This window comes from Rhinolophus ferrumequinum, chromosome 25, assembly GCF_004115265.2.
Source record: "Rhinolophus ferrumequinum isolate MPI-CBG mRhiFer1 chromosome 25, mRhiFer1_v1.p, whole genome shotgun sequence".
NCBI classification, from domain to species: domain Eukaryota; kingdom Metazoa; phylum Chordata; class Mammalia; order Chiroptera; family Rhinolophidae; genus Rhinolophus; species Rhinolophus ferrumequinum.
Window position 1 is genome coordinate 10,843,672 of NC_046308.1, and position 239,452 is coordinate 11,083,123.

At 48.1% G+C, this 239,452-nt stretch overlaps 2 protein-coding genes across 6 annotated transcripts; both read right to left on the reverse strand.

The window, feature by feature from the left end:
- Positions 1–13,644: 13,644 nt before the first annotated feature.
- Positions 13,645–50,967, reverse strand: FBXO21 (F-box protein 21). Of its 2 annotated transcripts, none has more exons than XM_033097704.1 (12): positions 50,722–50,960; positions 49,711–49,846; positions 47,569–47,663; positions 41,175–41,296; positions 38,608–38,754; positions 38,177–38,313; positions 37,073–37,209; positions 33,384–33,563; positions 32,215–32,347; positions 26,052–26,263; positions 24,464–24,621; positions 13,645–16,024 (listed from the first exon to the last, which is right to left on the reverse strand). In XM_033097704.1, exons 1-12 carry the CDS (start codon positions 50,958–50,960, stop codon positions 15,837–15,839), a joined length of 1,884 nt encoding a protein of 627 aa, XP_032953595.1. In that variant the 3' UTR covers positions 13,645–15,836. The 2 variants fall into 2 exon arrangements, with proteins under 2 accessions (XP_032953595.1, XP_032953596.1); XM_033097705.1 differs by having other exon boundaries at positions 15,121–16,024; positions 26,052–26,242; positions 50,722–50,967.
- A 10,411-nt stretch (positions 50,968–61,378) lies between these two features.
- Positions 61,379–224,754, reverse strand: NOS1 (nitric oxide synthase 1). 4 transcript variants are annotated; one of them, XM_033097858.1, is made up of 30 exons: positions 224,650–224,754; positions 141,996–143,163; positions 129,559–129,685; positions 115,477–115,605; positions 114,021–114,166; positions 112,455–112,617; positions 111,557–111,648; positions 108,389–108,530; positions 105,958–106,097; positions 104,556–104,730; positions 101,407–101,508; positions 99,774–99,968; positions 99,253–99,338; positions 96,471–96,615; positions 95,361–95,465; positions 94,732–94,790; positions 93,632–93,733; positions 91,823–91,939; positions 88,028–88,202; positions 85,656–85,794; positions 85,159–85,237; positions 79,077–79,270; positions 77,470–77,639; positions 75,021–75,231; positions 74,226–74,313; positions 72,779–72,900; positions 71,213–71,361; positions 69,693–69,887; positions 68,201–68,319; positions 61,379–67,163 (listed from the first exon to the last, which is right to left on the reverse strand). In XM_033097858.1, the coding sequence occupies exons 2-30, from the start codon at positions 142,718–142,720 to the stop codon at positions 67,148–67,150; spliced, it is 4,407 nt and encodes a 1,468-aa protein (XP_032953749.1). In that variant the 5' UTR covers positions 142,721–143,163; positions 224,650–224,754; the 3' UTR covers positions 61,379–67,147. The 4 variants fall into 4 exon arrangements, with proteins under 4 accessions (XP_032953749.1, XP_032953750.1, XP_032953748.1 ...); XM_033097859.1 differs by lacking the exon at positions 224,650–224,754 and adding an exon at positions 177,770–178,204; XM_033097857.1 differs by lacking the exon at positions 224,650–224,754 and adding an exon at positions 166,352–166,448.
- Positions 224,755–239,452: the final 14,698 nt, after the last annotated feature.

A 239,452-nucleotide genomic window follows, 5' to 3' on the forward strand; every position in this document is an offset into this window, starting at 1 on the left:
GAGCAATTTGCCGCATTCTGCACTAGATGGGGAGCACCAACTTGTCAGGACGGCATAGAGCTTTCCTTAGCTGGGTCTTTAATCCCCAGGAGAATTAGTGGTTAGCACAGAGATGAAGAAGTAAAGCAAAGCCATCTTATTTTTGGTTGTTTTGACCCTGTATTGCACTGGAAAGTAATCCATGTCTATTTCATATTTTAAGTGTTTGAAACGTTCAAGAGGTTTTGGTATTGTCTAAACAGAAAGGCTTGTGATTCCAATTTTACACGAAGTGAGTGATCAATTACAGCCGGATCTTTTTTCTAATTGTAAAGATACATATGACATAAAACCGATCATCTTACACATTTGAAAAGTGTACAGTTCGGAAGTGTTAAAGACGTTCGCATTGTGGCATCTGGACAGATTTTTAGCTTGAAAGTTACAAGAGAATTTTTACTAAGTTTGCGAACAGTATGCGATGGTTTCAGAGAATTTAAGATTTGCCATATTTAAAAGTTCATTGTGTTAGATATAGAAGAATTCAGGAAGTACTTGGGAAGGTTTTGAAAAGTGCTTAAGAAGAATCAAACATATTAAATTCATTACTTCCTTTCATGAATTTAAGGGAATTTAATGAAGTGGTGTTTTTGTTTTTTTGTTTTTAAAAAAAACCCTTTAAAGTGATCGTAAAATATGGTCAACTTATAAGCAAAATAGTGAGGTTCATAAATTCAACACAAAATCTTAGGGAAGAACTGTGTTTCGAATTTGTATTTGTAAAAAATAGAATATTAATTGAAAAAACCATCAAAGAGGCCCCTGAAAAATATATTTCACAGAAGGCTGTTAGGACACTAAAACCCCATGCTCACAAATCAGTGCTTTACAGCCTTTAAACCATTTGTGCATAAAACACTTCACTACTCAGTGGTTTCCAAACTTGACCTTGCATCAGAAGCCCTGGACAGTCGATTCAAAGATTGCGGGCTCTGGCCCAGAGTTCCCGATTCCGCGGCTGTGGGGCCCAAGACTCTGCATTTCTAACAAGTTCCCAGGTGTGGCTGATGCTGCTGGTCTGGGGACCAGACTTTGAGGCCCACACGACAGTCACAGAGGCCAGGCATTCCCATGGCCTGCTGTGTGGCCCTGGCTAGTTACTGCTCTTCTTTGGGCTCTAGCAGCAGAAGAACGTAACGGCACTTACCCTGCAGGGTTGCTGTAAGGGTCAGGGAGCCCAGGCACACAGTGGGCTCCCAGTGTTTGGCAGAGATGACTGTATTAGACTGACGCCCGACATGTCTCATAGCCTGATGCCGTGAACATAGTAGGTGCTCTTGTCAAGAAGGTGGAGATGGTTTACTTCCCCTTGCCCACTAACTATGGCTGCTAGAAGCAGTATTTATGTGTTACTCGAAGCAGCCTCACTAAAAGCACCTGGGTCTCAGGGTTTGCTTTCTCCATGAAGATGCCCAGTGGCAGAGGCCGGCGAGGCTTGTAGAAACACAAGCGATCACTGTCTCGACTGTTCAGTGAACCGAGAGGCCACAGGGCATTCAGCAGAGCGGAGCAGTGGGCCTGATGAAGAGCATAAGTCCCAGCTACAGGGTGGAGATAATCAGACCCACCGCACACGGTGGTTGTGAGGAGTCAGTGAGACACACCACGCACGTCCAGTGACCAGCCCAGGGCCTGCCACGGAGACCACAGTGCGAAGCAACGACCAGCTCATCATCCGAGGGAAGACAGACAGGCCTGGCTACGTTTCAAATGTGGGCTGTCAGATTAGGGACTCCTGTTCCTGGGGTGTGGCTGTGTCACTCTTTGCCATACTTTGTTCCGCTAGTTCTTGCCTCTAAAATGCAAAGGGAGTGCACAGGTTGGGCTTCTCTAAGACTGACATGAGGAGACAGACGGCTCTTCCCAACTGGGGCTTCTCAGGCCTCTGGTTCCCCGGTACCTAGGTTTTCACCACAAAACTTTTCCTCAAGGAGTCTGCATATTTGATTGGAAAGTAAACAGGGAGATGATTCAAGAATGGGAAGTCTCACAGCAGGAGGAAATGCATTAAGCTGCCTTCTCTTTGTACCAATGAGTGTGTGTGTGTGTGTGTGTACATATATTATATATATGTTATTTGGTATCTGTTCAACTGTGAGTGAAGAATACATGATGGAAACATTACACACTGGTTTTATCCCTCTTATCAAGAAGTTGGAGATGGGCATTTCTATTGCTGGTACACAAGTTCAGCAAAGTTGGGGCTCTAGGCTGGCGTTTCTGAAATTCTTTGGGCCTTCCCCTCATGGCTGCAACGTGGCTGCAGTAGCACCAGGCATCACATCCTCTCTTGAGGGCATTCAAATCAGGAAGAAAGGAGGCAGAATGGAAAGGTTCTCTCCTTTCATCAGGGAGCAAAATCTTACCAAGCTGTTTCTTCTGACTGAATGTAGGTCACACTGAGTCACAGACCCCCTAATCCCAGGCCAATCACTGGCAAACGGAGTTAACGTGCTTGGCTTTACCCACTCACAGTTAGTTTGTATCCTGGAACGAGGTACACTGCTACCAGGACAAAGTCTGGGTTCTGTTCATAAGAAGGGGGAGAAATGGCTACTGAATGGGCAACCAAAGTGAATGGCGCCCCTGGCGTCCAATTGGATACCTGGTTTCATGTGGTGTATTTTCAACCAACCACCAACTATTTCCTGACTGCCTAGTACCCCCTTGACATTGTACTAAGCACATGAGGATGTCCTAGGAAAAAAAGGTGGGACTCGACAAAGACCACGTGACCGAATGTCTCACTGCAGCGGCTGACAAACTATGGCTGACCCCTGTTTTTATCAATAAAGTTTTATTGGAACACAGCCATGCCCATTCATTTCTGTATTGTCTGTGGCTGCTTTCACACTACAATGGCAGTGCTGAGTAGTTGCAACAGGGACTGTGTGCCCTGCAAAGCCTAAAATATTTACTATTTGGCCCTTTATAGAAAGAGTTTGTCACCCCCTGCCTTATTGTGATAAAGCCATGTATTTAAAAGACAGAGGAGCAGTTACCCTCAAGGTGACAATACATTGGCTGGGAAGATGACACGCCCAAAAAGCAAAGACAGTACACGTACCCCATCACGAGGGTCTATATGTCTGGGACAGTTTTGGGGCAACTCGGATGGCTACTTCCCTTTTCCTTCTAAAAGTGTTTCTTCTGTCTGATGCCAGCTTCGTTCAAAACATCGTGAGGGCACTCTCCACTCAGTTAGCAAATGCCGGGCACCACGTTAAGTGCAGGAAATACACATATAACAGGGACCCAACCCCTGTGCCTGCCTTATGGAGCTCAAAGCATTTTGGGGCATCCAGGCCGGAAATGAAAATTCAGAGTGGCAAGTACTCACTCCCATAGGATTAAGCACAGGACACTAAGGGCGCGCAGACATGTCCCACCCAGCGGGGGGCGGGGGCGGGGAGGGGATAATGTGGAGAGGAGTCAGGGAGAGAAAATGAGGTTGAAACTCCACGGGAGGACCAGGGCTGGGGGGGGCGGGGGGCAGTGGGCGGGGGGCGGGGCGTGGAGGGCTGGGGGGTGGAGGGCTGGGGGGTGGACGGGTGCGGGGGATGGTAGAGGTAGGGTGTTCCCAATAGAGAGAACAGCCTATGCAGTGGCCAGCAGTAGGTGCGTGCGGGGAAGTCAGGGAGCCTGTAATTTCCAGCTGACCACAGTCTGCTTGCTGGAGGAGGAGTTTGAACTTTATCTTCAGGGCAGCCAGGAAGCCACCAACCACGGGAGTAGCTGGAGGACACACATATTTTAGAAAGATCGGGTCGGGGCAGTTGAACTTCCAAGGCAGGAGGCAATGGAGTCCTGGACCAAGGTGGTGGCAGCAGGGAGGGATCCAGGTCCACATGGTCCCCTCAGCAGGACCTGGTGGTGAACTGTAAGCAGTGGGAGAAGGGGTAGTGAACCCTTCATTTCCATGGGGAACAGAGGAGTTTCATCTCCGGAGAGGGAGGGGTCTGATTCCCCGAGTTGCACTTCCAAAAATGCAGGGGGTGAGGCCACATAACCGATTTCCCTCCTAAGACGCCTCTGATTTACTCAGTGAGTCAACCACCTGCACGTGCCTGAAACAGCCACCAGTGGGGACATGGCAAGTCATTCCCAACACGGAGATGGTTCTAGGCCCAAGTGAGAAATAGCCAGTGCTAGTCCATGGGGGATGGGAGGAGAAGAACTATCCCCTCTCTCTGTGAGTCACTTGCTGGAGCCAAGGAAGTCCCCGTTTTGATCAATATCCCAAAGACAGTGTTTCGGAAGGCACAGTCTCTGTCGTGTGACTTTTCCCAGCCTGCTCTGTTCTGTGGATCTGGGGCACATTCCATAAGGTAGCAATGCGTGACCCAAACCTCACATCTGAGCCACCTGAATATCACTCGTCCCTGGGCCACCAATGGGCAGTGGCATTTTCATTTAAAATACGACAACAGAGAGCCAGCATCTCCGGGCAAACTGTGGGCCCCTGGCAGACACAAGTCTTCTGAAGGTGGAGAGGGAAGCAGATCGTGAGAAGAACTCGTGATCAGGAGGGGTAGTGGGGGCCGACAAATCTCTCCCAGCCTTCACTCTGAGCGGCTCAGCAAGAGAAATGACAGAAGTAGTAAAACAAGCTGGGAACAGATTTTGCTTTCTTCTGAGTCACCCGGGGAAGGAGGATGGAAAATTACCACTCTCACTCTCTCTTGTTCCCAAATGGGAACATTGGTTCCTTGGAGGGGATGCCATAGCCTGGGGTGTGTGACCAGCTGGCAGGACACCTGGGCCATCTTGTGCAGCGGCTTGGCCCCCATCCTGGCCCCCGGTGCTCCCTGTTCAGCAGTCTCCTCTTGGCAGGTCACAGAGTGCTAGAAGCTTAAAGAGCTTTTAAGGTTGGTGGTGTGTGTTGCTTTGGGCTGCTGTGCAATCTAGACAGGTGGGTGACACATGCTGAATGTACCTTGCGTAGACAGTGACACTTAGCAGACTCTATCACTACCAGATGAAACTAAAGAACATTTGCCCCAGATCTCATCACCCTCCCTCACCCTGGAACCATCTGTTTGTCTCTATTACCACCGGCACAATGCTCCCGGGGAATTCTGCCTCCCTCCTACAGGGCTCAGGTCGGGACTGCCACTCTGCCTCTCACAAACCTGCTCATCTCAGACCCCAAACCAGCCCTCTCTGTTCAGCGGGAGCTTGTCCACCCACAGATCCCAGCGGAGGGCAAAACCAAACAAAAGAGGCTAACAAATGATAAATGGTGCTCAGACAATTTCAGCAAGGAAGGTGGAAGTTCTAACACACACAGAGGAAACCTTAGCTGTTGATAAATAACATATATGGAGGATGCCAAAAAAAATGTACAGAAAGGAAAATACTGCATTAAAATTGTAACATTCAATATGTACCGATAACAAAAGATGAATACAAGTCACATTTGACTTCTGCAATGACAAGAGGTGCTCAAAGTGGTTACCGTCAGTGTAAGTTTAATAGTTTTTTTCCCACGTTTGACTTCTGCAATGACAAGAGGTGCTCAAAGTGGTTACCGTCAGTGTAAGTTTAATAGTTTTTTCCTTTCTTACACACACACACACACACACACACACACACACACCACTTAATCACCATCTTGAAAAACCAAGCAATCAATAGGGGGTCCTCTGAACATCTTTGATCTTTGGCTGGCAGCTTCTGATCCCTGGAAAGGAAAACTGACGATGTACACACAGGTCACACTTTGGCATAAGGTCACAAAGTGTGTGCCCTGAGTCCACCCTTCTGAATCTCACTAACGCAACCAACCTGCCCTCGCTGAACTCCGTCACCATTGAGATCAATGAAAACTGTAGACGTCTTTCTAAGGGAGGGTTGCCTTACTCTATTTTATCAGGAGGATAAGGAGTTAAACTCCACCAGCAGAGTTATCGTAGCCTGTTCAGGCTGCTATAGCAAAACTACCATAGACTGTGTGGTTTAAACAACAGTCATTTATTACTCACAGTTCTGGAGTAATAAGGCGCCAGCAGCTTTGGCATCTGGTGAGGCCCTGTTTCCTGGTTCATAGGTGGCTAGCTTCTTGCTGTGTCCTCACATGGTGAAAGGGGTGAGGCTGCTCTCGGGGGTCCCTTTTATAAGAACACTAATCTCATTCCTAAGGGCTCCACCCTTATGCCCTACCCACCTCCCAAAGGCTCCACCTCCTAAATTCCATCGCCTGGAGGGTTAGGTTTCAAAATATGCATTTCGGTGAAGACAAACCTTCAGTCTATAGCAGTTCTAAAGAGCAGCTCAGGTTTTGGAGTCAGGCAGAGCTGGGTTGGGATCTGGGCCCCGTTACTCAGTAGCTGTGTTATCTTGGGCAAGTTACTCAACATCTCTGAGCCTTAAGTCTCCTCGTATGTCAAACAGGGATCATTCCAAGTGCACCCAGGGCTGGCACAGAATAAAGGCTCAGAAGCGTGTGAGTTTGGACAGTGTGGAATGTTTGTGTGTTTTGGCAAAGCGTGTTCTGTCACGGGGAGGTAAATGACTTCCTCTAACATTCTGGAAGTGTTCGCCTGCCTATTACGTGTCAGCTGCTATGGACACAGATAGGAGAGAGTGTGCATATTGACCGCTGGAGCTCACACTTTACATTCCCACTGAGGTCTACAAGACGGAAAAGCCCCCTCCCCCAAGCAGAAGGAAATGCACAACACATACCCGTGTCTCACTGAACATGGAATGAAAGATGCCAACCAAACTGGGATGGATGAGCCCCTCCTCCCCAGAGCCAGGTGGGGTCTCAACAGCCACGACACTACACCTGTAGCCACCTCAAGTGTAAATCCCCCCCCCCCCACGGAACCGGTGATCCCAGACTCGACAGGAGACTTCCATTCAGTTCTAAACCTCTGCTGACTATGGTTTCCACATCATGAGGTCCAGGTCCCGACGGCAGAGGAACAGACTCGTCGCAATGGAGAAGAACCCTGGCCCTGGGCCCAGCAACCCACGCCAAGCGCTAACAGACAACTGACCCAACTGGATTCAAACACACAAGAGCAAAGCTGAAGGTTTTGGGGACGGAATCGGCTAAGAACAACAGACTTGGCTGAGCCCCAGGGCACAATATCTCCAGTCCTTATAAGACTTCCGGCTGGGCCTCTCAGGATGAGTGCTTTGAAGTCTCTAAAAACTGAAAGCTCTTTGAGGAGAGTGGCATGCGTATAAGAACCTTCCTGTTACACAGTGCTCAGAAAAACAAAAGCCCATACCACAGTCTGGAAGTGGACAGTTGTATTAAACAGCATTAAAGAAGAAAGATGTAACCGGCTGGCTTGCTTCTAAGAAGCAGCCGTTGGTACAGCCACCCCACTGGCTATGCATCCTGAGTGGGCCCAGAAGGGCAGACGTTTGTAGCAGAGGAGGAGTAAGAGGCGAGAGCATGACAGTTTTCAATGCATCAGGACGTCACTGGCTGATTCACGCAATGAGGCAGGCGCTGAAGAGAGGACTTTACATCCTCTGCCCGTGCAAACGGAATGGCTGGGACCCATGCTGTCCCACCCAGAAATAAAACACAGCCCCAAACCAACCTTCGATGGGTGAGTCTTATTCCTCAGCCCAAATCACTGTTCTTGACCAATGCAGTCGATTGAATTGGGGCGCTTAAAATGTTATTGTGATGGTAGAACTCATCCTAAATGTTCTTACCACAAAAAAAAAAAAAATAAAAAACAAGAAACCCCAAAGAGACACAAGGAAGCTTTTGGAAGTGATGGATGTTTAGTACCTGGATTGCGGTGATGGTGACACAGGCCCTAACTCGCCAAACTGTATACGTTCAATACATGCAGTGTTTCGTATACCAATTATACCTCAATAAAACTAGAAACAATAAAGCAACTTCCTTTAAAACGTCTTTGTAGGTTTTGAATAGGGGTTTTCTCAAATTTCAAGAGCACAGATTGCTGAGATGGTGAGGGAAGCACTTCCTCCTTTTCCTTCCACAAAGTAAATGTGAGTGAAATAAGAGTGGTGGAAAGTGGCCTCAGCACAGTTGGTGACGAAGACATACAAGGTTCTGAATCTCAAATAAGGGAGGAGAATATTAGCAAGACATTTACTGTAGGGCCAGAAACAGACGGAACAACTAGGGGGCAGTAGAGACCCCATTTCGGTCAGGTCCCAAGGCCCAGGCTCCGATCCTCCTCGCTCTGAGGCACAAGCCAGGCAAGTCACAAGCTCCACGGGCTTCACTATTTCTATTTGTAAAACATCGGGAAGGAATGGTCTGGCAGCTGGTGGGTAAGGGATCCCCTAGTTTTCAAATTCTCTAATCTCATGGAGGCAATTTAGGACAGTTTTGTAAAAGGTAGCCAGACCTCGGAAAGGCTTATAACTGCACTTTCTTTTATCCTACTTTTACAAGAGGCAGTATCTCAAACCAGTCAGGGTTGGGTTTTTCTCTCCTCTCCTCTCCTCTCCTCTCCCCTCCCTTCCCCTCCCTTCCGCTCCCCTCCCCTTCCCTCCCTTCCTCTCCTCTCCTCTTTCTCTCTTTCTTAGGGACAGACTCGAGGAGATTCTGGAGTTAAGTGAAGAAAAGAAGATTACACAATACATATACTTGTACTAAAAGGTCTTTAGAATACACATTTTCACACTGCTCGGTGACAGAAATGTACTTCTCCTGTATTCACGACAGCTCCTGGTACACAGGTGGATGCATTAAAAGCCACCCAAGGACAAGACAGCCAGGGTCAACCGGTGAGATGGAACAGACGGCGCTTTCCCCAACGCCACCTCCCAGCTGGCGCTCGAATTCTCACTGGGGTGATATTGCCCCCACAGGGCAAAACGGGTGCTTGTGGGGAGAGAAAAACGATTAGTCTTTTAATGGGTAATGCACAGATATACATACAATGCCTACACAGACATATAGTTATCGGTGGTATTAAAATTGCATGGGGTTCCCAGCAGCTCTACTGACAACAGCTAAAAGCTGGAAACAACCCGTGTTCATCAACAGCTGAGTGGGTGAACAAATTGTGGTCCATCCAGACACTGGAATATTATTCAGCTGCAAAAAGGAACGACATACTGATACATGCTACAATAAGGAGCAACCTCGAAAACATGGTGTTAAGAAGCCGGACCACAAAAGGCCACATATTGTCTGATTTCACTTATATGAAATGTCTAGAATAGGCAAATCCATAGAGACAGAAAGTAGATTGGCGCTGAGGGAAGGAGAAATGGGGAGTGACTGCTTAACGGGCACGGCGGTTTTACTTTGGGGTGATGGAAAGGTTCTGGAACTCGACAGAAGTGATGGTTGCACACACTGTGAACGTACTAAATGCCACTGAGTTAAAATGGTTCATTTTAAATGAATTTCGCCTCAATTTAAAAAAAAGTCAAAACAATTTCATTGGGGAAGACAATTAGGAAAAACATGGTCTCAAATAAGGCTCCTGGAGGGGGCAACAGTGGAAAAGAGGTTGAGAAAGACCAAGGTGGGGGATGGTAAGATATATTGTGGACATCACCATAATAAGTGGTTGATTATTAAAGAATTCCAGAACCTTGAAATGAGAGTGCTTTGGAGAATAACAATTAACTCTCAAAGTGCTCTGTAATTTTCCCCAAATGCAACGACTTGAATATCAAAATTTCCATTAAGAATGCTGTCATTTTACGAGTGGATGGAACTTCTGACCACGCAAGGATTCTGTAATGCAGACTGCCCCACTGGTTCTCCTCCAAATGTCTTTCCTTTATTCTGTATAATTTCTTTCCCTAAGTTCACCCAACAACTTGCTTTAGTTCTTTCCACTCCCCCAGAAAAGCTGACATCCTCCTCCTCAGATTTTCTGCACAGCCAAACAGGAAGTAGAACGTCCTATGGAAACACCTGCCCACGTTCAAACAACAAATAAACCCTTGAAAGGAGAACCACTGTGACCAAAACCTAAACTGTATGGTGTCAGTGTAGCAGTCAGGTGGCAGGGAGACACCCACGGCAGGCTGGGAGGTGGGAGAGCTGTGTTTGGGGGTTGTACTTGGTAAAATTGTCACTTACAACGTGCATGGTGGAGTCAGTCACTGGTGCTGTAGCTTGTCTAGGGGAAGTAGTCGAAGAGACAGAATATGGCGTGCTGGTCGCTCTTTGCTGCTTGATAGCGAGGTATGACGAGAGGAACTCAGGCAAAAACGAACTGAAGAGTCAGAAATCCTGGCTTCTGAGGTTGAAAAAGGCAACACGTGGGTGCTTCTGTACACCCCCAGCAAGGGATGAGGGTGAAAATCACCTGAGTAACAGAGGCCGTTAAACAGTGACTCTCAGCTTTGGCTAGCATCAGATTAAGGTGGCCACCGTTAAGTCAGGGAGAAGAGGGGTATGAGACAGAGAAGGAAGGAAATACAGCAGACTGCAAAGTTCTGGAAAAGAACTTTGGGTATGAACGATTACTGGCACAGATACCGTTTCCCGAAAAGTCAGACCTAGCCGGTCCATCAGCTCTAATGTGTCTTTTGGAGCAAAAATTAATATAAGACCCAGTCTTACAGTAAAATAAGACCGGGCCTTATAGTAAAATAAGACCAGGTCTTGTATTAATTTTTGCTCCAAAAGACGCATTAGAGCTGATGGTCCAGCTGGGTCTTATTTTTGGGGAAATACGGTAGGTTAGTAGCCTGCTAAATCTGAGGGAATTATTGCCAGAGGGATCTCAAGTTTGTTGTATAAATAAAGTCCAGGACTGGCCCCCAAAGTCGCACCAGGCAGAGATTGGGGCTGTGAAAGGTGCACAGATCCCAGGGAGGAGGCACCCCAACACCCACATGTGATGGCACCAGGGAGGGTTCGTCCCAGGGCAGGATCAGGTGTGGGGAACTGAGGAGGGGGTGCCGCCCAGAGAACACACCCTCCGCCCCCAATCCCACCACACAGGTCCTCACCACGCCCACCCAGCAGTATTTTGTCACAAGAACCCAGTGGCTTGTGTGTCTCCTTCTTTTCCCAAATGGGAGTTTTCATTGTAGTTGTCCTGTCCCTGCCTCACCAGAGAATGGGAATTGGAAGAGGGATGGTCCCCAAGAAGCCACATTGGACTGATGGGCAGGACGCAGGAAATGGGCGCCAAGTGAAAGGCACGGACAGAAAGGCAGAGCCCCAACTTTTCGTTTCCCTCCTGGGCACACAGGAGGCCATTTCCCAGCCTCCTCGGGAGTTAGGCTGTGGGTCCCTGACTGAGTTCTTGTCACTGCGGCAGAAGTGACAGATGCAGCTTGTCCAGTCAGGTCTCCTCTCCTTCCCTCCCACGCCATCTGTTGCGGAGACTGGATTTAAGATCGCAGCTCGACCTGTAAGGAATAACCCCCACTGCCTGGTAGTCATGCTGTGGCAGAAGCCAGCAATCCATTTCTGGACTGAACCAATGACAAGGGCAATGTTTGTCACCACAGCCAGCCCGACTTCACACAGTTGCCTCCCTGGGAAGTGGGGTGCGTTCCACTGTGGGAAGAAGACATCCAGAGTAGACTGAGACTGTGGTCCACAATTGCTACGTTTCCTCACCATTCCCAGGAATCTGAGTGGAAGCTTTAAATGCCAATCCCAGCCTGGGCAACCGGCCCAGACGTGTCCCTCCAGGCTCGCTCCCTTTCAGGTTGGAAGGAACATGGCTTCAGGGTGCCCTTGGAAGCCTGTACACACTGCAGACAGTAGAGGCTGCGTGAGTCTGGGTGTTCCCGAGGGCCGCCCACCCACCCCTTCCCCTGCCCGTTCCAGGTGGAGCAAGAAAGGTCTTTTGTGTTCAAGCCATCATATATTTTTGGGTCTATTTATTACAGAACTAGCATTCCCCTAATACAGTCATTGCTAAATGGCCATAATACATTTACGCTATAATTGCACATCATTTTAATCACCAAAGGAATGTCCCTTTTCTCCCAAGATTTTAAATTTTCAGAACTGAAACGTTACAAGTCAAAGTTGCTGCAAGGCAAAGGATAAAAACATAACGAGGTAGTTGCTAGAATCATCGGTAGTGTGGTTGTCAGACGGCAGGTTGCCCACCTATACGCAGGGCAGTCTCGATTCCCCGTCTGTACAGTGGGGTGCTGGGCAGGTCTGTACCTCAGCCGGGATGAGCAAACCACGGCCCTCCCGCCACATCCAGCCGGCGGCCTGTTTCTGGACAGCCCTCAAGCTAAGAATGTTTTTTTACATTTTTAAAGACAAAGAATATGTGACAGAGACCATATGCAGCTCGCAAAAAATATCCACTACCTGGCCCTGCCTTGTAGGGTTGCCTTGAGGACTTAGCAGTGCCGGGCTCGACATAAGCACGCAATACAAAGTAACAACATGCAATACAGCTATTAATGTCTCCAAAAATAAACGCCACATAGCCAAGTTCCACATTTCATGTAGGTGAACGTTCTCCCCTTCCCTCCAAGAAACAAAAGACAAACATGAATCGCTACATCTGGGTTATTCTGGCCACAAGATACTTTCAAAATAAAAAGCTGCTGGCACTCCAATTTCACGTCCCTGGAATATGGACTGAGAGAAATATTTCCCCTTTACAGCAAAGGGACTTGATGGTAGCAGAAGTCTAGAACATAAGGGCATGACTTAATTTAATACATTTAGGATGGAGACATTCGAAAATTAGAACAAGACGTTCAGTAGGTATTATAAAACGTTAAAGCGATTTAGCAACAGTCTTTAATGCTGGTTTTCCCCGTGAAACAATTTGGCTGTGTAAATACACTTAAAACGGAGAACTGTGATGAAGTTCAGGCAGAGACAACGTAAAGCCGGCCTGCCAAACTCTAATTAGATGGATATTTTCAAACGAGATGCCTGGCAAACCTAGGCTGATGATAAGGCAGACTAGTTTTGGACATAACTGCTGTCTCCCTGAGACAGCGTTTCCCAAAGTAGGTCTGCAAACACTGGGCCACAGGTTTGCGGGGGTGTATGTGTGTGTGTTGGGGGAGGTGAGTTCCAGGGTCTAAGAAGTCAGGAAGACACGGCCGGCACGCCACACTGCCGTCTTGGGGAATTACAGTGCACACAGCACCTGGCAGGCTCTGAGAAACACTGCAGTGGAGGAAACTGGTGACTGTTTGGCCCAGGACCTTTTCCTTCCACAGTACGCAGTGACGTCACCAAGAATCGCAGGTCATTCTGGAATGCGGTGTGTCACCCAGCTCTCAGGTCAATGACATCCCAAGAACCGGGTTTCCCCCAAGGCATGTGCAGTGCTTGTTTTATAAACATGTATTTGAACATTATTTAAAAGCTGCAGTCTTTGCATTATAATCAGATACTCTCAAGATGACTAGTGAGCTTACAAAATTCACGTGTGGCAGGAAAATCATAGTGTAAAGGTACCCTGTTCATTTACCAATAATGAGAAAGTAAATACAGCAGAGCAAATTTTTGCCTGTTTTGACCAAAAGAAAAGTGAGACACTTGCTAGTTGTGGCGGGGCTTTCTGTTCTGGAATGAAATCGGGCATGCCATTTGTGTGGTTTCTCTGGATAAGTTCCATTTATTAATCATTGTACAAAAAAAAAAAAAAAATCAAAAAAAAAATCAAAAAAATCTTGGCATTCATTCGAAGAGAAGTTACTATATCCAAATATTTAATATTTTAACATTGTGAAAGTTCTACTTTTATAACAGGGTTGGAAACTTTTGGAAAAAATTTTTAAAAGAAACTTATGATTTATTAGAGTACAGGATCCAAAACACGTTTTTAGAAAAATATAAAGTGCCCAAATACCAACTTACACAGGTGAGACAGGCCTTCGGAAGCCAAATGAAGCATTCATGAAGAAACACATTTAAAAACAGTCTAGATACATATTTACATTGGGTCAGTAAAGGTAAAACTATCTTTCTTGGCTTTGATGTTACTCGAAGAAAAAAAGGAAATCCAATCAGAAAACCAACAATTATAACTCTCAGCATGCGCCACAGTTTCTTAGTAATGCATCTCGTTAATAGTTATTCCACATCTTCTAATTTTCACCTTTAGACGAGTAGTGTAAAACCCCCAGCCGCAGGCAGGCTGGGCACTGTGAGTGGTCACAATTTCAAATGCAAGTCCAAATCGTCTGCCTTTGGATTGGACGGACGAGGAACATGGACACTGAATGATAGCGAATTCAGGCTTGGACGGAGTCGGGTGGCCAAATCCCCATCTTTTGCTAATAACTGCTTAACAGCCGTCACTTGCTATTAAATGTCTCAGGTGGCTTCCCTGTCTCGGTCATCCCAGGGTTTCCAAAGGATAAACAAGAGGCAGTCATCAAACATGGTGGGAAAATACTGCATGCAAATGGGACAGACAAGCAGCGAGGCGGGACTAGGTTCCCGCTCCCTAAAGCCTCGTTCACTACAGAAACTGGAGTCTTTTAAACTTAGAGAGTAAAGTAACTAGGTCCTAACTCCAGAAGTTAGCTGCTAATGGTGAACTACAAGATTAGCTCACTTGAGACCAGGTAGGTCGAAAATGGTGGGAGTTCCAGAGCTACATACAGACTTGGTACCTTCATGCTCAGTTACTAAGAACATGGAAAAGCAGCCAGTGGAGTCTGAATAAGACATCAGACCCCGCGTAGGACTTGAGTACAGGCTTCATCCTTACGCTTTCATGGCAATGGTAACTCGAGAAAGCAGATTACACTCACGCTTCCCTTCCCACTGATCAAACACTCTTAAAATGAAAGATATTTATTTCTACCCTGCCACATTCAAAAAGGTCTTCAAGTGATTCTAAGAAATGACAGGGGGCATGAAACCTTTTTCGTTCATTTTTAAGGTTCACTATTCCTTTTTTCTGGTTACAAAAGTGAAACCTCATTTTGTCTTCGGAGACCACAGAGTATCATTTCTAAAAGCAAACATTTTAACATTAGATTGTACTTCCCACTATAAAGAGACCCAATCATTGATTTATGATCCACTTATGTCACTGGAGTAGATTTTAAAAATTAAAAAAAAAAAAAAAGAAAAAAGAAAAAAGAGGTACTTAATTTTTAAAGGGAGGAATAGTAGATGAACATGTTAAAAATCCATCACCAACGCCATTACTATGCATTTTCTCAAAGAATTTTATGTAATAAAGTAGAAAAGTAATGATTCAAAGAGATAGGAGCATAAATCCAACAGGGGACTGTGGAAGGGAAAACTGTATTATCCCCCTAATTCAAATAAAGAACAAGATAAATGCCTGAAAAATCTGTTTCAATTAGAAAAAAACAAATGTAAATGATTAGTTTGTTAACGTCTCAATCTCCAAGATGCTGCCAAGATCACTTACAGCTTCACCTCTGAATAAGCAACTAAATTCAGGGTAAAAGACAAACAATCCTGATTTAGGACTGCACGTGTTTCACAGAGAAATCAGAAAAGAAATGACTGCAAACGTGTAACCCCATCTGTCCAGCAAATAAAATGTTCTGAGACAAATGTTAAGAGACAAAATGGAAAGTGAAGAAAAAGAATGAAGATAAGAGTGTCGACGGTGAGACCTCATGAAGACAGAATGTCACACACGGTCACCACAGGACGAGCATACAAGCCATGCCACTGAACACAGTGCCTTTCAAATGAATTCACTAGTGTAGGCGGAGAGCGGCGTTGTGTTTGCAGCTGGAGGAGAGCGTATCTAAACTCAGAAGGAGGCGAGCGGCACTCCTGGTTAAGTGGCCTTCCTGGTCGGGTGACTCCAGAGGGGTCCGTGGAGGCTTCTTCCGGAATCCTGCTCTCCTGGAAGACGGCAGCGGCGGAGGTACTGTGCTCTCAGGACTTACTGCACGTGCTCTTTCTCTGCGCTGTAAATATTCTGCACGGCCTCGTACACAGAGCCCAGGTCCTCGGGGTAGCGGAGCTCCAGCTCTGCGTTGGGGATGTAGTGAGTGCCCGTGAACTCTGAGAAATAGCGTCCCACGTCGGGGTGCGAGATCTCCTGAGGCTCCACGTTATATTCCAAGTTTTCTGTTGACAAAGAGGCACGTTCTAGTTAACACACTTTTCTGCGGCGTCATTTATCCAGACCACCTCTGAGCAACCTTTTCTGAGTGGCACTTCTGAAGCGGAGGAACAGGAAAGACAGAAGGTGTTTACGGAATTTGGAGGAGCTGAGAGGAAAAAGGCAGCGGATGGCAGTTGGAGGATGGAGGGATGGAGGCATGGGGTCCCCAACAGCTCCTTAGCGAACAGAAGTACTTTCCTATTCTCTGAACAAGGTGTCCGGCTTCAGCAAAGACCAGCAGTCTCCTGGGACTGGCACACCAGAGACTCACCGTGTTCCTCTCACTGATTTAACACACAGCCAAACGGACAGGACAGGGCACTGCAGCCTGCCCCATGTCACCAGCGGCTAAGCTTCCAAAGCCTCCACATACATCATCTGGTGACAAGTCCTGTACCTGTCTACTAATACAGCCCCTCCCACAGAGACCACACTGCTCCACCCCAGTTCCCTGCAGCAGTGGCTGTGTGCCTCGGAAGGCGAGTACTTCACAGGGCAGCACGAGATCAAGGGGGATGAACAGACAAGGGGCTGCCAGCTCCAGACTGGACATGGAGGTGGGGGCAGACATTTGTGTAATCTAAAAAACCGTGCTACCTCCATACCCTGCTATTTTGCTACTAGAGAAAGAAATAAAAAGTAAGACTCCTTTAAGATGGATTAAAAAAAAAAAAGAGGACAGTGCAGGCGAGGTATTTTAAAGGCTAAAATCTTTTCAGATGGCTTCTTCCCCCCAAGTATTTGGAAGAGGACTCCTCCAGGGGCCCAATGAAAGGACGGCCCCTGTGCACCCTTCCTTGCCAGCCCCCCACCCCAGAAGAAGCAGCCCAGCCTCACCTCCCATGACCTGGCACCAGAAAGGAGCTCGCCAGGCAGCCCGCCCCCGCCCTCCCCGCGTTCCAGGGCAGCGCTGGTTCCCACCAACACGAAGCCACACGTTGCACAGCCTATCATTGGGATTAACTCAAGTGAGTCTCTGCACAAGCCTGGCGTCGGACTGACTCACACCCACAGTGCAGTGCTTCATCCCCAAACGTCCTGAAACACACTCAGGACACTCGGTCGCCTCCACCCAGAGGCCATGTGCCCGGAGTGCACAGGATGAAAACGAGGAGGTTATCCCAGCATCACCTACGATAGCGAAACAGTGAAAACAGCCTGCACGTCCGGATGCAGGTCACCATGTAAGCACATGATGGCACGTGCACTCAGCAAAATAGGAGGTGAAATGCCTAACAGCCGGGAACATGAGCCGTGCACTGTCAAGACCCTGTGGAGGAACGTAAGAACCTACGTGCTCCTTAGACGAGCCTGGAAGGCCACATATCCGGGTTGCTGCATTACGTGGCATGGCTACCTATTTCAAATGGATTCTTTTAAACTGGGCACTTACACGGTGCCGGGCTCCAGCTCACAGAATGCTCACCAGACAAGGTGGTCCGACTCCCTTTTGCTAAACTGCAGCAGAGTGAAGGACCTGCCCACAGGCGGATTCAACCAGGCCTCAAATGTAAGACATTCGGACGTGGGAAGGGCAAGGCGACTGCCACGCAGGAGGGATCCGGGCGAGAGGGGGGGCGGGCGCAGGCTGAGGACAGGCTGCAGCTGACGGCGCTCTGCAGGAACCAGGACCAGCCACGCTTCTCACACAGGAGAGCGGGCAGTCTGCTAACTGGGACCCCTCTCTGCTGTGACTATGCTGAGGTGATTTAGGTCCTTCCTTGTGTTCTACAGTTTCTAATGCTGTCATCGGAAAAATCAGTAAGTGTAAAAACAACTTCCATGTTTCAAAATGCCACTGGCTGAGAAAATGCCCTTTCCTGCCGCCCCTCCCCCAATGCACGAAGTGTCCGCTGCCTCTCCCTTGGGGAGGCAGAGGGGGGGCGTCCCCACGGCCTGGTGCCTTAGCCAGGTCAGCTGCTGAGGTTTTCACAGCTGGATTTTCTTGCGGAGGTACGCAGGCATATCAGAGGGAGGGAGAAGAATCGGGAATGTCAGCAGGAGCTGTAAGTCCCTTTGCTCTAAAGGGACCACTGTTACCTGTCACAGGACCGGCAGAATAGAGTTATTTCAGATAAAAAGAATTCAAGTGCGTAATTCAGAACTCCGGCTTTGCCGCCAGTTTGTCAGGAGCAGTGGTTCTCAGCCGGGGGCTACTTTGCCTCTGACAGGGTATTCCTGGTTGTCCTGACTGGGGGCTGCTACTGGCATCGAGTGGGCAGAAGCCAAGAATGCTGCTAAGCAAATGCACAGGCCAGCCCCACAAACAGAGAACTGTCTAGACCAAAATGGTGATAGCGCCTGCTGTGAAGAAAGTCAGACATACAAGAGGCATGAAAGGTGCGGCAGAGCGCCGGGGACAGCACGCAAGGGGTGGACGCCAGTGCACAAGGTGCTTGCTCACAGCCCGCCGCTGGCTGTTCCAGGGCCTTGGACGGAATCCAGCGCATCCAGCTGCCTGGGCTCCCAGCGTCACAGGAAAAATGTATTAATTTAAAACAATGTTTTGAAGGAAATAACACTATGATGAGTTGGCAACGATGCATTATGAAGGGAAAATAAATCCCACTCCACTAAACAAGGTTTTAAAAAAAATCTACTAGAGAGGAACGAGAGAGAAATCTAAGGGGTACAAAATTTAACTGAGCAAAATATTAAACAGGGACTACTGAAAAGTCCTGGAAAAATCTTGAGAAGTCTTTCCCCTTCCCTTGAAACTTCCAGAGACATGTGTCTGCTTATTTTAAATTTTCAAGCTACCCACAAGTATATGAATGGAAACACCACCTACGAGTCCTGTGGGGGCAGGTGTCCGGCCCTGGTCCCCGCCTCTCCCACCAAGAGGAAACCACTATCAGTGTGCGGGGATCTTTCTAGTATCTAGTCCTTCTATGAACATACATCTGTGTATCTACATATAATTGTATGTACTTAGAGAAGATTCAGAATTATTTTATGTGTTTATTCATACAAGCACACAAGCATTCACCTGCAACCGGTTTATTCCATTGCGGCTTACTATGCCATAGTTTAGGTACAGCCCGAGCTACCAGGCCAGTCCTTATGCATGACACTGATGTGTGATTATAACAAGGGGACCACAGGCCCCCTGGGTGAGGTGTTTCTCTAGTGGAGGGACCGAGGGGAGAAGAATGAGCACCTGAGATTTTTACAATTTAAAAGAGAGCGCCCTACTGCCCTCTGAAATGCTTGAAAATGTACCCCGCCCCCCGCCTGATGTGAGGGGATCCTCACACACGTGCCAGCATGTGCAGACTGCCATGGGCTGTTTGCGCGTGGGTGTGTGCTGGAAACTTTCGGTCAGAAGTGTAAGACAAATTACAGAAAAAGGAACTAACATTTGGTGAGGGCGGACCACGTACCAAGCCTTCTCCAGGGTGCTGTCATTATATACAAAACACGCACAAGAAGTCGATGTTCACATCGCAGTTGAATTCCTGACCTCCTCGCATGGGCAGCTGACTGAAATTCAGAGCATCTGTGACATTCATTCCCACATATCTAAGTGCATCTAAGAAGTGCGTAGGGGAAGTTGAGACCCGAGTCGCCCACCTGGTGCCGAGAAAGGATTAAAGCACGCCCCCTGGTGGGGAAAATGATAACTATGCAAGATGCTGTCTATCCCTCCACTAGGATTTAGGTGAAATCTCACACGGTGAAGGAAAAACTCCCTTAATTGTGCAGACTAAAACTATTCGAAGACGTCATGCATGCATGTGGTCTATAATTCATTCTTCAACTCCCTGTGGAGAGCTATGAATCAGAAAAGCATTCAACAATGGGTTCTACCCTGGTTACAAGGATCACGGAGCCAAAGGTTGAAAATTTAGATGAAGAAAAAGTTTAAAAACAATATAATTGAATGCAAGTAAGTTAACCCAGAAATGTTAAAAAAAAATATATTAAATAAGTGTTTTTAAAAATTTAGCCTCTCAAGGTCTCCCACTGGCTAAATATGGGCTAATTTGAGCATAAAATTGTTCCAAATGATTTTAACACATTGACTAAACAAAAATCCAGGCATCTATGGCAGGAGGGGGTGAGGAAAGATAGAGGTAGAAGTGGAAAGGGGGAGGGAGGTGAGGAAGAGGAAGAGGAAAAGGAGAACCAGAGGGAGAGGAGGAGAGAAAAAAGGAGGGGAGAGAGGGAGAGGAGAGCAGGGAAGAGGAGGAGGAGGAGGGAGAAGAAGAGGAAGGAGAGCAGGAGGAGGAGGGGAGAAAAGGAGAGGGAGGAGAGCTCTTGTGTACAGAAGCGGAGGGAATAACAGCAGTAGAAAAACCACCATTTTACAATTCTCATATCATAACGTAGGGGAGGAAATTCAGTCGGTGCTAAAACCGTAAGGAGAAAGGTTACTGGGGCAGAGGACACGCACAGGATGTCACAGGCTGACTCCTTGGATTTCTCATTAACTGCACAGGGAACACTGTGCCTTATAACGAGTCGCTATCTCAGCCAAGCCACCAAAATTCGCCGCACGAACAGAGAGACATCAAACACCACAGGCCTCTGGATGAGACGCAACCGTGACGCACACGGCATCTGACAGAAGGATTCCAGCCAAAAATATCAACCTGATATCATCAAGCTTCAGACTTAACTTCTGGTTTACAGACAATGCACAGATAAGGCAACCGTAAGACAAATCTGGAATGTTAGGCCATTTATAAGACAACAGGCCTGCACTCGTCAAAGAGTCAGTCTTGTGAAAAAGTAAAAAAAGGAGTAGGAATGAGAAACTGTCCTTTATTAAAAAGAGACTAAAGAGACATAACAACCAAACGCAGTGCATAAATCCTGGCTGGATGGATCATGATTTAAAAATGAACACACACACATTCACACACACACACACCCTGTAAAAGCTGTTCTGTGACAATTGGGAAATTGGAATACTGACTGAATACTAGATAACGATTAAAATAATTTTTATTTATTAGGTGTGATGATGTAACTGGTAATGCAGAGGAAGAAACGTCCTCATTCTTAGAACAGGCATGATTGACTATTTAGGTCATGATGTCTGCAGGCTTCTTTCAAATGGTTCAGCAGAAAATTTGAATCTCTATCTGTAGTTCAAACAAATATGGTAAATGCTGTTGATTCTAGTGGAGCGAGTGCGGGATGGGTATCACTGTGTTCTTTTAACTGTTTCACACGTTTCAAATGCTCTTACTCCAAAGTTGGATTAAAAGAGAGTTAGCCTCTCGGTCACACAGTTCGCGCTCATCCCCTAGTTTGTACTTCGGCTGACAAACCTCTCTGACAGGGATTCCGTCCCTCCAGCCGGACGCGAGCACTGACTAGGGGTCTGGAATGACGGGCGGTGCCAGGGCCTCATCAGAGAACAGGGCTGACTTGCTTGTGCGCTCACAGGGCTCATGATGGGGCGAAGGAACGGGATCCATAGGTGGGAAATAGTGGAGGTGAAGGCGCCAGGACTCAGAAGGGCGGGTGCTCAGGTCGCGCAGAGCAGGCACAGACGCCCAATCTGAGGGCAGCGGGGGAAGGGCAGGGGTGGCATTAAACCTGAAGGACCCAAAGCTGGGGGTGGGGGCGGGGCTGTTCATAAGGGACAGCCACCTGTGCAAGACCTGAGAGAATGATGATCTCAAGGAACAAAAAAGTTGGATCCGGCTGGAGCATGACAGGGTAGGAACAGAGATGGGATTGTGAGCAGGGTCCAGATCACCTCTGGGCCACGCAAAGGAGTCTGGTCGGCCAACACTGTACTTCTGACAGGCAGCTGAAATAAGTGGAAGGTCCTCTAGCTGCTGCTAAGGAAATGCCCTGTGGAGGGTGAGCCTGGAGGTGGGTGCTAGTTAGGAAGTTGGTGTAATTTAGGCAAACAATGTTCGTGGCATCAAGAAGGGCAGGGCAACAGGAATGGAAATAAGTAGATGGAAATATGAGAGACAGACATTTAGGAGATGGAATCAGTGTGATTTGTTGACTAACTGGCTATGTGATGGGGGTGCGGGGGCAGAGGAGAGATGGTGCCCGGGTGGCACAATTCCATAGACGCGCAGGAGCAGACGGGGGTGGGGGTGAGGAGTGGCGCGATGAGTTAGGAACATTTGAGCCACCTGAAGAACTCCTCAGTGCAGATGCCCAGGGGCCTTTAGAGATGTGGCCAAGGGCCCACAAAAGAGCCTGGATGGGAATAAGGCTTTGGGAGTGGCCACCACATGCACCAACAGTGAGAGTGAAGGAGGTGACCCAGGGGAGCCCCACAGGGTGAGAAGAGCCCTGAGTGCCCTTCTGGGGAAACCTACAACGGGACGCCTCTGCATCACTTACCGCCAAACCCGGCACCCGGCTGGCACACAACAGACGTCCAGGAAACACACTTAAAATGTATTTTTAACAAAAGAGAGGGCCCCTACCTTGTAGCCATACACAGTGAAAGAACTACAGATGTGACATTTGGTATCTGCTTCCAGGGAGGAGGGGGCGGGGTGGAGAGGAAACAGTGAAGACTGACGCTGTGATAACCACTGAAGCTCCTAGGAGAACTTCACCTGGGTCATTCCAGTCATATAGTGACAGAATCACTAGTGGAAAACGATGGACAGTTACCATAAGCCGAGACTGTTGGTCAGGTCTAAGCATTTTCTAAAAGCCTCAGAATTTAAAATTTAAAAAGGTAATTTGCTAACATTACCCACAACCACTTAGTTCAATCTCAGTTTTAGGGAGTGTAAAACTGACAACCAGATATTTAACTTGCTTACAAAGTCATTACAACGATGACTCTACACCTTACATTGCATGTTTACTTAAGATACAATTCCCGAATCTTCAAACTGGACACTGGACAAATTCAGAACACCTAAAACCAAATATCGTTCCACCGCCTCTAAACATGTTTCAGTTAACATAAACGTGTCTAGAAACTCAAGTATCAAACCCTGAAAGTGTTAAGATCAAACCTATGTAAGGAGCAATGAATGCACAGGGCAAAGCCGCAGACGCTGGTCAGCAGGGTTGACGACAGGCAACTCCCTGCATGCTTGTGACACACTCCGTGATGTACAGTCGGAAACGCTCCCCACGTGATTACTGGGGGGAACAAAGAGTCTGCGAATCATTCAACAATTTCCAAATCGTGCTGATTATTAGACACTGTGAGTGTCCTCTTCTGTCACAACTTCCAGTTAAATGAAATCACTGCGCGCGCCTCTGCCTCCCACGGGGCACACACAGCAAGCCCCTCCTACCACTTCCCCACAATAGTGACAGGGGCTAAAGCGACCTGCGCTCTCTAAACAGAATTCCTCCTGCTGCGTATGACCCTCTCTCACCTTCCGATGAATTAGCAATAATTCCTATGAAGGTTTTTATAGGCTTTTTGATCCGTGAGATTTTTATACACAGCGTGTTTCTATTAATGCACCGACCAGACCAGAATATTGAGTTAGGTCAAGCCTGATGTTTCAGGTCAGGCACAAAAAGGTGCAGCTTGATGCTTATGGATAAGGCTCCTTGCCAAGCTGCCTAGGATTGGATTCCTCCTTTCTATATTTACACGCCTCTATGTGCTTCCGTTTCCTCGTGTGTAAGAGTCTGACGATGAGGATGGAAAATGGCTGAGTCTTCAAGTGGGGTCAGTACAAAAGTGCTGCCTGTCACGGAGCTGCACTATACTGGTATTTGCCTTCGTTTTTATCAAAAAAATGAATGTCATGAACGCCTTGACAGGCAGGCAGGCAATAAATTCATCCCATTAAATGGAGGAATTAAGAAAAGGGAGGCTCACATGAAGGCACTTTGCCTCTAACCTGCCTGCACGGGCTCCCTCTGTCTGTCTCAGGAGTGCCCTGGGCTAGCACTGTCAGGCTGGCAGTGGCCCACCTACCAGCACAAGTGCTGTTAGAGCCAGCTCTGTGGCTTGCAGGCCTCACGGTGGCCTCACTGAGGTGGTCTCAGGAGGCTAGAGGGTGCTAGGGTGGCTCCCCCAACAGTGTCCATTCAATGCCCTCCAGTTCAAGCAGGGGGTATGGGCAGAGCACAAGCCGACCCTCGTTACCTGGAGGGAGCCCATGGTAGTGCCTGGGAAGCAGGACTTTTGGGCATTTGATTGGCAGAAGCAATGACCAATCAGAAGAGAGGTCAGCAGCCACACTGGAACAGGGTCCTAGCTGTCTGTGGTGGTGATGGAGGGGAGACCCTGAGGACCGTGACGTCACCAGTGGTACGGCCGCACCAGGACATACCACCCGGGTTTAGCTGAATACTGGCCCTAGCGAGGTTAGCCATGGACATGCACGGCCATCTTGGAATAAACTGATGACCTGTGCTCACCGCACCGGAGCGCTCAAAGGTGTGCTTAAAACAAGCCCAGGCGTCACTAAAGGTACAGACAAGAACTAGCCACTTACCTTGGGCTGCGTATCTGCATGAACCATCCTCCACCAGAACATTGTAGAAGGGCTGATGATGGCCATGAGGCAGGCTGTGGACGTTCATGTTTCGAATCCATTCATGTCCCATCATGCAGGTGGGGTCCCAACCATAGATCACACAGTTATAGCCGTACCTAACGAACACAGGAGCAAGGGCAAATCAATTCCCTGCGACCCGGTCACAGCAACTGTGAAATGCAGGAATCGTGGCTTGGCTTCTCTGAAGCTCCCGTTCTTACACATTTACCTGCTTTTACTCCATGTTGAATCATTTTCCAGGACACCCTTGCCCCTCTTTATAAACCCCTCTCGCTGTGAATATGGCACTTCAGTTAGAAAAGAATAAACTTTTTGACAAAGAGTGACGAGACAACAAGTGGTTATCAATATGGAAAATGGTACTGGACCCAGGCCTGACAACAATACACAAAATTGGTTGTTAGGAAGAACAGAGACCTAGGTTAAATGCAGAACTTTTAAACTATCTTCGTGAATCGGGAGTATGTGTGTGTGTGTATAGACAGACAGACAATTGGGGAAACACGATCTGAATAGAATAGATATTTGATGAGGTTAAGGAATTGTTTACACTTTTTCTTAGCTAAAATACATTTACAAGATGGTGAATGTATGTTTTTTTGTTTTTTAGTTTTTTTTGTGTAAACGTATTTTTAACAAAAGAGAGAGCCCTTACCTTGTAGAGATACACAGTGAAAGAGCTACAGATGAATGACATCTGATATTTGCTTCCAGGGAGGAAGGGGCGGGGTGGAGAGGAAACAGTGAAGACTGAAGACTGACCCTGTGATAACCACTGAAGCTCCTATGGGAACTTCACCTGGGTCATTCCAGTCATTTTTCTGCTCTTATATATGTTTGAAATTTCCATAATAAATAAATAGAATGCAACAGAGGAATGAAAACACCAGCCAAAACCTGGGAAAAGATATCTGCAACTTCTGTGCACTCAGAGACCAGTATACAAAAAAAGAATGACTGAAAATCAGTAAAAAGACAAAGAACGCAATTGAAAAATAAGTGAAATACTCGAAGAGGCACTTAATCAAAGGCAACATGAATGCCCAGGAAACCTATGAAAAGAACCTCATCTGCATAGTAACCAGGGAAACGCAAAATTAAAACCACAATGCAATACCATTTGCCATTTACTACAGAAGTGCTTTTTTAAAGGTCTGGCAATCAGTTCCCAGCCTGCTGATGGGATGTAAATCAGTGCAATCACTTAGGATAGTTTAATTCTACCTAAATCCACCCTGAGCACACCCGCCGGCCAGCAAATCCCTACCCACAACTCAGATTCAAGATGGAGACTGAAAGAAAGCTGCTTCCGTCTTCCCACAAACAAAAGGGTCAGACATGGAAGGTCACAAAACCCTGAGAAGTCTCCCAGGCAGGAAGGCCAGTCCCTTCTTAAAAACACAAAGATGAAAGACACACTTCAGCTTCCGGTCCATCCTGGGGTGAGCGCTCAGTTGCTGCTTGGGCGTCGGGTCCCCTTCCGGTGCGTCCATCCCTGCGGCGCTGCACGCCGTGGGGCACTCACCTCTTGTGCTTCATAATGAGCCCGATGGAGTAGCAGACGTCTCTGTGCTTCTCGTGGGAACGCAGCTTCACCTCCACGCCCACATCCTCCTTCTTGCGCTCAATGTGCTCTAAGGTGTGCTGCACCAAATAGCCCACCGCCCCGTGCTGCCCGGGGTCTAGGGTTTGGATGTGCTGGAGTATGTCAAGCACCTTCAGGACAAGACAGAAAGACTAGGTGATAATATTTTTATTTAGGCCTTTTCTTTTCCACTGCACTACACCTACCTAACCTGACAAAGGACGGCAAGGCGGGGCCAAAGGGGCTCTCCCCAGTCAGTGCTCCATCCGTAAGCCCGGGCTTGGTGCACTCACTTCTGAAACTGGGAACTGGCCCCAGACACCCCAGTTCAAGCAGCGTGAAGGTAAGGGATGGTTTGGAGACACGGAGGACGAGAATCGGCACGGGGTAAGGAGGCAAGCGTCTGCCATCTTCGGGCACATTTTGGATTAGGGGAACTCGCAAACTGTCTTGCTTTCTTGGTCAGCGTCGGTTCAGTTTTTTAGACACAGAAAGGAAACAATCTGAAGCTGCCATTCATGAGTGGGGAGGAAAAATAAATGCTAAGCCACTTCAATCAAGACCAAGAGGACGTCTGACAGCGCTGCCTCAGTGCTGGGGAAGGTGGAAGAGGTCACAGACAAGCCACTGAAGGGACGCAAATTAGTTTAGTTTCTGATGTTAACCGTGCAGAGCTTACCAGGGCTCTGAGATCCTCCTGGTCACTTCCATTATTTTAACTGACAATGGCATTTGGTATCCAAGGGGCAGGGAGAAACCACATCTCTGTGGGATTTAAATGACTAGCTGGTGGAAGCAGAATTCAAGGTTGTATTCTTCCTACTGTACCTGGTGTCTCTACAGAAAATCAAATTCTAGTAACGTGAATACACACATGGACATGAAACACACAGTTACATTACAGCCTTAGCAGACGGCCTCTGACACGTCTGTCTTTTGGAAACAGGCTCTTTCCCTACTTTCTGGGTCCTAAGACTGAGCCACCTGGATTCTAGTCCCAGATCTGTACAACTCGCCGTTTTTCCCTTTGAATTCATTTATTTGCTTATCAAATGATGATTAATAACAGCCCTATTTCCTGATATATTTTGAACCTGTCAAAGTGTGAAAACTACCATTGTATGCAATGTAAGCTCTTATTCGAAAACCCAGTCTTGCCTTCCAGGTTGAGACGTGCAGGATCTCGGTCTTTAATGAACACTTGCTCCTCACTGGTCGCTGTGCCAAGCCCACCACTTTTTTGTTTCATTTAATCCTCCCCACTTGCAGGTCATCAATACACTATGTTTCATAATGAGCCCAGTGGAGTAGCAGACATCAGGCTTAGTGAAGGGAAGTAACTTGCCCGAGGTCATGGGGTTCTGAAAATGTGGGTGGGGATGGGATCTGGGGCTAACTCCAAACCCCAGGTCTCGGCACCATCAACACAAAGCAAGAGTAGGGATACTTTAACGAACTGGTAAGAAAAGTTTCAGACACTTAAAAAATAGAATAGAATTGACACCAAGTACCTCAAACCCTGCTTCAACCACTGCCAGCTGAGCTGAGAGACAATCCCTATCCAGCTCCCCGCCCTCCAATAGAGGTCTTTTAACTTGGGGACACTAACAACCTTTATCTTTTGTAGCTAAAAGCACTGGATTTAACAGTCAGCTTCTATTTACTGGGTTTGCGTAATGCATTCCTTGTGTTCCCCTATCAGTTCCAGCCTGTTAGGACTAACGAGGCTTCTGCTGCATTCCAGACTCAGCCTCTCCTCCTCTCCTAGCAGCTCTCCCACCAGGGCAGGGAAACAGGCTTAACTTGGATTCTTCAAAGCAGTTCCAGTACCAGAGGAGGAGATGAGGCTCAGGGATAATCCTCCCCTCCTTCCCTTGATGTGTGGATGACAGGGTGAAGGGAGGGGGCAGAAACGGAGATGACGTGGTGATATGGACCTCCTATGTTCCCGAAGGGCAGTGCTGACAGCTGGGTACCGTGATGTGTCCAAACCAATGTCTTGGCCTAGAATCCCGAGTCCATGACTTCTGGGGTACAGATCTTGGAAGAGGGAGCCTATCCCTCGTGACTGGCAAATCTTTTCGGTAAAGGGCCAGAGGGTAAATATTTTAGGTTTTGTGAGCCATATGGTCTCTGACTCAACTACTCCCCTTGGCTGTTGCAGCGGGAAAGCAGCCAGAGACAAGCAAGCAAATGGACGTGGCTGTGTGCAAATAAAACTTCTGAGTCCAGGCTGTAGTTTGCAGGCCTTGCTCTGTACCCTTAACGGCAGGATCCCCTAAGGCTCTCTCTGAAAGTGCTTGGCTCCATCCTCTGGATGCCCACCTGTCTGTGGGCTCCTCTCCTTTTGAGGTAATGCTGTGCCCCCGGCCAAACGTTCAGGGACAAGTGGCACCCAGTTCCAGGTCCCAATAAATTCAACATACCCCAAACTGAACATGTCCTCCCTCCCCAAAACAGGTCTGTTCTCCAAACACCCATTTGTCACGTGGCCAGACAGTTGTTGGGAAATCTGAATATCCTCTCGGAGCCTTTCCCCTTAAACACCTACTGTGTGGCAGGAACTGTGCTGAGGGCAAGGGGACTAATTCCAGTAAAGAACGAAACAGTGATGGTCCTCATCCTGAAAAGGCACGGGCGAGTGGAGCAGCACGATGGGAGAAGGGGCCAGAGAGGGGGCGTCAGAGGCAGAAGGGAGCCAGAGATGGAGCTGAGGGACAGAAAAGGTGCCCAGGCACAGATGCAGCACGTGCAAAGGACTGACACAAAGGACAGGGACAAATGGAGGAGGAGGTGGTCGTGGCAGCAGAGAGTACAGAAGGAGCAACCGTGGGATGAGAAAGCCCGGGCAAGGAGGGCCAGACCACCCAGGACCTAGGAAGCCACACTAAGAAAATGAGCCAGACCTTCAAGACTGGGGGAGCCACCCACAGGATCCTGTGCAGTGAGGGGATATAACTGAGATTGGATTAAGATCACTCCGACAACAGTGTATAAACCAGGTTCAAAGCGTCTCAGCGTAGTGGATGGAGAGCACGCAGGAGGCCGAGGCAGTGACCCAGGAGACAGAGGCACGTGCGGACATAGGGGCATCTGGACACGCTGCTCTGGAGCCCGGGGTCCAGGCAGGCCCCGAAGTCGTGGGAGAACAGGTGAGGTCAGCTGGGGGAAAGGTGCAGAGTGAAAACAAGTCTAGAAACTTCCCTACGGTGTGCAGCCTTTAAGGGAGAGTCAGAGGACAAGCAACTAGCAAGAGCCTGGGAACCAGGAAGCACAGAGTCACGGGAACAGCACGTCCTGAGTAGCAAGTGGCCCCCACTAATGAGAAAAGATAAGGGAAGACATGCATCTGTTGGATTTGGCAACAAAGAGAATGGTTTATCAAAAAGGGGTCAGTGGCTTCCTTGGCAAGAGCCGCTGGCGAGAAGCAAGGCTGGGAATGTGTGTCCGTGCTCTGAGGAGTGCGTGGGAGGCGAGGCAGGTGGCCGTCCCACTCGCAGGCCGGCCAGCACGCCAGGATTTCAGCCCTGTGGGGGCGGAGCGATAAGGAGACCGCCGCAAGGAAATGCCAGCGGGCCTGTCATGGGAGTGCTTTTTGGTTTTTTCGCCAAAGATGAGAGAGATTCTGAGTATGTTTAATGCTGACAGTAGACAGTAGAAACAGGGAGTTGAAGATCTAAGAGAAGAAAGGAAAACAGCAATCCGAGAAAAGGCTGGAGAGTTGGACCCAGAGCACAGGTGGGTTTGCCTTGGAAAACAAGAGCGACCGACATCTTTCCCACTGAAATGCAGAGGAAGACGAAGGGATAACTACAGCTCAAAACAGGGACGCAGGCCTGGCAGCAGGAGAACGTGCCTGACTGCTGGCTGCTTACAGACAATCTTGCCTTAGCCCACTGACCTGTGGGGAGGGGGAAGGGAATGCAGCCTGTGGGTGGGCGTGGGTCCATCCATGCCTGTGTGGGAGACCTCGGCAAGTTACCCAACTTCTCAGTGCCTCAGTTTTGTAAAATGGCACAAAGTCAGTATGCACCCCACAGGGTTGGAAGGAAGTGTTTAGTTAAGTGTTAGTGACTTTCAAAGTTGACCATCACACACTCTCTGCAGCCACAACTACCTCAGATTACTGAGCCCGTGACCAAGTGGACTTGTTTATTTTAGCTCTTCCTGATTTAATGCAACTGAAAACAAGCTTACCCTCTGGTCTTCCCAGCTCGGGAAGGTTTCCCGTTTACCTCACCAGGTCAAGCAGATTCTAAGCCCTCCACACACAGATCTCATGCCCTGAAAACTACATTCTTTCCACACACATGTACACATGCAGAGACCCTTGTCAAGCGGCCCTCCGCTGCAAACACCAAGCTCCCCACCTTCGTGCCACATGCTCGCTGTTCCTGCCCGTTGGAGTAAGCTGCTTTTCTGCCTTCTGAAGTGGTTTCCCATCCTTCCACGCCCACCTCAAACCCTTCTTCCAGAGGAGCCTTTTCTAATTACCCCAGCCCCCCCGGAACCCTCCTCTTGGGGAGCCCCACAGTTTCCCTTCACTGTCTCGGTTCCCTGGCCAGGGTATGTGTTGACGGAGGGGAGTCAGCTACGCCTTGGGAATGAGCCACTTTCCATCCCTGATCTCTGAATGGGGGGCGTATCTCTGCCAGGAATAAATGAATGGTTATCAGGAGCACATATGTTCTGCGTGTAACATGTCTGGATCTTGTTTTAGTGACATTTGCTTGCCAGGAAGGCAGCCTTGGTCATTCTGCGGACCCCCAGGGGATTCCCCAGCAAACAGTCAGTGGTGGAGGGTAAGGACGCAGAGATTCTGCAGACTTTCCCCCGCAAAGGAGATGTTAACCTCACCTCTCCTAAGCCCGATGGGCCGCTTAAGCATGGAATTTACTTATAAAGAACCTTGCTTTGAAAGGATCTCTGCATTTTACAAGTTATGAAATTTCTGAATGAATCTAAAGTAAAAAGTGACAAGAATTAATTTTGTATATACTAGCATCAAAAATAAAAAAAAATAAAATTAAGCTATTAAATCCTAGACAACAGGGTTCTGAGAGGAAGGTGGTAAGTTTGGTGGAGTCTAGATTTCCCCTAACTGTCTGACCAGGTCACATGATGATAACTGTCTGACGCTGCTCCCTGGGCCACAGATGCCATCTTTTCTTCAGAGAGGAGTCGAGAGATTTTCCTACTGATGTGTCCTTTCTTAGAATTATTTTAGATCTTCGAAGTTGTGAGTAAAGGCGACGATTTAGATCTAAGCAATGTCAAGTCATTCAGACGATTTACTTTCTCAAGAAAGAGGTTCCACCACTCTCTAATAACACGAGCAGATGACTTTATGAGGACGACCCTGTGACAGCTCAGAATTCACTTCTCTCACAAGGATGCTCCAAACAGAACGTGTTATTAACACATTCCCAGGGAAAAGCAAGGGCGTGATGGAAGCGCCCAGCTGCTCCTGCACTGCAATACGCGACTGGATGTAAACATCTGCTACTCCCACAGCTCCCCGAGGAGCGCGTCTGACCCCCGACACCGCGACCTTCTGAAAGTGCTTGCTGCTGGCCGCAGGGGCCATTATAAAACTGAGAACTCCAAGTGAAACAGTATCAGATTCAACAGCTTCTCAAAGACATAACCAGTCCTTAACTGGCCCAGCAGCTGGACCTGAACATATCTAGAACTGAATGTTCCTGTGTCAAACAGGGCTGCTTGTGCCTGGTCCATTGAGTTGCTAACAGCACAGCTGGAGAATGAGCATTTCAGGTTCTGTGTTCCCTTGCTGAGTCAGGGTGATCTGGGGAAAACACATCTTTGGGGCACTAGAGGGTGAGTGGCAGGGCAGAACCTGTCGTTTTGGGTACTTACGGCCCTGAACACAAAGGGAATGGGCAACTCCTGGCACTATAACCAGGTTTTTATTAGAATAAGAGGAGACAAAAAAAATTTTGATTTATGGGTCAAGACTGGGAGACTTTGAACAGATTTGTGTTTATCCCCCATGTTAATGTAAGGATAAACCTGGGAGAGCCGCCTTTCAAGCTAGGATTTCCCTCTCTAAGGCAAGTGCAAAGCATCAAAGTAAAATAATTACCTTCTCTGGCCAGATTCCCAGGTGGAAGTAGAGCCTGGCTTGAAGGAGAAGGAGCTGCACCTGGTCCGGGTACATTGCCAGATACAGGTCCAACGAGTCTCGCAGGAGCTGGTACGACTGGTCGATGCCTTCCCTAGCAGCGGAGAGAGAGCTTCGTCTTACCCTGTGGGCTTCTGAACAAGACCCTCTTTTCCAAGGCTCGGGTTTTAGCAATAATTGACACAAATCCCGTATGTTGATTCTGATACTTCCTCTCTAGTCAGCAAATAGTTACAATGGTCTTAATACACACACACACACACACACACACACACACACACATAAATTTTGTACCTCACTTTGGTGATGCGCACTAAACTAAAACCATAAGCATTTTCATTACGTAGTCACCTCAGTAACACTGTACATAATTAAAAATGAATTCTGAATAGGCAGAGTTCAGAGGACTTTTATAGCAGTGAAACTGTGCTGTGTGATACTGTAACAGTAGACACAGGTCACTGAAAGCAGTAGAATAGAATGTACAACACCAAGAGCGAGTGAACCTGAATGTATTACTGTAACTACAGACTGTGGCTGACGATGTGTCAATGTCAATTCATTGACCGTAACAAATGTTATCATTTTGGCACAGGATGTTGATGGCAGGGGAGGCTGTGTGTGCTCGGAGGCAGGGGAGAGAGGAAATCTCTGTACGTTCCGCTCAGTTATGCTGTGAACCTAAAATTGCTCTAAAAAATAAAGCCTATTAAAAAAAAAAAGAGAGAATTCTACCTAAGTGATACAGAGGTATAAATGAAAAGATAACAAAGCACCTGGACACGAGAACATCCTGCCCCCGAAAGAGAATCTCTGCCAGTCCAAAACATTCTCGTTCCTGAAGAATGCTTTTGGTATTTATAAAGGCCTTGGACTGCCTGCGTCCACTGCAGAGCTCACAGGGAACACTCACTTAGCACATCTTACATCTGGGTGGCCTCATGTCACAGGAACCAGGTTTTGTCCAGGATAGGTGACAGCTGTTGAGATCCCCACTGTGCTGCACAGCACACACGGCATTTGTTTGCCATGTCGCAGGGAGGTTCGTTAAATAAAATTCTCTGTAAGGTAACCCAAGCCTTCAAGGACACGCACTCCACACAGGTATCAGAAAACCAAGAAAACCTTACCGCTTGCCCAGGCTTAAAAGGTTTCCCACCATTCGCTGCAGCACCTTCTTTACATTCACCACCCCATACAGCGCGGCAGTCACGTGCTGGCCGATCAAGTACTCGCACTCTTTCACTGTCAGCTGTCTGCCTTTCCCAAAAGCATCGATGTAGATGTAGTCGAAGATGTCCAGGGTGGCCCTATCCAAGGAACACACGGAGTCAGCCACGTGTGATCAGAGCGGAACAGGTCGGTGTGGGAGCCCCCAAGGAGCAGCTCACATCAGAGACTGAGGATTAACACAGTCGCATTTCTGCGGAAAATACCAAGGCCTTGTCCAAAGTTTAAACCCTGACCCTTTAGACGTGCTCTGCTGTGTTAAGACCACCGTACACTGATGTTTAGAGTATGATGTATGCCATCTAATGTCGTTTTTCGGGGAGACTGATCCTCAAACTCATTGCCAGGAGTATCTATCGGAAGTTCGGCTGATCCCACACATGAGCAGTAGTTAATGTCTGTGGGCCCTGGGCCCCAGGCCCCTTGGGGCTATGATGCAAGTTATGGCACGTTGCACAGGTCTTCTGCCCTCAGTTCTGCAGACACGCTCAGGTGGTCACACACCTGAGCCCACCCACGGCCTCAGGCTGGGCACCTGCTCCAGACCACAGGGAGCTGTGTCCCTGGACTCAAGCACACGGCTTCCCCCGTGCTCTTGTACAGGGTGGGTGCGCTGAGCAGAGCAGTGAGAGGCAGTCACAGGAAGCCAGTCCTCACTGCATCCGCAAGTACACTCTATGAGCACTCCTGAGGCACTTAGGTGGGTCTCTGGGCCACTAAGAGCTCTATTTTGTTCCTTGAACAACTGTTTCACTTTGATCTTACGCCCATTGCAAATCACATGAGAGGTTTTCTGTTGAGCTGCTAAAAAGCCCCGATTTCTTCCTTGAGTCGTATTAATAGCCTTCCTTTATAGCGAGGCATATATATAAATGTCCCAGAAACAAGGAATGCTCTTCAACTCTTTTTATGAGTCTAGGAGAACCACACATATACACGCACAAATTTATAGGCAAAAATCCTAAATAAAATACGAGCAAATCAAATACAGCAATGTATTTAAAAGAATCCATATGATCAAGCTAGATGCACCCCAAGAATGAAAGGGCAGTTGAACATTAAAAAATCGATTTCAGCATAAAAACACTAAAAAAGACACCCATAGTAGACACACAAAAGAAATTTTAGAAAAAAATAGCTACTGCCAAGTTATTAAAACAACTCTTCGCAAACTAGGAATTTAGAAGGCAGTTTTGACAATCCCAATGAAAGTTACTGTCCCCAAACTTCATGCTTGAGGTGAAGTTTTCAGACGAGTCCATTTACAGTCAGATTCAAGGCAAGAGTGCCTGCTATCACTGTTTCTATTCAACTTTGTACAAGACGACCTCGCCAGCAGAATAAGATAAGTAAAAGAAACAAAAACTTACTGAGGCTAGAGAGAAGAAACAAATGTCATGATTCACAACTGTCTATGGAGAAAAGCCAAAAAAGTTGACAAATTATTAACACTAATCACTTATTCAGCAAAGGTGCTGATTACCAGACCTGTATCTAAACATCAACCATAACCCTGTACAATGTTACTACTTAGAAAACATAATTTTAAAAAATTACCATTTACAATAACAACAAAAACTTAGGGGACATAGGAATAAATCTAACAAGATGTCAAAGAGCTTGATGAAGAAAATGATAAAATCTTTTTAATGGCATTAAAGACTACTGAAATGTACGGGAGGTATGTTTAGACAGAAAGAGTCAGAGGCAATATTCCTCGTATTAATCGGTGCATACGATCCCAGTAAGCTCTGGCGCTAATCAACATCCACCCGGGGTTTTGAAGGAAGCCGATGATGAACTGATTCTAAATCTAGATTCGAGCAAAAGGCTGAGAACAGCCAGGGCAATTATTTGAAGAACTTGATGGGGGTCTCTCTCACCTACCAGGTGTTGGGACCAATGAGAAAGGCAGTGAATAAACAATATGGTCTGGGTGCAGGCCCAGGCAGCTAGGAGGATGCAGCCCAGCTCCTGGCAGCTAGCTGAGCACCTTCAGGCTCATCCCTGCCTGTCCCTGACGTACCAGCCCTTGATGGGTCTCAATCTCAATGTTTGTTTTTGCCTGGGGCCTGGGGCGCTAACAAATTATTTCATTGCTCATTTGCTCAGTAGGGTATGTTCACTGTAGCCTAAGAAGGAAAAATGATCCTGCTACCGCATGCAAGTATACCCAGCAATAAGTTACTGTTGTAAATAATATGGTAATTGGTGTTTTAAATGTTTTATATTATGCAGACATCCCTGGTGGATTGTTATATAAGCATTTAAGAATATTTTAGAGATATTTGGGGAAATCGGTTGGGTTATTCAGGGAAAGGGAATGGGCTGAAAAAATCATTTTTCCCAATTAAAATTATGGAAAGTGGGTGCCTGCTATCCAAAAAAGAAACCACTGAATACATTTTTAGGAACATATTACATTTGGAAAAAAGGGAAGCTTGTACCTATTATTTAAGGAAAAATACGTATGTAAGAAACTATAAAAATCTGCATGGAAATAAATACTTTCAAACTAAACTGGTGGTTACCTCTGCAGAGGAGGCAGAAAGGAAAGATAAGGAGGCAGAAAGATAAGGATATCCCACAAGCTCCAACTGTATATGCATTTTACTTCTTAAGCTAAGAGGTAGAAATACAGAGACCAGTTATATATTTTTTCTTCGTATGCGCCAGCAACTCTACCAGAAGTGTAAAGCACTGGATCATCTCATTTAATCCTCCAAACCGCTTTATGAAAAACTTGAGCCCCATTTTACAGAAGAAGAAACTGAGGCTCAAAGGAAGCCACGGTTTGAATCCAATCTGACTTCAAAGCTCAGATACTTTCTATTATATGCTCATCACCTCGCCAAAGGGTATCTCAGAGCTAGTCACTGGGAAGTAGTTTCAAAGAAGAGGATGTAATTAAATAACCTAAATAATGGCACATTTAATGAGAAGATATATCTACCTATTTGATGAACTATTTCTTTCAGAACAGCTAGACTATAGCTGAAAAGGAGCTTTATGCCCAGGTTTTTTTTTTAAAAAAGAACAAAACAGAACTTCTTCACCTGGTCTACAAAATGCACATCAATCACCAACCTTGCCTAACGGGAGTGCCACTGCTGATGAGAACGTGAATATTTGCTTTGCACATCAATAAAGAGCTTGGCTGTCCTGTTCTCTCTCCCCCTCTCTCCCGTCCATCCTCCCTCCCCGCCTCTGTCTCTTGTGTGGGGAAAGAGGGGGAGATTTTATGGAAGACTGGAAAGTACGAGTTTAACAACTCTTTGTTCTGATCTGCTTTGGAACAAAAGAGACTTTGAGGCCCACACAAGCCCTTGAACTCCTAGTCTGAGTCTTTAAAATTACACTTCTTACTTGGAGATAACAGTAGACTCGCATGCAGTTGTGAGAAATACAGAGAGACCCAGAGTGCCCTTCTCCCCCAAACCAGATGACCGAGATGGATACAGTCAGGAAATGAACCGGCCCCGTCACCGTGCCAGTTCTCTTTCTAACCTGTTTAGTTACACTTCCTCCCTGCCTCTCAGCACTGTGAGAATGAATCCTCAGGACCGACCACATGTTATAGATGGCTTACCCTTCTGCACCTTGGCACCACCTTAGTAGGAAGTGACTTGGGAAGTTGACAGGTTCCAGGGGGACCCCCAACTTCCGGGCAATTGTCATGTAGAGAAGGGACATGCTGATTGGGATTCCTGTCCTGCGGATCAAAACCTAAAGGAGAATAAAATGCTTCAGTTACTAGACATGAACCACCTGTTCTCATGCCTTCAATGCAAATTTCTATCAGGCACCGACTGTGTATCAGGCATGAGACTTAGGTTTTGCGGCTTAAGTGGATGAGTATTTTATTTAGTTAGACCTGGGGCTGACACACTCCAGTCCATGGGCCAAATCTGGCCCACCACCTGTTTTTGCACGGCCTGTGTAAGAACAGTTTTAATGTTTAAAAAAAGTCAGAATAGTATTTCATGACATGTGACAGTCATATGAAATATCAATTTCCATGTGTACACATAAAGTTTTACTGGAACACAGCCACAGTCATTTGTTTCCTTTTGTATTGTCTATTCCTCGTTTCCTGCTGCAATGGTGGAACTGAGCAGTTAGGACAGAGAGCACACGGCCCCCATCATTTCTTCTCTGGCCCTTTACAGAAAAAGTTCACAGACCTGTGACTTAGGCACTCCTTCCAGAAAGAATTTAAGGCCATTTCAAGGAAAAGTGTGTAAGATGTGACAAAAGAAATTACAAGTCGCACATAGAGCAACAGAATTAGATGTGAAAATGGAGCCAAATAGGAAGCCCATAAAAAATAAACATCAATGACGTAACTGGTCACGGATTTACTCCAATCTTCCCATAGGCCGGTGCAAAAAAAAAAAAAAGGACCGGATTAGTTTCCTAGATCAGTGTTCATAAGATACAAACTGACCAAACTGGGTCAGAGAAATACCTGTTTCTAATCAGGAATTTGTCTCAAGGGTTTTAGACAGAGGACACTCATGATGAAATAGGTAAAACCACAGCAATATCTTTATACTAGAGGCAAAATGAGTTTCACTGGGCACTGAGCGATCAAAACGATGTTCTACTTGCCTTCAAAAACTGTGCAATTTATCAGAGATGAACCTACAAACATGTATATATATGTAATTGTTTTTAATACACCCACGTTTACCTGGTGCATATACAAGTTGAGGGCGTTATAGTAATCCATTCGGTTCCCCTTGAACTTGAGTTGGTCATAAAGGACATAGTTCATGGCATCCAGCACCTGGCTCTGGAGTTCTATTTCCATTATCATGGAGGATTCGCCTGAAACAGAGATCTACTCTGAGGACACAAGCACAAACCAGGCTGCGACCAGTGTCCCCAACGACCCGTAACATGCAAACTGGCCACGCTCCCACAATACTCATCAGGTGTCACCAGTCCAGGGTGGAGAAGACAATATGTACTCAAAGTCCTGTACATTATCCAGGTGAACACGGGGCTGTGTCATGAATGGCTTTTTTCTGACATAATGGGAACACACTGCAGAATGTCCTAATAACCAATCACTCTAGGTTTCCCTTTGCAAATACAGCGGGACCCAAAGTGATTCCACACCTGCCTTGAAGGCCAAGCTGGGGTGACGACTGTTGATGCCACGCAGGGTTTTGCACACGAGCTCCACGATGCTATCAATCTGGACGTGGATGTCTTTGAGGCTGATTTCCGAGAGAGGATTGCAGTACTGGTCGATGTACACGGCACCTGGACAGGAACAACAATTGGGCCACCAACTCCTATTTCTGCCCTTTTCTGACTAGTTTGTCATTTACCCCAGATGCGTGGGGCCACAACATCCCACGATAAGCTGCATATCTTGGATGCCAGGTCTGGCTGCTAAGACACTGAAAAGGAGCAAAAATCATTCTCACAACGAGGGATCTTACACGTCACTAGTTTTTTAAATAAACCAAACCTCTCTCAGAGGTCATGGACTCAAAAACCGTATGTGGCACATTTCGATATTCTATTACAAAGAGAAATAAATGCTAAAAGGAGATCTTTTCAAGCTACTTCTTTCTCTCTCCCTTTCTAATTCTTCTATAGTTTAAAACCCAACAACTCTGAAAACTTAAGACAGTTCTTCAACTTAAAAAATAGTTGAAAGCACTCAACGAAAGATGTGCCATTTCAACAACAAATTATCTCTCAGAGGAGAGCCAACAAATGGCCTTTGAAGATAACCGTACTTTTAAATTACAGAAACAGTTACACTCCAGGACCCTGCAGCTAAAACGCTGTACAAAGTACACTGGAGACATTGTCTCTTAAAAATCCCCTCTTCACTGCCTTAGGTAATTTTGTAACCAGAGACTGAAGGGCTAACTTCATCATTTGGCTATAGGACATTTTCACTTGGAGAGTCATTTTAAATTCAAGCAGTCTCAAACCAGCTCAGAATCCTGACCCCCTACCCACCACACCCCAAAGAGTTGAAAGCAGTTGAATGGGTGTCAAAAGGCCTGGACCCCAGTCCCAGTTTTACCAGTAGCCAGGGATGGGCTCCTGGGCCTCCTTAGGACTGAGCTTCTCCTCAGAAGGCATTTATGTCCCACTTCAAAGTCGATTCCATCCTAATGCTATGATCCCAGACTTCGTCAATGGCATCAGAATATTTACGTCAGTCCCCAAGGATCAAAACCCTGGAGCCCACTTCCATTCACTCAGCCACTTAAAAAACCTTCAACGGTACCCAATACCGACAACACTGATTTGGAAGGTGACTTGAAATGATATTATTACTTTATATTTGAAAGATGAAAATGAAGTGCCATTTTCATCAATAAGCTATGGAAAATAAAGCTTGTCAAATTATTCTTGACTGTGGAATAACCAAGATAGGATGACTCTCAATTCCAGTATGCGTCTGAGAAGATTCCGGGGTGGTGAGGATACTTTCATGAACTGCAACAGATTTTTCATTTTGTTTTGGATGATACTGTAAGACGCTCCCACAAAGGCATTGTGGAGTATATGGCGATCACACAGAAGGACAAGGGACACAAGAAAATCAGTTGGAGAAATGACTTGTACACACATAAAATAGAAATGACGCAATACAGCTTAGCGTCAACGCTACTCTGAGTTCTGAGGGGAGGAAAATCTAGAAGTGCTGCAGCAGCCAGAGACTCCATGGAAGTGAAACCTGGCTGAACCTGGGTGAGCGGGACTGAAGAGGAAATGCAAAGGAAAAGGGAGACCTCGAAAGAGGATGTGCGGCCAGGTGTATTTGTAGGGCGCCACTGAGGACAACGGCTCGGAGCTGGGGGAGGACTGAATTACGGACGGCATTGAAAAGCAGGTAGAAACGTAATAAAAAAACCAGGCACTCAGCTGGCTACAAGGCCCGGGGACAGGGCTAGTTTCATGCTGGACTGGCACTGGTATGTTGGGTGACAGGAGGGCAGGAGGGGGTGACACTCATGACAGCAAGTATGCCCTAGAAAGCTGCTGCTGGGAGAGGTGGCGAGAACGGAGACATGACTGTGAGAAACACTGGAAAGGAAAAAATGAATCGGGTAAATCTCTGGGAGTAGGGAATGTATGTATTTTATAACCACAACTTATGGGAGTGTTGGTGTAATACGCTAGGAATTTAAGATCATTTTTTAAAAAATCAAGTCACATTTTGTTCTTGTTCAACTCAATAGGAACAAAAAGTTATTCCCTTCATCGGGCCTGCCCACTTGACTTCTCTCTCCTCACTTCTCATTAGGGACACGCAGACTCACTGATGCACAAGAACATTTCGTCCTCATTAAACTCTAACAGGAGGTTAAGGGATTTGCTCGAGGTCACATGGAGACAAAACTGGACAAATTTATTTCTGATTTGGAAATGATGGCTCAAAGCGTACGAAAGCAAGGAATTAATCTCATTGGCCAAAATTTCAGCTTCAAGCTTTGAACCGATGGTGCATCTTTAGAAAACACTGTCTCTTCAGCTGACAGCTAAAGATTCTGACAGAATTTCAGCTCTGAATCTAATAGTTCTGCCTACCTAAAAGACCAGACCCTCCAGAAGCCCATGCGGCATAGTTTACTTTTCCACTGCTTGTTCATCAGGGAGTGTTTCCAGTCCTACTCTTAAGCTGCCTATTGAAATACTGTTATTTAAAGTCTCACCTTCAAGATATGATTCATAGTCATCAGAATGCTGAAGAAAAGCCTTAAGATTATTTAAAATTTTCTGCTGCCGTAGGTAGTAAAGAATTTTTTTTGCGTAGTACTTCCAGGTCAAAGCTTTTCTAGAAAACACACAAACAAGTCAATGAAAATTAAGACACTAAAACTTTCAGTGATCTATTTACTTCACACTAATCATACCACGTAAAGAGTCTACTTAGCAAGACAAACGTAATTGGTTCACGATCATATAGTTTATTATCATGCAAGCAGACAACACAATTTAGGACTTTGCATTTGTAATTGAACAGTAAATCAGTCGTGCTGAAATTCAAGAAACGGTCATCTGTCTGGCTTCAGCTTTACTAAAAGGAAATGAAAGAGAAACCTGAAAAGTTAGGGGAACTGGGGGGAGTCTCAGGAGAAAAGGGTGAGGTGTCTGGAATCCTTTGCTGGCCCCTCCGCAGCTGGCTGAGGGAACTCAGGCCTTGGGCTGCAGCTTTTTTCCTACGCTCACTGCCACGGATGTCAGCCAGCCTCACAGTTTCTTGTATTATCCACACCGACAACCCCCAATGTGTTCTTCAGAACAAATTTCTCCTCTACACTCTAGACCTGTATGTCGGACCGCTATGCCACCTCCCCCATGGGGGATCTGGTGAGCACCCGCATGTCCTTCCCCTCCTGGAGCCATCCTGATGTCACATAAAGGCAGCTCCATCACTCCAGTCAGGCCCCGAACGTGGAGTCACCTTGGACTGCTGGCTTCTCTCAGAAGCCACGTCCAATCCATCCACCAGTGTGCCGGCCGGCATGTGACCGCCTCTCACTAACATCTCAGCCACCGACCGCCGCCTTTTGTCACAGCAACATCCTCCCCACGGAGTGAGCTTCCTGCCTCGAACCGTGGCCCCCGTCAGTGCGCAGGACGGCGGCCAGTGCTCCAGTTCACATGTGAAATCATAGCACAGAAATTCTCTGCTGCCAATTCTTCACCGTTCCTCGCCGTGCTCCAAGTCCTAATGATGACGTAAAAGGCCGCCTGCACTCCCGCCCCGCACCTCCCTGCGCTCAATTCCTACTATTCCCACCGTCGGTCCAGTCACCGCTCACCGGGCGTCCCTGCTGTTCTTTCATCATGCCTGGCTGCTGCTCAGCTCACCTCAGGCCAGGGCACTCTCCGTTCCTCCTGAGGAACGTGCCTTCCCTGGAGATCTGCAATCTGTGTCCTTATCTCCTCTTAAGTTTATGATTCAAGTGTCCCTTTGAGTCAGGCCTTCACCCACCACCCTATTTACCCCCACCCACCCAGCTTCTTCCCTGATTAGTATTTCTCGATAGCAGTCCTCATTTTCTAGTGTAATAAATACCTTCATCTGTTTAGTGCCTATCTATCCCATGGAGTGGAAGCTCTGAGAAGGTAGGATTTCTGTGTTGTTCACTGCCCAGAACAGTGTGTGGCGAGGAGACTCCCGATAAATACTTGCTGAGTAAATGAAATTCTTCACCAAATCTCCCAAACACACAAGGGATCACAGAAAGTAGGAAGGAGACAGTGTTTAACTATCTGCCTGATTTCATAAAGAAACAAAGGACTCTCAAGCTTCGGTAGTACATGAAAATTAGCAGAGCCAGGTTTTATCAGCTTTCTAACCTTTGAGATGTACAATATATCAATCCAGACAAATCACTTGAAAGAAACGAGTAGCTTAATAAATTATTATAAGGCCAACACCTTGTCCCCTTCACTCTGGCCAAGAAACAGAACTCTGCAGACACCCCAGAAGTGCTGCGTGGGGGGGCCATCACCTCCCATCTATAACCCCAGTCTATGCCTCCCGGCCATCACTACCTTGTTTTTCTCTGGTTTTCACCAAGTCTGCGTCCCTGAACACCCTCGACCTGTCTCTTTCAATGCTGTTGAAGTCTCTCAGTCTCCAGAATTCCCCTCCATCGTTTTTCCCCGGCCTTTTATTTATTGAAGAAACCTGGCTGTTTGACTCGAAAGTTTCCTCGAGTCTGGATTCTAGGATAGAGGATGGCATCCTGTAGTTTAACAGTCCTCCGTCTTCTGAATTTTCTATCAATTGGATGCAGAGGCTTGATCACATTCGGATGGCATTTACTTAGTGAGACTGCTTCCTAGGTGGTGGCGGGTTCTTCGATCAGGAGGCAATCTTGCCTTGTTTCTTTCTGTGATGTGAGCTGTCGCTGCTACTCAGTGCCCAGGTCCATTAATTCATCAGAGGTTACAGAGGAATGATATCCTAATTCAACCAGCGCTTCTTCGTTTATTAGCTAGAATACTTCTATAAAGAATAATTCCTCCTTATCTACTATTTGGTCCCCCAATGGCATAATATATTAGAAAGGCAGGATAAATGCTCATTTCTTTCATTCATCATTTTTAGAGTAAAACTTTAGGTTGTTATTATCCTCCAAAGGTGACCAACTAGCTGTTGTTAAGTATTATTATGAACTCAACGGAGCTAAACATATTTGATTATTTCTGTCCCTTCTAGTTCTTATCCACAGTCATGCTCCCCTTGTCCCATTTTGGGCCAATGGAAGCCTCTTCAGTTGGCCCCGCGGACTTCTGACATGAAGTATTGCTACTTTCCTTGCTATCCGGTTCCAGGCTTCCAAGATGCTCCAGGCTCATCTTTTACATTTCCTGTTTGGGACCTAGAATCAGCCATTTCTCCAAAAACTCTGGCTTCTCTAACAGGAAATGGCATATCAAGACCACAGTCTGGTACTAGGGATGATCATTCCTATTCGGTTGGTTATTGTTTTAAGCCTTTCCAGTGGACAGAGATAGGAAGTGTGGTGTACGTATGCATGCACATAAAGACACACACCCCTCTACATATGTTTAAATATAAGATAGCTCATGAGTTGATACTGAAATTTCCAATTCAAATTCAGAACTTAACAGTTTTTACTTTCTTCCATTTTATATCTGTACCTTGTTTTTCTTCCAGAAGCATGCTGCTTCTCCAGTTACATAATCACAGTCGACCCTTGAACAACAAGGGGGTTAAGGGCACCAACCCCCGCAGCAGTCGAAAATCCACCTATAACTTAAATTGTCCCTCCGCAAACGCGGCTTCCCAACTGCCTGTTGACCCTTGAACCACACGGGTTTGAACTGTGCAGCTCAACTGAACTGCAAAGGTCAACTGAAAACAATCTGTGTATCAAGTAGACCTGCACAGTTCAAACCCGAGTTGTTCAAGGGTCATCTGTACTCATCTGCTTTATTCCACTCACTCCCTCTCTCCAAAACACAGCAGCCTCAGAATAACAAGACTAATATTCTTATCACCTTGGTGATTACCAAAAAGTTAAATATTTCGCTTGTGTTCTCCCCCATTCTCTGCTCGTTTTTTCCAAACAACTATATTACCTCTACATTGTCAGGGCTTATAGCCATTACATAAATACTTTCTACCCTACTGTCTGTCATTTGGATTTAATTCTACAAGTAAACCAATATTTAATGCTCACCACTAGTTCTTATGTCCATGTCTCTCTGACTATTTGGTAGTTTACAGCTCATTTTCTAGCAAATTTCTCAGGATGGGCTCAAAAGTCCCCAAGTTCTTGCAACCTGGAAGTTTGTCTGCGGCCTTTATACTTGCAAGTCAGTTTGGCTGGATATAAAAATCTGTTGCTGACATTTTTGATCCTTAAGTATCTTAAATATGTTACCCTTTTTTCCTTTGTCACAGAGCATTGTTATTGAAAAGTATGATGATATTCTGATTTTCTTTCCCTCGTGACTTTTGTTTTTTGTTTTGTTTTTTGCTTGGATGCCCAAGGGACTTTTCTGTCTTTAATATCAGTATTTTTATCGAAATATGTCTCAGTGTTGGTCATTCTGGGTCAATTTTATAAGGTACTATGTACCCTTTTAATATGTTTTCACATCTTTATTGGGAATGTACTCTCTTTCAAGACCACATAGAAAACACCACAAATGCATTGTTTTCAAACATCCAGGGACTGGGGCTTTATAGAAACTACTTTTCTTCGTTCCTAAGCTTTCCATATCCAAACAAGCATTTGCCAGGAATGAAGACAAATAGGGTCCTTCTCGAAAACTGGCAATCCAAAATATTTACAAATATGAGAATACCCCTTGTTATTTGAAAACAACACTGTTTTCGGCTCAAAATATATGTCAGGCCAAGGGGTAACATATCTATATTTCTAAAAAGACTGTAACAATATATGTTTTTAATGGCTGTGCATACTCAGTCTCTTTTGCCAATCTGGTAAGTAAAAGAGCAGTATTTCACAGTTTTAACATTTCTTTGAAGAGTGAATTTAAAGGTCTTTTTACATGATCACCAGCCATTTGGATTTGCTGTTTGGTGGATATCATCCTCCTATCCTTTGGACATTTTTCAATTTCCTCTTGGAAATTTTAAGACTTTGTTTATGGTTTCTTTGGTCATACAGAAGTTTACTTTTTAATTGCAAAATCATTTGTCCATATTCTTTTATTGCTTCTGCATTACTGGTCTTGGTTAAGGAAGTCTCCCTAAATTGTATACAAAATCTCCTATTTTCTTGAGGGATTTTCATTGTGATAAAATTTAGGTTGTTTAGTCTTTTGGGATTTATTAGGTTGGTGCAAAAGTAATTGCAGTTTAAAAGGTTAAAAATAATTGCAAAAACTGCAATTACTTTCACACCAACCTAATAGTTTTTATATATGATGCAAGTTTTATTTTTTTCCAGGTGGATAATCAGTTATGCCTAATATCATTTATTAAATAGTCCATCTTTTTCCCTCTGAGTTTAAATATATTATCTTTTATGCTGCGACATGTTTCTGAATTATCCTTTCCCGTGGATGTGGCTATTAATTTTCACTTCAACACTGTATTGTTTTCATTAAAGGTAGCTTTACAATATGTTCTAATATGTAGTCATGCAAGTTTCCCATTGTGATTATTTCAAAATTGTTTTTTTCTGGCTTTTCTTGTGATTTTCTTCTTCTAGACAATATTACCCAATTAAGACACACATTAAAAAAACTCTCCCCTCCCAAAACTCTTGTTGGATCCTAACTCAAATGGCCATAGGTTTACGTATTAATTTTGGAAGAACTGACGTTTTTATGATGGTCAGTCTTCCCATTCAAGAACATGCTCTTATTTTATGTTTTTTCAATAATATCCTATAGTCTGACCTAGGAAGCTTATTCCCAGGGACCTTTTACTGAGAAAAGGAACCACCAAAACATCACCCTCCACAGTAACACAATAATGGAGAAGCAAACGGTTACTCTACAATAGAGGGGTGGTTAAATAACTTATGGTATATACTACAAAACAGTATTTTTTAATTAAACAATAAACTCAGTCTGTATATTACATTTATGTATTTCAAAGTATGTGGGTATATATGTAAAAAAGACAGGTCAGCTTTTATTTTTAAGGCTGCACAATACTGTTAGATCATACTCCAATTCATTTATAGATAAACCAAAATAGAAACAGAAAAATGACCTCTGCATCTGAATTCATCCGAGGCCTAGAACAGTGACACATCTTACCTCTCCCCTACAGTTGTTCCACTGATAGATACGTGTCATCCCTAAACTGCCTTAAAAACAACAAGAAAAATATCTTATGCCTTGTTTGTAAGGTATTTCCCAATAACCTCTCTCAAGGAAGATCCTAAACTAACATTCTTATCTTTCATCACTAGGAGAGTTTTCAGAACTTTTAGAGCAGAGAATCTTTCTCACAGGTAAGTTAGGCTGGAAGCAAGTCATTTTTCAGGCAAACTGGAAATTAACCCCCACAGCAGAAAATACGAGTCATAAAAATTCTAAAGCAACAACCAAGAGATAATGGATCCTTCTTGATAAGGAGAGATAAAAGAATGGCTCAACCAAATATCTCTAGTGTTTGTGGTCAAAGTAACATTATTTCTTCCCCAAATTCAGAAACTGTAACAAATTATCCATTCAATTAAGACATGCCCAAGAAATTATTTTTTTAAATATTCAATGCACGATAGGCAAATTTGGTGGTGGTAGGCGGAGGTGATAATAAAGGAAGGATAATTTATGTTACCTAAATGACATAATAGACACAAGTGCCCAGAGCACAGTATTTGGCCCACAATAGGACTAAATAAAATACATACTAGTAATTCTCTTCTTTCCAAAAGGATTTTTGCATGGTTTCTTTAAATATCAACTGTCTCAGTATACAGAATTTTTAAATAAATATAACTGTAGCAACACATGAAATTTCGGAAACACATGTCCCATGGTTCGGCCACATACAAATTACAGCAATTAATTCTGGGGTTATTATTAAAACAAATGAACAAACAAACCAAAAAAACCCCTGCTATAACTATGGCTTACCTTCCTTCCATGTTTAGGATACACACCAGTTCATCCTCAAAAAATATCTCTGGTCCCTCAAGATTCTCAATGTCACTAAAACCATTACAAGGGACCTATGAAGAAGACATATACAAACAGGCCTCAATAACGAGTAATGATGTCGTTGTCACTCTCATACACAAATCTGAGCGGCAAAGAAAGACGGTCATTTTCATGGAAGTGGTTAACAGCTATCCTATATTCTTTTGCACCACTTACCATGGGTGGAAAGTAACATGCAAAGTAACAATAATTTGTTTAAATCTTGTTGTTAGTTGTAAATTAATGATAGTTTCATACACTGAAATTTCTGAAACTGGTAACTCAAGAATTCTAATGGGAAGAAAAATAGCTCTGAAACAAGAACTAGAAATTGTAACAGCTATATACAATGTCAGAGAGGCAGTAGATTGGGGGAGGGGAGTTATCCCTTTGTGAGGGGTGCAAATGTCTATTACATTGTTTTGTACCCCTGAAACTAAGAAAACAAACAAACAAACAAAAAAACAAGAACTAGAAATATAAAATTTCTGAATTCACAAGAACTACTTCCTGCAGGCTATGCTGTACTCAAGAAGGGAGGGGCCGGAGAGAGAAGTCTAGTGCTTTGGGCAACTCAACCCACCGAGCATGTTTTGCATGTTTTCTCCTCTGTAAACCAAGGTGGTGGTACCAATAAGCTTTAAGATCCCCTCAGTTTAAAAGTCTAACACTTCTGCCACTTTTCTTTTTGAAGGTAGCCAGGGAATTTCATGTCAACCTGTGTGCATGCTGGGAACACAGGAATACAAGGGTCCTGAGCCAAAGTCGTCACCCACCCACAGATCAATCTTAAGTACACTCCTGCGTTGTTCAAAGTACTTGACGTACTTCTAATTAAGCAGTGGTATCAGGGAAGAGGGAGCTAAGGAAGAAACATAACAATTCATTATTATCAGACAAAGGCACAGGCTGTTCAAAATGCACACAAAACCAGCTGGACTAGAAGCAGAGGTTGCAAACTAGCAGCCCGTGACCAAGTGCATCAAACACTTGGTCCAAATACATGTGTGTGCAAACAACGTTTCAACCAGTTATTTAACATCTGTGATCATGCATGCTTTTAGCTAGGGCATGGCTTTTCCAAGTAGAAAATAAACTTTTTCCCTTCTAACGTTAACATTTATTTATAGAGATGAATTGCACTAAGGAATACCTAATTTTATTCTCCACAGAAGAATGCATTCAAATTTGTCCAAAGTTCAAAATTTGAACGTTCCCTTTCAAAACTTGACAAGCTTTGAAAATATTTCAAATGTATGAACTCCATTAAGTAATAGTAATTGAATTTAGAAAATAGGACTTCATCTTCAGTAAACCTGGAGAATAAAATAAGTAAGACTGGCTGTATTTCTAGACCCCCAATCAGAAATAAATTTAAAATATTGGGGTGGACTATTTTCCAGAGTCACAAAAAGTTAAGAATCAGGACCTGTGAACGCTTTGTGTTAAGTAAAAACAAAAACAAAACCATGCAGTTCAGCAATATTTAAAAAACAAAAACAAAAACAAAAAAACTTTTCAGGGATAATAAAAGTAAGACAATTTAATTGAGGGAGCAATAATTTTGATTTACAGATAGCTTTTAATCCTATTAGCTTAACAAATAATGCAGTTCACAACTGGTTAGAACCTGCAAAGCCAGAGAGAAGAACCGTATTAATTTCGTCAAGCCTTCTGGGAAAACAACTGGGTGAGATTTGTAGTGTTCAATCATCAATGATCCCCCTAATCATGTGGAGGCTGCAAAAAAAAAAAAAAATGGCTAACCCACTTGAAGAGAAATAACGCTGAAGAGAAAAAAAAAATCCCTCTACATTGTGTTGTGGGTCCCTCCCTCCTTTTCCACCCCCATTCTCTCTCTGGCTTTAGAAAAGTAAAGCTGGCAGGGACAAATGGCTTCATGTTGTTGGATGGGAGGAAAAGGACACAATGACTCTTGCAGCCATCTAAGTGAGTAAGGGATTGTGAGAGCACTGAAAAGGGAGATATCAAAAAGAGCTGGATGAGCTAATGCCTACAAACCCAGACACACACACCACGACCAGGCAAAAGCTTAGAGCCACATCAACAGATTCTTACATGCTCTGAAAAGAATCTCTTTGAGAACGAGGCTACAATCTTCCGGGCTTCTAACCCAGCTTTTTGCCGAACTTTATACTCCTCCAACCAATTGACGTAGTCAGTGGGGCTGTAGTGTTTCATAAGGGAAGGCCACCTACAAGGAGAAAAACACCCCCTCAGCTTAACAGAGACTCAAAGGCAGGCAGGCAGGCAGGAATCAAAGGCAGCCTTGGAAAACAGGGAAAGCAGTATGGTTTAGTGGTCAAGGGGCCCTGGTGATGGACCCAGTTCCAATCTCCACCCAACACGCACGCACTCGCTCACGGAGTGACCTTGGCATTGCCATAAGAATGCTTGTGTCTCCATTGCATCTATAAAATGGGGACAATTGTAGCGATAATACAATAATAGCGATGACAATGACAGTTAACATGCACTGCGCGCCTCCTAAGAGCTGGGCCCTTTGGCAAATGCTCCCTACACATCTCATTTAATAAGCACAGTCAAAGGTAGGTCTAATTATCAGCCAAGTCGGTGAACGAGGCTCAAAAAAGGGAAGTCTGCCCACAAGGTCATACGGCGAGTATGCCAGGGCCAGATTTTATCCCGGGTCCACACCGAAATCTGTGCTTCTCAACCACCAACCAGAGGATGCTGCGCCCGCTTCCTCTCAGGGCTGTGGGGATCACCGCATCACCAGATCCGTGTAAACATTTTAGCACAGTGTCGGGCACAAAAGAAGCGCGCAGAATGGATGAGCTGCGATACTACCGTCGTCATCCGTTAGGGAGGGCCCGGCTGCTGGGCGCTTCCCGATGCGCAATTTGGGCACCGGAGGGTCCGCGCGGCATGGACCCAAGGGGCCGGCGGCCTGGAGGCCTTTGTCTGTCGGTCCCCGGGAAGGGGTCTGGGGGTGGCATCCGGGGTGGGGTCCGCGCGCGGGCCAGGAGGCGGCGGCTCGGGCCAGCCAAGCCCGCGCGTCCCGGGGGCGCAGAACCAGGGCACCAGCGGCCAGGGCGGCAGGCTCACCTCACCCGGAACTGCTCCTTCCACACCTTCCCGCTACTCTGGCACAGCTCGCGCAGCCGCCGGCAGGTGCTGGAGACGCGGCTGATGTCCGCCGCCGACAGCGAGCCGCTGCACAGTATGTACTCCAGCACCTCGCCGGGCAGATTGACGAGGCAGCTGAGGCCCGCCGTCTCCGGCGCGGCCTCCTCCGCCAGCGCCTGCACCACTTCCATCGCGCTGTCGACCGCTGCTGCCGCCATCTTGTCCGCGTACCTGGGGCCGCTGTGCGCGCGCGCCGGGGGAACCCCACTTCGCTCCGCCCACCTGCCTTGAGGGGCGGGCCCCAGGATGGCCCTGCCCACGCCGGTAGCTCCACCCCCTCTGCCCAGGGTACTTGCGAGGACTGCGCCTTGGCGACGGGAAAGTACCGCGTTTTGGAAAGTAACTGGGCTGTGGGCCTTGGAGCCGTGGACCGACAATGACAATGACAACATCCATCTTTCTTATAGTGCTGGGCGCTTCCTGTGCAGGAGCTCGTCGAACCTTCCCAATAACCCTCTTAAACCATTATTGTCCCCAAGCTACGGATAGAGAAACTGAGGTTCAGGGAGATAAACAGACTTGCTCAGACTCCCTTGTTCTAGATTCTAATCCAGATCCTCTTGACTTCTGCTTGACCGTACTCTAAACTAGCATGCTGTGATCACAAACTTAATATTCTTGAGTGGATGCTGTGCCAAGCACTTTACATGCCTTCCTCAAGGACTCCTCATTTGGGCCCTCTATGGTAGGTACCATATTTGTACCCATTCTACAGATAAAGAAAACAAGGCTCAGAAAGTTGGGAGTCACTGGTTCAAAGTCGTAGAGACAAAAAGTGGTAGATTTGAATTCTCAAGGCAGAAGTTCCCACTCAGGTGTGGGTGGGTACTCTTTTCGGTGTCTGCCCTCGTAAAAGAAAACTCAGGTACGTTTAGTGCCAGGCACTGTGCTTTGTCCCCTGGGGATACAGAGGTGAGTAAGATGGTGTGCTTGCCTCTCAGGAGCTCCAACTCCAGTTGGGGTGGGAGGTAGCGGGGACACACAGGTACAGAACAATGTGTTGTCAGTACTGTTGTCCTGAAGGGCTCACTAACCTCCTCCTCCCCAACCTGGAATCAGCAGAATGCCCTGAGACAATTGAACTAGTAACTGTTACTTTCTGTGGATGTTGTTTTGCCTCCATGACTCTCTCTCTTGCCCTTAGGGATCTGAAATCCCTAACATTGTTGCAAAGACACAGACCCCTATCTACCACTCCAAGCCTGTCTGAAGACATTCTTTCCTTCACTAACCCTACCAGCCAGGCTGATCTCTTTCCTCCCACTTCTGGCCTTCACATGTGTACTATTCCCACTGCCTGGAATGCGCTTTATGCCGGCACTCCCTCCTTCTGGCTGCTCTTCTCTTCCTCCCTTCTCTCATCCCAGCCCCAGAGCCAGACACGGCACCTTTTCAGCATTTTGCAGTCGTGTACTTATTTACTTAATTGATAACTGTTCAACCTGCATCTTTCCTACTAGATCAGAAGCAACTTCAGGATCAGGATTGTCCGGATGCCCAGTTACTTTTCACAGGCTCTGCTCACAGCAGATTCTCAATAATTATTTGCTGATTACAGTTATCTAACCAGTTGTTTACAGCGAGTTACTTAGCCTTTCTGAGGCCCAGTTTCTCATCTGTAAAATGGGGATAATAATAATAATGTTGGCCTCCTGGGACTGTTGAGAGAATTAAATGAGTATGTTTATATAAAGTGCATGTGTACTGTGCCTGACACACAGAACACACTTGATAAAAGCATGTTTTGGGGGAATGGGAAGCAACTGCTTCATGGGCTCAGGATTTTATTTTGGATTGATGGAAATGTATTGGAACTCAACCGAGGTGATGGTTGCACAGCGTTGTGAATGTACTAAAATGCCACTGAATCATTCACTATTGAGTTTCATGTTATGTGACTTTCATCTCAATAAATGTGTTTGAAACTATGTTACTGCCTGTATTCGTTTGCTAGGGCTGCCATTACAAAGTGGCACAGACTGAGTGGCTTAAACAACACAAAGTTATTTTTTCACAGTTCTGGAGGCCCAGAAGTCTGAGATCAAGGTGTGGGCAGGGTTGTTTTTCTCTGGGGCCTCTCCTTGACTTGTAGATGGCTATCTTCCCTCTGTGTCTTCACGTGGTATGTGTGGGTGTGCGTGTGGGGGTCTTAACTCTTGTTCTTATAAGGACACCAGTCCTATTGGATCAGGGGGCCACCCTAATGATCTCGTTTGACCTTAATTACTTCTTTAAAGACCCTGTCACCAAATACAGTCACATTCTGAGGTCCTGGGGTTAGGGCTTCAAAATAGGAAATTGGGGCTGGGGCGGGCGTACAGTGTTACTGCAGCTGCTGCTACTATGGTCATTAAAACAGAAAGATTTAGAGTAACCCCTGGAGTCTGGCAGATCTGGGCTAGATCCTGGACCTTCATGCCTCTGAATTCAGTGGGCGTTCCCTGGCCTTGTTTTTGCCGTCTCCACAGCATCAGCAGACATTGTTTACCATGCTGTTTCTTCTCAAAAATGCTGACTCACCTTGGCCTCTGTGGCCCTACCCTCTCTTTAGGGCTGTTCCCTGTCAGTCTCCTTTGCCGTCTCACCCAGATGGTACATGTTAGGGTACCATGGGGCACAGCCACAGGCCCCTTCTTTCACTTTTCTCACCTCTGTCGACATCTCGAATGACAATCCAAGCTCAGCTAAAATGTCCACGTTTCTCTCTGGCCCGGCTCACTCCTCTGAGGTCCAGCCTTGCTTAGCCAGCCAACTGCTCACCTGACATTTCCTTTGGGCCCCTGAAATTGAACTTATCTGGGACTGAACTTACAGTTCCCCCTCCCCACTTACCTTGTCTTCTCCCAGTGGTTCCTGCCTTAGGAAAGGGTGCCACTCCATCTATTACGGCAAAACCGGAACTCGTCACCGTTTGGCACCTCACCATCCAAATGGTCCCTAGCGGTTAATATCTTTGTGCTTTGGTTTTCTCACCTATAAAATGGGGATAACAATAGACCTTCCTATTAAATGAAAATATGTATCAGTTACTGTTGCTGCATGGCTCTCAACCACTGTACATACTGTACTTACCTCTGTCCGATACTGTAGGGCCTGGAAAGATGGTTAAGATTTTATCTTAAGTGTGCTGGGAAGCACTATCCATGTTCAAATGCCCAACAGAGGTTAAGTTCTCTGTGCCTCTGTTTCTGGAACAGGGAGGCCATTTTCTAAAAGATCCTAATATTTCTTAGATTTGTCTCGGCTCACACTGTCCCAGCCCACGTCTGCACTGTGGTTCCCAACTGTTCTCATGGCTTCTGCCCTGGCCCTGAGAACACTCAGACATTGATAAACAGCTTCCAACCTGTTAGGTGCAAGGCAGACCCCACAGCTGCACAAATGATCGGTAAGCCATTCTTAGGAAAGACTATTGCTTTCTTATCAATGATGTCCTGGCCCTCATTCTTTCTTCCTGTCTTCTGACCAAAGATGCTGTCGGGAAAAAATTAAAATCTCCTGCCAATCTAGAAAATCCTTGCCGCCACTGTAGTAAAGGAGAACAGTTTTCTTTCTTTTCTTTTTTTTTTTTTTTTAAATTGGGGAATATTGGGGAACAGTGTGTTTCTCCAGGGCCATCAGCTGCAAGTTGTTGTCCTTCAATCTAGTCATGGGGGGACGCAGCTCAGCTCTAAGTCCAGTCACCGTTTTCAATTTTTAGTTGCAGGGGGCGCAGCCCAGCATCCCATGTGGGAATTGAACCGGCAACCTTGTTAAGAGCTCGCGCTCTAACCAACTGAGCCATCCGGCCGCCCCAGGAGAATAGTTTTCTTATTGAACAAGCATTAAACCAGACTGTGGGGTACATCACAGGTAATCTGCTGATGAGATTGCAAAGACAGAGAGAAATCCTACCCTTTTTATATACAACCAAGCACTGCATTACATACCTACTCTCGAGATTCATGGTAACTTGTCCTCAAGTGAGAGGACTTGACTGTACTATACCTTTGTTGTAAACTCTTTTCTAGTTCATCCTAAGCTTACCTGGTAGTTGGGATACTCATGGTGCTACCTAATTGCTTTTGTCTCAAGGAATAAGAAAACTTCTCATCTTTATGACAAGCAGGTAATTACAGTGTAGAACAGGGTGCTGACGCTAAACTTATATACAGGGAGATGGGGACACCACCTTCCTAGAACTTTCATTTCACAGAGACGGTTCTCAGGCCCTTACGCAAAAATATTCCTGGGTTGAAATACTGGGAAGAGGATTATTTTGAAAAGATTTGCAAACTGTAGTATATTTGTACTACGGACTATTATTCAGCCATATAAAGGAATGACACACTGATACACGTGACCACATGGACGAACACTAAAAACATTATGCTAAATGACATAAGCCAGACATGAAACGACAAATATTGCATGATTCCATTTCTATGAAATGTCTAGACTAGGAAAATTCATAGAGACAGAATACAGATTAGAGAAAGTTCTGGAAAGAGACAGTGGTGATGGTTGCACAATATTGTGGATGTCCTGAATGCCGCTACACTGTATACTTAAAAATAGTTAAGTGGTAAATTTTCTGTCATATTTTACCATAATTAACAAAAAAAATAGTACACACAAAACAGACTTACATACATATATGCAAGAGACAGGAAAGACACGCGCACAATTTCTCAAGGCAATGCTCTAAGAGTGAAAGGAGGGAAATGGCTCCCTTTCCCTTTCGGCAACAGGGAAAATTCTAAGTTTTAAAATCTAGCCCACACTACCCTCCTGCTGAGCAGGTCAGCCGAGAACTGGGCCTCATGATCCTACTTCCCGCTCAGACCACCCAGAACAAGCCCAAACCCCGGAGTGATCCCCCTCCGAGTTCCCCCGGGGGCTCACTTCCTACTGCAACAAGCTGATCAGCCTATCTTTGTGGACTCTCGGTGCAGCTCTGCTTATCTTCGGTTGGAAGATATCAACATTCCTCTCCCATGAGATCTCCACAATCCAGCCAGAGACACCACTTCAACTCCCTTCAACACCGTCGATGGCTTTCCTTATTTTCAAAGTGAATATCCACGTCTTTTCTCCTGTGGCCCATCTCCCCAGACTCTCCATCCCACCTCAGGGCCTTTGTTAGCGCAATTGCATTTTCCTGAAATGCCTGCGTCTCAGCTGCTTTCGATGGGAACTCAAGCACTTGTCCGCAGAAATACACGTGTGCTGAGCACAGACATCTTCGGTCTTGTGCCCTCACAGAACCTTCTTGTCACTCAGGACACGTCCCCAAATGGTCCTGACATGAACATTGGGGAATTACTGGAGTCACCCACCAGCACGGGCAGATCCAGGTTTCGTTGGGCCTGTTTGGAGGCCCTGGTTTGGAAAAGGAATAGCCGGGGATGAACTCATCAGTAAACAGGAGAGCATTTATGGAGGATGAGAAAAGAAGGGGCCTTGGATGGGGTCTCTCCAAGGGAGGGGCCCGGAAGTTCAGCTTCATGAACTCCACGATAAACGGTAACCTTCCTATAAAACAGTAACCTCCATGACAGCAGGGCCTGTGTCCAGTTTTGCTCAAATGCTTATTGAACATATGCAAAGGTAGGTGAGAGGGTCTCCCACTAACCCATAGAGATGCTCTTCAGATCGAAGAGCCCCCTGCCCCCTGAATGAGCACAGCTTGCTTCCTCCCTTCCCCAAGTCTTTCTCCTCAGTCACCTTATTGGTGAGGCCTTCTGTGTCCACCCTATTGAAACTCTCTGTCACCCTGCGTTGTTTCTCTCCAAAATGAATGATCACGATCTAACATACTCCTTCAAAAAAAAAAAATGAACCAGTTGTTTCTCTCCTTTCAGTAGAATGTGAGGTCTCTTGGTAGACTTCCAGTGCCTACAAAAAAGCCTGACAATAGCAGGTCCTCATTATATTTCTGTTAAATGCGCGAATTAGTCCAATACGTGCAGTTCAATTGAGCTGAATGCATTTTGCATGTGGGGTGGACATGAATTTTTGAGGGCCCGAGGACACCCTATAGTCGGCTGCATGATGGCCCCCAAACATGGTCACAGCCTAATTCCTAGAACCTGTGAATATATTACTATGATGTGTCTTTTCCGCCCCCACCCACCAAGCAATCCTCCCACACCAGCGGGGTGTCCTACAATTCAACGCAATTTTGACACTATCGACCTGGAGACAGACTTCACAGGCTAAGGGTTCAGTCCTACGAGACTGCCCTCCCCTCCCCGCACTTCAGAAGCCAATTGCAAGACCACATTGTCGCCCGGGCTTCTGACAAACCAGCTACAGATTGGAGCTTCCCACAATACCCTTCTGTGTTTGACTAATTTGCTACAGCAGCTCACAGAACTCAGAGAAACATTTTACTTACTAGATTACTAACGAGAGAGGACGTATCTCAGGAATAGCCAGATGGCATTGATGTATAGGGTATGGTAATGGGGAAAGGGAGCAGAGCCTCCTCCATGCTCTCTTCAGGGGTGCCACCCTCCTGGCACCTCCACATGTCCACCAACCCGGAAGCTCTCTGAACCTCCTCCTCTCCTTTTGGGTTTTTATGGAGGCCTCATTACATGAGCATAGTTGATTCAATCTTGGGCCATTGAAGGATTCAATCTCGAGCCCCCTCGCTTCCGAGGTCAAGGGGTGGGACCAAAAATTTCAACCCTTTAATCACCTCGTTGGTTCCCCTGGCAACCAGCCTCCATCCTCTGGTGCTTTCCATAAATCACTCATTAACATAAACTCTGGTGTTGTTGAGAAGGGGTTTTTAAGAATCACAAGATACCTTTATTGCTCTTACCACTTAGGAAATCCCAAGGATTTTAGGAGCGCTTTACCAGAATCAGGATGAAGACCAAACATGTACTTCTCATTATAAATCACAATATCACAGTTAACCTTCCATGGAAAAAGGGACTTTGCCGATGTAATTAAGTGAGGAATCTTGAGACGGGGAGATTATCCTGGACAGCGTGTGGGGGGGGCCCAATATAATAATCACCAGGGTCCTTAGAAGCAGGACCCAGGAGGGGCAGAGTCAGAGAAAGTGTGATGATGAAAGCAGAGGTTGGAGTGAGGCTGGGCCATAAGCCAAGACATGTGGGCAGCTTCTAGATGCTGGAAAACATAAGAAAATGGATTCTTCCCTAGAACATAGCCATGAGAAACGAATAGAGATTTAATACAGATTTTAGTTTTCTATTGGTGTTTTAACTAACTACTGCACCTTAGTGGCTCAAAACCACACACACTTATTATGTTACTGTTGTGAATGTCAGAAGTCTCCAGTGGGTCTTGTGGGGCTACAAGAAAGGTGTCGGCAGAGACTCCAGGTGAAAATCACTTGTTTTTTTTTGTTGCGTGTAGAGGCTGCCTGCACTTCTCGGCTCCTCGTCACATGACTCTAACCTCTGCAGCGATAATGCAGCATACCAGGGAGATTTTGTGACTGTTTGTGACTCAGCATTATTGTGGCAATAGGTAACGTCTATCTCGAGGCCGATCTCTCTCTCTCTCTCTCTCACACACACTGTTGCAAAGCAAGACTGCCAATATGCCAAGTGACTGGTACAGATAGAAAGCACCATTGGAGGATAAGGCTAGAGCAGGGCTGCCCTGAAAAGGCAATGTTTGAATCAAACCCTCGGCAATAGAAGTGGGTTCTGCAGAGGTGAGGGAGGAGGGTGGGCTTTCCGGGTAGGGGGAGTGGCAGAAACAAAGGCTAGGAAGAAGGAGAATAAAACCTGTGCTTAGAACTCTTGGGGCGAATCTGCAGAAGGGAAGGTTGGTGTGGAGTGGTAAAGGAGACAGAGGCAGCGAAGGCTGCTGGTGGCCATGGCAGGCGCCAAACGTTGGCTGGAGCAGTTGGTCCTCTTCTGGTCCCTGGTGGCGCCAAATGCCGTTGGGCAAAGCCATGACTGGATGAAAGAGATGTTTCTGGAAGGGCACTGTGGGGGCAGTGTGTGCTCTTCAAGGAAGGTGATGCGTGGGATCTTGGAGGAAAAAAGAACAGGTGTCTCTCTCCCCACAGATTTTGCCAGCAGCTCTTCTGCTCCTACCTGCCTCTTCGTTAGCGACTCTTTTTAAAGTCTTCACAACCAAACCGATTCAATTAGTGCACGAGGTTTAATTAATGCCACAGATACTACACCTTGAGTTGACAGTATGTCTCAGAGGCTTTCTCGCACTTAGTTTCTTTATTCGGTCACATCCCTGAGAGACCAGGAACTGGAAGGGAGAGGAGAGCGAACTCATTCTCCTTGTAGGTCTCAAAATTCTTGGAAGCAGAAAAGGGGGAAGAGAGTGGGGCTTTCAGTATCCACTTCCAAGCTTAGTTCCAAGTTCTAGTGGAGAAAACAGATGCAGAGAAGCCAGGAGACCCCAAGTCTAATAACACTAAATATTTGAGGGCTTTTTTTTTTTTTAAATCACTTTACTAATTACTCTGGTTTTAATCTTCGGCTATTTGATTAACTTAATCTTATTTTCGTCCAGGGGCCCTTGCTAAAGCGATTTCCTTTTAGTGATGTGAGTAAACACTATATTGATCCACCTAATTGTAAATACTGTCTCTGCTTTTGTGATCTGGGCGATTTTGTCAAGGGTACAAAGAACAAAATAAGAGACACATTTTTACTATTTAACTGATGGGGAAGCCCGTGTTCTATATTGACCTGCAGTGATTTAAAAATCCTTTTCCTCCTCCCCCCACTTGTTTCCCACCCCCTTCTCCTTTCAATTTGTGGTTGGGAAGGTTCTGTTTTGGTGTAAACTTGGATTTTTCACCTGGTTGCCAGGCAACAGAAGCCACTCCAGTCAGGATGCATATACATGTTAAATTGTCCTCAGCCACCTCTGAGGCTGGGCCTGTCAAAACTCTGGTGTGTGCATGAATTATGTGGGGGAGCTGGTTAAAAATGCAAGCGGGTATTAGACCCGCTTGCATTGTTCCTAACGGGCAGGTGTGTGTGTGTGTGGGAGGGGGTGGGGGTAAAGGCCAGGAATTGGCTTTTGAAACAAGTGGCCCCACTGATGGCAGGTGTTCTGAGGAGGCCTGAGATACCCAGTGCCTAAATAGCAAATGGCGAATGACCTCAAGGTGGGGCTGTTCGAGCTTCAGTGAGAGTAAAGGGCTGAGATAGGTGGAAGGGACCAGAGCGTGGATCTTAGTTTATTTACTTGTGTATATGAAACCAGGAGTCCTCATGACTTTGATTAAATTTAGCTTTAAATCCTAGCTCTAGAAATCATCGCTCTCTCCCCCCCACCTCCAGAGACCTAGCCTTTGCCCCTGATAATCAGCAACCCCCAAGGCAGAAGGCAGTAGCCCCCATCTGACTAAAGATCACAAGCTCCAGCCTCTGGCAGGCTAGAGATAACATCTTGACCTAAGTTCTGTTTCAGCTCCTGAGCCCCAAGGTGGGACAACCTCCTGGCTATTTTCCCATGAAACCAGACAGAGGGACGCCAGAACAGATCTCAGAATTGTCCTCAAGATCTGAAGAAATGATTTATTACCCTTTACCCCACCTCCGACCTGTCAGCTCCCAGCATGACCTTGAGGCCCTGAGCCCACAGTGTCTTGTGATTTTGCCCTATGGACTCTGTAACCTACATGATATTGGGGTGTTCGGGCTTTTGAGCATTAGCTTCCCATTCTGCTGGGTGATGCCATTCATAATAAAATAGCCAGTCTTTCTCCACTGTAATTCTTGGTGTTTAGTGTTTGGCTCTGCTAGTGCCGGTGGATGACTCTTTTGGTAAAATATAGGGCTATTCTGTCCTGTCCTATCCTATCCTACCCTATGTGTGTTGCACGTATTAACCCAGGTAATCCTGTCTCACTGCAGTGAATTTGAAACAATCATGGCCTGTTTTACAGTGAAGCAATGAAGGCACAGAGAAGTTGGGTAATTTATCTGAAGTTGCACAGCCAGGAAGTAGGAGCTAGGATTTGAATCGTGGACAGTCTGGGTCTCTTAAGCAGCAGCACTGGGTGGTGGCTAAAAATGCAGATCTAGAGCCGATCAGTCTGTGTTCAGACTCCACCTCTGACATTTACTAGCTGTGTTGACCTTGCTTAAGCCAGCCAATCAGCTGGTGCCTCAGTTTCCCAAGTTCTGAACCGGGGAGAGCAATGAAAACAAGTCAAAGTGTTCTGGTGAAGACTGGGCGCCTAATAATTGGCAGCCATTGTTTTAATTAACTGACCAGCGTCTGTAGAGCAGGGCCGAGCCGGCACTGAGAAATGCCCTGGTGGCTGCTCCCTCTCTGACCTGCAGCTCGCCCTCAAGGTCATCTTCAGAATGGCCTAGGACTTGGCCCAAGTTTTGGTGGCGACAATATTGCAGCTCAGGCTTTCCCTCTGACTAGTTGGAGACTATGCTCCCCTCCCCATTCTCCCCTTTCCCAAGTCCACTTCCCAATCAGCCTCCTGCCCCCTCTGTTTCAGGTTGGGCTTCCTGGGGGTGGAGGGGGGGTGCCCTGGCGCGTGACAGTGGGCACACGCGCGAGAAATTCCCACGCGCACTGAACAAATGACAGCAGTCAGCCAAGTTGAGTTCACTTTTTAATGTTTTAACCATAATGCAAACAGGCAGAAGGAGACTTTTGTTGAGTTCCATCCAATGAGAAGATGAGAACTATACAGAAGAAGAGCATGCGGCAAACACAGCCTGGACAACCGCGCAAAGAGCGTGGGGTGGGTGTCAGTCCTTCAGGGAAGGTGCCGGGAGCACACGGGATACTTGGCGGAGATCAGCAGCATCGAGAGCTCAGAGGTAGCGGGGAAGGCCGAGTTGCTGACAGTGTGTGTGTGTGGCGAGATGTGACACTGCTCTGCCCCCCTCCCCCGCTCCCCAACCCCGGAATGGAACCCCCGGGTACAGCGGTGTGAGCAACCAAATGAGCATGCTCTCTCTCTCTCTCTCTCAGCCTTCCAGAAAAACCACTGCTGAGCCCGGAGTGGGTCTTTACAATCACGGTGACAACAAGACAACAAGGAAAACAGGGTGGAGGTGGGCGGCAGGGCACAGGTGGGCACTGGGCCTCCATGGATCTTAACCAGAACGGACGTTGAGGGTATCGCTTGGTACTGAAATGGAGCTGCCAACGTGCTGTCTTGGGAGGGAGTTTGTGAAACCACACCTTTTCATTCCTCCATCACAATCCTTGGAGTCTCAGTTGGGCAGCTGATAATGGAAATAGCCATTAGGCTGAGGAATGCTCTGCTTAGTCCAGAAGGCCTAGGGCAGCCAGGAGAGATTCTGTGGCCCCCCAGGGACATCTGGCGATGTCTGAAGACGTATTTGGTTATCACGCTTGGGGGGACTGCTGCTGGCATCATCTAGTGGGATGGAGGCAGGGACACCGCTCAATGTCTTCCAATGCCAAGGTCAGCCCCCACCACAAAGGGTTCTTCAGCCCCAAATGCCACTAGTGCACCTCTGGACAGACCCTGGGCTAGAATCCCCTACAGCTGAGGAGTCGAGTCGGAACATTTGGATGCCCTGGAGTCATTTTCTAGAAGACTGTGGAAAGCCACATCTGAAGGAAGATTGGTTCCTGCCCACCAGGGCCAGAGTGGGCTCTGTCCTGGGCTGCACAGACATGCCCTACTCGTTTAGAACCACTGAGAGTCTAGGACAAAATGAACCCATACACATAACAAGTCATATTGACGCCTGACCTCCCCCCTTGCACGTGGCTTTGACAAGAGCAGAGGCCCGACGCAGATGTTCGTTCTAAGGTTATAAGTTCACCTCGGTCCTCAGGTCTGAGACACATCCGTGTTTGGGGAGAGGTGGCTGTGCCTATTGCCACCAGGCAGGGAATGGCAGTGGACTGAGGGCAGGGTAGGTGTGAGAGAAAGAAGAGGCCAGGCAGGCGTTAGCCCCCCGAAGGCCAAATTCAGCTTCATGGGGATCATGTGTGTTGAGTTCCTGAGGGGCAGACTGTCAGACCTGTGTTTCCTCCATCCCAGCTCCTGGCCTTTCGTTCTTGAGCCTTTAATTTGGATGCAGGAGACATTGCAAGGGTTGGGAGAAGAGAGGGAGTGTGGCCAGGTCACATAGGAAGCTCATATTAGTAATAGTTCTTCCTTCTTGTCATTGCAGGCGGTCGCAGATTAATGTGCCAATGCAGACAGAAGGCTTTGTGGGAAAGTGGGCCTAGAGACATGCTGGGATCGGGGCCGTGGAGACAGAAATACACAAGTCAACATGGCCTGCAAAAACCAAAATCTTACATCCACAGTTTTCCTCATAGCAGGGATTAAAAGGCCGCCCTGGGGGCTGGTGCTGTGGGGATAAACATCTGGCTTGACCATTCTGGCAGAAACCACTCTGAGTTAGAACAATCTCACTTGTTTCGGACTCAGGGCAAAACCTGACCTCCTTTTGGAGCCCAAAGCAGGTGGCTGCTGAGAGCAAATCTGGCAAGAAAATCCTGTGTACTGAGTCCAAGGTCTGCTGACCTGGGGTCAGTTCTCTTTCTGAGCTTCTAGGCCTGGCTGGACCTTGGAAGGATTGACCCTGTGGACTCAGGGAGAAGCTGGTTATCACGTCAGCATCTCAAACTCATCTTTCCCTTGAGCCTGTTTGTGTTTCACAAGGCCCCTTTCTCAACCGAGAGGCAAGAATCTTGACTTTCTCGTTTGTTTTCATCTTCCACAACAGATTGGTCCCAAGTCCTGTTGATTCAACCCTGGAATGTCTTTTATCACTACATCGGCTTCTTCCCTCATTCCAGCCTCGGTTACTACAATCAAGTACCGATAGGTCAACTGGCCGGCCATCATGCTCTAGGCTGCGGTCAGAACATTCTTTTCCAAGCATAATGCCAGTCGCAGTATTTCCCCCTTTCGTAAACACTTGAGGACCCCTGTTGCCTACCAAATAAAGTCAAAAGTCGTTAACATGCCACTCCCCTCTCCCCATCTTCTGGTCCCTGACCACCTTCCCAGCATTTCTCACCGTTCTGACCCTCCTCAGCCTTCCAAAGCTGGGCTGTCTGAGGCCACGCCCCGTTTACCCTACGTGCTCCCTGTCCATGCCTTTCTTTTCACTGTTTCTACTTCCTGGCAAACCTGTCTCCCCAAAGCCGATGGAATCCCACCCATTTCTCAAACCCCGGACATTTACATCAGTTCTAAGGATTGTGTCCCTACATGCCAGACTCTGTCTAACCTGTAAGAAAAGAACTGTGTTTTGCTCTGTATGCTCCACCATGCCTTCCGATTACTGGAGAAGCAAGAAATGTTATAGATGAAGTGAAAACATAGAATTTGATCGCTTACATGGCCCAAGTATTGTAACTGGGCATCTTAGGGGCAGTCTCTCATTTAACCCACCTTGTTATACAGGTGGCTATGCAGGCTCAAAAGGTTAACAATTCACCAGCCTACAGCTGTCTGCAGAAACAGGGGGAGCGTTAGCATTTGGACTCAGGTTGGCTTCCAAAACGCCATTTTAGTGGGTCTGAAGCATTCCCCTCAAAAAAAAGCTACCTGGCTGACTCTCTCTGTAGAAACCAAGAGAAGACCATCTCCTCTCAGGGAGTTTAACTACTTCTGCTTCGTTCCCAACACTAGGTACGGGAATTACAGTCATAATAATGATAGAACATGAAGTCCCAGCTTTCCGGTCGCTGGGGTTGGATGTCCCATTCTTCCTGGCCAAACTTACTTTTGTTAAGTGGGGTTCTAGCTACTGCAGGCCAATTCACAGGGGAGAGGTAAAGAACAAGTCTATAACCTGGGTAACCCCCAAATGCCAGTGAATCCTATTTTTGCTCACCTATTGTTATACCAAAATTTGCACCTATTTTTGGCTACTTGGACTGAACTAAAAACCACCACAAGAGGGCAGCACTTACACACCCTGGATCAGAACTAAATCCTAAATCAGAACTCCATCCTCCACTTCTTAGGCTTCTTATAGCCAGGCTTTTGGTACCAGGGATTCTGACAAATGAGAGGAAACAGATCAGCCCAGTTTCCTGTCCTCTAGCCAGCTGTGAAGCAGCTGTGTTGGGGTTGAAAGCTATTTACTTAAAAAAAATAATTCTTCTTGGGAACAAAGATGAGTCCTGGTTATATAATAATTTCTTTGGCCTTCCCGACAAAACAAGAGTGTTATTTCCACCTGTCTGCCTATTGCTAGAGGAACAGAGATATATGAAGAAGGTGCCTGGCACAGAGTAAGCGCTCACACGTATTTATTCGTTGATGGAAAAGCATTCGTGCATAAAGCTTAATTTAGAGAGGGAAGCACACTCCCTCTTTGAGGGAGGTTGAGCACAGCAGTTCAGTCCCTGGGGAGCTTTGTGATATCTTAGCAGGTATCTCCAAAAGGCTCAAGGGGTTGGAAAGAAATCCCCTGGGAGGAAAGCTACTAGGAGCCAGAATTGTGTGGGGTTTACAATGGGCTTCGCTCCAGGGTCGAAAGGGTCGGGGAGCATGCTGAGTGTTTGTTCTCTATGCCCATGGAAGCCTGAGCAGGAGCAAACAGGATTAAAGGCAGGCAGGGAGATTATAACTCTGTCCCAGGGAAGGGACACCAGCGAGAGCTGCCAGGGTGGGTGGGGAAAGGCGAGATAGAGTTTGTCCTTGGACTTTACGAGTCTTGGAAGTTGTCCCCCCTCAACACCTTTTTGGCACCCCCATTCTAAGGCCCGTCCAAAGAAGGCCAGGGCACTTTCTCTTTGGCAAACCCCCAAATAGAGCATCAAGAAAGAAATGCCCATTGTGCAGTACATAAAGGAAGTGCCATCTTTCTGTGTGACAAAACCAAACCAAACAGAAGGATGGGACTGGCTGAATGCTTCCCTTCCAATGCTGGGGGCCCAGGGTAGACCCCCGGAGGCAGTCCCTTATGTGTGGGGCCACTGGGATTTCTTGGCTCTCTCTGGACGCTGCCTGCTATCGATTTTTAGCACTTAAGTGTATAAAGGGACTCTTCCAGTGCATTTACTTGGAGAGGGTAAACTCAGGAGGTTGCCTGCCAGGCAGAAATTGTACCTGCCCTGATTCCTGCTAAAGACTGCTGCCAAGTTTTGATCTGAGTTAAGGATAATTTATTTGTCAAAATTATTTTACCAGGTTAAAAATTTGGGGGATCACTTTTAGAAAGCCAAAAGACTGAAGACCAGGTTCTTCCTCCCCTGAGCTATGGTCCTGTAGGAGACGCCATGCGGTGCCCCATTACGCTTCCCTCCCCAAACCGGTTCCACTGTGACTGGCTTCCATTATTTTACCCCCAAGGGTGAAACAGCAAGCCCCACTTGGGAGACTAAAAGCAGAACCATGACACCTTTCCTTCATATTGTTTCCGGTCTTCACAGCTTTACAGGTTGATCCATTTATACTTTTTAGCTTTATAACATTACAACGAGGGGAGACTGAGGACAAGGGACTTGTCTGAAGTCACCAGGTGGCAAAAACGAGAAGATTCTTATTTCCAGCCCGCTCCCTTGGACAAGGCTACTTCTGGCCTTGAGGGTGTTATTGCCTCTGAGGCCAAATCAGATGATTCCGGCTGGGGTGGGTGGGGTTGGAGAAGGCGTTGCCCCATCCACTAGATGGGTTAGTTTCCCAGCGAGGGCGCCGCTAACTGGCGCCAGAATCTAACTACATCGAATTCGTTGATTTCCCCCTTTTCGTTGGAGATTTCCCCCTTAACCATCACATGCCGCTCTCCATGGCTGACCCTTTATAACCGGGACCCTTAGAGCGCTTCCCAGTGTTACAGGGACCCTAGCACAGACCCTTAGTTATGGAGCCAGCAGAGGCTGGGGCACCGGGGGTCTGGAGGCAACGCGCTTACAACAGGCAAGAGGATGGTCGCGACCCAGGCGCACTGCACATGCGTACACGTGCGCACACCCAGAACATCGTCATAAAAAACGGGGGACTTCAGTGGCCGAGGGACTGGCTCAGAAAACTCTTCTGTGTTGCCCCTGCAGCCTCTCCAGGGGAACCCCAGAAAACCAGCCGTGCCACGAGCGGTGCCCATGTTCCGGTGCTCTCACGCACCGCTGATGTCTCCTTGTCAGGAAGGGTGGGGGGGACAGTTTTGTAAGAGCCACTGCGGATTATAAAGGCATTGCATTGCAGCAGGAAAACTCAAGGAGGAAACCCAAGAAGGGAACACTGAGAGGCGAGAACCCAGAAGAGGGAAACCAGGACACGCGGCGACAGGACGAGAGGCAGAGCGGGGGGCCACGCGCGGTCCCGTAGGAAAGGTTCAGCAGTGTCCACGCTTACAAAACCCGCTGCCACCCCTGCCGGAGCGCATGGGGCGGCCCCCCTGCCATCCGTCTGGGCAAGAGGATCCGGTTAGGAGTTAAAAACGCTGTGGGAAGAGAAGTGGGCAGGGTGTTAGTGCCACGGGAGCAAGACTGCTCTGTTTGCTTCAAGACCCAGAGAAAACCAACTAAACCGGGGGCAGCGGCTTCCACTGTCATTTCCTCTGTAGCCCCAGTGTCCTAGACGGGACCTGGCACCTAGTTGGGGCTTATCTTGAATGAACGAATGAATGAACGAATGAATGAATGAATGCTTGCTCACTGACACAACTGCCCAGGAAGGGGGACATTTAAAGGAGCTTTGTGACAACCACTGGAGTTGTGATCTTAGTGGCAGTAACACGCGTCTACTTGACATAAAAGTATGTTTTTGAGGCTGCCGTGTCATCAGGGGAAAAAAGGGAGGATGCTGGAGAAATGGAGTCTGTGACCTATGCTCCCGAAAACAAGACGGCTGAATTCCTACCTAATTTAATGTAAAGGACACTGGGGTCTGCAGGCAACGCGCCTGCAGAGGCGAGAGGATGGTCGGTTTCCAGGTATTCTGTGGCAGGGAACGGGGGAAGTGAAATTACAGTCAAGGATCCTGTATCATCGCATTGAGGTCAGGTTTAAACAGTGAGATTCAATCCCAATATTGTGGTGCCCCGGATTGTTTCCAGCAATTTCTAGTGGAGGAGTGACATTGGCAAAACAATGCCACTTGGGATTTGCATCAATGAAACGGTTCCTAGCAATTTGCCGTGTGTGAGAGGTGGTGTCAATGCTGGAAATACATCATTCCACTAGGGGGAGCCCCAGGCAGAAGCTGGCAGGCAAAACTGGGGTTCCCACACTTGAAGGGGGTCTCAGAATCTCCCAGAGGGCTCGTTAAAACACAAACTGCTGCACCCTAACATAAGAGTTTCAGGTTCAGCTGGTCTGGGGTGGCCTATTTGCATTTCTAACACATTTCCAGGTGCCGCTGTGCCAGGGGGACCCCTCTGTGGGAAAGCCATGGGAATGAAATCAGGCATCCCTGCCCATCAGGACCCAGAAGAGAGGGCTCTGCCCCCCCCTTGCCTGTGGGATGGGGCCAGCTTACTCATCGGTGTCTTTTTTGCTCTCTTCAATGAAGGCAATGGATTCAGATCTAAGGCGGTTGGTCACTTCGTACGTTCTCAGGGTGACCCCGAAAATGTCCTCATGGTAGCGATTATCATCCTAGGGGACAAAAATAGTCAGGAAACAAACGGCCCTCAAATGCCAGCCAAGGTCACGGAGAGGGGGTAGACGTACCGACATGCAGAATGGACTATCCCTAAAGAAAACGGTTCCTAAAGAAGGGAGGCCTAACCCAGTGCCCCCTGGAGGTCCCTTGGTCTCCAAGACTGTTTCAGCAAAACCCTTTGTCCTCCAAGGCATGGGACCTCTCTAGCCAAGATGGCAAAGAGCACTTATGCTCCTGTCCAGGAACAGCGCTGCTGCTTTGTCAATTCTGAGGTCATATGGAAACCTCACCGTTTTCCCCATTCCTCCCAACTCCTGACTCCTGCATGTTCAGACCTGGGCATGGCTGGGTTTAGTGTGAAACATCACAGCCCTAGAGACCAGCAGGGATGGGAGAGAAGAAAAAGTGCCCGCTTAGCACTCAGGGAACACCTTCCCTGTTGCCAAAGTGGAGATTTCTTGGGCACAGTGATGCACTGATTTAAGTTCAGAAGGTTTGAAAGAGAGTTGTTCTTCTGTAGAATAGTTTCATTTTTTTTTTTTTTGTTGGGTTGGTTTTTCAACCTTATTCTGCAGAGTTCTCAGGAATCTATGAAAGTATCTCCTGAGGGTAATAGCAAAGAGACTGAGGGAAGGGGCCCTCTGCAGCTCTCCTTGGATCTCTGACATTTCTACCAAAAAGCTCTTCCTTTTTTTAATCTACTGGGGTTTAGCATCAGATTCAGAGCAAGAGCTTCTTCTGCAAAAAATGTTGATGATTGTTCATTTCGGGAAGAAGGGAGAAAGATGGGATCGCCCCTGGAGCTTCGTGGAAGTCTAGATTCATTTTTTTCTCTTTGGGGCAGTTGGTCACATAGTTAGGACTTTGCATGTGGGGTGGCTCCTAACCTTTGTGAAAAATAGGAAAAGGCATGTCTCCATCTGGGGTGGACCCAGTTCCGTGCCAAGGTGAATGGCTTGGAGAACTAAGCATGGGATAGCTTTCCGTTCTCACTTGCTTCCCTTAGACAGACCTTTTTGTGCAGTACCTAACCTGCACAACTGCACAGGAGAGTGCTACTGCTTGGTTCTGAGGGCAGGAAAAGTTGGGTTAGGATGGTTTCTGTTTTGCTACCCAGTAGTTCATCCACTTGTTATTTTCACAAACCGCAGCTCCAACCATATTGAATACACTTACCTACACACCCCACCATCCTTCCTTCTCTCTCAACTATGGGGGTAAATCCTCTACCCCCAGCCATAAATGGAAAAATGGGAGCAGGGATGTCATCATGGCTCCCCTAATCATCGAGATAGATGGGGTGAGGAAGAGGAGACAGGACACGGGATGCCGGGAAAGGGATCCAAGAATCCAGCCCGTCACTCACCCTCAGCCGGCTGATGAACACGCCGGCGTCCTCCACTGAGAGTTTCCCCTGCTGGGTCATGATGCGCTGGATGGCTTTGAGGACATCAGCGGCCATGGTGACGTCCCCGCAGACGTAAATGTGGCCCCCTTGCTCCTTCAGGGCTCGGTACACGGGTTCCGCCAGCTGCTCTTGCAGGATATCCTGCACGTACTTCTGTGCGGAGCGTGAGGACCAGTGAGCAGGAGCCGGGCTATAACGCTGCTGTGTAGCTCACTCCGCCACAGGGAGCAGAACCTGACACGGGAGCTTGTGGGCAGGTAGTACAGTTCTCCAGGTGACCCCAGGGGATTGGGGAGTGTGAAATCAGGGAGGAAGGAGAGCCAGTCTGAGGCTATATGAATAAGCTGCTTTCCACTTCTGCTGAGGACCCTCTAGGCAGCCATGTAGAACACACGGCTAGAACCACCCTCCGGAGGAGCATAAGTGGGGGCGGGGCATTCTCTACCTGCTCCTCTCTGCAACAACCAGTGGTCCCCCATGGGGTGTGAATGCCTGTACACTTGTAGGAGCGGGGTTCTTACTGCAGGCGTCCTATGCGGGAGTACCAGAGAAGCCCCAGGCGACAGCAAGAGATGGGGCCAGGTGAGGAGCTGTCAGGTTATTCCTGTGCAAAGCCAGCTGCTGCAGCAATAGCTGGTGTAAGCAGTGGGCTAAGAGAATATCAAGCAGGTCCAAGGGTGTCCAATGGGATAAACAGCCTTCAGGGAATTTGTCTCAATTGCTCCGGATGTCTTTAAGTCGTGTAACCCCCCACCCCCTCCGCCGTCCCCACCAAATGATGCTGACATTTAGCTAGTTAAATCCTGGCAGGCCTATCCCGGCTGTTAAAAGGTTGCTGTGCTTCTACACCCGTCGTCAAGTAGCCACTGCCCAGACCTCCAGAATGCTCCCCGCTCCAGTTGTTCTCGCCCCTTCCCTGGACCATCCCCGCTCCCACCAACCCAGACCTCCCCACGTTCCAGTAGAAACAGGCTCCCGTCCTGCGGCTTGTGTCCATTCTGACTGGTAGGGCTTCCTATGGGCTGTTAAATAGTTGTTGTTTTGTTTTTATGTTCACATTAAAACATTTTTTCGTTGTGATAAAATGTACATAAGATTTACCATTTAACCATTTAAAAGTGTACAACTCGTGGCATTAAGCGCATTCACAATGGTGTGCAACCATCACCTCTATCTAGTTCCAGAAACTTTTCATCACCCCCACTAAAGCCTTGTACCCAATGGCAGTCACTCTCCATCCCCCTCCCACCCCCACACACAGTCCCTGGCAACCACAAATCTGCTTTCTGTCTCTATGGACATTTCATGTAAGTGGCATAATATAATATGGGCTGTTAAATATTCTAAATTGGTATTTGTAGGCTGTCCGCTTCCTAAAGTACAGAGCAATTTCATGGAGGAGCATGCAGAAAGGGTAAAGGGGTTTCTGGGAGGGGGTGTGTGGGCTGTGTAGGGGACCGAGGACAGGCCGGGGTTACCTTTGGTTTGTCTGGCTCCCGGGAGTAGGCTGTGTACAGTTCTCTGAAGACCCCCGTGCTCCTGGCCTGTAGGGTCTCCTCCCTGTAGATGTGATCTATCTTGGACTGCCGGCACCCGAAGACCAGGATCATTGGGCAGGGGCTCATTCCTGGGGGCCAGGAAGACCTCGTGTCACCGACAGCTCTGACATCTGCTTTGAGGTGGTGCTGGGGGGGTGGGGTGCTGGAGACCTCAGTGCTGCCGGTGCCATACAGCTAGAGGCCCATGAACACTGGACGCACTGAACGCAGGCCAGTATATGCTCTCTCTCTCTTTCTCTTTCTTTCTCTCTCTCAAAAAGGTAAAATGTTCTTAGTTTGGCAGACCTCTCTTCTCTGGGTCTCAATCTTCCTTCCTGCCCTGTGTGGGAAGTGCTACAAGCCCAGACGTGGGAGCTATAGCGCCTGGGTTCCAATCCCAGCTCTGTGCGACAATGAGCACCTTCCTTAAAGCTCTCTGTCTCGGTTTCCCCATGTCCAACATGGAAATAATAATAGCAACTACCTCACAGGGTCATTGTGAGACATGAATGCCACACACCACAACGGTGCCTGGGACACAGCAAGTACTTTATAAATGTTAGCTCTTCCACTAGAACGACAGTCCCATAGGGGCATTTTGTGTTTTTAAAGGTGCTTCTGTCTTGTTCATTGCTATGCCTCCAGTGCCTCCAAAAGTGTGTGGCATTTTCTAGATGCTCAAGAAATCCCTATTGAACGCATGCCACCACTTTGGGTTTCTTTTCCTCTCTCCTCCCAAAGCTGATCTGTGCGTCTGTCACACAGCAAAGCCTGCTGTTGAGTAAGAGCCTCTGAGAATCTCATAAACACACATGTGATAAGGCTTCATGCTTATCCTTTCTAGGGCTGCTTGAATTTTAAGAAGGGGGTCCTATCTTAACAGTCAGAGAAATGTGGAATTTCAGGCCGTAGGATAAGCTGAGGGGGAGATTTGTTTGGACAGGTCTTTTTTTTTTTTTCCCCAAGTCAAGTTGTTGTCCCTTCAGTCTTAGTTGTGGAGGGCGCAGCTCAGCTCCAGGTCCAGTTGCCATTTCTAGTTGCAGGGGGCGCAGCCCACCATCTCTTGCGGGAGTCGAACCAGCCACCTTGTGGTTGAGAGGACGCGCTCCAACCAACTGAGCCATCCAGGAGCTCAGTGGCAGCTCAGCTCAAGGTGCCGTGTTCAATCTTAGTTGCAGGGGGCAGAGCCTACCATCCCTTGCGGGACTCGAGGAATTGAACTGGCAACCTTGTGGTTGAGAGCCCACTGGCCCATGTGGGAATTGAACCGGCAGCCTTCGGAGTTAGGAGCACGGAGCTCCAACTGCCTGAGCCACTGGGGCGGCCTGGACAAGTCTTTTGAATTACATCATGGGTCAGGTCACTACTATGCCCTCCCACCAGCCCCTCGCCCAGGCAGTGATGCATTGGAGAGAGAATGCCATCACGTCTCTGGGCTGCTGAGACATAGGTGGGCCTCCCTAGGTCCAGGGGTGGAAACCACATGGCTACCGGACCATGACCCACCTTTGTGTTGGATGTCAAATTGCCGCTGCTGCCAGAAGCTTCGGAAAGGGGCGATGCCGGTGCCCGGGCCCACCAGGACGCAGGGCACTTGGGGATTTCGGGGCAGGTGGAAGCTGGGTGCTCTGTTCAAGGAAGAGAAAGCCAGAAGGCTGGCTGAGTCAAATGTGATCAAGAACAGCTGGGTCTTGGGAAGACCCGGTGGCTGGCTTGGGTAAAAACACAACAGAACTTGCAGCTCTTCAGCCTGGAGCAGGTGCCCCTTAGGGTGGGATGTCCCACAGAGTTGGGGAATTCCCAAAACAGGAGGTCCTCAGTCTGGCTATCACTCCATTTCTCAATTATCCCCTTTGCTGAGCTGAGCCACCAAGGGCAGTGGGATTGATTTAACTCAGAGTTTCCCTACCTCGGCACCGCCGACATTTGGGGCTGCATACTTCTCTGTGGTGGGGGCCTGCCCCGGGCATTGTAGGATACTGAGCAGCACGCCTGGCCTCCTCACCCACTAGATGCCAGGAACACCCTCCAGCTGTGACAACCAATACTGCCTCCAGACGTCGCCAAATTCTGTCCCTGAGGGCGCACAATTACCCCCGGTTGAGAACCGGTGACTTAATCATCGGTGAGGTCCCCTATAATCAGGGAGTCACAGACTTCAGTGTACAAAAGAATCACCGGGGGGTGTGAAAAACGGGTGCAGATGTCTGGGCAATGCAGTGTAAGTCTGGACTCAGAACTCTGTATTTTTGAAGCTCCCCTGACGGTCTGTGCACCATCCCACGAACGTTCTACCCTCAACAGTTGAGAAAATGGCTGGCCGAGGACACCATTCAGATAAAGCCGGCACTTAGAGAGGGCCTCAGCTCAGGCATAACCTTTATCTTCGTATTTTTTTAAAGTTATAGTTTTCATTTGGTTGGTTGATTGTGATAAGAACACTTAACATGAAATCTATCCTCTTAACAGAATTTTAAGCGTACAATACAGCATTGTTATTACCTCTAGGCAGGAATATCCTTTAAAACTGAGTTTGGGCAGAAAGGCTTTGATTGATGGGGTTAGGAGCAGGTGTTTGGATCTTTCCTGTCTCTAAGAATCTGGGGGTACGTGGGGTGTCCAGTAGAATGTGGACAGAATTCCCTAGTGTACAAATTCCATGAAAGCTGAGACCGCCTTTGCCTGGTTCTGTACTGTAGCCCCAGCATCTAACACAGTACTTGCACTTGATACATATCTGTTGCATTGACTTGACCTTGAGTAGAGGATGTCCTTAGCGTCTGTCTCATGATCCTGTTTCCTTGACAACTCGGAAGGATGCAGAATGCGGACCTCCATCCCATCTGGCTCCACCAACTCTCTAGAAGCCTTCGGGCTGGTCCACCCACCCCAATTCAGGACCTCAGTGTGTAGATTTGGGATGGCTGCTCCTTTCTTTTCCTTTGCCACTCACCCTCTCACGAAACAGGGGACCACTTCATCAGACTGTATCCGGTTGAGCCAGGAGGAGCACACGCCGTGGTGAATTGGTCCTTCTCCATCTGGCAGAATAATCAGGGTGGTTTGGCTCACCTACTGCCCCCAAGCTTCTCCGCCACTGGCCTCCCCCCTGCCCTCTGTTCAGAAGGCTCACAGCCCCATTGTCAAGTTTCTGTCTTGGAGCTCCTTCCTCTGAAGGGAAAGAGGAAACGGTATAGTTGGGGGGTGAGCGTGTGGCGGGGAAAGTGCCCAGGGTTCTGCTGGGGGTGGGGGGGTCGAATTCCAATCCTGCCCACTGAAAGGGCCTTGGTTAGTGTGCTCTTGGTGGCCTGCCGGGATCCTAGTCTCGGAGCTCTCCCAGGCACTGTGCCTTTGAATTGCTTTATCAAGGAGAAGAAAAGCATGGGAGAAAAAAGTCAGAAAAAAGTTGGGTGATCTGACTGACCTACAAGCAGTGGGATATCCTGCAGCAGAGAGCTCCCTTGTCCAAGGAAAGGGGTGATGGTGGTTTATTCTAGCTCCTGCCTTGAGGGTGTAAAAAGGGGTCTCAGGTTTGGGGAGTAATACACATCTCACCTCCTTCCTTCCTAATTCTGCACGGAGTTGGCTCTGCCTAAGGGGACAGTTTGCCTGCTCGGCTCCTTCCCTCAGTTTCCTGGTTTGGGGGTGGGTCTCTGCCCAGGGGTTTGGCAGACCCACAGAGGCCCCTGGGGGGCGGGAGGGGAGGCGGGAACGCAGACTCAGAGCCTCTGCCAGCGCGCGTGCCCACCTCGGGTGCGGTAGGAGACAATGGCCACGGTGAGGTGAACCTCATCGGGATACATGTCTGGGGAGGAGCTGATGGAGTAGTAGCGAGGCTGCAGCAGGTTCAGCTGGGTCAGGAGCAGGGTGGCCGGCATCTGGACGGACCGGAACTCCTCCAGCACCTCCACGATGGTGGGGTTCTTGCCCCATTTCCATTCCTCGTATTCCTGCAAGCCCTGTGCCAAGAAGGACAGAGGAAAACTCGCACTCAGCTCCTGGTACAAATTTCCAATGAGGGCTTGAGCAGGTCCGGGGAAAAAGGCCAATACGGATAATACTAGTTCACACTTACATAGTAATTATTCTCTGCCAGGTGTTCATTCTCGTTAGGACCTCATGAAACAAGTGTGATCATTATCCCAATTTCATAGATAAGGAAACGGGGGGATATAGAGGTCCCCTGGCTACAAGGTGGTGATTCTGAATTTTGAATCCAGGTCGGGGGTGGCGAGCTTTGGCCTGCAAGCCAAACCGGGCTCACCACCTGCTTAGATGTTTAAACGGTTGGGTGGGAAGGGGCGGGGGAATCAGAAGAAGAGGACTAGTCCACGACACAAGAATGTGATATAAAATTCAAATTTCAGTGTCCATAAATAAAGTTGGATTGGAACCCAGGCACACCCACTCACGTATGTATTATCTACACTATCAGTGCTACAATGGCAGAGATGAATAGTGGGACAGAGACCAGATGGACCACGAGGCATTTACTACCTGGCTAAATATTTACTACCTGGCCCTTTGCGGAGAAAGCTTGCTGACCCCTGTCCTAGGCAGCCTGGCCCCAGAATCCTGACTCCTGACCATCACACTCTCCTGCCACATGTAAAGGTCAAGAGAGACACACTGTGGAGGAAGTCACGGCTTGCAGGTATAGCATGCAGACCTGTGATTTGTGGGTTGGCAAGGCTGGAGTGGCATCTGCACTGAGCATGCTCAGATGGTAAACGACAGCCCTGAAGTAACAGGTTAGGGTGTGGGGGACCATGTTCGGGGGAGTGTTGACAACAAAGCCCAGCTGTTACTAGGGAACAGAGACACTCCTTGGGGGCTCTGGAGTTATTTTTCCTACCTCTCAGAAGCTGCTCTAGGCAGTCCTTATTGCTTTTGGGAGGCTCAGATTTTGGGAGGGATAAAGCCCATTTTAAGTGCATTATACAACAAAGACTTTTCCCACATCCCTAAAGACCATCCTTGCTTTACTGATAGGGGATGGCATCCTTGAGGACGTGCCTCCCAGACCTCTAGCCTCATTGATCTCCCACTGCAGGGGCACGGGATTGGCCAAGAGCCCCAGCAGCTGCTCTCTGAAACTGACATCCCCCTGAAACTGACGTGGTCACTTGGGTGGTCCTTCTTTAGACCGCATAGGCAGCCCTGCACTCTTCCATTCACACTTCCTTTCCGCTGCTTCACTTGGGATCCGACTGGTTTTGAGGTCTGGTAGTTCTCCCAGCCTTATCTGACTCCCTTCGCAGTTTCCTCACACCGGTGTTTCCCTTAATAACAAGCCTCGCTCGTTTAATCCCATCTTGGAGTTGGCGCTCTTCAGAAGAAATGGACTAATCCACACAGTTACATCAAATTCTACTTTAAATAACCCCATGCAAACAGTGCAAGCCCTGCTTCCTCTTTACATTAGCCATCCCCCCCCCTCATTAATTTAAAATTTTAAATCAAAGTTCTACATGTACAGTGTAAAAAGTTAAATAACTCTGCACAGCTTATAATGAAAGATCAGGCTCGCCTGTTCCACCTCTCCAATCTGTTTCCAACTCCCCAGAAGTAACCACGTACAACTCTTTTAAGTGTTTCTTCTGCTGCTTATTTTCATATTTCTGAATAACATGCACTCCTTGAATTAGCCTCTTCCTCACTGACCACCTCTCCTGGACAACAGAAGAAAGCTAAACCATTCTTTGGTTTTCCCAGGTCGGATTTGGAGCTGAGCAAGGCTTTGCAATAGCCTGGGGAGGTGAGTCTTTGGTTTCTAAGCAAGGGTGAGCGAAGCTGTGTTTGTTTGGTTCACTTTGCCATCAGAAGCCGCCTATACCTTGAAGTCCTACTTACTGTTCCTCTGCATGGGAAAAGGCTTATCTTTAAAACAGAGCACAGTGGGATCCTCTGTCTTTTTCTTCTAAGCACTGGCTAATATGGAAGCTCAAGGGTTCCAAAGGAAGGAACTTTGAGAATCAATGATGTCACTCTTGTTCTGTCACGCCTTAGAACCAGGGGAGATGGTCAGGACGAGCCCAACTGCACCAGCCAATATGGTGACTTTCTGCAAACTGGAAAATGGCCATCCTTGCCCAAGACTGCCATCTGCTGGAAAATTGTTGTAATAACTCTACGTCTCTCCGAGGACTAGGAGGTGAAAGGCGCCCCCTAGAGGTTGTAGGAGGCCAGGGACCCACCTTGCTGAGGACCAGCAGATGCTGCCTCTCTTTCTCACTGGTGGCCAGGGAGGCAAACTGCTGCAGCTGCAGTGGTGTCGGGGGCGTGGTGATGTCCAGGTAGTACTTGAAGGCCTGGAAGATGGTGCAGGGCGGGAGGCGGTGCTCATCCGTCCAGTTACTGATAACTCCTGTGGAGGCACATGGAGGTTAGGGGAGTGTGGGGGAAGGAGAGGGTCTGAGCTCTCAGGGCTTGGGCTCAGCTCAGCTCCCCATCTTCCATCTTCCACACCTACACCCAGGCTCCTGGGTACCGCGTGATTACCTCATGTGTGCAAGGAGCATATCCAAAATCAATTGAGCAAACTAGTCCAAAAATTTTAAAATAAACAAATATTAAAATAGCATGAGACAGTCCGCTGGCATTCTACGCAGTAAACCACCAACTGCGTGTGAGCTGTGAGTCTATTTTGGCTCTGTCTGTCCTCTCACGGTGTCAGCCTCTCCCTCTTTTGAGTGGGATGCTAGTGTTTAAAATTACAAACATGGTTAACACTTACCTAGTACTTTCTACACGGAAAGTACTATTCTCAGCACTTTATATTATTAACTCATAGAGTCCTTCTCATCTCCCCAAACTCACAAAACCTAAGTGATAGGTGCTATTATTATCCACCATTTTGCAATTGAGAAAAATGAAAGCATAGAAAAGTTAAGGAATTTGCCCAAAGTTGCACAGCGCATAAGCATGAAGCCAGGCAGTGTGGTTCCAGACCTTGTTCTAACTACTATACTATGCTGGCTCTGTGTACTTTTCATCTTACATAACCCCTACACACAAGCCTCTACTTTATCAACCCAAGATAACAAAGCACAGCTCCAACACGGAGTAAGCAAGAACTGTCTGGGTTGGACTGATTACAAGAAGGTGTCTCTCCAAAGTGGTGCCTTCCTCAGGGATTTTCAGGAGGCTTTGACTGCATACTGTTTTCACACTCTGACTTTGCACCCTCGCTCCTTTGTAAAGGTGATGGATCACCGGCTGTCAGGGAAGACCCCTGCCAGTTCCTCATGCCTCAGCCCTGAGCTCGCCTGCTTCTATTGAGACAAAGCATTGAGAGCGATTTGCCTCTGAAAGTTCTTCAATGGGAATGTCAACCTTTCGCTGAGAAAGGTTGGAACTTGACGTAATGACGTCAGAAATGTGATTCAATTCCCAGCTGACCATCGAGCTTCATATCGTGCCTTTTGGTCCTCAGAGGAGGCAGGGTCAGATTCCGGTTGCTATTTACTTGTGGGGGCAGTGGAACGGTGGTTACAAGGAAGGAGAAAGAGTGGGCACTGCTCAAGTCAGTTTCTAGCTGATAAAGGAAGGTAGAAGCCCCTTCACCCACTGACGAACCACGGATGTCCTGGCCAGTGGGCCAAGGTCATTCAGACAAGAGAAATGGGGCATCTTCCATGTCATAAACTGCAGGTAACAGAGACCCACTCTCCTACCTGGATTGGCAATGGGGAAGAAGAATGGCTCTCCTCTTCCCCAGATACCGACTGCCTCTGGAACTTTCTGGAGAAGGGAAGGGCCCTTGGGAGGGGCCAGGTGGGGTGCCTGGTATGGCCATAATTACCCAGAGCCGTGTTCCGCTCCTCTAGCAGCTCCACTTTCACCAGCTGGTTGACAGGGGGTGCATCCTCCAGCCGCTCAATCAGGGCATTCACGAGGTCCTCGTGATTGCCAGGGAAGACGCCCAGGTGGTCCCCAGGCTGGTACTGCAGTTCCTGATTCCCGTTGGTGTGGAGACGCACGAAGATGGTTGATCGGCTGGAGGGAAGGACAGGAGGACAATCAGATAAGGCCCACCAGCTACTGCCCCCTTTCTTTGCTCCTGTGTCTGTCCTGTGGCTGCAGTTTCCCTCCCCCCATTCTCCTGAGGCCCTTGCCAACCAGACTTCTGTCCCCATTATCCATTCACGGCTTTTAGCAAGGTCACCCAGGTGCTCTTCATGGCAAATCCAACAGCCGGTTCCCAGGCTGTTGGTCAGGACCATGGATGCAGCACTGGACACGGCTGCTCGTTTCCTCTCGTCATGGATTCCAGCACCCCAGGCTCTCCTGACCTTCTCTCTGGCTGCTCTGGCTCAGTCTCCTTTGCTGGTTCCTTCTCATCTCCCCGAACTCTGGGCATTGGAGGCCCCCAGGGTTCAGTCCGCAGACCTTTTTGCTTTTCTATCTTCCTGCCCCTGCTTTTCTTTTCTCTATAGCAGTTACCATCATCTGACCTATAGTAGAGTTTACGTCAGTAGCTGGTTTGTGGGTGTCCCCCCTGGCTGCCCCACCCTGGTCTCCAGGGCAACATAAACCCTCGAAGGCAAAGAACTTGTCTGTTTTGTCCACTGTTCTATTCCTGGCACTTAGGACAGGGCACGGCACGTAGTAGGTGCCCAGGAGACATTTGTTGATTGAAGGAACCTCAGTCTCCGAGCTGCTGAAACAGGCTCTGTTCTCAGTACCAATCAAAGTTCTCTCAGCAACCACCAACCACCCCATTGGTGCCAAGACAGTGACGTCCCCATTTTGTGAAATTCCATCTCTCTTAGGAATCCCAAGCTCCATACCCTTTTGCAACCAGGGTCTTCATATTGTCGTGGAAGAAGGAAAAGGACTTGGCCTTAAGCTTAGATTCTTGTCATATACAAATGCACCGATACTATAAAATTGAGAGGTCTAAGGAGAAACCCAGAGAGAACCTCATTTATACCTGCTGGGTCATGCCCTTTCACATTGATTTTTGTATTTCAAGTGCAGGAGGCCTGGGCTAAGTGAATGGCTTCCAGAATGAATTCTCAGATTATGATTATTCCGGTCTTTGATAGAAGTTTCAGTACAGATATTGAGTTTTTATACAATACCTGAAAACTTTGGGATTGATTACGTTGGTAAATCAAATCCTTTGATCTGCCTTTTCGTCATTGCCAACTGGTTTTCAGTTGAGAGACACTTGATATTCAACATGAAGTTTGTACATTCTCCGTGATATGTAAATTAACACTTGAATAGACTAATGGGACTCGTTATTTAAAGGAATTTTTGGCACAACCAAGAGCCTTTTGTGCCGCAAATAGCCACCATTATTAAAAATAGCTGTGCTGGCACATTTGCTTTTTGGGGTGTCAAGTGTTTTCTTGAGGCAAGGAACCCCTTTCTGTAGTATGGTGGGGAACTTGGTGACTGAAATTGTGAATGGGGGTGTTAGAGTCTGGAATCCCACTCTCCTTGCTAGATGGATTTTGCCCTCTTTGGGGCCCTAATTTTTGTCAATTATATGGACTTGCCTGACTGCTTCTGCTCTGAGCTCACACCAATCTTGGTTCCTGGAGAGCAAAGATTTCACCCCCTGGAGCTCCAGGAAGGGAATTAGCTGAGCCCACAGCCAGCAGGGGGCGCTGTGGGGTTGCTAATTTGGGAGCATCCTGAGACAACCACAGGAAGCCTTGGAAAGGCTCGCAAATCAATTCCCACTTTCTCCCAGATCATCACGATTCCTTTCAGAAGTATATTTGCCTCTGTTCTTTTGGCCGGTACAAAATAGAAATGCGGAGGACCCGAACTTGCTGAGCTGGCTCACGTTCACAGCCACTTCCCCCAAGTCCTCGTGAACGTGGCAGAAGGTGGTCAGGCAGATAAGGGGCAGGAATGGGGATGAGGCTGGCAGGTTAGCAAGAAGGTGGGCCCAGGCTCTGTCTGGGCTGGGAATTTAACCAAGGGGACTTTGCAAGCTGGGAATTTAACCAAAGGGACTTTGCGACCAGGTATGGCTTGTTGAATGGCTGCATGGTCCCAGGTCACCTTGATGAGCCGGCCCTTGAAGCTTTGCAAGAAGCTGATCCCTGGTGGATAGCACTAGCCTGGAGACAGACTGTCTTAAATCTCAGTTCTGTTGGGGGTTTCTAAGTACAGGATTTTCCAGGCCATTCATTCATTCATTCATTCATTCATTCATAAAGCTTGGGGCACGTATAGATCATTGAAAGTATTAGTGGAGGAAGAAAGGGTAGTATTGGGGAATTAGCAGCCATCTGGGCCCTCTTCACTGCTCCCTCAGAGTAGCTCCTGCTTGTGATATATTTATATCCACATACAGAAGCATAACACACACACACACGTGCGTGCACTTGGCAGTGGTTCAATGACAGTTTCTCAGATGAAAAGAATAGTTTGCTAATGTCCAGCGTTAAATGAAAAAAAAAACAAAAGCTAATATTCATTCTTCAGTGAAAAGTGTAAACATTGTCCATCATGAGCGGTTTGAGTTAATAAGGTTCATTTCATTCAACAAATTTATACTAAGTGTCAGGCACGGTTCTAGGGTGAGAGACTGATGGATAACGACAACAAAGTACCCCGTTCTCATGAGAAGTAACTTGGAAAGATCTCAGATGGGGTTGGTGCCGTGGATGGGTGAGTGGCGATGGGGTTGGGGGCAGTGGGCTAAGAGACTATCAGATAGGATGGTCAGAAAGGCCTCTGTGGTGGTTTGACATTTGCGCAGAGCCCTGGACAATGGGGAGTCTACATGCAAAGACCTGGGGGGAGAGTGGTCCTGAAAGGGGGAGGAGCATGTGCCAAGGCCCTGAGGTAGGAAATAGTGTGGCACGGTCAAGGAAGAGAAAGGAGGCTGGAATGCTTGGAAAGTGATCAACGCAGCGGTGAGTGGTGGAACCAGGAGGTCAGAGAGCTGGGCGGAGGCCAGATCAGGAGGGCCTTATCACGACCTGTCATGGCAAGGAGTTTGGAAGTTTCTGACATCCAGCGGGAAGCCATTGGAGGGTGTGAAGCTGTGGAGGGAGAGGCTTCCATGTACGTTTTAAAAAGATTACTCTGGGTGCTATTTGGAAATTAGATCTTGGAGAGAAAAGCCAAGAAACAAGGAGATAGACTAGGTGTCTATTGCAGCCAATCAGATCCTAGGGGATCGTGGCTTTGCTCAAGGTGGCAGCTGAGAGTGGGATGAGCAGTGTGAGAGGTGAGGAGGACACTTGAGGTTTTCGGCTTAAGGCAACTGTGGATGTCCTCTGTTGGGATGGCGAAGGCTGGAGAGAGGCAATTTAGCTGAGGAGAGATGGGAATCAATTCTCCAACCAAAAACTCTCCATTGTAAGGTCCTGCCACTCTCCAAGACAGCCCAGTGCTCCGGTCCCTTCTGCACTTTTGTTCCTGCCATTCTCTTCCTAGATGTCCCTTCTCCAATCTCGCTAGCTTATCTAAAGGCTGCCCTGCATTTTCCCTCCTCCTTCTGACTTCCAGGACTTACATCTCTACCCCACCAATTAGTGCTCCATTATACTCTCTTCTGTATTGTTTGCTAATTGTTGTTCATACATTAGAAAATTTATTTCTGGGCCAGGCAGTCACTGCGGTCACTTTTCTCTTTAGATTTGCAAGGACCACCCTTGCAAAAGGCTGTTTACTTCCTCTTAAGCACTTTGCTTGCAATTAAGGGTGTCTAGTGTGGTGATTTGTGATATCTAGCCCAACTTTGGCCTTGGGCAGGGGAAAATGGGAGAAAATGTTATGCTTTTTCACTCAATTATTCCTTAGGAAAAAAACCACCCCAAACCTTAAAAAGCTGGAAATGGTAGTAAGCCTGAAAATAGGTAGCGCTCCAGAGCATGCTTTTAAAGAGAAAGACACCTAGACACAATGTGATCCTTTCTGTGCTAATCCTGTCTTCCAGTTTCTAACCTTGTTGAAATAGTTTCCTGTAAATCACTCAGCATAGAGTCAGTTGCCAGAGGTAGGAGAGGGGTTTATTCTGGGACTTTGGTCCAACTTAGCATCAAAACATTTGCAAATTAACTTGCTTCTTATGTCCTATGGTTTAGGGAGTCATTTTCGAGATCGGGTCTTTTATAGTTTGTTGCTGAAAGAAATTTCCAGGGGATTCTCAGTCCCTTCTCTTCCACCGCTACTTAAGTCATACCATTCCATGGGACAGAAATGGAAAGTAAGATGTGTAGTATTTCACATGCAGAGTCCTTCTCTATATCGAAGGTTGTTAGACTCTGAGTATTGCATTTAACTAGTGCTTCAGAGGGATCCATTTCTCAACCCATTTCTTTTAAGGTTTGAGAACATAGGAGAAGACACGGAAGCCGTGGGACTTCATCTTGTTGATCATTTGATCAACGTCTTTCAGTCCACGTGAGAGAGCACACGCACACTCAGTTTGCAGGTTACATGAAGCTGGGAGGGATAAGGACTAGCAATGGGAACACATGGTACACGGTTGCTTCAGAGCAGCCTTGCCACGCTGTGGAGACCATACATCTAGGCACTCAGCTTATTGACTTTGGAGTCAGAGAAACGGAGTCTGTGTGACCTTGAAAATGTCACAGACTTGCCTTTTCTAATTGTCATTTTTCATACTTAAAATGTGGATGGTATTGGCCCCTACTTCCTGGGCTGGTCAGAATTATGGGAGATCCTGCACAGAGTGGACTCAAAATGGAGCATGGAACACAGAAAGTATTCGACAAACATCAGCCACCTTTACAGCCACTATTTTCATGCGAGGTCAGGAGCAGGGGCTCAGAGGACCCAAGGAACTTGCCCAAGGTCACACAGCTGTCGCATGGCAGAGCTGGGGTCAGAACTCAGGGCTGTCCAGCTCAACAGCCCACTCTTTGTCCTGTGCTTTGCAAAGGATCAAGATTTCAAAAGATTTCCATGGGCTGTAACTGCAAAGTGAAAAAGATTCCTTTCCATGGGGATCAATGCCAAGGTGTTCATTAGTGCTACAAAAATTACTTATACAAGGGGGAGGACGGACCGCCTTGGCTGGATCATTCTGAAAAGACTTGATAGCTAAGAGTAGCAAAAATATAAGCCTCATGGGAGATCGGCACGGCTGATAGAACAAGGCCCGCAATCTCGGGCAGAATCAGTGTATCATGTTCAGATCAGGGAGGGCAATAATAGCCTGAGCACACTTGGCAGAGATCACAGGACCTCCACGGCCCTGTGACCAGGTCTGAGAATGACATTCCCAGCAGGACAGAGTGTCCTGGGAAACAGGTCTCAGGAGGGATGACTGCAAGAAATCAGGAGCCAGGAGAGATTGGTCAAGGTCCTTGGCTCATTGGAGGTCTCTTATCTGGAAGACCCGAATCGGCTTTAGCTGTCCCTGGAGAGTGTAAGTGGGATCAACATGAAGTACCAGTTAGATAGACTTTGGAGCTAAGCCATAGGAAAATAATTACTAACAACAAGGACTTCAAATCACAGAATGGGCTGATTTGGGCCGTAATGAGCTTCTTGTCTTTCCAAAGGAATTTAAGCAGAGTCTGGGTAGCCATGTTTTCAGGACTCCAGAGAAGACTCATTCACCAGGAGCAAGTGCCTGGACTGAGTGATTTCTGACTAAGATGCTATGGTACAATTAGCAGCTCTTCAAGGGTGTGGTCTATATTAAAAATTCACCATAAAACCATTCTCTTTCGTCTTCCCACCATCTCCTTTTCTGTCACTCCAGGTTGGAGCTTGGCCAAGGCAAAGCAGGAAAGCAGGATGCTACAAAGCAACAAAGAGGTCTCCATGGCACTTGGGTTGGTAACAGGAAGTCGGTCCTTAAGAGTCAACAAGGACTCCTCCCTTCTTGTGGGGGCATCTGGAGCAGAGGTGGGTAACCTGAGTGAACAAGGTGCCCCTACCTGGATTTAGGACTCTGAAGGTTTTGACGGCTGAGGAGACGAGCGGCCGCGACCCGCTTTTTGTGGACATTGGATAGACCTGTGGGAAGAGCAACAACAGTCTGAGATGGCTTAAACCGTTGTCAATCAAAAGTCTGCAGCTTCTACTGACACTCTACTCTCGCTTCCACTGTGTTCTGGAGTCAAGGGAAGAGACGAAAGAGAAGAGGTCAGAGAGGCATTGGGCAGGGTGGGTGGCGTCACTGTGGATAATGCAGAACACAAAGCAAATCTGGTTGAACGTAGTTGAGAAGAGGATGGTTCAGGGTACCATGCCGTTCTGCTGGAGAGAGAACCTTCCATGCCTAGGTTTTGCTGAGCATGGGGCAGTAGCAGTGTATTCATCTGCGGAGAACTGCACTAAACGGAGACCAAAGCAATTAAACCCACTTTCTCTAAGGACCTTTCCTTTCCCCCCACTGTCATGAATGCCTCCCCAGGAGGGGGCCGAGAGGTACCTTGTGTGAGTTCCGGAGCTTCGGCCACATAGGTGAGGCGGAACTTGTTCCTCTTCCAGCTGCGGTCATTGCTGATGAGGGAGTTGTTTGCTTTCTCAATGTTGACATCATCTCCCACGCAGAACACATCACAGGCTGCCTGTGGCGCACACAGGGGCTTTCAGAGACCTCTTTCAGCCAAGGCCCTCCATCCATCCTTCTATCTATCCATCCACCTATCCCTTCCCTTTTCCTTCCCTCCCTCTACTCCCTCACCCACCCACCCACCCACCCATCCTTCCATCCACCCATCCATTTATCCATCCATCCATCCATCCATCCATTCATCCATCCATCCATCCATCCATTTATCCATCCATCCATCCATCCATCCATTTATCCATCCATCCATCCATCCATTTATCCATCGATCCATCCATCCATTTATCCATCCATCCATCCATCCACCTACTACCTACATATCCATCCATCTATCCACTAATCCATCATATATTTTTTGAATGCCTCCAATGTGCTGCACATATCATACTATTGACTTTAGGACCTAACCTCTGTGTAATATATAACTCTACGTCACTTCATGAAGTGTGGATGACCCTTGAAAACATGATGCTAAATGAAAAAAGCCAGTTCCAAAAGACCACAAAGTCTACGATTCCAATCATATGAAATATCCAGAAGAGGCACTGCTACAGAGACAGAAAGTAGACCAGTGGTTACCAGGACTGGGAGTGGGGTAGGAGCATGGGGGAGGGGTGACCTAAGGGACACGGTGCCTTGTAACAGGCACCGCTTCTGGGATGCTCCAACTTGGCTGGTTGAAGTCAAGAACCATACAGTTGTCTCAAGGTGTGAAAAAAGCCAAGTTGTCTCTATTCTCCTTGTCTAGGAAGACATGCAGGAACAGGCTCCCCACACAGATATCGTTATAGCTCAGGGGCCTCAGTTTCCCCTCTTGCTCTCTACGATGAAAAGTGTCAACTCAATGACAGAAGACTGCATAGTCCCCTTTCTCCCGGGGCTGCTGATGAGTGTGTTCCAGGCCCCAGGAAGGAGCAGGTAAAGGTGGGTCCACCTAACAGTCATTGCTGTTTTGTTTTTTCCCAGGATGGACAGTTGAATCATGTCTCCCATGCAGATGGAAGGCCGTTATTCATTTATCCTCCTATAACCTCACGTCTAGAATAGTTCTGTTCAGCAGGCTGTTTTATGATGATGGAAATGTTCTGTCCTGTCGGATGTGGTAACCACTCACCTCTTGTGGCTACTGAGCACATGAAGTGTGGCTAGCGCTGCTGAGAAATGGAATTTTTAATCCAATTTAATATACATATATATAAATTAATACAGAATAATAATTATAATATATTAAGTTAATATAGAATGAATATATAATATATAAATTAACTCTACTTGATATATAGCTAACATATTATATATATCTACATAGATGTATAGATACATAGATAGAACAAGAAGAGATAATTCCTATAACATAAAATTCACCATTTAAAAGAGTAAATTCAGTGGTTTTTAGCATACTTACAAGATTGTGCAACTACTACCACTATCTACTTTCAGAACATTTTCATGACCCCAGAGGAACCTTGTACCCATTAGCAGTAACTGTCATTTCCATTCCCCCTAAACCTTGGCAACCACTAATCTATTTTCCGTCTCTATAGGTTGATCTATTCTGGACATTTCACATACATGGAAGAATACAGTACAGGGTCTTTTGTGACTGGCTTCTTTCAAGTAGCCTCATGTGTTCAAAGTTCATCCATGTTGTAGCAGGTGTCAGGACTTCATTCCTTTTGACAGCTCAGTAGTATTCCACTGTGTGAAATACTACATTTCATTTATCCATTCATCATATTTGAATGTGAGGTACTTTAACTTTACATTTAAAGAGCCACATGTGGCTAGTCGCTGCCATATTGGTCAGTGAATATCTAGTATAAGACGAATGAGCTTGTCAAAGTAGACAAATTGGTGAGTTCTGACTTTCAGGTCCAGGCATGGCCTGGTTTGGTTAACCAACTCTGTGTGTTTCGTCTACTTGTCTACCAAATGTGAGTGAGGGATGGATTCCTTCCAGCCCTGAAATTCCAAGACTCCATAATATTTTTCATAGGCCAACTCCTTAGTCATAATGCACGAGGTTGGATTCAGGGTGGACAATGTGTGTCTTAAGACCAACTACACGCATCTGAGTGGGTTAAAGCTGTCTCCTGGCTGGATACAGGGGGGAAGTACCAGGGCTTCTCTCAAGTCTCTTCTATTTCTGATGGTTTAAGTACTCTGTCTTTGTGGGTCGTGGGGGGCATGACTTCTCCCCCAGGGTCTCTGAGATCTGGGCAGGTGGTTACCTTGAAGACCTTCTTGGCCCAGGTCCTGAAAGCCTCTTCCTGCCCACAGAGCTCATCCCCCTCCCTCATCTTCAGGATTCTCTCTCCTCCCAGCTCTTCCAGGAGGGTGTCCACGGCGTGCCCAAAGGCGCAGAAGTGAGGGTATGCCCGTGAGCCCAGGCCGAACACCGAGAACCTGCCAAGAAGACAACAGAAAGTCTATGCTAGGAGACTATGGGGGGATTTGGGAAGGGGGTTTGTGGTGATACAGATAGAACTATGTACCCCCCCCCAAATTCATGTGTTGAAGCCCTAACCCAGCATGACTGTATTTAGAAATGAAATCTTTAAGATGGTAACTGAGGTTAGGGCCCTGATCAAATAGGACTGGTGTCCTTATAAGAAAAGGGAGAGACACCGGAGCCTGACTCTCTCTCTCTCTCTCTCTCTCTCTCTCTCTCTCTCTCTCTCTCTCTCTCTCTCTCTGTCTGCATGTGCATAAAGGAAAGGCCACGTGAGGACACAGCAAGAAGGTGCTGTTTACAAGCCAGGAGGAGAGGCCTCACCAGAAACCGTCCTCCTGGCACCTTGATCTTGGACTTCCAGCCTCCAGAACTGTGAGAAAATCAATTTGTTGTTGAAGCCACCCAGTCTGTGGTATTTGGTTATGGCCACCTGAGCAGACTAATACTTCTGGTATCTCAAGAAGGACTGTGTTTAGGTCAGACAACCCCAAGCATATCTGGGGAAGGCCATCTTAAAACCTGGGAGCCCCGTGGCTTCTTCTCCCTTCCTCTGGTCTCTGCTGGGTAATACTTTCCTCAGAAGAAGATTCCCCATTGGTTCTAAGGCGGACGGGTTGGGGTTCACGATGACCCAGAATCACTGGCTGTTTCTTGTGTGTCCGTTTCTAAGCTGGATTAATTGGGGGGAAATTAGTCTACATTATCGGAAGAAAGCTTGAATTCTACAGGTTTTGTAATTCCACAAAACTAGATCAGTTTTAAGTACCAAGATAATGAAAACTATAACATAGAGGTGTTCGGGGACCTGTATTAATGAGATCAGGAGGACTGTTAAAACACGTCAAATGACGGTGTGTAAACAGGTTTTTCTAAAAGGGCACGAAAGATTTATAAATATAAATATGCTGGCTCCACCCCTTGCAGTGCCTGTCAAATGAATCTGCCTCGCAAACCGTCTTTGCATATATACCTCCAAGAAAATGTCAGTGTCTGCATCATTGGGGGTCAAGTTAATAAGAGTTTTCTCTATGTTGAGGTGGGGTTGCGGTGAAGTGTGGGAAGTGGAGGGTTGTGACGGGGACGGCCCCTCTTGCTAGTTCACTGTGTCCTCCAGACACTTCATGTCACACTTCCAGGGCTTGATTCCGGCTGTAGTTCCCAACCTCATTGGGACAGGTTCTCAGTGGGACGAGAACCCCCACCCTGCTTGTTTCCCAGGTCAGAGTGTTCTGCTGTGGATGTCATCTCAGACAGGCCAAGGAGTGCGGCTGTTTAACCTATTCCACGTAGGATCTGCCTCTGCCCCCTGAATCTCCTTTTTACAAAGAGGGGGCCAAGATGGTGAAAGATTGAGATGGGGGCTGAAGGAAGGAGGTGAGAAAGCTGGGAAAGGCCTCTCTGTCATTGGAGAATGAACCTGAGATAGGTCCTACAGATCAAATGAAGGTTAACAAAGGTTAACATCCACTCCTTTCAAATCCACATTCATGCGTTCTCATCTCACTCTCCTCTTCTTTGCTGCCCTCTTTCCCCAGCCCCTGGAATTCCAGAGCCTTTCCAATGACAGTGTGGGGGATTCAGCAGCATTTTTCTCCCATCACTCCTTCATCTATGCTCTTCCTGGACCTGGATGCCTCACCTTTTCCTCAAAGGACAATAGCTTGATGGGTAGAGAGGGCTGGTGACCAGGAATGGAATGGTTTGAGGGGTGCCCTTAGTCTACGCAGATTTGGAAATTCCTAGCATTTGTCAGGCCGTGTGGTTTAGGGACGGCTCCCGCAACCTTCCAATTTGTATGTTCACTACATCTGCCATACTTGACTACCACCCATAGCATTAGTTACGTATCACGCTGTTGAACTTGCTTTTCATTTGTGCTCACCGGCTCATCAAGCCCACTTGTGTTCACTAACAGATGGTTCAGGTGATTAATTCATTAATACGTTTCCTGATGCCCCTGAAGACCTGCTTCACAGTCACGACCTAGACTCGCCTTTCCATCACAATCTTCACCTCATGGTTTCAGAATTCTTATTTTAAGCCTCCAAACCCGGAGTTGACAAACTTATTACATTTGGGGCCAGATAGTACATATTTTGGCTTACAGGCAAAGAAGAAAATGTCAAAGCTATTATGTGGATACTTACATAACAAGAAAGAAAAATTCCTGCACATTTTTTTATTGACAAAGTTAAACGTGTAATAAGAACGATAATAATAATTACAGTCGAGTACAATTGTTTTAGTAATATAGTTCTACCAATGAGAATGTAATTCTTTTGTGCGGGGGTAACATTTTGCTTAATTGGGGCTCAAAGGCAGTGCATTTTTAATCACCAAATGAATTGCAAAGTTGATCTATAAAAACCACTCTTAGCTCATGGGATGTATACAAATATACAATGCCCAGGCTGGATTTGGCCTGCAGGCTGCAGCTTGTCACCGCTGCTCTAAGCCACGGTAGATTTAACAAGGGAAAAATGGGTCTGTCACACCACAGATGTGAAGTGTCAAGCTAAAAAAATGCACTGATGTCCAACCTATAGAATGTACAATACCAGGGGTGAGCCCTCATGTAAACTATAGACTGTGTGTGTCTGTGTAGATTTGTCAGTTATACAAATATACCACTGTGGTGTGAGATGGTCACAGTAGAGGAAGCTGTGTGTGTGTGTGGGGGGGCGGGGGGCCTATGGGAAATCTCTGTACCTTCCTGTCAATTTTGCTACGAACCTAAAACTGCTGAAAAACATTAAGTCTATTAAAAAGTGTACTGATGGACATGATACCTCAACATCTGGGAATCCCGTGCTCTGTACTGCCTACTAAGCATTGCCCGAAGCAGGTGTGGAGAAGGTTCAGTTAGTGAAAGTGAGAGCTTGGTGGCCAGGCCTGGACGCTCTGCTTTTGTCTCAGCCTCATCTTGACCGATATCTGTGAAACTAAGCGTTTCACATCCAATTTTATTTCCTTCCACATACCCACTAAACTGAATACACGAAATACACAAAATGTCTGTCCAATTACTGCTTGAAATTATCTCACGGTTTGAGACTGTGCTTTGGAGAACATGGGTTTAGGCCAGTAGTTTTCAAATCTGACTATAGAGGTCCTTGGGGATAAAGAAACAAAAAAAGCAGTGCGTGGGCCCAATTCTAAACATGCTACACCAGAATCTCTGGAAGTGGGGCTTGGTTCTGAGTGGACAGAAAACATCTCCAGGTGACGTGGATGTGCATCCAGGGTTGAGAATCACTGGGTCATGAATGGGTGTCTCCAGAAGTTTCTGTTAAGTGTAGAACATATCACTTGGGAAGGGCAGCTTCTTGAGTAATTTCTATGGGTCAACATTCTTCAGCGGAGAATGGGGTGAAATTTGTGGGATGGGAAAACATGGGTGATGGGGTGGTGTGGACGGGAAGCAGAGTCGGGGCAGCCAGGTTGCTGCTGGGTGGCTGCGGGATGAATGGTGTGGAAGGGAGAACCCGCCCCCCCCCCCACCAAAAAGCCCACTTAGCAACAAAGTCCAGTTCCTCTAGAGCCTCTATCGTCCCCAGGGCCCCTTGCTCACCTCACATTCGCCAGGGGGCCAGTGCTCTCGAAGTTGTCTCTGAGGTCTGGCCCTTCACCCGATGATTTGCGGGCCTCGGAATATGAGGACACACTATTGAACCTGACCTTGTAGCTCCTGTCAAGATGAAAGACAGTCATGAGTGCTAGCGTGGAGCCCCCGCTCCTCCTGAGAATAACACCACAATGGATCTTCAAGTGACCAGTCCTGGTTCCAGGACCTTCTCTTGCACATTGAGTGAGACCACAACACTTCTATGGCCTCTTCTAGAATGTATCAACTTACCCTCGCCCACCACAGAGATAGGTAGCCCCCTGCACTGGACGCTGCCCATATTTAAAAGGTTTGTGACCACACTCAACTCAGGAAACTTGAGATCCCAACAGTTAACCTGATTTAATTGGCAGGAAGTCAGGAAGAGAACAGACCACCCCTTAACCATTAGACCATGCTATCTTGCTTCCCAAATTCCAAGGTGCATAAGAATGCCCTGGGATCTGGTTAAAATGCAGATCCCTGATTCAGTAGATCAGAGACAGGGCCTGAGATTCTTCTCCCAGGAGATGCTGATGCTACTGGTCCTTGGACCTCGCTTTGAGTAGCAGGAACTGCACCTGCACTGTCTACTGTGGTAGCCATTGGCTACGTGGGTCTATGTAAATTTACATTAATTTAAATTAACTACAATTAAAAATTCTGTTCCTCACGTGCACTAAGCATTCGTCAAGTGCTCAACAGCCACACGTGGCTAGTGGCAGCCATATCGGGGGGGCACAGATATAGAACATTTCCATCATCCTAGAAAGTTTTATTAGATGGTGCTGGACCACCCCTTCAATACTCGCTTTCATAAAGTTAAAGTTATGGTCCTTAGACATTTCAAGGGTCTGTCACATTCCACATTTCAAGTCAATATGAAAAATGTTCAGCACTGACATGCGGCATGAAAGTAGATTGGATTTCTTATTAAATTGCTTCAAAGGGGAAGGAAGATGTCAGTGGGTCTCAGACCTCAGCGCTAGAGGCTCAGGAGCCTTGAGATTTAAAAAGAAACAAACCAACCCCAGTTTTCCTCTAAACATGGTAAGTTTTGTCCTCAGACAAGGCAAAAACAAAGCAAAGCGAAACAAAACAAAACTTAAGACCAACCCCCCCCAAACAAACAAACAGAACACCAAACCCCAAAACAAAACACAAACACTCCATACACAAATCCGAGTGCAAAAGACAAAAAAAGCAATCACGCATTCTGGCAGCAGGGTTTCTAAGCTGGATGTTCTTCAAAGTTTTTGCTCCAACATCAGGAAAGGTCTAAATATATGTAAGTGTATTTTCTGCCCTAAAATAGCCTCACGTTGAGTCACTTCTCTAAATAAGTCATGCAATATATCAGGGGGTGGCTGTGTTGTTAGTGTGGGGGGGATGGTCGATGCTTGTGGGGTAAGAATAACAGCACGTGTATTTGTATGAGGTTTGAGGCTTTTCCCAAATGCTTTCCTCTTTGTTGTTATCCTTTGATCCTCACGACAGCTCCCAGAGGTGGTCAGGGCAGAGAGAGTTTCTCCCCATTTGGCAGATGAAAAAGACTGAGGCCCAGATACATCAAAGGACTTGCTCAAGGTTGCTTAGTGAGTTAGTGGCATCGCCTGCGTTAGAACTCAGGTCTCTTTCAGACCCGGATGGAGCCTTGGCTGTTCTGGCATTGGGCATGCATGCACGCACATGTACATACACATCTCCATGCACACGCACAACTGCACCCACACATGTGCACACACACACACACACATGCACACACACACGCTCTACCTGTGCTGGCTGTCACGGGCTGTAGCCAGATTTCGGACTTCTGTGTTACCTCGGGGGTGGGGAGACCCTTTACGGGGAAAGAAACGCAAGGGTTCCGGGTACCTAGAGGGGAGAACGGTTGGTGCCCTATCTCTCCCTGAAGGAGGGGTGAGGGGAACCTGCTGGAGGCCACTGATGGGGTGGGAAAGAGAGGGGCAGGGAGAGTGAGTGCTGGAGCTGACCACAGAATGAGGGCTGACCACGAGGGACTCAGCGATCCCCAGATACGAAACGTATATGAGTTTGGCAACATGTGCTTGGCTAAAAGAAAACCAAGAGGGATTTTTCTGCACCACACAGCCTCTAACCACCAGCCAGCTACGTAAGACACTGATGCTCAAATGGAGAAGACACAGGGGTTTGCTCCATTGTAGAGGAAATGCTGCGCTGGCCTCATTGAAAGGCAGCTCGGCAGGCACGTGCCATATGCTCTCTACTTTGTGGGGGATTTAAGGGCTTTTCAAGGGTAATTTTGATTACAGGTGTGTTTCATCTTGTGAAACACTTTTAGAACCCAATCCTATGTTAGATGCAATTCCACCATAAACATCTTTTGACTACAGCCTTTTTTTTTTTTTGCCTTCTTTTGAATGCAACTCCACAATAGCCGCAACTCCATCGCGAGCATCAGACGGAAAAGTTCCAGGGAAAGCAGCTCCTTTCACTGATTCTGGATGTAGGTTCCCAAAGACGGGAGAATAGAACCAATACTTCATTGCTCCTCGCTTTTCCCAGGACACGGACATCTATTTTCTAACTTCATTCTTACAAGTGAGAAAGTTCAAGCAGGTCTAATGAACTCTATTTGATGGAAAAAGAAACTGAGGCACAGGATTGTGACGTGACCAAGCCAAAACCTTCTAGTCAGAGACCAAACTATCAGGTCCAGTGGGGCACAGACACCCACCCAGTAAAGTCAGTCACAAATGGACTTCGGGTCACAACCGCCACCCATCTAGAACCCAGATGTGAACCCCAGGTGCCAAAAAGACGATTTTCAGTCATTTCCCCTCCTCCCCCGCCCCAGAGTATCATGTGACACAGGAGGATGATTCACTTACTTCCTTTCCTCTTGCACAGAGTTAGGGTGCCTCATTTCCATCAAAGCACAGCCGAATTTCTGGAGGTCAACAGAGAAGAATGAAATGTGAAGCGTGTATGACTGACGGTAGAATAGGGTCGAGCACTGAGGGTCTGGGGTCCTGGCTGGTGACAGAGGAGCCGATGCTTGGGGACCAGGGAGTCACAGAGGGTCAGGGGCTCGGGCTGGGCAGCCACGCTGGAGCTGCCGCTGCCCAGGGAAGGGCCAGCTGTTGAAAGGACTGCGGGTGTGAACTCCCTCATCCCAGCACACAAATCCCCTTTGTGGCTTTCTCTTTATGAAAGTATTTGTCCTCACTTCTGTCATCTGGAACAGGGGACACCAAGCGTTTGGTTGGAGCATCTATTCTAAAGAAGTAGCTCACTCAGGTGACAACATGTTCACTAGGGACCTGGAATTGTCCCTCGTCAGTGGACACCAAGAGGTGGCGGACCTGGAATTGTCCAACCTTTGCAGAACTTGGATCCAAATGGAAGGCACTGGCTTTGAGGCTCCGGGAGGATTTGCTACTGAATAGCAGGTCACTGCTATCCCTTCTCCTTCCCGCTGATGGAAACACATGCCAGCACAGGGGATCACTGATCTCACCTCCCCGTTCTCAGGGGGATCTCCGTTGCCAAAGGTGCTGGTGACCACCAGGACCAGAGTTTCATGCTCCAGATGCACAATGTCATACTCCTCCATGGACATCACCTGGGTGGGAGAATGGTGGAGTGGGGAGGAAGGAAGAAGGTGACGAGGAGAGACAGGAGATGGACGAGAACAATCACGATGGGGGAAGGAGAAGGACAGAGAGAGAGAGGAAAACGATGAGGCATCTTGAGCCATCTCCTTTGGTGGGGGAACCAAGAGTTCTGGGTGTCACTATTTCAATGGGTGCAAGTGGGCTGAACTGAAAGCTTTTTGGTAGTGGGGGACCTTTCTGTGGTCACTGCGGCCTGAAGGGACATCGAGAACCTGGGGTAAGGGTGCAAGGGATTGGCTGCCAGTAAAGACAGATTCTGTGTGTGACCCTTGAGCTTCTTATAACCAAGTGATCCTGGAATCTTCTTGACCACATCTAGGCTGGGCATGACCGGGCTGGCTGGATCTGACCACCTCCTCAGCCCCCTTTCTAATCCTCCTTCCAGCGGTTAGGAGGACCTGGACCAAATAAGTCTGAGATACCTGCTTTAGGGAAAGATTGTTGCCCTATATCTTAGCATCACTTGAGCAATATTTCTCAAAGGGGGTTCTACGGAAGCCCACTGTCCTGAGATGCACCTTGAAAATAAGTGAGCCATGAACAAACATGCTTGGGAAACATTTATATTCGCTCGCCTCCTCTTTTGGAGATTATAACACATACTTGCAGGTTAAAGGTTCTGAGAAGTCCTGCAGCAAAGAAACCCACTGACCTGTATGTAACGTAGAGCTTCTCAAACTGACTCCAGAATTGATTTCCATGAAACCCTCTAACATTTTGCTCTAGAGATGAGGGTTTCTTTTAGTGATTCCTGGGCTCCTGGAGGATTCATAGAGAGAGGGGCATCACCGCCCCCTGAAATCTATGCAAATGCGCGTAGTGTGAGCTGAAGGGCAACTTGGGGTGTGCTTTCATCCCTTCTGAAAGGGTTCTTCTCTGTTGACTTCCCTCTCTCCCCTCCCAACTTTATTTGCCACGAGGGGCTGGAGACCTGGCACTGCCCCCCTACCCACCTTGGCATCAAAGGCGTGTTTGAAGATCTCACACAGGGTTTTGGCGTAGGCCTGCGATTTGCCTGTCTCTGTAGCATACAGGATGGTTGCCTTGACCCTCTTAGCCATGGCCTGCCCCATTAGCTTGGCCGAGAACTTGACGGCTCTGGGAGAAAGAGGATAGAAAGGAAAACGGGAAATATTAGGTTGGGACTTTTGGGCACGAACCACGATCCATGAAATATACTAGGAGAGAACTTACTCTTCTGATCTGTCACGGCTCAGGGACACTCGGAGGCTGAGCTTAGGTGCCATGTTGAAAGACACCCCTTTACTCTTTATTAAATCCCTCCCGAGAAACTAGTCCTGAGCTAAAACGGTTGGTTAGTTTTATTCGGTGGTTACTTGATCGATCCTTGCTTTGCCAAGTATTGTCCCCAAAAGATAATGATTCATTCATTTGCTCATTCATTCATTCATTCATTCATTCAATGTGTGTTGAGTGCCTAACTACTGTGTGCCAGACATTGTTATAGGAACTGGAAAACATAGAGAATGTTGCTATGAACCAGCAGATGTCCTGGGGCGGGGGACAGCCAGAGCGAGAAACGAATCATGAATAAGCCACCAGGTATTGAGGTCAAAGGGATTTTAGAGGTTTATTGATCCACAAATGAAAAAGGAGGTCTGGTTTAGTCAGCCATGCATATCCAGGGGCTTGCATAGAGCCTGGTACCTAATAGGTACTAAATACATACAAAAGGGAGAATGAATTTGAAAGATGCTGCCTTGGGGAATTTAAATGTCAAGTCCAGGCTCTTTCTAGCGAACCTGAGCATTCAGAACCAGCCCGTGTTTCTTCCTCCCCATCCGTGAGGGCATGGGGGTGGCCCACAGGTCAGGGGCTCAGGAAGGCCTGTGCTCACCTTCTGAACAAACGTCCCTGTTCTAACCAGGAATCTCACCGTAGACAAACGGCTAATTACTCCCACCTGGGGATTACTGGTGGTAAATTCATCCTGTTTTAGACTCAGGGGAACCACCCAAGCTACAGGCGCACTCTGGCTAAGGGGGAGAAACAGCAGAATAAAAGGTGCCTGCAGGGTTCCCTTTGAATGATTGGAGAATAGCAAAGCAGCTATAATTAACTCCCATTGTTTCTACCCCAAATTTAATAGTGCAATTAATGTTTTAGATTTCTCCCTTCCTTCTTCCCTCAGTGACAGATGAACTGAACAAAGCCAAAGGCTGCCCCCCCAGAGAATATTTGTAATTCTCTCCTTCGTGAAAGAATGGCTGCTGATGTGTCCTTGCTGCGCTGGAAAATGAGGGTAGGTGGAAGCAGAGGGAGGAAGAGAGATGCTCGGGCCATATTAATGGAGGCAGGACCTAGGTTTGAGTTCCTGGAAGACCTACCCTGTCTTGCTTCTGGGGTCAGTGGCGTGGATGGCACCTTTTACACAACTGGGTACCATACAGAGAATTCTGCACCAAGGGCACCGAAGAAAAAGAATTAGAAGCTCAGTGCATACCTACTCTGTTTCCCCGAAAATAAAATCTAGCTGGACAATCAGCTCTAATGTATCTTTTGGAGCAAAAATTAATATAAGACCGGGTCTTATTTAACTATAAGACCCGGTTTAATATAATATAATATAATATAATATAATATAATATAATATAATATAATATAATATAACATAATATAATATAATACCAGGTCTTATATTAATTTTTGCTCCAAAAGATGCATTAGAGCTGATTGTCCGGCTAGGTCTTATTTTCGGGGGAACACGGTAGCTCCTCTGAAAAAACGTTACCTCCAAACAGAGAAGTCTCAGAGTAGATCTGTGGAGCTCTTTCTTTAGGAGAAGGCTGGCTTCCACATTCCACATTCAATGTCTCAGTTGGCTCCGCCCCACTTGTCAGCTGGTCTCTTGGCTGGCCATGCGTTATTCAGGACACTTAACTCTTCGGTTAACTCTTCAGCTTTGGCCCATAAACCCCCTTCCCTCCCTTATTTTCCCAGTTGTCTTATTCATCTTATTCTTCAGCTCAATTGTCATCTCCTGCAGGAAGCCCTCTCTGACCTCCCAAACTCAGTTAAATCTGCTTTATGGCACCATGAATCGTTCCTCGACGGCACTCGCAGTGTTTACTATAATGTGTGATTCTTTGACAGATGAATGGCTGTGAGCTTCATGAGGGCAGGGGCCATATTTATCTGGCTCATGAGGGCCTTCCTGGAGAGTAGCACAGTGCCTGGAACTCAGTATTCATTTGTTGGAAAAATAATGAATGAATAAATGAGTGAATGAATGAATGAATGAATGAAGCAGTGAAATTAGAGTTCAGTCCTGGACAAGAGCACTCTCTAGGCAGTGGTGGTTGGAGCCAGTTCATGCCAGCTCCTCTCTACTATGGGTTCAGGAACTTCCTGTTGGTAGCTTGAAATTGGTCACAGTGGGAGTATTTACACCATGGAAATTGGCAAATGTTACAATTATTACTACTACTCTTAACCTTCTTATTATTAGGAAAGCTGGTTTACTGACACACCACTGCCTCCAGGATAAGAACTTATGAAACTGGGTTGAGGAAAGTAAAACTGGGAAGGAGAAGTGTTGTCGTGGCATTCACATCTCACACTCTGAGGCAAAAAAGGCATGAGGAAGTCAAGAGAAAATAGAGAAATCCTATCACAGAAGAGGTCAGAGGCACGTCCGTCAGCCCGGCCTCCTTTTCTGGGGCTCTGTGAGTTTTGGCGGCACATGCTTCCCTCCACCTACATCAGGAGACTTACTCTGCCAGCTTCTTGAAGCCGATGGCTCTCCTCTTTGTGGGGGTCCCGTTGGTCCCTTTCCAGACATGGGTGTTCCAAGGGTCAGGCTGGGAAGAGAGGACCGTGGTCATTGCACTGAGGGACTTTGGCTCCTCTTGGGAGATGCTCGGGACACCTGCACACTTGTGGCTGCCCAGCCATGCCCAACCCTCAGCCCTTGAAGGGAGTGATTCTGCTGGTGGTGACCACAGGGGTCCTGGCACAGAGTGGCTGGTCCAGCCTCCCTGCACTGTCCTGATAGACCTTCCCCCTCAGCCGTCAGTCCCTCTCCAACACTTTCCTCGGGACCCCAGACTACTCATTTCATCTCCATTCATCTTTCTTCTAGAGTTGTGCTGTCCTGTATGGTAGCCATGAGCCAAGCATGGCGATTGAGCCCTTGCCTGTCCCAAGGGCTAGGCTGAATGGAGACATGCTCGAAGCATAACACAGGCAGGATATTGAAGACTTAGTGCAAAGGCAGGCGGGGGGGGGGGCAGGACCTGGTATTCGAAGGAGGGGGTGAGCCGGTAGTTGAGCATCTCCTGATGAAAGACGGGGGTGATGCTGCCAGACATGGGGGGCACAATCCACACCCAGTCGGCAGGGCAGCCCCCCCGGCAGCGGTACTCATTCTCCATGTGCTTAATGAAAGACTCGGTGGCAGAGTGGTGGTCAACAATGGTCACTTTGTCACTCTGTGGGTGGAGAGGGGACAAGGAGTCAGAAGGGAAGAGACGCTGGGGTATTTCAGGACTCCCTCCCCCACAGAGCAGCGTTTCCCAAACGGTGGTCCTGGAGATGATTTCAGTCAGTGTCAAATGCTTCTCTGCATTTCTCTTTCCATCCTTGTGAGTATATCCAGGAGACAGTCTCCGTGGGGTGCTAATGTATCTTTAACACTTCTCTTGCCCACGTCCCTCTCCCCCACCCCGCTCTTTAGTTTAACAAGAAAGAGGAACCTCTCTCTTCTCTAGTGAGAATTTAACGATGTTGTTTTGTTATTCTGTGTGCTTGTTTGTTTATTTAAATCTACAATTCTCTTCTGTTTATGGCAACTGATATTGGCTCTCCATTTATGGCGGTGAGACGGAATCCTCTTAAAAGCACATTTTTAAGTAATAAAGGTTTAAAAATTAAAACAAGTAAGTCACAGCAGAGGTGAATGGACTGCCTGTCCAGGTAATCCAGCCGGTTGGAAGTCAGATGGTACCCAAGCAGCACTCTGCCCCCAAACCGTTGCCTCCTTCCTGCACTTTTCTTTTCCAATCACTCATCTCACCCTCACCCCCGCTGGTATGGCTCCTCAGTCTTCATACCCGTTAACCAAACCACGCTCCATCATTTTCAACAACTGAAACCTCATTCCTCCATGACTGAGAGGGAAGTGGCGGCGGGGCCGGGGAGCGGCGAGTTCTCTCCCCAGACCCCATCTCAACTTGTCTTTTCCCTGCGATATTCCTCAGTGTACCCATTCTCCCTACTCCTGACGTGGAGACCTATGGTTTATATTCACGTCTGCCCATGACTGGATATGTTCGTTCTACTGTCCGTGTGTGGCTTCCATGTACATGGGTGAGGATCCAGCTTCTCAGACGGGCAGCCCCCAGAGGACAGAGCGGGTCTCAATCATAGAGCATGAGTTCTATTCTGTGGGTCTCCTGGTTTGCCCAGGAGAATCCTGGCTTCTGCCCATTGTCCCAACACAATTATGAGTGGTGTCCCTCTTTGGCTCTCAATGATAAATTTTATAGCCATCCTACTATAATACCATTTACCATGGGGACACGTACATTGGGTGCTCTTATGCTTCTGATAATGACCATGAGGATTTGTCTGTTAAGCAGTAGTCTGAGTCCCCGAAAGGGGGCAAGACACAGGATACCTGCCATCTTAATTCCAAAACATCATAAGCGACAAGTCACCCCTTCCCCCATCTATTCATCTCTTCCTCAAATGGTCCCCACCCAAGATCCACAATGGAGAGGAAAGCATGCATAACCGGATGTAGACCTCACTGGTGGACAGAGCCCCCTACAGGCAGCTCCTGGCAGGTAGGAATCTTGACCTTCTGCTTCAAGGCTCTGAAAGGTTTAGTTTCCCTCCGAGGCTGGACAGCCTGGACCCTGGTGCTACCTGGAAGCTGTAGAGAACTGCAATGTTGATCTCCACCAGTGCCTGGTCCTTCCACAGGGAGGATGTCTTCCTCATGTCCAAGTTCATCTTCTTGGCCACTTCCTGAAAGGGGAAGGAAACAGACTCACAGGCGGGAGCACCTCCAACTAAAGAGGGGTGGGCTAGCTAGTGCCACCAGTGAATTTCTCAGTGCATCCGTGAATCAACTCTTTGGCGAACTGATGAACTCATTCGTTCTACAGAGATTTTTATGGATTTTTCCTACTGGTCGCAGGAAACTAGAGAGACTTGGTCAACTCTTTTATTATTGAGTATACCTTCCAGTGGGGAAGAGAGTTAAGATTGTGATCAGTGCTAATTCTTAGGAAGAAAATAAGACAAGGAAATGGGATGAGGAAGGATAGGAGGGCAGGAATAATGGAACCAGGAGAGTCAGGGAAGGCCCCCTGGAGAGGTGGCACACTAATGAGACTGAGAGGAGGAGGAGAAGCAAGACATTTACAGATGGAGGGAGGGTAGGTTCTAGGCAGAGAGATAGCCTTGAAAGCCCCTGACTGGGAGTTGGGGCTTGCACCATCTGAGACTCACAAAGGCCAGTGTATATAGAGGGTGGTGAGCCAGGGGAGTTGGTGAGAGAGAAGAGCAGGAGTGGATCATGCAGGACCGGGAAGGATGTGTCCAAGAGCCAGGATTTTATTTATTCCAAGGGTGACAAGAAGTGTCTTTGTGGGGTTTTAAGCAGAGGTGTGAGTCTGGGAGTGACATCATCTGCTTTCTAGGATGAAAAGCTCCCCTCCCAACCTGCTCCACCCCTGCAGTGGCTGCTACTTGTAATCTAGACCACGAATGTTTTGAGCTCATGGGGACACCTGCCTGACTCCATCTGACAGAGGAAGAAATGGAGACTCAGTGGGGTGACTGGATTTGCTCAAAGTCCATAGAGCCAGGTGGCCTCGGAGCTGGAGCCCCAGGAAGACACGTACTGCCCAAGACCTGGGAGCTGCTCTCCAACCAGCTGACTCCTTTGGCGAAATTATTAATACTTGGGAAAAACAACCCCTGACATTTATGTTACAGCTCAAGCTGAAGTAGGAGCTGATGTCAGGCGTGGGGAAGACCTAATAGCAAATTCAGTAATTGGAGCCTTGCTTTTTCACTTGCTCTGTCAATTCTAGTCACTTGTGGGAACCCAGGTCTCATTATGGGGCTAGAATGTGACAATTTCTCAGCTTTGGGCAAATCGCTTCCGACCCCCAGCTGTCAACATTTGTACATAATGGCAGCTGGAATTGGAGGGCCTGGGTGGGAGACAGTCTCCTTTAAGTTACCCAGTGACTCTTTGCAATCGGAGTGGAAGCAGAGACCAGGAAAGCAGACTTATTATTAAACTCGCTTTTTGAGGCTAAGGCATTAGGTTCTGCCTGGGGTCTTCACAGTGACACAAGTGCAGAAAGTGAGACATTTGCTGCTTTACATAAATACACATAAAACTTGAGTTATTTTATAAAAGAGGAGAGTTGGTATAGCCCATCATGTTATAATTGTTACGTCTACAGCATTACTTTAGTCCAAAGAATAGAAATTCGTTGCAGCAAAAATCCAAAAACCTTATAGGACTTAAAAATAATCCCCAAATGTGAGACTGTAGCCACATCTATAAAACATGTTTTTTCCTTTCCTGCCAGAAGTTTGGACAGCTCAGCGGCTGCTGAGTGGAATCTTCTAGGGAGCTTGGGAGAATGCTGAAGCCTAGGCCCCACCCTGGAGCGATTACATCTGAATCCTGGGGAGTGGGACGTGGGCACCATAAAACTCTCTAGGTAATTCCAGTGTATCGCAAGGGGGGACCTTGGCTTCTGTTTTCCAGGCTAACACCTACGGAATTTTTTAGAAATTGAGACATAATTGACACATAACATTGTGTAAGTTTCAGGTGTACAAGTTTAAGGTGTTGGTTTGCTACATTTACATATTGTAATAAGGTTGCCACTGGAGCATTAGTTAACCCTTCTGTCACGTCACATAGCACTGATTTCTTTTTTGTGGTGAGAACAAGGAAGATGTCGTCTCTCAGCAGCTCTGACGTTCTCACACAGTATTGCTGATTCCAGTCCCGGTGCTGTGTATTAGACCTCCAGAACTTACTTATCTGCGGGACTTAAACAACATCTCCCCAATTCTCCTCCCCGCCCCCATCCCGCAGCCCCTGGCGGTGACCACCATTCCCTTCTGTTTTTACGAGTTCGGCTCTTTTAGATTCTACATATAAGTGAGATCAGACAGTACTTGTCCTTCTGTGTCTGACTTAGCTCAATTAGCATAATGCCCTCAAGGTCTATCCACGTGCACATCCATGGATTTTCACAACATAAGCCCAATGCTTGGTTCGCAGTCCTAATCTTGACTCTGTCCCTTATTTACTGTGTGACATCGGCCCAGCGCTCAACGTCTCTGTTTCTCTGTGCCCTATTTTGAAACAAGGCCAACTACTGCAGACCGTTATTAGGAACAACATTTGCTGACAAAACCAGAGCAATCCCGATGCTTTCATCCAAGTGGAGTTCCAGGAAGCAGTCCACCCCAGCACTTTTTAGTAGATAAGGATGACTCAGCCCAGGAGGAAAACAGACCCTCCATGGAGAAATGGACATGGACCCACTGCCAACCCTCCTCCCTTGGTTTTCAGAAAGCAGACAAAAAATGTCCCAAGTTCATGGGTCATTCTCACACCCTTCTAACAGAGTTTGACACTGAGAGGCAGTGTAGCAGAATGGTTATGAAGTAGGGCCATAAAGCCAGAATGGGTCTGCATCACAGCTCTGCCATTTGCTTGCTAGGGGCATGACCTTGAACTTGTCATTTCATCCTTCCAAAAGGCCCCGGTTTCCTTATCTGTGAAAGGGGGATTTTCATATCTGAAAGTTGTGGTGAGGATTAAAAGAGCATGTTAACACACGCAAAGTGCTTTGAGCAGTGCCTCCCCCACAGTACATTAACTATTAGGGTCAAGGACGTCTCTGGAATGGCCAGGGCCTTCACTGGCATGGCAGGTTCTTTTTAACCCCAAAGCTCGGCTGTGGGAAAGGACTGCTGAGCCCACCTCCTCTGCCTTGTGTTTTCCTGCCATGGTGACTAAGGAAGGACCTCACCTCTAGGATGTTGTACCGAGAGTTGTCACAGTAGTCGCGGACACCAATCTCTGTGCCCATGTACCAGCCACTGAAGGGACAGGCGCTGAACTCCAGGCCGCCAATCTCCAAAAGCATGTTGGCCACAGCGGGGAGGCCATACCACTTTAGCCCCAGGTCCTTGAACCACTCGAACCTGCGAAGAGCAACATAGCCCAGCTCACTGTGGGGCAGAAGTCTCATAGGTGGACACATGGGTGAGATACTCTTAGTCTGGGGATGCTGAAATGCCAGCGACTGAATGGGACTGACTATATCAGAACCCAATTCCTGGGCTCTGCTTCAGACCTGTAGTATCACAGGTTCCAGAGCTGGGACCTGAGAAGAAGTATTCTTCACATTTCCCAGGTGATGTGGATGGATATCCAGGTCTGGGAACCACTGCCTTGGGCTCCTGTTTATCTTCCAAACACACTCTGAAAGTTAGTCCAGGAGAAAGTGAGGTCCTTCCTACCTCAGGACCTTTGCATGGCAGTTCCTTCCTCCTGGGAGTTTCTCTCTTCCTTCTGTATCTTTCCAGGTCTTACCTACAGTTTAATTCTCGACTAAAATGGTATTGAGTCTGGGAAGTCTTCCCGGATGACCTGTCTGGGTTGGGTCCGGTGACTGCATGCCTCTAAGCACCATAAAATTTCTATTGCACCACTTTATTGGAATTAAGTGGTTATTTGGATAATATTAAAACTTTAAAGAAAGACAAGATCCCACCTTGTACTCTTGCATGACTCACCTGGCTTGCCTCATTCTAATCCCAGCCCTGATCTGGATCCTGTCTTTATTTAAAATTGTGATATATGGTGCATCATAGATTTTTTAAAATTATTTTTCATTTTTTCAAAAAAAATATTGCATTAAAATATTATTTAATCTCGATTACTGAGTTTTTTGGCACCTGCTTCAATTTTGCCCTCCAGGCCAGTGCCCCATTGTGGATTTCTTTCACTTTTACAGTGTAAATTCTGCTTGTGTGGCTGGCCCCAATCCTTACAGCTCCTTCCTGGTTCCAAATTCCTTTAGGACTTGACCCAAATCAAGTTATGTAAAAATTTGTGTGCACAACAAGACAGTAGGTACTTCTGCTCGTCCAACCCTTAGGGCTGGAAAAAAAGCAGGTCCTGGTTAAATGCTTAGGAAGGGATTGAGTTAGGAGATTATAATACAAAAAAGATGGCAGTCCCCAGGCTCTTCAAGAAGGAGTTCTTGGGGGGCCCAGTCAGCCCAGGCCCCATGGTGGGAATTGGAACCGAGACCCCCTTTCTGCCTATGTCTAGGCTGGAAAGAGAGCCAGGGGAATATTGGGATGAGCAGAGAGGGCACTGGCAAATCCATTCAGCCTCACCCACTCCATGCTAGTCCCGCTTACTTGGGGTGCCTGATGGGCACTTCCAACACCAGCTCTGGAGGAATCTGGAAGAGCTCAGGGTCATTGCCGTTGGCCTGGAGCAGGAGTGGCAGGACATCGAAGCGGCCTCTCGGGGGTTTCCAACCTTGCTGTATGCAGATCTGCAACCAGACCGGCCAGGTCAGGCCACCAGGCCCTCCAAACACGATGGTCATGGGGAGCGGCAAAGACCCCAGGTCAAGCCAGCTGGCAACCCCTTCTTCCAGAGGCTCTGGTCCAAGCGGCCTCCTTTATCAAGTTCTCCCTGATATCGCCACGTAACTAGTACCACACCTCTCGTGCTCCCACAGAACAGAGGGCAAACCTGTCCCCCAGCACTGCACCTACTTTTGGTTTCTGGGTCTTCCCTGCCCACTGGGAACCCCTGAAGGGCAAAGGGTGCATCTGCCTGTTGCCTCATTGGCAGCGCCTTCACACACAGGGCCTGGCACACAGTAGGTGCTCGCCTGGCAGTGTTTGCATTGGGTGCCCTGAGATATGAAGAAAATCTACTGAATTTGATGAGGACGGATCTATTAGAATTAGTGAATAAAACGCATCTGTTAGAGCAACTGTCCAATCGAAATAGAAAGCGAACCACACAAATAATTTAAAATTTTCTAGAGGCCACATTTTAAAAAGTTTTAAAAAGACCAAACAGATGAAAATAATGTTAATCATATATTCATTTAAAAATATATATTTTAATTTCAATAATATGGAATTATTAAATTAGTAGTCATCATACTTATATTAATTATAGTGATACTAATATTAATTTATCAACACTGTATTAAATATTAATATCAACACATTTTGATATATTTGAAATTAAAATTAAATGTGTAATATACTTATTAATCTAACAAATACATAAAATATATAAAATGTCATTAAATGTATTAAATATCACCATTAACTTATTAATGATAAATTATCCAATGTTATTAATATTAATATATTTAACATAAATTAAATATATTTATTAATCCAATACATTAATTTATTAATAAATATTATAGATATGCCCAATATTATCCACAATATTATTCTTTCAATATGTAATTAAAATAAACCACTAATGAGATATTTTCCACTCCCTTTTTTTTTGTTCTCTGTCTGGGAGATCTGGTATGTATTTTACACTTACCCTTGTCTCAATTTGGACTCACCACATTTCAAGTGCTCGCTAGCCACACGTGGCCAGAGGCTGCCATATTGGCTAGAGCAGAGTGAGAGCGTTTCAAAAGACACCGTTATATGGTTATGTTGGTTGATCCTTTCTGCTGTGTTAGTAGAAAGAGGAAGCATGAACTTATGGGCTTAGGAGAACATGTCCTGTCAGTGAGGCTTCTGGAGACAGAAGGAGAGGAGGAAGCTGGGGCTTTCATGTTCTGGTGGCCATGAGGACAAGGTCAGCCAAGTATACAGTTAGCGCTCAGCCAAGTGGAACAGAGAGTCTGGCTGAGTCTAAAATAGCACAGGTGTGACTCCTGGTTGCCCTGGTGATAGCCCCCTCCTCAGGATAACAACATTTCAATAAGAAAGGCACATGCAAATAAAGTCCGCAGCGACTGAGGGAATGGAATCGCCCTTGCCATGCCAGCTCCATCCTGGGGGAGGTACTGGGGTAAAGTTAGAGGGGTGTTTGAGGAAGGGACAAAAATGATGTCCAGCCGTAGCTGAGTGGATGATCAACAAAAGGGGGTACCAGGTCTGTGTGCCTGAGATCACTGCAGGCAGGGGGTCTGCCTGTGTTGTTTCTCATGGGCATAAATGCTGTGAGCTGCCATGCTGAGCTGTGCTACCTGTCTGCACCACCTGGAAGGAGTCTTGGATGGTGCTGCTCACGTTCCTGGTGGCTTTTAGGAATTAACTTGGGCTGCCAGCAATTGTGGTGGTGCTGATACCACAGAGAGTCCGGCCCACCCAAAGATGGGTTGGTGGGTAGAAGGGTTGTATGAACAAATGAATGAATGACTAAATGATATGAGTCTGACATATTAACCAACTCAGAAAAGGTGGATGTCAGACATAGCTTCCACATGTCAGCTTCTCTCCTCCAGGTGAGAGGCAGTAGATCTGTACTTCTAGCTTTCCCTCTGTTCAGGTATAGCCTTGGATAACTCATTTGGCCTTGGTGAGTCTCAGTCTACCCATTTGTGAAATGGAGCAATGGTTCCCATCATGAGGGTCGGACAAGGTAATGGCATGAAAATGACCAAATGACCAGCTGTAAAAGAACCAGCTAGACTGGGGGCAGCCAACAGGAAAAGGAGACCTGGGGAAGAATAAAATGCATCCCATTTGTTGCTTTCCCTGTGACGACACCATTAAACTAAGAAAAGTCTGTAGATAAAGACGGTTTGGAGGGATGAGAGCCCGGGGGGGCGGGCAGGGTCGGGGCATGTACCTCTGTCAATTCCACACTGGCTGGATCCCCCAGGATGGAGCCGTCGGGCTGCTTGTAGCCAGCATAGCGAATGAGCTGGGAGTTCCAGACTCGGAAATCACGCCTGCTGTCAATCCTCTGGGGAAATATGGTGATGGCAGACCTGTGGTAGAGAGAGGAGGACACCTGGTGTCAGGGCAGGTCTTGCACTTTGGGGACACACTGGGGAAGGTGTTGCCCAAGCCAACGATGGCATGAAGCTCAGGTGGGATTACACCTGAGCCAAGGTCCCCAGGGCCATGGAGCAGGTGTTGGAAGAGAGGGACCTTGCCCTGTGCCTCCCTGGGACCACTGGTCTGAGGAAGGGTGGAGGACGGGAGGCCCCACGTCCGCTTGCTGAAGGAAGGCGAGTGCTTCTCCGATGGGACTTTTAACCCATCTTGACTTGGGCTAGTTTTCCAGGGAGTTTGGCAACAGGTCATCTCCAGGGATGCTGCTTCCCTTTAAGAATGCACCATCAATTTGTAGTCCTGTTCTTTCCCCTAACATCATGACTACCATTAATTCTTGCCCAATTCGGACCCCCTCCCCTCCGCCGCCGCTCCCCATACGACACCAAAGTCTATAGAGACTTACAACTAAAAAGGAATCAACTTCCATATGTATTCGTATTTATTTACTTTAAAACTATAGATCACCACTGGCCTCGCCGACCGAAGTCGGCCACTACGAGACCACACACCGTTATTAAGTTGTAGAAAGACGTTGCCTGAAGGAGGCACCTCGCTGGAGCCCTGCTCTCTTTTTGTTCAAAGGAGATCAGCAGTGTCAGAAAGGCGTTCATGACGGTTAAGCACCAAACGGAGACTTTCTCCTTGGCATCATCAGAAGGATTCCAAAGAATTGAAAGGAGAACGGCTTTTTCATGATGTGGCTCAATGTTATCTCATTCCGGGAGCTCCTGCCACATGGACTCATCAATCCCAGCAGTGGACGGAATCCCAGGCTATGAGAGACACGATCCTAGCGTGTGTCAGCATGGAGGTCACATGTGGGTCCAGCCCGTGGCTCATAGATCTTCCCCCATACACATCCTGCCCCTGGAACTTTGCCTTGCTGCCCCCTGGGCTGAAACTCCCCTCTGCGCTCATGCATCCACATGCAAGGCCTGACTGGAATCCACCTTCCCCACAGAGCACCCCCTGTCTCCTCATCTAGTTCTCAAGGTCTTTTTCTCTGAGCACATTTAGGTCTTACAGTCTACCCAGGACAATACTGCACTTAATAGTTCAGGGGTGAGTCTAGAATGGGGCTCAAGGTGAAAGTCACACAGAACCAGAGGTGCTCTTAAAAATCTGAGTAATGTCTCCATATTTGGGATGGATACAGAATGAGTCAAACCATTGATTTTCCCTCCAGCAGCAAAACACATTGCTGTTTCTTTGGTTGGGCACCAGATAAAGAATGTTTGTGTAATATATATATTTTAAAAGTATGTTTAGAAACACCAGAATCACACACAGCGGGGTGGGACGCTTCCTACGTGCGCAGGAAGCGAAACCAACGGCAGAAATCTAACACATTTATGCCTCTCTCGTCTCCTACGTGCATCTCCTACGCATAATCTCATTGAACGGCAGGTGGAATGACCTGCCCTGTTTAAATTCTCTCTCTCTCTCTCTTTTTCTCTCTCGCCTCTCTCTTGCCTGCCTTCCTCTCCTCTGTTTAGATTATTTCTATACACGGTATATATTCTCTCATGGCCTCTCACAGTGTCTGGTGTGTGGTTTAAAACGTTTTAAAAAAAGAATCACCTCACTCTTTTATTTAATAGAAGATCTTATCTTCCTAGTCCCCAGTGGGTAACTGATAAAAGTGGAGGTTCATTGCCCATGAGCCTCCTCCCCACCCCAATATCACCTGGTCACAACAACATTTGAAAACGACCAGAATGGCCCACAGAATCCTTGAGGGCAACACCTTTACCTGGCCCTTCTGTCCTCCTCAAGGTATGCAGGATGTTTCCTAAGGGGTGAGGTCTTTTAGGACAAAGATATACAGTTAACGCTTGAAGGATGCAGGGTTTGGGGGTACTGACCCCTGGTGCAGGTGAAAATCCACGTCTAACTTGTGACTCCTCCAAAACTTAACTACTGATAGCCTACTTGACTGGAAGCTTTACCAATAATATAAACGGTCAATCAACGTGTTTTGTATGTTATATGTGTTCCATGCTGTATTCTTGCAATAAAGTAAGCTAGAGAAGAGAAAGTATTATTAAGAAGATCACAAGGAAGAGAAAACACATCTACTGCGTTTCTTGGGGGGAAAAAAAAATCTGCCTATAAGTGAGTCCCGGGCAGTTGAATCCAGTGTTGTTTAAGGTTCGCTGTAGTGATTCCCTGTGTAGGCCCGGAGCTTTGATTCCAGACACTTTCCTTACTGGTAGGCTCAGCTGGCAAACACTGTCGCCTCCTCAAGGAAGAGATACATGCAAGAAAACCCATGCGAAATGCTAACAAGCATTTGGGGATGAGCTCAGTGCAGCCTGGAGACGGGGCTGGTCCTTGGGAGCTGGGCACAGATGCCAGCACAGGGCTGAGTGAGCAGGATGAAGGACTGCAGCCGCCTGTCTGCGGGGGCCCCAGCTGTTCCTTTGCAGCTGCTCCTCTCTCAGCTGCGGCCTGCCAGTGTGGAAAGCCACCAGCTCACACCGGTGCCATCCTCCTTTGGCTTTGCTGCTGGGTGGCTTTGTTCTTTGGAGGGGGCCAAAGGAATCCAAAGTGTGGCCTGGCGTGGTGGAACCTGAAGGAGCGGTCCCCACAGCAACGGGAAGAGGAACTGCCTTTTACACGGAGCGGGGATTCAGAGGTGGCTCCAGGCAGCAGAGCAGGAGCTGGTAAAAGCCGGTCACCGCTGGCAATGGGATTTCTCCGATTCCTGGGAATGAGAAACATCCTGCCCCCTCCATGGGTGATAATGAACTGTGGGTTGAATGCGATTTTGGTGGTTGTAGCTTTGTAACCCACACAGGAGTGTGTTTCTCCCAGAAGAGATGGAACACAGAGGGTGGAACAAGGATGCCAGGCCGTCTCTCCCAGCTTGGTGCATCTCCCGGAGAGGAGAAGGGGAGCATTTTCAGACCCAAGGGTGACATGAGACTCCCCTCCCCCAAGCGGGTCAGCTCACCTGAGGTTCCCTTTGTTGGTAGCATACTTGATATGGTTGCAAATATAGTTGAACATGCCGTGGGCCGTGGTGCAGTCTCGGGCATCGAACACCTGGAAGAGGTGCATTGTGGGATTGGGGGCCTCCTCCATCCCTTCTTCGCTCCCCAGGGGCCGCTTCCCACTGAAGAGAGGCCAGAGCGCATGCCATCGGGGCCCCACTGTATAGTGAGATGCTCACTACTCCACCAAACCAGGAGAAATCCCCTCCCCATAGGCATAGGCGTGGAGTGTAAGTGATATGGGAAAGGAGTGGAGAGTAAAGGAGAGACTTTTCCTAGGCCGGTTATAGTTCCTGTTGGGTTATTAGGGATTAAAAAAACTAAAGCAAAAATCAAACAAATGAGCTTGGTAACTCATCTACTTCCACCTTGAAACGATTCCCCACAGAAAAAAGTCAGGCCAGGGGGCACAGGATCTGATGTTTTCAGGGAGCAGGCAGATAATCCACAGAAGCAAAGAGAGCAGGTGTAAAACAAAAGGGAGTGGTAGGGTCTGCAATAAACTGGAGCGTGTAAGCCCTACCAAGAGACATGCAAATTCATTAAAAAAAGACAGAAAGAAAAAGAAAAAAACCAAAACACTGTTGGCTAAATGAGACATACCTGTTAGGTTAGTGCAAAAGTAATTGCAGTTCAAAAGGTTAAAAATAATTGCAAAAACCGCAATTACTATTGCACCAGCCTAATCTAAACCAGATTTGCTCATAATCTGAGAATTTGGGACCCCATGGCCACCGTCTGGTAGTTCATCATGGACTCCAGGTGCTCTTGGTAGAAGCTGAGGTTTTTTAAAGCTCACCCCTCTCATCACCCCCTCCACCAAAGGGACTGTCCAAGTATCTGAGCCTCACTACCCACCTGCAGCTTGGACCACTGGATCCTGCCAACACAGCGGGAGGCATTCCGCCAGGCGTGCTTAGCTCCATAGATGAGCTCCGTGTCTTTGAGCTGGTAGGTGCTGGTGGTTTCAATCTCTTTGTTCACCTCTTCTAGCCTCTCCATGTGGGCTTTGGAGCCAAATCTGAGTGAGGAAGGAAGGGACACGGGAATATCACCTTCTCTCCAAAATTAGAGGTTGGTGGAAAGTGTGAGCTGCTATTACAGGAGGCCAGAAGCCATAGAAAGCCCGGGCTGATTTCCGGACACAGTAGTTCAAGCATAAAGCAGAGACTGCAAATTCAAATGCCCACCAAGGCCGAGCCGTGACTGAACTGGCTGAGTGGGGACTGCGGCAAACAGGTGAGCCCATGCCTGGTCCAAAGGGGACAAGTCACAACTCGGCTTCAGCCAGTTGTCGCCTGATAGGCATGGGGGCCTAGTGCTGCCAGATCTTCTTTCAAAAGAAATTGGAAATCTGATTTTTAAAGAAAGTGCTTCTAATTTTAAATGATGGCAATGAATTTAATTTTCGAAAGTTAAAAATAATATTATGAAAAATTTCAGGCTTTCAAAATGGTATAGAGAATAATATAATATAATGAACACCGGAGCCTAAGAAATAATAAATAACTAAGAAATAATATTATAGTTCCCTGGGGACGACTTTCCCTTCATAGCCTACTTTCTTCCCAGAAGTGATTGCTATTTTGAATATGGCACTTACCATTCTCATGCTTTTACTTATACTTTTGCCACATGGGTATATATCCCCTAAATCATGGACAGTATTATGCTGCATGCTTAAAACTTTTATATAAATGGTGATGTCCTCAATGTATCCTTTTACAACTTGTCCTTTCTTTCTTCTGCTCAAAGTTATTTTTCAGCATCATTCCCGTGAACATGCAGAATTCGAACCCATTCATTTTTCACAGCTGTATAATATTCCAGGGCAGAAAATACCACATCTTATTTACAGATTCTCCTGTCAATGGAGTTGTGGTGGTTTCCAGTTTGTTCTTTAATTTAAATTTTTTTCCTATTATAACAATGGTTCAATGAACATTTTTTTAAATTAAATTTATTGGGGTGACAATGGTTAGTAAAATTACATAGGTTTCAAGTGTATAATTCTATAAAACATCATCTATGTATCACGTTGTGTGCTAACCACCCAGAGTCAGTTCTCCTTCCATCCCCATATATTTGATCCCTTTTACCCTCTTTTACCAGCACCCTTCCCTCTTACTCTGTTGTTCAGTGAATATTTTTATGCATGCCTTCTTGTGAACCAGGGTGAGAGTTTCTTTAGGGTACATACCTAGGCGTGGAGTTACTTGAAATGTTTCCAATTTAAACAACACTTTGGAGGCCAAACAAAAACATTGTGGGGGGTCAGATTTGGCCCTTGGGCCACCAGTTTTCAACCTTTATATATGGCAGGCAGAACCAATGCTTACGCCTTGGTTCAATTGTCTGCAAAACTGGAGCAGACGTCTTTGTCCCCAGTACTTAGTAACTTATCCCGAGTCAATATAAACTTGCCTTTTAATTGACGAGTAGTACTGATCAATAAACTCTTTGGCAAGAGGGAAGAGCTGTTCTTTTGTGCGGACGTCTTCAGGCCTTCGCACTTGCTGAGAAGCATGCATGATGGAGCCCATACAGATATGCTCGCTGCATCCCGTTTCCTGGAGGGAAAACAGATATTTGGGCTATCACTTGGTTCTACCCAAGTGTGGCAGGTTTGGGGCTGCAGACCTGAATCTGATGTTCGTGGTTTACAGGGGCTTTGCCCTAAAGCGGATTGCTCAATACCAGCTTCAAATCCTTGTTGGAGGTGGCCATTTGCCAAAGTAGGGGATGCGAAGCGGCATTTTAAGGTTCTGAAAGTGTTTGCTTGACTCACCTGGGGGAAGAGCGGCTTTGTGACTGAACCACTGGTACTGTATGCCAGAATATTGTCTCATCCCACGCTGAACAAGGAGTTAGAAGAGTGGCTACAGTAACTTGTTTGAACACATCTATGGTACTTTGATCGCAAACAATAGCCCCAATTCTTCCCTTCCCTGGATTCACACCTTTTGCAAATTGACTTTACAGCAACTCTCCATCATGAAGTGGCATTTATTCCCGCACCCCTTGAATCTGGGATGGTTTGGCCAGTAGAATGTGGTAGAGCTCACACTTGGCTGATTTAGAGCTTAGCCCTCAAGAGATCGCGTATGCTTCTGCTCATTCTCTTAGAATCCTGCAAACACCACGTGAACAAGGTCAGGCTGCCTTGCCGCAGGATGGGGAACCACGTGGAACAGAGTTGAGGTATCCCAGCCAGGGCCACCCTTAGCTGACTGCTAACGGCCTACCCTTAGCTGACTGCTCAGATCACTGCAGATACATGAGGTCAACTGAGATGGGCCGGACCACCCAGCCAATCCGTGGACTTTTGAAAGAGTAAGTGGTTGCTGTTTGAAGCCATCAAATCTGGGGGCAGTTTGTTCCACTACAATAGCTAACTGATACGGCGTGCCTCCGTGAGGCCCATTTTTAACAAAAACGGAAAGCAATACATTGTCGACTGTTCAAAATATGATATAAAAATTTAGAGGACACACTGTGAAAGTAAGGAAGAGTTTGCTCAATACTCCATCAGTGGCCAGACTGTGAGAGACAATGTATTCAGAACCGGCAACACCCCTTAGATTCTTTTTGGTTCAAGGTACACAAATAGAAGTATTTACACGAGTGACTAAGTGTCCAACAGTAGTTGTCAAACCGGGAGGTGAATTTCCCACCGAGGGGACAGCTGGCAATATCTGGAGACATTTGTGGTTGTCACAACTTCAGGTGGGCTACTGACATGCGGTGGGTACAAGCCAGGGATGATGCTAAACGTCCTTTAATGCACAGGACAGTCCCCCCAACAAAGAATTATTTGGCTCCACACGTGGATAGTGCTGAGATGGAGAAATCCTGGTCTATACCCTCCTGAGACACTCACCAACGTGCTCTTCAGGTGGAGAGTGTCCGTGAGAACTACGTCAGTCTCCCAGTTCTTGACCTTGAGGAAGCGGGGGCACTTGGAAGGGCTGCCATTCTTTGGGGGCGACTGTTTTCCTGAGGCAGGGGGCTGGAGGAGAGAATGAAGATGGGACATTAGGCTGGGTCTGGAGGACACTGGAAAATCGTCGCTAGTGGGGCGGGGAGAGGCGCTGGTCTTCCTGGAATCTGCTCCGAGTTCCAAACTGTGTTCACAGAGAGAAGGCTCTGACTCTCCCTGGTTGACACGTGCAAGGTGGCTGGGGGTCTGATTCCTCCACCTATGCAGGAGGAGGCGCCGTGGAAGAGCCTTTCGGGTTCTATGCTGGGAGTGGTGTCAGGAACTCGGGGCGGGGGGGGGGAGGTGTCTCAGCTGCCTAGCACAGGGTCTGGCACATAGTAGGGACTCCATGAATGTTTATGGAATGAATACATGACTAAAGGACACCATTCGCCTCTCTGAATAGCAACAGCTCCCAGGGCTGAGGACTCAAACCTGCGGATGAAGGGTCAAGTTACTTGGAATTCTGGCCCTCCCTGCTACAGCTCAAACTCACCATTTCTAGCAAGTACTGGCAAAACAGAAGGTTAAATTACTATAACAGAAAGGTTGGAAGCATAGAACGTTTTCCCCAAATTTCAGGTTTCTGTCTCTCAAAAATGCCAGGTGTGTCCCTGCCTCAGGACCTTTGCATGTTCTGTTCCCTCGGGCTTGAACACTTTCAGTCCTCCACTTCTCTTCAGCTTTACTTCACCTCTGTACTGAAATTCCCAGTCGGTGAGGGAATTATCCTGACCAACGTTGGCTCCTCCATTTCAGACTCATGGATAAAGATCACATTCGGTCTTGGGTGTTCCTGAGTACTTGTCTCCCTGCCTGGGCACAGGTGTGCCCATGCCTCAGACAAGAAGCGTCCGTCACTCAGCAACTGTAAGGGAGAGGTAGCCCACATACCCCGATGCGACCGCTGAGCCAGGGAGGGGAGAATAGCCGATGTTTAGTGACACTCACGCTGAAGAGTAGAGCAATGGGCAATGACCTTGAGGCAGGGCGTTCATACATTCAACTAGCATTTCTTGGCCCCCTCCTATGTGCCAGGTGTTGTTTGGCATTGGGGGCTGTGGTGAACAAGACAGATGGGGTCCTTGCCCGGAGCACTGTTGTGGGAGAACTAGAAATAGTAAGTAAATGAATACATGAACATATCATTTAAGGTGGTGATAAGAGTATCATCAAAGGGAGGTGATGGTGGAGGGGAGAAAGGCAAGTGCAAAGGTCCTGAGGTAGGAATGGGCTTGTGAAGTTCAAAGGACCAGCAAAGAGGCCAGTGTGGCTGGAGCATATGAGTCAGGGCATGTGCAAGGAGATGCATTCAGAAAGGAGGCAGGGTCCGCATCTCATCAGCCTGGAGGAATTTAGGTGGGCGAGGGAGCTGTGAGTTACCATTAAATGGGACAGCAATCACAGCGAACTCTGAAGGACTACTACCGAAAACTAGCATCCTATGAGCACTTACTGTGTGCTATGTACCAACCTTATCATCCCCATTTCACAGATGAGAAAAACTGAGGCACAGAGAGGTTAGCTGAGTCATCCAAGATCACAGAGCTAGTCAGCTGGAGCCCGGAGTCAAATCCTGGCAGTCTGGCTCTCAAACCACGCCCTTAACTGTTTGATAATCCTGCCTCTTGGCCTTTGTGCGTAATTTACTCATTTGTTCATACACTCATTCACTTATTGAGTATCTCCTATGTGCCAGGCAAGGTGTCAAGGGCCAAGGCTACAGCAACAAACTAGACAGATGTGAGCTCTGCCCTCATGGAGTTCACAGTCCTATGGGTGGTGGTGGGGGGGACCACAACTGAATGACTCATAATCGAGAGCGATGGGTTCCAAACATGGGACCTGACGGTGTGTAGGGGACTGTGGAAGCACACAGAAGAGGCACTTGACCCAGAGCGTTTGACTTCTACGTCAAGACCTGAAGGACAAGTCAATCTTAACAAAGCAAAGAAGGGGGCGCAGGGTCTTGCAGGCAGAGCGAACAGCTTGTGCAAAGGTCCTGAGGTGAGAGGCATACCATAGCTGCCTTTCTGGCCAGTGGCCACCTCTGTGCTAAAGCATCCATGCTGCCAGGCTGGAATTGAAACACCAGAAAGCAGGCGAACAGTGCATTATTAAAGATAACTCCAGCACAGCGCAGGGAGCGATGGCAGAGAACAAATGGAGGGTGCTATGACTCACGATCTCTGACTTCTCCATGCCCTGGCCAGATCCGGTCATCCCTACGGGTCCCATCTCACTGCTGGGTGCCACCATCCATCCACCTCTGCACGCCACAGGTGGGAGGTGACCTGTACATCCTCCTCCGTATCTCCCCTACCAAATCCATCTCCCACTCCCATCCACTTGAGCTTTCTAAATAGCTCTAGAATCCATCCACTCCTCTGTCCAAGCCACCATCATCTCTCACTCGGATGACAGCAATCATCTCTTCAATGTTAGCCATTACTTATTACAATTGGTGTTATTATTCTGCCAGCACCAGTACAACTTCTAGTATTATGACTACGACTCTTGCTGTAGGTATTACTACACTACTACAATACTGGGAGCAGGAGGAAAGGGATTTGCGTGAGTTCTTCCCTTCGATCCACGTTTGCACTTGCTATCCTGCCAAACTCTTAAATTATTCTATCCGTGTCCCCAGGTGAAGCCATGTACCAACAGCCCCACTTCCTTTGAAGGCCTGGAAAGTCATCCTAAATACTTCTTCAGGCTTCTCTCTCCACTGCGGTCTCTTCCGGCAGCCATGCAGGCAGGCGATGGAAGTCACATCTGGGCAGGCCTTGGTTATGACAAATTCCTCTGATGGGGCTGACAACCTGTGTCCATGAGCAAAACCAGTCCTACCTCGCCCATGTGGGGAGGCACCCAGCCCTCCTCCCTAAATACTAGGTATCACTCAGCCGGTGTAGAAACTCTCTGGACCATCAACCTTTACGCCCTGGAGGCTGAGAGGCAGCTGGAATGGGGTGGGGAGGATAACAGCGGTGGTGCTGGCCCAAGACCTACGGAGAGGGTGGGAGGGCAGACACGGGTGGGGAGCCCAGCGAGGAGGGAGGAAGAGGTGTGGGGTGTGGCCAGTGGGCGGGCAGCAGGCAGCCTTGATTGGCAGTGAGCAGAGGGAGTGAGCGAACGGGCCTAATCAAAAAGGCCATCTGTTGAGCTTCCAGATGTGCCTACGAGGGGTGGTCATTGACAAGCCACCTGATTAGGGGCCCGGGAGCCGGCCGTGCCACTCTCCACTCTGGGCTGCGCTGAACTGCACACTTGAAACCCAGCATTAGGAGGCCTCTGGCAGGGCTGTTGTACTTGGGGCTTTGATGTTTTAATTAGCCAGCAGTAATATTAGATGACTCAGGAGGGGACAAATGGGAGATTAATATAGCAGTCAGGGGCCCTGCACGGGGGATGCAAATGACTTTTCAGAGTGGAGACTGAAGTGCTTGGGTTCAAAATGCAGATTAGTGGCACTTGTGAGTTATTATGCTGGGGACAGAGCACACGTGGGCTTTGGGCTGTGGCTACATGTGTCCTTTTCTGGATGTGTGTCCACGGTGAGCCATGGAAGCTTTTCCGGCGGCAGGAGACACTGACTTGAGCTAGTGGGTTTTGTGGGAAGGCGGCCTAGGCTGCCTGCTCCTCGATTTGGAAAGAAGGCTCTGAGCTTAGGGCGTTTCAAAGGCTGTGTCAACACCTCTTTGCTTCAGAGCCTGCCAAGGCCATGAGGAAATGAAAGGAAATGGCCTTGCAGTCCAAGAGGGGACAGCCAAGGGGAGGGCATGTCAACCTGGGGGCTCTGGGCCAGGAATTCACGTTTGTAGTATTTCTGACACCCTGATTTATTCTCCCCTCTCCTGCCCTCTCTTCTTTCTCTTCTTCAACAAATACATAGGGAACCTACTATGTGCAAGGGACTGTGTTCTAGGCCCTACAGAGGTCCCCACTCTCCTCCCATAACTCGGAGAGGTACCTTACAGCTGTCGCTCTAAAGCAGGGGACTGCAAACTGCAGCCTGCAGGCCAAATCTGGTCAGACTCCTGTTTTGGTACAGACTCTACGCTAAGAATGGTTTTTCCAAGCTTGTTAAGTTAAAAAAAAAAAAATCAAAAGAAGAATGTTTCACGACACATGCAAGTTACATGAAGTTCAAATTTCAGTGTCCATAAATAAAGTTTTATTGACACACAGCCACGCTCATTTGTTTCTATTTTGTCTGTGGCTGCTTTTGCGATACAAGGTAGGTCGTGGTGATGGAGACCAAAACTGTATGGCCCACGAAGCCAAAAATATTTCCTATCTTCTCCTTTCTAGGAAAACTTTGCAGACTCATGAGCTAAAGGATTGAATTCCAGTGGTTGAACTCTAAATTATTTTCCATTCTCCATCTGCTTACATGTTGCTGTATTCGAGAGCTTTCCTGATCATTTGTGAAAACAACAAACCCCTGGTACCCTCTGCTTCCTCACCACCCTTACTATGCTTTCTTTTCCTTCATAGCACTTATCACGGCTTGCAATTGTTGCGAGTGTATATGTATTTGCGTGTATATATCTCTATAGCTTATAGATTTGTGTATATAGCTATGGATATTTAGATACATCCATCTGCCTCCCCACTGTTCACTTTGCTCTATCTTCAGCTCCTACACCAGTGCCTGACATGTGGTACATGTTCAACTAACATTTGAGGTTTCCTGTGGACTGAACTGGATCCCTTCCAAATTCATATGTTGAAGTCCTAACCCCCAATATGACTCTATTTGGAGATAGGGCCGTTAGGAGGTAATTAAGATTAAATGAAGTGATAAGGGTAGGGCCCTAACCAGATGGGATTGGTGGCCTTCTAAGAAGAGGAAGACACATCTCTCTCTCTCTCTCCCCTTCTTTCTCCATGCACACACAGAAGAAAGGCCATGTAAGGACACAGCAAAGGTAGCCGTCTGTAAGCCAGGAAGGGAGCCCTCACCAACCGTGACCGTGCTGGCACTGTGACCTCAGACTTCTACCCTCCAGAACTGTGAGAAATAACTTTCTGTTGTTTACGCAGCCCCTTCTGTGGAATTTTGTTATGGCAGCTGGAGCTGACTAATATAAGGTCTAAACCCATTTCAAAATCATGGAGTCTGTTAAATAGTAAGCCAGACTTTGGTCTTGATTTAGTAGAGAATGGAGAACCCCTGAAGCTGCCTGACTGAGGGGGTGATCTTATCAAAGCTGACTTTTGGGAAACATGTGATGGCAAGACTGCAGTGCGTGGGGGCGGAGAGGGTGAAGGCAGAGACCCCTGCGGGGCTCCTGCAACAAGGTAGGCGAGAGGCCACGAGGGTGGAAAATACAGCTGTCGTAGCAAAGGGCAGGGAGGGAGGAGATGGAGATCGTGGTGCAGGAAGCAGGACGAGCGCTTTGGGGTGTGAGAGAATGGGAAGGAAAAGGACAAAGTGGACACTGACGCAGAAGCTTCCAGTCTGAGTACGTGGGAGCCTGTCGCAGACGTTGGGAAGTAAGGAGCAAGAGGGATGGAAGGCGGAGGGAGCGAGGATTTTAAGGCAGGAAGACCGACACCAGACTTCAGCATCTGGAAGATCTAAAAAGAGAAGCCAAGCACCCTGCCCTTCCCCAGTTATAGGCTGTCACCACCAGGAGCCTTGCAGAAACCGGGACAAGAGCATGACAGCAGGGAGGGAGGCACCTGTGAGACAGAACATCTCAGGAACTGTCATGGGTTGAAGTGTGTCCCTCCCAAATTCCCATGTTGACATCCTAATCCCCAGTACCTCAGGTAGGACCTTAGTTGGAGTGTTTTTAAGGTCATTAAGTTAAAGTCAAGTCATTAGGGTGGGCCCTCATCCAACATGATTGGTGACTCATAAAAAGGGGAAATTTGGAGACAGATATGCATCTAGCGAGAATGCCATGTGAGCATGGAAATAGCCATCTATGAGTAAAAGCCAATCAGAGGGGCCTGGAGCAGACCCTTCCCTCATGGCCCTCAGAAGGCACCAACCCTGCCGACACCTCCATCTCCGACGTCTGGCCTCCAAAACTGGGAGACAATCAATGTCTGTTCTTTAAGCCCCCCAGTTTGTGGTGCTTTAGGAAACGAATCCAGGAGCTAAGGCCCACACTTGTACAAAGCAAGTCGCTTCTTATTCTTTCACGGCTGGCACCAACCACAGCTCCTCCCTTATAAGCTTGCAGCAACCTGCCCCGCTTGGCTTGTCCTAAAAGGAGGGCAGTGCACTGAGGCGGAGCCGGGCAGCAGGTCATTCACACCGGGGGCCAGATGCCACACACCGTGCCCTTAGCTGCCGTTCCCGGCAGCACTGTTCCCACCTGTGGGCACCACCTCTTCAGGGCAGCAAGTGCAACCCTGGACCAGGACCACAGACCTGCAAACCAGCAGGTACGCACCCATCCGTGCAATGAAAAAATTGCTACTTATAAAACTTAATCAACTGTGTTTAGTACCTCGGAGTATAATTTCCTTGTAGTGTATTCAAAGCAGTATTTCTAAAGTGATTCATTCTTTATAATAACTCCAGGGAAGCTTGAAATCGCTTATTCTCTCTCTCTCTCTCTCTCTCTCTCTCTCTCTCTCTCTCTCTCTCTCTCTCTTCTCTCTCTCTCTTTCCCCTGATTCAGTCAGTGGAGGAAGATTAAGAGGGGGTACTCAGAAGTTAGCTCCATCACAGTTTGGGTCCACAGATGAAGGCCTTTGGAGAGTAGGGGGTCTTTAAGTCAGATTGATGTTGTCTCCAAAGGGGCTTAAGCTTACAGTCGCAATGATGTCTCAAGATAACCAGATGTTATTAGACAACTTGAAACCTGGTCCCATTCCCAGCCCAGAACGTATATGTGCGCTATGAATTAGTTTTAGAATAAATCCTGTAATAATCTTGTGGTCTACCCCCATTATATTGCATTGGACTGTGTGTGTGTGTTTATTAAAAGCATTAACTTGCTAAACGGAAATATTTAAAAATGCACAAGCTTTGTGATTATGGTTTAGCCTTTTTACCTTTTAAAAATATCCTAGGACCGTCAGAAAATGGAAGTGGGTCGGATCTCTATTGACCTCTGAGAAACTCTGTTGGAGGGGGCTTTGGTCACTGATACCGGTTTACAAAGAGAGGAGGAAAACAATGACTTTGACCCAACTTGGCCCATCTGGGAAAAGAACTTGAACATGGTTTGATGCAATGAATGAACATAGAGTGGTGTCCCTGAATCCTGACCCAGAAGGTCATTGTGCCACTCGGACAACAGTCGGGCCAGCTTGCATTGAATATATTCACTATCAAAATAAACAGTCAGCAAAATAAGTGGAAATTCCGGCAGGGCTGAACCCAAACACCTGATAATCCAGGCTCCATTTCCTGGCTCCACTCTGGCTCTGACCACCTAGGGCAACAGGATACAGAAGACCGATCGAACTCATGGCGACGTCACCTGTCAAGACCCAGGTAATGGCCTGGGTGGAGGGAGGCGAAATGTCACCAAGACTTGGATTCTGCTGCCCCTGGGGCCTGAGGGAGACTCTGTTCAATATAAATTCCTGGAGAACAACTTTGTTGAGGGTCTTTGGCCCCTGGTTGAGGCCCCCAGGAATACTGGATAATCTGAGAAAGGGGAGGGGATTACAGATGCTTTGGGGAACATCCAACCTGGGTGTCTAACTCTAGTCATGAGCCGGATCAAGAAAAGGGGGGCAAAAAGGAGTTTAATAGCAACTTATAGCTTGGGATTGGGGGGAGCCTCCCACGGAGAGAAATTAATCTCAAAACACAGGTTTCTCAAGTGCTTCTAAGAGGCTGAGGGGAGGGCGTTATCAACAGGCACTCCAAGATGTCAACCTGAACGGAGCCAAAGGAATGTGCTAGAGCCAGCCAGGTGGGGAAGGTCTGTGCATGATTCTGCAAAACCCCAGCTATTGCGTTGTGATACAACTGCTGTGTGTGTGTCTTTGTTTGTCTCTTGGCTTGGAAGTTTCTGGAGGTCAAGGCAAATATTTAATGAAAAGATGATGCTTTGGCTGTGAATGCCCCAAGGGCAGGGATCACGTTCAATTTCATTTCATTTTGAGTAACGTTTATTAAATGCCTACTTTGTGCCTGACCTGGGCTAGGTCCGTGCATGTCCACTGGTTCACTGAATCCTCACGGTAACCCATTTTTCGGATGTGGAAACAGAGGCTCTCAGAGGTGAAGTCACCAAGTTCACAGGCACCAGGGCTGGGCATGGAATCCAGGGCCTCAAAGTTCCTACCTTTCCACTCCAGGCCTTACTGCTTTCCCCTCCGTGTATCCCTAGAGCCTGGCCTCCCAGAGGCACACATAGCACATGGCACATTGATTTGAGTGAGCAGCAAGGATGATGATGTGGTCATAAAGGAACAGAGTGCAGGTCTGTCACTGAGATTCAGGGGGTGCTCACTTCCCCTTCTGGGCCACAAGGGTACCATCTGTAAAATAGGAATAGTGCTTCTTGCCCGATCTGCCTCACATTAGCAATATAATAATTAATAATATAGCCATATCTAAATCAGCAACATAATACCTAAATTAGCAATATAATAATGGCCAAATGATAACAACCACCATCACAACAATAATAAAAAAATACACATTTTTGGAGCACTTGTTCTGTGCCAGGCTCTGTAGAGTGGCCTCTAGGGCTGTGGGTTCAAGTCCCATCTCCCCCACTTACGAGTCATGTGACCTTCATGAAGCTACCAAACCCTCTGTGCCTCAGTTTATTCATCTGTAAAATGGGGACAGGAATAGTACTTCGTTGGGCTCGGGATTCAATGAGACCGAGGACCTCGAGTGCTTAGCGCTGTGCCTGACATGGCTCAACGAACATTAGCTACGATTGTGACAGGGGACGCTACCATTGCATACATTATCTCATTTCATCCTCCCCACAACTCCACGAGCCTATTCATCCCTGTTAGGAAGGGAAGGCACAGCAGAGATACTAATTAGCCATCTGACCAAAGTCACTGGTGGGAAGAGGCTGGAACGTGGGCTGACCTCAGAGCTGAGTGCTTGGCCCAGGGCTGTGGGTGAGTGAGTCAGAGGGTTAGACTGGGCACACCCCCGTTATCAGTGTTACTGTTGTTTATCCTGACATCATTACTTCTCAGGAAGTCTGAGTGCCCTTAGGTTTCCCTGTGGCATGCTGGATTGTCCCTGAGAGCCAGGGCTAGATACAGCGTGGCTCAGTCTGGTCGCCCCCTTTTTGGTGTTCAGCAAAGCCAGTACCAGCTTGGGGTGTGTGCTCACATTGAGAGGGGCCCTGGTGGCCTCTGATCCTCTGAAGATTGGGGACCCACAAGCATTCTCGACTTGCCTCATAATTTGGAGCTTTCCAGAGAGGCAGGGGTGAGGCTGACACTTACCTGGAAGGAGAGAAAAGCTTCTCAATAGATTTTGACATTTGGAAAGCAGCCAGAAGCCCTGTGTCCCCAGGGGTGAGGAAGTGCCAGGCTCCTGATGAGGTGGTGGGGGTGGGGAGGGGGATTTCAATAGAAGTCATCTCTCTGACTACCTGATAGCCTTTGTCAGCAAGCGGCTGGAGAGGGGCAGCAGGCTGAATAAGAGAGGAGAACCCCAAATGGAAATCTCACCTTCCCCAGGCCTGAGACCCCTTCCCATCCACTAAGGACTAGAATGATGCTTAATTAGTATCTGGAAATAGACAAGCGGAGCACAGTTCCACTCCTTATCCCTTAGGAAAGCAAATCAGGCAGGCAAGGGAAACAGATTCTTCATAGGAAAGGAGGGTGAGAGGGCTTGATTCAAATCCTAGTTTTACAGGGAGAATGGACAAAGAGCAGTTTCTCGTGGAATTTATTCAGGGTAGCATTTTCACTTCCGAGGATTATTATGAATGATGTCTAAACTCAGTACGTCTCTCACATGGCATTAATAGTCAAGACAACCTCAGGAAATCTAATAATGATCCTTAGCAAGAAAAAAAAAAAGCAGTATATCAGCCACAGCTGTCCCTTTTGTTATAACGCCGTTTCCTACGTTCTTCCAGGCAAACTCCTACGTAATCTTCAAAACCCAAGCCAAATGTCACCTCCTTGGGTAAACCTTTCCTGATACCTGCTGAGGTATTTATGTTCCCATAGCATGTTGGGTCCCTCTCTATGTTAGGATTAATCATACTGTACCCATGTCTGTTTCCCACATTCATCCATGAAGTTCTCAAGAGCAGGGAGGACAAGGTTTGAGCTTTGCACATGGCAGGTATTGGGTGAATGGTGACGGGCAAACTGATTCATTCTATGTACCAGCCCAGGCCAGATACAGTTTGCAAGGGGACGTTAGAGATGAACATCACAGTCACTCACACACTCTGTTCTAGTGAGCAGGGACTTGAGTTTCACCTGCCCTACCCACTGCTGACCCAGACTACTTGGCAAGAGAAATGACCACTAGATAAAGATTAACATCTCAGCCTGCTGAGATTTATTTACCTCGATGGTTGATTTTCCTTGGATTTGGACAAACGAGAGCATCTAGGAGGGTGGGACAGACCTCACTATTCCTTCAAAGAGCTTATAGTCAGTCTCCAGAGTCAGGAAGTTCCTTCTCGTGTCTAGCCTGCATCTGCCCTGCTTCACTTGGGCGCTGTTGCCTTTTGCCCAGTCTTTGAAGAAAATGCAGATTCGGCTGCTTGTCTGCCCCCTCCTGTCTTCCTGACTCAGGAAAGCAGGTAGTAGCTGGGTCTCTCTTTGTGTTATTAACAATGCTACCCCCTCCCCTCCCAACGGACGCTTTAAAAAAGCAGCAAATGTGGGTTACAACTGGGAGGAAGGAAGCTGATTCCAGGAGCTCCAGGTAAAAGTGGCTCTGAGCAGGTAGAGGGGAGGCAAAGCATAGGAGCTGGTCTTTCAGGTCGGAAAGAAGAACACGGTGTTGTTATTTTTTTAAATTTAAACATTTCTGAGCCCCATGTCCGTGGAGATATCTTAGCAAGAGATAAACCGGGCTGCATCCTCAGCTCTGGGACACAAATATAACTGAGTGCTTGGGGCTCTGCTCCTTTCAGCTCTATCTGGAGGGGCATTTGGGTAGCTGAATCTCAGACAACATACCCAGTGTGATCTCTCAGGCCAGTGGTTTTGCACTTTCTTTGGCTCATGGACTACACTGAGGATTTGACCATGATAAAGGGGTGAACGTAAATCCCAAGCACTGCTGGCCTCTGTGTCTTGCTTCCAGGAGCTCCAAGTCTAAAGCTATTTGGCAGTCTTAACCTTAGAAAATCTCAGGCTTTCCTCCTTTCCCAGAACCCTTCCTCCTCCTCCAAGGACACGGAACTGTCATTTTAGAGATGGCCCTAAGGCAAGTTCTTACCACCTCTCCCTGATGGCCATAGACTGAATGTTTGTCTCTCCCCAAAATTCCTATGTTGCAACCTAATTCCCAATGCGATGGTTTTAGGAGGTGAGGTCTTTGGGAGGTGATTAGCCCTGAAGGAGGAGCCCTCATGAATGGGATTAGTGCTCTTATAAGAAGAGACCCCAGAAAGCCCCTCACCCCTTCTGCCATGTGAGAACACCGTGAGAAGATCACTCTCTCTGAACCAGGAAGCAGGCTGCTCCAGACATTAGACCTTGACCTTGGACCTCCCAGCTTCCAGAACTGTGAGAAATACCTTTATGTTGTTTAGAGGCCACCCAGGCAATGGCATTGTTACAGCAGCAGCCAACTCAGACACAGATCGTTTCACCAGGATATCCTGCAAAGGCGGCCAGTGATCCTACATTCATCACGCCAGCCCTGTTCCCACTATTGGGCCCCACTCCTCAGGCCTGAAGTTCAAGGTTATGTTTTTCATGCTGTCACTGTCTAACCGAGGCGGACGGCGTGAAAGAAATAACCATAGTCCTGCTATTGCTCAGATTTCAGCAGGATGCTCGGGGTCCTTCTGGGGGGGTCAAGGCCGCCTCTGCTCCTTCCCTATACCCCAGATCTCAGGGGTCACTCCAGACCAACAATGACAAACTGTGATACCTGGTGGGGGCAGCTCGGGAAGGTAAATCGGCAAAGCAGGCTGGGTAATTGCAAGACAGAACAGTTGGCTGCATATTGAACACATTAAGAATATTCTTCATTTTCATAAAACATGAAATCATTCTCATCTTTCCTAAAATATATAAACCTCTCAGTCGACCACTACCTGCCATTTACAATAAAGACATGGATACACACAGATTTAACTTTCACCCTAACTTAATGAGAGGGACATAACAGGAAGTGGAGGTGATAATGGCATATTACAGAGCCCACGTCCTGTCTGGAGGGGGCAGCTTCTACTCAGTCCAGGAGATTATCACCCCATAAGAATATAAGCTCAATGTGGTCAGATGGTCCACAGTTTTGAAGCTGTCAATATGATATTTATATAAAATTTTTGAAATATTGGCAATCAATTCAAAGTACAAATATAAATTGTCTCTGAAGACGAGACAGTGCAGACCTAACAAATCATATCTACAGCCTGGATCTGGCCTGAGGCTGCTGCCTCTTTCTGCTCTTTGTCTTGGGAAGATTTGCATTATGGCCACACCTTTTTATTTTCCACTAAGAAAGAAAATATTTCCTTTATTTGTGTACTTAATCATTAATGGATAATGGTCCCGTCATGCTCACAGTGCAAACACGATTTTTGAGACAGCATGATAGGAACCTCCAAACATTCCCAGGTGTCACTGCCCTTAGTTAGGGGGAGCATGGGTCTGACCTATTGCAGAATCTCTCATGTTCTTATCTTCCTGGCTAGCCATCAACAGCTAAGGAAAGCACTCCCCACTGACGTTTTGCAATGTCTCATCGTCCCCTGGGAAGCTATGGAAAGAGTCTTTGAGTCATTGCTTAGGTGAGGTAGTGGTGAAACGTGCCATAGATTATGCACCAGAAGAAAGAGCTTGGCACCCTGGCCTGTGCCATCCAGGGCTTGGGGCAGAGGGAGGGAAGGAAGATGACCTGCTGAGTGACCTGGACCGTCTCCCTGCTGTGACCTCCCACTGGTCAGTCCACCTGTACCTCACTGCAACACAGAGGAGGGGTGGGAAACGCACATGCTTCACTAGGGTCGTTTTGGCTCCGTCCATTGGCTCCCTGGGCAGGTGAGAAAAAGGCACTGCTATTCTCTAGCCAAATCTAGCCACTCTTGGGAATGATATCTACTCAGCTGCCAAAATACATCGTGGCAAATGGGCAAAGCCTGAAAAGTTTGATAACACATGGTGCTGGAGAAACAATCACGTGCCTACTGAGCCGGTAGGATTGGTACAGTCTTTATGCTGAGCAATTTTTCAATTTCAGCCCAAATCACAAGTGAATATGACCTTTGATCCAACAATTCCACTTCGAAGAATTTATTCTATGGATAAGCCTGCCCGTGTGTCAAATTAGGTATTTATACCACGTCATTCATTGTAGCGATGTCATAGCAAAACATTGGCAATGACCTAAGCATCCATTGTGGAGGACCAGCTCAATGAATATGGCAGAGCCATGCAATAGAAAAGTACGCAACTGTAAAAAAAGAACCAGGACTCTTTTTACCTACTAATCAGGACTAATCTCCAAGATATGTTGATAAGTGACAAAGCAAGGTGCAAAACAATATGTATAATGTGCTCTCATTTGTGCAAAAATAATGTGCGTGTGTATTTGCCTAGGCATAAAGAATTGCTGAAAGTACGACAGAAACAATGGGGAGGGAGAACTGTGTGCCTGGGATAAGGGGAGAGAAAGAAATGTTCACCATATATATTTTATGTCTTTTAAATTCAGAGCCATGAGAGTGACTTGAACGCAGAAACAGAATTAAAATTTGAAAAATGGCAAGCTCACAGAGAAAATAAAAGAAACCAAGGCCAAAGTCCATATCCCAGGATAGACATGCGTGGCCTCAGCTCCCCACCCCTTCCCCCCAGCTGGCACCACCCACTTACCTGCTCCTTCTCTGAATATGGGTTGTTGAGGACCACGGGCATGTTGCCCTTCCCCCACAGGTCATTGAAGACGCGGTCATTCTCCACGCCAAGGGGCAGAGGTTTGTGTGACTTGCCATCCAGATCTCTGAAAGGTAAGGCGAGGGGAGGTGAGGAAAGTGTGGCATCAGGAGGGACCTGCTGGTGGCCCTGGTCTGGAAATCCTGAGTCAGGGCACAACTTCCACCATTCACCCACACGATTCTACGTGGAGCCAGCAAGCTTTGGCTGCCCAGCCTGCTGCTTCGGACTGTCGTCAGCAACAGGTGGGAAGGGAGTCCCATTGTCAAATACAAAGGTGGGCTCATCCAAGCTGGCACTGATGGCTGGCCCACGCCCGTCGCTGTGGACATCGTTTCAGGATGGCCACGACATGGATTTTCATAGATCTAGGGACACAGGAGGCCCCTCTCCTAGCAGAACCCATGGACAAAGGAATGGCCATCAGACTTCATGGTGTAAGAAGTAGGAGGCAGGAGGGATGGGGAAGGAAACCAGTCCTGTGAGCCAGGGTAGAAGTCATTCCAACACCGACTAAGTAAGGCGTTGATAACAAGGACTAATGACACCAGCCCAGGATAAACAGGAACGAATCTGAAAATAATGGGAACGTGGCAACCAAAACAATAACTATTAAGAAAGATAGCTAGAGCACGTGCTATGGGTTAGACACTTGACATACGTTTTAGATCATTTCATCTTTGCGATAACCCTCGGAGGTATGACTACTAAACACCATTGGACCGATGGCAGAAGTGAGGGTGCTCAGAGTCACACATTCCAGCCTACGCGTCACACGCATGCTGCAGTGGCGGCTCTCGTGACCGTCACCACGGCCACCACCACCATCATTCTCATAATCCTCACCATTATCACTGTCATAGGAAACACCACCCAACTTCTCTTCCTCAGCACGACCATCAGCGTCACCATCGTCATCACCATTCTCATTCTCAGCGTCACCACTGCCACCATCACTCTCACCATTAGCGTCGTTACCATCATCGTCACCCGTGCCGCCATCCACCATCATCAGAGGAGGAAACTGAGGCTCAGAGGGGTTAAATCCCTAGCCTACGACAGATCGCTGGTGATGGTGGCGCTCGGTTCACACCCAGGCTTGTTCCTGACTGTAGGGCAGGACTTCTTAACCACGCAGCGTCCCTCGCTTCCAGCCTTTGAACTCGAATAGGTTCAGGAGGGGGCTATCTCAGCGTCGTGCCACAGCCTTTCCATCCTCGGAGAGGGAGAGAAGTCATGGCTGAGGTGGGACTGACTTTGCATTAAAATCCAGATCTCCTGCTCAGCCCTGCCTCACCTCTGTTCTCCTGCCCTCTGAGCGCTGCCCTCCTACTTCCTGACACCCGGCCTCTTTTGAACCCTCCTACCCAGGTTTACTCTGACTATGGCATCCGTCTGTTCCCCACCTTTGGGCACTGTGGCTTGCGCTGTGGCCCATTTAGGCTTTGGTCCCAGGCATCCAGGCTGGCCCTTGTCTAGCCCTCTGTTCTATGTTCCCAGCTTTGGGGACTCCTGGTCCTGGCTCGAGAATTTCCCCTGACCCCCACCTGGTGCTGACAGTCATTTGGGAAGAATCAGAAGCCAGAGCTCAAGTGAGTGCACTTCAGTTGCTCACTCGGGTCCAGCCAGTCCCCCTCCTTGCTGGGTTTCACATACTCCTGGGGGCTCACGTCACTGTGGCTCTTCTGCTTGGGGAGGTCTGCAATTGTCAGAGGGGAACTACTGCTTTACTCTCTTTAAAATGTCACCAAAATATACAGGGAGTGGTTCTTGATTACAGATCCCAAGTCAATGGTTTACCTACATGGTGAGAAACAGAGGAATTGTCTGTTGAGAGGGCTATTCTAAACATCACGCAGCCCCCTGTCAGCTCTGAAACCCCTGATTCTATATCCCACGACCATAAATGGGGATTCAGCAGAGAAGGGAAGAGGTTAACATTGTTTGAGCATCTGTAACATACCAAGCACTTGCACAGACGTTATTTCAGTTCATCTCAATGGAGACATTAAAAGCCCAATTGTACAGATGCAAAAACTGAGCCCAGAGAGGTTATGTAAGTTTCCCAAGGTCCCACAGTAAATACATCGTGGGGCTGGGGTTTGAAACTAGGTCTGATTGATGTTCAGTTCAGATCCTTTTTTTCAAACAGAAAAGCTAGTCAGGATGCTCACACTAAACCAGAGGCTAAAGAGCAAGTAATCCACCATCTCTCACCCAAATGAGGCCAGTTTACAAAAATTACAGGGTACAATTACCTAGGCAACTCTGAAATGACTCACATGGCTTGTCTTGTGTGAATCTGCAGGAAGAGCTGCTTTTATCATTATCCTTTTTTTTAAAGCCTTTAATAACTTTGTTTAAATAATGCATTTGAAGTGTTTTGTCAACACAACCTTATTTAAGAGTCCTGTGTGATGAGCAGGGAAGAATATTTTTAATATGGCACCACAGGGAACGTTGCAGGGTGAGCTGTTTTGCTTCCATTTACCCCGGGGCAAAATTAGAAGTGGATTTAGGTGGATTCGCAACCCCCAGTCTGTCAGTGATAAACAGGTCTGAAGGAAATATCTGGCTTATTGCCACGAATTTGCTCATCCTGGGACCCGCTTGATGGACTTGTATGGACAGTATAGCCTGCTGGTTAAGAACCTGGGCTATGGATTGGGTGAAATTGGGTTCAAAGCCAAACTTGGCTTTGCCGGTTATAAGCTGTGAAACTTTGGATATTCTGGATACTTAACCATTCTAAATCTCAGTTTATTCAGCTCTAAAATAGGGTTAATAATGAAAGACGTAGTTCACAGGGTTGCTGCAATGGTTAAATGAAGTGACACTTACAGCACTTAGTGGTGTGGTACCTGCTGTCAGCATTACTACTAATTTGCTTATGGGTTGATCAGACGGAAATAAAGGGGGGAAAATGCTTGGTCTGCGCAAAACAGTCAAGATTCCTTTAATCCAGTGTGGTCTGGCAGAACTTCCTGGCACGATGGAAACATTCTACCCCTGCACTGTGCAGTATTATAACCACTAGGCCCACGTGGCAACTGAGTACTTGAAATGTGGTTCTTGTCGGTGAGGAACTGAAAGTTTAATTTTGTTTAACTGTAAGTCAATTTACATAGTGGCTATAGTACTGGACAGGAGCGTTTTAAGTCTTAATATCTCTGAAGACTGGGACATGAAGGGATGGATGGTTCCTAGCCGAGAAAGAGGCATCTTTCCTGCGGCTTTGGGTCACAGGCAGAGGTGTCTGTACTCAGACCCTTTCTGAGCTGTCAAGTCTTGTTCATGGAGCCCCACGATTTGGGAATTCTCTGCTTCCCTTCCAAATTCCCACCTCCCATTATTCTCAGCCCTCAAATCCACTCTCCCCTCTTCCCGAGGAACACGCTGTGTCCACTCCTACATTTAGATTTGCCCTTTCATCTTCTGTCTGCTGAGAGCTAACTCCTACTCATCCCTCAAAACCCGCTCCATGCCCCACCTCTCCTGGGGATTAAATGAGGTCATGTGCAGAAAATGCCTAGCACAAAGCCCACACTAATTAAACATGCGTTATGGTTATCATCCTCAACAGGTAAGGAAGTTGAAGCTCAGCGAGATTAGATAACTTGTCACAGGTCACGCGGCCAGTGAGCAGTGGAGGAAACTTGAAAGTCAGGTGTCTCCGTCTTGCTGTTCTCCTGGCTGAGAATCACTGAGAACAGAGCTTATTGGGTGGGCAGGGGAGGGGAGAGCCATTTGCTTGGACCTCACACTTGTGAAGAATTTCAAATTTAGATACTGGATGTCTTCTCCAAATGAGGTAGAGGTTGTGGAATGCATTGCTTGGTTAAAATGCAATGTTGGTAACTCTGATGTATTGTTTCTCCATTTAAATAAGTACATGGGGAGCTGGCAGATGGAAGTGGGCGGGGTCTGTCTTGATGTCTGAGAAGCCTGGATGGTAACTCTCCTTGGCTGGCACTCTTGAGCCCTGGTCCCACCTAGCCGCCTGGAGTTTTCTCAGTTTAGATCTGTTTCTCAGCCTGGAACTATTGCTATTGGGGGCTGGACAGTTCTTTCTAGTGGACACTGCCCTGTGTATTGTGGGATATTAAGCAGCATCCCTCTTCTCTACTCACTAGATGCCAGTAACATCCACCTTTCCATCCCTCACCAGCTGTGCCAACCAAAAATGTCTCCAGGTGTTACCCAATGTCACTTGGGAAGGAGGCAAAACGTACTCCTCCCTGTCGAGAAACATGACTTAGAGGTGGCTGAGGCCCCCGACCTCATGCTTCCTAGTTCCTCCCATCCTTGCTCTGTCCCACCCAAGGACCTAGGAGGATATGTTCCTAGTTGTCCCTTGTTCCCAGATGGGATCGAGGAACCTGCCTTCACCAAGTGGCTCTCACCTCCTCTCAGGTGTCCTTACCCCCCCGGAAAGGCCATCCTCTAGTGGACTTGGCATTCTGGGTGGCCCAGTGTCCCCAGGGCCACGATGTGGATACAGTTGGTGATTCTCAAACTTTAGGGTACACCTGACTCAACTGAGGGGCTTATTAAAATTTGCCTGAGCTATCCCTGGAGAGTCTAAAGTAGTGGGTGTCAGTGGGGACCTGGAACCTGCATCAGTAGCAGCTCTCCACACGGCACACAGACACCCTGAAAGACCCATCTCCCTAGGAGTGCTCTGGGCCCCCACAGGCTTCCTCCTGGTTAGAAGTGTCACCCTCCCTATCCCCCTTCGTCCCTCCAGCCCATTCCTGTCAGCTCCTGCTCTGCTCTCCCCACATAAGACCAGGTGTGGGATGCTGTCTCCCACCTGGCGAGCCTTTTCCATGCTTTCTGGCAAGGACTAAACTTTTCCTTCCCCTTTGCCAGCTGGGCGATCACACCCAAGCCAAGAGTTGGTCTAGCATCTCTAAACCTTCTGAGAACCCTTGCCACATCCTTCCTTGGCGCCTGGACCCTCTGACGTCTCCTGCAGGGAGGACCGGGGTCCTGGGCCTGACTCCACGGAAAGTTTGTGGAAGCATTGGTCACCCCAGTGCTGACTACTGACCAACCCGAGGAGCCAGGGAGAGGAGCAGCTGGGCCAGGTGTGTGTGCGGGGCACAGCCGGTAGGTGGGGGCTGCCTGCTCAGGCCCAACCAGGCAAGGAGGCTGACGAACAGCTGGTCCTGGCAGGAAGCCCATCCCGCATCTCTAGACAGACAACACACTCTCTCTCCAACACCTCCTTCATGCCCTACACGCTCCAATAGCCTTTGGTTTCTGCCTCCACCTGGTCGCTGATGCCGGCCGGGAGCTGAGTTAAAGCAAGAAGAGACGTGGGGACCGTGGAAACCGAGACTCGGGTCTCTGCAGATATTTCTCTTAGACAAGCTCTCTGGAGAGTCAGACTCTACGGGGAATGCTGTAGCTTAGGAATCCTCTGCGCTTAGGTACAGTCATGACTGATGACTCACATCACAAAAACTGGGCAGGATGCTAAACCTCCAGTGTCTACGGGGCTTGGGGTGGGTGGACCGGGCTCAGTTTGGACCCTGGGAAACTGGACCGCCCCCAAGCACCCCTGCCCCGTTCCCAAGACTGGTTGTCTCACCAGAATGTGGACTTTGTGCTAACAGCTCTTCGGATATTTTCTTTGAAGAGGCTGGCACGCAGTTTTAATGTGAGATCTCTTGATTTTTCTATGTTGCCACAAATGTAAACCTTCTGGGGGAGCTGGGCCGTGTGACCCTCAGCTCCCGGGGTGTGACCTCTGACCTGCTTCAGTCCCTCCTCCTGGGGTGATGCTCTGGAAAGGTCCAATGGAGAAGGAAATCTTCCAGGTGTGGCTTGATGGGAGGGGACTGCTCAGTCGCCCTGAATGGTTGTTCTGGAAAGAATGTTAGGGTTCATCTGGTCCACATCCTACTAGTTTTACAGATGGGGAAACTAAGGCCCAGAGACGTCAAGGGGTTTTCCTAAAATATGTCCCTGGTGAGTGGCAAAGGGTGGGGACTAGAAGCAAGGTCACTGAACCCAGTCCAGGAAGACCTCATGGTGGCGGGGACCACTGTTGGTCAGCCCGGGGCCTGGCCACACGACTGCTCAATGGGGCTGGTTGGATGAACGTGGTAGGCTGAGTCATGGCCCGAAGACATCAGGTCCTAACCCTGAAATCCATATATGTGACCTTACACGGGAAAGGGGTCTTTGGGGGGTGTGATTAAATTAAGAATCATGAAAATGGGGAGATTAACCTGGATTATCTGGATGGGCCCTATCTACCATCACAAGTGTCCTCATAAGAAGGAAACAGGGAGATTTGGGACAAAAGACGCAGGCCGCGTGACGGTAGAAGCAAGATGCTACACTTCTGGCTTTGAAAATGGACGAAGGGGCCACAAGCCCACAAAGGCAAGGAATGAGGCTCTAGAAGCTGGAAAAGGCAAGGAAACAAATGATTCTCTAAAGCCTCCAGACTTAAGACCTACAGAAATGGAAGAGAATAAATGTGCGTTGTAAGCCACCAAGCTTGTGATAATTTGCAACAGAAGCCATAGGAAAATGATACAAGGAGTGGATGGTGGCAGGGACAGGGAGAGAGCATGGTGGCAGGAGGGTTGATGGCCCCTGTCACGTGTCCTAACGCACGGCCGACTACTGTCCCCCTCCTCACTACACTCAAAGCCCACAGGCCTGCTTGCAGTTCCTTGAACAGCCCAAACTCCTTCCTGCCCCAGGGCTTTTGCTCCTGCTGTACCCTCCGCCAGGCATGCCCTTCTCTGGATTTCACCTGGTTCGTACCGTCCCGCCTCAGTATAAACATTGCCTCTTCAGACAGGAATTCCATGACCCTCTAAGCTAATGTTCTAGTCCACCCTAAGCCACTTTTCTCCAGATCACTGCCCTATTTCCTTCATAGCAGGTATCACCAAAAGGACTGCGTGTGTCTTTTTGTTTAGTATTCATTTCTTGCCTATCATCTGACTCCATCATGGCAGAGGTTCATCAGTGGATCCCCAGTTCTGAGGACGGTATCTGGGGCAGAAGAGATGCTCCATACATATTCGTTGAGGGAAAGACGGTGAGGAGCCCCGCCGGGTTACACACAATTTGGGGTGGGTGTGGGGGCTTAGTCCATAGTTCTTCCCCAGAACAAGGAGCTGGCGTCCACGTGATAAGACGGCAGGGACTCTGATGGAAAGAGGGTGTAATACAAGAGTCATAACTCTAGAAATAGGACCTGTCTCCCCTAACCCAGGAAAAGAGGGAGTGAGGAAGTCACTTGCATTCCAATGGTCAAGGTGAGAAGGAACAGTTGCGATGAGAGGCGGTGTGAAGGCAACACGGTTGGATGCAATTTCTTAGCAGAAAAACGCCGCCAGAGTGATTCAAAGCTATGAGGCACGTCCAATACACCAAAGAGGAGACCCTCTAAGGCAGCAGACCTGGAATCAATGCTGTCATTGGCCGGTCTAGGTCAGTTCTGCAGGGGATGGTACCTCAGGACCTCAGTTTCCCTTTTGGACTCTGAGACAATATCCTGATGTCCTCAAGACACTTGATGGCTAGTGGTCAAGTGCACTGTGGCCAACAGTGCCCTCTACGTAGTCAGCAGAGCATGGGCTCGGAGTCAAGTCCTGGCTTTGTTGCTTGCTAGCTGTGTGAGCTGGGGTGAGTAACTGCACCTCTCTGAGCCTTGGTTTTCTTATCGGGAAAACAGGGTGCTATGAGGAGGAACGAAGGAATTACTTGATATAGAGACCTCAGCCTGGGGCCAGGCCCACCCGGAGTGCTCCCTAGAGGTGGAGCATAATGATAATAAAACTCAGGCCACTTGTGGCGACATAGAGGGACCTTGAGGGCATTATGCTAAGTGAAATAAGTCAGATGAAGAAAGACAGTACCGCATGATTTCACTTACATGTGAAATCTAAAACAACAAACAAAAGAAATACAAACTCAGAGACCCAGAGAACAGATTTGGTGGGATCGGAGGGGCAGGGGGTAGAGGGGGAAGGACGAAATGGCTCAAGGGGATCAATTGTCTGGTGAGGGACGGTAACTAGTCTTACAGTGGTGAACCCTGTATGTGTATACAATTAGCGAATTATAACGTACGCCTGAAATATAGATAATCTTGCATACCAATTTTACCACCAAAAATCCCCCAAAACAAAACTCAGACTTGTCACAGAAGGAGGCCTCCTTCCCCCAGGTAAGCTGATTCTCTAGCGGTTGAAATTGACTTCTATTCCCCCAGCCACATTCTCTTGCCTGGCTTCTCTTTAACTCTGGACACGCATTGTGAGATTTCTAGGTAGAACCACAATAGTGCTGTGTGACGTACGGCAAGTTGCTTCACCTCTCTGAGCTTCAAGTCCCTCATCTATAAAAGGGGGTTAAAACCACACGTCCTACTTAGGGAGCCGGCTTCACGCCAGGAGGTAATCTGTAAGTAACGGAGTGCCCTGTAAGTGGAGAAGTTATCAGAGCGCAGGGCGAGGGTGACCGGCTGGTCCAGATGGATGCTGGACCAGGGACCTTGGCCTCTTTAGAACCCTCCTTCAGGGCAGCAAGCTGACAATCTGGATATCCTCTGACATGCAGCATTTTAAAGAGACTGCTCCCAAGTACAGAAGGTCCCGGATGCCCCTGGATTTGACTCCCTTACACTCCCTCACATGCGCCACCACCTGCCAAGGCCACCTCCCCCCTGGGATGAAGGGATGAGGCCGTGTCTAAACTAAACATCACTTCTCCTCCCAGAGAAGGCCAGCACCCCCAAACAACAGGGCCACGGATGCCCCACGAGGGAAAGGGACTAGGTGGAACAGGAACATAAGTCTGTGTCCAGGAGGAAAGAGGACAAGAAGGAAAAGAATGAGGCCGAGAGACCAGAACGTCAGGAGCACTGCTGAGAACCAGTGATGGCGCCAGCCTCTGCTCGGACCCCAGGAGTCACAGCCTAGTGAGTGCGACCTGGATGTCGGGCTCTGCCTCACTGTTGCCTGCTCATCCAGCATCCAGGATACCGGTTCTGACCCCCCACCCCAAAAAGCAGCCTGGATGAAGAGGCCCCTGGGGGATTAAGTCATTTCCAGGCAGCCATGTGCTCCGAGGGGCCTGAAACATCCAAGGCCTGCCAGCCCCAAGAGGGACCCCAAAAACATTCTGTCTCTGGGTTTCCTCTTCCTGATTTGGGACACTTATTCTTAAGGAGGCACTTGTGTCAGCCACCAGGGAAGCAGTTTGGCAATTTGGGAGAGGCAGTTTTGGTTGTTAGGACGATGGCAAGAGTGCTCGTAGCGTCCCAGTGGGAGGGTGGTGGCACCTGAGGTGATGGACATCCTGCAACACCAGGGACAAACCCAAACAGGAAGAAGGGTCCCGACAGCCATGCAATCTTTGGACATCCACACATTAAACAACAACAACAACAAAAAACCCCCAAAAATAACTACCACGCTTAAATTCTTAAGCCATAGATCCCAATTTAGTCTTCGGTATAACTAAAGCTTTAAAATATACTGAATTTTCCATGCATGCCACTATTGCCGCTGAATCTAAGCAAGACAGGGCATGGTTCTATCGGGAGCTGTTCACCATTTCGGAAAATCACATCACCAAGGTGACGCTGCTGGTAGCATTTGAGTTGCCAAAACAACACACCTGTGCCAATCTGCCCTGGACGCGGTGGTGTCTGCAGCAGTTCTGTGTGTAGGTGCAAACATCTGACTGTTCCAGTGAGGTCATGCCTGTGCACTGATGCAGACATTACAGGCTCGTTTATCATAAATTACTTTTATGCTCTCCTATATTTTATAGTTAAGACATTATATGGATTTTTAAAAATGCACCGTGTGGTTACATGATCCATGAATTCGCTTCTGGTTAGTAAAAGGGGCATTTAAAAAATATTTGGTAAAAAATGGGGGGGAGGGGCCGTGTCTTTGAGTCCAGCATGGGTGTGAGCCATTAAGCTTGGGGAACATGTGCCATTTTGAAATATTCCTCATCCTGAGAACCATTTACCTTAGTGGGTTTCATGGAGCCCTGGGTCACTTCGTCCCAAATCTTACTTCCTCCGAAAAAGCTTTTTTTTTTTTCTGCTGCTTTGGTCAAACAATTTACTACATGCAAGGATGACACAGGGTCATCAGAGGAAGACCGTGATGGATGAGGGCGGGCTGAGAGCTCAGGGGTGGCCTCCCAACTTGGAAAACTAGGTCCGACTACACATCAGACGGACGGGCCCCTCCCGCATGTTCAGGACACAGAGGAGGCTTTGCTGAGATGGTGTTTGAAAGGAGGCTAAGGCCTGGCTGACACAAGGGCCCCCGTTAAGTCCTTCATGTTTGACGCCTCGTGCAAGCCTGATGTCCTGCCCCGGCTTTGGTGTCCTGCACGTGGGCTCCTTGGAGGGAGGACCCAGCTCCCAATAGTGGGAGGGACTTCTCCATGCCACACACAAGATTCAGAGTCTTGGGGCATTCTGATGCTCCTGACCTGCCCACACTGTGCCCTGCTCACAATCAGAACCAAGTGGATAGAGCAGTAGGTACAGGCGGGGTTCCGCTGGCACGCACGGTAAGACAGCCCCCACTCAGTGTCTCACTGCTCCTCGTGGGAGAGGCAGTGTGGAGGATGAGGGAGGCACGTACAAGACGGGAGGCGTGGGCTGGAGGGCAGAGCATCAAAGGGCAGCCAACGACCCTTAGCACCCCTCTGCCCAGGGGCTCCTGACAGAGCGTCATCTTCCTCCTTGGGGGATCTCTGGGGTCTTGCTGGAATGGGCTCAGTTTTTGCCCAGGTGTGGGAAGGTGGGAAAACCCAGGATGCCACAGGTGGGCTGCCACAGACTGAGGGGCCCACCAAAGGGCTATTGTGGGGTTGCCCTATCAGGAAGGAGGACTACATCCCATGCAGTTCCCCAAACAAGCAGGCACACTTGCACCTCACGACCTTGGCACCTGCCGTTCCCTCTGCCTGGAATGCCCTTGCTCTGTAAAGCTACAGGGCTCCCGAACCGCTTGCCCAGGGTCTTCTAGTGTTGTCTTCCTTCTGAGACCTGGGCAGCCCTTCTATCTAAAATCCCACCTGCCCGATACTCCCTAACCCCTCCCAGCTCTGTTTATCTCCTTAGCAGGGATCACTAAGGAGGCTGCATATTTCACATTTTTATCTTGTTTATTCTTCATCTTCCCTACCATGCTGTAAGCTCCCCAAGGTCAGGGGTTTGTCTCTATCATTTCACTCAGAAGTCAGAGGACTTGTCTATTCCATTCATTGTTCTACCTCTAGTGCCGAGAATAGTGGCTGGCAGGTAGCTGGCCTTCAATGAATGTTTGTTAAATGAATCAATGCAGGTGCCTGGAGAGATTCTTTAACCCAGTCCCCTGAGGGACTTCTTGGTGACCTCTAAATGCTCTTGGGACACACAGCAGTCCCTGGGGAGGAGGGCGCTGGGAAATTTTGGCCTAGATTTCCGGGGGCCCTGAGACCTGAGCCTCCCTCCATACACGGGGGTAGATAAGAAAGGTCTGCCTACACCCATTGGGGGCCAGAGTGTCAGTGCTGGACCGAAGGTGAGAGTGGCAGGGTGCAGAGTGAAATTTCTCTCATATCTCCTGACCCGCTATTTTCTGACCACCTGGCTCAGCTGCCAATTTCTCCCCAGAGAAGGAGCTACCATCACCCACTGTTGCCAGCTTTGCTCCCCACAGAATCAGAAAATGCCAACCTGGCAAACAACAGAGGGTCTGCCACTGAATTCAAGTTCTAGCCTTGGCTCTGACATAATCCGAGCAAGAGGGCTGTTTTGGGGAGTTGGGGCTCATTCTCTACCTCGATTCCATTCCCCTCTTTTAGAACTTTCCTTGCCCTTGACTGGCTGTCACAAGGAGAGAACAGGTTTAAGCTGAGGGGTGCCCGGTACTCCGCTTTCCCTCTCTCTTTCCGGGGCTGTGACACCCATCCCACGCTCGAATCTGCCATGCACACGGGCCTCTCACTCACTGGGCAACCTCAGGAAAGGCCCGTCCCCTCTGAGCCTCAGTTTTCTCACCCGTGAAATGTGGATCGCAGAAGTACCCACCCCATGGGGTTGCCGGACGATTACATGGGATAAAGATTGGAAGACATGATGCCAGCTACCAGGATGGATAGCTCTGGGATTCACGGGAAGACATACATACTACAAGTTATGCCTATTCTGCTCTTGCACTTGCAATTTTAAGGGAAAGAGGCAAAGTGGGGGGGTGGGTGAGAGGATGTGCTGGTGTAGATGTCAGAGACAGCTCAGGTTGGCTTCTGGGCTGCAGTGGTAAGTTGCAGGACATGTTCACATGCAAGATACACGTGCGCACATGTGCGTGCACACCTGTGGAGCTTACCTGTCCACCTGGACTTCTGCATCTTTTGTCTCTGCCTTGGTGGGTCCACCTCCATTGATCCCTCTGTCACCACTGGTGAGAAGGCTCAGCACAGGTTCTATCTCTTTGAGTAGTTCATTGCGCTCCTCACTGCCCGGGATGGCGACCCTGGGACTTTTCTTGGCGGGGTCCTGGCTCGGGGGCCTGGGCGCCAGGCCGTTGGTGTGAGACAGCAAGCCAGGTTCCTGGCCATTGTTGTGGACATGCTGTGGCCCACTGCCAGGACCTGTGACCCCGTCCACTGCCAGTGGCTGCTCTTTGCAGGTTGACGACTGGTGTGACAGGTCGACGGCTGCGGTGGGGGGACCCAGGGGTCGTGTCACCCGGATGGTCTTGGGGGTCCCGTCCCCAGTGAAGGTGGTCTCCAGGTGCGTGGTGAAGCCCTCGGGGCCCCTCAGGATGAGGACCACGTGGGTCTCAGAGGCAACGCCCCTGAGCACCTCCAGGGCGCTGGCGTAACTCAGGTCCACCAAGGGCTGGCCGTTGACCGCGAGAATGATGTCTCCAGCCTGGATGAGGCCACTCTGCTCCGCAGCACCCCCTCGAATCAGGTCAGAGATGATCACGGGGGGCTTGCTCACCCGCTCCTTCACCAGGAATCCCAGGCCCCCCACTTTGCGCTTGAAAAGGCGGACCGAAATCACATTGGGCTGGATTTGCTGAACACTGAACATGTGATTCTCCATGATGTCTAGTGTCCAAGGGTCTGAAGAAGATCTCAGGCTCTGTCCAGCCAAGACGACTTTACCGAGAGACGCTCAGCTGCCGGTGGCGCCGAGAAGGAGCTGGGGGCTGGCGCTGCAGGGGTTGAGGGGAGTCTCGAGGGTGAGTTGCTCTTGGGCGTGATCTTGTCGGTCTTTGACGTCAAGTCGGTGTCACCCACTCATTGCCGTTTGGCGGTCGGTGGCATGATTTCCTGCGTCTGCTTCCTTCCTTGTTCTCTAAGGACGCGATGGTTGATCGGGCAGACGTCAGAAGAAGCTGTGGGACGCGTCCCTAAGCAACAGGTCAGACGGACTGGGAGGAGAAGTGTCTGGTGGATGTGTCTAGAGGTGACGCACGCTCTTGTGGGCTATTCTTTGGGCATTGGCAGCCCGTGAGATGCAGATTAGATCTGGGGCTTCCTGAGCTGAAGGAAAGGAACAAGGGAAGGGATGATGATAATTAAAAACGAGAGACTGGTGTGGGGTGCCCAACGCCACCTTCAAAACTCAGATGGGAAATGCAGCCAAATGAGAAGTCTAGCTATCAGATGATCTGAGTTCTGAAGACGACCTAGAAACAAAATCTTTCTTCCTGGAGGGGGATATCTTCCCAGGTAGCTGCAAATTGCCTGGGTTCATCTCCATGATCAAAGCCCTGGGGAAACCACGGACAGTCCCAGAAATCAGAAGGCAAGAATGATAAGGTCTCTCTTACTTCTTTCCCACTGCAAGAAGTCACCCCTCCAACTTGTCACATGGCCTTTGTCTCCCCGTGTTTCACAAACACGCATCCATCCACAGGTCAGGAGCTCAGCCAGCACGGATCTCTGGGCTCTCCATTCCGGCCACTCTCAAAGCCCCCGCAACCAGCCCCCTGGAAGGGGAAGGACGCCGCCATCCATGGAACTGCCTACGAAAGATGCTCATTGGCCTTTAGGACCATGTTTGTAATTATTAGCTGTTCCAGGTTCAAAAGGATGGACTTGGCCACATTAAAAACCATTAAAACCAATCTGGGTATAATAAATACCAAAGACATGGGTCCACATGAAACTGTGGAAGACATATGTACTCTGCAGACCGTCTGAAACCCTCACGGAGAAACATCAGGAAAAGTGGACTGTGTACCCTGAGGTGAACATAAGCAGGTAGCAGGTGCTCAATGAGGATTTGTTGAACGAAGAAGAAAAAATCCCCAAAGACTAAACATAGTGGACACTTACTGAGCACAGACCCCCTCCTTTGATACACACCATAACCCTTTAAAACATGAGAAGACCAAAGCTTGGGAAGGGTCAGTGACTTGTCCAAGGTTATGTACAGAATTAGGGCAGAGAGAGGATTTGAACTTAGGTTGGCCTCACTCTTGAGCCTGAGCTTCTAAACGTATACTCTAGTTTTTAAAAATGTATATTCTAGCTATTTTTGCAACTCCCACCAGCTCCCCCAGGCTTGGGGAAATGAGGTGTGGTTGGGGTACCAAAGGCCAACAGGGGGCCCAGCTGGATGCTTGCCCCAGGTGAGGTGTGTGCAACTGTGGTCCACACACAGCAGGCAGTAATGTGTGTCTTCTGTGTCTGAGTCAGGGCAGGTGATCTGTGGTTGTAGGTGGAGGCGGGGGGCACATGGGTGTAGCAGAGAACCCCTCCATCTCTTTCCTTCTCCCCAGTTCCTTCTCTATCTCTGCACCCCCTTCCGCAGGCATCTTCACCAGCACAGTGAGGGAGCTCCCATCTGCCACTACTAACGAAGTGACACTCCCTCGTTTCCCTTTTAGTGGCTTCCCAGGGTCACCCCAGGGCTGAGGCAAATGACAAGCTCCCAATGTCTCTGAGAGCAGGAGATGGGTGCAGACGCCCCCCATGAGAAGGAGGTGCCCCTTCCTGGATCCCCTGGGGGGGTGGTTAGCAAGTGCAGCCTCCCCCTTTTGCAGCTCGCCTTACGTAACTCTGCCAGTCCCGTGTGGGTGAGGGAATAATGACTACCCAGGCCCAGCCTGGGCTGCGTTCTCCATCTGGTGTTGCTGTGTGTGTTTCTCTCTGTGTATTCATGCATCGCCCTTGTGCTGTGTCATTTCTCTGCTGTGTGCGTGAGCGTGTGCGGCCCATGTGTCGACCGAGTATCTGTCAGCGTCTTTATGCTGGGGTTCTGGTTTGCAGAGAAAACCATCCAGAACCACTGTGCCCTTCCTCCCTGGGGAGAAGATTGGTCCACCCTGCTCCCCTGGCTTCCTTGACTCTCCCCAAACCCCATCTCTTCCCGGTACCAAACCCAGGCTGTTCGTTGTTTAGTTGGAGAGAGACAGCTGGGACCCGCAGATCACTCTTGAGTGTCCAAGTTTGGCACTGAGCTTGGTCTCTTTAATTAAAGAAGGGACTTGAAGGTGGGCTCTTGAAGAGATGAGGCCCCCAAGCTCTCTCCTGCCACACATTGGCTTGGGCCAGACCTTATATGACAGAGGCTGGGCTTGGTTTAAGAAAAAAGAAGTAAAAGACTCCACGAACCTGCCCAGCCACTCTCAGCCTTGACTCTTTCTCAGCTGCTTTCGAAATTAGAGGGGGCTGTTAGCTGATGCTTAGGAAACTGGGGTGCTGTTTCTTAGACTTTGGCCTAGAAAGGCAACTTGATCTTTGGAAGGAATTGGAATGAGGCTGGGCTTGGGAGAGGTAGGGATGATCAGTGTCTGGAGAGAGAGAGAGAGAATATGCAAGCCCTGGGTCTATCCGACTGGATTCTGAGCACTCACCTTGGTCAATCCTAACCCTGATAATAACCCCACAACACTAGGCCTCCCTCCTTTTCCTCCCCAAAGCACAACCTCCTCAGCTGCCATACGTTTATTCTCACCCTGATCAGTGTCAGGTTTGATTATCCCCATTTTACAGATGAATAAGTTGTGCTGCTATAGGGAGAGCCACGTATCCCAGCTTGCAAATGTCTGGTGTCCAGCAGGCCCCTCAGTCCTGGGCCAACCAGGACAGCTGGCCACCCTCTGCCAGAGGGAACAGTTTTAAGGCCCTTTCCATGTGTTTCTAGGTGAATTCTTTATTTCCTCTGAACCTCAGTTTTCTCGTCTGTAAAATGGGGTCATTAAGTAATTACCACCTCCGTGGCTAACTGGGGTATTAAATAAAACAATGAATGCAAGGTGCTCAGCAATGTCACAGGGCAAATGCTCAGAAAAAAATGGTTTCCTGCTACTGTTATATAACATGTAATGATCCAGGCTTCCTGGCTTTTAATTCAGTGCACATTCTACTCCATCACAGGCCAAAGGTACTTCATGTGCGACCTAGAAGGGGGCCCTTTGCTGGAAACCACACTGAGGAATCTCTTGCTAGTCCCCATACGGGGCATTGACTATACCCAGCCTCCGCCCTTTGGAGATGCGATTTTAAATAAATCACATGTGCATACACGCCAGATTACATACCATGGAAATAATACTTGGATACGGGCCTCATTCGAGTAGTTCCATGGTTTCACTGTATTTATTTCAGTTACCTTGCTGTGAGGAAATTAGTGGCTGACTTTCGGGGCCGACTGCCAGCGAGAAGGAGGGAGGCAAAATAGGGCAGCGTCTGCTACTACCATCTCGCAGTGTGACCTTGGGCTGCATTTCTACAACCCAAGGATTGGTAGCAGCAGCAGTTTTTGAGCGATTGAGAGTTTACTGTGTGCTAAACATGGTGCTGAGCCCTCTGCATGGGTGTCAGATGAAGTAAGAGCTGTTTTTATCCCCACTTAACAGACAGACAAGGTGACTAAAGTTCAGAGAATATGCCAAGGAGGCAGCCTTGTGTCTGAGTGATTCTGAGTACTCACCAGGGTTAAGCCTAATAATAATCCCAGAAAACTATGCCTCCTTCCTTTTCCACCCTAGAGCACACCCTCCTCTGCTGCCATATTCTTCATCCTCACCCTGACCAAGGTCACGTTCCATTGCTCCCATTTTACAGATGTGGAAATTAAGCTGCAGCAGCGAGACCTGCTTTTTCTGGTTTGACCATGGCTTTCCATTTTTAGCACTGAAGGTCAGAGGACGTCAGGCATCAGAGACAGTTGGGGGGGTCTACAGCAAGGCTGTCGAATAGGGCAGCCACTGACCACATATGGCCATTGGACTCCTGAGCTGTGGCTGGTTGCATTGAGATGTGTTGTATGAGTAAAATGCACATTGGGCTTCAAAGACTAGTAGGAAAAACAGAATATAAAATAGCTCAATCATCTTCCAGTACAGACACGTGTTGAACTGAGAATATTTTTAGATATATTGGGTTAAACACAATCATTATGAAAATTCATTTTACCTGTTGCTTTTTACTATTTGAATGCAATCACTATACAGCTAAAGGTCACATTGGTGGCTTACATTGTATTATCATTGGGCAGTGCAGGTCTGGCATGTGACTCTAGAGTCAGCTGTTGGACCAAGGCTCTTTCCTGTATCCCACTGTCCCTTAGGTCCCTTCAAGAAGCTACTGATAACTTAGCTAGGCAAAAGACACTTCTTTCTAAAGAAACCAGAAAAATTACCTAGAGGGTGAGCAAACATCTCACAATTTTTGGAGGTTTGAGGTTGACCACTTGGAATAAGCCTGATGGGAGTAGAATGGTGGAGAGTAAATCCACCTAGAACCCTGTGAAGACAGGTAACAGTAGGGTGTCACCTGGGCTAACAGGCCAGTAACAAACATCCTGCTGCCAGAGCGTCATTTGAAAGCTAAACCATCTGTGCAATGAATGTTTCCTTAAAAAGAATAAGGCAGATCCCTATTTACAGGTAGGAAATGATATACCTTTAGGTGAAAAAAGAAAGGCGCAAACGTGTAAGGCCTGCACGCATAAATGCAGAGAACCTTCTGGAAGAATGAATATTGCTGGTTGTATCTTACAAGGAATACTGGATGTCAGAAGTAGGAGGAAGCACTATCTTTGTTTCCTATTTGAATACCATTTAAATTATTTTTAGCACATGTGTGTTACCTTTTAAATGAACAATATTAGAAAACAACACCCAGCCTGTGAACACCCAAGTGTTTTTAGTTCGCGCACCCACAAAATCTCTGATGGAGTTACAGCGCTGGCTCCTACCTCCCTTCAATCTCACTTAAAAACAAATTCAAGTCCTCCATGTCTAAAAGAATCAAAACAAAATACTGCCACCCCTGATGCAAACAAAAGACTAAAACCATAACCCAACTGCACTTAAAAAAAACACAAAACACACACAACAAAACAACGAACTTTGTTACATCTCCCGAACAGCTAATTTGTAGTCTTTTCCCAGAGAGAACACCACTGGGAATCAAGCTGACGTGCTTTCTCCCACGCCAGCAAAGCATAGCTACAAACCTGCCAACCTCTGCAAAGCAGGGGGTAAGTTGGCATTCTGTGCCTTGGGGATCCCAGAGACAAGAGCACCCTGGTTCTGTGGGGTCTCCCCAGGCACGTCATTCCCCGTTTCATGGCTACATTTTGCCTGCGATGACTTCGATCTTCCCAGATCTAACATCCATACCTCACGGGCAGGATCGGGCATCGAGTTAGGGGCGTGAGGATTAAGGATTAAAGCTTGCCAGTATATCCTGTGGCTGAGGGTTTGGGAAACCCACGTTCTCTTACTTTGCCACTTTGTACCATCTCTTTGGCGGTTTGACAATATCTACCCCCAAATTTAAAATACACAGATCTTTGGCCATTGAAGTTTTAGGACTTTCTCCTGCAGATAAACTGGAAGGAACACCCTTAAACATATACGAGTACACACAACTCTTCCTTGCAGTGCTGCTCAGAAAATCAAGAGATTGGGAAAATTTGAGAATCTATCGTAGGGGAGTAGCACATCCATACAATGGAATCCTATGTGGGTATTAAGTAAGGGGGGATTAGATCTCAAAGGATCAATGGGGAATGATCTTCAAGACACACTACTGAATTTAAAAAGCAAGGTGAAGAACACTGAGAGAGAAATATATTTCTATATTCATCCTCTGTAATTTATCCATACTTCCACAGAAGCGTGGAGATGCTTTGAACATCTCTGGGAAAACATTCCAAGATACTGGCGCCCGGGGTTGCTTCTGGGAAAGGGGACTGGGAGGCTAGGGGCTGGATGGGAGGAAGGCGTCCTTTTTATTGTATATTCTTTTTGTGCATTGTAAATTTGGAACACCAAAAGAGCAGAATTTGGTATGTTGGAGCATGGAACTCAAGAGAGACAGCCACAAATGCAAGCCCAAAATCTTGGTGGTGAGTCAACACCCCTGGGGTCGGGTGGGGGGGTTCATGGATCAGAGCTACAGGGCCGGCTTCTCTATGTTGGATCTGGGGAAGTATGGAGCCTTCATTTCATCTTCATTTTGCAAAGCTCATTTTTATGAGCTAGTTCAGCCGGCTGTAGAGCACGATATCCACCATATAGACAGAAAATTCCAGGCTTTGGAACTAAGATTCTTACATTTCTTCCATCTACAGACCCCTCAGTGGCACAAAAATCCCCAGAGATGTACCCCTCTCTCCACCCTTGCCAGACATACCCCATCACAGGAAGTGGAGGTAGGGGTCATAAGACATGGGCCTTCGAGCCAGAAAGACAGGGTTTGTGACTCACCTGTACCACCTATTAGCTTCAGATCCCTCATCTGTAATATGGGAATAATAAGTCACACAGGATAATTAAACGAGAATGCATTTGGTGGGATAATGCATAGCCACAATTAACTACCCTGTTTCCCTGAAAATAAGACCTAGCCAGACAATCAGCACTAATGAGTTTTTTGGAGCAAAAATTAATATAAGACCCGGTCTTATGTTATATAAGACCGGATCTTATATTATATAAGACCTGGTCTTATATTATAGTAAACTAAGACCGGGTCTTATATTAATTTTTGCTCCAAAAGATGCGTTAGAGCTGATTGTCTGGCTAGGTCTTATTTTCAGGGAAACACAGTATGATTTTCAGAGTCAATTTAGATTACACCTCAAGGAAAATGAAACATTTCAGGCCAGATACGCACACGTAATCGTGGTCAAGAGGATGGCCTTATTACTATAAAATGGAAAGATATCACCAGTGGTCTCTGAAATGTTCCTTAAGAACCATTAAAAACTAAAATAAAAAGACAGAGCATATTTTCTACCCCCAATAAATCTTAACCTTTTTTACTTTCTTTTTGTTCTTCTCCTTTTCTCTCCTTTCCTTATTTTCTCCCTTCCTTTTCTTTCATCCATGTCATCCATTCATTTATTAACTCTTACATAGCTCCTCCCTGGGTCAGTGAGGAACTCGGTACTGAGAATACAAGGATAGACAAGAGAGGGACCACATCCCTGCCCTCAGAGCTCACAACCTGGGGGCAGAGCGGGTAGAGAGAGACATTAGCAACAAGTATAGTGAGTAGAACAAAATGGAAATACAGCATGCTAATGGCAGCATGGACAGGACAACTAACATAGTCTGGGTGGTTGTGGTCAGGGAAGTCTTCCTGGAGGAAGAGTTGGCCAGATGAAGGAGTGGGTGGTGGGAGGGAGGGGTGGAGGAGAGAAGGTACTGAAGGGGGAGGGAGCTTGTATTAATATTTGAGGCACTAGACAAAGTCCCCTGTGGCAGAAGAAAGTCAATGTTCTATAAAGCTGGAGAGGTCTACAGGAGCTGGGTCATGAGAGCCAAGTTAAGGATTTTGGACTTTATTCTTAGGACGATGGAAAGAATTGGAGGGTTTTGAGAAGAGAAGTTCCTTGGTCAGATTTGTATCTTGTAAAGATTGCTCTGGCTGCTGGATGGAGAATGGGTGGGAAAGGCGAGGCTTTTCTAGCTACCGTGTTTCACCGAAAATAAAGAAGAAGACCTCACTGGACAATCAGCTCTCATGCATCTTTTAGAGCAAAAATTAATATAAGATCCAGTCTTATTTTACTATAATATAAGACCGGGTCTTATCTAATCTAATCTAATCTAATCTAATCGAATCTAATCTAATAATATAATATAATATAATACCGGGTCTTATATTAATTTTTGCTCCAAAAGATGCATGAGAGCTGATTGTCCGACGAGGTCTTATTTTCGGGGAAACGCGGTATGAGGAGTCCACTTAGAAGGCTGCTGGCCAGAGACGAGAGATGACGCTGGTGAGGGTTAGGGTACCGAAAGGGAGAAAGGAGGGAAGTTGGTAGATCGAAGCGATATTTAGGAGGTGGAGTCAACAAGAGTTGGTGACTGATTGGATGGAGAGGGTAAGAGAGGAGGTGCTGTCCACAGTGGCTTTCCAGCTTCTGGCTTCCACAAAGAGACAAACTGTGAGGGTGGGTAAAAATGGGGTGAAAGAAAAGATAAGAAATGAAACTCATCTGATAGAACTATCTTTCCTGAGTAATTAATTTAACTGTGGTCTAACATATTGCAAGCGTCAACATTTCTTTATGTCATTATTTCTTTCTACAATTTTGAGAATTAAGAGAGGATCATGGAAAATATCCTTGATTTGACTTATTTCCCAGCTGTGCCATATACTGGTCACTTGATCTTGGGAAAGTCATTTAACATTTTGAATCTCAATTTCCTTCTGTGAAACTGAAAAAGTAAAAACAACTACTTCCCAGGGTTTTTGTGAACATTACGTAAGATGGATGCTGTGAAGAACACTTCTTTGTAAACTGTAAATGTCAACTGTCGTGGTAATGTTCAGTCTTTATTTTTAGGAGGACATCAAGAACAGCACCTTCCAAATTACAGCTTTGTATTAAATTAAGACTCAACCAAGTTTCTCCTCTCACGCCTGGCATGCTTGGGTGCCCCCAGTGCAGGAAAGCTGGGTCAAGAGGGTGGCAAATGGTGCTCATGGAAGGAAAAAGAAGAATGCTTATTGGAAAGGAGCAGTGATAATATCTGTTCCCTTAACTTGCAAATTCCCTGTAAATAGATCACGGAATCCACAATAGGCCTGACTCAGTTGCAAATGAATATCGGAAAAGGGAGAACATATTACATAGAAAACGCAAGCTACAATGGCAGGAATAACTCCACATATGTCAGATATAACAATAAATATAAGTGGTTAAACTTGAGCAAACGATCAAGATTCTCAGTTTGGATAAATGCATTTGCAGTTGCCATATGTCAGCATGCGTTAGCACCTAGTAAGTACACAATAAATATTTACTGAATAAATGATCAGCGACCCACAGCAGTATCTTTTATTGAATTGTATTAGCTTGAACTATGTGAAATCAGCGGTTTGGCAGATGATCAAATTCACCAGTCTCCTACAGTTCGACCTAATATTTTGAACATTATTATATGTAAGCGCATTAGTCAATTATCTAATTTCATTCTTACAACAACCATACGACAGACACGACATTACTATTCCTACTTAATAGAGGTTGAAACTGAGGCTCAAAGATGTTAATTAAGTCGTAGATATTTAGCCAGCTAGTGTCAATGATGGGGATTCCAACCAAGTTTGTCGGAACTCAAATCTTTGCTTTTATTAAAAATCTTCTGAAACGGTAAATTTAGTAATAGTTGTCACTCTCAGATTGTTAAGTAGATAATCATATAACCCATAAATAATGACAGCTCAAAGTCTTTGCTTTTATCCCTTCAAAGCACTACTGTGAATTTTTATTTCAGTTGGCCTGATCACCACCTACGATTTTTGTCACTGGAGGTTGAAAGTGATCATAGGGGTTTTCTATTCCAACGGTTCATGATGTGGAGTCTATGGACCCCCAACAGGGCTCAGGGGTGCCTGCAAATCCTGGAATCGGGCACAAAACGTACCCCTGGAGAGACAAATCATAGCATTAATATGGTTTTCCACGCACTTCATGACCCACGTAGCAAGAAGAGGGAAAGTTACTCGGTCAACTCTACGTTTTCCAGACAAGGAGTTTGAGGCTCATGGATGGGGAAGGATTTGCTGAAGGTTCTCAGAGACGGAGTCAGAACGAGGATTCTGGTCTCTTGCATGATTTCTTCTCCAACCCAGGTTACATGCTCATGTTTCATTGGCTCCCCCATGAAATCAGGATATTTACTCAGGGTCCTACATTCAACAGTAATGCTAAACTCAGGATGTGAGCTGTAGCTTTTTCAGGAGGTGCCCTTTCTATCTAGTTATACTGTTTCTTGATTATTCAAAATAAGCCCAAGGCGTCAAGTTACCTCCTCAGCCCTTCCTTCCTGGTGAACCACCTCCAATTATTATCTGTCTCTCTAGGATTGATAACAGAGGGTCTGAGAATACTATGACAGGTGGAGGGTGGGGGCAGAGTGTCACAAAACTGTGTGCACAATTCCAGGATTTTCCAGTATCTGTAGGGATCCACAGACCCCATACTAGTTGCTTATCAGGATAAAGGTTTAAAAGATCAATTTCGTAATTAGGATAAAAAGCTGAGTACATTTACCTCGTGTTGCTAAAGGAAGCCATAAGTGATAACGCCATTTTTAAAATTAAAAAATCAAAGAAGGATCATAGTATGAGAGATCCCTGCCACAACTCCTTCATTTATTCAGCTTTTGAGCAACTACTTTGTTCCAAAAGCGGGTCATCCTACTGAACTATGAGGCTGTATGCTCCTTGATGACAAAGACCATGGTTCCTTGGTTTGCGGTTGTACCCTCAGTGCAGCAAAGTGCTGGGCACACAGTAGGTGCTCAATAAATCAGAGTCTCAATCGCCAAGTCTACAGCTATTGAACGATGCCACAGTTAGAGCACCATCCCAGCGGGTGGTGCCATGCAGGAAGGCAGGGCTGGTATCAGTCCCCTTCCTGCCAAGCGGTGGCAGGGAAGTGATAATACGGCCCATTACAGATGAAATAATGAATGCCGGAGTCTTCCCATACTTGGGTGACAACACCATGGATTCAAAAAACGGAGAGCGAAAGAGGGTGTCACAACGGAATTTGTAAAATGACCCCTGATGGACATGGTCTAACGCCTCGTTACACCACGTGGGTCATGGACCAGCAGGCATCCCCTGAGAGTTGCTTAGAAATGCAGAGTCTCAGGCCCCACTCCAGACTTATGCATCAGACTCTGCATTTTATGAAGATCCCCAGGTGATTGGTGTGTGTATTATAGTTCGAGAAACCAGTCTGCCTCGAATGCCTGCGTTACTTTTTTGCAGTCCCATGCTACTTCAAGCAGAACACTTCAGTCTAGGGAGTGTAATAATATTTAGGTTGCATCGTGTAAAATTGCAGATATTCAACTATTTTGTGACTTCCAAAAATGGCAATTTCAAATGAAATTTCAGTTTCAACCCAAACTATAAACTGTTCTGCCCAAAAGTGCTTCAGACCCAAGTTATCGCTTGTTTCCAAAAGGCTCTGGTCAGATTCTGCAAACAACACCCATAGGCATACAGATGACTTTCATTTGGTTAACACAGTTAAAAACTAGAAGTGTCACATGAAATCCAAGTTTCTGGGGTTCTTGGAACATTGGAAGGTGCTGGGTCTGCCTTCCTGAATGTCAGGGCCCCATATGATAGGGCATGAGTTCGCCCACTCCCCTGGGGGCCCCCAGGTGAACCCTCTCACTCATCTGTTTCTTGCCAGGACCCTGTGGGTATTTATCTGATTGTGGGGCCCCTGCTAGATAGTGAGTTTTAAAGGGAAGCAAGGATGGTCATCCTTAGAAGATGTTCAATACAGGGATAGATGTGCTCAGTGATTTGGGTCCTGTCATACGAAGGTCAGACAATTAAGTTCGCGAACTTGTTGCAACGATGTTGCTAACCTGTTTTGATATCAGAGGGATTATTCATTAGGAATTTGTACCAACTGGACAAACAGTTAACCAAGTTTACTATTTGGAAGAGTTATAAAAGGCTGCATGAAAAAGTTAGACGACCTGAACTTTTTGCCAACAATTCATGGCTCTTGCATCACGACAATGCACCAGCTCACACAGCACTGTCTGTGAGGGAGTTTTTAGCCAGTAAACAAATAACTGTATTGGAACACCCTGCCTACTCACCTGATCTGGCCCTCAAGGACTTCTTTCTTTACCCAAAGATAAAGGAAATATTGAAAGGAAGACATTTTGATGACACTCAGGACATCAAGGGTAATACGACAACAGCTCTGATGGCCATTCCAGAAAGAGTTCCAAAATGGCTTTGAAGGGTGGACTAGGTGCTGGTGTTGGTGCATAGCTTAGCAAGGGGAGCACTCGGAAGGTGACCGTAGTGATATTTAGGGATGAGGTATGCAGCACTTTTTCTAGGATGCGTTCTGAACTTAATTGTCTGACCTCATAGGTGCCCCGGGTTGATCCAGGTCCCCACCTTCCTGAGAGCTCCCTGCATCTGTCCTAGCTTGTGTCCTGGGGCTCATGTTCTCCTACCCTCATTTCCCCTGGGGTAAAGCTGCTGAGAATGGTGCAGCCTTTCACACCTTAGTCATCCTTCACTCCACATCCGCTTCTTCTCTCACCTCAGTGTGTTTACAGAAACCCTTCCTGGAGTGACACCTTTCTCTCTAAACAGAGCTTTTTCCTTTGATACCAAACCAGTCTGCACCTACTCATTCCAACAATAGCTGAATGGAAACCAGCCTCCTCCCTCCCTCCAGAGGAAGCACAGTCCCACGTCCCACATGTTGTGCTTAGTGCCTGTGCCTTGGGGTTATTACCCAACCTGGCTGGGCCTTTCACTCCTGGCTCATCAGTGCTCCTGGTATGCCTCTAGGAGACAGCCCTTCGGTGACACTGAGTGACCTACTCCCACCCGATTCAGCCTTACCTAACAGAGCTCTGCAAATTGCCCCCGAAATAACATCACAGAGGTGGGAAGGACGGCTTCTGAGGGAATGTCATGGTTAAGATGGTAGGTCCCGGGTTCAAATCCTGACTCTGCCATTTACCGACTGTGTGGCTTTGGGAAGACATGTAGCATCTCGGTGCTTCTGTTTCCTCATCTGTAAAATTGTGAATAATAACAGTATCCACTTTGCAGGGCTCTTGTGAGGATTACATGAGATAATGTCATATTTCCCCCACTGGTTTTACTACCTTCGTATCTTTGTGTCATATCTGTGTCTCACTGGTGCAATTATTTATTTACAATTTCCCCTTCAAGTTGACTCACTTTGTACCTTGAATACTTACTATAACCTCATTGTAAGGAACGATAATATCCATGAAATCATAGTATGAAGTTGCCATAGGACGAAGGTCCTATTATCTATCAAAACAAATGTTTAATGAGTAAAATTTAAAAAAGGATACCAACTCATTGCAATCACGAATAAACATTTAACAAACTCAAATTGAAGGACATTCTATGAAACAACCGACTAGTAATCTTTGAAAGTGTCAGACCCATGAGAGGCAAGGAGAGCTTCACAAACGATCACAGATGGGAGGTGACTAAGGAGAAATAAGCACTAAAAGTGGTGTGGGATCCTGGATAAGACCCCGGAACAGAAAGTTCATTAGCGGAAAGAGTGATGAAATTCAAATAAGGTCTGTAGTTTAGTTAATAATACATAGTATGTCTCTGTCAATCTCCTGTTATTGGTAATTGTACTACGGCTAGGAATTATGCTTACATTAGGGGATGCGGAAAAAGGGGTATAAGGAAACTTGTTGCACTGTTTTGCAACTTTTCTCTAAGTCTGAAATTATTGCAAAATAAAACGTTTTTTAAATGGGTACCAATTAAGCAGTCTTTCGCTTTTGCCCCCCCCCCCCCGCCCCCCTTCAGCACCTGGCAAGCACTCATTAGCTTTTCTCTCTCTGGATTTGCCTGCTCCAGGTATTTCGTACAAATGGAACCCTCCACAACATGGCCTTTTGCGCCTGGTTTCTTTCACACAATGTCTGCCAGGCTCATCCATGTTGCAGCATGGGTCAGAACTGCATTCCTTTCTCTGGCGGAATACGATTCCATTATATGGATAGTCCACATTTTGTTGATCCATCCATCTGGTGATGGACATTTGGGTTGTTTCCACCTTTTGACTATAGTGAATAGTACTGCTGGGAACACGCATGGACAAGTTTTTGTTTAAACACTTGTGTTCAATTCTTAATGGGTAGGGAGTTTCCTGTTAGGGTGATGGAAATGTTTTGGAACAAGATAGAGATGATGGTTGTAAAACATTGTGGGTGTACTAAATGAATGCTACGCTTTAAAATAATAAATTTTATGTTATGCGAATTTGACTTCAATAAAAGAAAATGGGTGTCACCCGTGGAGGCTCTACCACATTCTGGGAAACCTGTGCTTCTGTGAGCCCAGCACTTAACACTGTACCAGGCTCTTAGCAAGTGCGAAAAGGATGTTGGCTTGTGTCATTATTATTGCTGGAGCCACAAGTGACTCTCAGCTCCCACTCCCGTGTTCTTTCCACAATATCACGCTGCTTTCGCTAAGCAAGTTCCTCCTAGTTTAATCGACTAGTCTCCTTGAAGGTCAGCAATACAAGCCCAGGGTCCCTGGGAAACCACCACTAGAATGCCTTGCTTTGGCATCTAAGAACTTCTCCTTTCACAAGACATGTGCCCGCCTAGCATGACACAGCTGGCCATTGCCCCGAGATCTGTGCTCAGAACAACACAGAGTGGACATTCAAAACAGACACTATACTGGTTACTTGTTGACGGAACATCAACTCTATTTCAGCAGCTTTTTCAAGAAGCCTTACCTGCTCAACAGACTGAGCGCTTTATTTATCCTACAATTTGCTGGTTAAGTCCCAATGCCTCGGCAACAGTTTATTTTATGTTATAATGTGCCGTCCCATTTCCTCAAAGTACCTGGGGGATGCATTTCAGCGTTCGAAATGGAAGAAAATGCCTGATTTGTGCTGAGGCTTCCATGAGGATCCTACAGAAAACTGGAGACACTCCAGCACATCCCAGATCAGGGAAGTGTCTTTCTGCTCAGAGCTGATGAATTGCGTTTGGTTTTATGGAGGATTATTAGAGAGCGCTTCCTCTTTTCCCCCCACCTGTGCTGGTGGTTCTCCATCCTCTTCGCCCAGATCCATGCTCCACCGTCCTCCAAATGTATCTGCGCCCCAGGAGGAGGCTGAGCTGTACGGATATCAGTGGGCTCCTTGCCCTCTGGCTTCTGACTGGGTGTGGCCAATGGGAGACACCCAGGGGATGGAAGCGGGGAGGAGAGGCTGCTCCTCCTTCCTCTGCTCCCTCCTGCCTTCCTGCTGTGCTCTGGAGAGGTCTGCATTCCTCTCTGAGCATAGCTTCTGCTGGGAGGTTCCAGCCGCCCAGCCATTCCTTGGCCCAAAGGCCTTCAGCCCTACTATTCCCTCCCCGGCTTTAGCAGGCCCCAGGTGGTCCTGACTCCCCCTCTTGCTAATTCCTGGACACATCACCCTCCCTTGTTGCTGCCTGAAACTGTGTCCTTAAGTAATTCTTTCATTAAATTATAATATCTTGCAAATCCCAGCTGCAGGGCCTTCTGTTTCCTAGTTGGACCTTGACTGACAAGTCTCCATCCCCGTTGCACCTGGAGTCTAGAGATGAAGACACTGAGCTGCAGCCCTAATGGTTAAGGGTGTACAGCATGTTTAAGTGGGGTTATTCGAATAGTCCTCTTCATCTGGAGCACCTGACATGCGTCAGAACTTTATGGTCCCAATAACCCAGTGATGTGGAGTTATCCCCATGTTTACAGAAGAGGAGCTTTAAAGAGATGACTCAATAACTCACTCCAGGTTACAGGGGTGAATAAGTGGCAGTGGCTGAATTTGAACCCAGCTTAGATGGGCTCCAGACTCCTGCCTCCTCCCACCGCCTCCCATCTAGAGGGGTTTAATACATTCAAGAGCCAATGTCACGGCAAGTCAGTCCCCTGTGCCTGGGAGAAAAGCTTGCCGACCCCAAAAAGAATGTCAAAGCCGCAGCTCTGAATCACTCTTTGGAGCTCAAATGCATTCAGGCCTGCCAAGGCGACACAGCCAGCAGCGGAAAAGGCAACCTGGGATGATATTCCAGGGATGAACCTCAAGCTCATTTCTCAACTCTTCAAGAGACCCAGAGCTTGTTCTGCCACTGACAGAGGGAACTGTCGCCTGCTCATTGCTCAGTGCCCCTGATGTAATGCACCACGGAAGAGGGCTCAATTGGGATGCTAAATAGCCGTAAATGACATTGTCACCAGCCTTCATAAAGCACCGTGACTCACAGCTCTAATTAAAATGCTGAGGGAAAAATGTAAAGAAAGGCTGCCATGGAAAACAGTGACACTCTGCAGAACTGCAAGATTATTTCTTCCAGGAAAAGAGGTGCTTGTGAGTGTGTGTCTGTGTGTGTGTGTGTGTGTGTGTGGAGAGGGGGGATAGAGATGAGAAACATGAGAAAATTTGACACAGAGGAAAGTCTAACCAAAGCTATTTCTGACACCCAACTTTTTATTATGAAATATTTAAACGGAGAAAATCTAAAAGACTAGTACAACACCCATAAACTTTCAAGTAGATTTAATGACTATTAGCATTTGCCATATTTGCCTTGTCTGTCTGTTGTATCTATCTATTGATTGATTAATCCATCCTTCCATCATCCATTGATCCATCATTTCTCTCTTTGACTTCATCTATCTAGCCATCTACCTACCTACCTACCTACCCAGCTGTCTTTTACACTGAATCATCTGAAAATAAGATGCTTCAACCCTAAATTCTTAAGCATGCATAGCCTAAGAATAAAGACAGTCTCCCACAAAACCCACAGTATTATTATTACACAGAAGAAAATGAACTATACTTGCAAAATTTCACCAAATATCCAGTTAAGTTTTTTTTGTTTTTTGTTGTTGTTGTTGTTGTTGTTTTTAACAATGGTAACCTTAGTAGTAAATCTAATCCCCACTGCCTAGGAGAGAGAAGTCAGTCTACTACCCAGAAATTGGCTATCAAGGGATTCTTGAGCAGGAAGATTTTTGGCTTCATGGGAGCTGGTTCCTATGAACAGAGTCTAAGAGGAAGTGGACAGGGTATACTGCTTCACTTAGACACCAGTTTGGGTCCAGACAAGAAATCCAGTCTGATCACACCATGTTGTTTTGAAAAAGACCCCTCCCCCCAAACTCAACCTCCACGTGATTTCCTCCAATGTCATCACCTTTTTAACCACAAAATGTGGCTCCTGATGACATCTTGCTGTTTCTGAAATGCACATATACCCTGAAAAGCCCCCAAACGGTATCACCAGTAGGGAGATGCAGAAAGAAATATCATACTTGCTGAAGACAAGTCTTGAAGGAGGTACCCCCAAGAAATCCTGGGCACAGAGGTCAGCAGTTAAGGAAACATTTATCTACACGTAGGAGTTTTGCATGTTTGTTAAGAAATAATCAAAACCAATAAAAATATCAAGGCAAAAAAAAAAAAGCCATCCGGTTTCATTATTTTATCCCATGCGTTGTGACAAATCAAGGAATTTCCTTTTAGTGACTACCACATTAGGAGAGAAATGACAAGTGAAGGTCTTTCCTGCTAAGACTTATCTTAATAAACGAGTGCATAGATATTATTGACTCTTTTCATTACCTGAATTCTGGTACACGAATGTAATTGGTTTTCATTTTCCTTATTGAATATTTTAGAGCTGAGAGACTCTTTCAAAAATCAAAGGGAAAAATATGCCCAAAATATGTCAGTTGCTATCGAGTATTATTCTGATTTATCCCTGTCGGTTATATCTTTATGCTTAAAATTCCTGGAATGAAATACAGCACAATGTGATCCACACAGCTCTGCTCACAGCCGAAGAGAATGGACTGATCAGGTCCCCTGCCCCCCTGCACTGCCATTACTGGCAAGTTGACCACTTTCTCAGATACCGGGAGTCCTTGAGGGCAGGGATGGTATCTCCCAATTTCTCTCTGCCCCAAGCCTGTGGCACAGAGCTGGGAGTCAGGGCTTGTTGTTAGATGAAAAAGAGGCTTTCCTGACTCTTGCTGATGACATGAAATCCTTTAGCTGAGAAGCACTGGCTGCTCATCTATATTATCTGAGGTTGGGCAAGATTTTTGAGTTTACAAACTCCCTTCTTCGTTTCTACCTTGGAAACAGGTTCCAGAAAGGCCCACCGTTTTAATCCCCATGGTAGCAATTTCACTGTCAGGTTTTGCATAAAGAAGAGATTCCTGAATATTATCTAATGCTGGTGGGCAAAGTTTCCGGCAGAAGCTGGCACACTTTTCAGCACACCCCTGGAAATCTGAGGAATTGCTTTCGGGTGCCTTTAGTTCAAGGCTCCCAAAGCATCTCTCGCATGGCCAAAAAGAAGGCCTGTATTGTCTGGGGAATCCCAACGGAGAAGAGGTGATCTTATGATGCCAGGGGACAGAATATGCAAACCAGAGGCGAAGAAGGCCCAGAATGGACATGGAAACTCTGCTCCCACAAAGGGCTCTAACGGAGCAGCCTTTCAGGAACTGTCAGCAGAAATCACAAATTCAACTGATGGACAATTGGGCAAATGTTCATCTTGGGTGAGGTGAACAATGGTATGGTTAACCCAGTCCTTGAGGGAAAATAGCCTTGGGGTGGTAAACTGAACTGTCTTGACGGGTTAGGCAAGCGACAGAAACAATATTTAATGACAAGGCCTGTGACCTAAAGGCAACAACAACCCAAACGACCAAAGCAAACCAAACTAAAACACAAAGCCTGTACCAGTGAAAGAGAACATACCTGCAGATTTCCGCGTGGAGACGCCCTTGAATTCCAACTCCACTTCACAGAAGAGAAGATTGGGGCTGGGTGAGTGGAAGAGGCACTACCCACATGGGCTGGCTCACTAAAGTGGTCTCTCCTTTTTGCATTTCTTTTGTTCTGATCATCGAGACGGGCCTGATGCTGTCCCCTCCCCGGAGATACCCATATATGCTCTTGCGGGATCCTCCTAACAATCCCATGCAGTAGTTACAATCCCCATTTTATGGACGACATGCCTGAGATGCAGCGAGGTTAACACACATTCCGAATCACAGATTCCACAAGTGCTTAGAGCCAGATGCTTCCCCAGATGACGTCCTCGGTTTGATTCCTACTGCGAAGCTCTGCCTTTCAACCGGGCTGCACTTGACCCAGTTTGGCACCGGAGACCCTATCCCTAAGAGGGTGCTACAATTCAGAAGGCTCTGATCAGAAAGCTCAGAGGCCGTTTCCTCTGAGAAGGCCTCCCTGATACCCCCAGTCACCCATCCTAAGTGTTGCTGCAGCATTTCACCTCTACCTCTCTTGCAGAAACGTCACGCCTGATACAGGGCTTGTTTGGTGCCCACTGCCTGACCAGACGGCAGGCTTTGTCAGAACAGGGCGCACACCACCTTAATCCAGGCACCTGGCCTTCGGGCCCAGCCCTGGGCCTTCCATCTAACACTCATCATTACACATTTGACAAATGTGCTGATGCCTGCCACAGAACCACACATAACTGCTGCTCAGCTTCGGCTTAGCACTCAATACGGTTATGCCAAGATCCGCTGCCCGCTGTACCCTCTTAGCTATGCTTTTATTGGGGACTTAGGGGCATTTTCTGTTGACAGATCATTTTCATTTAATAGAGTCAAGTGGACTCAATTTTCCAGCCTTGCAGGATGCTGCTCATAATTCTCCTTTCCTAGGAACAGGCATGGGAATGACACAAACAAACGCAGGACTTGCAAAGGTGGGGTGGGGGACTGACTCAGCTGTCGAAATGACTTTAATCCAATGGCTTTGGTGAAACCAGTAGTAGTTAGACAGGGTTTATTAGCTCCAAGGATCACCTGGTTCCCAAAGTTGTACCTGATAAGTCATTTTTAAAGGGGATTGTCTCTCTGAAAGGACAGATGGATCAACCAATGGGGCTAGTAGAGACTCTGAGCCGATGTGGTCAAGGTCAGGGTAGGAGGAACAAGGCTCCGTCTCTCTGAACAGTTTGTTTAATCTATGACAACAACTGGGAAAGAGACAGAATTAATTGTCCTTTCCGTTCAGAATCTATAGGGCTTCTCAATACCGAATCCAACATGACGTTATCATATATGAGCACTGGGCAAAGACACTGAGCTTCTCTCCCAACTTGCTGTGTGAATTTCAGCAAGTCACATACCTTTTCTGGGCCTCGGTTTCTCCATCTGTAAAATGAGGGTGATGGACAAGAGCTGAGGGCATTAGTATGTCCTCGAGAAGTCTCATGAAGACTACAGAACTTCAGTCTCCAGTGGGGACACTGATTTGTTAGATCCGAGGTGGGATCTCTCCGTTTCTGAGCAGTACCTTGGGGGAGTATGATGCTGACGACCTACTGGGTTGACGTTCGGCATTTCCTAGATTCGATGATGTCTCAATGCTGCGTATATTAGAATGAGGAAAAGGGCCATGTCTACCATCGTTGCAGCCTTTGTATGGTGAACCACACAAACCCACACAAACTGACTCATGGTGGGGAGTATGTCCCTTTGTTCACATGAACCATATGAAAATTGGTCCTGGAATACGAAATTCAACTTCTGTGCAATCCGGGTTTGAATAGGAAAACGCCCTAGTTCTGACAGGTACAGACAGTTGCCTGTTGCTCTCAACCATGTTGCAAGGCTCACCAAACTGCACACGGACCCACAGACACCGAGTGACAGGCAACGTGCCAAGTCTTGTCATAAGGCACCCCAAAACATACACCCAAGAAGGCAGCACCGCCAAACCTGTGTGTAATCATAATACGCAAGTGAACTGACCCCCAAATCTTCCTGCATCCTTGGAAATCGGCACCCTCAGAGCAGGGAATTTTTTTGGACAACTGTCTGGATGGTACCTTGGACAGCTCCTGGAACCTCAGCTCCAGAGACCCTGGAAAAGCAGAGCACTCCCAGCCTCTGTGAGATATCCTTCCTGATGTGGTTCTTCCCCATGGAAGACTGACACTGGGATGGAGGGGTGGCTTTGGCCATTTGGGGATAATGAATAAGAGGAAGGAAGAGCAAAAGACAGGCTAGTCTGGAAATCACATCCATGCTTATTGGCCCCAAATGGTTGCTACAGAAGACTTCCTTCTGGAGTTCTCTTTCTTGTACAATCACCAATCTTGGCACAAAACCATTGTTTCCAGAACAAGTTTCACATATATTATCACAAAACAACCCCTTGTGGGAGTCACTCTTCTCATTTTGCAAATAATGGAACAGAAGCTCAGAGAGGTTAAGTGACTAACCAGAGATCACACAGCCATAGAATGAACTAAGCTTAGCCTCAAGCAGAGATCCTTACCAGATCTCTTTACTGTGTTGCTTGCTCTTTCCCTACATGGTCTGAGACTTTGGAGAAATCACAATTTCTGGAGGCACAGTCATGCTTCTGAGTGTTGGGGTAGCCTCTGGCTAAAGAGATGTATCAGGAAATGAGACCGTGGTGCTATGGCAAGAGCACATGTCATGCTTATGTGCCCAGAGATGTGCAAACCCCCCCCCCCGCACCCCCCTTACACACACACACACACAAATTAAGGAGCCAAAAACCAGGACCAGTGAGTCTCCAGTTACTAGCTAGGTGACCATGGGCAAGTTGCTTGGCTTGCCCTGCCTCAGTTTCCATATCTGCAAAATGGGGTTTGGATCGTTGTACTGGTGACCTGGAGGAGTTTGGGGGAGTATTCCTGGGATATTCCAGGAATACCTTGTGTGTGACAGTGCCTTGGAGATGGCACAACGCTGTGCGCCCTTCTGGGCTTCTGGAGTCTGGGCTGGTGGAAACAACAGGGGTGGAGGTGGTGGTAGGCATGGCGGGTCAGAACGTCTCCCTTCGGAGGCCTGCCAAGGCTTCTGAAGTCTGTGTGCGGAGACATTTGAGGGCAGAGGAGAATGGATGCCGCCCCTGTGAGATGGCGCACGAATTTCCGTCCCTGTTTTAGCTTAAGTTCAAAATAACAATGGGGAGAATCAATGCTCCCTTGTGTCTTTGTGAACCCGCAGTGTTTGCCCAACCCCGATTAGAGAAATGAGGAAGAAAAGGGGAGGGGGGTTCCTTCATTCCCCTGAGGGTCTGAGTGGCCAGCCCCTTCCTCCCTTATCCCAAGGTCCTGGGCCACCAGAGGAAGAGGTCAGATGATGCCCCCTGCACGTGCTGGCCAGCACTCCCCCTCTGCTGAGGGACGCAGGGGGAGGGGAGGGGCCCTTCTTCCTACCCCTTGTGCGTTCTTCTGGGGCCTGAGCTCCTGGTTTGAGCTGGGCTATAAGGGTCTCATTTGCCGGGGAAGAACGTATGCGTCTTCCTCCCAGGCAACTTGGGTCCCACTGGAGGTGAGCGCAACCTACTGTAGCCTGGGGACCCTCAGAGGCGGCCCCCCAGTTCCCATGGGCAGGAAACCCACAATCATCAATCTCCCAGGTCTGGTCCCACAGCATTAAAATAATAAAATACCAGTAATGTTTCCTGCGAATGGCGCGCTTGCCCTAGGCTTTCCATTCACATTCCTGATTTTTTAAGGTCCTCACTACAGCACCGCGAGAAAGGTACGTATTGCGTTCCTCATTTTCCAGACGAGAGAACGCTGGCTTAGAGACGTAAAAGGATTTGCCTAAGGCCAGACAGTAAGTAAAGGGTAAATCTAGGAATAGAACCTAGGGTTATCCCTTGAAAGTTTCCTGCTTCTACCGCTTTCTCAGCGCACACCTCTCCTCGGAGTGTCCGCCTCAGACAGCGCGGTCGGAGCACTCGGAGAGCCGCGAGCGCACCGGTCACAGTGCCTTGGGCGTGGGGGCAAGCGTTGTGGTCTCTAGGGCACAGTCCGGAGAGCCTCATCCGCCCCCTCAGTCCCAAAGGGATCTCACGGGGACCCTGGAAGTTGGATCTCACGGGGACCTTGCTCCAACCCTTGGCCACTTGGGAGCAAACATACCGCGCTCGGTGGTGCACTGTCTGGCTCCGAATCCCACGGAAGCGCGCCCCTCACCCGTCAGGAAGACGCGCTGGGAGCCCTAGAGCCTTTTTCTAGCGGAAGGCACAACTTTCCTAGGTTCTGGAAAGCAGCGCTCTTGCACAGCAATGCTGTCCGGACAGAAGAAGAGGTGCAGGCGGCCCTGCTATCACCACCGGAGTGCGGTGAGGATCCTCGCAAAGTTGGAAGCTGGGCAGAAGCAACGTTCCCAGGAGCAGAGCCCGCCCAGTCTCGGGCCCCCCGCCGAGGACGGCTAGCAATGCCAGTGAATCCACCATTCACGCGGGCTCACAGGTGCCAGACCTCGGGAGAGCTGGGCACGGAGGAGATGCTTAAAGTTGAGGTTGGTTGGGGAGGCGCCCCGATTCCCCAGGGGCTAGCGTCCCCCAGCCTCGGGCTGTCCGCTGGGGGTAGCAAGCGGTGCCAAAAGGTTCCGCCATTACCGCCAGCGCGCGGCTCGGCGCTGTGTCGTGGCTGGAGGGGGACGCGGGTCCCTGCAAAGTTGCAGTGGGGTGGGCGTGACGACCCCCAGGACCGGAACCCCGGGCCTGGGGCCGCCCTCGGGGAGGAGAACGAGGCAGCCCGAACCAAGTTGGGACGCGGCAAACCCCGCGCCTCTCGCGCGCCCTGGGGGCTGGCACCGGAGCGGAGAGCACCAAGGGACAGGGAGGGGACGCGGGACGCTTGGGCCGAGAACTCACCTGTCACCGAGCTGGGCAGACCCGAGGCTGCCTCTTCGTGTTGCGCACCCGCCCGCCCGCTAGTCCGCTCGCCTGCCCGCCTCTTCCTCCTCCTTTTCCTCTTTCTCCTCCTCCTCCTCCTCCTCCTCCTCCTCCTCCTCCTCCCCCTGGTTCCGAATCCTCTGGGTCCTCCGACCCGCGCGGCTGGAGGGCGGCAGTCGCACCGCTCACCGCGGGGTAGGAGCGGCGCCAGTCCTTCCCTCTTCCCCTCGGCTTTGTGCCTCTCGGATCCCTCCCCACCCCCTCACGCCTAGCCCCCACCCTCCCTTGTCCCCTCCCCTCCCTCCGCCCCAGCGAACCCAAGTTCGGGATGGAGGCTGCGGGCTTCCCCAGCGCAATGCCGGGCGCCCTGCGCGCGCCCCTGGCTCACCCCGTCCGCCCGGAGCTTGCCGGCCGCCAGGCTGCCCCTCGGAGGAGCCGCGGCGCTAAGTACTTCCTCGCCCAGCGGCTGGAAACGCGGCATAAATATGTAGGGACTGAGCCGTGAGCTCAGCGAGGGTCGTGAGGGGGAATTTATTTCTTAATGTCCCTCCTTATCCTATCATCGCTGAAACGAATTAGTGGTGACGTCCAACCCGGCTGGTGTATGGGTGTGGGGAGGGAGACCTCGCAACCCTCATTAAGAGCCGGTCTGGGCTCCAAAGCATACATCTTTTACATAACCTAATTTCCATTTTTTTCCCCCTATGAGGAAACACACACACACCCACACACACACACACACACACACACACACCCCCCCGGCAGTTTCTGGGAGCCCGGAGGGTGCTGAACGTAGTAACCACAGGACAGATTTCTCAGGCAGAGAGGGCCCCACGAGAGGCAGGGATGGTTATTTCTGTCTCCACATCACTGTTGGGATAACATTCCTTAATGGGACAGTGGGGTGCACAGCCTCCCACGCTGGGCAGGGCTGGGAGTCCCCAGGAGCTCCAGGAGGTTGTGCCTGAGCTCTGGCCCTGGCTCTTGGGTGGGCAGACCCGGAGACTGGCAACCAGTCCTGCAAATGTTGCCTTGCTCTGGTCTTCCCTGGGATCAGCATTTAGGCCAGACAACTGGGGAGGTTGGATCAGGGAAGGGATGCGCTCACCTGTGGCCTGGTAGACCTGCAGGCAGGGAGAGGCCAAGGGCTGGGCTGGGGGAGGGGAAGATGCAGAGACTCCAGCTCTCCTTCCTTTCTTAGGGGCCCTAACATATGGGTAACCATATAAACCCGTCTGAAAAGCTGTCTTTTCCTGGGCAGATTGCAAAGGATTTTTGCATTTGCTGCTGCTCACACACTCTTGGGGGAATGGGGAAAATCAAGGAAAGAGGAGAATTCGGTCTCTCTCTCTCTCTCTCTCTCTCTCTCTCTCTCTCTCACACACACACACACACACACACACACACAGCACCGGGCTCTGAGTGGCTCCATCTTCCCCCTTCCCGGCCTCGCCAAGGGGAGCAAGCCCACTCAGGCTGGAGCTATGCAGAGAAGAGGCAAAGAGGAAACCACTGGCCCCCTTGTTACTAATAAATGCTTTTCAGACTGTGTTGCACACCCAGCATGAGAGAAGGGGATGTGCGTTTGGGGGCAGGAAGAGGGGTCTAGGGGATGAGGAGGGAGGAAGGATTAAAGAGTAAGTGGTGGGGTGCATGGAGGTCTGTGTTGTCTTCAACGTGCCTGAAGTAAGACTCGAGAAATTCCTTCTCGGCTGTGGGCTCTGCCACTTCCCGACTGTGCTACATGGGGCAAGTTCCAGAGCCTCAGTTTCCCCAGTGGTGAACCGCGCATGGCGTCATTGCGAAGATGCATAGAATCAGATGATACTGGTGCAGCTCTTGGCATAGTGCCTGGCACATAGTAAATGCTCAGTAAACAGGAGCCAGAAATAACAATAACGATGGTGAGAATAAGAACAGTGACATAAAGGCTGGGTGGGGCATCCCAGGGCCGCGGGGCTGGAGCTGAGTCCTTCCTGCCTAGGCCGTGCTTCCCCTGCCAGAACCATTTCAAAGTTGAGCGCTGGGCTTCAGTGGTGTCAGACTCAGAACCCTGCTCCCCTCAATTACCATGGCAACTGGGGAAAATCAGGAAGCCCGCGGGGGAAGGGAAGCTGCTCTTCCACTGGGCTGACAGTTCACCTGCTCAAAACAGGGAGGATGCCTGCCCCTGTGCGGCTCAGGCCAGAAGAGGCCTGAGGTGACGCACCTCTTCTCCTGGAGCACCAGCTGTTTTGAAATTGGGGAGAAGGGTGGTTGGTAGGGAAAAGGGCAGCCAGTGAGATGGTGGGGTCCGGGCCAAGACTGGGCTGTGCCTGCAGAGGGCAGAGTTGGCCTGGGTTCAGGGAAAGGGCGAGAGAAAGCCCACTCCCCCAATTGTGTTCTCACCACCAGGTGTCCTGGTGCAACTGAGACCAAAGCACTGCAGGTGACATAACTCTTGAGGTAGAGATTTGGGAAGACAGGGCCTCTGAGCCCAGGGGAGGAGCTGGTCATCACAAGGGGTCCTGTGTGTGGGTATGAGAGAAAAAGATGGGCAGAAAGAACGAGAGGGTTGGAGCAGGGGAGATGGACACAGGCTCTTTTTCCTTTCTCTGGTTGTTTCCATAGGGGTCTATAGCGGATTAGTAGCAATACCAATTGTAGTAGTAGATAGAACAATAGCAATCTTATACTGAGTACTTAACATTTTGCCAGCCTGGAACCAAGCATTTTATAGGAACATCTCATTGAATCATCATAAAAATGGCAAGAGATGATTCTTTTTCTCGTTCCCATTTTACAGAGGGGAAAGCAGAGGCTCTGAGAGGCAAAGTGACTTGCTCCAGGTCACCCAGTTAATTGGTGGTAAAGCAGCGATTAGAACTCTGGTTCTAAATGAACCCAAATCAGGGCTCTTCCTGCCTCCCCACCACTGCCTTGTGGAGAAAGGGGAAGTAACGATTCAGAGCAGTCTTTCAGTGTGGCAGGGGAGTGTCTGGCTTTGGGGGACCCCCTTTGCTTGTTCTGGGCTGTGACCCCAGAGGGCTTCCACAGCTGGTGCTGAAAGGCCAGAGATTCATAGCCACATGGACTATGCAGAGTGATGGTACCCCAAAAGCTCCTGGGCACGCTGCTTCATGAATTCTTTCCTCGATGCTGTGGAGGCATTCACTCTAACCTGATTCCACCAGGAACCCCTTGGTGTTCAGGGGGAGATGTTGATAACATCCCGGAGCCACTCTTCTCCGGGATTCAAGCAGAACAGACACATCCAGGGGTCAGCAGAGCAAGCTCTCCATAAATGGGCACCACGATAACAATTATTCTTGGATCTTCCCGCAGGTCCTCCCCCTCCATCCCTATGTGGATGGCAGGGGGATAAAAGGCCTCTCCCAACCGAATAAAGGCTTCTCCCTCTCCCCACTCCTTGCCTCCTGGACCCTAACCAGCCTACACCAAGCAGCAGAGAGATGGCCTATTGGGGTGCGGGGGCGGGGGTGTGTGTGTGTCCTGACAGAGCCAAAGGGAAGACAGGGAAGAAGGAGGTTCACCGATGTGGCTGCCACCAAGGGGGTAATACATTATCCAGGGCTAATGAAAACATAATTATCTTCTTTTGGCTGCAGAGAGGGGCTAATTTAATAGGCTGCGATCGAAAGGCATCTGCTGAATTCACCCAGCAGTGAAAACACTTGAAGGGCTTGGGCAGCAGAGGGTGGAGGGAGCGGGCAGAGTGCAGCTGGCCGGGCCCTGCAGCTGTGTCAATGTGGCAGCTCCCCCACGGTAGGGGGACATTGGAGTGCAGGGCAGAAGCAGCAGAGAGGGTACAGCAGCTGACAGGTGTCCTATGAACAGACAGACTGGGCTACTATCGTGCTATATGATCTTGGGCCAGTTCTTTACTTCTCTGAGCCTTAGCTTCCTCATCTGTAAAATGGGGTTAATCCTGCCTCCCTCCCATTGTCTGGGAGGAATAGATGAAAACTGGTGAGAGGGGTCCTGGCACATTCCCAGCACGTGTTTAACAAAGCTTTCCCCTTTCCACTGCTTTGCTGGGCTAGTTCTATTTAAAGGTCTTAGCATAGGCACCCCCTCTTTGGAGACACCCCTGCTCTGAGCTCCCACAATGCCCTGCACCGCCCCTTTCATAACACAACACACTTTAAAATATGTACTCCTTTAGTGCTGGACTGAGAAGAGCTCCAAAAGGGCGGGGAGGGTCTGTCTCATTTGTGCCTTGAAGGCAGTGCTGCTCAAAGCATGTTTCCTGGTCAAGAGGCGTCAGCATCCCCTGGGAACTTATTAGAAATGCCAGTTCTTGGGCCCTGCCCCAGACCTGCTGAACCAGACACTTACATTGGGGCCGAGTAATCTGTGTTTTACATAAGCTCTCCAGAAGAGCCCGATACACGCTCAGGTTTTGGAACCTCTGCTCCAACCCAAAACTGAATTGATGTTTGTTGACTAAATGAAGAGCTTACCGAGGGTCCAGAAGTAATAACCATAATTCTTTCTTGTTAGCCAACCACTGTATATCAAACCCTGGTATTATGTCACTAGACCCTCCCTTCTCCATCTCAGCATCCCTCACACTCCTCCAGCCCCAACAATGCCCTTTGGTCTGCCTCTCTGCCCTGAGTTGAAGACCCACAGGGGGTGTTGAAAGACCCAGGGGGTGCCTCCCACCCACTCGGGGCCTCTGATTCTGGAAAAGCATCCAGCTTTCAACTCTGACCCCTAGTGCTTGGCTGAGGAAGGCACTCAGACGTGTTTATGAAAGATCATGCCCGTGGGTCAGTCTTGCACAGTTGGAGTGAGAGGGGCAGCACCGTGGAAGGGCCTATGGAGATGGCTGTCCCCAGCCGGGCATTTTACACACGGGCAGGCCAAGGAACAGAGAGGCTCAGAGATTTGTCCAAGGGCAACAGCCTTTAGGTGGCTGATCAGACACCTGTCCTGGCTCCCAGATCAGGAGGCTGGTTCTGGGGCCCCTAAGTGGTGGTGGTGGGGTCACCACAGTGGCCCCCCATGGATAACTCTGGAGGAAGAAGGCAAGGTAGCAGGGAGCAGAGTTGTCTGTGAACCTAGAACCTTCAGGAGGGGTGGGGGTGCTGCAGTCCCTGGGATGGCTGCTGACTGGTCAATGCCCTCAACCCCACAGACATTCACAGGACTCTGGCAGGGAAGAAAGATGGAGGAGCCCTTTAAGGCTTAAAGAGGCAGTCTGGGCAGAAGAAAGAGCATTAGATTGGAAGCTAGAACATTTGGCTTTCAGACCTGGCTCTGCTACTCATGGGCTGTGTGAGCTTGGAAAAGGCCCTAAGATCATCTCTGGGTCTCAGAAGGTGATCTTAACCGGAGGATGGCCAACTCCCTGGAATTACATGCAAAATCAAGTACAAGTGTGTTTTTCTGGGGTAGAGGGTATATAGTGTTCAGTGGCTTATTAAAAAGGTCTGAGATCTTGAGGAGGTTAAGAGCAACTGAACTAGATAGTCTCTCCGCGTGCCTTACTGGTGAAAAAAAGAATGCAACTCCTTGCCTCAGAAACCCCCGCTGGCTTGTTTGCAGGTGCCTTTTGCTCTCCGCCCCCCGTCGGCAGAGATGCAGTTTCCTAAATGACCGACAGATGGCGCTAAGCCTTCACTGTAGCCTTTCCGTTTTTCTGAGACGGGCCAGGTAGGTCTGAGCTTCTGTTTACTCAGGTTTGGCGACTTCCAGGCGTGGGTCTCCACTCTGCTAAACTGCCTTGAGTGGGACGAGAGTGCTGGGCCACCCCGGGGACTGTCTGTTGCCACTGTGTCTTGCAGCGCCTGTCCACAGAGGAGGCATCGACAAGGATGTGAGGGTGGGGGCGTGAGGGTGTGGGTGGGAGTCTGGACACCCCAGGGGACAAACTGAAAACTAGGAAGGAGCCCTAAGTTTGCGGTTCATACCCCCAGTTTACTCCTTTCATACTCCTTTCATTCTCCTCGGCACCCCCCATTACAGGGTTCCCTCCCTGTGCTTCCCCATCTCAATCCTCTAAACCTGGAGTGTCTGATGGTCTGTCACCCTGGGGTCTGAGGGCCAATCAAAGTATTTGCATTTTGAAGGCGATGGCAAGGAGAAGCCAGTGCTTCCAGGGAACAGATGGCTTGTACCAGGTCTGAGACCTCAGGGAGCGGGAGGGCCTGTGGCTTCCCGGAGGGCATGTCCCTCCTCCTGTCTGTCACATCCATGTTCTCAAAGCAACGCCCCACCAAACTAAACCACTTCGGCCACTGGTGTGAGAACTCTGACCAAGAAAGTGGATTTCAGTGCCTGTGAGTAGAGGTGTTTGAGTTCAAGAACGGTCTTCATCAGAATGCAAAGCCGTGGCCCTTTGCATAAGAATTGCCTGAGAAGGAGAATTACCTTCCTGGGGTCTGCTTCCAAAGAGTCTCAGTCTGTAGGTCTCAAGTGGGACCCCAGAGGTTGTATTTTTAGTAAGCTACTCAGGGTAAACGGAAGCAGGTGGCCTTCTGGTCCCAAGTCAGCTACTCTGTGCCAGTGAGGCCCCCCTCCAGTGAGTTGGCTGGGTCCTCCTGCTCAGCTTGCTGATGCTTGGAGTTCAATGATGCAGCATCTCATCATTGAATAATGACATCCAACCTCCCCTATCAAAGCAGAGACCTCTTATGATTCAGCCCACACCTCCACTGTACCACAGACATGCACAGAGAAGATAACAGAGCTGAGCTTCTTTCTAAGAATTAGGAAAGTTCTGAGAGTCGTCCCTGGGAGAGGGTAATAAGGAGAAGAGCAGATAAAAATTCCAGCTCAGTATTCTGGAAAGCTACCAAAATCAGGGTCAAGGTATGAGACTTCTCATCCTCCATCCATTCTGTTCTCCATCCACTCTGTGATATTGGCCAGGCCCCTTTCCTCTCTGGGTCTCTGTTTCCCCAAATATAAAAGTAAGGGGGATTGGACTAGAGTATAACTTCCTCTTCTGTTCTAGAAGCCCCTTGGGTTCTGCGTCAGTGTCTTGGTGGCCGTGGGTTGTGTAGGTGGAGTGGGAAGGCTGGGGAAGGCCGGGGACGGGTACTGTGCCCTCCCCTAGTCTCCCCCTCCATTCAGAGTTGACCTGTTTTTCATCCATGTATCTGGCTTCCTCATTTAGCTTTCATTTGAAAACCAACTGGTCTGGGAGTTCTCCATGGCGTCTTCTATCATCCATTTAATCATTTACTGCCACCCCCCTTTTTGGTGGGCCATGTGCCAGGCACGGTGCCAGGGGCTGGGGTAACTGGGACCCCCAGGAGGATTTCTGTGTCCTGGATCACTCAGTCTCATGGGGAAGCCACACAAGCTTACAGTCCATGAGCAGTGTGACAAGCCAGCCTGCTAGTGCGCTGGTTCTCTGTAGTCTATACTACGGCCCTGAGTCCCCGAAAGGGATCCCGCTGGCCTCACCCTCACTTGTAAAGCCTTAATGAGAGAACCCACGTTCTTCTCTCCAGCTGACAGCCCAGAGCTCTGTTAGCTTCATATGCTTTGACATTTGATGTATTCAACCTGACACTCGAGCAAACTGTCTCATACTCTTCTCTAATTGTGTGGAAGAGGGGAGCGTACAAGAATATGGTGTGACTTAAAAGCTTTGGAGTCAGTCTTCGGTTTTGCCACTTCTAGCTGTGTGACCTTAGGCAGGATAATTACCCTTTCTGAGCCTCCGCTTCCTCATCTGTCAAAATTGGGGATGTTGATAGGTCCTACCTCAGAGGATTGTGATGATTCCATGGGGTAACACCTGTGAAGCCCTCCCACAGTCCTTGGCACAAAGAGGCTCCTCCTCTTTTTGTTATTCGTTTGTGTGGGGTTCTTGTCTCTGTTTGGAGATTAGAAGCTCTTTGAGGGGTACGAGCCATGTCTGAATCCATTTTTTTTATGTTCTCCAACATGCCTAGCAGTTTGCCGGTACAGCCCATGCACTCAATAACTGAATTCAATTGCAGGGAGGAATCAGAATAATGCTTCTCAAAGTGTACTCCCCAGAGCAGGCGCAGCGGCACCACCTGGGAACTGTGGAGAAATGCAAAGTTTCTGGACCTACTCCAGACTATATATGAACTCTCACCCACTTGGTAAGTGGCAGAGCCAGGATTTGCACCAAGAAGGACAAGTTTCGGGGTCTATGCAATTAAACACTACACGATGCTTGCTGATGTTGGGAGCAAGCGGATAGAGGAAGCAGTTTGGGGCACAGAAAGATGGGGTAACAACTGACTAAATAAGCTATACATCGCTTCTTCAAGATCACCATGGTTACCATTTCTTGAGCACTTACTATGGGCCATGCTACCCCACCTTAATCTTCACAGCCACCCTGTGAGTTGAGTGTTATTGACCTACTTTGGGGGGAAACTGAGGCACAGAGAGGTAGAATTACTTGCTCAAGGGACACACAGCACCAGAATTTGAACGCAGGTTTGTTGGACGCCAAAGCCTACCAATCTTAAGGCTGAGGTGAAGCCCTGGAGGCTTGGAATGACCTCAGGGGAAGAGAGTCCATTGACTAGACCTTGGACAAAGTTGGGCTGACCCAGACCTGGAGACAAATAGGAGACAGAGAGGTAAAGAGGAGGGGTGACAAAAGTGGGGGCCCTTTCTGAGCTTTCCAGCTTGGGGTATCCATATCGCTGTTGTTCTCCAGCAGCTGACACTATAAAAGAGGGAGACCGAGTGGGCACTGAAGCCCGATAAGACAGCCAAATCCAGGCTCTGCCTCTTGCTTGCTGTGTGACCTTGGACAAGCTACCTAACCTGTCTGAGCCCCACTATCTACCTGCCCTTCAAAAGCTTTGAAAATCACAGTAACGAACAGCTACAAGACTCCTGGTATGTAGTCAGCATTCAACAATGTCCATTCATACATTTATTGATTCATTTAATAAATATTTACTGTAGCACCTTCTGGCAGTGCCCCACCCATGTCCCCTTGGCACTGACCATTTCTATACATGCTAATCCAAATTCCAGCTGCCAGCACCTGCAACTCTTTTGCAGAAGAAATGTCAGTGCATTAGAACAGCCCCCTACAAGTGCCCTCAACCAATGACTAATGGCAGTTGGGATATAAGTACCCTGCAACAGGATAACTCTGAAAGGTGTGGTCTATACTGACTCCCAGGGCTGCCCCACAGGATTCAGCTCCGGTTGCCAACATTGGTAACTTGCCTGCTAACATATCTTTTCCTGGCCCCTTCCCTTCCCTGTCTCACCTTCCCACTCTCCTCCTGGTGTTTGCTGGGATCACCTCCCGAAGAAATTCCTTGCACACCAACCCTTGTCTCAGAGTCTGCTTCTGGAAGACTGAAACAAAAACTAAACTAAGATGTTCACTAAACTCCTACTATGTGCCACACACCGAACTCCATCCTGTGCCGAGATTAATGACTAACTGGACAGGTATGGTCCCTGCTGGCAGCATACCATCTATAGTCAGGCGATCAGAGGAAATGGACAGAAAACAAAGTAACCCCTAAAGAAGTAACTGCAGTCAGTATATGAGGCCGTTTCTCCTTCTCTCTCTCCCCGTGCCCTCGGAGAAAGTAAGACCCCTCTCTTACAACACACCCAATTCTTTCCAGAGTTATCATTATTTTTCCTTGACCACCCAACAAATAAGCATTTTAAGGCCAGAATCTACATCTTACTGTGTGTGCGTGCGTGTGTGTGTGTGTGTGTGTGTGTGTGTGTGTATTTTTTTCTCTGCAACATGCCTGGTCCAGCGCTTTGCATTCATTCATCTGCTAAATAGTCAATGAGCATCCAGTGTACGTTCTAGGTTGTAGGGACACAGGAGTGAGCAAAACAGACGTAGTCCTGGCCCACACGGAGCTGACATCCTCATTGGGGAGGCTGACCGCCAAACAATAAATACATTAATATTATAAACATTAATAACACAAAAATAATATTTAAAAAACAAATAAGTAATATAATGTCAAAGTGTGATCAATCCTATGACAATAATAATAAAGCAAGGCAGCAGAGAGGAGACTGGGCTGGGGGTAATTTTAGATCACGTGGCCGAGAAGGCCTCGTGGGGGGTGTATATACAGTTGGGTCTCAATAAAGGGGTTTTGAATACGGGAAGGGAAATCTGTAGGTATCTAGCCAATGAATAATGCCACAGGTGAGGACAACACCTTCAGTATAAAAAAGAAGAGTTTTCTAAGCACTTCAGGGACCCCGACCCCTCTCAGAGTTGGTGCCGTGGGAAAGGTATCAATGACTCCATTCAGCAATCTATTAGGTCCCCAGCATACAGCTCTTAAGCCAATTAAGACCCCCGAGAGGAAAGAGGCCTTGATATTTGATCAATGCTAGTAGGAGAGCTGCCAGAATCAATGAAGGGCTGTTTGAGGTCCTAGGAAATCACATAGCACTGGAAAAACAAGGGCTATAGCAGTGCTGCAGTAAATCTCATGACCCAGAAATGGTTACGGCCAGTCGCTGCTAAGACCTACTGTCTGCTTATCCACTCCAGGCACCACGTTAGGCGCATTGCAAGGGCCACCCTGTTCAAAGCTCACAAAAGACCCTGTTAGGTGGCCAGTGTTATAACCCCATTTTCCTGAGGAGGAAACAGAGGCTCAGAGAAGGTTAAGTGACTCGCTCAAGGTCATGCAATGACAGTGCAGTGTGTTAAGGGTAATGCTGGGAGGTGGTGGTAGGTGCACAGAGAAAGCATGGCTTCCCCTCTTGTGGCAAAGGAGCTCCTACCCCAGGGGGGTTCAGTTTCCAAGCTGAGTTCTGGAGAAGATTGGAGTTGGCCCAGGGAAGGTGGGCAGGGAGGAGAGAGAGGAGATCATTCCAGAAATACACAAAGACCTGGAAGTGATGGCACATTCCAGAACATCTGGGGGGTTTGTGTTTTGCCGAAGGTGGAATTAACCCCTTGCCTCATTTTGTGTGTCTCAGAGTGTAGCTGGATGAAGGTCACATTTCTGGAGCCATGGTTTAATTCTGGGCTGCCCCACACTCCCCAGAAATGCTGTGTGGAGGCTGTGGGAATATTCTGGGTGATTCTGGGTGATCAACAGCTACGGTGGGTTAGGGGTGACGGCAGCATCTGCCAAGTTTGCCAGGACATGCTGCTGGCATCAAGAGCATCTCATCCCCTCACCCAGGGCTGCAGTCCCCACCTAGGCCCACCCGTGGGGCTCTAAGCTGTATTTAACAGCTTGATTAACTTTCACATGTGTATAGTCTCAAAGGTTCTGACTGTGCCCTCAGTTCCCAAATCGCTTGACGTCACCCTGTCTTTCCTTCTCTATGACTCTTCTCCAGTCTGTGCCACTGTCTTCCTCACCTGGAACACTCCACCGGCCCCAACAGGCTTCTTTGCCCCCGGCAATCCGGCCTCCCCTCCCAACTCAGAGGTACCTTTCCAAAATGCAAATCTGGCCATGTCACCTCCCGAGCTTGAAGCACTTCAAAGTCTTCAATGCCCTCTGGATGATGCCCAAATTCTTTAGCATTCCTTGCTTCATTTATTCTTCCAATCCACAAATGTTGATGGAGCACCGATGGATGATCCTTTCAAGGTATGATAAGGCATTAGCTTTCCAACTGACTCGGTTTTATTTTCTTCTTGGTAGGAGTGAGCCTCGTGAGGACAGCTCTCGTTTTTGTGGACCCAGCATTCGCATCCCTTCTCTGGTAACTACGCTTCAGTTTTCAGTGGGAGCTCCCCTCCCCCTTCACATGCAGTCCTGGGGCTCTAGTTCCTGCCCCTGAGGCTCAGTTGTTCAGTTTGTCCTTCAAATCTTAGAGCTGCCCTGAATCCTTCCAATATGTTCTTCATTTTGAGGAGAGTCAATTTATGGCGCGTGCAGCCAAAGAAACCCCGATGGATGGGGCCACCTCTTATCGTTCAGCCTGAAAGGTTGGTAGGCTGGTTATTGTCTGTGCCCCTTCATGTCCACTCACCCCTGCTTCTGTACCTTGTTTGGTGCCCTTGGAGGCTGACCCAGTCTGCAGAGTCCCTTGCTTTTGCTTTCTGATTGGATTCAGCCAATGGAAAGCACCCGCAGGACAAAGAGGGTGGGGTGGGAGGAAAGTGAGGTGGGGTTCATTGCCTTTTAGGTCCCTCCCTGTTTTCCTCTTTTATCGGCAGTCCTTTTCACACAGCTCACTCCCAGGTTCTGCTAGCTGCTCCCTCCTCCTGCGCTTCATTGACCTCTCCACCATTACACAGTTTGAGGGTACATCCCTTCTTGGCAGGACGCTGACTGGTACAGGGAGGTGTCCACCGTGATCTGTGCCTGTTCAGGACCGAGAGGAGGTGGGAAGTCGTGGTGAGTCTCACAGGGTCCTGGGAGGTGGGAGGGGGATAGATGATCTGAGGGAAGACAAAGAGAAATCTCCCGAAGTATCCCCACATAGGAGCGCTAAGAAGAGACCCAGCTAGAAAGAGCTCTGAGCTGTAGGTCCACCATTTCCTTGCTATGGGACCTTGGGGGAAAAAAACACTTCCGGTCACTGATCTTCATCTTCTTACCCGTAAAATGGAAATAATAGAATCTACCGCATTGGGTTGTGCTGGGGAGTCTATGACATCATGTCATGTCATTCATTCATTCAACAAGTAGGTACTGAGCCCCGACTATGTGTCTGGCAATGTGCCAGGTGCTGGGGACACCACAGTAAAGAGCTCCTACCCTCCAGGACCTTCCAGCCTATGTGAGGAAAGGGACCAAACGCGGAGCCACACAAATAAACATCCAATTATTGACTGTGGAAACCATCCTATGAGGGGCTCTATGTGGATTGAAAAGTCCCCTCTGAGGAAATGGCTAATGTTTGTGCTGAGTCTTGGAGAAAGTGGCAGGTCAACCAGGTAGGAAAGGTGATCCAACTGTAGATAACGGAGGACGTCAAGGACAGAGGTGGTTGTCGGGGAAAGTAGAAGACAAGGTGGGAGAGGTAGCAAGGACCAGGCTAATCAGAGCTTTGCAGGCCTCAGTGAGGTGGTTTGTACTTTATTTTGAGTGTGAGGAGTGACATGGATGGTCTTATTTACAGTTTGAAAGATCACTCTGGCTACTGTGCGAAGAACAGACTATGGCAGGGTCAGGAGTGGAGTCAGGGAGACCAGCAGGGGGCTGTTGCAATCACTTGAGTGAGACATGATGGTGGAAAAGTGGCAGTGAGGCTGTCCACCAAAGCTCCACTTCCACAGTGTGTAGTTGTGGCTGAGAAACAGCTGCCCAGTCAGAGACCACATTTCCCAGTGCCCTTCGCATCAGAATGAGGTCATGTGACTGGTTCTCTTCAATGAAATGGGAGAAGTGATGGCATCGTTTTGGGGCTGAAGTGGTTAACAGCCGTGTGGCTTCCCTTCTCTTTTCCCCTTCTCTTTTCCTGTCCATTGGTTGGAAGTAAAGTCCCTAGGGAATGGGGGAGTCATAAGATGGGAGCTCCCTGGATCCCTGAATCACCAGCTGGATCCTTCACGAGACTTTATTTGACCTAACAATCCCTTTCTATTCTATTGAGTCACTGAGATTGTAGGGTCTACCTGTTATAGCAGCTAGAATGACCGTAACTAACCAATGGGCAGATCAGTTGGGAGAAAGAACCAACGGGAGTTGGTGGTGGATTGGCTGTTGTGGATAAGGGAGCAGGAAGTCGAGAATAACGTCTAAGTTTTAGCTTGAGCAACTGTGGCGATGAAGTTGATGTGTTTTTTGAGCTGGGGCAGATGTGAGAGAGTCAGGTCATTTTTCTTTTTTTCGTGGGAGTAAAGATTTGAGTTTAGAACATCATGTTTGCAATGTCTGGGAGACATTTGAATGGAGATGTCAGGTAGAAAGCTAAATATAGTGATTCGGAAGAGGCCTGAGCTATTGACATAGTTTAGGAATGTGTTGTCCTGCAGGTGACATTTGAAGTGCATCGTAAGCACTCAATCAGTGCTCTCTGAATCGGAATGTGAATTCTGTCTTCCTTACTTCTACTCAGCATTTGGAAATTGATGGGTACAAATTGTCCAACAGGGAGTAAAGAGCCGTCACCCCTTCTAACCTGACAGCAAACTAAAGAATCACCTATTTCTTGTTCCACTCTCGTATGCCCATTGAAGAGGCTCTCTGAGCTCACACAGGCCTGAAGAATCAAGCTATTCAAAAGTTGAATGAAGATAATTCTGACGATACTCAAAACTACCTTCTTTCATGATGGGTAAAACACTCACTCATCTTTGATGCAATGAAAACCACTTGAATTTCCGCCTTTTATTTCTTAAAGAAACTTCACCTAATAGGCTGGGGTTTGCAAACAGAGTGTGAAATAGGGAAGGTTGGGCTTCATCTGCCTCTGCATGAGGTCACTTTCTTTCTCCCTGGGCTACAGGTCTTTTATTCAATGGGGGTTTTGGAGAGGCTGCTGCAGAAGGAAGAGTTTCTGGGCAGGCTGGCGAGGCAGCTTGGATGGGAAGAGATCCTGAGAAAGCTGAGATTTTCACCCAATAGCCTCTAATCCCAGGGTAGCAAACTCAAATGCCTACAGGAGCCAGCCAGTTAATGACTCAGAAAAATGGGTCCCCTGAGGGACCCTGGAGACTTGGAGAGCACAGGTCCTGTTAAAGGGGTGGACGCTACATGGCTCCAGCCAGCTGTTGCCACGTGGAATGCAAGCCCAGTATCACTGGGTCTTTTGGCTTCTCAAGACAATCCTCAAATTCAGGTTATATATGAAACCTGAGTTTTCAATGATGGGCACTAATTACATTTCAACAGTGCTCTGTGGGCCGCAGAGCATGTGAGCATGCCTGTGATGCCTGAGCTTAAACCCAGCTTGAAACCCTCAGGGAGTCATGGAATGGACATGTGCCCCCTTCTTAAGAAATTGCCCGAGGCGGGAAATACATAATCATTTTGGAATTGTTAATAAACCAACACAAGTTCACTGACTCAGCTACGTAAATCACGAGCCATTATTCATGGTTCTTTTTATCCCCCCGTTGGTGAGATACACATTTTAAGTTTTTCAACAGGTGAGAAGAAAACAAAATGTAAAAAGGAATTGTGACTGAGAGTGAGCGAGGCTTTGAGTGTGAGCGCTGTGTGTGGCTTGTTCACTGCTGAACCCTCAGGCCTGAATAGGTATCCCAGACTTTGTATTATTGTTGAATAAAGTAATGAATGGAAGATAATGGGCAAATCAGAGAAGTAACGACTCCGGAACCAAGTTTCCATGTTTCAGGGTGTGGGAACCTGTAGTAACCCAGTCATTCCCCCAAGTCCCACATTTCAGTTCTGCTGCATTTAAATTATTCTCTACAGAGGACATCTGTAGGATGCTGGTGCAATGTATGATGGTCCCCACCGAGGCACATGAACTTGGCCTGGACAAGATCCATGTAGCTGGCCTCTAAATCTCTTTTCACTTCTCTCCCTACTAGAATCCTCTCAAGACTTTGAGCTTCGGCTCCAGACTTCTCTACAAAGCTGTCACTGACCCACAGATAATAGCACCAATAACATTCCCATTTAATGAGCAGCTACCACATGCCAAACACTGTCTTAGGTGTGTGTAATCGGTTTTACTAACTTTCTAGTCATCTTACCTCTGATGATATAGCCCACTCCCCTGGCCAGAGCGATGAGTACAAGACTGAGGCCTGGCCAAGCACAGTACCTCATACCGTTCCCTCAAAATGATTGGTCTGAAGAGTGAGCATGTGACTTAAGCAAGACCAATCAGGGCCTGGAACTGATATACTGTTACTGGGTGAGGGAAGCTCTCTCTCTGCCAAGGCTGCTAAGCTGAGGCTGTGGGCAGCACTGTCCGTGTCATGTGGAAAAGGCTCATCTGTAGGAGGAGAGACTGGGGTTTCCAACGCAGAAGAGACAAGCAGAGAACGGAAGGAACTAGGGCTGCAATGCATTCCCTTTTCTGCCTGGAATTGTGTTTCTGTCACTTAACCAAAGGAATCCTGACTGATACAGCCCTTTGTATACTGTCTCGCCTAACGCCCTCAATAACTCTGTGAAGCTGGTATTTTATAGATGAGGAAAGTGAGGCTCAGAGAGGTAAGGTGACTTGCCCAAAGCCACGCAGCCAGCAGGAGGCAGTTCTGATGACTCCAGACCTGCATTATTTCCACTGTGCTATTCTGCCTGTCCTGAGGAACCAGCATTCTGAGTTGGAGCTTATATAGTATTTTGTATTATTAACGTAAGCTCCTGTAGGGTAGAAAAGTTTTCTACTAAGAAATCCATCATGTCAGGACTTAAAAGGCACTTCAGAGGTCAGCTGATTTCCCTGGAAAGAGCAGGGCACTTGGAGTCAGAAGGCTCCCAGGGTGAGTTCTGTCTCTTACTAGCTGGAGACGTCACTTCACTGCTGTGCATTTGCATTTCCTCATCTGTGAAAAGGAGGTAATGCTCAGGGTAATACTCAAGATACAGGGTTGTTATGACAATTCAGGGAGATAAAGAATATGAAACTGTCTGAGAAATGTGAAGTCCTATACGCGAGTAAGGTAAGAATTCTGTGGCTCACTCATACGATGCTTAATCATGTCAGTCTGTGCTTCAATACCCGCCAATATGGAACACTCATCCCCTCTTAAGGCAGTTCTTTCCATCTTTGGACCATTCTGATTGTTAAAAATTTCACATTCCTAGTTGGAAGAGTTCCTTCTTGAATTTGTGTTCATGCGGTCAATCCATTCATCCATTTCTTTCCTTCTTTCCTTCCTTCCTTCTTTCTTTCTTTCCTTCCTTCCTTCCTTCCTTCCTTCCTTCCTTCCTTCCTTCCTTCCTTTCTTCCTTTCTTCCTTCCTTCCCTCCTTCCTTCCTTCCTTCCCTCCCTCTCTCCTCTGTCCCTCCCATTCATCTATAGCTTTGTGCTGCTTCACAACGGGGATACATTCTGAGACATGCATCGTTAGGCAATTTCGTCATGGTGTGAAGATCGCAGAGTGCACTGACTCAAGGCTGTGTAGTCTGGCCTACTGCTCACCTAGGCTGTATGGTACAGCCTGTGGCTCTGGGCTACAAGCCCATTCAGCATGTTACGGGACCGAATACAGTAGGCAACCGTGACACAATGGCTAGTATTTGTGTATCTAAACATATTGAAATATAGAAAATGTACAGTGAAAAAACTACGGTATAAAAGATAAAAAATGGTCCACCTGGAAGTTGCTGGGGGTGAGTGAATGAGTGAGTGAGTGGATGTGAAAGCCTGAGTCACGAGTGCACACGATTGTAGACTCATACACACTGGACACTTAGGCGCCACGAAGTTCATAAAACAACAGGAGCTGAAATCAAGCCCTAGAGAAAATAATGCCGTCACAGACGCGGTGAACGTGAGGCCGCTGCCAGCGTAACAGGGCTTACTGTTATGCAGCACACTTTTTTCATAAGTAGAAAGCGCACACTCTAAAATAACCATACAAAGTATAGCGCAGTATGGTAAATACATAAACCCGTCACACAGTCATTTATTCTTATTATCAAGTATGATGTACTACAAATTATTGACCGTGTGATATGTTTATACAGCTGGCAGGGCAGCTTGGTTTACACCAGCACCACCACACACACACGTGAGTAACGTGTTGTGCTACAAGGTTTTGATGGCTATGACGTCACTCGGTGATAGGAATTTTTCAGCTCTGTTACAGTCTTATGGCACCACTGATGTATATGCAGTCGAAACGTCGTTATGCAGCCCATGTCTGTTCTAAGTACTGAAGGTAATGAGAGAATCAAGAAGACACAGTCCTGCGTCCGCAATAGTTTCACCCCATCCATTTGATCCATCCTCCTCACCGCGGTGAGAGTGATATTATTCTAAATATTTCAAGCTCATCAATGGTCTTCCATTGCCCTCAAGATATTAATAGAATGAGCTACAGACTCTTATCGGATCTGGTCCCTGCTCATCTCTTCAGCCTCAACTCTCCCCTTTCTCACCTAGAGTCCAGCTGCACACAACCACTTACAGTTGGTAGCCTGAGCCATTGTCTGCCACCCCTGGGCCTTTGCACAAGCTTTTCTGTATGCCTGGAATACATTTCCGCCCCTCTTTACCTGGTTTATCCCCCACTTATCCTTCAGATCTTAACTGAGATGTCACCTTCCCCAGGAGGCCTCTCTTACCTCCTGAGACTGGGTCAAGTGCCCTGCTCTGTGTTTCCTGAGTACGTGGGCTGCTTGTTCCATGGGCTGCTTCTCGGACACCAGAAGTATCACAGGGTACCTCGTACCCTGCACAGATCACACTGCTCTTGGTTCCCTGGTTGCTTGTCTGTCTCTGTCTCTGTGTCCTGTTCGTGACTGGCTGGCTCTACAGGGCCTAACAGAGTTGCAACGGTTTTGAATGAATACCATGTCTCATTTCACCTCTGCGCCCGGTCCCCTTCTGCGATCCCTTAGGATCCTGGGGATTACAAAGAGAGTTCCTGGTCCTCCACATGGTAGGGAGTGAGGGCTTGGAGGGGCCCCCTGTCTACCATAGCTCGCACATACCTCAGTGCCAGAAATGCCACCATGAGCAAGTCATTATCGAAGGTAAGCATGGCCCCCTCTGGGGGATCCTCAGGTAGAGACCCCACAGTCAGCCTGTGACACTTCTCGTGTCAGAGAAGCAGCCCATGGAACAAAAGATCCAGAAAAAGGTGTGTGTGCGTGTGTTCCACACAGCAATACTTTGCAAGTCTTCCCAACTCAAACTTGCCAATGGCAAGGCCACCAGGGTCTGGGTAAGAGGCTACCTCTACGAGGCCGTGTGGTACAAAGGTTACCTCCGCTTCCTATGGTGTTTCTAGATTGAAATCCTGACTCGGCTGTTTCCCAGCTGGGTGCCCTTGGCCAAGTTACTTAACTTACATATGCCTCAGTTTCCCCCCTCCATAAAATTATCTTGACATGAAAAGCACTAACTTTGGGGGTCAGGATAGACATTCGGTGCTATGATGGCAGCGCCGTGTTCAGTGCGACGCTGAGGTATAGGAAGAGTTTGAGAAACCACACATATGATCATTATTGTCCTTTAAATGAAACCTGAACTTATCTTGCTCATCCGGTCCCAGGACTGCTGCTGACTCGCTGGGCGGCCCTGAGCACGTCGCTTTCCTTCTCTGGGCCTCCCCAGCTGTTCTCCGATTCTCCCGCCTGGGTTGGGAGCTTTTGCCAAACAGCTGGGAAACAGCTGTTGGACTGGCTGGCCTCTGTCTGCCCTCTCAGAGGAGGGGTTAGAAGGATGCTGTGTGGGAAGTGGGTCTCTGTCACCCTGGGGCTGATCTGCCTACTGAAGCCCTGGAAGGCAATGGGTAAAGATCCAGCAAACTGAGGAGCCACGGGTAGGGTGACCACCTGTGATGGTTTTTCTAGCACCGTCCTGGTTTTAGCACTGGAAGGTCCGTGTCCTGGGAATCTCCTCCGTCCTAGGCAACCAGGACCATTGGTCACTCTAGCATAGCCAATGTCCTCCGAGCAGGATCATAACATTGAAGGGGACACCGAGGTTGAGAGGAAGTAGATGTGGCTCCTGGAGGTCCCGGAGAGGCTGCCCCATCCACCTGGCACTGCTACCCTCGGATGCAGGGGAAGGCAGAGGGGAGGCTGCTGCTGTTTCTCTTTCTGCACCTTCTCCCCCTAAAATAGAGCTGCCCCTGTGAAACGAAAGCGGAGACTTTTCCAGTCACCTTGATCAGGTTGTGCCTTCTCCTTGGACCTCCCTTCCTCCTTCCTTTCCTTGAAAGAAATCTTACTAATGGCTCACGATCAAGTTCAAAGTCAGGCCCCTGGCAGCGTGGGACTCCAGGCACCCTGTGAACAGCCCTGTAGCATGTTGCTGGTGCACTCAGGCAAGTTACCCAAATCCCTCCCTCCTCTTGTCTGCACAACAGCAATAACCAGAGGCGCCACCTCTCGGGGTTATCAGGACGATGACCCGAGATAGGATGCTTCACGTTCTCAGAATACTGCCCGGAGCAGAGTGAGTGGTCAGTAAATGTTACTGAGCGTAATAGGGCCGGAGCAGCAACAGAAAATCATCAGTGATTGTGATAAGCATGGTGATCGGTTTGCATTTCTGCTGTCCCCCCTTCCCCAGCTCCGTCCCCCCTGGTCCCTTTCTCTTCTATCTACTTAAGAACTGGGCCCACATATGTACCCATTCCAGGCTGGCCTGCAACTCTCCATACGTGTTTGATATAATATATGAATGATTTCAAAACCGCCTTTCAAAGGACTCGAAATGTCTTTGGCAAGACAACAACGATAAGAACAGCAGACATTTATCCTGCATTTACCACACGCCCGGCACTGTTCTAAGCTCTCTGCTGTCCCATTGCCACTTTCAACTCGGTAAACGGTAGCTGGTCTGGGGTGGTCTGTACCTATCGAGTGTCACTGCATGCCGGCACAACACAAAACACTCCTCACCAGTGATTCTCAGCGGGGGCACTACTGGCCCCCAGGGAACACGTGGCAATGTCTGGAGACAGTTTTTGGTTGTAACAACTAGGAGTGGGGTGCTACTGGCGTCTAGTAGGTGGAGGTGCTAAACCCCCTACAAAGCCGAGGGCAGCCCCCACCACAAAGAGTCATCCAGACCAGCATATCAACAGTGCCAAGGTGGAGAGACTCTGCTCTACATGTGTTGTCTCCTATTTCGTCCTCCCGATGGCCGCAGGATGCAGGGATCAGAGAGGAGGAAAGAGAGGCTCAGATAGGTCATCCAGCGAATATCAAGTGGAGCCAGGACGTGCTCTCTGCTCTGCTGGATCTCGTGCCAGACTCTGTGCTCTTTGCGCCTCTGCTCTAGGGAGCAGACTCAGAGGGGAGAGCAAGGCCAGATGCTCTCGGCTGGAGGGGAGGACCCTCCTGATTAGTCGGAGCACAGCCCTGTCTGAGGGTCACTGGAGGGTCGTGTCAGGGCAGAGCGACTTGTCCAGAGCCCAGAGCTGGCCCGTGGGGAATTCTTCTGGCCAGCCAGAGCAGCCACCAGACGCGAGGCTGAGTAGAATTTAATATCTGACCATCTGCAGCCAGCAGCCCCCAAACTCGGCAGGCAGCCCTCCCTGCAGATGGGAAGGCTCTTCCGGCAACCCTGCAAACCTGTGTGCTCAACTGATTCGCTGCTGGTCCTGGAAGACCTGACTGAAGACAGCCTGTCTCACATACCGCCCCCTGGCCCCCCACCCACACGTACACGGCCTCTGTCCCCCAGTACCAGGACCGCTGGTGGACACCGAAACCATCCATCTCTCTGTCAGATGCCTACGCGTCTCTCAGCGCCCCTGCTGAAGAAACCTGGGGCTACTGAGCTATTATGATGGACGGTCCCTTTGTCCCCTGTGTCAAGCTGAGGGGAAAACACCAAGATTTCTGTGAGTGGAGGCAAGATGCATCCAGGGAGGACATTTAGAGGTGGCAAGGGGGAGAGTCTCCCTCACCTGCACCCAGCCCACCCTAAGCTTTCAGAAATACCCAGTCCCCTCGCCCTCGAGTGAGCTGCCAGTAAAGCCAGTGCCTGCTCGTCCCTGATCTGCTTCTAAAGGAAAACAACCGGCGTCACTCCTTGGGACCCGAGGGGGTCCTTAGGTGTTGTGCAATTATCCTAAAGAAGCGCATCTCTCACTAGCAATGGGAGCTTCCAGTAATTGAGGATTTATATCAGGCACCAGGCACTGTGATTCATGTGTCACCTTCAAGTTCTTAGGACAGCTCTGTAGGTGCTGATATAAACCCCATTCTCTGAAGCTCAGAGAGGCTAAGTCTTTCTCCCAAGGTCAGAGAGCAAGTACCCTATTTCAGGGTTTCCTAGTAAGTCGAGAAGCGCCACAGGTCAGCAGAAGGGTCCAGCATAGAGCTGGCATACAGCAGGCACCCCGGATTAATCCCTGTCCCTGTGGCAAGCCCTCTTCAATGAGAGACAAGTGCTGCTTCTACCCAGTCGCACCTGGCTGCCTCTCAGGTTTTGGGGGCACACTATTCTTTGGAGGTGGTTAAAACACATCCGATTGCCAGGCAGGCTGTTAACATCATCGACCAGTTTGGCCAAAGCTTTCTTTCGAAATAGGGCTGCGACCCACTTCACATTGACTCCACATCTGAGAATGGTTCCAACGCCTGAACTTGCATCTTGCAAGCCCTCAGCCTGTTCAGAAGATACATTCTCCCTTGATTCTCTAACTGATTAGCCCAATGTGACTAAGGGCCGAGTGTGTGCCACGCACGAGGAAGACAGCAGGATGGTGGCATATCTCTGCCTGGCATTGTCCCAACACGCTGAAAATAGTCACTGGTGGCTCAGCAGCTACTCTGTACAGGGTGCTTTGCGCACCTTATGTTTTCTCACCTACACGGTGGTCCTGCAAGGTTGGATTACCATCACTTCCATTTGGAAAGTCTGGAAACCCAGGCTTACAGGGGTTTGTGGCTTGCTCAGGGTCCTGCAATCAGATAGTGGCACAGGTGGGGTAGGGAGCCAGGCCCAGCTGGGGTCTAAGTTCCCATCTCTTCTGGGTATGAGCTCTGCCCTCATCCCTTCTGGGTATGAGTGGACAGACCCACTCCCTTTGCCTCCGGGGTTTTGCCACTATGCTCGGCCCCCTTTGGGGATTCCAAGGAATCAGCTCTGCTCTCCTGACTTTAACCTGAGCAGACAGTGCAGGCTGGCTACAATTCTCCAGTAACTTGCAAGTTTCCAATGATTGACCAAGCCAGACAGGCTTAGAAGCTTGCCCTGGGCAGGGAAATCGCATTACCGAATTACTGCTCGTTTGCAAGGTTTCCCCAAGCAGCCAGGAGCTGGCTTCCTGACCCCATTAATCAGCTATTGAACTTCCCAAGTTCAGGGCAGTCCAGACAGTCTGTGGCTGGATCCCAGAAGACAGTGGCCTGACCTTTGTGGAATTGGATGCCAATGATGAAAACACCATTTGAATTCCAGCAGCTCCTCTTGCTTTCTGGGCAAGGGACCTAACTTCTCTGAGCCTCAACTTCTCACCTATAAAATAGGAATAATAATAATGTTCTGCAAACATTTTTTTTTTTTTTGCCTTTCAGTACCCCTTTTCCTTTCCTACCAGCACCCCCATTTTTTAAGGAGGAAATTTGCCTCTTCTCATAATCATTTGTTCTGTTTGTCTCCAGCCAAGGGGTGGGTAATACCCCAGGGCCATAGTGGGGATTAAATAGGATGATGCCAGCAAAGCATTGAACCCAATGCCTGGCACTCAGTAAGGGCCCAACTGTCCCTTTGGGGCAGGCAGCCCCCACAGCGTCCCCAATGACCCCTGCCTCCTGGTAGTCACACATGCATCCCTTGGAACCCTGCCACTTTGAGGAGGGCTGGGACCTAGTAACTTCCTTCTAAGGAGTAGAATACAGCTAAAGCGATAGGATGTCACTTCTGAGATTAGGTTCCAAAAAGACAGAGGCTTCTGTCTTCTTGCTTACCCGTGCCCTTGCCTTAGTGAGGATTAAATAAGAGGATGAAAAGTGTTTAGCCCAGCGTCTCGGAGCCCTCGGTCTGGGGAAAGCTGGGGAGGAAGCTGTGAGCGGCCCAAGGAAGAGGCCCGTGTGGTGAGGAGTTGAGCTGATGGCAGCAGCCAGCAGGTCCCCGAATCCTGCCAAGAGCCACGTGAGGGAACTGGGAAGTGGGTCCCCCCCCCCAGTAGAGCTGAGATGTCGGCTGGTCGACTTCCTTTCCTGGCCTTTAGGGGGCTCCGTGGGAACTGAGGTGTTAAAGCATCCTGTACGCTCTGAAGCCCTCTAAGGTACCGTAGCCCCCTTCCTCTGAGGGGGATAAGTTCCAAGACCCCCAGTGGATGCCTGAAACCATGGATGATACTGAATTCTACATACACTCTGTGTTTCCTAGACGTACACACCTATGATAAAGTGTAACTTATAAATTAGGCATACTAAGAGACTAACAACAGCAACTAATAATAAAATAGACCCATTATAACAATATAGTGTAATAAAAGTTATGCGAATGTGGTCTTTCATTTTCTTATTTATTGTACTCGTCTTTTCACATAAAGGAAGCACTCTACGGCTTCTCTCTGCCACATCCGATTGGCCCACGGCCACCACTTTTGTGCGGTGGGGCCCTTAGTAAATAAAACAAGGGTGACTTGAACACAAGTACTGTGATCCCCTGACAGTCGATCTGATAACCGAGGTGGCTGCTAAGTGACGAATGCGCCGGGAGCACACACAGCCTGGAGACGCTGGACAAAGGAAGGAGTCCTGTCCTGGGCGGGATAAAGTGAAACAGCGCGAGATTTCATTACGGTACTCAGAACGGCGCCCAATGTAAAATGTACGGACTGTTTATTTCTGGAATTTTCTATTTACTATTTGCAGACTGTGGTTGACTGCAGGTGTAACTCAAGCTGAGGAAAGCGAAAGTGTGGATAAGGGGAAACTGCTGTATGTGCTATTTTTGTGAAGTATTACTCGGGCAACTGCCAACAGTAATCCCCACTGACCGATGGACTCTTTATGCCCTGTGTGAAGCCCATTTACGTACTTGTTTGTTTTTAATTTCCATTTCACGGAGGTGAAAACTGAGGCTGGGAGAGGTGAAGCGGTTTGTACATGGTCACACAGTCGTTACATGGCCAACCTGGACTCACACCGGAGTCAGCCTGGCCACTAAGCATTTGCTCAGGTTGGGCCTTCTGGAAAAAGTGCCCCAAGGAACCCTTTGCTCTCTCCAGGAAGCACCGTTAGCCTGTGCCAGGGTCAGTGAATGTCATCAGTGTGGTCTTGCCCCAAGGGTCACCCCAAACTGAGACTAGTCCCCAGGGACACAGATAAGTGGGTTCGCAGCATCTTCCTCTCCGCTGAGGAAAGTGCTGGGGCAGACTTGGTGGAGGCAGGGGGAAGGCTGAGGTGACCTGTCCAAGCTCTGGCTGACGAGGGTTCCCCCCACACCCTCTTGGACCTGAGCTCAGAGGCCCTGGCCTTGGGCTTCTGGCTGCGGGTCCCTGTGTGACTGATGAATGAAGGACGCCCACTGTCAGCCCCTTTCCCGGGGAATGTCATCTAAGGCAGCGGTTTAGGGTTGCCATGACCTCATCCCCGCTTCCCTGCCCGGAATTTATGTTCATGTCCACATTAACTGATGTTGCAGAGGCCGTGAACTGGGCTAATTGTTTGCAAATAGCGAATTGTGAGGTTTCTTGGCTGATTATGGGGCATTAGAAGGGGAAACGGCAAGGTTCTGCTCTAGGATAATTAATGAAGGACTTGGGGGATGCCATCTGCCCGGATGGGATTCAGAAGCCTCCGCACGGCTTGGTCACCCAGCAGCCTCAGACGCCCTGCAACCCCAGAGCACAGGAAGGGCATATCTCCTCAACGGCGCAGGAGGAACTCTCCTCTGTGGAAATTCCTTTAACATCTCCCATTTTCCTTTGGGAGACAATTCTCCTCTTAACTCTCATTACGATGACACTGGTTAAGGAACAAGTACTTCCGGCCACCGCAGTCAGAGGCACCGCATATCCACTGCGTTCTCTCCCCTGATCTCGTCCCCATTACTCTCCAACCCTCTCTCAGCTGTAATTGTTTTGTTTTGGAGAGTTTATTGTCGTGACTTGTGTATTGTGTGTCTCCCCCACTAGACCACAAGCTCCAAGAGGGCAAGAACTCTGCCCATTTTATTTACTGAGGACTCCTTGGTTCTTAGAACAGTGCCTGGAACATAATATGAGGTGCTCAAGAAAGACTTAACCGGGGAATAAATGGTGACTTGATTTCGGCTGTGTGATTAGAAGAGAGCCTCTTTTTCCACTGGAGATGCTAAACTGGTAGAACAAAATCCTGCCTTGAGGAGGGTCTGCCTGAGGATGGAAGCAGCACTAAGTGAACAGAGAAAGATTCCTGATGGCAACGATCAAGCGATGCCTGAAGCAAGCCTGGAACCATTGCATTAGATCACTGTTTTCTCATTTACTCTACTAAGTGTAATTAATTATGTTAGGTGCTGGATAATATGTTGGTAAATAAAACTTTCATGGTCCCTGCCTTCATAGTCCAGAGGAGGAACTAGACAGCATACAAGCAAGCAAATGAAAAAAAGCTAGAATTTCAAGCCATGCTAAGGGCTATGAAGAAATACCATAGGGTGCAGTGAGAAAGAATGACTGGAGAGACTTACTTCAGCTTGGTGTTCTGCAACATTTACTTTGTCTTGAAGTTTAACCTTGAAAGCCAAGCGTGAGTCCCCCTGCCCTTCATATGATGATGGATTATTCTTGACAGAGAAAAGAGCATGTGCAAAAGCCCTGAAGTTGAAACAAGCTCAGTACGCCTGAGGATGCCAGAATCCTGATGTGTATAGAGCTAAGGGCCAGCATGGTTAGAGGTGAGGCTGGACAGGCAGACAGTAGTTCATCCCTTGGACCAGAACTTGGAGATCAAAGGGAAGCATTGAGGCATCTTCTCTGATATGTACCGAGAAGCAACAGAAGGCTTTGGAACAAGGAAATGACAGTCGCCTTGTCCCTAGACAGATTCCTCTGGCTCATGAGACAAATGGATTCAGAGAAAGGGGGAGGAGAAGAAAACAGGGCACCAGCTAGGTTGTGATTTCAGGGCTCCAGGGGAGAGAAGATATGGTGCAGCTGGACATTGCAAGAAGTGGGCAGATTTGAGATCAGTGGTCTGGTCTGGCTGCACTGTCTGAGGTGCTCTCATGTCTCATGTGCACCAGTTCTTTAGATCATTCTCATAGATTCGCTCTGAGAACCCCCCCCCGCCCCCCCCCCGCAGCCTGGCCCCGAGACACATTCGTCATTTCGAGTCACAGCCTTCCAGGATCATTCCCGTACCGGCTTTACTCTGTGTATTTTTAAGGTCTTCATTACTTCCTAATTGTCCTGTTTCAGTTCTTTCTTGTTCTTGTCAAACACCAATTTAAAAAATGAGTCATCATTAACTTCACGTCACTCCTCATTTATAATTAGGCCCATTTCCCCTGCTCTTCCTTTCTCTCTCTCTTTTTCCTGCCTGCTTCAAAACACTGGGGGCGGGGGGGGGGCGGAATATTATCCTTTCTGACAGCCTTTATTATTATTTTTTTATCTCTTTGGTAGCACAAATGCTATTGACTGCTCCTCTCTCTCATGGGTCCCTTCCACAGCCTAACGGAGCAGCCGTGTACTTCTGGCTGGTTTAAATACCCCATAAGAATCACAGCTGGGGACACTGAAAGGCTCCAGGATGCCTCAGGACAGGCAGTGTGGTTGATGGTGGCCTTTGATGGCTCTTGGGGGCATTGGTCACTGAGCCCAATCTCCAGGCCTCCGGCTTCAACCTCTAAAACTGGCCAGCTCAGGTGTGAAGCAAGCTGAGGTTGCCCACTGGGGATATGAATTGACCGCTGATCTCGTGAGCTGGCCTGGCTTTGAGTCACCCCTGGGAAGTAATCCTAGGTGCTTGCAGTGTAGCAATTCCAAAGACCAGCAAGACAGCTGCTTTGAGGGCGTTCACTTCATTCATTCAGTCAACAAACATTCATGGCAGATTGCAAGCCTCCACTGGGAGGGAGGCAGGATTGCCCAGTGGTTAAGTGTAGGTTCTGGATTAAACCTGCCTGAGACTGCTGCTTGCAGGTTGTGGGATCTGAAGCAAATGTCTTTACCTCTCCAAACCTCAGTTTTCTCATCTGTAAAATGGCAGGAATATGAACGCCCTCCTTACAGGGCTTTTTTGAGAACTGAAACAGAAGATGCAGAAATCCTTGTCTGGCCGAGGACAATGAGAAGTCAGAGGACCTTGAGGAAAATGCACCTCACACAGAGGAAGAGGTACAGGGAACAGCAAATGTCGCTGGATACAGTCACTCAGACTTTCTGGACTGTTTTTAGAGGGAGAAATAAAAAATAAACTGGCCACATATCAAGAAGGGGCCTCAGGCACAGAGAGAATATGCCACGTGATTCCACCTTTTGACGCTCAAGAGGAAGGCTGGTGGTGGCAGAAGTCAAAATGGTGGTGACCTCTAGGGGGTGGGTTATTAACTAGGGGGGTGCATGAAGGAGATTGCAAGGTGTGATGGAAACGTCCTGCATCTTGATCCAGATGGTGGATTCATGGGTGTATGTTCGTGTAAAAATCCACTATGTGTGTGCACTTTACTGGGAGTCCATCATAAATCTATTAAAAAAGACACCATTAAAAACTTGGGGGTATGGGGGACTTTGCAGGAAAGGCTGGGTGAGGGAAGAGAGGAGGAATATAAACTCAGGGACCAGGCTGAGTACCTTGAACCCCAGCCATGCTATGTTCCATTTTCTTAAGAAAGGAACCCCTCTATAATGTGGCTCCCAGAGTGTTGTTGGTAGACCAGCTGCATGGGTGTCAAGTGGGAACTTGTTAGAAATGCCAATTCCCAGGTCCCACCCTAGATGTGAGTCAGGGTCAGGGTCTGGGGGAAGATCAGGACATGTAGCGTTTTTTTTTTTTGTTTGTTTGTTTTTAAAGATTTTTTTTATTGGGGAAGGGGAACAGGACTTTATTGGGGAACAGTGTGTACTTCCAGGACTTTTTTCCAAGTCAAGTTGTTGTCCTTTCAATCTTAGTTGTGGAGGGCGCAGCTCAGCTCCAGGTCCAGTTGCCTTTTTCTAGTTGCAGGGGGCACAGCCCACCATCCCTTGCGGGAGTCGAGGAATCAAACTGGCAACCTTGTGGTTGAGAGGACGCGCTCCAACCAACTGAGCCATCCGGCAGCTCAGCGGCAGCTCCTCTCAAGGTGCCGTGTTCAATCTTAGTTGCAGAGGGCGGAGCCCACCATCCCTTGTGGAATCGAACTGGCAACCTTGTGGTGGAGAGCCCACTGGCCCATGTGGGAATCGAACCGGCAGCCTTCGGAGTTAGGAGCACGGAGCTCCAACCGCCTGAGCCACCGGGCTGACCCCAGGACATGTAGCTTTTGAAGTACCTTGTACATAACCCAACTGGAGAGGTCACTGAAGATGTATTATAGGAGTGAGGGATAGAAGAGGAAAGGAGGGCATGAATGGCGAGGCCATGGAATAAGCAGCGTGACCTGGCTGCTGGCTGAGGGGCTGCAGAGGCCCTGAGAGAGGACGCACTGAGCTAAGCTGGCTCAGAGAGCATGACGCCTGCTCTGCTCCTTCCCCGCTACAATGCCAACGCCTCACCTACTGGGGAGCATGGACTCCTCTGAGAATCTGAAGGGAACCACAGAATTTCTCCCCAGAAATGTCCCTGACATACAACTTCACTTACCATTTCAGGGGGTTCATGACACTGGAATCTCATCCAGGGGTCCCTGGTAGAGAACCCTGACCTGGAGGATATAATGTGAATTCAGGGATCTGAGTCTCATCCTGTTTCCTCCATTCAGCTCCCTGCAATATTCAGGAAGTTGAGTTCATTCTCAGGGATTTTTCACAGTTGTGAAAAGCAAAATGGGTGGTGAAGTGAAATCCACAGGTCAAGAAGGGGGTGAAGTGAAATCCAGAGAAGATGTTAAGCCTAAGACCAGTCCTTCCTGTAAGAAAATGCCACGTCTGCCCATTTTGCCCAGTTATTTCTTTCTTTCTTTTATCATTTTTCAATCCATCTATCCATCCTTCCATCCACCATTCATTCATTCACCTATCCATTCACTTATCCTTCCTTCCTTGTTTCCTTCCTTCCTTCCTTCCATCCACTTATCCATCAGTTCATCCACTTATCCATCCATCCATCCATCCATCCATCCATCCATCCATCCATCCATCCATCCATCCATCGTTCATTCAGAAACTAGTAATAATCCCCTACAAAATGCCAGGCACTGAGCCAATGATGAAAATCACCATTCCTACCCCTTCTCAGCTCACAGTGTGGGAGACAGAACCCAACTCCACATTTTCTGTGCACTGCAGAAAGTTCTAGAGCAGGGCAAAAACAGAGCTCTGTACTTATACCTAGGGAGTCCACGGGCGGTGATGGCTTGGATGAAATGTGAAGGGTGAGTCGGTGTTTGCTAAGATGACAAAGGGGAGGTGGCCGTCCAGGTGGACATGCCTGGCGGCATGAAGGAGCAATTCAAGTTCTGGGACCGTCACATTCGGCCTGGCCAGTGTATGAGGAGTGCGGGTGGAAGACGTCCGGGTTGTGAAGGCCGTGTTTGGAGGAGCCTGTGTGGGAGCGCATGGCCCTGGCAGCGCTAAGTTCATGGTGCTCGGGAAAGGAGGAAACTACTTCTGAGGAAGGGGCCCACCCTACACCTCCTCTCCATTATAAATAAAAGCCCTTCCAAGACTGCAGGGACTTCAGTATAACTGCTCTTCCCTTTTCTCAAAACCTGGAAGTGCCTCAGTTCTGGCAGTGAAACAGGCCCTGGGCCATGATTAAACATCTATGATATGCTTAGCTATGTGCGCAATTCAGATTTAATAAGAGGGTTCCTGAATTGTGTAATAAAATACAAGGAGCACGTTATCAGGTGAGGTCTGATCTGTATTTAATTAGATGCCAGCTTCATATGGCTTCAGGGAATGGCAAAAGCACTTCTGGGCTAGATGGTGATTTTTGCAGCAGGGTCTATCTATGTTCCCTTCCAGGGTATCTGCTGAAATTACTAATGGGATGTAAAACCAGAGAAAAACCTAAGCCTTTATCGGTGTTGGAAACTAGGAAGCTTGCATCCATGTTGCCCCAGTGGAGATGGGATTAGATTGGAGAAAGTTCTGAATAGATCCATGAAAGATCGTGTGTGAAAGAATAAATCACTCTTGTCAGTGGAAGAGACCCCAGAGCACACCACTGTCAGGGATGGGGAGTAACAAACAAGTTCATTTAAATCCAGCAGTACCTCTGGGAGGGGTGCAGTACGGGCTGCCATGTTGTAGGGAATCCCAAGTGGACACTGACCACCTGGGGGCACGGCCATGGCTGCTGCCCCTGAGGGGAGCCAAGCTTGGTAAGGAGTTAGGGCATTGCCTTAGCTATTCCCCTGATGCCACAGTTATCAGAGAAAAGACACTATTTGACCCAAAACTGAGCCTCCTGATGAGCTTGCCTAGGGGACAAGTCTCCACCCTGCTCTCCCAGGTGGCTGGAATCTCTAACCAGAAACATCCCTCAACTTGCTCCTTCTCACTTCCACGGGGCCCGAAAGGATCAATAGGACGCCTAGTCTTAGAAAAGCCAAACTCAATTCCTTATATTGTATCAGCAGAGAGCTCCCTTGGGAAGAATGAACACACAGAGGAAAACTATTAAACATAAGAAACGATGACACATCCGAGAGAATGGGATAATGAACCCTTATGGGACGGAGGGATTAAAAGCAATCAGAGAAAACTTTGTCAAATTTCTAATTAACGTTTCTGAGACGATTCCAAGGGATGCTACGTCTGAGAAACTGTAGGAAGCATTGGTGAAAGAGGCAGATTTGGGCTTAGGGAAGGCTGTGGGAGATAAAAACAAAATTACTGAATTAAATACTACAATGGAAGCACGGACCAGAAGACGAAGTATTGCTGAAAAATAAACCAGAGAATTAAAGAAAAGCTTGAGGAATCACTCAGAACTCAGAAGAAAAGTTAAGGAGACCGTCCGTGTAAGAAACACCCAAACCTGTAGAGAATTTTTATGTTTATTTGAGCCAAATGGACAATTGCCAGGAAGCAAAGTCAACAGATTGAAAACATGGTCCAGGGAATGGCAGTTTTGCAGCTTTGTTTATACATTAGAATCAAAGGAGGGAATGTAGGAGGGTAACATACAATCCATGTGAGGTGGATTAAAGGGACAGAAGCAAACAAAGTGGGGAAATCTCTGGGATTGGCTGAAGAGTCAAAGGGAGAGATACATACTTCTTTTACATGGGTGAATACATGATAGGTAATAAATAACATTTACAGCACAAAGAGATGGTATTCAAGGAACAAGACCACAACGAGGGGTTCTGTGGTCTCGCGCTCTGGTGTGGTGGGCTGTCCCTGAGGGGTCCGGGAAAAGGGATTACTCTGATATTCCAAGAATGTTATCTTAGACGCAAAAGGGACAAAAAGCCGTCTCACTTAAGGTAAAGATGGACTTTCGTCAAGGAAACTACAGGCCAAGGATGTGACTACCTGCCATGACCTGCTTTTCGCTGGGACTTTTTATGTGCGGACCATCCTGTGTGGTGACTTTCAGTCTCTGAGTTTAGAAGGCCCACCCTGCTGGCCCCCCCGGAGCTTGTCAGGTTTAGTATGCGGCCCCTTTTCTACCCACAAGATTAATACAGTGAAAGAAAGATACATGGCAGACCAGTCTGGAATCCCAGAGAGGGCACAGAAAAAGTAGAGAAACATAATAAAAGAAATAATAATGGAAAACTGTCTTGGGCTTTCAGTCTGGGCTGAGTACCAGACGCATCTGACAAATATCAATGTTAGGAAATTTCAGAGATAAGAAAAACTACAAATATTGAAGAAAAAATAAAGCAAAAATAAACAAAAAACACTAAATAACAAAAACAACCCAGATTACCTTTAAAAAGAAATAAAATCAGGCTTGCCTCAGATTTTTAACTCTCAATACCAAAAGTCAAAGAAGTCAATGGACAAAAAGGGTTGTACGAGCATTTCACAAGGAAGGTTTCCAAACGATCAATAAGCACATGGAAAGGTGTTCAACACTAGTCATTAGAGAAATGCAAATGAAAACCACAATGAGATCCCCGCTACACTCATCATAATGGCTAACACAAAGCAAAACATCAACAAAACAACAATTTAAAAACACCCTGGCAATTTCAAGTGTTAATGATGGGGAACGAGTGTAAAATGGTCCAACCACTGGAAAACTGTTTGACAGGTTCTTACAAAGTTAAACTCTCACCATCTCTGTGCTCTAGCAATTCCGCTCCTACATATGAAGTCTGACAATTAAGTTCAGAAACTCATCCTGGAAAAAGTGCTCCATACCTCATTGCTGAATATCACTACAGTCACTTTCGAAGTCCTCCCCTTCGGAAACTATGCACTGATGCCAGCATCTAGTCCACCCTTCAAAGCAATTTTGGAACTCTTTCTGGAATGGCCATCAGAGCTGTTGTTATATTACAATTGATGTCATAAATGTCATCAAAATGTCTTCCTTTCAATACTTCCTTTATCTTTGGGTAAAGAAAGAAGTCATTGGCGACCAGATCAGGTGAGTAGGGAGGGTGTCCCAATACAGTTATTTGTTAACGGGCTAAAAGCTCCCTCACAGACAGTGCCACGTGAGCTGGGGCATTGTCGTGATGCAAGAGCCATGAATTGTTGATGAAAAGTTCAGGTTGTTTTCGTCTAACTTTTTCACACAGCCTTTTCAGCACTTCCAAATAGTAAATTTGGTTAACTGTGTGTCCAGTTAGTATAAGTTCACGACTAATCCCTCTGATATCAAAAAACGGTTAGCAACATCATTGCAACAAGTTTGCGAACTTAATTGCAAGACCTCTTTACATACCCAAGGGAAATGAATGCAACGCCCACAAAAGAACCTGAATGAGAACCGCAGTCCCAAACTGGAAAACACCCAAATGTCTCCCACAGTAGAATAGATAAGCCAAGCGTGTGGTATGTTCATTCAATGGAGTACTACTCAAATTAAAAAAAAAAAGAACGAGCGATACACACACTACATGATGAATTTCAAAAACACTATGTTGAGTGAACTAAGCCAGACATAAGGGTCCATACTTTATGGGTATGGATTCCATTTATATGAAGTTCAAGGACAAACAAAAGTAAACTATGGTTGTTATCAGAATACATCATCTGGTGAGTGGAGGAATGACTGAAAAAGGGGCACAAAAAGGAACATGTGGTGGTAGCAAAATTTTGTATCTTGATCTGGTTGATGGTTACATGGGTAAATCATTTGTCAAAATTTTATTGAGCTGTGAAAATTTATGCATTTTACTGCATGTTCATGATAGTTTAATACAGTACTTACATGTGCACGCATACCCACACCACTACCCCACACACCCACACACAATCCTGGGTAAGGTATTGTGGTCCAAGAATTATACACCCTTCAAACTGCCTTTCATGTGCTAAGGTACCAGAAATACATTCTCAGACATGCAAATACTTAGAAAATCTGCCACTATGTGTCCTCAAAAAAAAAAAAAAAAAAAAAGGTACTGATATATAAGGCCCGTTGACCAAATGATAAATCAAAATAATACAAGAATGATTTTTAATCACTGATGTTGAGCGATGAAACCAAGAAAACCAACAAACCATGTGTATGAACTTCAGAGCCAGACAGACCCAGTTTGAATCTTGACTCTGCCACCTCCCAGCTGTGTGACTTGGACAAATCCTGTCCCCTTTCTAGGCTCCAGTTTTTTCACCTGGAAAATGGGGGTGGTAATAATGGTACCTGCGTGGGTGGGTTGTTGGAGGATTAAATGAGAGAAGTCCACCCCACCCTGCACCTCCCAGACTGGGCCCGTGCCAGGCATGGGGCTGCAGGAGTGAATGGGACAGGAAGGGTCCCCAGCCTTGACCAGGTGACACCGTCACAAGTCATCATTCAATAACTGGGACCCAATCAGTCACAATAATTAAATGACAATGTTTGTTCTCTTTCTTCTGCCCCAAACCGCCCAAAGACCCATTATCCCAGTTGGGATAATCCTGCTCTTTATGCCTCCGGCCTCAGTTTCCTCAGACTTGTGGAATACTTGCTGGCTGTTCTCTGGGGTCTCTGACAGGAGGGCCACCATGCACTGAACCAGCCTGATATTCTGCCACAGACGTGCCCCCTCCCCGCCCCCCCAGGAGGACGCAGCTCTTTCCTGCTCTCTCAGAACCTGTGGCTTCTGAGACATCTCAGAGCACAGAGGCTGTTTCTAGCAAATAAAAGAGAGGCTTTGCTGATGAAAGCAATTAACTGAGACCAGTTCAGGCCAAGGAATCTCAAAGTTTGCTTTTAGAGAAATAAACAAAACAAAACATAAAAGGGGCTCGTAGCCAATGCTTAATATTTGAACTTGAGTGAAAAAGGTCCTGAGAATTTCTGGCAAAACGCTTGGGTTTTCCCAGGGAAAACAGACAGGAGGATTGATGGAGAATTACCGGAGGCTTGTCAGGCTTTGCTACTGATGAATTACAGGGGACGTGGCTCAGGGGGAGAGAGGCATGTGCCCAGTGCAAGCAGCAGGGCCTCCTTCTGTTTCAAGGACAGATAATAGAATAATAGCCCCTTCTTCCTCCATTATCTTATTGGAGCTTTATGACAACCTGTGAGGCAGGCAGGATGGGTATATTTTGCCTGTAACATAAATGAGGAAACTGAGGCCCAGAGAAATTAAATAACTGCCCAAGGCCATATAGCTAAGTAACTGACAGTTTCTAGAGCCAGATAAGAGCTGGTGCCAGCAACCATGAAGCCTCTACATGAATAGCTGACCTCATCCTAGATGCCATTGTAGTAGACTGCAAAAGTGGGAATAATACTTTGGGTGAAATCTATTTTCCCACCCCTTGGATCTGGGCATGCAACTTGCTTTGGCCAACAGAATTCAGCAGAAGTGACATTTCTCAGCTCCCAATGCAGGCTTCAAGAGTCCTTATAGCTCCTCTCATGTACTTAAAATCCTGCCACTGCCTCATGTACAAGCCCGTGGACTAGCTTGCTAGAGGATGAGAGAGACCAGCTGGAGAAGAGATGAGTCATCCCAGCTAAAGGCCTTCCAGATAAGCCAGCCCCCAGCAGACCTGGTAGCTGAACACAGATCCAAACTGCCAACTTACAGAATTATGAACTTAAATAGTGACTTAAAATAACAAGCATTTACCTTCTGGGGTGATTTGTTACACAGCAAAAGCTGACTGATACATCATAAGGACAGACAGTTTCAAAGGCGATCATTGATCTGACATCTGTCAGACTTGGAGGATCCATAAGGACAGGACCTTACCCCCTCATGAAGACAGAGCCCCGAATTCATGCTGTCTCATGGTCAGTCCTCTTAGGGACTTACCCAACCTGCTTCCAAAGTCGGGACCACAGATGGCTCTTGAACAATGAACAGACGTATTTGCATCATTCCATCAGAAGTCACCATTTTATAAGCTGCTAGTTAGTTGAGTAAATCTAACATAGTGTTTAAGAGTATGGGCTTTGGAGATAGACGGACAAGTCCAGGCACAACTGTGATACTCAGCAGTCACTTTACCACTGCAAGCCTCAGTTTCTTCACCTACAAAATGGGAATATTAAGAACTCCCACCCCATAGGATTTCTGTGAGGCTGAAGTGACCTAATAATATAAACTGCGTTGTACAGGCCTAGCATAGAGAAAACAACACGTGGTAGGTATTGTCACTTCTGGGCCTGTCTTTCATTGTAAGCTCCAAAGAGCAGGCCACATAGCATTTTGACTACTCTGCTTGTATTTACAAGAGGAGAATGTGACACCTTCATACTGGAATGAAAGGTTAGGAATGGAGAAACACATAGCCCAGGGTTCTCAACCTGGTCCCTATTGACGTTTGGGACCAGATAATTCTTTGTGGTGGTGGTGAGGGGGCCTGTCCTGTGCATTATAGGATGTTTAGCAGCGTCCCTGGTCTCTACCCACTAGATGCCTTTGGCACCCTCCTCCCCAGTTATGACAGCCAAAGAGGTCTCCAGGCATTGCCCAACGTCCCTTGGGGGGACAAATTTGTCTCCAGTGAAAACCACTGACATACCCACCCTCTGATGCCCAAGAAACAGGGCAGAATGGTCTGCGCCATGGAGGACAGCCGAAGGTGGAGAGAGACAGCTAAAAATAACGGCTACCTAATCAAGGATCATAAATCACCGCAAAGGGAGCTCTCTCACCCAGATGATGCCATCTGCTTCCAAGATGGGGAGGGGAGGCAAAACAGGGAGGAGAGATGGCAAGAGCAAGGAAGAAATGGAACCAGGTGGGGAGGGAGGGGGGTTTGGAAGGCTGAGATGGGAAAAGTGAGTATCTTTGGTTCGATTCCCCAGAAGCAGACCCGGAGATTAGGATTTGTGTGATGGCGATTTACTGGAAAATGTCTCCAGAAGAAATCGTGGCTTAGCCAGGGAAGGGAAATTGACCAAGCGAGGACGGGATATTAGTAAAGTGCCCAGACACTCAGTCCCGTAGGGAAGCACTGCAGACAGTGTAGGCAGCACCCCAGAGTTGTCCCCATTAGGACATGAGGGAGCTGCACCCCCTTAGTTCCTGGTTAGGGGTCATCCCCAGGAGGATATAAATTCCCAGGCAAAGCGGGTTCTGGCTATCGAGAGTGAATGCACATGGAGGGCTGGTGTGCTCAAACACGGGGAAGCAGCTTAGTGGGTTTGCAAACGGCACTGACTGTGTCTGCTGCAGACGCTCAGAGAAAGACCTAGATTGACGAAGCAGTAATACACCGGAAGTGCCAGGTACTATGCTCACCACCTAATGGATATGATCCCATCTCATCCCCACAGTAACCCCACGAGGTGGGTGTCATTCCTGTTCCTGCTAAAGGAGAAGTGACTGTCAAAGTCACACTGCCCCTCAAACACCAAAGCAGAATTTGAACTCAGCTCTCCTGGCACCAAATTCCGAGTTGTGACGACTAATGTCGTGGATGTGGCAACAAGGAATGCTGGGCCTTTCCTTTCCACCTCCCCCCTTCTCCTTTCCTTGCTGTCCTCTCTCTGACCAAATTAGAACTGCCTTGAACCTCTCTCCTCCAGCCTGACCCATGGAGCAGCCCCAGTCAGCCCTCTAGGTGTGGGGGCTGGAAGGGGTGGCTGAGGGGTTAGCACCCTCCATACGACTGCCTTGGATGCCTGTTTACAACAAGGGGATGCTGGACAAGGAAGAAAGGTGGCTTGTGGGGTATGTCAGGACCCTGACATGGAGGGCACCAAGGCAGGGACCCCAGCCCCCAATGCCTCCCAGGGCCGGGCGGGGTGTATATGACGGAGGAAGTGGGCTGAGGGTGGGGAGCTGGGTTGAGCCGAGGAGTCCATTGCCCCATCTACTGGAGCACCCCCCACTGGCTCTCAGGTCTGGCTGATTGTTCCAGGTGGGGATGTGGAGGCTCCAGCCTGGCCAGATTATCTGATCTTTCACACGAAGCTAGAAATCTGGAGCATTTTTTTTAAATGTAAAAATCTCCTGAATTTTAAATCTGGCAACCAACTTCAAAAAGCAAACCCAACAAAATATAACACTGTAATCTAAATGGAACATGCCTACCTGGGTGTGACACTTTTACATAATACATATCGGATCTCACACATACACAGTCCTGAGGCCCGGCTCCCAGCCATGTGGCAGCCATTCTTTTTAACGTTAAAATTTGGGGTGGGAAGGAGAAAGCCACAAGCTGCCCATGCGTTTCCCAGCCCCTGTGCACTTTTTCGCACTCCTGATGACACACACACTTGATCCTTTGGCTTTTCTGCATTTTCCAATTTGTCTACAAAGAACATAGATGCATGCAATTTTAAAAACCACATGGACAATATCGACAAGAAAAGAAAGTCTGGCTGAACTGACTTCAGGTATTCAAGTTCCTGAGTATACCTGCGTGGCCTTCCTTCTCGGCATCTGCCTCCCCACCTCTCCATCCTCTGTTCTCATACCAAGGGCTCCAGTTCCTGGCCAGTTCTTGCTATTCCTTCCTCCTGGAACCTTCTTCTTGTCCTTCCTTACCTGGCTCATGCTTACTCATCCTTTGGGTTCCAGGTTACAGCTGCCTCCTCCAGGGAGTCCCCCTGGCTTCCCCAGGTCAATGAGATGCTTCCTCCATGTTCCCAGGGGACTCTTCCTCATCCAACCACATGCCCCAGGTCCCCCCACCAGCAGTCCCGTGTGTCTCCCTAACGACCTGCTCACAGGCCTTGCTCTGCAGGGAGCAGGAGCCTCAAACCCAGACACCCGACGTGATACTCATTTGTATGGTCACCAACATACAGAGGGAACCTCTCAAGCAGATGCCATTCATCAAACAACTTTTAGCTTCTGTCCCTGCCCTAGGCTATGCCACCTGTGAGGCACTGTGAATCAACATTTAAAACACATCCTGTCGTTTTCTTATGACCAGCATACTTGGGCTGCCTTGTTGTGGGTGGGTGCTAAGTGCAGCCTCATTAGTTTATTGCAAGAATTGAAATACAGCAGTCCGTGTTTTAGACTCCGTTTTGAAATTTCCTCATTGTTCCGTGAGCCTCAGGAAATGAGGGTGGTCTGGAGCTCTGTCAAATCTGAGACGCCCTGTTCTTGGCTCCTGCTGTTGCTGCCACTAAGACCTTTCCAATTCTCTCTGCCCATTGAAACCTACCCTGCCCCGTCCAGTGCCCACAATGGGCGATTTCCTAAAGGAATCTGGACTTTGCCCAGCACTGTGAGGGTGGGTGGTACCAGGGCGGGGCCTCACTGAGGGCTGTGCAGTCTTGGCAGAAGGACCTTCCTCCTGGGCAGAATGGCTGGGCTCCTCCCCGCCCAGGCCTCCTACCTGCTGAGGCAGCTGAGACCCTTCCAGGCTCTTCCTTCTCTTCTTCTTCCTCAGGAGCCCAGCGGATCCAGAAGGCACCTCTCTCCTGGCTCTCCCAGAGGTCTGCCCTCCTTGGGTTCCTGGAAGCCTGGCACTGAGCTGGTCTGATCCCGGCCTCAGCGAGCCCTCCCCCAGGGCTATGGGCCATGAGAATCAGCCCAGCTGTGTCCCCAGGGCCCTGTCACCTAGGTCCAGCTGTCCCCATGGTCCTGGAGCTGCACATGAGGCTTCAGAGTTGCAGCTGAGGGTGGGGGGAGAACGTGGAGCTGAGACACAGCCCACTGTCCCCTCAGCAGCCCCGGCCAGCTTCGTGGCTGTCAGAATGGGGAGCATGTCAAACACTCAGGTTCCAGGTCCCGCACGTGTACCTCCAGGAGGGTTCCAGACGTGTGTCTTTAGCAAGTACAATACATCAGCGATTCTCACGGTGGGGCAAGTTGGGACAAAAGGAAGGAAAGTTCTGGGAGGGCATCTGTGGTGAAGTGGGACCCATGGGGCTGGCCCAGGCTGTTAGCAGGACACACTGAGAAATGCAAGAAGAGGTAGGAAGGACCTGTGGATGCATGGCCAGAGGGATGGTCAGACGGCCTGGTTGTCTCTCCGAGTCTTTGCCCAACTTGATGATATGTATTTGTTTACTTGTATTGTTGTGTACTCCATTGCAATGTCAGCCTCAGAGGGAGGGCAGCAACTGTGTCTGCCCTGTTCACGGCAATGTCCCAGGCCTAGCACAGTACCTGGCACATAGTAGGTGCCCAATAAGTATTTGTGGAATAAATGAATGAAACGGATGCATGAGAGGAGGCATAGGCAAAGCAGCAGATAGAAAGACGGGCGGGCGGGCAGGCGGATGGATGGATAGATGGATGGATGGATGGATGGATGGATGGATGGATGGATGGATGGACGGACGGACGGACGGACGGACGGACGGATGGATGGATGGAATATTCCATTGTCTGGATGGACCATAGTTTAGTTATCCATTCACCTATGAAAGGACATCTTGGTTGCTTCTGAATTTTGGTAATTATAAACAAAGCTGCTGTAAATATCTGTCTGCAGGTTTCTGTGTGGACAGCAGTATTCAGCTCATTTGAGTAAACTCCAGCAGTGAAACCGCTGGATCATATGGTAAGAGTATGTTAAACATACAATGTATGTTTATGCATGTATCTTTTAAATGACAGTGTTCGTCTATGAATACACTGTCCCTCTGAAAACATAGCTAACATTTATTGAGCACCTACCGTATGCCAGGAGGTGTTTCTGTGCTTCTCCCCCTTCATTTCGATGCTTTTGATACAAATGATCTCATGTCATCCTCACGAGATGACTACTGCTACTAACGACATAGGTGTTATTAGCTCCATATTACAGAGAAGGAAACAGAGTGGGAGAAATTAAGTAACTTGACTAGTAACACAACGTTGGGGTCAGGAGTTGAACCCAGGCAGTCTGACTTCAGACCCCACGCTCTTAGCCACCAGGCTGGAAGAAAATTAGACTATTATAGGTAAAGCTAAATCCTCTTTGACCCCCCAGCCCAGACCCTGGCCCCTACCAGTCTTCCCTACCTAATAAAGGGAAACCAAAGGTGTGGCTGAGGAGGTGGCCCACCCTGAAAGCAGGCAGAAGGAGCTGTCTGTAAGAAAGTCTACAATGTAATAAAACTGAGTAAAGTCGGTCTCTATTTTATTATCACCGTGCACTCTCTATTCTAACCAATGCCTGTGATCAAACATTCTTCCCTGGGAAAGTATTTTCTTTGTGTAGGTTCTAAACCTACTGTTGCATTCCTGTTAAGTTTTAATAATAAGCTTCAAATTAGCCTATTTTTAGTGTTTATTCTTTAATGAACGTAGTATACTACCCGGAAGCAAATTCAGAGACACACTGCAAATTCAGGACACACTGAGAAATGTGTCAGTTATACACCGGCCCCTGACACAGGTGCCCTCAGCTTCCTGTGATTGTTTTGAGCGTTCAAAAGTGCATCAAGATTTGTTCAAAGTCACTGGGCTCAGTTCATGTCTCCATCCTCTGGGACCATATAGATCCCCATGTCTAAACCGTAGATTCAGAATAAACAGTGACTATAGACATGAAGAAACAGCACCTGGGTGACTTCTGTCGTTCTTTGCCACAACTTGGAGTGGCGTTTAAAATTTATTTATATTTACAAGTGTGACATGGAGCGCTAATCACTAGGACAGTATTTTTTGTTTTTTTGTGAAGCACAGATTTTTAGTTCACTCATGACCTATTTTTACTGAATTTGAATAGGTCTTTAAAGCGGAAATCTATTCTTTCAAAATTATTGGCTTAAAACTAAAGAACAAACCATGAAAATAATACTTATTACAGAATTCTTACTGCAAATAATTTTGTCATAGAGGAAGGGAATGTTAAAAAGTGATCTGTTGTAGGTATCAAACGTCCAGTAACTTTACTGCTTCTCAGAGGTACTCCACGCTGAGTCTCCTGTGTATCTTTTCAGCCTTGCTTTACTTTATATTGATACATACAAATATATGTATCGATGAAGTATATATAGTGTTCTTTTGTATATGTGCAAATATTTATATACATGAATGTTGTTACCTGTTATACCTTATTCTGTAACTTTATTTTCTCATTCCACGGGATGTGTTTAAGAGACCTTGTCACGTGACTAGTTCTGTGTTTTAAATCACTGTATCCATTAAAGAGATTGCATTCCACTTATGCACTCCTGTCCTAATGGGTATTTAGCCTGTTTCCAGTTTTTTTCTATTATAAACACTGTGCCCTGGGGCTGGAGTCTCTCTAGATGTGGCCAAGTCAGAGGCAGGCAGAGTTTCCAGTTTAACAGGTCCATCATGTGTCCTCCTGAAAGCCATCCCAGCCTGCAGCTTCTCCCACCAGTCCAGGGTTATTTTCACCCTTGCCCTTTTGCCGGATAGCCCAGGGCCACACGAGGCCTGGATGCCTTTCTCATCTCGGGTGGCACCTCCCGCGTGGGTCGCGTGACCCTATGGCCTTCACAAACCAGGCATCATGAGCCTTGTGACCTGAGCTATTTAGGCAACCTCCCCTCCCCCATCTAACACACACGCTCACTCACTCACTCCTAGACCTTGGTCGCTCCATGCCAAGGAGAGCTTTCCACGGCCGATTATATTACTCTGCTCCGTGTTCCCGGGCTGGCAGCTGGGGCCGGGGATCCCGGGGCAGTTCTCATTGTCTATACGTGTAGCTTTGCCCTCTCTCATCAAACATTCCCCTGGTCATTGTCTAACCCTGCAAGGACCACCAGGCATGGTTGACTCCTTTCTTCCCTTTACATATGCATCTGCTTCCCCAACTAGCCTGTGACATCCTTGAGGGTAGGGACAGCGTCTTGCTTACTGGGTCCCCAGAACGTGGTACAAAGAAGGTGTTGGGTCATTGAAGAATGAACAATTAATAAACGAAATAATGACAGCTACTCTGTGTTGTGTCCTTACTCTGTAGGGCACCATTCATTATGTGCATTTTTTTTTCATTTAATACTCACACGGCCACATGAGTACACACTGTTATTTTTCCTGCGAGGTTGCTAATTATCCTTATTTTATGGTTGGGGAAGCCAAGGCTCAGAGAGCTTCAGCATGTTGCCCAAGGCCACACAGCTAGTTCCTCCCTGGCCAGATTTGAACCGGGGTGTGCCCGACCTCCGCTGGCAATATCCTCTAGCCCCTGCCATCTGACTAGGTCAAGTCTGGCAGTTCAGAGGTGAGACAGGTGCCATTTTCATCCTCAGTTCTTGAGCTGTGTGAGAAAGCCTTAGACGACCACCATCTCTCGCCAGGATTGCTGTGCATGCCTACCTCGTCTCTGGCCCGCTCCTCCACCCAGCCAGCATGATGTTTCTCAAGTACAAATCGGAATTCGTCTCCCTTCTCCCCTTGCTGAAATCCCTTTCTTAAGTCCTTATTGCCCAGACCTCCTAAGGTGTCTGCCAGGCCCTCCTGGACCCACACCTGCCTTTGTCTCCAGGCTCATCTCGCTCTACCATCCTCGCCACCCACCGTCCAGCCCCCGGTGGATCAGATTTATACTGAAGTTTAAAAGCTGTAGCTGTAGGGAACCTAAAGGGGATGGGTCGAGGGTGGGTGGTGCGTGGTGCGTGGTGTGTGTGTGGGGGGTGTAGTTTCTAAACCCTCTCATTTTAAAAGGGAAAATACATCGAGGACGGTTTCTTTTCTATATCACTTGTCCCTGACCACTCAATTCCCTTGTCTGTAGGGTGTCTTTCTTCACATCAAGGAAACATCCTCAAAATGCCCAAGTACCTCCTTCTCCCCTTATTTGAAGGAAGAGAGGAGGAGGAGGAGGGAGAAAAGTACAACTGAGTTCTTCTGCTTTGTGTCTTTCACACTCTGTATCTGAACACTCGTTCATAACCACGTTCTCTCTCCCTTCTCCTTTCTCCTTGTCCACTTATCTGTCTGTTGGTCACATATAGAAGATATGACAGACTCTAAGCCATTCTGACACTTCCCTATGAAGTCCCTTCTTGCTGTGGGTTGAGTTATGCTCCCTGCTGCCCTACCTCCAATGCATGGACAGAAGCCCTCGCCCCAGGACCTCAGAATGGGACTTGATTTGGAAATAGGGTAGCAGATGTACTTAGCTAAGATGAGGTCATCCAGGAATGGGGTCAGGGGGAACTTGATATGACGGTGTCCTTAGAAAAAGAACAGCATGTGAAGAGAGACACGCACAGAGGGAAGATGATGTGAAGACGGGGAGAATGCCACCCGGTGAGTCAAGGAAGCCCTGAGGCAACCAGAGCTAAGAGAGTCACACACCAGCGTCTCTCCCACGGGCCGGAGAAGGAACTACCTCCGCCGACAACTTGATCTGGGACTTCCGGCCTCCAGAACTGGGAGACGATAAGTTTCCATGGTGCAAGCCTCCCCGTCTGTGGGAGCTTGCTGTGGCCGCCCTACCAGACTCACAATGGTTAATAGCCCACAGCCCAGCCACAAAGAGGAGTCTTACTGTGGCTTCAATTTCAGAAGTGGGACTATTGTGCCCAAAGCGTTCAATCATGTGCCTGGTCTCCCCAGAACTTGCGGGCCTGAGAAAGGGTTAGACTTGGAACACTGCCAGGCCGCCTCTTCCCTCCTTTCTGCTTTGATGCATCTCCCACATTCTGTGGGTGGAGACGCCAGAGGGAGACAAAGTATCCATTGGCTGGGGCTCTCATTGGCACGACCTGGTCATTCAGGCGAACCCCCCATGAATGGCGGCCAAGCCCCCGGGAGGGGCCGGGAAGCGCAGCCACCCTCTTCAGTGGGTCTTGTGGCCCCGTGTGTGGGAGGACATGGCCATCAGGTTGTCAGCCTGGTGCTTCTCTGCCTATGAAATTCACGGCGCGGGGAAAAGCCCACCACCGCATCCCTTCTGGGAGACAAAGCCGCTGGGCAACCAGTTTCTGATGACTTCGAGGCCCACTGGTTTCTCCTATAATTAGACAATCTCAGAACTCGAGGAATGGGACCGACCATCCAATTAAAGGACACGCATGTGCTGTCATTAACGGGTTGTCCCGCTGTTCTCTGCCACTGTGAGTTGAGCAACCCGCGTATTGCCAGCCAGGACCAGGAGAACCCTGCCTTGGAGGGCTTCGGGAGTGATGGGCTCGGAGAGGCTCAGCTCAGCACGCAGCCTGTACAGGGGGAACGGAGCACGCCTGCGGCTCAGGGTCAGTGACGGGGGGGTTTCCACTGCATCCACTCTGCTTCCGATCTAGCCCCGTGAGCTCTGGTCCAACGAAGACACCATCTTAACTACATTTGTCTCTGGGGTGTGAGCAACCACGGGCTCTAAGTCAAAAGAATCCTGTCGCGCTAGGAACACAACTGCTAGAATTGAACAGACCCACATTTACATCCTGGCTCTGCCACTGACTGAATGGTCCTAAGCGAGTCTAGTCTCTTCCCCTCTCTGAGCCTCAGTGTCTTCCTCTGTAAAATGGGGATGACAGGTGGTACTGCTTTGTTGGTTCAAAAACGCTAATGCATGTGGGAGGCTTCGTGCAGTGCTCAGAACATGGGAAAGGTCCAACTAACGGTGGTGCTTGTTGCTTTTATCAATTCATAGATGCTTGAGAGCAGGTTCTTGCTTGTCCATAGAGAGACTGTGAAACCTGAGCATCTGTGGTCCCTCTGGTTCCCCAAATCCAAGACCCCTAAAATGCTGATGTGAGCAACCGCATGCCTGACGCCTTGGCCCCGAGACCAGGAGGGCTGAGCCTGGGCCCACAGTGGTGTGTGCAGCTCCTGAGACGGCACACACACTTCCGGGTGCATGACTGTTGTTCTTTAGAGAGAGGTTTCAGTTGTTATCAGATTCTCAAGGGGGCTCCCTGTCCACAAAGGGATCACCTCTGAGAATAGTCCGAGCAGGTTGCTTGGGCCCAAGGACCAGGAGAAAAGACCCACCATTTACTGAGCCCTGCTCTGTGCCAGGCTGACACACACTATCCCTATACTCACAACTGGCACCATGACTCCCATTTTCCAGATAAGAAAACTGAGGCTCAGAGAACCCAAACTGGGAGACAGACACTGGACTCGGTTGCTTGCCTGCCCCACAAGTGCCACAGGCCTGGCATTCCAGCTCAGGCCTCTCTGATCCCAAGCTGGGTCCCGTCCTTGGCATTGTTCTGCCTCTGGAAAACCGAATGGGGTGACCTCGCTGGGAAATGCACGCCCTGCCCTTGGTCAGTCTCAGCTTAAGCTGAGCTCCACAGAGCTCACCAGCATGGCGGTATCAGAGACCACGGGACAACCTCTCTCGAGTAGTGAACGACACTCAAGTCCACGGAGAACCATCTCCCTTGGAAAAGTCTCCATCCTTCCCCTCCCCCCCTCCAGGGAGAGTTCATTTCCCTCTCTGCTGTTCTCCTGGAACCTGACTTAATCCACTTGTGGTCCCTGTCTCATGGTCTGCTTCATGCTACGCCAGATGCCATGCAGTTATTAAATACCCAGGTCCTGGAGGCAGGGAGGATTCTGGCTTTTCCACTTCTCAGCTGTGTGGACTTGAATTATTCAGCTTACCCCTCTGGGCCTTACTTTCTACATTTATACCATGACGCTCATGGTACCTACCTCTAATGACCTCACAATATCTTTTTCCTTTACTTTGTCCTATCAGGGCATCCTCTCTTTTCTCCATCTGTGTCCCACTCTGTTCCTAAGAACTCAGTGAAAGGCTGCGATGTGGACTGCTATTGTTGCCATTAGCTGAGTGCACGTTAACACCCACCACTTTCCCCACGTGACACCCCAGAAAGGCAGTGTTGGCTCGTCTCCACATCCGTGGCACACACTGTCGTTACTGGGCCCCAAGATATCCTCAGGAAATATTTGTTACTGAACAGTCAATTCAAAGAAAAGTCCTGCTTACACCATTGATAGGAAACATCTAAAATTCAGAGGTTCCTGGAAGGTTCAGAGACATTTTTGAGTGAAATACCCCCTATGGGTTACAGAGAACTGGGAAAAGTTGAAATGTGAACCCAACCTCAGGGCTACATGCAATAGAGCCAATAAGTCACCTCATGGCACAGGTTTTGATGTCGCCACCAACACTGGAATTTTAGGATGAAAGAAATGTGAAGTGTGTTCCCTGTGGAATTTCTCATTATTTACACCTTTACCAGGGACAACAGATTATCTACCTTCCATCTTTCCAGCCACTAACCTTTTTACTCACCCATGTATCCATCCCATTCTTCCATTTATTTATCTATTCATCTAGCTATCCATCTAGTTGTCCATCCAAATATCTATCCAATCATTCATCTATCTGTCCATCTATTCATTCATCCATCCATCCATCATCATCCATCTCCATCCATCCATCCATCCATCCATCAAAATATCCATCCAAACATCCATCCAAACATCCTTCCATCCATCCATCCAAACATCCATCTATCTGTCCATCCATCTGCCCATTTATCCATTCATTCAATCCATCCAACCTCGCACCCACCCACTAATACATCTATCCACCCATATGCCCACCATGAACATATTTATTGAACACTTGCTAGCTTCCAGGCACTGTGCCGAGCATTGTTATGACCTAACATTGAATAACAAACATATGGATCCCACCTGCAAGGAATTCACACTCTTGAGGGGGACACAAGCACATTGATAATCTTGATTCAGTATCATGTGGGTTACGCTAGGGATGAGCCAAAGAGGCTGTGGGAGGAGAGAAGACCTAGGAAGGTCAGGCCGGACTTTCTGGCAGAGGTGATGTCAAAGCTGAAGCAGGAAGGACCAGTAGGGGATGCTACAAGCGAAGAAGGGCCTTCCAGGTAGAAGGAACGCAGCATATTCAAAGGCAAGAGAAAGAATGCTGAGGTCGGGGACTGTAAGGGGTTCTGTCTGGCTGGGTTATGGGAAGTGAAGCTGGAAGGAAGGAGAGACTTGGCTAGATTCCAGGGCCTCGGGTTGACTTTGAGTTTGCACTTTGTCCTAAGAGACGGGAAAGACTTAGATAGATGTTAAAGATTCTTGAGGAGCAGGCTTTGGAAAGATGTTTCTTGCAGGAGATCTCTCTCACAAAAGATGGATTCCTGGGGCAGCGGGATGGCTCAATTGGTTTGACCACGAGCTCTGAACAGAAGGTTCAATTCCCACCTGGGAGGGTGGGCTGCGCCCCCTGCAACTGAAGATTGAAAACGGCAACTGGACTTGGAGCTGAGCTGCGCCCTCCACCATTAGATTGAAGGACAACGACTTGGAACTGATGGGCCCTGGAGAAACACACTGTTCCCCAATATTCCCTGATAAAATTGAAAAAAAAAAAAAAAAGGATTCCTTTTTTGAACAGGAACAGCCCGTGGGAGGAATTCATCGAACTCGGATATGATACGAAAAAGCCACTTCCTCCAAAACGTTGGTCTTGCTGTCTCCTTTCCCAGAACCATTTCATGCCTGGCTGAGAAATCGAGTGATGGTGGAGGGAGGGGAGCTAATGATTCCGACAGTCATTAATATTTTCCCTGAAGAAGCTTCCTTGAAGTTCTAATGGGAAACTCAGACCCAAGACCAGGAGAGAATTACTGTGGTGCAAAATTACGGGCAATGATGTCCTTTGGCTGGCACGTAGGTAGGGACAGATGTCACTGCCTCAGTTCCAATCCCTCTTCTGGTCATGGTGGTGGCTGGGGTCTCCTTGCTCAGACAGGCAGCCAGGGGAGGGGGTACATATTATAACTAACCAAGAGGCAGAGCACAGGGTGTAGACTTACTGCTACTGACTATGTGCCGAGAACTGTGCTGGGATACAAGAAAAACCCAACCAGATCGCTGCTTTCCAGACGCTTATAATTATAGCAGGTATATGACCTCACATAAAAACAGTGCGTTATCAACACTGAAAAGGCAGGGAAAGGGGGAGAGGAAAGGAAGGTGGAGTCCAGAGATACTGTCTGTAGTGGATGGCATAAGAAATAAAAGAGTAAAGGCATTTCTGAAAGTTGCCAAGGTAACCAAAGTGGAACTAAAAATAGTGGACCTATGCTGGGAGGGCGGGGCAGGAAATGTCAATAGATAAGCTCTGCAAATCAATAAGTATCAAATATAAGCATGGATGGTAGAGATTTAGACATAACCACAGAGGAAACAGTTAGAAAACATAAGAACAGTAGCCCTTGGGAACCAGCCAAGAGTAGGAAGGGGTGGGACGGACAACTGCTTAGCAATGTAAGGCTTTCTGTCTTGATTATTTTTCAACCATGTATATATTCTTAGATAAAAGATTTTGAACATTCAGAGATAAACCTTGGCTTAATAAAGTCAGTGATGAAAAAGGCAAATGCATGGCACAGGCAACTAATGTGATCAGATTTGGAGCAAGGGGCCTGGATACAATTCAGAGGGGCCATGAACTTGGATAGGAAAAATAATTACATCTTGATTTTACTAACCTCTCAATGAAATGGAGCATTTGCTTGTCTTAACGAAATAGACAAAAAGCCCTGTTGGTGTTATCAGACCTGTGACTTTACCACCGATAGAGATCACAGGTATTTTTATGTCACCTTACAATGGTTGCAAATATCTCGAAATATTTATGCTCCCCACTACCTCAAAAATACGGTTTCTGTGAGACTCCTCGCTACTCTGGGTAGTTAATCCATGAATAAAAAACCACACATATTCCCATACCACGTTTGTTTCTTTAAAATGCAATTTTGGTAAGTACATTTCAATCTAATTGGTTCCTTTGCAAATCCTGGGCGTTATTTTTTATGCGTGGAAACACATATAGTGTGTGGCATGAACCCGGATGAGAACCAGCTTTAGAGAAAGGAGAGCAGCTGCGGGCTAAGGCATTTGGTCAAGTCCTCACAGGGAGCAGACGCCATAGGGGGAGGGATCTAGGACCCAGACTGATGGAGAAGTAGACAGAGGGTGTTGGGGAAGGAATGCTGCAGGTGGGACAGTGGTACCATTGCAGCAGCTACAGCAGCAGTCGCTGTAAGTTACTGAGCTTACCAGTGTCCAGACGCTGCCCCCAGCCCTTTGCACACACTATTGCATTCGACCTTGACAATAACCGTAGCAAGGTACAAATGATCTTTCCCCTTGACAGCCTAGGAAACACAGCCCCAGACGTATTGAGGGGCTAGTCGGGGGTCCTGTAGCTGCAAGAGCCACAATGCACACTAGGATCTGCTGGACGCCCCAGCTTGCACCCTTGCTCAGTCTTCTCCATCGTCAAGTATGGTGGGAGGTCTTATTCTCATGCAACTGATAAAGAAACCAAGGCTCAGACGAATCAAGTCAAGCCAAGGCCAAGATCCCAGAGTGCGTGGCAGAACCCAGCTGAGGTTTCTCCTTGCCCAGGTGCCTGTGGATTCCTTCCTCATCCCCTGTGGTACCCGGGGCTCTGGGAAGCTCAAGGAACCCTGCGCTAGCTGCCTGGGCATCACCATCAGGGCTCAAATCCTGCCTAATCTTCCTGAATGCTGAAGAGCACATCATGCAGCTTTTCCTTCCCACTTTTTGCCTTTGGGCATCAAACCTTAACGTCACCATTACCTCCTAACGGAAGGCATGCTCTCCACTCCTGCTAGACAGACACACATATACTTGAGTTCCTGACATTGGGGTCCCCTGGGGGTTCATAAAAACGCCATGAGTGTGCTGTGTTATCATTGTGATTTCCTTGGAGGACATTATCGTCAGCCTCCCCTGGATTCGCCGATAACAATCTTATCACCAAGAAGGGCCACGTGATTCCAGTGAGTGTTCCCTTATGATGGCAACCGGGCTGAGCTGTCCTGCTCTAATCACAGCGCCAGAACGAGACAAGGCCGTGGATAAAATACAGAAATAAGCCTCCTGGGGCCTGGGGAAGGCCAAAGGCTGGGACGTCACGCTGTCTGCATAGGATTCGCAGCAGCGTGAGGAGCGGACAGCGGTGGGAAATCAAGTCGTCATAGGACCCCCTGGGTCTGTGAGTGTGAGCATGGCCTACACTCACCTTGTGAGCAAAACATCCCTCCGCCCATTGCTGACGTGTTTTGAATTTGAATTTGATGTGTTTTGCCATTGTGATTGGAGTTCACTGGTGGATGTGTTTTGGCTTTATAGTGAGGTAAGTGTGAAGAACGCATACCTGCGGCTTTGCCACGTGTACGTGGCGTCGTCCTCAAGGTATTTCCCGGCAATGTTGACAGAGAACTGTCTGTGAAAATATGTGCCCTTGAAAAGCAGTCCATGTTTGAAAGACACAGAGCCACATACCATTTTGCAGGCCACGCTCGTGGCTCAAAAATTGTTGCCCATTTGGAATTCATCTCCCAAATGCTTAGCCCGGCCCGTGTAGCCTGCCGGTCTCCATCGTTTTCAACTAGTTTGTGCCAGTTCCAGCAATGCTAGGTCAGGGTGGGGGGGTGCCCATTCATCAAACCGGCACCTACAACACTGACCACGGCCTGATAAGTGGTAACCACTACTAATACTAGCTGAGAGGGGCAGGGTCCTGGAACTGACCAAGAGGGGGCAGGCCTCCCAGCCTCTCCCCACGCCTCAGTCCTAAAGCCCAGAGCCCTGGTTGAGCAGATCATCTCCTTCTCCAAGCTTCACTCACTCACTCATTCATTCATTCATTCATTCATTCAACAAATATTTCTTGAACACCCGTTATGCACCAGGCTCAGAGGATGCATTTGTGAATGAGAGAAAAAGGACCTCTGTACTCATGGAGCTCCAAGTTCATAGAGGGGCCATGACACACCAAGGACAGGTCACAAAAAGAGGGACATCGCCGAGGGGTCAGGAAGAGGAAAGCATTGAGCTGTTTCTGGGCGTCGCAGGCAGAGGCCTGGTGGCAGGGCGGTGAGGATATGGACTCCGCTGGGGGGTGGACAGAGCATGCACTCTGCTTCCAACTGGAGTCCAGCTGGGAAGGGGAGGAGGGCACGGGTCTCCGGAGTGACCATCTCATTGGAAGGATATAGTGTGTGTGTGAGGATCTGTGCACAGGCTTGTGTATGGAGGATTGTGGTGGGGGGTGGATATGTGGACGTGGGGGGACGTATAATGGGTGTTGGGCGGACGTGGGCGAGGCTGTGGGGTGTATACGTATGAAAGCGTTGGGAGCGTCTGTGTGCACGAGGGCGTATGGGGAGCTACGTGCAGGAACGTGTGTGGGAGAAGATGTGTGGGCGGGTTGTGCATGCGTGCAAGGGGGTGTGTGCGCAAATGCATGCGTTGAGGGTGTGTACGTGTGAAGGTGCATGTGTAAGAGTTTGTATGTGTGCAAGGATGAAGCGTGGGTGCGTGAGAAAGTGTTGAGTGTGTATGAGCATGTATACGTGTGAGGTGGCGTCTCTGAGGGGGTGTGTGTGGAGTGGTGTGGCTATATGTGTGAGATGCACGTAGGTAATGGTGCCTACGTGGGTGTGGAGGGTGGGTATGAATGAGCTTGTACACAATGTGGTGTATATATGGGTACGTGAGAGGGAGTGTGAAGGACTGTGTGAGGGAGACGTGTATATACCTAACTGTGCGTGAGAGTCTGCATCCTACCTGTGGTCGTGTGTGTGTGTGTGTGTGTGTGTGTGTGAATGTACCTGGGAGTGTGTGTGTGTGTGTGTGATGTATTTTCCCCTCAAATTCTGGATTCTTAGTGCTCCAGAGTGTCTTGCAGTCCCTCCTCCTTCCCCCTCCCCCGCTGCCCCAACAACCCCACTTCACGTATGCACCGCACCCTACAGATTTGCCCTTTCCTGTTCGTTATTCCTGGGGACCCTCACAGCAGCCCTGTGAAGACGGCTTCATCCCCTTCTACAGATGTGGAAACTGAGGCCCAGGGGCCCACAGGGAGATGGTAAGAGTGCCCAAGTCACAGGATTAGTCTTTGGCCAGACACGGGCTCTGACTACTCGTTTCTGAATCTCTTCTGACTCAAGTGCTTACGCGTGTCACAAGATGCCTATTCCAAACCCACACACATTCATTATATTATTTCTTTTGTCCTTTGATTCTATTACTTTCTTTTTTTATTCTATTTCTCCCCTGGGTTCCACTTCCCTTCCACTTCATTAGGAATAAATGAGACTATAACTTGAACACATCCCTCAGCCCCCTCTGCCAAATGCCTTTTAAAAATCACTTTTCAATTAAGAGGGGAATTCTTATAAAAAAATGTTTAAATCAAAGTAGAGTTCATTATTCAAGAAAACACGGTTAGGAAAAAAAGATTAGTTTGCTATGCTCACCATGATTGCCCCAGAACAATGCATTGTGAAGAGATTTAATGCTTACAAAGAAAAATGAACAATCTCAAATAAAGGCCAAATATTTTCACAGAGTCCGACCCCAAAGCAGAGGAAACAAATTCAGTCTTACGGTAGCTGGCAGAGCTGTTGGCCAGCACGTCCCACAGATTCAGAGGACAAAATGCTTTCTTCTGCCCACTTGGTCCTGCATACTGAGCTGACCCCCCAAAAAAACCTTCCTGTTCATCGTGGGCATGTGGGTACGTACCTAGGCCCTCCACATGCCCACATGAATATTGGAGAAGTGGGGACTCTTACATTCTGAAAGTCAATGCTGAGCGACAGCCCCCCAGTGAGCCCTGTGTGGTCTGAGCTGAGCCCAGGCCGGCCTTGGGCATCCCCTGCTCTGAGCAGCCAATGCCGGGCTACCCCCACTCACCCAGGATCCTCCTCTTCCAACCGTGACCTTTCCAGCATTCCAGCTGGGACCTCAGCTGCCAGCAAGGAGCTGAATCCAGTTAAGGGAGGGAGCAGGGAGGGAAATCTTTTGGGGACTGTGCCTGAGGTAGCTCTGGGAAGGGGACAGAAAATAAAGGTGGTACTCTCCTTCTCGGTTTCTCTGTCTCTGCCTTTTCCTCCCTCCCTGGCTCTCTGAGCATCTCTCTGGCTCTGCCTCATCACTGTTATGCGAGCGACAACAATGGCAGTCCTTCATGATCTTCCCACATGCTCCGTGAAGTGGGGAAGGCTGAAATGATCCTTTGTCCTATTTAATATATTAGGAGCCAGAGGCTCAGAGAGGTTAGGTAGCTTCTCCAAGGTCACACAGAACTGGTCACTCAAGACTGTTTTCCAGTCCAAAATATTCTTTCCCACGGCATCACAGAAGCTCCCCCGTCTCCTTCCCTGGTGTATCTCCACTTGGGCTGACATCTTGACCCCAATTTCCCTTCTGTTCTCTTGACCAGGAGGAGGTAAGATATGGACACAGGAACATCAGGAGAGGATGTTTTTGAAACCATTGGACAGCTAAGCCCCAGGCCCTTCCTGAGCCAGCTCTGCGCAATCCACACACAGCCCATCTTTGCCCCCTCCTGAAGGACCCAAAAGACTGATAATATTTGGGACCCGCCACTGGCAGCCATTTCTGGTTCACCTCCTGGGGCCATCCAGGTCCCTCTGGAGTTTGTTGGAAAGGACGTGGCCTGCTTCAGCACACAGGTGCTTTATAATCTGAGCCAGCCTCCATATACAACACTGCCACGGGCATCACCCCAGTAGTAACCATGTGCCAGGAACGAGGCTACGTGATTTGCCCACAAATCCTACCAACTGTTCTAGAAGGGAGGCCCAAGTAACATTTGCGTCCTAGAGCTGAGCAAACAGAAGCTCTTGGGGAGAAGGAATTACCTCAAAGTCAACAGCTGGCAAGTAGCAGCGCTAGGATTTGAACCCAGGACACAAGCTAATTAATTCCGTTTCCCGTGCTGGGTCTGGCACCCTCTCCTGGGCTCCCTCAGCCCTGTGCTTCTCCACTGGGACAATTCATTCTCTATGTTACCTTCACCTGCCCAATGCTTAGCTTCCCCACTCCACCCCCACCCTCGCCAATGCACCCATTCTCCAGCTGCTGATTTTTTTTATCTGAGAATTGCCTTATGTAAGGAAGCTGGCTTGCCCGGAAAATTATGACATCCCTCGCCCCAACTGGGGACAGCCTGGGACTGGCTGAGATGAAAGTACCAAAGGCCTGCCCTCTTGTGTGAGGTGGGATCAATTCTGGAATGCAACTCACGTTCTAGAGCTCCCAGTGCAATCCGGCTGAGCCTCCAGGCTTGCTAAGCCCCTTCACCTGTGCCCTTTTCTAGAAAGCACTCCCTCCAGACACCATGTCCACAGAATGTCATGTCTCAGGCTCTCCTTCCAGAGAATCTGACCTCACCTGGTCATCGTTGTGACTCAGGCCAAGTGGCCAATAGGAACTTCACATACATTTATTGAATGAATAGCCATTTCTCCCGTCCTGCATCAGAGCCTCTGCTCCAATCACATGGGACTCCTCAGTCAGGCTGTGCAGAGAATCGGTTCTCAGCCCAGGGAAGGAGCTTGGTTTTCCGTAGTCACCACTTTATCCCTACTGCCGAGACCAATGCCCACCACGTAGCAGGAGCTTAGTGAATCTTTGTCGAGTGAATGAATGACTGACTCGTCTTCCCCCTAGCCAGATGTCTGCCCTTCTCAAGTCCTATCCAGTTCCTCCAAACCTTCAAGGCCATCTCAGCTATCACCTGCCAGGGAACCTCACATGCCACATTCACCCTGGCTGGCTTTGACTTCACACCAGAGTGCTTTGCCAGCTGCCCATGCCCCTCAGGGTTTCACCGAGGGACCTCAGGGGTCTCCCAGGGGCAGGGGCTCAGAGGGGGCCTGCGATGGGCGAGAAAAGACCTCCATCCTAGTTTCACCCAGAACCTTTGATCTAGTCCTCCGAGGTTTGGTTTGGACAAAAGTGCTCTGTGGCTACAAAGCCTCCACAACCCTATGCCATGTTACCTTTTCTATCTTCACCACTCCCGCCCCAAGATGTGGGCACATCTTCCCTCACGCTGCCCCGTCCAAATTTTGTGTGTAGATGTCCTGCTTATGTCCCCATCTAATCGGAAAAAGTCCTTTAGGGCTCTAGCCTAGAGGTTAAAAGCACAGACTTTGGTATCCGAAAGCCCTTGAGCAAGTTACTTAGCCCCTCTTCGCCTCAGTTTCTGTAGCTGTACAATGGGAAAGCAACAGAGGTTCCATCTGAGAGTTGGGCAAGATTTCAATAAGATGAATCATGTAACGTGCTAAAGCACAGTGCCTGGCTCCTGGCAAACAATAAATGGTACCTTCCAATATTTATTAATTACCCAGCAAGTGCTTTGGGCATACTTGATAATTCATCATGAAAGTTATCATACCTTCCTTCGGAAAAAGAAGTTAAACCATGGATGTGTGTAAAACTCATCTTACCCTGGTGTGACTATTTCCTAGAGACTTCAGAAGGTATAGATCACCGGGCTCTAGCAAAAGCCACTCATTTCAGGCAGCTGCATGACTAAATAAGGTCTTTATCCCTTGCTGCAAAGGGACCAGAGACGGGACCCCAATGTTCCTCTGCTTCTTAAACATCTGGCTTTCTTCCAGATCCAAGCTCACTGTGCATAGACAGTAGGAAAAGTTGGAGGAAAAAGTTGGTTCTCATCTCCCAGGTTTGCTGGTGTACCTGCAGCCTGCACAGAGCTGGGTCAGGGGATGCTTGATAAATAGTGTGGAGTGAAGGAAGGAATCGAGCTATAAATGGATTTGAGATCCACCATGAAACTTCAGCACCTCGTATGGGTGTCTCTCCATAAATGTTTTCGAGTGAATGAATGAACTCTAGGTTCACTATCATATACCCAGTTCTGAGCCCATGTCCTTGCCCGGAGGAGGCCTGCGATGAATATTTATGGAAGAAAGGAGCTAGATCCAGTATTTCCCAGAAAGCAGCTGAGCTTCAGCTGTGGTTGCCCTGCATCTGCCACTCATCCCAGACTCACAGACATGGGTCCCAGGGACCAAGCCCTTGAGTCCAGCCACCAGCCCGCCTTGGCCTCGGCCAGGTAGGGACGGGGTCTAGGAAACAGAGCAAGCTCCCCGAGGTGTACAATCGGGAGACTGTGTGATTGGCCCACCAGGGAGCTCATGGGTGCTGCCCTCGGGAAACACTCATCCCCCCAAATGGACTGCGCTTGCAAAAGCAGACCGCAGTGACCCAGGGAGGCTGCCAAGGAGCCCTCGTCTGCATGGCACTGGCATCCATACCACCACACACGCATGTACACACATAACACACAGATGGGGTCACATGGCTGTGCCCTGTGGGGCACGAGGCTCTCTGCCCGTGACCCATCCTTCCTCTCCAGTCTGCAGGTAAGAGCCACTCTCCGAACAGGCGCCAGAGGTCCACACAGGTGGTCCTCCTTATCTCCCAGATACACCCCAGGTAGCACAACTCTGTGGACACGCACCCAGCATTACTCCACCTCCCCAGGCCCCACAATCCCTTCCCAAACACACCTTGCCTTCACCCCAGCAGGCTGTGGCCACAGACCACCCCATGGTACCATCAAAAGTTGACACCATCTGTCACCAGGGATCCCTTTCATGGATAACAGAACTCCTTGTAGCCAGGAGTTTGAGGCTCAGAGTTCATAGTGCAAGCCCAGAGACAAGTCACACGTCACTTCCCTGTGGGGAGGTACTAGAGCTCTCTCTGACCCCCTCGGTCTGCGCCATGGGCAGGCAGCAGGCCCCTCCTTTGCCACTGCTGGGACTGAGTCCCCACTGAGAACCAGGAGGTGGCTCAGTCTCTGCAGAGCTACCCAGCCTGCAGGCTGGACCGGTGCCCCCCAGAAGCCTCTGTGAGTCCTCGGTGCCTGGCCATGCTCTAGGACATGTGGCACTCTGAAGCCAGAGACCTCTTCCTGAGCTCCAGCCTTCAGTGTAGCAGTGACCCCATGCCTGCTTCCTGCAGGGGTCTCATGCCAGCCAGCCAAACGGGCCACCCCACAGCACAAGCTGGCAGGTGGGAGGAATGCGGCCTTGGATGCCCAGACAGGCCGACAAAGAAACAGCTCCATTAGGGGCAACAAGGAGGGAGCTGAGACCCTAAAGGGGCAGACTGGCCATTCATTCATCAGGACCCCTTCGGCCACGGTCTGGGGTGGCCCCTGCAGCTGTACAACATGGGGAGAGCGACACTGGACTGGCATATAGTCCCCTTGGGTATCGTTCAAGTAAGGCCGAGGCAAAGGGAGTCAGGGATGCTGGGAGGCCCCATAACACCCCAGGAGAGCAAACCACCCGATAAGCCCCCTCCCCATGATGCCCAGGCTGGGCTTGCCAGGCCCCCTGTCTGGGGAGCACAGCCCCCACGCGGTCGGTACTCACTGGCTCCGGCGAGACCTCACCCTGGTGTGGTGGCAGCCGCCCCCTCTCAGGCCCTGCTCCCCATCTGGAGAGGCCAGCGGCACTAATCAGCTATCTGGTGTGGTGCGGGCCGCGTGGCTGGGGTTTAATTGACACCAGGTGGCCCCTCCCCAGGGGCAGGCTGGGAGGCGGCTCTGCTGGGCTGGGAGGCCAAGCCCTGGGCGCACCCGGGCCTGGCTGGTTCAGGCCTCCTCTGGAAAGATGAGGGCGGTCAGGCAGCAGCCGGCCATCCCCCTCTTCCCCTCCTGCTGCCACCTCCATCGTACACCCAGCCCTGCTTCCCCAGGCTCTGACCTTTCTTTCATTTCAGAGGCAACAGTGGCAGCAAAAGCGTCTGCCCAGGAGGAGGGTGGCTCAGGTTTCCCCCCAGCTGGCTGGGGGCATCCAGGAGTGCATGCACTGGGTCTGCAGTGGCCAGCCTGGGCCCGCTGGATCCTGAGGAGGGTTACCTCCTGTGGTCACAAAGGATCCCCGAACCATCTTTTATTGAACACTTACTACATATCAGGCCCTGCACAGTGCCCACACTGTCTCCCATTAAACCTCTCGTGCCCCGAGAGGTGGGTGTTTATTAACCCCACTTTGCAGATGAAGAAACTGAGGCTCAGAGAAGCTAATTTTCATCTCTAAGATCACACAGCAGGAGAGACACCAAGTCAGGGATTTTAACCACCACCTGCAAAGTAGGCCTTTATTTTTTAGGTAAGGAAACTGAGGCTCAGAGAGAGGAAGCCAGTTCAGAAGGCCACACAGCGAAGTGTGGCATTTGGATTTGCCATCAGATGTGTTGGGCCAGGCTGCCCAGAAAAACAAAGTCAACTGTTGAAATATCAGCCTTCTCTCTTGATCCACATGCATCGCTGCTTATCTGAGGGCTCCAAGTTTGAGGCACAGCTGGGGTTTGGGGGAAAAAACAGTGCAATCAGAAGGTCTGTGCTGAACTTGCTGTGTGACCTTGAGCAAGTTACTCTACCTCTCTGGGCTTTGCTGCAGCTGCAGTGAACATCAGATGGGATGCTGTGTTGAAAGGGCTTTGTGACTGGGACTCACTGGGCAGGAGTGGAGTACCAAAGTGGTCCCACTTCTGTTCCAGTAGCCCTTCCCAGAGGCCCCCATCCCTGCCCTCTCCCCTCCCTGCTAGAGGCAGCAGGATCCAGCAGTTAAGAGCACAATACACACAGGTTCTGCACTAACAGACCTGGGTTCAAATCCTGCCTCTGCGCCTCACCAACTCCATGACGTCCAGAGGTCACTTCACTTCTCCAGGTCTCAGTTTCTCACCTCCGAAACGTGCTAAAGAGCGCTGCCTCTCCGCCTGGGCTGTGCAAGGGTAAAAGAGCAAATGCCCAGTGCCCACCTCTTGATTCAACATTTGTTGAGCACCTACTATGTGTGGGTCACTATGCTGGGGTATAATGGTGGACAAAGTAGTCAGTCTGTGCCCTGGTGGTGGAAAGACAATAGATGAAAACACACACATGTAAATATGGAACATCTTAGAAGAAGTCCGTGACAAGTAGAAGTAGCTATTGCTGTTTGTGCGCTTACCGAACAAAAGAACTCATTGAGCACCCACTATGTGCCAGGAACTATTATAGGCACTGGGCATATAGCAGCGAACAGCGCCGACAGGTCCCCTGTGCACAGGAAGCTGGCATGTTTCAGTAATTAACCATGATAATAATATGGAGCAATAATTATTATATTACCATTCTCAGGCAGGACAGGTCCCCACACACAGTGTGTGCCTCCGTTTTCTCACTGATAGAATAACAGGCCTGTCTGCTGGGTCTGCCCCTCAGGGATCTCCAAGGAGGAGCGTGGGATTCCAGAATGTTCTTAAGTCTAATCCTCCGTGAGGCTCGTGGTCTCCTTTTGGTCTGACTTATGGCCATCCTGGCAGGAAGCTCATCCACCTGGCCCAGACCCAGACCCCACGTGGGTTAGGAGAAGCCGAGCCCGTGACTCAGCCAGCCTGGCTTGTCAAGCTAAGAAGGGAGCAGGCAGCTGGCTGGGCTGTCTGCCATCGGGTCCTTCTCAGTCAGACGTGGGACAGGTGACTAGGGTATAGAGCGGGGCTTCAGGATGACAAGGGAAGGGTTCTGAGCTCAGGTGACTGCAGCCAGGCCCCTGAAGGTGAGTGTCACTAGCAAAGAGAATATTCTAGTAAGAAGCAGTGCAACATCACAGAGGGTGCTGCCTTGTCAGCGAATGAGTTCCCCGTCAGTCAAAGGGTTCCATGTAGGATGCTGTAAAGGGGACTCCAGAAATTGGGAGAGCTCTAGAAAAGCTAGTTGATATCTACTCCTCCTCTAGGCCTAATTTGGGATAGTACCTTCTCTTGGAAGCTTTGTCTGAGTCCCTCTCCCCGATCCCAGGCAGGTGTTTGCCCTGAGCTTACTCCACTGCCCCAGCAATGAGCTCACCGCACCAGGATTCCCTGTTCTCTTACCCACTTTACCCATAAGACGGAGCTCCACTTTCTCCATCTCGTCCACACCATTATACCCCAGTGCCAACGCACAGAGCGGATGCTCAAAGTCACATAGCAGGTACTCAGCAAATGTGTCTCGTATTAATGAATATGCAGACGGGGACGATCATCTCCTTCCTAACTTTGACTGTTTGAGACTTGGACAAGGAGCTCTGCCATTTTTTTCATTCATTCTCCACTCAACAAATATTTCCTGAGCATCTATTATGTGCCAGGCACTGTTCTAGGCCCTGGGACGGTAGCAGTGACCAAGACTGACAAAAATTCCGGCCTTCACGGAGTCCATCATCTCGTGACTGTACTTTTAACTAGGTAATTTCCAGAGGTGCTAATATCCTGTTTCCCCAAAAGTAAGACCTAGCCAGACAATCAGCTCTAATGCGTCTTTTGGAGCAAAAATTAATATAAGACCCGGTTATCAGGAGGGGTCTCTGGTCCCGCTCCCCACATAAGAATGCAGGACACGGTGAGACCAAAAAGGCACACCTACGGAGCCATAGATAGGGGAGTCATACCACTATAGTCTCGCTGGCGGCTGGGTTGGAGACACAGGAAGCAGGAGCCACACTATCTGCAACCTGCTGTCCACTTCTCTGCAATCCGCAACCCGCACTCCGCCGTGCTAGCTGCAATCCGCGCTTGCTAGCTCAGCCACCATCTTCTTGCTAGCCCCCACTTGCTGCTAGCGTAGCCACAGCAGTTATATTAGTGGCCAATGGCTCACTGGTTACAGCTGACGGCCAACTAGCCACAGCTGACGGCCATCCAATCACAGTTGATGGCCATTTACTACCTGAGCCAGCACCTTTCCACGTGAGGCCGAGAGCCTGGAAACTGCTTTTTGGGGCTCTGTCCCCACACCGGTATTATATTATATTTTATATTATATTATATTGTATTATATTATATTATATTATATTATATTATATTATATTATATTATATTATATTATATTATATTATAAAGTTATAATATAAAGACCCGGTCTCATATTATAGTAAAGTAAGACCGAGTCATATTAATTTTTGCTCCAAAAGCCGCATTAGAGCTGATTGTCCGGCTAGGTCTTATTTTCGGGGACACACGGTACTAACAACAGTAGCAGCCGTTACCGTACATCAGGGTTTCCCAACCTCAACTATTGGATAATTCTTTGTGGTGGGGACTGTTGTAGGATGTTTATTAGCATCTCTGGTCTTCCCCCGTTAAATGCCAGTAGCAACCTCCCCTCTCTCGTTGGGACACCCCAAATGTTTCCAGATATTGCCAAACACCCCTGCGGAGCAACACCACCCCTGGTTGAAAACCACAATCATTATTAAGCACCTACCTTGGGACAGGCACTTTGTATTCATGCATTTACTTAATTTAACCTCCAAAATAACCCCAGGAGGCAGGGAGAATGATTTCCATTTCACAGGTGAGGAAACAGAGAAGATTAGTCACTTGCTTAAGGCTCCAGGTCTGTGCACCTAGTTCTCTGATGCGCAGCTTCGCAGCAAGCCTGTGCAGAAGGGAGGGCTGCTGGATGCTCGGAGTCCGAGTGCCAGCTGCAGAGATCAATCTCAGAGGAGCATGTCCCTTGTTCGGGCTGTCACAGCCGGCTACCATCAGCTGGGAGCTAAACTCTCTCCTGGTTCTACTCCGGGGCCTCTTGTAGAATGCAGGGACTGACACACAGTAGGCCCTGTCGAGCAGCACCAACCAGTAGAAATACCCTGTGAGCCGCAGACCTAAGTGTAAACTTTCCAGTGGCCACATTAAAAAGGTAAAACGAGACAGGTGAAATTAATTATAGTAATGTACTTGCACCCAATATCGTCGAAAATGATCATGTCAATATGTAATCATTATACAAGATTATTAATTAGATGGCTTACATTCTTTTTTTTTTTTTTAACATCTTAGAAATCCAGTGTGTTTCAGTTACATCTCAATTCAGCTCGTCACATTTCCAGGGCTCAATAGTCACATGGAATCTATGGCTTCTGTATTGGGCAATGCAGTTCTGGAAAGTTTCATTGATTGGAGGAACGGAGACAAGAGGTAGGATTTTCTCAGCTCAGTGGATAAGGTGTCCCTAAGCCCACAGATTCTGGGGGTTGCCACGCGGTACTGTCATTTTTCAATTACTCATCACTCTGTCCTCCAAGTTCATTGCTCTTTCTGTCCTTGGAGCCCAGCCCACTGCTGGGCATCTGGGGAAGTGTGGTCTGGTGGTTTGGAAAAAGTGGCCTGGGCACCGAGCCTGGCTTGACCACACAACTACATGACTCTGACCAGACTCAGTTTCCTATCTGTAACGTGGGGGTGATGACAGTTTCATCGGAGGCAGAACTGCCCAGTAGAATTTTCTGTCATGATGGACATGTGGACCTAAGCTGGCATCTCTACCCATGTGTGGCTACCAAGCACTTGAAATATAATGGACGAATTGATTGTCAAATTGTATTCAGTTTTAATTAATTTAAATTTAAATAACCACATGTGGCTAGTGGCTACCCTGTCAGACAGCGCAGCTTTCGAGAACAGTGATTGGAGGATGAAGTTGAAAGCCCCTGGCACACAGGGGGCCTTCACTATCCCCAGGCTGGAGGGTCTATAACATCCTTTGTGGAGGGCCCTCTTGAACAATCATCAGAGTACTGGTAGTGAGTGTGAGGACATTGCCCAAGTCTTGGGAAGGAAGCTTCTGAGGGGATAAGTGTCTGGCCGCTTGAAATGCCCTGTCCTGATAAAACGTACTGGGATGAGGTGGGAACTAGAAGCCTCAACTCTCAGAAAAGACTGATCTTTCAGAGATGCTGGGAGGCTGTAAGCTCATTCCAGCAAAAGCCTGGAATCTTGAAAGTCCACCTTTGATGGGAAGATGAGAAGGAAAGCGAAAGACGGATAAAACCAGGCAACCCACAGGTTTGGGGTGGGGAGAGGTAGAGGCCATGGGATTGTTTAAACTGTGAGAAATGGGGATGGAGGGGTGCTTTCTACTTTGAAATAGCATTGACCTTTAGGTCTCTAGGTGACCTATCATAAAACTGCTAACAGTAGCTATCAGTTATTGAGGGCTTACAATGTGCCTGGCACTGTGTTAAATAATTTACATGTATTATATCATTTAATCCTTATAATAACCCCTATAGCACAGAGACTAGTATATCACCATTATAAGAATGGTGAAACTGAGGCTCAGAGAGGTTAAGCAACTTACCCAAGGTTACACAGCAACAGAACTGGGATTTGAATGCAAGTCTGGTTGACTGTGAAGCCATTACTCTTTTCTGATACTGTTCCCTTGTACAACCCCCCTTTACATTTCTACAGCTTCTTAGGAATTTTCTATCCATCTTGAAATAGTGCAATAAAGTCATGTCAAATTCCCATTTGGCGATGATGAAAAAACTGGGCCACCAATAGGTTCAACAACTTATCTAATATAATGTTAGTTTAAGGACATCGTTAATTAAATTGACTCTGAAATTGGTTTGTATAGTGTTTTCATATTTAAAAATAAAACCTCAGTCATCTTTTGTTTTGCTCAGATCTTTCTAATTTGTTTAGAGGGTCGCTATCTTCATCTTTTTGGCTCTGGATGTTCTGTAATGCCCCCTTGTGAGAAGAAATGACATTAGGACCTGTCTTGGCATCACATGAATGATGAGCAGAGACCTGAGCTAGAGACCAGGTCATTCAGCTTGTTTTCCTTGCGAGTGACAAAAACAATTCTAACTGAGCTTTGAGGGGAAAAGAAGAGGAAAGGGGAGGATGGATTGGAATACAGAGCATTTGGAGAATCCAAGGAATCTGAGGACATGCTGAAACTGAGTCTGCTCTGGGGATTCTTGGACCTTCTTTGAGCCACAGATTTAGCTCCTAATACAACCCAATCCTTCCCTGCAAACCCCAGTTCAGAATTCTAAATTCTCAGGGAAGGAAATCTGATTGGTCCAGCCTGGGTCAGGTTTCCACCACTAAGCCAATCAGCTATCGTAGGTGGGCAGAAATAATGAAGTCATGGAATGGAAAGGGCTTCCGGGGGTATGAACATCCACATGGAGGGAGACGGTGGACAGCCAGGCTGGTTGGAGAGCAAAAGAGGAACCCTTACATCTTGGAAAGAACCTTCTCCCCAAACGCAATCCATTGTGACGTGATGTCCTCTCACTGTCCCATCCTGAATATCCCTCCTTCTTTAGAGAGGGCTGACAATTCTGTAATGCAGGGGTCGGCAAACAATTTCTGTAAAGGGCAAGATAACAAATGCTTTTGGTTTCACAGACCATACCATGAGTATGGCTATGTTCCAACAAAACATTGTTGATGGATCCTGAAATATGATTTCATCACTTCAAATATGTTGTTAAGTGAAAACTGAATCAGCCTTAAGAGGACTTAATATGTAATAAAGCAACTGCAAATCTGGGCATGAGTGAGTGGTACCAGTCAGTCTGCCTCTTCTTCCGGTTCAGTGTCCAGGGGACATCAGTCAGCTACGTCTCACATCTGCCTCCTGGTCAAGGGGCAATGAGCCACGTCTTGTTTCTTCTAGGACTTCTAGCTGTTGTTCTTCGAGTGGGATCTGATTTTTCTTTTTTCTTTCTTCTTCTTTTTTTTTTTTTTTTTAAAAATTTCATTGCGATTAGAAAATGTCACATAGAACAAAAAACCAGGCTGGCACTGGACTAGGATATAGCAGAACTGCGATCCACTCACACCCTCCTGAGCCTAACCCCACCGTCAGGCTGCTCGTATCGAATCAGATGTTAATAAAAAAAAAAAAGAGAAAATCAAATAAATTGAAATCCTCAGAGGTTTTGTTGAAGGCATCCGAAGCTCTGTTCTTACTTAATGGAAAGGCAGATGGGAGGGGACTTGATGCCAGAGCTTCCAGCTCCAGCCCTGTCTTGGGAGTAAGTCCAGTCCCTGCGGGAAGTGGCGGGGCAGGGGAGATGTTGGGTCTACAGCTTCCAGGTGAGGGGATCACAAGTGTGCCATGACTCCACAGCCAGTCTTACTTGTATGAAACCTATCCCTTGCGTTTGTGAGCAGGAGAGGGCTGCTACAAACCCCAAAGGCACACAAGATGCAGTCACAACCTAATCACAAAGGCTAACTGACATCAGCCTTTCTCGAATTATGAGCTAGGCGCCACGCTAAATGGTTTACATCCATCATCTTCCTGAAGTCTTCACGCCCAGCTCAGAAGGTGGATGCGATCGATTCTTATCCCTTGATGACACCTGAGGAAATTGAGGCTCAGAGAATTGCGCGAAGTAACTGTCTTAGGTTGGGTTCCCCCAGAAGCAGACCCTGAGATGAGGGGCCATGTTTACGACATTTATTAAGGAAGAAGGGACGATGGGTAAAGAAAAGGGGAAGAAGGCAGGCAAGGAGCGATATATCAGGCAAGGTCCCAGCCCTTTGGAGGGCTGTGGAGTGGGAGGTCCACCTCAGAGGCCATTATTCTTCAAGGTGAGAGGTGCGGGGTTTGGTAGTTCTATACCAGACATTCATGGCTAAGGGCAGCCCTAGGGGAGTGCAGACACAGGGCTAGCAGATCTCTTAGCCTTTCTAAGAGATCACAGGAGCAGCTGTTAGAAGCCAACGTGCACAGAGGAGGGGGAGGGGCACCCAGGATGGCAACTACTCAGGGCATAGGGTCAATGAACAGAAGAGCTGGGATTCTAAAGCCCTGGCATCAAACTCCAGAACCTGGGACTTGAACACTAAACTGGTGGCCCCCAAACACTTGTGTATGGACTCAGGCAGGTCCCTGTCAGAGTATTCGCTGGTCTTTGCAGAAATGAGAAAATTGTAAGGGTATTTTATTTTTTATTCCTCAAATCATGGGTGTTCTCATTTTTTTGGTGAGTAGCTAGCCTTTCTTTTATAAAACTAGATGACAGTCAGTTGGAGAGCTCTTATTTGGGTTTTGCTTTGTTTTTTGATGTCTTGGCAAAATAAAAAGCGGAGACAATATAACCAGTTTCCTTAAGGTTTTTTTTTTTTTTTTAATTCCCTTTCCTTTCATGGTCATTAGTCTACATGGTCTGTAAAGGGTCCAAGAATATATTTTGAGTATCTCCAATGGCTGAGAGCAGTATTTCTCAAAGAGTTCCGTGAAACATCAATCCTCTAAGATACAGTGAACAAAGGAGCCAAAAAGTTGGGGAACTAGAAACCCTAGCCCCTTCTGGGAGAGTTTATGAGGTACATAAGCACATGACAGGCTCTGACAAGTCCCGCAGCAAAGAAACACACTTCACTTAGTTTCGTCCACTGTCCTTCTTTTTGACCACACTCCTTAGTCTGCCATGAACACGCGTATATTTCAGGAAAATTCTGGGTACTGGCTGAAGCCACTGTTCTCAGGGCCTAAATGTGTGTTTTCCCTTATTTGGCTTGTTAGTAGCTGAGACTTGCGTAAACCCCCAGGAGAGCTTCCTGCCGCTATAAATGGTGCGGGGGAAGCAATGACCCAATTGTCAAACCTGTGGTAATTTAGAGCCCTTGGAAGGGCAGGGACTCACATTTACGCTACTAGGTAGAGCCGAGTCCCAGCTTGTCGCCTGCTGCCCTAGAACTAGTCACCCACCTCCAGGAGCAATAGTCCTGGATTGTTCAGACAAACAGTGACCGTAGGGCATGTTTTAGAAGCGGAAATGCAAATATCAAGTAAGGACTGCAGGTGCCAGGCCCCAACCAGAGGGAAGGGGAGGGCGGAGGGAGTAGGGTGAGTGGGAGTGTGGAGACTAGGGTAAGCGTAAGCGCGTGGGGTGAGCAGTGGGAATTTGAGCATCTTGAAAGTGGGCGAGTATGAATGTGTGTGTGTGTGTGTGTGTAGGTGACAGAGTCTGTATCTGTGTGTGTGTATATGCGTGTGTGTGTACACGCATGTGAGGACGGAAGGTCTGCTCCTGGAAGGTAAGGTGGGGCTTGAGGGGTAGGACCATCTCTGGGACAGGTAGGCCTATGAGAAGAGGGTCTGAGCCACAGGCCAGCGTCCCCCCTATTCCCAACCCCACCGCTACGTGGAGCTCAAGCCACCTGCACAGGCCATACCTGCTTCACCCCCAGCACGGCCCGGCCTTGGCCTCCCAGAGCCTCTTTCAAGATGTAGGAAAAGCCTAAGGGGCAGGTTTATCCCAGGGCTCATTTGAGGAGGAGAAACACACCGCAATGTGGGATCCACATGTCTGACCACTTCACATCCACCGACAGGCGATCCCTGGACTCCCACCACCTGTCAGACCAAGCCTCCAACTTTATCCTGGCATTCAAGGCCTTCAACAAACATCCCCCATTCAAATCCCAACCGTATTTGCCGGATGCCCCAAACTAAAACACGCACAGATAGCGTCCTCTGCGCGAAACACGTTATTTTAAGTATTTTATGGCATGTCACTGAGTATTCACCACACTTTCACGAAAGAGGTACCACTATGATCTCTGTTTTACAGACGAGCAGATGAAGGCTCCAAGAGGCAAAGTGACTTACCCAAGGTCACCCAGCAGCTCGGCGGTTTATGGCCAGGACTCGGGCTCGGATCAGAGGCTTACCCACCTGCCTGTGTGTTCAGGGAGCTCCTGGCTGAGGCAGAACTGGGTGGGGGTGGCAGACTCCCCAAGGTTAGTATCTCGAGTATGTCGTCCTCCAAGTGTGGCCCAGCAAATGACAGGAGGGCCAGCTGCCAATCTCAGGGGCGCCCTGTTAGCTGTGCAGCTTCGAGCACCCATCACCTCTCTGAGCCTCAGCTTCTGCACCTACAAACTGAGGAGAACAATTCCCGCCTCCGCAGGCCGTGATGCTTTAAGCAAGGCGATTCGTAACTGAACGATTGCAAAGCGTGCGAATCACTGGCATCACTGGCACTACACCTGCCACACAGGTGATTAGTAACTGTAATTGAGTTTGAGTCCAGCCCTTTGAAACTCGCATAATTTCTCTTGCCACATCTATAAAATGAACGTGGCTAAACGGCTTGCTTCTTCCAGGAAAGCTTTCCTGATTGGTCCCCCGGTCAGTACCGGTACTTAGCAACTTTTACCGCCAGGTTTCTCAACCTCGGCACTGCTGACATTTGGGCTGGCTAATTCTTTGTTGTGGGGGGAGGGGAATCTATCCTGTGCATTGTGGGATGGCGAGCAGCATTCCTGGCCTCTAGTCATTAGATGCCAACAGCATCCTCCAGTGGGACATTGCCACATGTCCCCAGGGGGAACACCGCCCCTGGTGGAGAACCATTGGTCCGTTGCCATCACTTGAATTCATTGCAATCTGTCATGGCTGGAGACTGTCCAGCAGTGCAGTTCAGAGCATGGGTCCCAGACTCTAATGGGCTGGGTTTGGATCCTGGCTCCACACTTAGCACTGTGTAACTTTGGGCAAGTCACTCACCCTCTCTGAAGCCTCAGTTGCTTCATCTGTATAAGGGGTACAATGGAGTATTTGCTTTCACAGGACTGTCGTGAGGATTAAATGAGATGACAAATGTTACGTACTTAGCGGGGTGCCTGGGAAGAGGTTGATGGGAGACAAGGGTGGGTCTGGAGGGTCTCAATGTGGGCAAAGGTGAGCAGGAGGCAGGGGCCAGAAGGGTCTGAGAAGCTGTGTCCTTGCCACCCTGGCAGCTGGGTGGCCTCATCCATGCCTTGTTTCTGGCTCCCGGACACTTCCCCTGCAGCCGGTGCACGGAGGTTAATGAGCTGTTTGTTCAGTTCCGATGATTTGCAAGGCCTCCCTCTCTAGGCCCAACACCTGCTGTGCCTGATTGATGGTGGCCCGTGGCCACAGAGGACCACAAGCCAGAACCGGGTCAATCAATTAGTTCCAGGCCCCAGGGAAGACTGCCCCCCTCTTCTGCTTGAAACGTGAGAAATGGGGACGGGAGGTTCTGGCCTTGTCTCACACCTCCCTCTTCACAGCAACATAGTCTTAGAGCTAAATGTTTACCTCTGAGCTTGATATACCTGAGCTTGAAATACCTGTTTATTGGTTGTTTTAGCCAGGAATTATGCTAAGGTTTTTACCTGCTTCTAAGCCTGACTGTAGCTCTCTAAAGTGAAAGCAATTATTATGCCCATTTTACAGTTAAGGAAACTGAGGCTCTGAGAGTTGACGTCACTGCCCAGCCAGGTCACATAGCTGGTCTAACTGGTATAGCCCAGGACTGAAATTCAGACGCCGCAAGACACTTTCACTTCTTGGAACCTCAGTTTCCCATCTGCAGAAGGGGGCAACTCATACCACCTACCCTGTTTGATTGTGGTGAGTGGGAAGAAATCATGCTCGTGAAAGGAGTCGACAAGCTGAGAGTGTTAGATACCAGTTGCTACTCTCAGAGATTGGGGGCTGGCTGGGGCCTGGGTCAACTCTCAGCCGAGATGGAACATTGTGGGGTACAGAAACTCAGGGTGAACTTTGCTCTTTAGTTACACCACAGTCATGCTCGTAATAAATATTAACACTAGCAACTAACATCTGAAGAGAGCTTCCCGGAAGGGGTGGGGATGGGGCCAGCACTGCCCCAACTACTTATGTTAATTCGTGTAAGCCTCACAACACTGGGAGGTAGGTGCTACAGGTACAGTAATTAGACCTGTTTTACAGGTGAGGAAATAAATGGAGGCTCAGAGAAGCTGAGCGACTTGCCTAAGACCACACAGCTTGCACAAGGTAGAGCTAGAATTCGACTCCAGGTCTGTCAGTGTGCTCTTGCTCCTGGAGTGTGTGCAGGGAAGAACTTACTGGAACCGATGACACCAGATCTTCGACCCCGCAGCAGCATGGTCCCCGGGGAGGGCGCTGGGAGTGTGAGTCAGTTATCCTATAGCGTCTTTCCCCAGGTCTCAGTTCCTTCTGCTTTGAATGAGTTGAGGAGTCCCTCCCTCACAGGCTGATTTTCCAGATCAGAAAAGATTTTGTTGCATAAAAAGCACTTTGTAAAGGGAACTTCAGAAATTCAAGGTACTCACGAGCTTGTTGTGCCATGTGTGGACCCAAAAGAGCAAGAGATTTGGGTTCTTGTCTTGGGATTGGGCCACTTACTTCATCGGTCTGCACTGGCTTCCTCGTCTGTCAAATGGAATTGGGTGGTTCTTGGGATTAATGAGATAACGCTGAGTACTTTCTGAGTCAGGCACACAGCAGGTACTCAATATGCAGAATAATATTTACATGTATGTGTATTTATATTCACACCATATTCATCCCTAGGGAGAGAACTCATCTGTGGCTGGCCAGATGGAAGAATACTTGGCTAGGCTATGACAATTTGCATTACTGTTCAGCAAACGTTCCCTTTCCTCCTCTTCTCACACTGAGTGGAGTTTACAGCCTCTTCCCATTGAAAGGCTGGGTCATGTGACTTGCTTTGGCCATTGGAATGTTACTGGTTGTGGTGTGAGAAGATACCTTCAATGTGTTTGTATAGTTTGGCTTGGCTCTTCTGTTCTGGTCATCTGCCATAGGAAGAGCATGCCGCATGGAGTCTCTCTTTCAGCCTGCGTCCTGAAACAGGGAGACATGGGGAGCAGACTGGAACCGACGTGAAGTCTAAAGAGGAGCCCCCGTTAAGCCTAACCCAGACCTACAGACCCAGGGGCATGAGAATACATGCTAGTTGTTGTAAGCCATGGAGTTTGGGGAGGTTTGCTACACAGTATTACTGTGGCAATCGCTGACTGATACACTGGCCAATGTCACATCTCAAGATTCCCTCTGTACAGCAGACAACAACAGAATTCAAACCTGTTTTGGTGGCACTGTGATGCAGTAATTTTCAAATTCTTTATTGGCATAAATAATTCAGACATTGGATTCTCACTAAACATTGCACTAAACACAAGAAACAACAGGCTTGCTGGCACAGAGGCTCACTACCTGCCCAACAGCCCAAGTTAGAAATACTTTTTTGAGAAGTGTAGAAAACTTTATAAATGATTCTGTACAAATATACACAATGGACCCTCCATCCATCTGGCCATCCTTTCTCAGGTGGCATCTGAAATGATTGTTCTTTCCCAGCAACGAGACGTTGGCAATGAGTGAGAGAGAGACAGAGATAGACAGACTGAAAGGGAAAGAAGTGGCCCCAAAAGGAAAACACGAAACCAACTTCTTACATGAACTCATTCTGTGACAGTCAACACAATCATGGAGAAATCAATACGGGCCACTGGTCCATGTTGGTCTGTACAAGAAATAATCTTTATATATATATATATATATAATATATATATGTATACTATTTATAGGTATATATACTTTGTGTATAGAAAAGTTAACAGCATAATTTACATACAGAGAAAGCCTTTTTACAGTTACAAGTTTTCTTAAGATCATAACTTTGACAGAAATCAACCGACCGAACCATGCGGTAAGTGTGTGGAGTGAACTCCAGTGCAAGACCAAAGCTCAGGGAGAGAGAAACGAGAGGCTTAGGGGGGGACTAGACCGCTCAAGTTTGGATGATTCTCAGCCTGGCCCAGCCATGGGCAAGGGCACTCAGCCGGTGTGACCAGGTCATCTGGCCCCAGTGAATTCCCTTGGCCTCCATCTTGGGGCCTTGGAGGGGACTGGTCTGGCCAGAGACTTCCCAGCTCCCTGAGATTGAGACTGTCCTATGGATGCTGACCCCTACATTAGCTGAGGGGTGTCTATGAGACTTGGGCATCCATGCCCATGTCCACCAGGGCACAAGTATCTAAGAAAATGGGTAACACCCACCACCTCTCTATTGTAGTGTCCTATTGTTTTTTTTTTCCCCCAGGAAGATACCCCTAGAGGTGGAATTCCTGGGGACATTTCACTTGATCTATTGGAAGAGAAACCACACTCACTGAGTACCTACTGTGTGCCAGGTATTGTGGGATGCTATGGACATTCAGTATTTCATTTACTCCCTCTGACAACGGACGGAGAGGGATATACTAAGTGCTACGAGCAGCACAAAGCCGAGAAAATCCAAGGTCTGCTTTGGGGGAACTGCTGGCACTGAGAAATTGATTGTGAGGTCATTATCCATGATAGAGAGTGGCTCAAGAAATGCACGTTGAGTTGAATGGAAGCAGGTAGACAAGCCCTGCTGATTTACAGCAAACACACACATACCCTGAGGGTCCTATGGTCAGCAAAGATACCATTTCCTATCTTTCATGCCCTGACATATATTTATAGGGACAGTGGGACACACCATCCCACCAAGATGGTTGATACATTCTCTCGCACACTTTAGGCTGTATTGCAGACTTGGCTTGTGGCCCACTATGATG

Excerpts from the sequence above, each read along its gene's own strand:
- FBXO21 (XM_033097704.1), bottom strand. The coding sequence starts at position 50,960 with ATGGCGGCAGCAGCGGTCGACAGCGCGATGGAAGTGGTGCAGGCGCTG. Across the intron at positions 47,664-49,710 it reads AGAGATTCTTTTCAGAGCAT|GTCCCTTGTAATGGTTTTAG; the intron begins GTAAGAATCTGT and ends TCTTCTTCATAG. Across the intron at positions 33,564-37,072 it reads TGGTGCCAAGGTGCAGAAGG|GGCCACCCTGGACATCTTCG; the intron begins GTAAGCCATCTA and ends TTCCTTGGATAG.
- NOS1 (XM_033097858.1), bottom strand. The coding sequence starts at position 142,720 with ATGGAGAATCACATGTTCAGTGTTCAGCAAATCCAGCCCAATGTGATT. Across the intron at positions 106,098-108,388 it reads CCAGTGTGGAATTGACAGAG|ATCTGCATACAGCAAGGTTG; the intron begins GTACATGCCCCG and ends GTCTGGTTGCAG. Across the intron at positions 101,509-104,555 it reads CTCGGTACAACATCCTAGAG|GAAGTGGCCAAGAAGATGAA; the intron begins GTGAGGTCCTTC and ends TTCCCCTTTCAG.